Source organism: Schistocerca cancellata, chromosome 2, assembly GCF_023864275.1.
Source record: "Schistocerca cancellata isolate TAMUIC-IGC-003103 chromosome 2, iqSchCanc2.1, whole genome shotgun sequence".
Lineage (NCBI taxonomy): Eukaryota > Metazoa > Arthropoda > Insecta > Orthoptera > Acrididae > Schistocerca > Schistocerca cancellata.
In genome coordinates this window covers 234,757,679-235,046,036 of record NC_064627.1, presented here as the reverse complement: position 1 = coordinate 235,046,036, position 288,358 = coordinate 234,757,679, and the positions used below count along the sequence as shown (strand labels likewise).

The following is a 288,358-nucleotide window of genomic DNA, read 5'->3' as shown; positions in this document are numbered from 1 at the left end:
GTTTACCCGCTAGTGCGCGGTTGCGTCGTTGCATTGCCTTATAGTACTGGTACCAACCCGACATGGCATTCTCGTATCTACAAGCTACAATCGAACTAACGTTCAACGCATCATACACGAGACCGAAGGCCCAAGTAATCGAACAGTTTCTTCGAGACATCATGCACATAGAACCGCAAGTACTCATAGGCATTCATTTGTCTATTGTATCTAGCACAGTGTACCTCAAACTGATTGACGAAGCAACCTGCAACAGACTACTCCAACGATCTGCAAACAGTTTTCGCTTCTGCCACGCAGACAGTAATGTGAGCGTGGTAGCAAAAAATTAAAATGATTCAAATGGCTCTGAGCACTATGCGACTTAACTTCTGAGGTCATCAGTCGCCTAGAACTTAGAACTAATTAAACCTAACTAACCTAAGGACATCACACACATCCATGCCGGAGGCAGGATTCGAACCTGCGACCGTAGCGGTCGCTCTGTTCCAGACTGCAGCGCCTAGAACCGCACGGTCACTTCGGCCGGCACCGTGGTAGCAGTTGACCATGCTGGTCTGGGGCTGCGTACTGTGCGCATCTTTGAACTACCGTTCGAAGTTAACGTCAACCTTGTCGTTGATGCGCTGCGGCCATGTGACACAGTTCTGAGCCACACAGAGGAGGAACGGAATACATTCGAAACGTAGCCTGTCATTAATGGAGTACGGCAAGTGTGCATAGAACCTAAGAAGCATGTTCCATCATATGTTTTAGTTGGTGGCTGCCACGCAATTGTTATATATGATGGCCAACTGAGGACCTGCTCAGGCTGCGGCCAGGAGGGCCATGTTAGAACTGAGTGTCTGCAGCGTGGCCTCATTCAGGTGTCCTGCAATGAACTTCCCCAACGATCAACGATGACCTCTCTCCTACTAACGTATATGGGGATGGTACAACATGATGTGACCTGCTATCACCTCAAGCTGCTGCGAGCTCCGTTAGAGAGTTAGCGCCGCCGCCGCCGACGACGACGACATCACAGCAGCCAAACGGTCCAGAGGTTCCTGCAGCCTCTGCCCACCACGACGTCACGGGCACCCAGCCGTCATCAGGACGAAGGGATTCCCAATGACCGAGACCGTGTCTAGCCCCACCCTCCAATGGATGTCTCGGACCCGCACGCCAAAATCACCCAAGCAAGCAACACAAGAAGAGGCGATTGTCAGCCACCACTGACCTCCCAATCCTATGTTGGTGATAGGGCAGACGACATGGAGGCTGATGATGCACAGTACACATCTATACCTCCTACAGAGCCCATCGCTGGGATTGAGCCCAGAGGGCTCTGCCAGTCAGGGGATCATACGGCACAGTAATTTACATCATGCTGCTGGTTGGCTGTGTGGTGTGAGCTCACCGTGGACTTGCACACTGCCTCCACCACTTAATATGTCTCAATCACACCATTTGGGAACAGTCAATGTCAATAGTGTCCACTCCACTGTCAAGACCCGCATGTTGCACAACATGAACAGAGTGGCAGACTTGGACATTGCCCTTTTCCAGGAGGTCCGTCCCATGCTGCATTTAGACCTACATGACTACACCACCTACAGCCTACCCTCTGGTGATGGCGTAGGAGGAATGGCCATCCTTCTCTGAGATGACATGGAAGTGACAGACGTAACATACTTGCTGAACAGGCGGGGCATCGTTCTCACACTTGGCGCAGTCCATCTCATTAATGTGTATGCTCCCTCCTTTACTTCGCACCGTGATGACAGGCATGTCTTCTATTCGGAGGAGGTAGCCCCACTTTTACAAAGAAATCTGGACCATTACATAGTGGGCGGCGACTTTAATAGTGCTTTGCGGCCCAAGGACCAGATACGGCATTACATCCCATACCCGGTTCTACAAGCACTGGTACGTGACCTTGCGCTTCATGACACATGGCTGTTACATCATGGGAACCATCACGGATATACGCACTTTACAGGCCACTCTGTCAGTCGTCTGGATCGGATATACGTCTTGCATGGCCTCCGCACAGCAACCCGTGATGCAGGACTCTGACCAAGGCCTTCACGGATCATCTCGCTTATATCTGCACTATCACCTTACCCCGACAACTCACAAGACGCAGCAGAGGCCCGTGGACGCTGAATGTTACCCTCCTTCGCGAGGAAGTGTGTTGGCAAGCAGTTACTGACACGTGGTGTTGTTGTTTCAGGCGCCTGCCCATGTATGGTTCCACGTTTCTGTGGTGGCTGGGATGTGTCAAACCTGCAGTCCCCAAGACCCTGATGGTCTATGGGTGTGACAGATCAAACTGGCAAACGATGACATCGGAATTTTACTATACAGCGTTACGTGAGCTGGCAACGCAACCGCCACCTCCCGAACGTTAGATGTCTGTACAACACATCAAAGCTCACCTACTTTGCTTCAGGGCAGAGCAGCTAGAAGGTGACCGCATCTGTGCGCAAGTGCAAGACTGTATCCGCAACTAAACGGCATCAGTCTATCACATTGTGCATGAGAGGCGCCACTGCGAACGTCAGCTCATTACGGCAGTAAACATGGAGGAGAGCGGCCTCGCAGTGACGCAAATGGACATGGCGCACACGTTTGCCTGACACTATGGTACCTTGTACATGGAAGATCCGCGAAATGTACGTGATTATGACGAGCTGTTGCACGATTTTCCCGCCCCTAGGGACGTGGTACCGGATGATACCCTGCTGTTGCCCATTACATCCGACGAGCTGTTATCGGCCTTGGCGTGTGGAGCACTAAACAAATCGCCTGGGCCAGACGGTTGGCCCCTGGAATTCTACCACAGTTTTTATGATCTTATGGGTGACAAGTGGCTTCAAATGTTTCAAGACCTGATCTGCCCTGATTTCACTGTCCCCACAGATTCACAGATGGCATCTTGATCCCAGTATCGAAACCAAATGGTGGTTGTAGGTGGCAGGACTTTCACCCACTCACATTCCTCAACAACAACTACAAGATCTTCGCTTGTATCCTCCGCATGCTTTGCACACCGCTATCGGGAAAGCCAACGACACCGATCAGACAAGTTTAGGTGGTGTCAGCAACATTCTACAGCGTTAGGAGCATACCACGACGTAATTGCTTTTATGGCAGCCTGCAAAATATGAGGCGCCCTTGTCGCTATCGATTTTGATCACTCATTCGACCCGTCGACCATAGCTTCCTACGCGCAGTTTTGGAACACATGGGCCTCTCTCCAGAGTCTGCACAGGTTGTCCTTTGACTGGTCCATGGAGCACGCTCTCGCATGGTGGTCAACAGTTACCAGTCTGGCCACATTGTTGTTGGATGGTCAATGCGACAAGTGTGCCACTTGTTGGTTATATTATTTGCGGCAGTGCTTGAACCATCTTTACATGGTCTACAGCAGTGATTAACAGGCATTTCCCTGAGGGATGTGACCTTTTGTTGTGGTGCATTCGCCGATGATGTGATGTTCCTGGCCAGATCAGAGGATGAGATGCCTATGGCACTTCAGTGGCTATGCCAGTATGGGGCAGTCGCTGGGAACATCATCAACGTGAAGAAGAGAAAATACATGGATGTCGGAGGGGGCTTTCCCACGCAGTGGCGGTACACTTCGACATGTTGCCCGTACTCAAATGTTGAGGAGTGCAGTTCTGTAGCAATTTTCGCCACACAGCAGCAGCTACATACCGCCGGCTCCTACACCAGAAACATGCTGTGATATGAGACACCAAATTGTGTTGCATTGATATGTTCATCAGAACACGTTATGTCAACACCTATCTTGTCTCCAAACTGAACTATTTTGTGCATGTCCTTTCCTTGCCGGTTAAAAAGGCCATCAGATTTCAAGCAGCATATGGGCATTTCATGAGTGCTGGCCCTGTTTTTAAAGTCGAATATGCCATCCTGACACTGCTGTAGCGGATGGGCGGTATTGGTTTAATTCATGTCTATAACCGTGCAAGATCGCTTTATCTCAACACTATGCTTCGTACGTGGACCTCTGCCCACGCCACTCTAATGGGCACCCTGATAGCTGAAGTGGCACCACTCTCTCTGCATCCCCCAGTTTCTGTAGGACACATTTCACTGGCACTCGCCCCCACCAGAGAGTTCTTCATTGACCTCAGCTACTGACGGTCAGACCTTCTGACGACATAGATGCTCAGCATGAAAGACTATTATCGCCTCTATCAACAGCAGCAACCTAGCAATACAGTCGAACACAGACGTCCTGAAGTTGCCTAGAACATGGTGTGGCAAGTGGTACACATGCCTTTTCTACCTAAGACGTTGCGTTAATTGTGGTACGTGGTTGTGAATGGGAAGTCCGTTACTCGTCAGAGGCTGCATTCCATTCATCTGACGGACGACCCCTTGTGTCTGACATGCTCAGTCATTGACTCGGATGCACACAGCCTGACTTGTGGCACGACCAGTGAGTGCTGGTTACTGATGCAGCGCATGCTGGCATTATTCTTGCAGCAATTGCTGGAGTCTATCTCCCCTGATGATATATTGCGCCCCGACAGTGTATACTTTCCATTGTCCAGGATGAATGCCATTAACTGGCTAAAAGGCATGGCCCTTTGCTACATATTTTGCGATTCTCCCAAAGGCACACTCGACTTTTGGTCCCTACTGATGATGACACATGCAGCTTACAGCCGCCTCCCAAAGTACAGAATGTGTTTCGAAAACTATTTAGGTTCATTATTTGTGTATCCTCCTGCTCACTGGGGCGTTCCAGGTATGAGACACAGAAAATTAAGAAGAATCCTCCAGCATATTGATCCTCTACGGATCACAGAAGACGAGAAAACGACTCAGATACTCGGCTATGGCAGTTGTAGGATCATTTTTTAATTAAACAAAAATTAATCCATAAATACAATTTAAAAAATAAAAATAAAAAAGGAATTTAAAAATTGTACAAATTGAACAAATAAAAAAATAAAACAACATAGACAATCCCACTACATCCTCTCCCTGATCCTTCGATCCTAGAAAACGTTGCTTGGGCATGGCGGTGGAATGGCCAGGCCTCGGGTGTCGACCCCTGCCCTACCCATCGGCAAGTCGCCCAATGTTCCCTTGACTGAAATAAGGTCACCCAATGTGCCACTGATTGAAATGAAGACACGTAATTGGTGGCCGAAATTCCCCGGATGGGGCCTTCCAGCCAGCGATGCCATACGTTTCATTTTTTTTTATTCAATGTGAACAAATTTTCTTTTTCTGAAACGCTTTTCTTGCTATTGACAGTCTGTATTTTATATCCTCTCTACTTCTGCCTTTTCGATTACTGCTTCCCTTTCAAGTCACTGAAGTCCTAGAACTGCAGCTTGGTTTCTGTACAAGTTGTAGGTAATCTTGTGTCCCTGTGTTTTATCACTGACACCTCCAGAGCTTCAAAGAGTGTCTTTCAGTTAATATTGTCAAAAGCTTTCTGTAAATATGCAAATGCTATAAACACAGGCTTGCCTTTCTTCAGTCTGTCTACATAGCTAAGTGGTAGGATCAGAATTGCCTTTTGTGTTCAGACATTTCACAGGACTCTAACATCGTGCTCATGTTAGTATGTATAATCCTTCCCCCTCTCCTCTCTACATGTTCCTTCCACCTTCTAGTCTTCTCTTATTTTCTTAATTCTGGCTTCCCAACTGAGCTCTTGACGGCTGCTTCTCCTTTGATCAAAGTTTTCTTTCTTCTTTCTTGTTCAATGTCGGCTATTGCGATTTTGGACTCTCTGTCATTGTCATTTTTAGATATCTCTATTCCTCATGGCTTGCTTTATTTGCTGCATTTTATATTTTCTCCTGTCAATTAAATTAAACATATCATGTTTTATCCAAGGATTTCTACTGTACCTTTTTCCCATTTACATCATCTGCTGCTTTCGCCACTTCTTCTGTCAAAGGCATACATTCGTATTCTAATGGATCCCTTCCTGTTTCAGTCAGTCGTTGCCTTATGTTAACTGTAATATTATGGAAAAACTCTGCGTCTTAACTTATTCAGGTTCCATGTTCTTAATCTGCTACCGTTTACTGTCACGTTAGTTCTGAACTGCAGTTCATAACCAATAAATTATCTTCGATATGCGTCTGCAACGGGAAATGGCTTACACTTTAAAATTTGGTTTCGAAAACTCTGTTCCAAATATGTATTATTCCTTCATGATTCTTAAGCAAAGTGTTGGTGATGATTACATTATGGTCTGTGCGAAATTCTACCAGGTGGCTTCCCATATCGTCCCTTCCCCCAAGCCTATGTTTCCTTACTATTTTCTCTTCCTGTACCTGCAACTGTATTCCAGTCTCCTGTCATATTTTAAATGTTTGTCTCGCTGAACTATCTGAGTAGCCTCTTTTATCACACACATTGCTTCAATCTGTTCATCATCAGTGGTGTAGGTAGGCATGTAAACTTGTATGACCATGGTATGAGTGTTAGCGTTATGTCTATCTTGAATGATAATGTTAATGGCAGTTTAGAGATGGAGCTCAGTGCGGTGATACTACTTCATTGGTAATTTCAATAGCTAACACTCGCACAGTGGTTAAAATACATAATCTTAACATAGAAAATATTGAGGACACTGTCAGACATTTTTAATTATAAATAAATGACTATCAGATAACAGGTATGTACTATCATTATAGTAAACTGCATTTAGAAAACACGAATAATGAAATATGTGAATGTGTACACCATAAAGAAAATAAAAAATTGGTATGTCTTCACCCAACTTTGTCTTTCTTTCATGTAGGTTCATGGTACAGTTAATCAAACACACCGGGTCTTTCGGTGGGGCCCACCCCATGCCTCAGTGGCGGTCTGTCATTGGCTACTGCTAGCGTCTGCCGCTTCGAGATGGGAACACCAGTTCTGCGAGCTGCCGCGTCAAGAGGAACGGCCGGTTGCCACTACAGCGCTGAAGCAAGGCATGCAGCAACGGCAGCGGCATGCGTTTTCCGTTTTGATGCGGCTGCTCGCGGAATTGGCATTCCCATCTGGAAGTGGCAGACGCTAGCAGTAGCCAATGATGGACAGCCACTGAGGTATGGGGTGGGACCCACTGAAATGCCCAGTGCATTTGATTAACTATATCTTACACCTAAATGAAGGAAAGACGAAGTTGGGTGAAGACATACAAATTTTTTATTTTCTGTACAATGTACTCTTACACATATTTCACTATTCATTTTTTCCTCATTTCACCATAAACAGATTTTATGCCTACCGTTCATGATTGTTCACTATCTCCTAACACATTGAAACAATATACGATAAAAGAGATTAACAGATAGTTAAGCAAGAGAAAAATTTAAAATGTGACACGGTAGCAGGTACAGGAAAACAGTAAGAACACAAAGGCTTGGGGGAAGGGATGAAAGTGGAAGCCACCCGATACAATTTATCACAGAGCATAATGTAATCATCGCCAGCACCTTGATTAAGAATCATGAAAGAATAATACATATTTGGAACAGAGTTTTCGAAACCAGATTTTAAATTGTAATACATTTCCAGGAGCAGACACAAACTGACAATAATTTATTGGTTATGAGCTGCAGTTTACAACTAAGGAGACAGCAAACTGTAGCAAATTATGAAGATGGAACTTGAATAAGTCAAAACCCACTGTTTTTCGATAATCTAGAAGTTACCGTAATGCAATGACTGACTGAAACAGAGGAAGGAGTCCGTTAGAATACGAATGGATATCTTTGAGAGAAGAAGTGGTGGATGCAGCAGAGTATGTGAATGGAAAAAAGGTACAGTAGGAATCGTTGGATAAAACGTGATATACTAAATTTAATTGACAAGAGGGAAAAATATAAAAAATACAGCAAATAAAGTAGGTCATGGGAAATAGAAATGTCTAAACCTGACGTTGACAGAGAGTTCAAAATCGCAACACAAAGAAAACTTTGTTCACAGGAGAAGCAACTGTCAAGAACTCATGTGGCAAGCCAGAACTAAGCAAATAAGAGAAGGCTAGAAAGTGGAAGGAGTATGTGGAGAGGAGAGGGGGAGGGGTTATACAAACTTACATGAGCACAATGTTAGTTTTCTGTGAAATGTCTGAACAAGCAAGGCAATACTGATCCCACCACTTAACTAAGTAGGCAGACTGAATAACTGCAAAACTGTGTTTATAGCATTTGCATGTTTAGAGAAAGGTTTTGACAATCTTACTTGAAAAACATTATTTGAAGCTCTGAAGATGTCATCGATAAGGGACACAAGATTATCTACAACTTGTACAGAAACCAAACTGCAATTCTAAGACTTCAATGCCTTGAAAGGGAAGCAGTATTTGACAAGGCAGAAGTAGAGAGGATATAAAATGAAGACCGTCAAAGCAAGAAAAACGTTCTGAAACAGAAAATTTGTTCACATCGAATATATATTCTAATGGTTGGATACTATTTTACAAAGGTATTTGTGTGGAGTGTAGCCTTGTATGTAAGTGAAACGTGGACGATGAACATTTCTGTCATGAAGACAATGGATGCTTTGAAAACGTGGTGATAAATAAGAATGCTGAAGATTAGATATGATGATTATGGAACTAAAGAAGAGGTGCAGAATTAAATAGAGGAGGAAGAGGAAATTATGGCACAACTTGACTACAAGAGGGGTTAGTTGACTGGACATATGAGATGTTAAAGAATCGTCAGTTTGGTAATGGAGGCTAAATGGTGAGACCAAGGCTTACCAATGGTAAGCAGATTAGAATGGATGTAGGATGCAGTAGTTCTGCAGAGATGAAGAGGCCTGCAGAGGATAGACTACTGTGGAACACTGCATCAACACACAGACGAATTGTATTTCTTGTTAATGCAGCCCAACAGCAAATAACATCACTTTTCATTAGGTAGGTCAGTTGCATATTTATTGCCAGAATATTTGTTTAATGTAGCCTCTAGCATATATATTTGTGATGTATTTGTGTATACATCTCTATTAGTCTCTGCAAACAGCCTTACGTTAGGGAAAAATTAGAACTTCAATGCAGTTTTCTTATGGCGGCTGTCAGCAAATGACGAAGTTTAATTACTGTTATGGGCACTCTGCTACTTATAGCATTTTCCATAAGGCATGTATTCCTTCAAGAAACAACAACCAATGACTGGTTATGTGTTATCGATGACTTTAAAATGCACTGGCAGTTCTCAAACTGTGTAGAAGTCATCACTGGCAAATGTATCATAATGCACTTTTACATATGCTGGCATAGGCATTTTGTGCAGTGGAGGCTTTTCCGCTGACTTCACATATCATGTGACAGTTCTCAGGCATATTACAGGATACACGAACGTTGTATGAAACTATTATTAATTACTGTTTTTGTTAGGGAAAGCAGGTTAAACAAAAAATAAATACTGTATTTTGGCAACAAAATATGGAATTGGCAATTGGATTATAATACGGAAAGTGGTAACTGTGAAAGCAGTTAGTATGATTGGTCTATAAAGAGTATTGTAAATAGTAATGTGTTCCATGCCACTGTAATTCTATGCTATTAAATGCCATTTAAAAATTTATCTATCCATTCTGTAAAACTGTAGCTACTTTTATATCTTGGTAGATAAATAGATTTTGGATATTTGTGCGACGAAATACATTGCTTTTTACAAGTTATCATTTGCAAAAAAACATGTTTCAATTTCTTGAAACGTTTACGAAATTTGCGGTTGATATAATCACATGGTTTACGACAAGCAGGACGAAGTATTGGTCACCAAACAGCCCGTCCACCTACATATCATTCAATATCTCGAGAACAGTGATACCTATCGTTCTGCTCTCAGCTTTAAAAACAGTTTCGATATGTTGACTAAATTTCATATGGATTAATGTATTACCTAAAATGAACTGTACGCAGAGTCCACACAATGCGCTTTTGCCTCTGTGCACTCATTAAAATTTCGTGTAATGGTTTACGTAAATGCGATACACCAAGTAACCACGACGAATAACGAAAAGAAATTCAGTCCTTTATCAAGAGAAGTATCAGGCTGTAACATGCACAAGAATCAAATTTTTCTAGCGAATAGTTTCCTTGTAATCGGATGATAAGTATTTCATAGTTTCCGCCGCGTCCACTCCAGCGGTTCCGGGGTTCCGTACCTGACGTTCTGTGATTGGCGGCGTGAACCTGGAGTGCGGCATGCGACAGCGGTTCGACATGGGCAAACCGAGGCGCAGATCCCACGGCTGTGCCGCGCCGTTTACGACGTTTCCATGGCAACTACGCCGCTGACGCGCGGGTTTGACGTGCGGCAGCCTTAGTGGGAACCGACCTTATAAAACGCTTGCCGCCTCCGTTACCGCGCGTCATGCTGCCGCGCTATAGTGGGAATCGGTCTTACAGTGGAAATAGACCTTTAGCCGCGTGCAGCCAGTAACGACATCTCTGCACCAATGCCTCGTCGTCACTTTGGGACGCCGTTTCTCTCACCCGCCTTGGACTGGCATTAACTCCCGACCTCGATCAGTGTGATACTTCGAACTCTAGTCTCGTGATTCCAGTGCGCTGCCGTGATGAATGAAACAAATGTGGTGTAATGCACCGATTACATTCTGTGGATTTAGAGTGCCTGTGGCAACATTATCAGCACCCTCACTTAAACAGAAGGCCATTTACTGCTGAGAGGAGGAACATAAACTTATTAAAAAAAATTAAAGGTTTATCAGGTATTTAATGAGAAGGAAAATAGGCCAGGTAGAATATTGCATAAATAATATTATGAGGTAAAATCACTGAGACAATACAAATGAAAGTAAATGTCACTGTGAAGTATTTTAGTGCGACAGGAAGCTACAAAACTAATATCTACCCAACCTGTGCCCTGCACATTATTCCTGAGGGCTGTATTACCTCTGTAAAATATTTAAAAAATCGCTGTAGATATCGGGACTCGCGACAAGTGCAGCGATAAACAATGCCCAATTTGTAATTCTTCAGGCTTTCCCGGCGAGATCTTGATATGTGGAATAATCGTGTCTACTGCCGGAGGTTTGTGTTGCTCTGGCACAATATTTCGGCCACGTAACTCGTTGCCTTCTTCAGGTGCTACCTGAGACTGCCATGTTGGAGGATCTTGTCCAGTATTTATGCCCAGAGGGCGCTGTGTGCTCTCTTTGCCGTCCGCGCCCGCCTGGCGCTGCTTGTGATGTGTTGTCTCTTCCCCGGTGCTCCCTCGGACGTCCGCGCCCGACTTGGGCGCCATCTGTGGCAGCTCTCTGAGGCCAGTCCGTTCGTGGTCAGCGCCCGCCGGGTGCTGCTCCTGAGGTTTTGGCCCCTCCCTGGTGCTCCCACGGACGTCCGCGTCCGGCTCGTCCACCATCTGTGGTCGTGGCAGCTGTCTGGGGCCGGACCCGCGTTTGGCGTTCGGTTCGTGGTCCGCGCCCGCTTGGTGCTGCTCCTGAGAGAGCACCCAGCGCCCTCTGGGCAGAAATACTGGACAAGATCCTCCAACACGGCAGTCTCAGGCAGCATCCGAAGAAGGCAACGAGTTGCGTGCCCGAAATATGGTGCCAGAGCGACACAAACATCCGGCAGTAGACCCGATTATTCCACATGTCAATGCCCAATTTGTTTGTGTTGACTCACCAACTTGCACCTCCGCACACGCTCAGGTACAAACAGGAACACATCGTTTTGGCTGTGACTGCTGTGTGCTGACATCACTACAGCACATTCTTTGCCTAGCCAAAGTGAAACTCTGTTCCCAAATTCGATGTAGCCTGTGGAACCAGTATCATGTCATTAGTCGTCAGAATATTAACCAGTGGTTAATGACTCTCTTCTCGCCCTAATAGAAAGAGAACTTACTCGCAGAGTAAGATGAGGTAACATCAGAATTTAGTAACACACACAAAGAAAGAGCTTTTCTGCACTCGATAGTAGTATGCAAGTAAAAAGTTTTCTGTGAGGCATGCAATTGAGGAGCGCCAGAACAAAAACCGATAAATTCGCATTTGCTGTTAATACATAAAGCGACAAATAGTGATCTCTAAATGACTCCACAAGCTATAAAAAGAATAAACACAACATAAAACACTTGATGTCGTGTTGTGCTGAAAATTATTTTGTGGCAGCATGTATTACTCCCGTATCTCCCCCCTACAGCTCAAACACGCGAATACAGGAAAAGTGGATGTATCGGGTTTTGTTCCGGCGCTCCTCAATTAATGTCCTTCTCTCGTATCACAGAATTTATTTTAGTATGAAGGGACAAAACAAACATTTTAGGGGCATCAAGCATAATATGATACCATACTCTAATTGCAGTCCTGATTGGAAACATTAGGAAACCCAAGAGTTTCTTTTCTTTCATGCATAACTGTTGTTGCTGTTGTGGTCTTCAGTCCTGAGACTGGTTTGATGCAGCTCTCCATGCTACCCTATCCTGTGCAACCTTCTTCATCTCCCAGTACTTACTGCAACCCACATCCTTCTGAATCTGCTTAGTGTATTCATCTCTTGGTCTCCCTCTACGATTTTTACCCTCCAAGCTGCCCTCCAATGCTAAATTTGTGATCCCTTGATGCCTCAGAACATGTCCTACTAACCGATCCCTTCTTTTTGTCAAGTTGTGCCACATACTCCTCTTCTCCCCAATTCTATTCAATACTTCATCATTAGTTATGTGATCTACCCATCTAATCTTCAGCATTCTTCTGTAGCACTACATTTCGAAAGCTTCTATTCTCTTCTTGTCCAAACTATTTATCGTCCAAGTTTCACCTCCATACATGGCCACACTCCATACAAATACTTTCAGAAACGACTTCCTGACACTTATATCTATACTCGATGTTAACAAATTTCTCTTCTTCAGAAACGTTTTCCTTGCCATTGCCAGTCTACATTTTATATCCTCTCTGCTTCGACCATCATCAGTTATTTTTCTCCCCAAATAGCAAAACTCCTTTACTACTTTAAGTGTCTCATTTCCTAATCTAATTCCCTCTGCATCATCCGACTTAATTCGACTACATTCCATTATCCCTGTTTTGCTTTTGTTGATGTTCATCTTTTATCCTCCTTTCAAGACACTGTCTATTCCATTCAACTACTCTTCCAAGCCCTTTGCTGTCTCTGATAGAATTACAATGTCATCGGCGAACCTCAAAAGTTTTATTTCTTCTCCATGGATCTTGATGCCTACTCCGAAATTTTCTTTTGTTTCCTTTACTACTTGCTCAATATGCATAACTACTGCTCACAAATTCTTATTTATGTATTTGCGGACGTCGAGTTTTTCTTCTGAATGAACCTTATGTTAGTGTACTCATATTGGTATGGGGGCATGTAAGGATCGAGAGTACCGCATCGACAGCAAACCAACACCGACAATGATAGTTCAGGTATACATGCCGACGTCGCAGGCTGAAGATGAAGAGATAGAGAAAGTGTATGAGGATATTGAAAGGGTAATACAGTAAGTAAAGGGATATGAAAATATGCCGACCAGAGTGGCTGAGCGGTTGTAGGCGCTACAATCTGGAACTGCGCGACCGCTCCAGTCGCAGGTTCGAATCCTTCCTCGGGCATGGATGTGTGTGGTGTCCTTAGGTTAGTTAGGTTTAAGTAGTTCTCCGTTCTAGGGAACTGATGACCTTAGAAGTTAAGTCCTATAGTGCTCAGAGCCATTTGAACCATTTTTTGAAAATCTGATACTCATGGAAGACTTGAATGCAGTTGTAGGGGAAGGAGTAGAAGAAAAGGTCACAGGAGAATATGGGCTTGGGACAAGGAATGGAAGAGGAGAACGACTAATTGAGTTCTGTAACAAGTTTCAGCTAGTAATAGTGAATACTCTGTTCAAGAATTACGGGAGGAGGAGGTATACTTAGAAAAGGCCGGGTGATACGGGAAGATTTCAGTTAGATGACATCATTGTCAGACAGAGATTCTGAAATCAGATACTCGATTGTAAGGCGTACCCAGGAGCAGACATTGACTCAGATCACAATATAGTAGTGATGAACAGTAGGCCGAAGTTTACGACATCAGACAGGATCAATACCCAAAGAAGTGGGATACGGAAGTACTAAGGAATGACGAGATACGGTTGAAGTTCTCTAAGTCTATAGATACAGCAATAAGGAATAGCCCAGTAACAGTACAGTTGAAGAGAAATGGACATCTCTGAGAAGGACCATCACAGAAGTTTGGAAGGAAAACATAGATACAAAGAAGGTAACTGCGAAGAATCCATGGGGAAGGAATACTTCAATTGATCGATGAAAGGAGGAAGTACAAAAATGTTCCGGTAAACTCAGGAATAGATAAATATAAGTCGCTGAAGAATGAAATAAATAGGAAGTGCAGCGAAGCTAAGACGAAACGGCTGCAGGAAAAAATGAGAGGACATCGAGACAGAAATGATTGTAGGAAGGACAGATTCGGCGTACAGGAAAGTGAAAAGAACCTTAGGTGACATTAAAAGAAAGGGTGACAACATTAAGAGTGCAACGGGAATTCCATTGCTAATTGCAGAGGAGAGAGCGGATAGGTGGAAAGAATACACTGAAAGCCTCTATGAGGGGGAAGATTCGTCTAGTGTGATAGAAGAAGAAATAGGAGTCGATTTAGAAGAGGTAGGAGATCCAGTATAAAAATCAGAATTTAAAAGAGCTTTGGAGGACTTAAAGACCAAATAAGGCAGGTGGTATAGATAACATTCCATCAGAATTTCTAAAATCATTGGGGGAAGTGGCAACAAAACGACTATCCAAGTTGGTATTTAGAATGTTTGAGTCTGGTGACATGCCATCTGACTTTCGGAAAATCGTCGTCCACACAATTCTGAAGACGGCAAGAGCTGACAAGTGCGAGAATTACCGCACAATCAGCTTAATAGCTCATGCATCCAAGTTGCTTACAAGAATAATATACAGAAAAATTGAGGATGCGCTAGATGACGATCAGTTTGGCTTTAGGAAAAGTAAAGGCACAGGCACGAGATAGGCAATTCTGACGTTGCGTTTAATAATGGAAGCAAGACTAAGGAAAAATCAAGACACGTTCATAGGATTTGTTGACCTGGAAAAACCGTTCGACGATGTAAAATGGTGCAAGATGTTCGAAATTCTGAGAAAAGTAGGGGTAAGCTATAGTAAGGGACGTGTCGTATACAATACGTGCAACAGCCAAGAAGGACTAATAAGAGTGGACGACCAGGAACGAAGTGCTCGTATTAAAAAGGGTGTAGGACAAGGATGTAGTCTTTCACTCCTACTGTTCAATTTGTACATCGAGGAAGCAATAATGGAAATAAAAGAAAGGTTCAGGAGTGGAATTAAAATTCAAGGTGAAAGGATATCAATGATACGATTCGCTGATGACATTGCTATCCTGAGAGAAAGTGAAGAAGAATTATACGATCTGCTGAACGGAATAAACAGTCTAATGAGTACAGAGTGTGGACTGAGAATAAATGGAAGAAAGACGAAGGTAATGAGATAGTAGTTGAAATGAGACCAGCGAGAAACTTAACATCAGGATTGATGGTCACAAATTAGATGAAGTTAAGGAATTCTGCTACCTAGGCAGTAAAATATAACCAGTGACGGACGGAACAAGGAGGACATCAAAAGCAGACTAGCTCTGGCAAAAAAGCAATGGCAAGAAGACATCTAGTATCAAACATCAACCTTAATTTGAGGAAGAAATTTCTGAGAATGTACGTCTAGAGTACAGCATTGTATGGTAGTGAAACATGGATGTGGGAATACCGGAAGAGAGGAGAATCAAAGCATTTGAGATGTGGTGCTACAGACGAATGCTGAAAATTAAGGGGACTGATAAGGTAAAGAACGAGTAGGTTCTGCGCAGAATCGCAGAGGAAAGGAATGTGTGGGAAACACTGAAAAGGAGAAGGGACAGGATGGTAGGACTTCTGTTAAGACATGAGGGAATGACTTCCATGGTACTAGATGGAACTGTACAGGGCAAAAACTGTAGGGGAAGACGGAGTTTGGAATACATCCAGCAAATAATTGAGGACGTAGATTGCAAGTGCTACTCTGAGATGAATAAGTTAAATTACAGTTCTTAGGCGCTGAGAACGAATACCAAATGCGATAGACACAGCCCTGGGGAGGGTTTTGTAGTGCACAACATCCTTACTGTGCCAGCAGCTGCAAAATATTATGTTCACAATGCCCTTTGCTCGAGGAGATGTCTTTTCTTATGGCTCACCCATCAATTCCCTCTTACGAAGTTAACATAAAGGCGTCATAACTAGACACCAGTAATAGTACTGCTTGGGAATTCTCAAAGAGCGAAATGATGACGTTCAAGTTAAATGCAGTAATTTAATCCCTTTGATTTTTGTCGTTTTCAGTTAGAGCCCCTTGTACTCCTGCATCCGACTTCTGAACTTTTTCTATTGAATGCAAATGGTGTACTGTGGCTAAATGTTTGTGGGTTATCACGTATGTCAGTTATAGAGACTTTCTGAATGCAGAAAATGAGTCATGACAGAAACAACGACGTTTCTTGAAATAGTAAAATCCTTTGCTAACGTGTTTTGCCCAAAAGCACTCGCTTCACACAAAGTGCAAGTCATCTGAGCTGCTTTGCTGCCTTCGCACCTCTGTTAAGGCCAGGGAGTCGTTGTGCTGACGGAAAAATAATAGTAAATGAAAATACTTAATACATAGGATAATAGTAATAATAATAATAATGAAGAATGAGAGAAAGAGAGAGGAAGGGGCTCATAATTCTTGTATTACAGTGCGTGAGTCTATTTTTTATTATGTCTGGATGTGACTAACCCATTATCGCCGGAATTAATTTTTTCGTGATTTTTTTTTAAATTGCGTTATTATGTCTGTAAAAGGCATAAATTGCACAACAGAGTTGTTTCAACGAAAGTCATTACCGCCGTTAGCGAGATATTTGATGTTGCCATATGGCAACGTAGGCGCTTTCACTACCTAAATTTATACGGATTACAACTTCAACTAAAATAAGTAGGTTATGGAAATTTCTTATTACATGTACAAGTTTTGTGCAAATTTATTATTCAGTCTTCATCATACAATTGATACTTTATAACACAGTACAATTAATAATCAAAAATCAAACTATGAATTCAGCATTATTTTACATGAAATGGAATAAAACAGTCAACACACAATCCCACATTAGAGTTTGAACACATTGTTCTCACAATAGATTTACAGTCCTTGTGTGCACACCTTTTCTTCTTCTTTCCTTCTGTGTGCTGGACGAGGTGGTCAGTCTCATCAAACCTAATTGAATCTGACATGCGGCTGTCGGAACATGCCCTTGATGCAGATGGTCTCCCGGCTCCTTTTTGTAAAGCTTGGTGTCTTTGCAAGAACACTGTCGCTTCTCTCTTGAAATCAAGCTGAGAAATAGTTTTGTTTCTTGCTTTGAAATACAAAATCCAACTGTTTTGTATGGCGACATCTAACATCCACGTAAAGAGACACCAGTACCATTTCTTGCTTCTTACTGCAGTGCGATAGCATGCTAGATTCTGATCCATCTGGTCAGTATCTCCCATGCATGTATTATATTTGGCTACCAGTTTTGGTTTGGGAATCATTATATTTCGCTTTTTTAGTTGCGAGAATCTCTTGACTTGGCCAACTTCTTGCGCACCACATGAAGATGAGATCATTGTGACAACTGAGTTGTCCAGCCACCGCTGTTTCAGGTACAATTGGATCCTGTGCAGTATGCATTGATGGTGCCGGCAGATTACAGTGCTCATAATCAACAATGATCCTTTCGTTATTTGGCATCCTTATTTCATCATCAGCTCGTAGTTGACGAGAGGACTGGTTGTCTAATAATCTGTAAAAATAAGGAATCAAATAGCAAATCATAATAAAGTCGGCATCAGTTTACAAACAATTACAAACCAATGATAGGCATACTTACCCGCCAACATGTTCATGTCCCGAATCTTCATCTGTGTCTACATTCGGATCTCGGGGCTCAACAAACACATCACCTCCAATATTGTCATTATAAAGAATCTCCAGCACCTCAGCAAGCGAGAAACCTCTTTTTCCTTTTAATGAGTACAAGCGCCTAGCGTTGGCATATGGCCTAAATGAACGTAATTTATTTCACAGCAAGCAGTAACCTCCAAGGAATATATATTTGAGTATTTAAAGCACAACCATACTAAAAAACCAAATTATATATCGTAAGTTACTGTGTAAAACATACTTACTCGAACTTATACTCCATTTTTCTTCGTCATTCAGCAAACAACAACTTCCAACACCGCTTACGTAGCAGAATTTAAATGTATTATTAAAACTGTTGCATTGTAGTGATCTTTACAGTCTTGCGAAACAGAATTCAGTGTTGCCAACACTCTCGCTTCGTTGATGTCGTGAAATCAACGATTTTAAAAAAGTGTTACAAACGTTGCCATATGGCAATGCACGGCGCTAATGGGCTTTTCTCTACTGATACTTCATGATGATCTAAATTTCATTAAGGAATACGGAACATGAGTGACAGGTCCATCTGATGGTTAGCAAGCCTGGGTGGGTGGTGAAGGCAGGCGACTGCAACGCCATGGAAACTGGAACCGGGTCATACATTATGCTCGTGAAGATAGTTACAATAAAGTAGCTATGTTGCATGATAAATTGTAGCGGTAGAGGTAAAGGTGACTGTGGTACCCACAAAAAAAAACAGCCAAGTCTTGTAGAAAAATAGTAACAAAAGGAAAATAACATCAAGTCTTAGAAGTCTTAGGGAGAAGCAAGGAAAAGCCACAGAACAACCAATGGGTCAGCCAGGTACAGAATGTCAGGTGGCCATGTACAGCGATAACGCTATAAGCTGTGAATGAAGGGCATTGCAAAGTATCGTTGACAGGCGTAACTCCAAGTATACTCAGTAAACACACCGATGATAACAGTGAGGCCAGAATTTCCTGGCTGGACAGAAAGTGTGGGATGAGAAGGACGGAGAGAGAGAGGGTCTTTCATAGGGACACCTCACCTGTACGTCATGAAAAGCCAATGGCAGGCTCAGCATGAAGTGTGTGACAGTAGAGGGCGAGACGCCTCTCTCCCTCCACCCAGCCTCTGGAAAACTACTGAAGAGCAGTGCACAATTAGAGCCACTGAGGTGGCGAGAGGCCTTCGGCGTCACGTTACATCAGGGACAGGTGCGGTAAAAGTGGAAAGCTAAACAAAACTCGGAGGCGGGACGCTACGAGGAAGAACGTCAGGGCAGTAGGAGAAGTCAGTGAAATCAGGGGTGTCAGAGAGACAAACAGGAGAGTAGCCAGGCAGGGCTAGGCAGACGTAGCTGCAGTAGTATCAGAGCATTTAATGAAACAATAGGCATATAGCTGGGGAACACTGTGTGTCGTACAGTGGGAGTGGGCTCAATTAATACTGACTGTCTCATTTCAAAACAGATGGAACGGTGCTGGCCAGTCACTGTCTCTGTACTAAGACTTGGCCTCTTCGAGCGTACAACTTCTTCAAGCAAGTACAGCAAGAGCTGAACTTTTCTGAATAAATTTAGAAGATGCAAAACTTTTCTAGTCACTTTCCAATCCTTACCGTTTGTAATAAAGGATTTAAAATTATAGTCAGGTCAAGACTCCTCTCAAATAGGGCAGCTGGCTAATTGCCTTTTCATATACTTTGGTGCCCAATCTCACGAATGAGATGTGACAGAAGGAAATAATTTTTGCTGCCAGGTGTGGGGTAATAAAAAGGTTTTTACAAAGGTATATGGTAGCTAATCTACACTACTGGCCATTAACATTTCTGCACCACGAAGATGACGCGCTACAGACGCGAAATTTAACCGACAGGAAGAAGATGCTGTGATATGCAAATGATTAGTTTTTCAGGGCATTCACACAATGTTGGCGCCGGTGGTGACACCTACAACGTGCTATCATGAGGAAAGTTTCAAACCGATTTCTTATACACAAACAGCAGTTGGCCGGCGATGCCTGGTGAAACGTTGTTGTGTTGCCTCGTGTAAGGAGGAGAAATGCGTACCATCACGTTTCCGACTTTGATAAAAGTCGGATTGTAGCCTATGGCGATTGCGGTTTATCGTATCGCGACATTGCTGCTCGCGTTGGTCGAGGTCCAATGACTGTTATCAGAATATGGAATCGGTGGGTTCAGGAGGGTAACAAGGAACACCGTGCTGGATCCCAACAGCCTCGTATCACTAGCAGTCGAGATGACAGGCATCTTATCCTCATGGCTGTAGCGGATCGTGCAGCGACGTCTCGATCCCTGAGTCAACAGATGGGGACATTTGCAAGACAACCACCATCTGCACGAACAGTTCGACGACGTTTGCAGCAGCATGGACTATCATCTCGGAGACCATGGCTACGGTTACCCTTGACGCTGTATCACAGACAGGAGCGCCTGCGATGGTGTACTCAGCGACGAACCTGGGTGCACGAATGGCAAAACGTAATTTTTTCGGATGAATCCAGGTTCTGTTTACAGCATCATGATGGTCGCATCCGTGTTTGACACCATCGCGGTGAACGCACATTGGGAGCGTGTATTTGTCATCGCCATACTGGCGTATCACCCGGCGTGATGGATGGGGTGCCATTGGTTATACGTCTCGGTCACCTCTTGTTCGCATTGCGGCACTTTGAACAGTGGACGTTGCATTTCAGATGTGTTACGATCCGTGGCTCTACCCTTCATATGATCCCTGCGAAATCGTACATTTCAGCAGAATAATGCACGACCGATTGTTGCAGTTCCTGTACAGGTCTTTCTGGAGACAGAAAATGTTCGACTTCTGTCCTGGCCAGCACATTCTCCAGATCTCTCACCAATTGAAAACGTCTGGTCAATGTTGGGCCGAGCAACTGGCTCATCACAATATGTCAGTCATTACTCGTGATGAACTGTGATATCGTGTTGAAGCTGCGTGGGCAGCTGTACCTGTACACGCCATCCAAGCTCTGTTTGACTCAATGTCCAGGCATATCAAGGCCGTTATTCGGCCGGAGGTGGTTGTTCTGGGTACTGATTTCTCAGGATCTATGCACCCAAATTGTGTGAAAATGTAATCACATGTCAGTTCCAGTATGATATATTTGCCCAATGAATACCCGTTGATCATCTGCATTTCTTCTTGGTGTAGCAATTTTAATGGCCAGTAGTGTAATACTGACTGTGTCATTTCAAAACAAATGGAAAGGTGCTGACCAGTCACTGTCTCTGTACTAAGACTTGGCCTCTTCGTGCGTACAACTTCTTCAAGCAAGGGCAGCAAGAGCTGAAATTTTCTGAATAAATTTAGAAGTGGCAAAACTTTTCTAGTCACTTTCCAACCCTTACCTTTTGTAATAAAGGATTTAAAATTATAGTCAGGTCAAGACTCCTCTCAAATAGGGCAGCCTTCTCATATACCTTGGTGCCCAATCTCATGTATGAGATGTGACAGAAAGAAATAATTTTTGCTACTAGGTTGGGGTAGGAAAATAGTTTTTACAAAGGCATTTGTTAGCTAATCTACTAACTCAGGTTGCTACAGCGACTGTGCAAAAAGGCAGGAAGTTGTTGTGACGAGGTCGACACAGTGCAGAGTACTTGCCTCAGAACAGCACAATAAGGCAGTACTTACCTAAAGCAACTTGTAACAGCTCTAACTCTAATTCTAAGTTGTTAACTGTAAGGCATTAAATTAGCTCGCCAACCGAATTAAGTTAAGCAATGCGTTGTAATGTACATTCAGCCTAGTAGAAATTCTGTGCCGCAACAGCAGAGTTCGAAATGGAGTCGCATCTGGTAGTGGGCACTGGTAGCAGAGGTGGTATCAAGGGCAAGTGATGGGGTCGGTAAAGCCAAGGAATGACAAGGGAGAAGCATTGCAGATCACAGCCACAAGGGTGCGCCTGAGTAGTTGAAGATCAAGAAGTTGAATCAAGGGTGAGCGACGGGGTCAACAGAGCCAAGCAGGGAAAGGGCCGACACACTGCAGACTGCAGGCACAAAGGCGTTCCTGGCAGCCAGAGGCCCACGATTTCGAGACTATGGGGCATGTTCTCAGTAGCAGCAGGAACTGAGAAAGTGACGAGGTCGACACAGTGCAGAGTACTTGCCTCAGAACACCACAATAAGGCAGTACATACCTAAAGCAACTTGTAACAGTTGTAACTGTAATTCTAAGTTGTTAACTGTAAGGCATTAAATTGGCTAGCCAACCGAATTAAGTTAAGCAATGCGTTGTAGTCTACATTCACGAGAAGCATGGTGTATTGAGGGAAATCGTTTGATGGTAACATGAGGGATGTAAGGAAATTTACTAAAAATATAGGGTCCGTTTTTTAATTACTGTAGCCAGTTTAAATTTGTTAACCTGTTTAAATTTATTAAAGCAAACATTATGGATGAAGCCAGATCTAAACTGCAAGTACGCAAGGGAACAGGCATGTGGAAAGAAGTAAAGTGCGTTTGGGCAGAGAACAGTAGACTGTTATGTTTGCAGAATATTTCAAGCGAGGCAACCTCATGGGGAACCAATCTCGTTATGAACAGATAAGATTCACGAAATGCAGAGACAGTTTTGGGAACTGTAAACGTGTCTGCAAGTAGAGAGAACCAGAAAGGTGCCATAGAGCTGGTAGATTCTTCGGAAAAGCGTACTTTATGCAAGGGTTAAATAACTGTAGAATTCAAACGATAGTTAAAAGTCATGGTGACAAAACCGGGTTAGCTGCAGTGACGGAATTAGCAGTGCAGCAAGAATGTACACTGTCATCAATGAGAAACTGGGAAGTAGCCCCAGAAAAAGGATTCAGTGTGCAAACGAATCGGTAAGATCATCTAAGGACAGTAAAGACTTGAGTTGTTTTACATATGGCTTGTGAGGCATATAAACTGAAGCGCCAAAGAAACTGTTATAGGCATGTGTATTCAAGTACAGAGGTATGTAAACAGGCAGAATATGGCGCTGTGGTCGGCAACACCTATATGAGACAACAAGTGCTGGTGCAGTTGCTAGATCTGTTACTGCTGCTACAATGGCAGGTCATCAAGATTTAAGTGAGTCTGAACGTGGTGTTATAGTTGGCTCACGAGCGATGGGACACAGCATCACCGAAGTAGCAATCAAATAATGATCTTCCCATACGACCGTTTCACGAGTGTACCATGAATATTATGAATCAACATCAAATCTCCATAATCGCTGCAGCTGGAAAAAGACCATTCAAGAACGGCACCAATGACAACTGAAGAGAATCGTTCAACGTGACAGAAGTGCAACCCTTCCACAGATTGCTGCAGATTTCAATGCTAGGCCATCAACAAGTGTCAGCGTGCGAATCATTCAACGAAACATCAACGATACGGTCTTTCAGAGACGAAGGCCCACTCGTGTACCCTTGACGACTGCACGATATAAAGCTTTACGCCTCGCCTGGGCCTGTCAACACTGGCATTGGTCCGTTGATGACTGGAAACGGTTGCGTGTTAGGGCGAGTGTCGTTTCAAATTGTATCGAGCGGATGGACGCGTGCGGTTATGGAGACAACTTCATGAATCCATGGACCCTGCATGTCAGCAGGGGACTGTTCAAGCTGGTGAAGGCTCGGGAATGGTGTGGGGCGTGTGCAGTTGGACTGGTATGGGACCCCTGATACGTGTAGATATGACTCTGTCAGGTGGCACATACGTAAGCATCCTGTCTGACTACCTGCATCCATTCATGTCCTTTGTGCATTCCGACGGACGTGGGCAATTCTAGCAGGACAATGCGACACCTCATACGCCCAGAATTGCTCCAAGAACACATCTGAGATGCCTTGCAACGTGCTGTTCAGAAGAGACCTCTATCCCCTCGTACCATTACGGATTTATGGCAGCCCTGCAGGATTCATGGAGTCAGTTCTCTCCAGCATTACTTCAAACATTTGTCTAGTCCGTGCCACGTCGTGTTGCGGCACTTTGCGTGCTCGTATGGGCGCTACACGATTTTAGGGACGTGTACCAGTTTCTTTAGCTCCTGTCGGTAGCAAGTAAATGTAGGATAAATAGGGTGGTAGGAAGGATACGTGCTATGATGGCAAAATCGTTCACAAATTTTTGCAATGGCTGCGGCAAACCAGGCAGTACAGGTGCAGAATGTGTGGTTTGGGCAACGAAAGTGACGAAAATAAATCTCAGCACGTAAAAACGGAACTGTAGAGAGGTCAATGATCGCATTCACTGTATGAATGGAGACAGTCAAAGTGTAATCTACTGCGTAACTGTGGTGTACTGTGCTCCAGAGTAATAGGCACGACTCGTTTCAAATGTAAACGAAACGGACAGTACAATAAGGATTGTTATGAAGGACCTTGGCTTCATGGAGGAAGGGTAAAGTGCCAGCGGGAAGCAACACAGGGAAAGTAGTTCAGGGAAACAGAAAGTGACAATATTGCATTAAGAAAGACCATAGTGTGGGTAATAGACTGTGCTACAGAAAATGATATGCTATAAAATTTGTCTTACAAAATAATTTACTATGCGAAGACATTTCAATGTAATTATGATTATTACACTACAAATAAGGAGTAATGTCAATGACTAATTGACAAATGTTAGTGAAAATTCAGGGACTGTGTATATGAAACCTAAAGATGGCTCTGAGCACTATGCGACTTAACTTCTGAGGTCATCAGTCGCCTAGAACTTAGAACTAATTAAACCTAACTAACATAAGGACATCACACACATCCATGCCCGAGGCAGGATTCAAACCTGCGACCGGAGCGGTCGCTCGGTTCCAGACTGTAGCGCCTAGAACCGCACGGCCACTCCGGCCGGCGAAACGTAAAGAGTTGAATTCATTTTTCTTAAAGAAACAAATGACTTTTGAAGGAAGTGTAGGTTTCGTCCTCTAATAACTTACTTGTGTTTGAACCTTGGATGCACTAAGAGGTAATATTGCCCAAATCATATATTATTACATGTATTATTATGACAGTGAACTGTGTGTTCTGTACGGACAAGTTACTCTGTAACTACAACACATGGTATGTTGGCATTTAATACGTTCCAAATTTTCTTTTTGTAAATTAAGATATTTTTATCACTAACTGTATCTCTTTTATTAATTACATTTTTAACATTGTCTAACAGATCTGAAGATGGGCAGCTAGCCCGAAACCGGTAATTGAAAATAAAGAATAGCGATCGAAGACTGAAACGCCATATTTTATTTAATGAACGATCGCGGAATTCCCAGTGAGACAACCATGTCTAGTTTTGAGAAACTAATATTACCTTACAATAGTACTCTGGTCTTCACAACAAAATTACGAGGTAAGGACGCCCTATTTTTATCTCTTGCTGTCAGATGTCGTTAATCTTGACATTCCGCAGTGGACATATCATATCCTATTATAACTTTTTCAATTTGCAATTTCAAGAATTCAGTTATAATAATTGTTGGGTCCTCAGGGATCGTGGTAATATGACGGCGACTATCGCATTCCGCTTAGCTAAACTGTTGGCATGATGTCTGGTATTACTCGCGTTCCTCTCCTCAGAAGTCCAGGAAGAATTTCAGTGTTGCTAACTGCATTATTTGTATGTTCACAATCCAAGTGAAGCGAATAATATAATTTTCTAAAATTATTAACTGTTTTATGACGAACATTGACAAAATAGGAAACGTGGATCACGTAGACAACATACAAGGTCGGGGAAATCTTGAAGACGGCAATATTGCGGAACCGAGCGCCGAAAATATGGATACAGCCACTATTGGGACAGAAGTGAAAGTACATCCGCTCCTAATCAAAACAATTCAGCAAACGGCTGCAATAGCAGATCTGTTTGTAATGTTATATCTGAAATTAGAAGATACTATGAAGGAAAATTTTGATCGCATTGGGCGAGATCTTGACACGAAATTTAATGCGGGCGACGAAACTTTGCCACGAAGTTTACACGTACAGGGGAAAGAGAACTTCAATGAAGTTGCAAAGGAAGAATCAGAACAAATTAAACCAACGCTCGACCAGGTCGTGAAACAGCAATACAATCAGATCAGCTCGAATTTCGCGGGAATATATTCCGAAATTACAGCGTTAAAAGATACATATAGGTATACCGGATGTGATGCAACAATTATTGAATGTGTGGGCGCGCAGAAATACGGCGCAAACCCCAATGGAAACAGCGGTACAACTGCTCACAACTCAGTTTCAGAATTAAGTTGTGGAGAAAGAGGGTAAGACGAGAGAGAGTTTTGATGAACTGCGCAAGGACTTTCGTGAATGACCTTCTGTCCTCGTTGAGGACGCAAGAGACGCAGATCAGTGTATCACTCTGACTTAATTACCTGCTACTGCACATAGTGTGAGTCAGGAAGCGGTGCACAACTGCAGCGCCTCTAACGATTTAGTAAAATGCGAAATAACACCAATTAACACTCTGCTGTCCGGTGACACCACAGTCGTGTCGTGAGTATAGTATCGCGCAGTGGCCGACGACAGCGGTTTAGCATTCAGTTGGTGTTTTGTTTACGTAACAATAAGTTACACACGTCAACAAGTTTTTTTTGTTTTTATGAATACTTGTATCCTTTTATCATGTCAGACGAAAGAGATGATACGATTATTTACTATGTAAGCATTTCCTACATGGCTAAGATCATAAACTGTTCGCGTGCCACCACAGTTAAAATATACCGCACATGGCAAAATGGCATTATCCAGAACTGGCGCCGAGGTCCGTAAATAACAGGGGTGAATGACTGCTGTGGAGACGCGTATGGGCGAATGGGCGTGCAGCTATTGAGCAGCTGGTCGCCACGATGAACCAACGGTGTTTCCTCAACGATCGCTCTGCGAACGTTGCTGTATAAGAGCCTCCACGCAAGTGCCTGATCACGCACAAACGCTGACAGCTATTCATCATCGAAGAAGGCTGGAACTTCTCGGACTTGAACCCAATCGAAAAATCTTGGACTTGAGCCCAATCGAAAATCTGTGAAACAAGCAGGATCGGGCTGTTCGCGCCATGGATTCTCAGCCAAGAAACGTAGCGCAGATGGCAACAGCGCTGGAGTTGCCATGCCTCCCCATCCGTCTTGGTGCCTTCCAGAACCTTATAGACACTCTTCCTGCATGGCTCACAGCGTCTATGTTGCAAAAAGTTGTTATTCATGCTTTTGACGTGTGGGCACGATAATGCGACTCGACAGTTCATTGACACTCATATCCTTACACTAAATTATACAAGAAAAATATTCATTAACTGCAGAAGCTTCAACTATTTGTTAGCCTATATACAACAGAAATCATGTAGCATTGCATGTATAGCCATTATCCACACTTGTTATGCTTTTGTGCCGTAAAATCATTCTGTTTATCAAAAGTGTATATTTATGTTGGTAACTTATATATCCATTCGTGTCGTATACCCATTCTGGCATATTAGACTACAGTACACTACAAAGTTGCATCCCTGTCCTTGTAAATATCTGTAATTACAATTATATCACACCATACAAGATACAAAGCTCATTAAATGATTGTGAGGTTACAACCCTTTTATCTTTTCCGAGCCGCGGTATGCTATTAGGTAACAATCCGGCGTGAGGCATTCTTATCAGTCTTAATCGACCACTATACATCAATTTCCACGTCTTATTCTTTTTTGTCTTTATGGGAAGTTTAGGATGGGTTCTGAGGAGTACCTTCTCCCTCTGTACCTTTCTTTTCCGAGCACTCTCAGTCAGTTAAATCATGGTCTGTCCAGATTTTTTCCTTCCGTGATTCATCCTCAAACTGTTATTCCGGCAGTGGGTTTCACCATTCATTGCTCTAGCATTTGTCAAAGAATATTTCAGCTGGTGTTCGTTTTGTAGATATGTGAGATAGTTTGTCGACTATTTCTTCAAATGTTGCTATGTATCCTATCCACTTTGTTTGTTTGTTTGGTGTGTATGTACGTATAAACCTACTGAATGCCGTAAATATTCCCCCTGTTGGGCTACTTTCCAGATGAAATTTAGAGATCAAAATTTGTTTTATTGCATTTTTCTGTAGGAAGGCTTTCCATTTTTTGTGTGTAGAGCTGGCTGGATTGTCAGATAAAAGTGCTACCGGCCTGCCAAAGTGTGGGATGTAGTCGTTTGCAATTGTTTTGACAATGGGAGCAGCTATCGCTTGTTTTATTTTGAACCATCTGGTGTTATTGTCGTGAAGGCTCCCCATATTACATGTCTCAACGATATCACCAGTGTTTACCGTCTTCAGTTAGGTACACTTCAGAATTTGACTCTTGTTCCACTGTCTCTGAAAATTCTGCAAACCTTCAGGTAGTTTAGACAAAGCACCAGCTATAATGTTATCCTTGCTGTTTAGGTGTAATTTTTGGTTGGTTGGTTGATTTGGGGGAGGGGATCAAACAGGGAGGTCATCGGTCCCATCGAATTAGGGAAGGAAGTCAGCCGTGCCCTTTCAAAGGAAGCACCTCGGTATTTACCTGAAGTGATTTGGGGAAATCACGGAAAACCTAAATCGTGAAGGCCGGACGCGGATTTGATCCGTCGTCCTTACGAATGAGACTCCAGTGCGCTAACCACTGCGCCCCCTCGATCGGTATTGTAATTTTGAGAAATTGTGCTCCTGCAATGACAACAACCATCTAGTTAACCGTGGGTGTAATAATTCACAACTGAGCAGGAAGCTTAAATTCTTGCAATCGTAGTATACTTTTATTTGTTTTCCATATCTATAATAATGAAGTTTTTTTTAAGCCTAGACCACAGCTGGAGCCTCTAACTCTGTGGCTGCGTATGAACTTTCTCATTCTGTTAACGACCTGCTGGTAATTCCCGTTATGCATAGTTCATATACTCCACTTTCTTTTACAATCTGAAGTAAATGTGATCCAAGACCTGAACAAGAGGCGTCATTAGCAAAGAAAAAGTTTTTGCTCATGTTCAGGTGGTTTAGTATTTTTGAATGGACTAAGGCATCCTTAATTTTGTCGACTGCTACCTCACAAACCTCTATCAGCGGAGTATTCCTTCTTAATAATTTTACTGAATCACCATTGTTCAGTAGTTGCTGTGACACAAATCTTCTAAAGAATGAGGCGAGATCTAGAAAAGCTCTCAGTTCGGTATTGTTGGTGGTCAGAAGTTCTTAATGGATTTGACCTTTTCTTGATACGATATGTCCCAGAAATTTGAACTGGTCTCTTCCAAACTCAGATTTCTCTAAATTAACTATTACTCCAGAGAGCAAACATTTATGTAGTTGCTTGTCTATTAGCTCCATCCGCTCCTCCAGTGTAAATACAGCTATTAATAAATCGTCTATATAGAGTGTCACTTTGTCCAGCATGTTATCCAGTGCTGTAATAAAAACTCCAGAACCTAGGTTTAGGCCAAAAGGGAGTACCCTAAACTGATAACCTCCGCCTCCAAAAAGAAAAGCTTCATATTTTCTAGAATTCCATGATAAGATGATCTGTCAGTATGGGGCCCTAATATCGACGCCAGTTAAGTACTGGACCCGCTTCTTAAGCATCTCAGATCTCATTCATAGAGGTATAATAATAATAATAATACACAAAATTAAGTGATTTTCCAGCCACCAATATAGGAAAATAGAGGACCACTAAAGGGTGAAAGCGATGTTTCTGTTACCCCCCAGCCTAACATTTTTATTACTTCTTTCTTTCCAGCTACGAGTTCTGTCCACAGGATGAGGTAAGTAGACGAGCAGTAGATCGTTGAGGGGCTACCTCCATGTTGTATTGGTAGCTCTTAATGATATCTAGTTTATCAGGAAAGATATTCATATATTTCATTAATAGGTATTTCATTAATGAAGTAAGTAGACGAACAGTAGATCTTTGAGGGACTACCACCATGTTGTATTGATAGCTCTTAATGATATCTGGTTTATCAGGAAAGATATTTGTATATTTCATTAATAGGTTGGACAATTTGGCTTGCTGTATAGAATCGAGGCACTGCAACTTATCACTTTACTTTGAATTTATTTCAAGTTAGATTCTATATTCTTATTAATAGAGTATGATTTTGATTCATTATAACAGTGAGACTGTATGGCATTTATGTATGTAATCTTTCTGTACAATTTTTATCCTGTTACCCTGGCAGTACCTGCCATACCAAACTCTACTTTTGAACTGGTCCACAGCGACTTCCTCATCATCAACTGTCAAAACCCATTTACCACTCGAAAGGTCAATAACATTGTTTCTGTCACGAATAAATCCTAAGCCAAACATACAGCTCACAGTTAAGCCTTGAACGATTAGGAATGTATACTTTGTTACCCATGTTCAATTCAACGTGCACCCGCCATTAGCGTTTTCGTGCCAATAGCTCCCAAAATGTTACCGTTCTGCCCCCACGAAGTAGGTGTAAATTGGTCTCACAGATCTTATCAAAAAAATTGCTCGCCACAATGTTTACCGTAATACCCGTGTCTGCTACTGTAATAATAGTGGGAACTCCTACCACCATTGTATTAACAGCCTCCTAGACAATATTCTCGTTTGCTCCTTACATACATCAATGTTGTTGCATAATTCGCTCCAGATGTTCACACCATCGTCATACCTCAGCGTATCTATGCTGCAGTTACATCTACTGCCTCACTCGAACCCACGACGTGCATCAGAGGGCTAAGTACAGTCGTGTTTAGTTTGTCAACTCTCTCTGGGTTGGTGGAGCATGATCTTCCGTCACCTCCACTACCGTTACAGCTGATTTTGCTGTGGCGACCAGTTTTGATTTGCTGGTTGTGAGCAGTTCTGATTATTATTGGGATTAGGTCTCTGCCTATCCTCTATTTTTGTGTTATTTACATGGTATGGTCCTTTGTTGTTTGGCATTTAACGTCACCATTACTGGATCTGTTTTACCAGTTGTGGTTACTGCTCCTCTGTTGGTGTTGTCATATCCTGGGCTGAGCCAATGGTCGCTTCGCCACTTTCTGCTAAAATGTAAAGTACCTTTTTGATGTTGTGGTCTGTTTACTGGTAGAGTTTCGGTGTGTGGCTGCACGCCATTGCCACACTCCAGCTGTGATTGTTGTGCCTGCCACTGGCCACTGCCTGCTACCCAGCGCCATTGCCAAAGCTGCGTTTTAATTCTTTATATATCAAGTCCAACGAATCAGGAACGGACATAAATTGCTATATTCGCCCCTGCGAGTGGATTAGTTTTTCCTTTCTGTGTGCCAGCAACTTCGATTTTAATAGTTTCATAACGTTCTTGTGTGACATGGTATCGCCGCACTATCTCGTTTTCTTTAGATACCGTTCGAAGTACTTTCTTAAACTGCCCTGTAATATGTTATAGGGCTCAAGACTGTACATTTCTTTCCGAAGTCGCATGCGGTATGGATACTGACCAGTATTTATTTGGGAAAGCTCTTTCAAATTCCGTATAAGTTCGTCATTTTTCGGCTGATTCATAGCCAAAAGGGCAGCATCTCCTTGTAAGTAAGCTACAACAAATTTAATCTTTTGTTTATCGTTCAACGTTTGGGATAGCACGCCCTTAAACTGTCTTACCGACACGACTAGACGTTGTGACTTTTTCTCTTGGAAAAATACCTAACACTGCCTACGTTTTGCGAGACGCTCTTCTAACAGTATAGCGGACAATGTCGGTCCTGCTCCTACCTGACTGAATCAACTCTATCAATAGAGGCTGACCGGTTCCGTCTTCTCTCTGTGCTGTCGTTCGCAGGTCGTAATATAGTGGCTAGCGCTGCTGCCCCTGGATTACCGGGTCCCGGGTTCGATTCCGGCCAGGTTCGGGATTTTCTCTCCCTGGGGACTGGATGTTTGTGTTGTCCTCATCATTTCATCATCATCATCATCATCATTTGTGACAGTGGCAAGATTGGACCGTGTAAAAATTGGGACTCTGTACTGGCGCTGATGACCGTGCAGTTGAGCGCCCCACAAACCAAACATCCTCATCATCTCTGTACTGTCGGCCATATAAAAGTGCATTTCTGAATGTGTCATTCCCATGTGTGCTTAATGGTGACGTTGTGTGCAAGGCACCTTCCTCCACTGCTATCCCCTGCTGTAGGTCGTTGACCTGATCATCCACTTGTTCCTGCCACTGCGACATATCAAGCCTTAACTCCATACTAACACTTTGCCGTCCACACGTCTCGTATAAATTTATTCGCGTGGCACCGGCAGCACTAATTCGGATTACTGGCTTAGCGCCGGCCGTTCTTGACATTGTTGGGAGATTATAAATTGTTTCGTTTTATTAATTTCATCGTTAGTTCTCATAAGTTCTCGACGCTGTTCCCTTACTTTCATGAAATTTCGAAGATATACATACGTAAATAAATACAAAATTTGTTTATTTCATATATTTTTTATTTACATTGTGCCGGCCGGTGTGGCCGTGCGGTTCTAGGCACTTCAGTCTGGAACCACGCGACCGCTAAGGTCGCAGGTTCGAATCCTGCCTCGGGCATGGATGTGTGTGATGTCCTTAGGTTAGTTAGGTTTAAGTACTTCTAAGTTCTAGGGGCTGATGACCACAGATGTTAAGTCCTATAATGCTCAGAGCCATTTGAACCATTTTATTTGCATTGTCTTTGGTACTTATTATTTCTCTTTCATATGATATGCAGCAAAACAGTCTCCAGGATGTAATGTAACTCCACAAGATTTGCACATTAAGTTTGTTGTTCTTTTTTTTTTTTTTAAACATACATGGCAGTTTCTTCGTTTTTGTTTATTCGTGTCGGAAATATGTAGGCCTTTAAGTTGGTGTTGCTTTATGTGACCGGAAAGTCTGTCAACCGGATCATGATGAGACGTACATGATGTAGTGACAACCTCCATGTTTTGCTTGGCGCACTGCGAGAACAGATAGCTACTCAATTTTATCCGTTTCACGACAGGCATAATACGGAACGAGTCCTTAAGTTTTGTCGAATAGTTGAGTTTGGTCCAGTAGCGGATTCAGTGGGGGGCGGGGGGGCTAAGAGGCTCAACCCCCCCCCCCCCCCCCCCCCCCAAAAAAAAGAAAAGCATCTGTGTCCACCCATGACAAATCTCAAATTAAACTTGAAACTACCTACAGTACAATTTTCATCACTTGTTACGTAATCCATTTAAAGTAGGTGTAGTATGTTTTCAAACTTTACATTTCTCTAAGAAGGTGCTTATGTGACTAGTTTTTAAATCGCGCGCCACACGTTCGGAACGCAGCTACATACACACACAACACTGCCATCGCCACCCGCCCGCCCGATACGAGTGTATGGTTTGCGAATGCGAGCGCCGCGCTGCACTACACATAGGGTCTTGTGGTATGGTTTGTAGAATCAGACACAATAGAATGCGCTGTTCAAGTGGTTGTTAATTGTAATCAAAGGGTACTTTTGTTTGTTCTTGTCATATTAAAAAAAAATGACATCGAAAAGTAGACAATAAGATCTTCGTTCACTTTTTTTACTGAAAAGGAAGAAAGAAGGGGTAGAATCGAAATAAAACGAAACAGAATTACCTGGAAACAATGTCGATGACTTATCATTGTCGACTCAACATTCAGCAGGTACATATTTCTGATTATTTTGTATGTACTTAATGAAATTCATACAGACACGATTAGTCGAGTTTGTGACTTTTTAGTAGGTTGACTTCGTTGATCTTTCGGTCGGTGTCGTGTGGTGGCTGTGGACTGGACTCTAGATCAGTACTGCGAAGTTAGTGATTTTTCCCACTAAATTTGGTGGTTTTGAGTACTTGTCTAGTGTGTAGATTTTGCATCTACTGGCTGGTGTAAATTATGGTGGACTTTCGAAAGATTGGTTTCGTTTATGGTAAAATAATTTTTTAAAATTACTTGATCTATTCTACATACAGCAAACAGCCCTATTCAATTTCCTAATGTCTAGTAGCTCTTAAATTTATATCACGTAAACATTTATGGTTCAAATGGATCTGAGCACTATGGGTCTAAACATCTATGGTCATCAGTCCCCTAGAACTTAGAACTACCTAAACCTAACTAACCTACGGACATCACACAACACCCAGTCATGTAAACATTTATAATACACGGTATTTTGTCTTCGTTTCCTTGTTGTTTTGTGGCCGTATTGTTATGCGCGCGTTTTGTTATGCACTCTAGTATTAATAAATCTTAAATTGCGTGCACAGTGCGTATCTGTAGTGGCGATGGTAATGTAGCGTTTCTTAAATTAGTTGCTGTTGTTTTAGTGCTAAATATATGTAAAGTAGACTGGTTAGAAAGAATTCAAGGCGATGACACAAGAGCATACTGTAAATTTTGCCGTAATATTTTGTTGCGTGTTCTGCGCAATAAGCCACAGTGACGTAAAAAACACAGGGCAAAAGCAGCACCATTGTCAAGAAACAAACATACCTTTCAAAACAGTGAAAGAATATTCAGAAGTGAATCAAGCTGAGTGTCCGATCATGTCATGTCATCACTGAACTGATTTGTGCAAGAGTAAATTCACAGAAAGTAATATTACCAGTGGAAAATTCACCGAGGTATATCTGGCAGTTGGGTCAAGCATGCCTACAACCTGTCGAAGTCATTGAAGAATTTGCAAAGCGTTATCCGAGGAGACTCGCTATTCCTTAAATGAGCAAAATAAAATTATGTGTGCTTTCCAGAATATTAATGTTTACCTTCAGAAAGCCCACGCTCAATTGTGTCAAGCCCCTCCCAAAACAAAATCCTGGATCCGCCACTGGTTTGGTCTCCTTGTAGTGTCGATAGTATTCGGAAAGTTTCATGCCGACTGTCTTCTCTCTTCCATTGCTGCTAATATTAGCTATCTAACAGTAGCGGCTGTTTGGGAACTGGCAAAGAAATTTCAAAATAACGAGTGATGATGAAGCCACTGCTGGCCCATCGAGGTAAACCCTCACACCACCGAGAAGTGTAAGGAATTCTAGGTGAAGTGTAATTCGCAGTGGGGCGAGAAAAATAATTATTCGGATGGCAGAATGCCGCGGTCTGGAGAAACAGAATGGTCAGATAATTGTCGCATTGCTGCAATCATAACAATATGCAGTGATGGGAGTGATTAATTCATTTAATAATGAAATTAACAGTATTTATGAATGAAATAATTTATCCGTGGTGAAGTTTGATGTGGCCAACACAGTAACTTGTTTGATATGTTGTAAAAAGCTTGCAGTCAAAGACTGCAATCATGAACTGCAAGTTTCTTACAACATAATGCTTCATGGTCATTCATAATTAATAATTGTCTCAAATGCCATTTTCGTCAACTCCTTGAACTAGAACTGCATTACAACAGCGTTACCTTGATTTCACAATTTTTGATAGAAATAATGCGCTTTTAGTGAACCCTTTTTAGTTTTGTGCGTAAAATATAACTATTTCAGTCGCTGGTCGGTACCAGGTGCACAGGCATTGTGGATGACCATCACTGTTAGTGAAATATTCCTAATATCCCCCCCCCCCCCCCCTCTCACCAACCTTCGCCCTGTAGGCGCCGTCCAAACTACACTCCTGGAAATGGAAAAAAGAACACATTGACACCGGTGTGTCAGACCCACCATACTTGCTCCGGACACTGCGAGAGGGCTGTACAAGCAATGATCACACGCACGGCACAGCGGACACACCAGGAACCGCGGTGTTGGCCGTCGAATGGCGCTAGCTGCGCAGCATTTGTGCACCGCCGCCGTCAGTGTCAGCCAGTTTGCCGTGGCATACGGAGCTCCATCGCAGTCTTTAACACTGGTAGCATGCCGCGACAGCGTGGACATGAATCGTATGTGCAGTTGACGGACTTTGAGCGAGGGCGTATAGTGGGCATGCGGGAGGCAGGGTGGACGTACCGCCGAATTGCTCAACACGTGGGGCGTGAGGTCTCCACAGTACATCGATGTTGTCGCCAGTGGTCGGCGGAAGGTGCACGTGCCCGTCGACCTGGGACCGGACCGCAGCGACGCACGGATGCACGCCAAGACCGTAGGATCCTACGCAGTGCCGTAGGGGACCGCACCGCCACTTCCCAGCAAATTAGGGACACTGTTGCTCCTGGGGTATCGGCGAGGACCATTCGCAACCGTCTCCATCAAGCTGGGCTACGGTCCCGCACACCGTTAGGCCGTCTTCCGCTCACGCCCCAACATCGTGCAGCCCGCCTCCAGTGGTGTCGCGACAGGCGTGAATGGAGGGACGAATGGAGACGTGTCGTCTTCAGCGATGAGAGTCGCTTCTGCCTTGGTGCCAATGATGGTCGTATGCGTGTTTGGCGCCGTGCAGGTGAGCGCCACAATCGGGGCTGCATACGACCGAGGCACACAGGGCCAACACCCGGCATCATGGTGTGGGGAGCGATCTCCTACACTGGCCGTACACCACTGGTGATCGTCGAGGGGACACTGAATAGTGCACGGTACATCCAAACCGTCATCGAACCCATCGTTCTACCTTTCCTAGACCGGCAAGGGAACTTGCTGTTCCAACAGGACAATGCACGCCCGCATGTATCCCGTGCCACCCAACGTGCTCTAGAAGGTGTAAGTCAACTACCCTGGCCAGCAAGATCTCCGGATCTGTCCCCCATTGAGCATGTTTGGGACTGGATGAAGCGTCGTCTCACGCGGTCTGCACGTCCAGCACGAACGCTGGTCCAACTGAGGCGCCAGGTGGAAATGGCATGGCAAGCCGTTCCACAGGACTACATCCAGCATCTCTACGATCGTCTCCATGGGAGAATAGCAGCCTGCATTGCTGCGAAAGGTGGATATACACTGTACTAGTGCCGACATTGTGCATGCTCTGTTGCCTGTGTCTATGTGCCTGTGGTTCTGTCAGTGTGATCACGTGATGTATCTGACCCCAGGAATGTGTCAATAAAGTTTCCCCTTCCTGGGACAATGAATTCACGGTGTTCTTATTTCAATTTCCAGGAGTGTATTTTCGCACGCGTCGTTCCGTGCCTTCTTTCTGTAACCAGACGGTACGACACTTTTGTCGCTCTTAAGGTTTGTAAATAAACATTGAGCTAATCCACAGGGTTGTCAAGCGTTAATGGATTTCAGGTCATACCCAAACGTTCAGATTCAGAAGAAAACGGTGAAAAAAATATTTGACGACTGAAGTATATTACCATCGGAAACTCGTACGGATATTATCTGATCGTGTCGGGCTTTTGCTTCGCCGTTGATTTGCCTATAGACGTTTTTCTTTTATGATGGTAGCCTTGTGCGCTATGCATGTGATCACAACTTGTCCATAGAATTCGGAAGGTTTCGTGTCGTTCCCAATGTTTGCAAACCTATTCCAGCTAACTCCGAGTGGCGCTGCAACTGCACGTAGGATGTGAATAACATATTATTATTATTGGCCATTATGACCTATTTAGGTACCGCGACAGTGTATCGAAACATTGTAAGTAACATCCGCAACCAGTGAGTTTTTAATAATATCTTATTGAAAATGCATACGTTTCCGTTGTCAATAAAATGTTATTGAAAAGAGAAACTGGGAGAGGAAATGGTCTATAAGAGCTGATTATTGTTTGAGCTCGAGCTGTCCGTGTTTAAAAGGATTTCATTTCATATTCTTTGCTACAGATGAGTAGCACGTGTGAACATGATCGTCATTGTTTGTTAAGTCTTGCTAATTCTGAGCGTCATTTCCATTGCAACAGTCCGGCAGATCCATGACAGAAGCTTCCAGCAAGGGTAACGGAACTTGAAAATTATCGTTGACAGTACTGTTAGCCCATGGAGGCATAAGAATCCAGACCCAGAGGGAAAACGCGTTTCCATTGTTGTGCGCTTAAACGTTATCGCAGAGCTTTCAGGTGATATGTCAGTGAGGTGTTAGCATACCTGGGTCTCGTGTTTTGTGTACAGCGCACTGCTTGTTTTCAAAGCGCTAGAAGTGAATCTTATATGCAAAATACAATGGGATAAAATGGTTAGATTTCTGAAAAACAAGCATGCCGTCGAAGAATCCGACTCGGAAGTGAAAAAACGCTAAGTGCAAGTAAAAAAACAAAACAGCTGCCTACTCGTAAGACAATGAAAGCTACTTAAGCTATGGTTTCACTAGGACTGGGAGTGAAGGTTATCCTTTCCCACTATGCTTAGTATGTGGGTATAAAATGGCAAATGAATCCCTGCTTCCTAGTAAACTGAGCAGACCTTTTAAAACAATGCATTCACATTTGCAAAGTAAACCTGTAAGCTATTTCAAGAGATTGTCTCAACAGCAAACAAGGGCAGCAAATTCTTTTAAAACTGTAATGTCTGTTTCTGATAAAACTCTCATCGCTTCCTACCAAGTCTCTGAACTAATAGCAAAGAGTATGAAAGCTCATACTATAGGTGAGCCACTTATTTTGCTTGCTTGCAAAAACATCGTATGACGATGCTAGGAAGTGAAGCAGCTTTTAAAATAAGCAAGATTCCTTTGTCGAATGATACATACAGTTCACAGGCGCATTATAGAAATGTCTACTGATATTGAGAAAAATGTATGCAGTGATAAAACTCAGGCATTCAAACTTTGCATTGCAAGATGATGAATTAACAGATCTTACCAACCAATCGCAGCTCTTAGCATTTGTCCGTTTCATTAATCAAGATCAAATAATAAATCAGTTCCTTTTTTGCAAAGAATTAAATGTGTCTACTTAAAGGTGATGACGTTTCCAACATTTTAAGTGTTTATCTTAATAAGTGGTTTATCTTAATAAGTGGCAGTTAACATGGAAGTTCAAAAAAATGGCTCTGAGCACTATGGGACTCAACATCTTAGGTCATAAGTCCCCTAGAACTTAGAACTACTTAAATCTAACTAACCTAAGGACATCACACACACCCATGTCCGAGGCAGGATTCGAACCTGCGACCGTAGCAGTCCGGCGGTAACATGGAAGTCGTGTGTAGGTTTTTGTGCAGACGGCGCCCCTTCAGTGGTAGGCTGTGTTAAGGACATTATTCCTTTTGTAAAAAAAAAAAGTTATTGAAAAAGTTATTGTTATTCATTACTTTCTTCATAGGGAGGCCTTAATGGCAAAAACATTGGGAGAAAAATTGTTCAGATGGTGAATTTTATTAAAACAAGACCTGTCAAAACCCGTTTACTCGAGAAACTTTGTATCGATATGGAGTCAGAACACAGAAAAAAAAGCAATCCCTCTTTAGGCCACAAGTGGCCCACCGAGACCATCCGACCGCCGTGTCATCCTCAACTGAGGATGTGGATAGGAGGGGCGTGTGGTCAGCACACCGCTCTCCCGGTCGTTATGATGGTTTTCTTTGACCGGAGCCGCTACTATTCGGTCGAGTAGCTCCTCAATTGGCATCGCGAGGCTGAGTGCACCCCGAAAAATGGCAACAACGCATGGCGGCCGGATGGTCACCCATCCAAGTGCCGGCCACGCCCGACAGTGCTTAACTTCAGTGATCTGACGGGAACCGGTGTATCCACTGTGGCAAGGCCGTTGACAGTCAGAACACAGACGGTTGCTTTTACACACCGAAGTCAGGTGGTTGTCCAGTGGAAAGTACCTGCCCGTGTGCATGAGCAATAACAAGAACTCCTCGTGCTTTTGAAGAAATGAAACATTTACATTTTTGCAACCTTCTTTGGAGTGAAATTTGAATTGCCAGATTGCAGTATTTGCTGATATATTGTAGCAATTCAATATTTTGCACACTAGCATGCAGGGGAAAGAAGAAAATATCCTCACATCCACCGACAAAATTAAAGCGTTTCACTGAAAACTACAAATATGGAAAAGAAAACTTGTTCAAGTTTACTTGGAAATGTTTCCGTTGGTAAGGAGCACGTGCATAAATGAAATACTCCCAATAACAATAGATCATTTAATAAGTTTCCAAGAGAAACTCAGTTCATATTTTCCGTCCCTCAACACTGAACAGTACTTGGATTCGAAACTCATTTACTGAAACTTCAGGTGATTTCGGCTTACCATTAATAGAAGAAGAAGAACTGGCAGCTATATCTCTTGAAGCCTCTTGGATTCCTATAAATGGAAAATATGTGTTGATATTTAAAAAAGGCTTTGAACATTTTACTTCAATTTTCGACTTCATATTTATGTGAATTAGGATTTTCTGCCCTCTCCACAACTAAATGTAAAAAGAGAGGAACTCTTCAATGTATTGACGAGGAAATGAGAGTTTGTCTTTCAAATGTATGTCCAAACATGGATGGAATCGAAAGGACACATAAGTCTCATGTTTCTCGTAACACTAGAAAGAGTAGATGTAAGGTACGTTTCATCTGTATTGCATTATTACTTTTCTCTGTAATTTGAATTAATCGTTCGTTTTATTGCACTATTTCACTTCAATACTTTTCACTTCATAGTTTCTCTTGCCTTTCGTCTTGGCAGGGCAGAAGGCAACGCGGTGCTCGGCCGTCGCATTTGGCTGACAATCGTGCCTCATGAACCTCTCACATTTTTTTATACAAAAATTATTTGTTCATATTGTGATAATGTTTGTGTTTTAATTCATATAAGTTGTATTTTCTGTAGCCTGGTCGTAGAATTCAAAATAAAATGACTTAATTGTTATTTTATCACAGTATTTATTTCCTGTATTGAATATTGTAAAATATTCCTCAGAAATGTGTATATAGTGCGCCCACAATTACTTGGGGCGTTTTAAATGCGCCCGAAGCTCAAAAAGTTTGAGAACCACTGCCCTAGTGCATCCCAGACGTGCAGAGATTCAAATAGGGAGAGAAAGAGCAGGCCACGCCATTTGCGCAGTATCGTCCGTTTCCAGGAAAACACCAACAACTCGTGCTGTATGAGGTCAAGCATTGCCGTCCGTCAATACGAAGATTTTCTGTGAGGTTTGGAAGGTAGGAGACGAAATACTGGCAGAACTGAAGCTGAGAGGACTTGTCCCGTGTCGTGCTTGGGTATGAACTAAATTCTAAAGAAATATTTCGAAACATCAAGAAAACCTAAGCAAAACGTTCGACAAGCGTTTCATAGGACGTGGAGGATGCATAAATTGGCCAGCCCGTTCTCCTGATCTTACACCTCTGGACTTCTTTCTGTGGGGTACGTTAAAGGAGAATGTGTACCGTGGTGTGCCTTCAACCCCAGAGGATATGAAACAACGTATTGTGGCAGCCTGCGGCGACATTACACAAGATGTACTGCGGCGTGTACGACATTCATTACGCCAGAGATTGCAATTGTGTGCAGCAAATGAAGGCCACCACATTGAACATCTATTGGCCTGACATGTCGGGACACACTCTATTCCACTCCGTAATTGAAAACGGAAACCACGTGTGTACGTGTACCTCACCCCTCATGGTAGTATACATATGCGTCAGTGAAAAAGACCAATAAAAAGGTGTTAGCATGCGGACGTAATGGGCTGTTCCAGTCTCTTCTGTACCTAAGGTCCATCACCGTTCCCTTTGGATCCCTACGTAATTCGGTGCTCTCCGATACACACGATCGAACAGCGGAGGAGTGGTACGCAAGCGTCAACTTTAGGTTACAATATCTCCGGATGTAATTAACATTTTGCAATGCAACAAACGGCACTGATTACGTATTTGTTTATATGTTGAGATGTGCTAACAAAACTAACGGGGATCCATTTAAAAAAACGTAGGTTTGTGTTAAAAACATACTTCCGTGCATTTTTTATGGTTTGTATTAACCAATTACACTAGCCCCTCTCCTCACGTTCGGTCTGTGGAATCGAATCGTTAGTATTTGATGTGGTTTACGAAATATATCCAGCGGTAACGTTAGGTGACTCACCCTGTATATATCTGGACCACACTTCCTGAGCAAGTCGTTAAACGCTCATTCTTTTGTACAAAAGAGTCACATTTTGTCAGTTTGTAAGTATGTCAAAACGGGACAGTAAAATGTATATTATAAAAAAAAATTTATTATGTGAAGAAATTTCAATTACTAATGTTTGTTATACTACGAATACCGTATAATGTCTGATTAATTAACGAATGTTAATAAAAATTCAGAGACAGGGTATATGAATCTTAAGAAGAGCCCACTGTAAGAAAACGAAGTTCATTTTTGTAGAAGAAACAAATGACTTTTGAAGGAAGCGTAGACTTCCTCCTCTAAAATGATACTTCTGTTTCATCCTTCGATATACTGAGAGGTAATATTGCTGAAATTCATTATTACTAATTTTCATAAAATAACAATACTTTCTTTCGTAAATGTCGAAGGCAGCTAATTGTTTTGACATCATCATATTGGTTCAAAGGTGTGTTAATTTCTAAGGGACTAAACTGGTGAGGTAATCAGTCCCTAGACTTACACACTACATTAAACTAACTTTAACCTATGCTAGGAATAACACACACACACACACACACACACATACACACACACACACACACACACACACACACACACACACATGCCCGAGGGAGGACTCGAACCTCCGACGGGAGATGCGGCGCAATCCGTGACATGGCGCCTTCAAACCGCGCGGTCACTCCGCGCGGCGTCGTCATATTGAATTTGCATAATGAATTTATCTATTTCGGGTAACTGTATCGGGAATTTGTACTCTTATTGTTTGAAGACAAAGCGACTGTCGCTCATCGCATCGTGTCGTTTAAGTGTTTTATTCTTACAAGTCGAACCTGCAGATTTGTTCTTACGAAGTCAGATCGACTGTTCGATACCACTTTTCATGTGGAAACAAGAATAGTAAAAATTTCTGGCAGTTCAAAACTGGATGCAGTCCTGAGACTCGAACTCAGGCGGATTTTCACCTTTCGTGGGAAAATGCTCTCTACCAACTGAGCTGACGAAGTACAACTCAGCACCCCCCCACCCCCCACCCCCCCTACCTCACAGATTTACTTCCATTCTGGAAACATCCCCTAGACTCTGGCTAAGCCATGTCTCCGCAGCATCCTTTCTTCCAGCAGTACTTCTCTTGCAAGTTTCGCAGGAGAGGTTCAGTGAAGTATGGAAGATAGGAGACGAGGTACTGGCGGACGTAAAGTTGTGAGTCGTGCTTGGGTATCTCAGTCGATAGATCACTTGCCCGCGAAAGGCAAAGGTCCTGAGTCCGAGTCTTGGTCCGGCAAACAATTTTAATCTACCAGGAAGTTTCGTATCAGCCAACAATCCGACGCAGAGTGAACATTCGTTCTGAGCACCTTAGTACTGTATTTTGTGGCTAACGAGCCTTTAAACAGTTACGACGCTCAGTAACCACCCTGGTATGATACATCGAAAGAATATAGGACGCGATGATAAAAAAGTCCAGAACAATAGAGATTCAATATTCTAAAACAGTTAATTACACTAATAGAAGATAGAATCGCTGCGTCAAAAATGGTTCAAATGGCTCTGAGCACTATGGGACTTAACATCGGACGTCATCAGTCCCCTAGAACTTAGAACTACTTAAACCTAACTAACCTAAGGACATCAATCACATCCATGTTCGAGGCAGCATTCGATCCTGCGACCGTAGCAGTCGCGCGGTTCCGGACTGAAGCGCCTAGAACCGCTTGGCCACCCCGGCCGGCTCGCAACGTCAAGAGTCAGTTGTGCGACATACGTGAAAGTAATGAGCTGAGCGTTAGTTTCCTTTGAGATTGGACGTCGTGAGCTGATGTTCGTCAGGAATGCATTTAAGGCGACAAAGGCGCCTATATCAACACCTCTCTGAGTTTGGACGAGGTCGTGTAATAGAGCTATGAGAAATTGGATTTTCCTTCTGCGATACTGCAGAACGACTTGGCAAGAATTTTGCCGCTGTACATGACTGCTGGCTGCCCACCACAACTGACCCCAAACCACCGCCATTTGCGACTTCAGTGGTGTCAAGCAAGAGCTCATTGGAGGGCAGGGTGGAAGTATGTTGTGTTTTCTGATGAAAGCTGGTTCCACCTCGATGCATATGATGGCCGTGTGTTGGTTAGAAGGAGGACAGTTGAGATCCTGTAGCCAATCTGCCTGCGAGTCAGACACACTGGACCTACACCAGAAGTTATGTGCTGGAATGCGATTGCGTATGACAGCTCGTGCGTATCCCAAGCACCCTGACAGCAAATCTGTACGTCAATCTGGTGATTCGATCTGTTTTGTTGCTATTCATGAACAGCATTCCAGGGGGCGTTTTCCAAGAGGATAACGCTCGCCCACATACCGCTGTTGCAACCCAACATGCTGTACAGAGCGTCGACATGTCTTCTTGCCCAGCTCGATCTCCAGATCCGTCTCCAGTCGAGCTTAAATTTAACATCATCGGACGAAGACTCCAAGGTGATCCACAACCAGCATTAACAACTGTCTCATACTGACCAACCAATGCAACAGGTATGAAACTCCATCCCAGAAACTAACATCCGGCACCTGTACAACACAATGCATGCACGTTTCCATGTTTGTATTCCAAATTCGCGGTTACACCGCTTATTAATGCGCCAGCATTTCACATTTGAAATGGCTTATTAACCTGAGATCTTACAATGTTAATCAGCTGAATATGTGACCTGAACAAATGCATTTCCGAAATTTCGTTACCCTACATTAATTATGTTTTGGGTTCTGTGATTGTTTTTCAGTCTCTGTATCTACTGGTGTCTGTTAAGTTATTAACCACATCACGCCATCGCATTTGTAATGCTCTTTCCCGAAGCAAACTCATATTCAGGCTTAGAATATTTTCATTAAATCAATATTTCTGTCACTTTTATCTGCCAGTAAGGAAAGATATGTTGCAGGTTAGTAGAGTTAAGGGAGGAATTAAAGCTGTTAGTAGATATTGGGGAACAATTGTGCTTGTTAAAGAGAAAGAGAATTCCTGTAAATTGTATATTTAGACAGATAAAGCAAGATGCCTTCAACTGAAGACTGGTGGAGATACACCTAAGTTTGGAAGGTGCCGGAGACGTAGAACACGAGTGTCAACTGTATGGGTCAGGAGTGGACATCCCATACAGTGGACTGATCGGCAGACATTTTCTATCACAACATAGGGCTAAGTTAGACTAAGTGCCAAACGCATTAAGATTACAAGGGCAAGACATATCCCTAAGAGTGGAGGACGAACCGAAAGAATACGTGTTCGTGGCCGATCACCCGTCCGATGGGGAAATCGAACCAAGTGAGATACGATAAAGCAGTTGAACGTGGACGCCAAAGTACCGCAAGTTAATGAATGTGAAATGGTTACCCCAAAACGGAAATTGTACCCAGCTTGTACATACCAGAGTCTGCAGTAAGATTGGCAAAAGGCTGGTGCATAGTAAGTGCAATAAATTTATCAGAGGACAAATTGCAATTAAAAACGGTCAGCTAAATGACGAAATAATCGGCACGACTAGCAAATGTGTGTGAAATAAAATGCAGTAAGGAAGCCACATAGAAGACGGTAAATCATGCTAGCGCTTAGTGAAAACAGTTTGGAGTGGATCTCTTAAATGCATATTATGTTGGTTTTTCTCCTTCTGGTCCAACAGCGAAATCCTAGCAAGAACATCCGTAATCAACCTTTTGACGTCAGTATTCCATGTCAGCGAAAAAAACTCGAACAGGGATTATCGTTGTGTTTGTCACTGTTTAGTTACTAAGCGTGGCTGCTGCTGAAAAAGCCTTTCTGGGATGCATTTACCCAGACTGAACTGCTTTATTGCTCCTCCAGTCTGTGGTCTCTGTTGTTCATGTCTTCTAACATGGCTGTCATTTTGGTGCTCTTCTTTTTATTTGTTGATGGTAGTTCTTGCTTGCTGGCGCAGTAGGTGTGTAGAAAATGGGTCAGTGAGTATGGGTGCACTGGAACTGCAGGTGCCAACTTCAGTCATTAACTGCCAACTGACTCAGTTGCAGCGTATATATAGATCGTGATAACCCCTTTACCATCAACTAAGGCCTGAGGATGGCTCACTCAAGTGCCGAAACTGGTAGTTACACAATAAATGAGATCATAAGGACAGCTTTAGGCGTTTCATTTTCTTACAATAGTGACCGGCCGTGGTTCCCAAGACCTCCATTCGAAAGGATGGACATACCAACAAGAGTACTTCAGGTATACATGCGAACGTCACAAGGAGAGGATGAAGAGATAGAGAAGGTATGATATTGAACGAGTAATTCAGTATATTAAGGAAGGGGAAAATCTAATAGTCTTGGAGGACTGAAATGCGGTTGTAGGGGAAGGAGTAGAAGAAAGGGTTGCGAGAGAATATGGTCTTGGAGAGAGGAGAAAGACTAATTCAGTTCTACAATAAACTAAAGCTACTAATAGTGAATACTCTGTTCAAGAATCACAAGAGGAAGAGGTATACTTGGAAAATACCAGGAGACGCCGGAAGATGTCAGTTGGATTACATCATGGTCAGGCAGTTATTCAGAAATAAGATACTGGATTTTAAGGCACGTCCAAGAGCAGATACAGGTTAGATCACAAATTACTGATGACGAAGGGTAAACTGAAGTTTAAGAGATTCGTCCGGAAGAATCATTGTGTAAGGAAAAGTGATACTGAAGTATTAAGGAACGCTGAGATGCGCTTGAAGATTGCTGAAAATGTAGATACTGCGATGAATACAACAATAAGCAGTTCACTTGAAGAGGGATGGACATATCTAAAAGAGAAGTCACAGAACTTGGACGTAAGGACGTATGTACAAAGAAGGTAACTGCGAAGGAACCTCGGACAGCAGAAGAAATACTCCACCTGATCGACGAAAGAAACAAGTACACAAATGTTCAAGGAATGAAGGGAATCCAAAAATATAAACCACTTAGTAATGAAATAAATAGGAAGTGCAGGAAAACCAAGGAGAAATAGATGCAGGAAGAATGTGAAGAAATCAAAGAAGAAATGGTCGCGGAAGGATTGATTTATCGTATAGAAAAGTCAAAATAACCTTGAGTTAAATTAAAAGCAACGGCCTCAATATTAATTAATAAGGGAATTCCGCTGTTAAACGCAGAGGTGAGAGTAGACAGGTGGAAAGAGTACACTGAAGACCACTACGAGGGGAAGGAACCGTCCGATGACGAGATAGAAGAAGAAAGGCGAGTCATTGTGGAAGATATGTGTGATGGGATATTAGAGTTTAACATAGCTATGGACGATTTGTTAGTAAATAAGACAGAAGGAATGGACAGCATTACTTGGGAATTTCTAAAGCCAGTGGGTAAAACCAATGGGAGAAGTGGCAACCAAACGGCTATATGAACTGGTATGTAAAAAACATATGAGTGGTGTAAAACCATCAGACTCTCGGGAAAATGTTATACAAACAATCCCGAAGACAGCAAAGGCAGATGAGTGCGAGAAATAACTCACAATGCGTCCCAATTACCGACAGGAATAATACACAGAAGAATGAAAAAGAAAATGTGGGATCTGTTAGATGACGATGTTTGGCTGTAATAAATGTAAAGGAAATAGAGAGGAACGTCTAGCGTTGCATTGATAGTATAAGGAATATTTAAATAAAGATAATACGGGTTGGTGGGATTTGTCGACCCATAAAAGACATTCGACAATGTAAAATGGTCCAAGATGTTCTACATTCTGAGAAAAATAGAAGTAAGCTATAGGGAAAGATAGGTAATATACAGTCCATGCAAGAACCAAAGTCCGGACCCGTGCTGCTGCTGCGGTCACAGGTTCGAATCTTGCCTCGGGCATGGATGTGTGTGATGTCCTTAGGTTAGTAAGGTTTAAGTAGTTCTAAGTCTAGGGGACTGATGACCTCAGATGTTAAGTCCCATAGTGTTTACATTCATTTGAACCATTTTTGAAGAACCAAGAGGGACAAAAGGAATTGACGACCAAGAACAAAGTAGCCGGATGAAAAAAGGTGTAAGACAGGGATGAAGTCTTTTGCCCTGCTGCGCAATCTATGCAGCGAAGAAGCAATGACGGAAATGAAATCGAGGTTGAAGAGTGGGATTAAAATTCACAGTGAAAGAATTCAGTGATGAGATACGCTGACTAGATTGCTATCCTGAGTGAAAGTGAAGAAGAGTTGCAGCGTGCACTGAATGGAAAGAACAGATGAATGAGCACAGAATATGGAGTGGGAGTAAACCGAAGGAAGAGTAAAGAACGACGAGTAGCAGAAGTGAGATTGGGGATAATCTTAACATCCAAACTGGGAAAGATGCACCACGTGAAGTGATGGTATTCTGTTGTCTTGACAGCAAAATATCGTGCCATACTCGAAGCAAGGAGGACATAAAATGATACTAGGACAGGCAAAGAGGGCATTTTTGTCCAAGAAATTCTGCCAGTGTCGATAATGGCCTTAATTTGAGAGGGCAGTTTTTGAAAATGTACTTTTGTAGTATTGTATTCTGGCGAAATGAAGTGATCGTATGGCATTGACGGCCTCGAGTCCCCACCTGTGAAAGTTCGGCTGCCGAGCTGCAAGTCTTTCCAGCTGAAGCCGATGATGATAAAGACAACACAACACCTGTCCCCGAGTGTAGAAAATTTCCGCCCCACCCAAGAATCGAACCCAGGCTCACTGCATGACAGTGAGAAGCGCTGACCACTCATCTACGGAGATATAATGGACTAATGGAAAACTGGAGAAGAGGAGGACTGGAGAGTTTGAAATATGATACTGTAGAAGGATACTCACAATTAGATGGACTGATAAGGTAAGTATTGAGGAGACTCTCCATAGAATGGGCAGAGAAAAGAACATACGTAAAACACTGACAAGAAATAGAGGTAGGACAGTATTAAGTGTGTTAAGACACCAGGGAATCATTTCCATAGTACTAGATGGAGGTAACGAGAGTAAAAACTGTAATTAGAGACGGGAGACGGTTATTAGAATGCAACCAACAAATAATTGAAGAAGTACCGGTATGCTGCAAGTGCTTCTCTCAAGTGCTAGGCCACGTCATATTTCCTTCTAAAATAATCGACGTTTCGACACCTCTTCTGGGAGCTTCTTGTGGACACCGGAACATCCTGAAGAAGATCCCAGCAAAGGGACCGAAACGTTGATTATTTTATGACATACACTATACGATCAAAAGTATCCAGACACCCCAAAAAACATACCTTTTTCAATCAGGTGCATTGTGCTGCCACCTGCTGCCAAGTACTCCATATCAGCGACCACAGTAGTCGTCAGACATCGCGAGAGAGCAGAATGGGGTGCTCTGCATAACTCACAGACTTCGAACGTGGTCAGGTGACTGGATGTCACTTGTGTCACACGTCTGTACGCGAGATTTGCACACACTCCTAAACATCCCTAGGTCCACTGTTTCCTATGTGATAGTCAAGTTGAAACGTGAAGGGACAAAAGCACAAAAGCGTACAGGCCGACATAGTCTGTTGACTGACAGAGACCGCCGATAATGAAGAGGGCCGTAATGTGTAATAGGCAGACATGTGTCCAGACCATCACACAGGAAATCCAAACTGCATTAGGATCCACTGCAAGTACTATGACAGTTAGGCGGGAGGTGAGAAAACTTGCATTTCACGGTCGAGCGGCAGGCCGTGGTGACCGGGCGGTTCTAGGCGCTTCAGTCCGTAACAGCGCGACTGCTACGGTCACAGGTTCGAATCCTGACTCGGGCATGGATGTGTGTGATGTCCTTAGGTTAGTTAGGTTTAAATAGTTCTAAGTTATAGGGGACTGATGACCTCAGATGTTAAGTCCCATAGTGCTCAGAGCCATACGAACCACTTTGCACCATGGTCGTGCGGCTGCTCATAAGCCACACATCACGCCGGTAAATGCCAAACGACGCCTCGCTTGGTGTAAGGATTGTAAACATTGGACGATTGAACAGTGGAAAAGCGTTGTGTGGAGGGACGAGTTACGGTACACAAGGTGGCGATCCAATGGCAGGGTGTGCGTATATCGAATGACCGGTGAACGTCATCCGCCAACGTGTGTACCGCCAACAATAAAATTCGGAGGCTGTGGTGTGTTGGTGTGGTTGTGTTTTTCATGGAGGGGTCTTGCACCCCTTGTTGTTTTGTGTGGCACTATCACAGCACAGGCGTACATTGATGTTTTAAGCACTTTCTTGCTTCCCACTGTTGAAGAGCGATTCAGGGATGGCGATTGCATCTTTCGACACTATCGAACACCGGTTCATAATGCACGGCCTGTGGCGGAGTGGTTACACGACAATAACATCCCTGTACCGGACTGGCCAACACAGAGTCCTTACCTGAATCCTATAGAACACATTTGGGATGTTTTGGAACGCCGACTTCGTGCCAGGCCTCACCGACCGGCATCGACACCTCTCCTCTGTGCCGCACTCCGTGGAGGATGGGTTACCATTACCCAAGAAACCTTCCAGCACCTGATTGAAGGTATGCCTGCGGGAGTGGAAGCTGTCATTATGGCGAAGGACGGAGCAACACCATATTGAATTCCAGCATTACCGATGGAGGGTGCCACGAACTTGTAAGTCATTTTCAGGCAGGTTTCCGGATACTTTTGATCACATAGTGTATAACGCGGCCTAAAGAACCACAAGATCTTAACTTTAGTGATAACGGCCACGAAAGCCTGCAGACTTACATAAGAGAGGAGTTCATGGCCAGATAGATCATATCAGTGAGAATACGTATGACGGAAAAATGCTTTCCTGGCGTGAGTCTTTCGGGCTGTACTTGGATCTCTTCTACCATCACGTGAGCGACGTGGTCGACCGCTTCGTGCATCGCCTGGTAAAGCAGGTGTCATCTATGTGCAATTTCAGTGTGGTTAGTGTCAGCTAGATGCTCCATCGGGGCGGTATTGTCACAGAATATATCCACCTTTGCGTCTGCCTCGCAGATGACGGTGGCCTGCAGCACAAGAATACGGAGTCTCGAGGTCGAAGCGCCATGTCTCCTTCCATACTCTAGTAACAATAAGCGTAGCTAAAAGCGATGCTACAGTGTAAAATCTATTTGGGAAATGATGTTAATATTTTTCGCAGTTACGCTACTGTCATCACTAGTGTCTATCACAGCCCCAAGGTAAGAGTCCAGTGCAGATCCGGTTGTTCACCTGGCTCTCCCCTCCCCCTTCCACAGGCGGCTGCGTAACGCCGCCCCACCACTCTCCGACAGCGGCAAAGCGAGCTTTGTACTACGAAGGACATTCGAGCGGCGGAACTGCAGGCAAGCAGAAGACACAGGAGCACAGAAGGAAGCCACCCGACACAAGCAGGTTAGTGCTTAACTCCATTTTCACGTAACTTTAAGGATGATAATGGATTTTAAAAGTTTCCATTCGTGTTAACCCCGAACAAGTGCCAGAGCAATTCAATGCACAGTTCGTGCACTTCACTCACACATTTAGCTAGCGTCTTTATCCCACAGTGCTCATAGGATATAAGACGTTACAGTCACTGACGTCCAATCAGGTTCAATATTTTCCTTGTTGTGCCTCCACCTAATATATTCAAAAAAATGTTCAGGAACACCAGGCGGAAACATATCTGTTGCCCTAGGTAACGTATTGTGAGCGTATTGAGCGGTCGAAGACTGTTAGCTGAAATGAAGTCTCCATATTTCGTACCCAATGTGTTTTTGCTTCGGACTGGTTGGTACCATCCACATTTACGTAGTTTTCGTTTTGACGTGCCCTCTGATATTAGTCACATGGGCTGCGCTCGTATATGAAATCACATGACGAAGGTGGGACAACTGTCAAGGATCATTATGCATATATACACCTTCGACTTACAAAATAGACGACATATAAAAGTTAGAAACCACAATATGCTGAAGAACTTGTTACTTTTGTGTAAACAACATATGAAGGCTCTGCTACGTTATGGCTTGGCTTCGAATTGCCATACAGGAGCAAACAGTGTAACATTTAAAATAAGCCTGTTGAGCACTAACTTAACTATAGCGGAACAAGAGTAAATACCAAGATACAGAATTATCCGAATACTTGCTACACTTAATGTATAAAATTAAGTTCCTAGTTGCAGCTTTAGTGATACAAATACCACGTATGAACGTGCTACAAAGACTCTAGATCAAATACTACAGTATGTCTTCTTATTCCTCCTGAAACGTTTCTCCTGATGCAGGTCGTTCAACGTGCTATATGTAACAAAGGAAATATTCGTTTGTACTCTTTGTATACTGAAAAGCAAAAGGAACGCACTGGATACACTTTTTTCGGTCTATATTAAAACTTTGTTCTGAAATTTTATAAAAATGTTACAGCTTTGTTTACTTGTATAAAGTTTCAGACTCTTGCGATAGCGACGGTCAGCTGTTGGTTGCCTCATACAACACTTCTTGTCCCTACACAAGGATGGTTTGATTTCATGTGTGTGAAGCATACTGAGTTCAGCTGGGAAGCTATGTAAAGTTACTGAGTTAATATACGGAAGATTTAACATCACGTAGACGATATCATAAATGGAACACAAACTCAGACTAGACGAGAATGGAGCAGATAACGGCCTTTCACCGTAACTATTGCTGGAGGTAGTGTATTCTCTGTGGAGGTACTCGAGGACGACAAGTAATATACCAATGTGATCATTATTAACGTTCATTTTATTAGATTTTCGTCTGTTAGTCACACTGAAGCACTCGTTTCCGTTGCTGTCATTACCTCGTCTCTCATGCTATGCGTCATTAGGAAACACAACATGATTATAGCTCTGACGTGTCCTTCAACTGAGAAAAAGCTGTTTCCTGTTACGATCCCCTTGTGACTTTCACTGCATAAGTGATATTACGACCGTTTGCTTCTCCGTGCACAGAAACCGATTGTGGTTGACTAACTGTTAGATATAACCTGTAAATAAGGTGCCAAGCCAGTGTGTATAGTAATAACGAGATCATTATGATCCTTGTTTGCAGATAATTGCTAACAACTACGGAAAAGTGCGACCATGTCTGGTACAGTCAGCAACAAAGATAATGTAATTCGTGCCTCCAGAGTCAACACGTGAAAATGTTTGCTAATGTGTCCTACACTCTGCCCCATATCCGAAGTATCTAAGCATGTCTGTGCGCAGGTAAGCCAGTTTGAATCCCCGTGGTGACCGAGCGAGGTGGCGCGGTGGTTATCTCACTGGACTCGCATTCGGGAGGACGACGATTCAATCCCGTGTCCGGCCATCTTGATTTAAGTTTTCCGTGATTTCCCTGAATCGCTCCAGGCAAATGCCGGCATGGTTCCTTTGAAAGGGCACGGCCGACTTCTTTCCCCAACCTTCCCTAATCCGGTGAGACCGATGACCTCGCTGTCTGGTCTCCTCCCCCAAACAACCCCATCTTCCCCGTGGTGGATGAAATTTTCACTGTCATAATTTGGCGGGCAAGAGGAGGGGAGGTGGCGGCGTAAAGTTCCTGATAACCGATCTTCGCTCCAATGTGCTGGTTTAAATACCAAACCTCTCACCAGTGTCTCTTTAAGTGAGGATTTGTGACACTGCTGGTGATACGTCGGTCGAGTGGGAGAGACCTCCCTTGGTTCTATTCAGGAGAAGTATGCTATGTGCTGGCACCGTCTTTCACCTTCACCCTTCTCTCGTCGTCATCATAATCATCATCGTCATCATCATACAACAGAAACATGACACTATACTATCAAGCGCCTGTTCTACTGACCTACGCTGTACAGTCACACATAAGGTAAACTCTCAAATAACCGCAAGCAAAGGGACCAGTCGGTGTGCATGGAGGAAGAACATCCTTTCAGACAGTCATCTGGACCCACCCTGAGGGATATAACACCCAACAATACCATACAACCTACACCATATGACCGCACGACGTATGTGTTATGTGTGTTGCCAAGAACGCCTTCAGTCAGAACCATTCGTGTTTTTTGTATTAAATGCCTTTAGTTCCCAGTGGCTCTACTGTCAGTTACATAACCTGTGATCGAAAAGTTTCCATTTGACGGCGTCGCAGCAGCGTAAATGCAATGTAATGCAACTCATGCGAGTATACAAGCACCTATATTTTAATATATCATTATTAGTTAGTTAATTAATAATATTCTATATTTATTTATTATTATAAATAAATATTCTTTTTGTGGGCTCTTATTTTAATTATTGGTTTTTTATTGGTTTTAGCTGGTTTAGCTTAGGCCCGTATATCCTTTTATCTCTGTTCTCCTGAAAACATGGAAAATATAATTAGTTTTAAATACTACAGGAGAGCAAGAGGTGTATTCCGTAGCGGAGATTTCGCGAATATTCCTCGTCGTTATCTGCTCCAAATGGTTCAAATGGCTCTGAGCACTTTGGGACTTAATATCTGAGGTCATAAGTCCCCTAAAACTTAGAACTACTTAAACCTAACTAACCTAAGGACATCACACACATCCATGCCGAGGCAGGATTTGAACCTGCGACCGTAGCAGTCGCGCGGTTCCGGACTGTGGCGCCTAGAACCGCTCGGCCACAGCGGCCGGCGTTATCTGCTCCACCTGAAATCTCTAAAACCTTTACTTCCTACGCAGATCGTACGGCACAACTGTGTGCTATGTTGTTTGGTGAGTCTGGATGATAGGTCCAACAATTTAGCAAGTTAAAGTTTATTAATTCGCAGATAATTTCTCGACGAATTATGACCGTGAAAAATGCAGGCTCGCGCTATCGTTCCAAACTTCACCTCGGAGCGATCTACGTCAGGTAAATCTGTACCGTGATAATTAACTAATTTCGGTATGGAAATATACGCACTTTAAATACTTGATGTTAGTTATTGGATTTTATTTTGTGCAAAAAACTATTTGAACATTTACTATACACCGTAATGGCGTCTCACAACAATATAATCTCTCTCCTCCTCTCACGCTTCCGATCTCTTCATTTCATTCACGAAGAGTCCCTAAGGCAAAATCTTTGGTTCGGTAAGACACAGAGATGCGTTCGTAGCACGGAACGTCTGATTCCGCAGTCCGTACATGCCGTGCACCACAATATCAATTCGTCGCATCCAAATGAGAGTTCTGCATACATTAATACACTATGTTATGTAGGTAGGGAATGGGATAGCGTGGCGTTCGTATCTTTCCGACGTGCCGTGCGTGCGGCAAACGCCGATAGGTGAAATAAGGCGACGTTATTATCGTGTTGTTGATGTTGTGGTCCTCAGTCCTGAGACTGGTTTGATGCAGCTCTCCATACTACTCTATCCTGTGCAAGCTTCTTCATCTCCCAGTACCTACTGCAACCTACATCCTTCTGAATCTGCTTAGTGTATTCATCTCTTGGACTCCCCCTATGATTTTTACCCTCCACGCTGCCCACCAATACTAAATTGGTGATCCCTTGATGCCTCAGAACATGTCCTACCAACCGATCCCTTCTTCTGGTCAAGTTGTGCCACAAACTTCTCTTCTCCCCAATTCTATTCAATACTTCCTCATTAGTTATGTGATCTACCCATCTAATTTTCAGCATTCTTCTGTAGCACCACATTTCAAAAGCTTCTATTCTCTTCTTGTCCAAACTATTTACCGTCCATGTTTCACTTCCATACATGGCTACACTCCATACAAATACTTTCAGAAATGACTTCCTGACACTTAAATCTATACTCGATGTTAACAAATTTCTCTTCTTCAGAAACGCTTTCCTTGCCATTGCCAGTCTACATTTTATATCCTCTCTACTTCGACCATCATCTGTTATTTTGCTCCCCAAATAGCAAAACTCCTTTACTACTTAAGTGTCTCATTTCCTAATCTAATACCCTCAGCATCACCCGACTTAATTCGACTACATTCCATTATCCTCGTTTTGCTTTTGTTGATGTTCATCTTATATCCTCCCTTCAAGACACCATCCATTCCGTTCAACTGCTCTTCCAAGTCCTTTGCTGTCTCTGACAGAATTACAATGTCATCGGCGAACCTCAAAGTTTTTATTTCTTCTCCATGGATTTTAATACCTACTCCGAATTTTTCTTTTGTTTCCTTTACTGCTTGGTCAATATACAGATTGAATAACATCGGGGAGAGGCTACAACCCTGTCTTACTCCCTTCCCAACCACTGCTTCCCTTTCATGTCCCTCGACTCTTATAACTGCCATCTGGTTTCTGTACAAATTGTAAATAGCCTTTCGCTCCCTGTATTTTACCCCTGCCACCTTTAGAATTTGAAAGAGAGTATTCCAGTCAACATTGTCAAAAGCTTTCTCTAAGTCTACAAATGCTAGAAACGTAGATTTGCCTTTCCTTAATCTTTCTTCTAAGATAAGTCGTAAGGTCAGTATTGCCTCACGTGTTCCAGTATTTCTACGGAATCCAAACTGATCTTCCCCGAGGTCGGCTTCTACAAGTCTGTAAAGAATTCGTGTTAGTACTTTGCAGCTGTGGTTTATTAAACTGATTGTTCGGTAATTTTCACATATGTCAACACCTGCTTTCTTTGGGATTGGAATTATTATATTCTTCTTGAAGTCTGAGGGTATTTCGCCTGTTTCATACATCTTGCTCACCAGATGGTAGAGTTTTATCAGGACTGGCTCTCCCAAGGCCGTCAGTAGTTCCAATGGAATGTTGTCTACTCCGGGGGCCTTGTTTCGACTCAGGTCTTTCAGTGCTCTGTCAAACTCTTCACGCAGTATAGTATCTCCCATTTCATCTTCATCTACATCCTCTTCCATTTCCATAATATTGTCCTCAAGTGCATCGCCCTTGTATAGACCCTCTATATACTCCTTCCACCTTCCTGCTTTCCCTTCTTTGCTTAGAACTGGGTTTCCGTCTGAGCTCCTGATGTTCATACAAGTGGTTCTCTTATCTCCAAAGGTCTCAGTTTTCCTGTAGGCAGTATCTATCTTATCCCTAGTGAGATAAGCCTCTACATCCTTACCTTTGTCCTCTAGCCATCCCTGCTTAGCCATTTTGCACTTCCTGTCAATCTCATTTTTGAGACGTTTGTATTCCTTTTTGCCTGCTTCATTTACTGCATTTTTATATTTTCTCCTTTCATCAATTAAATTCAATATTTCTTCTGTTACCCAAGGATTTCTACTAGCCCTCGTCTTTTTACCTACTTGATCCGCTGCTGCCTTCACTACTTCATCCCTCAAAGCTACCCATTCTTCTTCTACTGTATTTCTTTCCCCCATTCCTGTCAATTGTTCCCTTCTGCTCTGCCTGAATTTCTGTACTACCTCTGGTTCTTTCAGTTTATCCAAGTCCCATCTCCTTAAATTCCCACCTTTTAGCAGTTTCTTCAGTTTTAATCTACAGTTCATAACCAATAGAATGTGGTCAGAGTCCACATCTGCCCCTGGAAATGTCTTACAATTTAAAACCTGGTTCCTAAATCTCTGTCTTACCATTATATAATCTCTCTGATACCTTTTAGTATCTCCAGGGTTCTTCCATGTATACAACCTTCTATCATGATTCTTAAACCAAGTGTTAGCTATGATTAAGTTGTGCTCTGTGCAAAATTCTATCAGGCGGCTTCCTCTTTCATTTCTTGGCCCCAGTCCATATTCACCTACTACGTTTCCTTCTCTCCCTTTTCCTACACTCGAACTCCAGTCACCCATGACTATTAAATTTTCGTCGCAGACGTTATTATCAAATACGTCGAAAGCGGACGTACTAGCTGTTGCTCGTTCCTGGCTGCCGAAGGACATATGCCGGTAGACATCCCTCTGTATTGGGTATCAAGTTCCATGCTGGTCGCACTTCGACCCAAGTTGCAAATGTAACGCAGAAGTTACGCCAACTGAAGAGGAAGACACTCGAGGACCCGCTCTGTAGTCCTTATCACTCCTCATGCGACTATCGCGCCTTCGGTTTCGTAGAAAGGTCCTTAAAGTATAGACGATTCCTGTCGCACTAGGATGCGCAGCAGGCAGGCATACCGATTTTGGACTGTACGTTCCTCGAATGGAAACTTTTTGGACGCCTCTTATTTTTTTGAATCTTAGATTATAACTGAGTAATTGCTTTTTAACCCATTATTCTATTACCTGAACAGGGACAGAAACTTTCACCTACAACCTACTTAGAAAATCTTTATCTCTATTAAAGAAATAAAACATTTTTCAGGGTTCAGAACCAAGTAATCCGGTTCTCGTCAGATCACCGAAGTTAAGCACCATCAGGCTGGGTTAGTACTAGGATGGGTGAGCATCCAGTCTGCCGAGCGCTGTTGCCAACCGGGATGCGCTCAGCCCTTCTGAGGCAAACTCAGGAATTACTTGATTGAGAAGTAACAGCTCCGGTCTCGTAAACTTAGATACGGTCGGGAGAGCTGTGTGCTGGCCACATGCCTTCCATATTCGTGTCCGGTGACGCCTTTGGGCTGAGAATGACTCAGCCCTTCTGAGGCAAACTCAGGAATTACTTGATTGAGAAGTAACAGCTCCGGTCTCGTAAACTTAGATACGGTCGGGAGAGCTGTGTGCTGGCCACATGCCTTCCATATTCGTGTCCAGTGACGCCTTTGGGCTGAGAATGACTCAGCCCTTCTGAGGCAAACTCAGGAATTACTTGATTGAGAAGTAACAGCTCCGGTCTCGTAAACTTAGATACGGTCGGGAGAGCTGTGTGCTGGCCACATGCCTTCCATATTCGTGTCCAGTGACGCCTTTGGGCTGAGAATGACTCAGCCCTTCTGAGGCAAACTCAGGAATTACTTGATTGAGAAGTAACAGCTCCGGTCTCGTAAACTTAGATACGGTCGGGAGAGCTGTGTGCTGGCCACATGCCTTCCATATTCGTGTCCAGTGACGCCTTTGGGCTGAGAATGACTCAGCCCTTCTGAGGCAAACTCAGGAATTACTTGATTGAGAAGTAACAGCTCCGGTCTCGTAAACTTAGATACGGTCGGGAGAGCTGTGTGCTGGCCACATGCCTTCCATATTCGTGTCCAGTGACGCCTTTGGGCTGAGAATGACTCAGCCCTTCTGAGGCAAACTCAGGAATTACTTGATTGAGAAGTAACAGCTCCGGTCTCGTAAACTTAGATACGGTCGGGAGAGCTGTGTGCTGGCCACATGCCTTCCATATTCGTGTCCAGTGACGCCTTTGGGCTGAGAATGACTCAGCCCTTCTGAGGCAAACTCAGGAATTACTTGATTGAGAAGTAACAGCTCCGGTCTCGTAAACTTAGATACGGTCGGGAGAGCTGTGTGCTGGCCACATGCCTTCCATATTCGTGTCCGGTGACGCCTTTGGGCTGAGAATGACTCAGCCCTTCTGAGGCAAACTCAGGAATTACTTGATTGAGAAGTAACAGCTCCGGTCTCGTAAACTTAGATACGGTCGGGAGAGCTGTGTGCTGGCCACATGCCTTCCATATTCGTGTCCAGTGACGCCTTTGGGCTGAGAATGACTCAGCCCTTCTGAGGCAAACTCAGGAATTACTTGATTGAGAAGTAACAGCTCCGGTCTCGTAAACTTAGATACGGTCGGGAGAGCTGTGTGCTGGCCACATGCCTTCCATATTCGTGTCCAGTGACGCCTTTGGGCTGAGAATGACTCAGCCCTTCTGAGGCAAACTCAGGAATTACTTGATTGAGAAGTAACAGCTCCGGTCTCGTAAACTTAGATACGGTCGGGAGAGCTGTGTGCTGGCCACATGCCTTCCATATTCGTGTCCAGTGACGCCTTTGGGCTGAGAATGACTCAGCCCTTCTGAGGCAAACTCAGGAATTACTTGATTGAGAAGTAACAGCTCCGGTCTCGTAAACTTAGATACGGTCGGGAGAGCTGTGTGCTGGCCACATGCCTTCCATATTCGTGTCCGGTGACGCCTTTGGGCTGAGAATGACTCAGCCCTTCTGAGGCAAACTCAGGAATTACTTGATTGAGAAGTAACAGCTCCGGTCTCGTAAACTTAGATACGGTCGGGAGAGCTGTGTGCTGGCCACATGCCTTCCATATTCGTGTCCAGTGACGCCTTTGGGCTGAGAATGACTCAGCCCTTCTGAGGCAAACTCAGGAATTACTTGATTGAGAAGTAACAGCTCCGGTCTCGTAAACTTAGATACGGTCGGGAGAGCTGTGTGCTGGCCACATGCCTTCCATATTCGTGTCCAGTGACGCCTTTGGGCTGGGAATGACTCAGCCCTTCTGAGGCAAACTCAGGAATTACTTGATTGAGAAGTAACAGCTCCGGTCTCGTAAACTTAGATACGGTCGGGAGAGCTGTGTGCTGGCCACATGCCTTCCATATTCGTGTCCAGTGACGCCTTTGGGCTGAGAATGACTCAGCCCTTCTGAGGCAAACTCAGGAATTACTTGATTGAGAAGTAACAGCTCCGGTCTCGTAAACTTAGATACGGTCGGGAGAGCTGTGTGCTGGCCACATGCCTTCCATATTCGTGTCCAGTGATGCCTTTGGGCTGAGAATGACTCAGCCCTTCTGAGGCAAACTCAGGAATTACTTGATTGAGAAGTAACAGCTCCGGTCTCGTAAACTTAGATACGGTCGGGAGAGCTGTGTGCTGGCCACATGCCTTCCATATTCGTGTCCAGTGACGCCTTTGGGCTGAGAATGACTCAGCCCTTCTGAGGCAAACTCAGGAATTACTTGATTGAGAAGTAACAGCTCCGGTCTCGTAAACTTAGATACGGTCGGGAGAGCTGTGTGCTGGCCACATGCCTTCCATATTCGTGTCCGGTGACGCCTTTGGGCTGAGAATGACTCAGCCCTTCTGAGGCAAACTCAGGAATTACTTGATTGAGAAGTAACAGCTCCGGTCTCGTAAACTTAGATACGGTCGGGAGAGCTGTGTGCTGGCCACATGCCTTCCATATTCGTGTCCAGTGACGCCTTTGGGCTGAGAATGACTCAGCCCTTCTGAGGCAAACTCAGGAATTACTTGATTGAGAAGTAACAGCTCCGGTCTCGCAAACTTAGATACGGTCGGGAGAGCTGTGTGCTGGCCACATGCCTTCCATATTCGCGTCCAGTGACGCCTTTGGGCTGAGAATGACTCGGCGGCCGATCGGTACCGTTGGACCTGAATAGCCTGTTCGGGCGGAGTTTCATTTAATTTTAGAACCAAATAATAAGTTTTGAAGGACAACAGTTTCACCTCTGACAGTTAGTTTCACTTCAAAATGAACATAATTGTTATGTCGACAAATAGGCTACTATGTGAGAACTCTTACTGCAGGCAGGCTCAAATACATATGAGGTGTTTCATGGCGATAGGATTTCTTGCTATTTCCACCCGTGTTTTATGAAATTGTGAAACTGTACGCAGAACGTAGTTGTGACTAGTTCGTAGTTTCTCGCGTACTGCTTGCTGTCTTGCCACGTGGATCAAATGACATGTGACTGACAATGCATCGCTCGATATTATATCGATATATGCAGCGTACTGGGAAATCTCGGTCCTGCTCGAAGAGGAGTACTATTTCACCAGCCCTACAAAAAAAAAAATGGTTCAAATGGCGCTGAGCACTATGGGACTTAACTTCTGAGGTCATTAGTCCCCTAGAACTTAGAACTACTTAAACTTAACTAACCTAAGGACATCACACACATCCCTGCCCGAGGTAGGATTCGAACCTGTGACCGTAACGGTCGCGCGGTTCCAGACTGTAGCGCCTAGAACCGCTCGGCCACCCTTGCCGGCACCAGCCGTACATTTTCAATAACAAGCTATTTGTGAAATATGTGGAAGCTGTTGTAAGCGTCGTAAGATCTGGGATTTTAAATCAACTACTTTCCTTCCGTGCTGTTCAGTTGACTCGGCTACAGTTTATAAGCGCTCTTTTAATTAAGAACAATATTATCAGGCTTATTTTCATACTGGGGAGAGGTGATCGATAATATCAGTAATAGTTAATAGCATTAGAAAGGTTTTAATTAAAATTATCGCTACATAATCTCTCATCAGAATAACGCCTGCAGCAAAGAAACGCTTCCGGGAAATCAAAGAGCGTTTAACGCGGCTACTTTTGTTTCTAAATTCTACTATATAAACCATGCTCGGGTATTGTTAGCTCTCTTGTCTCGCTTTCTGCGCTCTGAATATGTCTATGTATATGCGGCGTGCGATATAGAGGAAATTTCTGTGTGATATGCTACGGAAGGGATCAGGGCACTTTTGTTAAACTGCAAGAAAATTGACTTGTTAATTTATACGGCACAGACTTTTGCCGTAGGATCATGGACTAAGAACATCTGAGGAATTTGTGCGCGAGAAGAGATGGGGCTCAGTATCAAATTCTATCACATGTCAAATAACCGGTAATAGGATCTGTGGACTACGTGAAGGGACGTTAAACTGAATACACTACTGGCCATTAAAATTGCTACACCAAGAAGAAATGCAGATGCTAAATGGGTATTCATTGGTCAAATATATTACACTAGAACTGAGATGTGATTACATTTTCACGCAATCTGGGTGCGTAGATCCTGAGAAATCAATACCCAGAACAACCACCTCTGGCCGTAATAACGGCCTTGATACGCCTGGCATTGAGTCAACCAGAGCTTGGATGGCGTGTACAGGTACAGCTGCCCTTGGAGCTTCAACACGATACCACAGTTCATCAAGATTAGTGACTGGCGTATTGTGACGAGCCAGTTGCTCGGCCACCATTGACCAGGCGTTTTCAATTGGTGAGAGATCTGGAAAATGTGCTCGCCAGGGCAGCAGTCGAACATTTTCTGTATCCAGAAAGGCCCGTACAGGACCTGCAACATGCGGTCGTGCATTATCCTGCTGAAATGGACGGTTTCGCAGGGATCGAATGAAGGGTAGAGCCACGGGTCGTAACACATCTGAAATGTAACGTTCACTGTTCAAAGGGCCGTCAATGCGAACAAGAGGTGACCGAGACGTGTAACCAATGGCACCCCATACCACCACGCCGGGTGATACGCCAGTATGGCGATGATGAATACACGGTTCCAATGTTAGTTCACCGCGATGTCGCCAAACACGGATACGACCATCATGATGCTGTAAACAGAACCTGGATTTATCCGAAAAAATGACTTTTTGCCATTCGTGCACCCAGGTTCGTCGTTGAGTACACCATCGCAGGCGCTCCTGTCTGTGATGCAGCGTCAAGGGCAACCGCAGCAATGGTCTCCGAGCTGATAGTCCATACTGCTGGAAACGTCGTCGAACTGTTCGTGCAGATGGTTGTTGTCTTGCAAACGCCCCATCTCTTGACTCAGGGATCGAGACTTGGTTGCACGATCCGTTCCAGCCATGCGGATAAGATGCCTGTCATCTCGACTGCTAGTGATACGAGGCCGTTGGGATCCAGCATGGCGTTCTGTATTACCCTCCTGAACCCACCGATTCCATTCTGCTAACAGTCATTGGATCTCGACCAACGCGAGCAGCAATGTCGCGATACGATAATCCGCAATCGTGATAGGCTACAATCCGACCTTTATCAAAGTCGGAAACGTGATGGTACGCATTTCTCCTCCTTACACGAGGCATCACAGCAACGTTTCACCAGGCAGCGCCGGTCAACTATTGTTTGTGTATGAGAAATCGGTTGGAAACTTTCCTCATGTCAGCACGTTGTAGGTGTCGCCACCGGCACCAGCCTTGTGTGAATGCTCTGAATAGCTAATCATTTGCATATCACAGCATCGTCTTCCTGTCGGCTAAATTTCGCGTCTGTAGCACGTCACCTTCGTGGTGTAGCAATTTTAATGGCCAGTAGTGTATGTCGCATAGTAGTCTACACGAGCGTGGAGCACTTACGCGGTCGCCCTTGCGGTGTTGCTACGAGAAATAAACCAGTTATTAATTTTTCTCATCTGCCTGCTTATTTGTAATACAACATAATGTGAGATGAACGCTGGGACAAAACATGTGAAGAACATCTCAAAATTTGAGTGATACAGTTGTCTGACGTATACCTGAAGTCTTTTCCTGCACTTGTCTAAAACCTGTGTCTCTTCAACAACACAAAAATGTCTTCATTTTCGCTTCGTTTGAAAGGTTACTCCTCTTTTTTCATGCTTTTAGGGAATGAATTCGACAACGAAATAATGATTTCATTGTTAAACCTGTATAAACTTCTACAGCTTCTCTCTTCACTATTTCTTCGAGCTACGTGCATCCTTTTTGCCTTCTGAGCAACAGAAATTCTGCCATTTTTAGTCAATAAGTCCGTGAAACTTAATCTCACCGAAACTTACTCAGCTCGAAGTGTGCTGCAGAGCTCATTTCAGAAACCGCTTTTGAGAAATTTCTCTAGTATTATTCTTACGAAATCGGAGATATCATCTTCGCGTTGAGCAACAACTTCCGAACTTGTACTCAAGCTGAGAACATTCTCAGGCGATGTATATCCTCCGACTTGCTTTATTCGTGTGAACCTGAGCATGTTCTCCGAAATTACGAGAATAAAGTACATTGTCCGTTTTATTCAAACGACCCAATGAACTTGCTGTGTTTTGAACTCAGATCTAACCGGCCGTTCACTTCGGAAACTTAGCAGTCCCCGACAACTCACAACTGCTATTTGTTCCACCTCACTGCGATCACTGAACTTTCCTGCTTACGTCGAGTGTGATAGAAAAACGTCATCCGTCCACACAGTTTTATGTTTGCTGTGGTTACACTAAATCACTATTTCGGATGGTGGGGTGGTAACTTTACGTAGGATATCACCTACTTCTCTCCACCCTTGTTAAACTATCTAATGTACTCCATCTGTTATGCTGTTGTCATTACTTCGTCTTTAATGATCTTGTCGTCAACGAAACGTTAAAAATCTACGGCCTTAATTCGTTCAAATATCTAGAATTTTTATTTGTCAATCACGGTACAACAATGTATTCACCTCCCGCATTATCTTCGCCAATACGATTCCTTAGGCTACAACTGTTCTTCTTCTTCATTTAAACTTCAGGGAGTAGGCCCCTCGCCTGTTCCAATCACAGCGTAGTCGTCTTGTCTATGGTATTCCCATACCTCATATACGTGTGGTTTGTAGTTAACTGCTCGTTACGTTAGTCTTCCTTCTGGCATCATATAGGTACATTCTATCTATTTTACTCTCTGTTTCATGAATTTGTTTATTGAATAAGTGCCCAGATGTCGACACGTCTTATCTGATCTCTCAGATTGCAGCCGTTAGTGCATCTCATATTATTATTTCGTCTTGCTTTCGAATTGTCCGCGACTCTGAGCCGTATGACAAAATGCCTGTAGCCATTACTTTACAAAGTTTTATTTTTATTTCTGTCCGCATTTTGTTGCTTTACGTTCTTTGTATTGTACCACATATCATCTGAGATGTGTTAAATTTATTCTATATGTCATTTTCAAAGAGGTAGGCTAAATTAAAACTTAAAATGAGAACTTTTTCTAAAAACGACTATTTCGCAGTACGTTGGAGCGTATAGGGTCTTTTCCTGTAAAAAACGTAATCGTAGAGTGTGTCAAATATTAAAAGTGTAAACAGTGCATATCTGGTCGGGAGTCTACTATTGCTGGTTGAGGAAAACTAGAAAATGTAATGGACGCAGACTTGAAGGAATGCCCAGCGGCATTTAGCATTAAATTGTGAAACTTATCCATCATTCATCTTGAACATTTCTTAGTTGCACTCCTCTCAACACCCGCCCCCCACCAGCAAGTACCCTCTTCCAACTCTTTGATGTATATTTAAAGAAAGTCCTAAAAACTTACTTGTTTCGTTAACATCGCCACTAGGTTTACCTTCTCGTGACAACCTTCAACTGACGAAGATACTTAATTTGATACTGATATCACATTACACATTTGGTCGCCTCCATAGGTGGTAGAACCGAAACTGACAATGGAGTACGCTGCGCCAAGCAATTACGCGACCCCTACCAACAAAATTCAGACAATAGCACATAGGCTTCTCCACAGACAGCAATTAGCCGTGGAACTGGACAATAAAGAAACGCACTCAAGAATCGTGCAGTACCACATACGATTGTAACACACATTTTGAAGCCGACCTAGTGACATTTCCCGAATGACAAGCATAACACCTGAAACTGTGTATGTTTCTTGCGCACCATTACCCGCCAAGACATCCAGGATTTTGTTACACACCTCTCAATATAATATAGTCAGATGATGAATCATTTCCAGCACAGATGTCAGTAAAGCTTTCAGAACTATTCACAGATATTAAGTAACAAATAAGTGCGACGTTTTACAGATGTAGTGACTAGTCTCATGACCTCAACGAAGAGAGGACGATCAGTATAAAATTTATCTGTTCATTATTGTTTAAGTAACGTGTACTCCATTATTTCTTTAAAGGGAAGTAATTCAGTTGTATTACATTTAAAAATTTTATTCTGAAGTATGATAAAATAGAAAGCAAAGAGGTCTGTAACTGACCAGACATTGCACGCACCAACGTTCGGGGATTAAATCGTAAATCTCTCCTCAGTTGCTGGAGCGACGGCAAGTTGGTGATCAATTGGTCAGATCTCGCCTCACCCACAACTTTATTCAACAGGAGTAGGCTAAGTCCCACCACCTGGATCCAACCTCTCCCTTCCTACTTTGGTCATGACTTCGCCTCAAAATTCACTCACCAGCAACCCTCTCTCATCAGGTACTTGACACGACTCCCCCATTATGTGAATGAGAGATAGCGCCATATACGAAGAAAGAAAACCTGTCTAATTAGGCAGCTAAACTTAGACCACGTGACCTCCCAGCCAACAATGCCAAACAACAACTTTATTTAGGACAGAATTTCACTTGTTTCCAATAACAGTTAATGAGTATTTCCTCGTAGCATTTAGTCTGAAACCGAGGAAGGTGGCGCAGTGGTTAGCACACTGAACTCGCATTCGGGAGGACGGCAGTTGAAACCTGCGTCCGGCCATCCAGATTTACACTTTTCCGTGATTCCCCTAAATCGCTCCAGGCAAATCCTTAAGCTTGCACTCCGTCTCTAATGACCTCGATGTCGACGGGACGTTAAATCCAGTCTTCCTTCCTTCCTTCCACTCAGTTTGAATAAGTAAACACTGCAGGAATGTGTGTGGCAGTTAATTGTCTTTGTAATGCTTAACTTAATTACAATTTTAAAGTGAATTTGGTGCTCTCGTGGAGGACTAACAACACCTATCACAGCTTTCGTCATACAACTGAACATTTCTTAGTTTGAAGTAAGCTAATTCGTCGCATACTGACAATACAACGCACGGAATAAAAGTCCTTAATTTTTTTCGTTATACGCACACTGTGATACACGATTTATAATGTTAATTACAACTGAAATAAATTAGGCCTCTCCGGTATATTAGCTTACTGTTCTTTGTTAATACTGATGACCAGTACGAGAAGCATCCATGAATGACACTAACTTTATTGGAGATTTGGATCGCTATTAAACAGCAGTAACAAGTCATTCAAACAATTTCACATTTATGGCTCACAGCCTACGCTACACTTACATCTTAGCGTCAATTGTGTCTCGTACTGATATTGTCTGCGCATGTACATCTTTCCTTTCATGCAGTATAATAGCTCATAAACTGTGACGTCCACAAAGAGACAGACCTTCCGTCAATACCCCATAATTTCCTATTCAAGCAAGACTTACTTAATATCCGTATGTTGCACTTCTGAGCTTGTCTTAACTAACAGAGGTGTGCAATAATAGATAAATATCACTACGAGCTAATACCTAATTCTTCAGTCACAATTGTTTCTTTCATAAACCTGTGATTTTCAGCTTGAACTAGAGATGGCACCGAAATACAAGTTAACTTACTTCCCTATAATGGGTCTGGCTGAGCCAATACGTTTCCTGCTCTCATACGGAAAGATTGAATTCGAAGATGAACGATGTGATAAAGACAAATGGCAATCTTTGAAAGAATGTAAGTAAAAACTTTTATCTTTCAACATCTTGGCTTGAGACTACTCTTCTCTTATCTGGTGCAGAATGAGGAAACTAATTGGTCTTTAATAATGCTGAAATTGAGTTCACTGCAAACAGAGGAGCAAGATAGTATTGCATACCTAGGAGAGTATTTTGCTAAATTCAATAGTGACAAACTCTGTGTAATAGTGGTGGTGGTGGTGGTGGTGGTGGTGGTGGTGGTGGTAGTAGTAGTAGTAGTAGTAGTAGTAGTAATAGTGATAGTAGTAGTAATAGTAATAGTAGTAGCGCACAAAATGATGCTTAAATAATTTACTACATAAATTAATTTCCTTATCGTTTCGATTGCAGTCAGTGAAAATAGAAATAAGTCGAAATATCACACAAAAGTGATACTGAAAAACAAAGAAACAAGTGTGTTGCATACTAGACAACTCTGCTAAATTGGGGTAAACTACAGAAAACGGCACGTAAGAGGATAAGGAGTAAAAAAAAGTCAAATGTACATGTGGCTGGAAGTGCATTTCAAGGAGGTACACCCACTTGCTGGTGGAGAGAAAAGATCTTCGTCAGTGCCCCAGTATCAGCACCCAACAGGCAGGGAAGGGGCTAAGCCACGAGATCGCGTGGAACATCCTCCACGATATTTGCCGCTATCTGTATCTTCTAAAACGAGTGCAGGCCTTATTACCTAAGGATGGTTTTCTCGCTGGTTCGCTACACCAGTCACCACGGTATTGCGATTTCTGTCATACACCATAGCCGACGATGAGGCTACCTTTACGAGAGACGATATAGTTAACGTTTACATTTACCTGTGAGCTGAGGAGAATTCCCATGGTGTGGTAGTAGCGAATCGTCAGCAGCGGTTCAGCTTCGGTGTGTGGGCGGGGATTACTGGCGCCCACAATGCCTCACAGTCGAGGCACATCTGCACATTTTACGTCCCCAGCTGAAAGTCATTCTTTGCTGATACGAAGAGAAATGTGGCTACTAAATGATGGTCTTCCAGCTCACTGACCTCTTGGGTGTAGTGTAATACACTAGTGCACACAGTACCTTTCCGCTTCCCTCGTGTGTTCTTAAGTGTGCTTTCAATCATTGAAACCTACTCTATCAAAGACTTTTCATCTTCACCTTCAAGTTAGTGTACCTCTGTTGGAGCACAGTTTTACTCCTTATGATATCAGGGATAGTCTCATGCAGTTTGCTCCCTTTTAGGAAAACCACCCTGTACATAGCTTGTAAGTTCTTATTCAGAGAATTTTCACTTCAAATGAGATGATATGACATGACGGTGAGATTATTACAACGAACTGTGCTATTTTGATACGGTTATCTGCCCTGAAGTGATGAATAAAATTTGTACAAAAGTTGGTTTCGAACCCAGGTCTCCTTGTCACTAAGCAGATGTGCTAAACACTACATCATCCTGGCTCAATGGTTTTGCAAAATGTTTCTGAGCACTATGGGACTTAAAATCTGAGGTCATCAGTCCCCTAGAACTCAGAATTACTTAAACCTAACTAACCTAAGGACATCACACACATCCATGCCCGATTCAGGATTCGAACCTGCGACCGTAGCGGTCGTGCAGTTCCAGACTGAAGCGCCTAGAACCGCTCGGCCACACTGGCTTGCACAATGGTTTTGCACAACTGCATGGATTCCTCTAATACGGCTCCCTCCTCAACCAAAATTTACAGTCACAGATTAGCCCTCTCGGTATTACACTTAAACTCTGCAGTTCTGCTCGATTTTGGGGGTTATACTAAGTGGGCAGAGGTGTGAATGGGAACTCGGTTTGAGGAGGGAGATGCGCTGAAGTAGTCCGTGCAGTTGTGCAAAGCCATTGTGCCAGGGCATCATAGTGGTTAGCGTACCAGCGTAGTGAGCGGGAGACCCGGGTTCGGATCCCGACCTTAGAACAAATTTTCATTCGTAGCTTCAGTCTGCCTGTATACATCATAGGAGTTTGAAGAAGGACTCTGGAATAATATAGTTACATTTATTGTCTGCACGTTTTCTTTTGTAAGACACACCAGATTACCTTATTACAACGAAGCTATACAATGCAAAATTTGCAAGGTTTTCATCTTGCCAGAGACCTTGACATTTTTTATTTTATTGACATGAGCAGATAAACCAACGAACCTTAACTTTATGATCACGTACTTAATAGCGTGTTTGTCTAACTCTGAAACGCAATACTGTAGCGGTTCTGCGTGATATGGATTCGACCAGTCCATGGTACATTTCTGGAGGAATTTAGTAGCAGGTCACGCAATTATCATAAATTAAGGGCGGGTGGTCAATGGTAGCGGCGCTGATGCTCTATAATGTCCCAGATGTGTTCCATTGGGTACAGGTCAGGCAAATCTGTTGGTCAAGATGTAAATGCTCGTCAAACCAGTGTAGCAATAATTCTGGCCCAGTGACATTGCTGGAAGATGCCATCAGGAGAGATCAAGCGTGAAGAGATGCTTGTGGTTCACAATAACGTTCACTTAGTCGACAGCTCTCATGTTACCTTCCGATACTACCACAGTTCCCTTGGAAGCCAAAGCGAATGCCCACCAGAGCATAACACTGGCCCCACAGGCCTGCGTGTGTGTAGGGTGCCCTTTTCGGGCAGCCGTTCTCCTGGTTGACGCCGTATTTGGACACAGTCATCTACCTGATCTAAGAAGTAGTATGATTCATCCCTACAGACGAACTTTTCCATTGATCCATTGTCCAATCTCAATGATTCTGTTCCCACTGCAGTGGTAACTGACAGTGTCATAATGTCAACGTAGTAATGCATAGGAGTCGCCCGTTTTGGAGCACCATGTTCAACAACAGGCACTGAAGGGTGTCCTCGAAAACACTTGTACCTGGTTCAGCATTGTCCTCAGTCTTCAAATCCACCACAAATCGCCGCGTCTCCTGGTTTACACAATGGGCAAGCTTCCACCTCCATACTCTGTAGTGAGGCCACTTTGTCCAACACCAAGTCGCCTACTCGTGGACTCACCATCATTCAATTAGTTTCCATAGATGCTCTACACAGTAGCACCTGAACAGCCAACCATTTCGCCATTTCTGAGAAGACGTTTACAGGCGCAAGGCCATAGCGATCCGCCCTTTGTCAAAGTCACCTATGCCTGTGGATTTCCCCATTGTCACTAGAATAATTCCTCATTCGTCTCTCCTGCGTATATATTTACTGTACTGCGTCAAGAGTTCGTAACGTCACAAGGAGACATTCAATTTCGCGATGGGTATGGGTCATAATGTTTTAGCTCGTCATGGTAAATTTTAGATGCTGTGACAAATAATTCACTTGACCAGACAGTATTTTTCTGAAGCACAATGATTTTGACTACTGCTGTTGTGGCTCATATGAACAATGTCAGGTTTGAGTTCCACTGCTCACACTTAAGTTAGGCGATTTTCTCCACTAAGAATACTAAAGTAAAACTTTAGCACATTACCTTTTGTTGATACTCGCACCATATTCAGAAATTACCTTGTTATACAAAAAGAAGGATTGACTCCTGGATGTGTCAGGATTACAAAAGAAAGCTGCGCCATACTACTAGAAATGTTGCTAATATTTTTTTTTCTTTGTCAAGCAATGCCTTTCGGGCAAGTTCCAGTTCTTGAAATTGATGGGAAGAAGGTATGCCAGTCTACTGCTATTTGCCGTTACTTAGGCAAGCAAGTGGGCCTGTCTGGGGCTAACGACTGGGAAAATCTCCAGATTGATATGGCTGTTGATACAGTATCAGACATACGAATGAGTAAGTTTAATGTTTACATTAACTGAAAGATTTTGCGTTTCTTTATTTACATTTCACTACATGATATGGAAAATCGCCATTGACGACCGATATTAAGCACAGGTAAACATAAATAAAAAATGTAACATCAGAGTTCTGTTTTTGGAGTATCTTATTTGAAATTGTCTGAAGACATACATTTGTCAAATATAAAGTATACGTCACAGCTAAGCTGTAATGTTAAAGAAGTGTCTGAGTAATAAATGGGTTGATGTTCACCTAAAATATCCTTATTTGTACTGAGATATAATTTTTTAAACTAGTTTAATAATTTTTAAGTTAAAAATTGCAATGTATCTGTGCATGTATTATTTTAATATTTACTTCTGCTTGTAGAAATAGTAAGTCCTGCATATGAGACAGATGAAGCCTTAAAGGAAAAGAAGAAAGCAGCAGTCATAAATGAAAGCTTACCGTTTTTGTTGCCAAGACTTGACAAGTTGGTGAAGGAAAATGGAGGTTTTCTTGCAAATGGCAAGGTAAGCTGATACAAATTGAAATTTATAAGCTATGGATACTGAAATAAGTTGAGATATCCTTTTAAATAATGCAGTTGCCTAGTAATCGGCGCTGTTAAAATATGTGATGACGAAAATTATTGTATTTGGTAGTTTATCCATACACAGTGGACTCGATTATTCGCAAAAGAAATGCCAACATTTTTGTAGCATGTTTTAACTTATTTTAATACTTTTACTTTTTAAGGTAGATAGCAATACTGACACTATGTTGACAATGTATGTGATTGTTCATAAACGCATCACACTAGGGACCTAAAATTCTATAGTGTTTATTATATGTTTTCAGAATTGTCGGAAATTTATTTTGAAAGAGTGATTATAGATGTTGTAGACCGACTTAGTACACATCAATTTTGTTCACATTATTAAGAACTGAGGAATTTTCTGTTTGTATGCTAATGTGAAGGACTTGGTTTCAGCTCTCGTGGGCAGACCTCTATTTTGTAGCACTCCTCGACCTCCTCAAGTTCATGATTGGGTTTGACATAACAAAAGATTATTCAAACCTTTCTGCACTTAAAAATACCGTACTTGAAATACCAGCTATTAAAGAGTGGATTGCCAAGAGACCGAAAACGGAGAGATGAATGCAGTGTCTCACGTTTATGTTAAATATGTGTTTGCTTACAAATTTGAATTGTTCTGCACTGAAGCATTCATTATGTATTGTAAAACTGTGATACCCCATTGTAAGTGCAAGAAGATATAATAAATTTTCTTCTAAAAACGATATGTCAATACCTTTTTATTTATGTGACTCAGTCGAAAACATAGCACTGGAGAGTTTTCAAACGTATGGGTTAAGTTTGGGAAATGTGCGGACTGTTTCTGCTTCACCCACAAACTACATTCTTGTTCGACACACAAAACCCTGAAGTTCTGTAGTTACACTTCATTTATACTAGTATCTATTTCTCTACAAATCTTTTGGGTTGTAGACTTCATCATATTGGTGCATTTTAGAACGTGACACAGTCTACAAGACAGAGTTTTATGGAAATTCTGTCGTGGGAGGTCTACCAACTTGCTCATATCATGGAGAGATAGTGGTGGATTGTACATAAAGTATGGAATACAATAAATGTGTATTAGTCTGAAATGTATGTGCGAGTGGGTGTAGGTCAAACATTCCTTCTATGAAATGTGAACTTGTATAGTCCATCTCATTAGAAGGTAAGTGAAATTTTAATTTTCATATTTAGAACGAAAGTACTGTAAACAAATATTCTTTAGGGTATGGAACTTGTGAATCATAATTTTGTAGTGTAACGGATATTTCAATAGAAAGAAATCTGTAATAACTCTTTCAAAGTGATATTGTATTAAAACGTACCACTAATTCAGTCCTAGGTAACACGAATTTTTAAACATGATATAACTTTGATTTTTTGCGTTAGTCGTTCTACAAAGTTTGTGTAGCTGGCGGAATTCAGATGCTTTTGCTTTCAAATAGAAAAAGCCTTTCGTTGGGGAGTTCAGGTCTTCAAGATTCATTCAGCGTCATATAACACTACCTGAAATAGGTGTTGTTACTGGAGTATCTACATACAGCTGTGACCAAGACTTGGGTATGAGTGGAATTTATTTTTGACTTATAAAGCTTCATTGTACACAGTTTCTGAAGTAGTATGACTGGGGACACGAACAAAAAGCCACAAAGAGTTGGCCATGCAAAAAGCTGACTCTAAGATCCACGCCCGCAACACATACTATCTGGCATTGTGCTTAGTTTGTGGTCTGAGCATAACATAAGCTCACCAGGAAATGTACATGTTTAAAATAAAATGGTAAATTACGATGAATAAGTCGGGTTCATGGAATAAAAACTAGCTCGTCTGTTCTACTTTACTTCAAAATTTCCCCTTGTATGGTGGTACGTTGGAAAGATGTAACTTTAATTCTCTATGAGGAAAGAGTTCTAATGCATGAAACTCTCGATCAGAGTTACGTTACATCTAGCTTTTGGAAGGAGATTCCAAAGAGCAAGTTGAAGCCTGATGTTCACATTTCTCATTGGATTCTTGAGCTGACAGAGTCCGCAGTATTTTAATCACTGTAGTGTATTCAGAGTGACTCAATCACTTTCTAAACGTTTTTATTCACAAGAAAAAAGAAATGAAAATATCATGAGTGGGCACACAAATCATAAAGCAAAGGATATAAATAAAATCTAACGAAAGAAGCAAAGCAATTTCGTTGAGGTTTTAATATGCCAAGTGAAATCAGTAACTCCATACATCCTAGCCAAATACATTCACTCTTAGTTCCTGTTTGTAAAGTAATATCCTGTCGCTTAATTTTGTCAGTGATGTAAACTTGACTGAGTTAAGTAAAACTAACAAAACCATCTATTGGTCCTTCGGTCTCCTACAAAACTAACAGCACCATCTGTTGGTTCTTTGGTGTACTACAAAACTAATACTGCCATCTATTGGTACTTTGGTGTACTACCTCATGATGATTAAACATCTGAACTACTAAGTCGAGCAGATAATTTTAGATAAAATTTTAAATTATGATATCTTTTTTCTCCATGATCCAGTTTTAATGGCATAAAGTTTGTATGTTGCCCCAAGTTATGCTCGTAATATCTGTGAAACCTTCATGAAAATCTCGTCTAGTAGTCTTAGATTTTAGTGAATTCAACCAGACGAACAAGACTGTTTACAGTTTTATTATTAGTATACATAGGGTGGAGAAAAATTGTCACGAAACTTTAACCCTGGATAGCTGATGCCAGTAGGAACCAAAATTACTAATGTTGTGTAGGTCGACAACGCACCATTTTTAAACTATGGAAACTCGGCACCACGCACTCCGATTGGCCGTGGGATCGCCCTGTTGCCGTTCATTGGTTGACCTGCAAAGCTATTGTTGTCGGTTCACACATACAAATGTCCCTCACCCCGTCAATGCCCAAATGTGCAGTGCAAAGGTGCAGTCCTTCAAATTGGATACCACCTTGGCAGCTTAAAAATCTATTCTTCTGCTTACTTATTCAAAAGGCCTCATGAGGCTGAGAGGACCATATTCCAGAAGACCTGCCATATGCAGCAGATCTTCGGACATCTGCTAGTAGATAGCAGTACTAACCATCAGATGAGAGTTTATCCAACAACTAGAGATAATTGAAGAATTGTGAACTATACGAATCTTAAAAAAAAATACTGTTATGATTATTTAACGGTAAACTTTATATAAACAACAGAAAATTGTAATTTCAAGCTTAAAAAATCTAATGATGCAACGTACTTAGCACTCTTCCTTGGTATGTTGGGTACCTATAGGGAAAACATCTACGAGACAAGACGTTTCTGAGAACCCTATATCTTCTCTCGTCAATATATTCGTCATTCTTTGTAACATTTGCTCATAAACGTAACAATCTACTTTATTGCAGATTGTATATTCTGTTTCTACAGCTGGTTTAGCTGAGTCCAGCAATACAGAATAATTCTTGGCCATTGACAGTGCTTTGAGTAGTAGTGACTGTTGTTGCTTGGCACAGGCACTGACCATGGCAGTTGATTCAGTGTGAGGTGGGCAGTTGAGTTCAGATGATATGCATGCTGCTACTGCTCCAATGTGCTTGCTAGTTTGGTTTTGGTTGTAATTATTCGTGCCATGTTCTGATTGCTGTTAAGGTTTCAGTGTGACTGTTCTTAAGCAAATTCACCATAACCTGATTCTTCAGATGATCAGTAAACAAAATAAATGCGTCATTAACTTCTTGGAGAGATCATGTTATATGTGGTGACCATGCCAGGACATAGTTTTGTTCGAGTCCTCCCTTGGGCATGGGTGTGTGTGTTTGTCCTTAGGATAATTTAGGTTAAGTAGTGTGTAAGCTTAGGGACTGATGACCTTAGCAGTTAAGTCCCATAAGATTTCACACACATTTTTGAATATAGGTTTGTGCAACAATCTTCAGATCCAGAGCCTAATTGCCACTGTCAAGGTATGGTGAGTGATTTGAATTTTCAGCAGTGCCTCCATTATTCGATCAACATTACACAGGGAAAAGGAACTGTTAGTTTGATTATAAATCACATGTACAGTGTACTTAATAGAATAAAACTGACAAGTCAAACTGAGTGTCATAGTGTAATAAATGGACAGGGCAGTGTTAATCTGGACAGTGTTTCTGTGGATCTCATTAATGAATCAAGATTAATTAACAGAATTCAGATTGTAGTTGCAGCATAAAATGAAAAATTAGATTTGGACATAAGGACTGAATTGCATGAGACAGGAAAAGACAATAATCATGTTGAAAATGTAGGCAAGGGTCATAACATATTGCAATTATTGTAAGCACTGAAAGCCAATCATCAAAAAATAATTGCAAATAATGGAAAATTGGTCGCAAATTTGAACAAAAAGCTTAATAAAATTGACAAAACCCTTGATGATCATAAGAAAAATTTGAACAAAAAAATCGATGAACACAGTCAAAAGTTGAATAATACGTTGGATCAAAAGGTGATACATGTTTGTAACGAGATGCAGGGCCAGTTCAATAAATTTATGAGGCATTTGCTGAGAAGCGCAATGTGCAACAATCTGAATTCATACACAAGGCCAATACACATTGTCAGCAGATAGAAGCAGATGTAGTTAAAAATACAGATCCTAGTAAATTCACAGTAGGAAATTGTAAAGTAGCTCAACTGGACAGTGCAATTTTGAATAACAAGGTAGTTGATGCTAAAGATGCATACAAACAAAAAAATACGTTATTAACGTAGTATTGGGTCTGCAACAACAATGTTCTGATTTAGAATAAAAAGTACTGGAACTGGAAGAAGCTACGAAGACTGTGAAAATTTACTACATGCTGCATGATAAGAATGCAATCAAATAAGAAACAGACACTCTAAAGCATGAAAATCGTAGTGCAGGTTGTTGTACAAACATTATAGTCTATAACATGCTCAGGCAAGGACAGTTTAAGGAGTCTGAGCCAAGCAGACAATTACATCCAGTTGATTTCATGAGTCTGAAAAGACAAATATTTGTGTAGAACACTTAAGTGCAGGGGCAGGAACATGGGGAAACAGTGTGTCTGATCAGTACACTACATTTGCAAAAAAATGGTTCAAATGGCTCTGAGTACTATGGGACTCAACTGCTGTGGTCATAAGTCCCCTAGAACTTAGAACTACTCAAACCTAACTAACCTAAGGACATCACACACATCCATTCCCGAGGCAGGATTCGAACCTGCGACCGTAGCGGTCGTGCGGTTCCAGACTGTAGCGCCTTTAACTGCTCGGCCACTCCGGCCGGCACTACATTTGCAGATTTCGAAAGTGTGTTTCTGTACAATTATTGGTCGTGAAAGACTCAATGAAATTTCAAAGAAAAATTATTTTTAGTACACAATTCACAATTAGTATCATCACAAAGGGTCAATGCGTTAAGGTTCTTCATAAGTACTGTGGACAGAATAGTTATCTGGACACCCTTCATTAGCGATGATGATCAGGGTGGAATTTTGATAAAGCACTGTCTGTGAAAAGTAAGAAAATAGTAAGCTTCGCAGTCATTTGATGATTTGACGAGCTGTTACGAGTTGCTGGTCATTTAGAAGAGACGGATAATGAAGCAACACAGGATGAATCCGAGCACGGCACAATACGTCTCGTACGAACGTAATGATGATCGTTTTCGAAATGATATGAGAGATAAAATGGTTCTGAGGACCAGCACGGGCTACAAGACAGAAGATAGATACTGATCACGTACCCACGAGAACGAGGGAACTCTAACTAAAGTTAGTTTCGGACAAGAGAGCATCTTAGAGCATTGTCTGCGAACATAAATAACTTTTTACACACGCACTCAGGTATTATATGTATACACAGCGTTATTTTTTCCTCCATGTACAAACTCTAGGGACTGATCGATGAGAGGATATGAAACAAAAATGTCTAACGAACTTACGTCCATTCTAGAGAACATTTATTCAATACAGACACTGCGGCCTAATATGCGCTGTACCATACAGCTACAGTTACAGTATGTGTTGACAATGGTTTAAATGTGCCTCATAGCATGTGTGTACATGCCATAGCATGTTTCGTCTCATACGTTCACATCGGCAGGCTGCATCCGAACAGTGTCAAAGGCAGCATGAATACGTTGCTCGAATGTCTCTACATCTGGATGGGTTCTGCATACACGATGGTTTTGAGATGGCCCCATAACCGGGAATCGCACAGGTTGAGATCTAGTGAACGAGCACACCATGCAACTGGACCACTCGTCCGATCCACCAACAAGGAAAGACACGGTCAAGATGCGTCCGAACGTTAACGGCGAAGTGGGCTGGAGCAGCATCATGTAGCAGCCACATAATCCCTCGAATCATCAATGGCACTCCTTCCAGCAGGGGGAGGCAAAGTCACCCACAAGAAAAGCCGACAGTTCCGGCCTGTTAGGCGACGTTGAAGGAAGACTGGTCCCAAAATACAGTCACAAATTATCCCCGCCCACACATTCCGGCTGCACTGATGCTGAAAATTCGCTATCTCCATAGCTTGGGGGTTCTGTATACTATCCTACAGATGACTCTTATGAAAGCTGAAGATACCACACAGTGTAAAGACGGCCTCATCTGTGGATAGGACGGAGGCACAAATCCCGTAATCGTTGTTGCCTGGTGAAGAAACCAGTGACAAAACTGCTCCCGATGTGAAAAGTTTGTCGCTAGTGAGTCCTGCACACGCTGTAAGTGATAAAGGTAGTAACAACAGTAATGGAGAATGTTCCCCATGGACGTCTGGCTTGCCGTGTACTGGGGGGCCAACTACCTGATACTGACACAGTGGACACCTTCCACACTGTAATCACATTTTCCCCCAAGTCTGGTGTCTGAACATTTCAGGTACGTTCTTCATAATTTCCTGCTTCCTGTCTCAGGCAAACGGCGAAACACTGTTGCAAACATTGAAAGCTGTATTTGTTGTTGGTGGGGATAGGCCTCCTGATATAATCTTGCTGCCCACCACATATTCCATTTGCCTTTCTGTAAGTAAACACCATGTCGGCAAGCTTCTGTCAGTAAACACCATGTCGGAAAGCTTTCGATCCTAATATGGAACCATTGTGCAAAACGCTGTATCACATCCGTTACGAGTTGAATCAGTAACAGAAGTGGACTGGACACAACATTATCAATTACTATGGCAGAAGAGGGTTCTACGGCATGACATATGAGGAACAGTACCACCCTCTAGGAGGAAACATACTGCATACTGTAATTGTGACTGCATGGTACAGTGTGTATTAGTCTGCAGTCTCTGTAACAATGATTGAATGAATGGTATCTAGCATGAAAACCATACATTTCCAGACATAACTTCATTAGACCTTTTTTGTTCCAATCCTCTCACTGATCAATCCCTAGAGTTTTGATAGTGTGGAAGAAAAGTCACCATACACTTCCACCCATCTTCCTGCAAATCATTCATCATGAAGCCATAGTTTTTAATCTTCAAAGAGTGGTGATGATATGCTTGTGAGCTGGCAAATGAGAGTGCTTACTCATTCCTTCACCATTAGCATTAGTACACTCAGACTAATGCTTCATACTGATGCAGTAGTAGCCATCAATGAAGATCGAACTGAAGTAGACAGGAGCTGTTCTGTATGGGTTAATTATAGGGAGTGTTAGCACTCCTGGTCCAACATGTTGGGAGAATAATTGTGGTGAGGCAACTGCCAGCTTGTGCATAGCCTTGTGATCGGAAGTCAGCTCAGGGATAAATATGTAATAAGCAAATAATATTATGCCGAAGCCTATCCCAACGTGTTGTTAGAATAACGATGATAACACGAGCACATGTGTGTTTATAGAAAACTATATAATATTTCACCACCACCACCACTTAGCAGGAAATAACAAACTATTCTTCTTCTTCTCCTTGTCCTGGGTTCCAGTATCATTGCAATACATGTCAGATACTACGAGGCCCTGGTGACGAGTGTGTTTCGTACACTCAGCTTTGGTGATGACTGTGCATTTACAGTAGCATACAGGGAACCATATAGCAAAACATTAAAATTACGCACAACCCTTTTTTGTTTCGTATATTTATAAACTCTTACATATAACAGGGTATATGAATACACTTTAGTAAGATCGTGGTTCTGTGCCTACACTTGGCACAGCTGGTTCATACACTACTACTGACATCAATGTGCGACACGAATCGTGAGCGAGGGTTTCTTCTGATGGGAGAAGAGTTTCACGCGCCATCTCCAGCAGACTCCTCCACATTATCTCGTAGCGCCAATAGATACGTGGCCACCAGCTTTCTCGACAGTCTAGAGCGTGCTGGATTGCATAACTGGCATACATTACATTTTTAGAAGTGTTCTCCTATATTTGAGTGCACTCTCTTGTTAAACAGTTGAACTGTTCACGGGAGGTCCCCTTCTGTGACCATATGATAACCCACTATCACAGAGAGAGAGAGAGCGTTTCTATGAAATAAAGGGGAAATCTGCGCTGAAGCACTACATCGACGAACCCACTAATCCAGGGGTAATTTTTCTTCGATGTCACTATATCCAGGATTTTCGAATACTACCACCGGATGGAGCTCATGATGTGACGTCATTTCCAAGCTGAAAAGTTTACAGTTGCTCTTGTTTAAACTGAAGCTGACATTAAACAGCATCATTTGTACATCAGGCGGCTACTGTAAGAAAAAAGAAGAAAATTACTTAAACTTATATTTTTGCGACTAATTATTATTCATTATAATGAGTGCTAATACTTACGTTGCAAGTGTCTTGCAGCAGGAAATGTTGCTATATGTCTCGACGTGATTACTCTTTGAGAGCTCTCACATGACTAGGTGAATAATTTATTGATAGCTGTTCATACACACACATCAAAAAAAATTTTGCATCACCTCGGTTCCCAGAGTTCCGGAACCTGTACAGAAAGTTGGAATAGAGATCAACTTAAACAAAATTTCCACCCTTTTTATTGCTCATGAAAACCACACATTGCATGTTGTACCACCATACAGCGAGACCTTCAGAGGTGATGGTCCAGACTGCTGTACACACCGGTACCTCCAATACCTAGTACGACGTCCTCTTGCATTGATGCATGCCTGTATTCAACGTGGCATACTATCCGTAAGTTCAGCAAGGCACTGTTAGTCGACATTGTCCCATTCCTCAACGGCGATTCGGCGTAGATCCTTCAGAGTGGTTGGTGGGTCACGTCTTCCTTAAACAGCCCTTTTCAATCTATACCAGGCATGTTTGACAGGGTTCAAGTCTGGAGAACATGCTGGCCACTATAGTCGAGCGATGTCGTTATCATGAAGGAAGTCATTCACAAGATGTGCGCGATGGGGGCGCAAATTGTTGTCCATAAAGACGAATGCCTCGCCAATATTTTGCCGATATGGTTGCACTATCGGTCGGAGGAAGGCATTCACGTATCGTACAGCCGTTACGGCGCCCTCCATGACCACCAGCGCTGTACGTCGGCCCCACATAATGCCACCCCAAAACAGAAGGGAACCTCCACCTTGCTGCACTCGCTGGACAGTGTGTCTAAGGCGTTCAGCCTTACTGGTTTGCCTCCAAACACGTCTCTGACGATTGTGTGGTTGAAGGCATTTGCGACACTCATCGATGAAATGAACGTGATGCCAATCCTTAGCGGTCCATTCGGCATGTTGTCGGGCCCATCTGTACCGCGCTGCATGGTGTCGTGGTTGCAAAGCTAGACCTCGCCATGGACGTCGGGAGTCAAGTTGCGCATCATGCAACCTATTGCGCACAGTTTGAGCCTTAACACGACGTCCTGTGGCTGCACGAAAAGCATTATTCAACATGGTGGCGTAGATGTCAGTGTTCCTCCGAGCCAAAATCCGTACGTGGTGGCCATGCACTGCAGTAGTAGCCCTTGCGCGGCCTGAGCGAGGCACGTCATCGACAGTTCCTGTCTCTCTGTATCTCCTCCATGTCCGAACAACATCGCTTTGGTTCACTCCGAGACGCCTGGATACTTCCCTTGTTGAGAGCCCATCCTGGCACAAAGTAACAACGCTGACGCGATCGAACCACGGTATTGATCGTCTAGGCATGGTTGAGCTACAGACAACGCCAGCCGTGTATCTCCTTCCTGGTGTATTGACTGAAACTTTTCGGCTGTCGGACCCCCTCTGTCTAATAGGCGTTGCTCATGCATGGTTGTTTACATCTTTGGACGGGTTTAGTGACATCCCTGAACAGTCAAAGAGACTGTGTCTGTGGTACAGTATCTACAGTCAACGTGTCTGTCTTCAGGAGTTCTGGGAACCAGGGTGACGCAAAACGTATTTTAATGTGTGTATATAATGTTTTTCAGCAGCAGCGAGTGGATGCAAGTTTTGCATATTTTTATTGGTTTTCAGTATAAGAAAATAAATACGAACCCTGAGCTGCACTCGTGCAAAAATGAGCAAGATGTATAATCCCTGACGCTAAATTCTGTAAATGCAGAGCGACCGCTCTCTTTGTAAACTTGTGTGAGGTTCAAAAAATGGCTCTGACCACTATGGGACTTAAATTCTGAGATCATCAGTCCCCTAGAACTTAGAACTACTTAAACCTAACCAACCTAAGGATATCACAAAGATCCATGCCCGAGGCAGGATTCGAACCTTCGACCGTAGCGGTCGTACGGTTCCAGACTGTAGCGACTAGAACCGCTCGGCCACTCCAGCCGGCCTTGTGTGAGGGAAAGTGAATGTATATTGCACGTTATGACTACTGATGCATGTGTTCGTACATCGAATACTGTCATCAACTCTCTCTTATGGAAGTTTAGTGACTGCACAGCTCTGATGTATTCAGGAAGCCTGTTTATTACAGATGTCGATATTCTGGAAATAATCGAAACCGAATATTATACAGCACTTCGCCTAGAGGACTACGGTTTCAATGAAAAGCAACCCGTTATTTCTTATTACATATACGAGTGGCTAAAATAAAAAAAAAGGATGAAGTGCTGTTATACATGTGTAGGAAAGATGGCACAGTTTTATGCTGTTGACTATCACACTGGTGAGCCAAAATATGATGACCACCTGGTTAATAGTTTGTTTGACCGTCTTTGCAACGAAATACAGCACTGATTCTGCGTGTCAGGAATCTGACAGTTTGTTGCTAGGTTTGTGGAGGTATGTGGCATTAGATGTCTACGTCTAGGTCACATAACATGTAATTTTCGTAAATAACGGGCCGTTGATTTGCTTACGCGGTGATGACGCCCGATAGTAACCCAGATGGGTTCCATAGTAGTTACATTAGGCGAATTTTGTCGCCGACACATCAGTGTGAATTCACTATAATGCTCCTCAAACCACTGTAGCACGGTTCTTGCTCCGAGACATAGACAATTTTACTGCTCAAAGTTGACATCGCCATCGGGGAAGACATAAAGCATGACAGGATGCAGATGGTTCGCAGCTGTCAGTGTGTCTTTGATTATAACCAAGGTCTAACGCATGCGCAGGACAATGTCGCCCATCGTATAATACTGCTCGTACCAGCCTGTGTCCTCGGCGTGCAGAACATTTCGAGTCGCGATTCACATCGATGACGCCGTTTGTCGAGACGACCAACGATCTAGTGTCGTAATAAAGTCATTCACCTGTAGAGCCGACACGCTTCCGTTGATCAACAGTCGAATGCCAATGGTCCCGTGCCCACTGAAATCGTAACTGATAATGTCGTTGGGTCACAATGTGAACATGTAGGCGTGGTCTGCTGCGGAGCTCCTTGTTTAACAATGCATCATAACGATATGCTCTAAAATGCATTAATATTGTGCTCTTTCGGCAAAGATGCCACAGATCACCATCTATCATACTTTACAGAGCAGACAAACCTCTGAACCCCATGTTCTGTGAAGAGTCGTAGACGTCCAACCATTAGCACCTAGCGGTAGTTTCACCGACTACCTCTTTCCATAGATGCACACGACAGTAACATGTGAGCAATCGACCAGCTTCGTCGTTTTCGATTTACTCGTTTACAGGTTCTACGTAATAATAATCTGCCCGTTGTCAAAGTTGCTTTTCTCAGTGGATTTCCCCATTTGCAGCCCATTTCTTTACTAGGGTGGCTCTCCCTTCGTGTCTGCTCCGCTTACTCACTTTTGTTACCATGTCATGTGCCCGCAACGCCACCAGGCGGCAGCCAACGTCGCAGTGGGCAAAGGTCATAATATTTTGGCTTATCAGTGTGTTTGTTTCCTACGCAACTTATACATCTGTTATTTGATATTTTACACAGATCTAACTGGCTGTTTACAAATGATGGGTTTCTTTCTAAGCATAAGCTCTGCAATATGCATTATGATGTGAATGCATGATGTTAGATTGATGGTCCTCCCGCTATTGAACTGCACTGTGATGGTTGTAAAAAGGAAGAATAGCTAAATAAATGATTTTTTCAGACACTATCATTTCTTTATAAAATAATAGTGATATGTGCAACCATCAAAGCATGTTATGTTGTTTTCCTGTTAAGGAATCAAGCACCTTACTCACTAAGTCAAGGTGGCTATGTCTTTTGCTTTACTTTATACTGAAATCTGAATAATGAGGTGGGGATATGGTGCAAAATTAAGAACAACTTTTTGGAAATTTTTCTTATGTTTACATATATACATCATAACAATCATTCAGTCCAGCAATATTTAGCAAATAATTGCTTTCTACATGTCTTAATTTTAGCGTGTATAGTATTCAAGCCTACAGGTGCAACAACACATATATTTGTAGGTATATCGAATGAATTCAGTTTCTACAGACTTGATACTTATAGGATCTACACTTCTAACTTTGGCACTGGATGAATACAGGCATTTATACACTGTCCTTATTGTTTCATATTTATACAATTCTTGTGGATAAAAACACCAGCAGCTCAGTCTGACTGTTGATAACACACAGCAAAAGTCAGTCAAATTCACAACAATCAAATTTTTTATGTAAAACAGCATGTTCCCTAAAGTTAATTAAACAATGCTTTTTGTACTTTGAATGGTGGCATATATACATTTGTACATGAGTGAAATAACATCTTTTCAACAATAATTTTTTTTACTTTTACAACAACTTTTTCTGGATTAAAGATAACTATATACATTTTTAAAATTAATACTAATACTAATAAAAAAAAGTATCTATATGCACTGTGTTTCCCATTGACTGATTTCTGTCTGATTTTTTTAACAGTTCAAATTGCTTTATATGTACAGATTTTTCCATAATATAATACAATATTTAGAACTCACACACACACACGTACATATACCCCATATATATATATATATATATATATATATATATATATATATATATATATATATATATATGTGTGTGTGTGTGTGTGTGTGTGTGTGTGTGTGTGTGTGTGTGTGTGTGTATGTATGTATATATACAGGGTGAGTCAGCTAACGTTACCGCTGGATATATTTCGTAAACCACATCAAATACTGGCGAACCGATTCCACAGACCGAACGTGAGGAGAGGGGCTAGTGTAATTGTTTAATACAAACCATACAAAAATGCACGGAAGTATGTTTTTTAACACAAACCTACGTTTTTTTTAAAATGGAACCACGTTAGTTTTGTTAGTACATCTGAACATATGAACAAATACGTAATCAGTGCCGTTTGTTGCATTGTAAAATGTTAATTACATCCGGAGATATTGTAACCTAAAGTTGACGCTTGAAACCTCCGACGTTCAGTTGCGTATTGTAACAAACACGGGCCACGGTCGGCGAGCAGCATCTGCAGGGACATGTTTACGATGACGACCGTGTTTACGAGTGTGGCTGTAGTGCACTGTTGTGGTTTGGTCTAGCTGTCGCAGTGTCCGCATGTAGCGCTTCCTGCTATTGTTATTCTGCATTCGTCTCCGCACGCAGACCAACTGTAGTACACCGTGTTACCAGACGTCTGTGATAGTGTAGTGTTGTAGGAACTGTGACCATGGTGTATTCGAACTCTGAAAAGGCGGAGATGATACTCATCTATGGCGAGTGTCGACGAAATGCAGCTGAAGCCTGCAGGGTGTATGCAGAACGGTACCCGGACAGAGAGCATCCAACGTGTCGCACACTGCAAAACATCTACCGCTAACTGTATGCAGCAGGGGTGGTCGTAGCACGCAAACGGGTCCGTAACAGGCCCGTCACAGGGAAGCGGGTGCAGTTGGTGTGTTAGCTGCTGTTGCCATGAACCCACACATGAGTACACGGGACATTGCGAGAGCCGGTGGACTGAGTCAAAGTAGTGTCATGCGCATACTGCATCGTCACCGCTTTCACCCGTTTCATGTGTCGCTACATCAGCAATTACATAGTGATGACTTTAATCATCGAGTGCAATTCTGTCAATGGGCATTAACAGAGAATGCGTTGCAGTTCTACCTGTTTATCGATGAAGCGGGTTTCACAAACAACGGGGCAGTGAATCTACGGAACATGCATTACTGGTCCGTGGACAATCCTCGCTGGCTCAGACAGGTAGAGCGACAGCGACCGTGGACTGTAAATGTATGGCGCGCAATCATTGGCGACCACCTCATTGGTCCTCACTTCATTGCAGGGGCCCAAACAGCTGCAACATACATCGCGTTTCTACAGAATGATCTGCCATCGTTGCTCGAAAATGTCCCACTGGAAACGCGTCGACGTATGTGGTATCAGCATGATGGTGCACCTGCACATTCCGCAATTGACACTAGGCTGACCCTTGACAGGATGTTCGACGGGCGTTTCATAGGACGTGGAGGAGGCATAAATTGGCCAGCCCGTTCTCCTGATCTTACACCTCTGGACTTCTTTCTGTGAGGTACGTTAAAGGAGAATGTGTACCGTGATGTGCCTACAATCCCAGAGTATATGAAACAACATATTGTGGCAGCCTGCGGCGACATTACACCAGATGTACTGCGGCGTGTACGACATTCATTACGCCAGAGATTGCAATTGTGTGCAGCAAATGATGGCCACCACATTGAACATCTATTGGCCTGACATGTCGGGACACACTCTATTCCACTCCGTAATTGAAAACGGAAACCACGAGTGTACGTGTACCTCACCCCTCTTGGTAATGTACATGTGCGTCAGTGAAAAAGACCAATAAAAAGGTGTTAGCATGTAGACGTAATGTGCTGTTCCAGTCTCTTCTGTACCGAAGGTCCATCACCGTTCCCTTTGGATCCCTACGTAATTCGGTGCTCTCCGATACACACGGTCGAACAGCGGAGGAGTGGTACTCAAGCGTCAACTTCAGGTTACAATACCTCCGGATGTAATTAACATTTTACAATGCAACAAACGGCACTGATTCCGTATTTGTTTATATGTTCAGATGTGCTAACAAAACTAACGGGGTTTAAAAAACGTAGGTTTGTGTTAAAAAACATACTTCGGTGCATTTTTTTATGGTTTGTATTAACCAATTACACTATCCCCTCTCCTCACGTTCGGTCTGTGGAATCGAATCGTCAGTATTTGATGTGGTTTACGAAATATATCCAGCGGTAATGTTAGGTGAGTCACCCTGTATTTACTGTTGTGTTGTCTTCCCTTCTTATGACCAGCAGCTCTTATAAGGCTCTGCTCATATCATCCTACTCCACAAGGTATGTATGCACTGCAGTGTGACTACGAACGCCTTCACTGATACACCACCCCACGTTTCCAACAGAAACAAGTAGGGAATGAAACCAAAAACGCTTAACGTTCGACGGGGAAACACGTCAATCTACTCAGTCCCATATGCGAAGCACCTGACTGATTAGTACTAAGCAGACACAGAATTAATTCTTATGGTAAATATATTAATTCTGCAGATAACTGCTTATGCGAATTACCGTCTGCTACGCAACTGAAATTACAGTCATTACACAAGTTCCACAAGTTACAGTTGCTTAAGTAATAAGTTTGTCGCAGTATTGCTTCCACTGTTATCAAAGTGCTACCCATTAGCTATTTGAATCAATAGTCGTTTCACTTCGAAACTCATACACTTCAGATGTTTTAGCCGCGTCATAAGACAATGGCTAAAGAAGGATGCCACTGAACTCCCATTACAGAAACAGTCCTGTATAAAATGCTGTGTGAAAAGTGTTTGGCAACCCAGTGACAAACGATGGACTTACAGGACTGGAGCTGAATTACCGTCGTTCACTACATATTCGGCCGGGCGGGGTGGCCGAGCGGTGCTAGACGCTACAGTCTGGAACCGCGAGACCGCTACTGTCGCAGGTTCGAATCCTGCCTTGGGCATGGATGTGTGCGATGTCCTTAGTTTAGTTAGGTTTAAGTAGTTCTAAGTTCTAGGGGACTGATGACCTCAGAAGTTAAGTCCCATAGTGGTCAGAGCCATTTTTGAACTACATGTTCGTTTGGAATTCTGCTGCTTGAATAATTCGTGCATAATAAGCAATAGAGCATTGGAAAATTAACGTTTTCGCCTAGCTTACAAGGTGGTCATTTTACGACTAAATTACAATGTGTCTCGCAATTTACTGAATGGAAAACATCATTTTTTCTGAATTCATTGTTGCTATGCTGGCTAGGTTTAAGGACTGCGACTGTGTGGAATAATTACGTCCAAATCAGTGTCAGATGAAGCCGTGCAGTAGTGTAACGTCATAAACCACTCATCCAGTGTGTCATGGATGCAGAAGAAGTTTGGGATGCTATAAATGTAGGTGAACTACTGACTTACAAAAAGTGTCTTACACGATGTCGCACCACAACAACTGAAGAAACATTATCCGCAATCCGCACACGTCATGGTTTCAATCGCGACAGATACGAGCCGCAGCTCCACGCCAACAGAAGGCCCCGCTGTCAGTCGATTTCTGGCCACTCACTGGCACTGTTTCTCCACGAATACTCCCAACAGCCACTCCAGCGGCGAACAGTGAACAAAACAGTGTGCCCGACCGAGACTCGAACTCGGGACCTTTGCCTTTCGCGGGCAAGTGCTCTACCATCTGAGCTACCGAAGCACGACTCACGGCCGGTACTCACAGCTTTACTTCTGCCAGTATCTCGTCTCCTACCTTCCATACTTTACAGAAGCTCTCCTGCGAACCTTGCAGAACTAGCACTCCTGAAAGGAAGGATATAGCGGAGACATGGCTTAGCCACAGCCTGGGGGATGTTTCCAGAATGAGATTTTCACTCTGCAGCGGAGTGTGCGCTGATATGAAACTGTGAGTACCGGCCGTGAGTCGTGCTTCGGTAGCTCAGATGGTAGAGCACTTGCCCGCGAAAGGCAAAGGTCGCGAGTTCGAGTTTCGCTCGGGCACACAGTTTTAATCTGCCAGGAAGTTTCATATCAGCGCACACTCCGCTGCAGAGTGAAAATCTCATTCTGGAAACATCCCCCAGGCTGTGGCTAAGCCATGTCTCCGCTATATCCTTCCTTTCAGGAGTGCTAGTTCTGCAAGGTTCGCAGGAGAGCTTCTGTAAAGTTTGGAAGGTAGGAGACGAGATACTGGCAGAAGTAAAGCTGTGAGTACCGACCGTGAGTCGTGCTTCGGTAGCTCAGATGGTAGAGCGCTTGCCCGCGAAAGGCAAAGGTCCCGAATTCGAGTCTCGGTCGGGCACACAGTTTTAATCTGCCAGGAAGTTTCATATCAGCGCACACTCCGCTGCAGAATGAGAATCTCATTCAGTGAACAAAACAGTTCTATGCTAAGATAATTTATCATTAAGTAACACTCTTCAGTATGCGTAACCGCCTGGTCATGGGCAATACATAATTGAAATCGGTTGCAAAATGTTAAATTAAACTGCTGCTGGAATGAGGACTGCTTTGGATTACGGTTACAGTCTCGCTGAGGATCAGTTTTTTAGCCGTTTCGTGACAGAGCTACAGGCAGTCAGGTCCAAAATCAGTATGTAAATTATAGATATGAAATGCCAAATTTGCATACTGCTTCGAATTGACATAAGACAGCAAGTAAACACAGACCGTTTCGAAGTCCAGAATGAGTAATATCTTATTCATTCGTGTTGTTATGGGCACCTGTGGTCTAGGGGTAGCGTCTTTCATTCATAATCAAAGCATCTTCGGTTCCGGGTTGGAATCCCGCTGCTGCTTAAATTTTGATTAACAATCAGCATTGGCGGCCGAAGACTACCGGCATAAGAAGTCACCCCTCACACCACCAGTGGCCTTGTCAAAGAGGGCGGAGGAGTGGACAGAGGTTCAGGGCACTCTCTTGCCCGAGGAGTCGGAAACTGCCTCTAAAGGCGGAATAATCAGCAATTATCAACAGCATGAGGACGCAGAAGGCAATGGAAACCACTGCATTAAAGACACACAGCGTGTATCCACAGGACATGTGATGATCTCTCCATTGGCAAAAGATTCCGGAATAGTCCACCATTCGGATCTCCGGGAGAGGACTGCCAATGGGGAGGTTACCATGAGAAAAAGACTGATTAATCAACGGAAGGATAGCATTCTACGAGTGGGGGCGTGGAATGTCAGAAGCTTGAACGTGGTAGCGAAAATACAAAATTTGAAAAGGGAAATGCAAAGGCTCAATCTAGATATAGTAGGGGTCAGTGAAGTGATGTGGAAAGAAGACAAGGGTTTCTGGTCAGATGAGTATTGGGTAATCTCAACAGCAGCAGAAAATGGTATAACTGGAGTAGGATAAGTTATGAATAGGAACGTAGGGCAGAGAGTATGTTACTGTGAACAGTTCAGTGATATGGTTATTCTTATCAGAATCGACAGCAAGCGAATACCGACAACGGTAGTTCAGGTACACATGACGACGTCGCAAGATGAAGATGAAGAGATTGAGAAAGTGCATGAGGATATTGAAAGGGTAATACAGTAAGTAAAGGGATATGAAAATCTAATACTCATGGAAGACTGGAATGCAGTTGTAGGGGAAGGAGTAGAAAAAAAGATCACAGGAGAATATGGGCTTAGGACAGGGAATGAGAGAGGAGAAAGACTGAGTTCTGTAGCAAGTATCAGCAAGTAATAGCGAATACTCTGTTCAAGAATCACGAGAGGAGGGGGTATACCTGGAAAAGGCCGGGTGATACGGGAAGTTTTCAGCTAGATTACATCATGGTCAGACAGAGATTCCGAAATGAGATACTGGATTGTAAGGCGTACCCAGGAGCAGACATTTACTCAGATCACAATATAGTAGTGATGAAGAGTAGGCTGAAGTTTACGACATTAGTCAGGATCAACACGTAAAGAAGTTGGATACGGAAGTACTAAGGAATGACGAGATACGGTTGAAGTTCTCTAAGTCTATAGATACAGCAATGAGGAATAGCCCAGTAGACAGTACAGTTGAAGAGAAATGGACATCTCTGAGAAGGACCATCATAGAAGTTTGGAAGGAAAACATAGGTACAAAGAAGGTAACTGCGAAGAAACCATGGGAGAGAAATACTTCAATTGATCGATGAAAGGAGGAAATACAAAAATGTTCCGGGAAACTCGGGAATAGAGAAATATAAGTCTCTGAGGAATGAAATAAATAAGAAGTGCAGGGAAGCAAAGACGAAATGGCTGCAGGAAAAATGAGAAGACATCGAAACAGAAATGATTGAAGGAAGGACAGACTCGGCGTTCATGAAAGTCAAAAGAACCTTAGGTGACATTAAAAGCAAGGGTGATAACATTAAGAGTGCAACGGTAATTCCGCTGTTAAATGCAGAGGTTAGTTGGAAAGAATACATTGAAAGCCTCTATGAGGGGGAAGATTTGTCTAATGTGATAGAAGAAGAAACAGGAGTCGATTTAGAAGAGATAGGAGATCCAACATTAAAATCAGAATTTAAAAGAGCTTTGGAGGACTTAAGATCAAATAAGGCAGGTGGTATAGATAACATTCCAACAGAATTTCTAAAATCATTGGGGGAAGTCGCAACAAAACGACTATTCACGTTGGTGTGCAGAATGTTTGAGTCTGGTGACATACCATCTGACTTACGGAAAAGCATCATCCACACAATTCTGAAGACGGCAAGAGATGACAAATGCGAAAATTGTCGCACAATCAGCTTAACAGCTCATGCATCCAAGTTGCTTACAAGAATAGTATACAGGAAAATTGAGGATGCGCTAGATGACGATCAGTTTGGCCTTAGGAAAAGTAAAGGCACGAGAGAGGCAATTCTGACGTTGTGTTTAATAACGGAAGCAAGGCTAAGGAAAAATCAAGACACTTCCATAGGATATGTCGACCTGGGAAAACCGTTCGACAACGTAAAATTGTGCAAGATGTTCGAAATTCTGAGAAACGTAGGGGTAAGCTATAGGGAGGGACGGGTCATATACAATATGTACAACAGCCAAGAGGGACTAATACGAGTGGACGACCAGGAACGAAGTGCTCGTATTAAAAAGGGTGTAGGACAAGGATGCAGTCATTCACCCCTACTGTTCAATCTGTACATCGAGGAAGCAGTGATGGAAATAAAAGAAAGGTTCAGGAGTGGAATTAAAATTCAAGGTGAAAGGATATCAATGGTACGATTTCCTGATGGCATTGCTATCCTGATTGAAAGTGAAGAAGAATTATACGATCTGCTGAACGGAATAAACAGTCTAATGAGTAAAGAGTGTGGACTAAGAATAAATCGAAGAAAGACGAAGGTAATGAGATAGTAGTAGAAATGAGAACAGCGAGAAACTTGACATCAGGATTGATGGTCACAAATTAGATGAAGTTAAGGAATTCTGCAAGCTAGGCAGTAAAATGTAACGAGTGATGGACGGAGCAAGGAGTACATCAAAAGCAGACTAGCTCTGGCAAAAAAGCAGTGGCAAGAAGACATCTAGTATCAAACATGGACCTTAATTTGAGGAAGAAAGTTCTGAGAATGTACGTCTAGAGTACAGCATTCTATGTTAGTGAAACATGGATGTGGGAAAACCGGAAGAGAGGAGAATCAAAGCATTTGAGATGTGGTTTGCAGATGAATGCTGAAAATTAGGTGGACTGATAAGGTAAGGAACGAGGACGTTCTGCGCAGAATCACAGAGGAAAGGAATGTGTGGAAAACTCTGAAAAGGAGAAGGGACTGGGTGGTTGGACTTCTGTTAAGACATGAGGGAATGACTTCAATGTTACTATATGGAGGTGTGCAGGGCAAAAACTGTAGAGGAAGACGGAGATTGGAATACATCCAGCAAATAATTGAGGACGTAGATTGCAAGTGCTACTCTGAGATAAAGAGGTTAACACAGGAGAGGAATTCTTGGCGGGCCGCATCAAACCACGCTCATGTTACAGTACTTTCTGTTTTATTAAAACAGACTTTCTTCGTAAGGTTACTATGGTAATAAGTTAAATTACAGTTCTTAGGCGTTGGGAACAAATACCAGCTGCGATAGACACGGCCCTGGGGAGGGTTTTTTAGTGCACAACATCCTTATTGTGCCAGCAGCTGCAAAATATTATGTTCACAATGCCCTTTGCTCGAGAAGATGTCTTTTCTTATCGCTCAGCCATTAATTTCCTCTTACGAAGTTAACATAAAGGCGTCATAACTAGATACCAGTAACAATACTGCTTGGGAATTCTCAAAGAGCGAAATGATGACGTTCAAGTTAAATACAGTAATTTAATCCCTTTGATTTTTGTCGCTTTCAGTTAGAGCCTGTTGTACTCCTGCACCCGACTTCTGAACGTTGTCCATTGAATTCAAATGGCGCACTGTGGCTAAATGTTTGTAGGTCATCGCATATGTCAGTTATAGAGACTTCCTGAATGCAGGAAATGAGTCATGACAGAAACAACGACGTTTCTTGAAATAGTAAAATTCTTTGCTGACGTGTTTTGCCCAAAAGCACTCGCTCCACACAAAGTACAAGTCTTCTGAGCTGGTTTGCTTCCTTCGCACCTCTGTTAAACCCAGGGAGTCGTTGTGCTGACGGAAAAATAATAGTAAATGAAAATACATACATACATCGGATAATAGTAATAATAATAATGAGCAATGAGAGAGAGAGAGAGAGAGGAAAGGGCTAATAATTCTTGTATTACAGAGGGTGAGTCTTTTTTTTATTATGTCTGGATGTGACTAATCTCTACTGATACTTCATGATGATCGAAATTTCATTAAGGCATACGGAACATGAGTGACAGGTCCACCTGATGGTTAGCAAGCCTGGGTGGATGGTGAAGGCAGGCGACTCCAACGCCATGGAAACTGGAACCACTATTTTTAGAGTTAGGGTTGGGTCTTACATTATGCTCATTAAGATAATTACGGTAAAGCAGCTATGTTTCATAATAAACTGTAGCGGTAGAGGTAAAGGTGACTGTCGTACCCACAGAAAACAGCCAAGTCTTGTAGAAAAATAGTAACAAAAGCAAAATAACATCAAGTCTTAGAAGTCTTAGGGAGCAGCAAGGAAAAGTCACAGAGCAACCAATGGGTCAGCCAGATATCAGCATGTCAGGTGGCCATGCAGTGCGATAACGCTATAAGCTATGAATACAGAGTGACCAAAGGACATTATCCTTGATAGACATAACTACAAGTATACTCAGTCCTGCTGTCCTGGCTGGACAGAAAGTGTGGGATGAGAAGGACGGAGAGAGAGAGGGTCTTTCATAGGGACACCTCACCTGTACGTCATGAAAAGCCAATGGCAGGCTCAGCATGAAGTGTGTGACAGTAGAGGGAGAGACGCCACTCTCCCTCCACCCAGCCTCTGGAAAACTACTGAAGAGCAGTGCACAATTAGAGCCACTGAGGTGGCGAGAGGCCTTCGGCGTCACGTTACATCAGGGACAGGTGCGGTAAAAGTGGAAAGCTAAACAAAACTCGGAGGCGGGACGCTACGAGGAAGAAAGTCAGGGCAGTAGGAGAAGTCAGTGAAATCAGGGGTGTCAGAGAGACAAACAGGAGAGTAGCCAGGCAGGGCTAGGCAGACGTAGCTGCAGTAGTATCAGAGCATTTAATGAAACAATAGGCATATAGCTGGGGAACACTGTGTGTCGTACAGTGGGAGTGGGCTCAATTAATACTGACTGTCTCATTTCAAAACAGATGGAACGGTGCTGGCCAGTCACTGTCTCTGTACTAAGACTGAGCCTCTTCGTGCGTAAAACTCCTTCAAGCATGTACAGCAAGAGCTGAACTTTTCTGAATAAATTTAGAAGATGCAAAGCTTTTCTAGTCACTTTCCAATCCTTACCGTTTGTAATAAAGGATTTAAAATTATAGTCAGGTCAAGACTCCTCTCAAATAGGGCAGCCTGTTAATTGCCTTCTCATATACCTTGGTGCCCAATCTCACGCTTGAGATGTGACAAAAGGAAATAATTTTTGCTGCCAGGTTTGGGGTAAGAAAAAGGTTTTTACAAAGGTATTTGGTAGCTAATCTACACTACTGGCCATTAACATTGCTACACCACGAAGATAACGTGCTACAGACGTGAAATTAACCGACAGGAAGAAGATGCTGTGATATGCAAATGATTAGCTTGAAAGGTCGCTACACTGAGCCACAGCGCCAAAAATCGCGCCAGAGAGAGTATTGTTCCGCCGCCTCCACTGGCAGTGCTCATTGAGAGGTAGTGGCAAGCAGTTCTTGCCGAGCAGTCGTGGTGGACACTGCTGGTATCTGAAGTGGGAATGAGATGAGGTAGTAGGGAGTGTTGTTCCATGTTATGCAGCTATGTGATGGGAGAGAGAGCAGATGTTATTCTAATGGAGATATTGAAATGATCTGAGTGCTTTTCGTCAATATAAATTAAGGTAACTAACTACTGTTCTTTATTTTCTTATTATTTGTGTGTCCTGAATAATGCTTCATTACAGGTTCAGTCAACAAAGCATCTGGCGTGTGTCCTTGTATTAGAGTGTAATTCTGATTTCTTGCGCAATTGTAGTATTTCTAATTTTCCTTTATCACGTCAGTATAATTGGTATTAAAAAATTCTTGTCTTGTTGAAGAAGAACCGTGCCAGATGTGCGTTGAGTCATACTACCACATACAGAACAGCTACACTTGTGCTTGTTGGTTTCGTAGGTTTTATAGTTGCTGGGGACTTAATTAGTTAATTACATTTTCTTACATTCTTTGTTGTCATTCTATGCAGTCAGATAGCGTAACAATTACTAGTCAGGGCCAGCCGTTTACGAGACTTGCGTAATCGGACATACAGCAACTAAAATTATTGGCATTTTAATTTTTTTATTTAATTAAGCCCCCATGCACGTGGCGACCGCTGCTTCGGATCGTCCCTTGGAATCTTCTGATTGTAAAAATAGTAGACAGTAGTATTGTTGTAGTAATTTGTAGCTTAATAGTTGTAGTCTGTATTGCATGTGTAGATTTGGTGATTGTCATTCTTCTATTGTTCGTTAATCGTGTTTGAAGGAAACATTTCGTGTGAATGGTATTGTTGGAGATAAAGTGTCATTGTGTGCAATTTTCATATAGTGACGAGTTTTGTATATTTTGTAAATGATTACGCGATCGATGAAAAAGGCAAAAATGATGAATAGTGAGAATAACGAAATTGTTGACATGGCGAACTCGCCAACACAGGAGAACAGTATGATTAGTAATGAAGTGGAAAACAACGTAATAAGTCGAGAAAATAGTCCGGAACCATTTCAAAATTTTTCTCAATCAGAAAATTCACAACAGAATTCGAGATTAACGACAGAAGATTCTGGAACAGTATCGAACACAGATGGCCTTATGGCTATGCAGAAGGAAGTTGGTTTTGTGGGAAATGTGAGGGGTGAAAAGAATTTTGAAACAGTTACTTTGGAGCAGTTGATGAGTGCTATACTAAATATGGGAACAATGCAAACTCAGTTTAGATCTGAATTAAAAACAGAGATGGGAACTTTGGCAACACGATTAGAAACAGATATGGAAACAATGGCAACACGGTTAGACTCTCTGGGATCACAAATGGGAACAATGGAAACACGGTTTGGATCTGAATTAAAAACAGAGATGGGAACTTTGGAAACACGGTTAGATTCACGAATAGGGACATGTTTCAAAAATATGAAAGATGAATTAAAGAAAGAAATCAGAGAAGAAGTACAACCGATTTTGAATTCTCACAATAATAGATTAACTGCAGTAGAAATCAGACAAAAGGAACAGGATAGAGAACAGGAAGAAAGAGATCGCGTGATAGTACAGAAATTTTCAGAGTTAAATTTACAACGTGCAAAAGATAAGGAAGAAATATTTGAGAGAATCGAGGAATCCGTACCAAATGACAGACTAAATAACCTAACACAACAGTATGGACAGTTAACTACTAAATGCGTCAATACCGAAACGCGAGTCGCGACACTTACGGAAGACGTAAATAAACAGAAAGAACAAATAGGTGATTTATCGGAAAGAGTTGAGGAGATTTCAGATAAACTGACAAGTCTTAGTTTAAATGGGGACAAAGATTCAGATGACACAGCACCATTGCCATTTGCAGAAACCGAAGAGTATCAGAACATAAATAAACATGTTGAAAATCAGGGAAAATTTAATGAACGCGTTAAAAGGGAAGTTGAGGCATTACGAAAGCAAGTGAAACAAATTGAAGGCGAAACCGTAGGAAAAGACAGCAGAAGGAATTTAGAATCACAGATAGCAGAGGGGTTTGAAGAAAGTAATTTGTTTCATTTACGGGATGCAACAAGAGAGCGCCAGGCGCGCGAACTTCACAATAATGGACATTGGGAGTGGGACAGACGCGGTAGGTCTTTGTCGCCACGAGGCGAAAACTTTGACTATAAACACTTTTTGACTGTTCGGAAATTTAAGATCTTCCGTAATTCTAAGAATGACATACATCCATGTTCATGGTTAGATCAATTTATGTACGCACTTCCACCAAATTGGCCACTAAGTCACAAACTGGAATTTATGTGTGGATATTTAGAAAACGAACCGGCGACGCGGATGCGCGCACTCATTAGAGATTGTAATAATCTGAATGATTTTTATCATGCATTTTTATCGGCATATTGGTCCGAAAACACACAAGACAGAGTCAAACATAGTCTGATTATGCAGCGTAATTTCAAACAGTCTGAATTCCGCACGCCAGCGGAATATTTTGAAGACATGATTCGAAAGAATCAGTTCCTTTCCAACCCTTATAGCCCGACTGAATTAATTCGCATTTGTTTAACCAAGCTGCCACAATCCATAAGACAAATTGCTTTAGCCGGAAGATGTAAAGACGACATTGAGACTTTTAAGACTTTGCTACAAGAACTCGAGTACGACAATGACGACGGGAATACCTGTAATTTTTTCAGTAACAGTAATTATGATAGATTTTCAGAGAAAAGGGATAGTGATCGGAACGGACGTTATAGCGGTAATTTTGAGAATGATAGACGAAACAGACAGGACAATAGATACCAGCCTTATGACAATAACAGACGTTCTAACAGAAATTACACAGACAATTATAATAACGGTAATTCGTACCGGAATGATCAATCATACGGAAACAGTAATCGGTATTATCAAGACAGAAATTATTCAAACAGTAATAGAAATTCTTACTACAGAAATAATCCGGGTAGTAGATACAACAATAATTTCAGAAGTGACAGTCGAAATTACACAAGAAGTAGCTATGCAGACAGACAGGAAAACAGAAATTTTAATAACAGACACAACCAAGAATTTGTATCTAACAGACAGGAGGGACCTAATTGGCATCCTCCACGTGACAGAACTTCAGAGAGACAAGTGCAAATCGTAGAAATGGATCCGCGAAATGACGCGAATAATCAAAGACGTGACGCAAACAATCGACAATGACTAGCAGCTTCGGCTTCTGGCAGCAATATAGACGGTTCAGAAAGTAATGACACTACGGCTTTACACTACGTACGCCTGGAAGACATGAGAGACATTTTGTTAGACGAAAAGGAAAATAATGTAGACGCATTTTTACATCCTGTTATTGAAGTATGTGTGGGTAAGAATAAGTTCACTGCAGTTTTAGATTCTGGGAGCCCATTGAACGTCATTAGTGAATCAGTTTTTCGTATATGTGAAAGGACTATTGCCTGTCCTGTGTTACCTATTTCTAAAACTACAATTCGAGGAGCGATTTCTGGAAAAGGTGTAGAAGTTAAACAACAGACCAACCTAAATTTCAATTGTCAAGGATACGAATTTTCTGCTAATTTTATTATTGTTCCATTACTCAGTACACAAATTATATTAGGTATGGAGTTTCTTAACGCACATAAGGCAATTTTGAACTTTAAAGAAGGAAGTGTGAATTTGACTGTTGCCGGAATGCCGAAATGTTTGAAATTTTTCGAGTGTTTAACAAGATCTGAGTCAGATACAAAATGTTTAAGGTTTCTTACTTCTGATGTTTTCGTTGAGCATTATGACGACAATGTGTTTATTCATGACAATGACAATAGATACAGAGATGCGATGGATGATATAATTAATAGTGAAGAACTAATTAATGAAAAAGTTAAGAAAGCTGAAGTGCCAGATGACGTTGCAAGAGAAGAACTGCACCAAATTTTGACTTACATGCTACAGTGTTTAGTCATCACACGGGAACTATACAAGGCTTACAATATTTATTTAAAGTAAAAGAACACACACCATTTCGCGGGAAAACGTACGCTATTCCTTTGGCTTACAGAGACAAGGTTAAGAATGAACTTCAGTACACGTTAGATCAGGGCATTATTGAGCCTGCAGTCAGTCCCTATACCAGCCCATTACACGTTGTTCTTAAAAAAGATGGGTCGATTCGTTTGGTTCTGGATTCCAGACAGATAAATAATATCATCATTCCTGAAACTGATCGTCCACAAAATTTAGATGAACTTCTTCAACATTTTCATGGAATTAAAGTTTTATCCACGATTGATATGCGCGCAAGTTTTTGGCAAATAGAACTCCACCCTGATTGTAGAAAATATACTGCCTTTTTAGCCTTTGGTAACTGTTACCAGTTTCGGAAATTACCGTTTGGACTTACTGTATCTTCAGCAGCATTCATTCGTAGTTTAAATGAAATTTTACCTGTTTATCTTCGTGACAATATTACTTCTTATGTTGACGACATTCTTATTGCTAAACGTTCTTGGAGTGAGCACAACAAAATTTTGGATTCATTATTACGTATTTTTGCAAGAGTTGGCATTACAGTGAACTTAGAAAAATTTGAATTTGGTCGTTCTCAGGTGAAATTTCTCGGTCACATTATTTCTACAGAAGGTATTCTTCCTGATCCAGAGAAATTAGACGCTATTCGTAACTATGCTGTTCCTACCACAAAACGTGATGTTCGTAGTTTCCTTGGTGTCTGTAATTTTCTTAGACGCTTTGTTAGATTGGACGATTTGGCCACACCTCGTTTATGTGAACTATCTGGAAAGAAATCTAATTGGTGTTGGGATGAAGAAGCTCAATCAGAATTTGAACAACTTCGTGATGCTTTAGTTGGTGCTCCACTTCTTTCACACCCGGATTTATCTAAAGATTTTTGTTTGGCGACGGACTCATCATACAAAGGCCTAGGTGCACATTTATTTCAAGAGATAGAAGAAAACGGCGTTGTAGTACAAAAGACTATTGCATTTGGAAGTCGTGTTCTCTCTAAATCAGAAAAGAATTATTCGATTACGGAACTTGAAGCTTTGGCTGTTGTTTGGGCTTTTACAAAATTTCGCACATTTTTGTTTGGCAGACATACTAAGGTTTACACCGATCATCGAGCTCTGGAATTTCTTATGTCAACAAAATTAACTCACGGCAGATTGTCACGATGGGCGTTGTACCTACAGGAATTTGATTTTAGTATTGTTTACATACAGGGTTCTTCAAATATTGTTGCTGATGCTTTATCACGTGCACCTACGGGTTTGAAACAAAGTGCTGAAGAGGACTGCAAGGAAAACAATTATTGTTTGATGTATATTCAAGGTGTTGCGTTTGAGAACTTTATTTCGTCTTCGCTCCAGGACATCGCTAAGGAGCAAAATAAGGATCCAATCTGGAAGGACATTAAGGAGAAGTGGAGGAGAAAGGAAAGCGTAGCGATTAGACAGCATTATTTAGTTCGCAATGACATTCTTTTCAAACGAAAATCGGACGACAACTCTGTTTGGTTAGTTTGTATTCCTGATGAGTGGGTTAATAAGCTGATTTGGTATACGCATTTCAGTTATGCGCACTTTGGTCCCAGAAAATGCTTTCATAAATTACGAGAAAATTGCTACTTCAATAATATGGAAAAACGTATTCGATTTGTTCTTGCCAAATGCAAATTATGTCAAAAGGCTAAACCGCCGACAGTTTCTCACAGAGCACCGTTGTTTCCTATCATTCCAGCAAAATTAAAGGACATGGCTGCAGTTGATTTGTTCGGTCCAGTGGTTCGATCTACTAATGGTTTTGCGTACATTTTCGTAGCAGTGGAGTTGACATCAAAATATGTGTGTTTTACACCTTTACGCAAAGCAACAGCTCGTTCAGTATCTAACGCTTTCATTAAACATTTTCTTAAGGAAGTGGGTCATGTTGATAAGGTTATATCAGATAATGGATCACAGTTTCGTTCTAAAATTTGGCTTCGTACTCTACAGCGTCGTAAAATTAAACCAATTTTCATTTCACTTTTTCACCCTCAATCTAATGCTTCAGAGAGATGGATGAAGGAAATCAATAAATTGTGTCGTCTTTATTGTCATCAGAATCACAGAACTTGGGATCAGTATCTTCATATTTTTCAAAACATTCTGAATGAACTTCCTAACGACTCAACTTCTTTACCACCTATACTGATATTAAAAAACAAAGCACCGACAAATCGCATTTCTGAAATCGTTCCTTTTCCGCCTACACGGAAACTGCAGCATTCTGAAGTTGTCAACCTGGCTCTACAAAATATTGCATCTGCGGCTGCTAGAAGAGAGAAATCAGCTAAGCGTCCTGGTCGTTTAAAAATCTTGTCAGTTGGTCAGAAGGTGTTAATTAAGTCTCATCGATTGTCTCACAAAGGAAAAGGCTTGTGTCGCAAATTTTTTCTGCTTTATAACGGTCCATATAGAGTTCGCAAAATTATACATGATAACACTGTTGAAGTAGAAACTCTTAAATCTCGACGCTCTAAGGGAATACATCATATATCAAACGTCAAAATTTTTGTAGAATGACATACTTGTGAGAAACGAACAGCTACATGTAAACATGCGGAGAGTACAAGGATACCGCGCTGTGTTTTGGCGGCGGCGTATACTCAAAGCAACAGTCAAGTCTGCGCGCCGCACAGGGCAGTCGTTGACCGCAATCACTTCCTACGTCACGCGCCTACAGCTGATCGAGCGCTCAGTGCGAATGCACTGACAGCCGTAAATAAATACACAGTCTAATTTCTCCGAATAAAATCAGTATAAAGCTATAGTGACTTGATAAATTCTGTTATTAACATTCAGTATTTTTCAGGATACGGTTCTATAAGGTATTTAAGAACTTCAGGTAAATTCTGTGCGTGTCCGACGTTGAGACGACTTGCTATCGAGAAAATTTCAGGAAAAATGTCATTTCGAAGAAGAAAGTAATAAACTAAAAAAGGTAACTATTAATTGAGTTTATTTTTCAGGTAACATATTTCCACTTAGGTACGTACCTTAGACGTAATTTGCTGCGCGATTACGTGATTCATACTTTGTGCTAATTACATGTTCTATGAATTTGCTTGTGAAGCGACGTGCTTGCGTACGTTAACTGATTTTGACAATGATTATCCATGAATTGAGTTGTTACTTGTGTATATTATGCATCGCTTGGCTGCACTGCTTTTTCACTGATGTCATATTTTTTAATTATGTGCCTGCTGTGCCTATTTATTTAAATTATAATTGTCACCTGATTAATTGTGCTGATGTGGTTAGGTATGTAAGTTATACTTTGTGATTTATCTGCTTGCGCCTTCATGTTTACTTATTAAGATACGATGCTAATGACCTGTTTAGTACGTAAGATATATGTTTACTGCTATGCGTATGGATTGCACATTTACACATTTCTGCTTGTTGTCATAACTATACTTCAATTTGGTATATAGCAATGCTGATGTACAGTGTACAAACATAGAGTTTAGGTTACACTATGGTACTAGTTACAGATTGTTCGCTTGGCAGAGCCTCGTTGTAAGATTTGTGCTGCATCCACTTGTTGACATTCTGTTCTCTACTGGTATATTTACTCGCTGTTGCTTGCCTTGCTTACGCTCAGTGCCTTATATTTTTAAGATAAGAAAATGAACTGCTATAATTCGACGAGCGACTTTAGTACAAGAAACGTCATAGAAGTCACATGAGCTGGAGGTTTTATGGAATCTGTATAAATTTGTGCTAATAGAAAGGAAGCTAACGACATGACATACCAAAACTAGGTTTAGACCATTGACAGTTATTACACTGCATTTTTTTGTGAGCAACTAAAATAGGAAGTGACACTTGACACAAGAAATACTCCACATGTTTGCTTCTCTTTCTCATAATTCTTGAAGTGGTGTACACACTGTGAAATATTAGGATCATTCACACTCCGTAATCGGACTTACTTACTGAGAGTTATTCGAACTAAGTCTGTTAGAGGTCATGTATGCATTCTTTGTTTATAATTCATAATGAGTAGAAGATTTTGGTCAGATGGATTACACAGAGGTTGTGTGTTGACAGTGTGTCTTCGGATTGTATGGGATGAGGAGGTTTGCATTAGGATTTTATCTGTACTTATTCGAGGAGACTGACTTGAGGAAAGAGTTGTTATGGAAGTGAAATGATATTGGTGCTAAGGTTTATATGTATCGACGTATTGAAGAGGTATTATTGAGGTATTATTGAGATTATATGAAGTTGATTGGAGTTTTTGTGGATAAGAGGTAAAGTAAGTGAGGTGCATATTTTTTTTTGTTATTGGTCTATATGGAACAAGGAGGATGAAGATAGCAGACTAGAACACTAAAATGGAAGGAAGATTGTCTACACACAATTTGTTAAATCACTAAGCAGTATGTATTTTTTTTGGAGAGAGGAAGTTGCATATCTTGACACACTGACAGTTGTTCAGCAACCGTACATTTTGATCTGGCTTGGCAAACATTGGTCTTGACATGATGACTATGACGTTGACTTAACTATTATTGACTGTTATACATTGCTGCCACTATTACTTGATACACATGATGAACATGAAATTTGACAGAAGTGGATTCAGACAGTTAACACTATACAATTACACAGTAGTACTTAATGTGGATGAAAGATGAGTGAGTGTGTTTTGTGTGTTTTCCTTTCCTAATCCTACCCACCTATCTCCTAAATATTATTTTATTTGTTTGTAGTGGCTTGCACTGACACCCATAAATATTATAGGTTTACTGATGTTTATGTACTTGTAATAGTAATATGACAATTATCTGATATCATTTGTGTGTTTGTTATGATTTGTATGTTTAGTGTAAGAGCATTGTAAAAGCATTTGTATGTGCATTCAAACTATTGTTCATGCTTGAACTGTCTAAATAGTGACTGATTATGGACTGTTACTTGTACTTTTTCTACATGATTGGTGCCACTAGGACATGTTTAATTTGTGATGAGGAACAGTGTGATCAGTGATAGTTGTTTAATGTCATTTGTCGGTGTCTGCACCTACTCAACAATGCTGGGTGCCACTGATGGACTGCTTCTACTGAAATGGTGTCACTTGTTGCTGTAGCACCTGTTCAACATTGCTGGATGCCACTGATGGACTGCTTCTACTGAAATGATGTCACCCGTTGGAGTCTGCACCTCTTCCACAATGCTGGGTGCCACTGATGGACTGCTTCTACTGAAATGATGTCACCCGTTGGAGTCTGCACCTGTTCCACAATGCTGGGTGCCACTGATGGACTGATTCTACTGAGATGATGTCACCTGTTGCAGTTTGCACCTGTTCCACAATGCTGGGTGCCACTGATGAACTGCTTCTACTGAGATGATGTCACTTGTTGCTGTCAGCACCTATTCAACAGTGCTGGGTGCTACTGCTGGAACTGTGAACTACTTGTTGTGAATATTTGTATTAACTGATTTTTTGTGTATTACTGTTTGTGAAAAGTTATAAGACTCTTACCTGCTCATATTCGTCATTGCTGACGTTATCGATTGAATTGTTTAACCACATGATATTTCTGTAAACTATTATGTAAAGTCACATGTATGAAAGAATTTGTATTGCTTAGTGTATTTTATATATTAGGCTATTGAAAGGTCAGTGCAAAGCCAAAATTTTATCTAGTTATATGAGATTTTCGTATTAATATTATCTTTTATTTTTGTCTGTATTTTTTTTGACGAATTTGGTGGTATTTTCACCACCAATGCTGGCAAAAATACCATCAAATTCTAGCCCGTGGAGGAAGGGCATATGAAAGGTGGCTACACTGAGCCACAGCGCCAAAAATCGCGCCAGAGAGAGTATTGTTCCGCCGCCTCCACTGGCAGTGCTCATTGAGAGGTAGTGGCAAGCAGTTCTTGCCGAGCAGTCGTGGTGGACACTGCTGGTATCTGAAGTGGGAATGAGATGAGGTAGTAGTGAGTGTTGTTCCATGTTATGCAGCTATGTTATGGGAGAGATAGCAGATGTTATTCTAATGGAGATATTGAAATGATCTGAGTGCTTTTCGTCAATATAAATTAAGGTAACTAACTACTGTTCTTTATTTTCTTATTATTTGTGTGTCCTGAATAATGCTTCATTACAGGTTCAGTCAACAAAGCATCTGGCGTGTGTCCTTGTATTAGAGTGTAATTCTGATTTCTTGCGCAATTGTAGTATTTCTAATTTTCCTTTATCACGTCAGTATAATTGGTATTAAAAAATTCTTGTCTTGTTGAAGAAGAACCGTGCCAGATGTGCGTTGAGTCATACTACCACATACAGAACAGCTACACTTGTGCTTGTTGGTTTCGTAGGTTTTATAGTTGCTGGGGACTTAATTAGTTAATTACATTTTCTTACATTCTTTGTTGTCATTCTATGCAGTCAGATAGCGTAACAATTACTAGTCAGGGCCAGCCGTTTACGAGACTTGCGTAATCGGACATACAGCAACTAAAATTATTGGCATTTTAATTTTTTTATTTAATTAAGCCCCCATGCAAGCTTTTCAGAGCATTCACATAAGGTTGGCGCCGGTGGCGACATCTACAACGTGCTGACATGAGGAAAGTTTTCAACCGATTTCTCATACACAAACAGCAGTTGACAGGAGTTGCCTGGTGAAACGTTGTTGTGATGGCTCGTGTACGGAGGAGAAATGCGTACCATCACGTTTCCGACTTTGATAAAGGACGAATTGTAGCCTATCGCGATTGCGGTTTATCGTATCGCGACATTGTTGCTCGGGTTGGTCATGATCCAATGACTGTTAGCAGAATATGGAATCGGTGGGTTCACGGAGTAATTCGGAACGCCGTGCTGGATCCCAACGGCCTCGTATCACTAGCAGTCGAGATGACAGGCATCTTATCCGCATGGCTGTAACGGATCGTGCAGCCACGTCTCGATCCCTGACTCAACAGATGGGGACGTTTGCAAGACAACCACCATCTGCACGAACAGTTTGACGATGTTTGCAGCAGTATGGACTATCAGCTCGTAGACCATGGTTGCGGTTGCCCTTGACGCTGCATCACAGACAGGAGCGCCTGCGGTGGTGTACTCAACGACGAACCTGGGTGCACGAATGGCAAAACGTCATTTTTTCGGATGAATCCAGGTTCTGTTTACAGCATCATGATGGTCGCATCCGTGTTTGGCGACATCGTGGTGAACGCACATTGGAAGCGTGTATTCGTCATCGCCATACTGGCGTATCACCCGGCGTGATGGTATGGGGTGCGACTGGTTACACGTCTCAGTGACTTCTTGTTCGCATTGACGGCACTTTGAACAGTGGACGTTACATTTCAGATATGTTACGACCCGTGGCTCTACCCTTCATTCGATCCCTGCGAAACCCTACATTTCAGCAGGATAATGCACGACCTGATGTTGCAGGTCCTTTACGGGCCTTTCTGGTTACCGAAAATGTTCGACTGCTGCCCTGGCCAGCACATTCTCCAGATCTCAAACCAATTGAAAACGCCTGGTCAATGGTGGCCGAGCAACTGGCTCGTCACAATACGCCAGTCTCTACTCGTGATGAACTGTGGTGTCGTGTTGAAGCTGCGTGGGCAGCTGTTCCTGTACACGCCATCCGAGCTCTGTTTGATTCAATGCCCAGGCGTATCAAGGCCGTTATTACGGCCAGAGATGGTTGTTCTGGGTACTGATTTCTCAGGATCTTTGCACCTAAATTGCGTGAAAATGTAATCACATGTCAGCTCTAGTATAATATATTTGTCCAATGAATATCCGTTGATCATCTGCATTTCTTCTTGGTGTAGCAATTTTGATGGCCAGTAGTTTAATACGGAGTGTGTCATTTCAAAACAGATGGAAAGGTGCTGGCCAGTCACTGTCTCTGTACTAAGACTTGGCCTCTTCGTGCGTACAACTCCTCCAAGCAAGTACAGCAAGAGCTGAACTTTTCTGAACAAATTTAGAAGTTGCAAAACTTTTCTAGTCACTTTCCAATCCTTACCTTTTGTAATAAAGGATTTAAAATTATAGTCAGGTCAAGTTTCCTCTCAAATAGAGCAGCTGGCTAATTGCTTTCTCATAAACCTTGTTGTCCAATTTCACGCTTGAGATGTGACCAAAGGAAATAATTTTTTCTGCCAGGTGTGGGGTAATAAAAAGGTTTTTACAAAGGCATTTGGAAGGTAGCCTATTGACTGAGATTGCTGCAGCGACTGTGGAAAAATGCAGGAAGTTTTGGTGAACCATAACTTTCAGCCTAGTAGAAATTCAATGCAAGGACAACAGAATTGAAAATGGAGTCGCATCTGGTAGTGGGCAGTGGTAGCGGAGGTGGTATCAAGGACAAGTGATGGGTTCGGCGCAGCCAAGGAATATCAAGGGAGATGCATTGCAGATCACAGCCTGAGTATCAGAAGGTCTTGAAGTTGAATCAAGGGCGAGTGACGCAGTCAACACAACCAAGCAGGGAACGGCCGACACACCGCAGATTGCAGGCACAAGGGCGTTCCTGGCAGCCAGAGGCCCACGATTTCCAGACTCTGGGGCATGTTCTCAGCAGCAGCAGGAACTGAGAAAGTGACGAGGTCGGCACAGTGCAAAGCACCACAATAAGGCAGTACGTACCTGATACAACTTGTAAACAGTTGTAACCGTAATTCTAAGTTTTTAACTGTAAGGTATTTAAAATGGCTCCCCAACCGAAGTAGGTTCAGCAATAAATTATAATGTATGTTCAAGGGACGCATGGTGTATTGAGGGAAATCATCTGATGGTAACATGAGGGACGTAAGGGAATTTGCTAAAACTGTAGGTTATCTGTTTGAATTACTGTAACCCGTTTAAATTTGTTACCCTGTTTACATTTGTTAAAACAAACAATATGGATGAAGCCAGATCGAAACTGCAAGTATACCAATGAACAGGTATGTGGAAAGAAGTAAAGCGTGTTTGGGAAGAGGGCGGTAGACTACTATGCTTGCAGAATATTTCAGCTGAGACAAGGCCATGGGGAACCAATCTCATTATGAACAGATAAGATAGGCAAAATGCAGAGAGACTTTTGGGAAACTGTAAACGTGGTTACGAGTAGAGAGACCCAGGAAGGTGCCATAGAGATGGTAGACTCTTTAGAAAGAGTGTGTTTTATGCAAAGATGAAATAATAGTAGAATTCAAATGGTAGTTAAAAGTCATGGCGATGGAACTGGGTTAGAAGCAGGGCGATGGCGTTAGCAGTGCATGAAGAATGTACACTGTCGTCAATGAGGGAATGGGGAACAGCTCCAGATAAACGTGCAAATGAATCGATAAGATCATCTAAGAAAAGTTAAGACTTGAGGTGTTTGACCTGTGGCTTGAGAGGGCATACAGCAAGTAAACGTAGAGAAACAGGGTGGATATGTGCTATGATGGCAAAACGGTTCACAAATTTTTGGAATGTCTGCGACTAACCAGGTCGTACAGGTGCAGAATGTATGGCATGGGCGACAAAAGTGACGAAAATAGATCCCAACACGTAAAAACGGAATTATAGAGAGGTCAATGATCGCATTCACTGTATGAATAAAGACAGCCACAGCGTAATCTACTGGGTACCTGTGGTGTACTGTGTTCCAGAGTAATAGGCACGACCCGTTTCAAATGTAAACGAAGCGGGAACTACACTAAGGATTGTCATGAAGGACCTTGGCACACATCGAGAAAGGCTAGAGTGCCAATGTCAAGCAATACAGAGAAAGTAGTTCAGGGAAAGAAAAAAGCGACATTATCGTATTATGAAAGACTGTAGTGTGGGTAATAGACTGTGCTATAGAAAATGATGTAATATAAAATGTACTTACAAAAAATTTTACTGTGCGAAGAAATTTCAGTGTAGTAATGATTATTATACTACAAGTAATGAGTAATGTCAATGACTAATTGACAAATGTTAGTGAACATTCAGTATATGAAACTAAAGAGAGGCCTCTGTAAGGAAACTACATTCATTTTTCTAAAAGGAAAAAATGACTTTTGAAGGAAGTGTAGGTATCGTCCTCTAATAACTTACCCTGTTTGAGCCTTCGATGTACTAAGAGACAATATTGCCAAAATCCAGTATTATACGTTTTTATGAAATAATAATGCTTTCATGCATAAATATTGGTGTTTGCCAAACCTTTTGACATCGTCATACTGAATTTGTTTAATTAATTTATCTGTTTCAGAGAGATGTGAAGGGAAATTGCACCCACACCATTTGAAAATAATGTCACCGATTGCTCTTCGTGTCATGTCGTTTAAGTGTTTTATTCTTCATAAATCGAACCTACAGATCTGTTCTTATAAAGTCCAATCGAATATCTGTTACCACTTTTTACTTTTAAGTCACAATTCCATTTTATGAACAGTGAGCTTTAAACAGCAATGATGCTCACTAATCACCAGGGCTTAAAACATCAAAAGAATAAACATGTGGTGGTAAAAAGCTCCAAAACAACAGTGAGTCTGAAAGACTTAAATAGATGTTTTTGGGTTTTAAGTTACTAACCACATTCACAACAGTGATTCTAAAAGGTCAAATTGATATTTTAGTGTGGTGAGCTACTAACCACATCGTACCATCGCGTTTCTAATGTGTCTTTTTCGAGAAAAACTCATATTTACACACAGCTTGCTTTTATTAAATTAAATATTTCTTTCACTTTTATCTGCCAGTAAGAAAAGATACATTACAACTAATGACACACAACTGGACATTAATGTGGAAATATTAAAACTCATGTACGTATGCGCACTACAAATAATCTCTTTGTCGCATGTAGTACGCTAATACGATGTCTAGTAAGGAAAAGAATATATAAACAATCAAAGAGAAAGCAGAAATAAAATAAGGTATAAGCATTTGCATTTATTTGGAGGAGGCAAATATTATCTTGCAAAAGTACTCTGGTCTTCACAATAAAATTACGAGGTAAGAACGTCCAACTTTTATCTCTTGCCGTCAGATGTATTTAATCTTGATATTCCGCAGTGGACATATCACATCCTATTACAAATTTGTCAGTTTACAATTTCACGAATTTCAGTTAAAGTGATTGTTGTGTCCTCAGGGATCGTGGTAATTTGATGGCCGCTGTTGCATTCCCCTTACATAAAACGTTCGCATGATATGGTCTTGTATTGTAACGTCGCGTTTCTCTTCTCAGAAGTTCAGGAAGAATTTTCCGTGTTGCTAAGTGCGTTGTTTGTATATATACAAATCCAATTGAAGTGAGTAACGTAATTTTCGAAAATTATTAACTGTTTTATGATCAACATTGGCGAAGTAGGGAATGTGGATCACACAGACAAAATACAAGGTCGGGGAAATCTTGAAGACGGCAATATTGCGGAACCGAACACCGAAAATATAGATTCAGCCGCCACTGGAACAGAAGTGCAAGTACATCCGCTCCTAATCAAAACAATTCAGCGAACATCTGCAATAGTAGATGCGTTTGTAATGTTATATCAGAAATTAGAAGATATTATGAAGGAAAATTTTGATCGCATTGGGCAAGATCTTGACACAAAGTTAAATGCTCGTGAGGAAAATTTGCCGCGAAACTTATACGTACAGAGGAAAGAAAACTTCAACGAATTCGCAAAGGAAGACTCAGAACAAATTAAACCAACTCTCGACCAGGTCGTGAAACAGCAGTCCAATCAAATCAACGGGTATTTCGCAGGAATATGTTCCGAAACTACAGCATTAAAAGATGCATATAGGTGTATCGGACGTGATACAACAATTATTGAATGATGTGGGCGCGCTAAAATACGGCAAAAACCCCAATGGATACATCGATACAACAGCTCACAACTTAATTTCAGAACTTGGTTGTGGAACAAGAGGGTAAGATGAGAGAGAGTTTTGATGAACAACCCAAGGAATTTGCGAATGACTTTCCGTCCTCGTTGAGGACGCAAGAGACGCGGATCAGTTAATCCCTCAGCACTGAATTACCTCCTACTGCACAAAGTGTGAGTCAGGAAGCGGTTCACAACTGCAGCGCCTCTAGTGATTTAGTAAAAATCGGAGTAACACAAATTAACAAGGAGTTAAAGCTTGATACACCGCAGTGGCACGAACAAGTGGATGCTCAGGTCAACGACATACAGCAGGAGATATAAAATAGCAGTGGTGAAAGGTGCCATGAACGCAACGTCTCCAATAAGCACACATGGGAATGACACATTCAGAAATGCACATTTATATGGGCGACAGTATAGAGAGGAGACGGAACCGGTCAGTCCCTATTCAGAGACTTCATTAAGTCAGGCAGGAGCAAGACCAACATTGTTGGCTATACTGTTGGAAGAGCGGCTTCTTGCAGCTTACATACAAGGAGATGCTGCCCTTTGGGCTATGAAAACCGCCGAAAAATAACGAACTTAGAATTACAAAGAGCTTTCTCAAATAAATTCTGGTCAGTATCCATACCGCATGTGACTTCGGAAAGAAATGTAGATTCCTGAGCCCTATAACATATTAAAGCGCAATTTCAGAAATTACTTAGAACGGTGTCTAAAGAAAACGAGATACTGGGACGAATCCATGTCTTACTATGACGTTATCAAACTATTAAAATCTAAATTGCTGCCACACATAAAGGAAAAACTAATCCACGCGCAGGGGGTGAATTTAGGGCAATTTATGTTCGTTCCTGATTCGCTGGACTTGATATGTGAAAAGTGCAGCTTTGGCAATGGCGCTAGGCAGCAGGCAGTGGCCAGTGGCAGGCACAACAATCACAGCAAGAGTGTGGCAATGGCGTGCAGCCACACATCGAAACTCTACCAGTAAACAGACCACAACACCAAAACGGTACTTCACATTTTAGCAGAAAGTGGAAAGCGGCCGTTGGTTGAACCCACAATATGACAACACCAACTGGGGAGCAGTAACCACAACTTGTAAAACAGATACAGTAAAGGTGGCATTACATGCCAAACAGCATAGGACCACACCATGTAAACAACATATACATAGAGGATAGGCAGAGGCCTAATCCCAATAGTAATCAGAACTGCTCACAACCAGCAAATCAAAACTCGCCGCCACCGCAAAATCAGCTGTAACAGTAGTGGAGGTGACGGAAGATCATGCTCCACCAACCATGAGAGGTTTGACAAACTAAACATGACTGTACTTAGCCCTCTGATGCATGTCATGGGTTGGAGTGAGGCAGTAGATGTAACTGCAGCATAGATACGCTGAGGTATAACGATAGTATGAACATCCAGAGCAAATAATGCAACAACATTGATGTGTGCAAAGAGCAAACGAGGATATTGTCCAAGACGCTGTTAGCACAATGGTGGTAGGAGTTCCCACTGTTATTACTGTAGCAGACACAGGTATTACGGTAAACAATATAGCTAGCAATTTTTTTGATAAGATCTGTTTTTCAAATGGCTCTGAGCACTATGGGACTTAACATTTGAGGTCATCAGTCCCCTAGAACTTAGAACTACTTAAACCTAACTAACCTAAGGACATCACACACATCCATGCCCGAGTCAGGATTCGAACCTGCGACCGTAGCGGTCGTGCGGTTCCAGACTGAAGCGCCTAGAACCGCTCGGCCACTCCGGCCGGCAATAAGATCTGTGAGGAAAATTTATACCTACTACGTGGGTGCAGAACTGCAATATTTTGGAAGCTACTGGCACGAAAACGCTAATGGCAGGTGCACGTTGAATTGAACATAGGTAATGGAGCAACGTGGTGCACATTCCTAATCGTTCAAGGCTTAATTGTGAGCTGTATGTTTGGCTTAGAATTTATTCGTGATAGAAACAGTGTTACTGACCTTTCAAGTGGTAAATGGGTTTTGACCACTGATGAGGAAGTCGCTGTGGACCTGGTCAAAAGTAGAGATTTGTATGGCAGATACTGCTAGGGTAACAGGGTAAAAATTGTACAGGGAGATTGCATACATAAATGAAATATAGTGACACAGTTATAATGAATCGAAATCATACTCTAATAACAAGAATGTGGAATCTAAAGTGAACTGCATTCAAAGTAAAGTGACAAGTTGCAATGCCTCGATGGTACACAGCAAGCCAAATTGGTCAACCTATTAATGAAATATACGAATATCTTTCCTGATAAACCAGATATCTTTAAGAGCTAAAAATACAACATGGAGGTAGTCCCTCAAAGATCTACTGCTCGTCTACTTACTTCATTAATGAAATACCTATTAATGAAATATATGAATATCTTTCCTCATAAACCAGGGTAGACCCTCAAAGATCTACTGCTCGTCTACTTACCTTATCCTGTGGACAAAACTCGGAGCTGTAAGGAAAGAAATAGAAAAATGTTAGGCTGGGGGGTAACTGAAACATCGCTTTCACCCTTTAGTCGTCCTCTATTTTCCTCTACTGGTGGTTGGAAAATAACTTAATTTTGCGTATTATTATTATTATTATTATTATTATTGTTATTGTTATTGTTATTATTATACCTCTATGAATGAGATCTGAAATGCTTAAGGAGCAGGTCCAGTACTTAACTGGTGTCGATATTAGGGCCCTGTACTGGCAGATCATCTTATCATGGAATTCTAGAAAATATAAAGCTTTTCTTTTTGGAGTCAGAGGTTATAAATTTAGGATACTCCCTTTCGGCCTAAACCTAAGCTTTGGATTTTTATTACAGCACTGGATACCATGCTGGACAAAGTGATACTCTATATAGATGATTCATTAATAGCTGTATTTACATCAGAGGAGCTGTTGGAGCTGATAGATAAGCAACTACATAAATGTTTGCTCTCTGGAGTAACAGTTAATCTAGAGATATCTGAGTATGAAAGAGACCAGTTCAAAATTCTGGGATATATCATGTCAAGAAAAGACGTCTGAATAAGGCCAAATCCATTAAGAAGTATCAGCCACCAACAATACCGAACTGAGAACTTCTCTTGGTCTCGCCTCATTCTTTAGAAGATTTGTGTCACAATAACTACAGAACAATGGTGATTTAGTAAAATTATTAGGAAGGAATCCTCCACGGATAGATGACCGTGAGGTAGCAGTCGACAAAATTAAGGATGCCTTAGTCCATTCAAAAATACGAAACCACCTGGAAATGAGCAAAAACTTTTGCATTGCTAATGACGGCTCTTGTTCAGGTCTTAGATCATATTTATTCCAGATCTGAAAGACGTATACATTGCCGGCGAGGCATGACAGAATTTCTGACCTGAGAGTAGTTTATCGTTAGCTGTTGCTAGTCTGCGCTTGACCGCGCGAGTCGACAGTAGCAGTAGTCAGTCGACAGTAGTAGTCAGTCCGTGCTAGTCCGTGCTAGTCGGCGGGAGTCGGCATGTGTCGACTGTGTGCTCTGCTCGCGACTCTGGTCAGGACTCTGGAGGATGAGTGTTGTTGTAGAGGGTAAAGAAGCAGCCTTGCGCATATTTAATAATGTATGTTAATTGTAATTTAATTTGTTCAAAGAAATGCCCCAATAATAATTTTTATAATATAAAGCAACTCTTTTAAAGAAAAGCATTCATTTCAATTTAAAGAATATTTCAAATGCATGATCATTCCTTCCAATAATAAAAAAAAATATACGCCAGCATTGCACGAAGCTGTGTCGAAAAATTTCAACTTAAGCGCAGATATAATCGCGGTTTTTATTGAGGTAAGAATTTTTGCTTTTTTATTCAGAATACAGGGCCGAAGGGCAGCGCTGCTGTCCTCATAAAATTTATCAGGTTACTAAACTTTTTTATTATTTTTGGTGTTTAGGAATTTTTCTATTCCGAACTTGACATTAAATGAGAAAAGATATTTGTGGGAATATTAAGTGTGAATGCATTCTTTGCACAGAGACTATAAATGTGAGCCAATTTTGTTCAGAGGTTACATTAAAATCAGTTTTGTTCAGAGGTTACAATATTTAAAAATTCATTTAAATGTAACTTATTATACACTACTGGAAATTGAAATAAGAACACCGTGAATTCATTGTCCCAGGAAGGGGAAACTTTATTGACACATTCCTGGGGTCAGATACATCACATGATCACACTGACAGAACCACAGGCACATAGACACAGGCAACAGAGCATGCACAATGTCGGCACTAGTACGGTGTATATCCACCTTTCGCAGCAATGCAGGCTGCTATTCTCCCATGGAGACGATCGTAGAGATGCTGGATGTAGTCCTGTGGAACGGCTTGCCATGCCATTTCCACCTGGCGCCTCAGTTGGACCAGCGTTCGTGCTGGACGTGCAGACCGCGTGAGACGACGCTTCATCCAGTCCCAAACATGCTCAATGGGGGACAGATCCGGAGATCTTGCTGGCCAGGGTAGTTGACTTACACCTTCTAGAGCACGTTGGGTGGCACGGGATACATGCGGACGTGCATTGTCCTGTTGGAACAGCAAGTTCCCTTGCCGGTCTAGGAATGGTAGAACGATGGGTTCGATGACGGTTTGGATGTACCGTGCACTAATCAGTGTCCCCTCGACGATCACCAGTGGTGTACGGCCAGTGTAGGAGATCGCTCCCCACACCATGATGCCGGGTGTTGGCCCAGTGTGCCTCGGTCGTATGCAGTCCTGATTGTGGCGCTCACCTGCACGGCGCCAAACACGCATACCACCATCATTGGCACCAAGGCAGAAGCGACTCTCATTGCTGAAGACGACACGTCTCCATTCGTCCCTCCATTCACGCCTGTCGCGACACCACTGGAGGCGGGCTGCACGATGTTGGGGCGTGAGCGGAAGACGGCCTAACGGTGTGCGGGACCGTAGCCCAGCTTCATGGAGACGGTTGCGAATGGTCCTCGCCGATACCCCAGGAGCAACAGTGTCCCTAATTTGCTGGGAAGTGGCGGTGCGGTCCCCTACGGCACTGCGTAGGATCCTACGGTCTTGGCGTGCATCCGTGCGTCGCTGCGGTCCGGTCCCAGGTCGACGGGCACGTGCACCTTCCGCCGACCACTGGCGACAACATCGATGTACTGTGGAGACCTCACGCCCCACGTGTTGAGCAATTCGGCGGTACGTCCACCCGGCCTCCCGCATGCCCACTATACGCCCTCGCTCAAAGTCCGTCAACTGCACATACGGTTCACGTCCACGCTGTCGCGGCATGCTACCAGTGTTAAAGACTGCGATGGAGCTCCGTATGCCACGGCAAACTGGCTGACACTGACGGCGGCGGTGCACAAATGCTGCGCAGCTAGCGCCATTCGACGGCCAACACCACGGTTCCTGGTGTGTCCGCTGTGCCGTGCGTGTGATCATTGCTTGTACAGCCCTCTCGCAGTGTCCGGAGCAAGTATGGTGGGTCTGACACACCGGTGTCAATGTGTTCTTTTTTCCATTTCCAGGAGTGTATTTTGTGGGAAGATTACTCTTGGCTCATTTTTCATTTCTCATTTAAAATATTTCTGCGGGGAGGTTACACTGGCGACATCCGGCCAGGATCGTATTTTTAGGTGAATCTTCTGATAAGTAGTCATATATCTGCTCTTATTTACTTAAACGTAGTTTGCATCTGGCGCAACGCATTTACTAATTTGTCACTCTTTCTTTCACAGATCATCGGCAATTTGTTGCTCTTTGTTGTAATAGTGTTTGTTGTATTTTGCATTGTGCTTGTTTCATTTGTGAATAATTTTGATTTGTGAATAATGCCGCGAAAAACTGTTAACAGTACATCGCGATGTGCAATGAATGAAATAGCCGACTCTAATAATTTGACCGATAATACTTGCAACACTCAGTGTAATGATGATAGCCGGCCGGAGTGGCCGTGCGGTTCTAGGCGCTATAGTCTCGAACCGAGTGACCGCTACGGTCGCAGGTTCGAATCCTGCCTCGGGCATGGATGTGTATGATGTCCTTAGGTGAGTTAGGTTTAATTAGTTCTAAGTTCTAGGCGACTGATGACCTCAGAAGTTGAGTCGCATAGTGCTCAGAGCCATTTGAACCATTTTGTAATGATAGTAATCCCCTAATTGTAGACAATCAGTGCGTACCGACCACTAATATTGATTTTGATCCTAGTGATGAGCAAATAAATTCAATTGTGTCCTCTGTTAATTTAACGATAATGGATGACGCGGCACGTTCTGTTACAATGAACGCTGCGCAGCTTGACACACCCGATTTGCAAAATTTACATAATGAACAGACAAATTTTCCTAACGAAAATGAATAGTGTAATCAGACTACGACAGATTTATTTAATTCCGGTGTAGTGGCCAACAGTGCACATCCGATTGGCAAACCTTTTCGAGAATCACAGAATGACCAAATGGTTACACAAAACGTGACAATTGCAGATATGCCATCAAACAACACAGAGAATAGAGTAGGTTATATTGTCTTGGAACAAATTATGGCATTATTGCTACAAAATAATGAAAATGTCAAACAACTTAAGAAAGAACAAGACAACAATTACAAACAAAATAGTGAAAGTTTCAAACAAATTAATGAAAATAATGAAAATCTCAAACAACAACTTAATGAAAAATTAGACATCAATTCCAGACAGCTTAGCGAACAGATTGCAGCCGTTGCCGTGCAATGTCGTGATACTAAAGAAAAATTACGTGTGGAAATTGAGGCTTGTGCTAGGAAAAGTAGTGAAGAAATTAGATCTGTTGCTCAAGAATTAAGGGATATGCAAACAGCTGCAACAGAATCACTTAGAGACGAAATTAGTGCAGTCGATAAACAATGCTCTGAAAAAACAACATAGTTACGCGACGAGTCTAAATTAATGACAGCAGAACTTTCGCGCACACTGGATGCAAAAGTAGACGCGAAATTCGACCAACAGAACAGTCAAATTGACGAACGTTTTAATCATCACCTGCAAAACAGTGAAACGCGTTTCCGTAAATTTATACAGGAACAGAATAAAGTAAAGCGACAAGTTATGGAAACAATTACCGTACAGAGACAGGAAGATAAACGCAAATTGTTTACGAAAGCAAAAACATACGTAGACAACAATATTGCTACTGTATCAGACGAAATTAATACAATCAAACAGTTGAACACAGAATTGCGTGATGAAATTTCCGATCTTAAAACAAAAACAGATACACACACAGTAGACTTTCAGACAGTGACCGACAGACTCGAACAATTAGAACTAACACAGGATTCCGATGTCATCAAAGCTGACGTTAAAAAATTGAACGAAACCACACGTAAAATACAAAAACAAATTAATGCTTCTGACACTAAAAACGATGATCAGGTAAAAATACTGACTGAAAAATATGATGAATTGGCCAGTCCTATTGACGTTATTGAAAGTAATAATGACAGCAAATCAGACGATACTTCACCGATTTCGTTTAATCAAACACCTGAATTCCAAAATTTACAGCAGACGATCAGTGAGATAGATTCGTCTAATAATACATTACGTAGAAAATTGTCAACTTTACAGCAAGAGGTAACACAGATGAAAAATGTTTCAGCGTTTAATACATCACAGCAGACGTCACTTTGCGAGCATTTCTCAGACTCACACAGCCAGTATAATTTAGGTAATTTACAGAGAGTACGTGAGTTAGATTCCGAACAGTCACAGACAAATAGATTCTCATACAATCGTGAACCTGTTCAGTCGTACAGAGACGCAATTTTTTGAGCACATGGTCCAACAAGACCAGTACTTAAGTGAACCATACAGTGAATCTGCACTTATACAATTATGTATTTCTAAATTACCACGATCATTAAGAGTGTCACTTTTAACGGGTCAGCAGAAAGAAAATATTTCGGCATTCAGAGATCTGTTACAGCTTTTGGAAGTGCAGCAATCGAATTATTCCTTTATAAACAAAAATTTTTCATATGATAACCAAGGTCATCAAACATACAGCAATTACGATCAGCCACGCAATTTCAATAGCAAAGCTAATAGACGCTTCAGGAACGACAACCACCTGAATTTTAATAACAGGCAAAATTTTAATTATCAGTATCGTCAAAATTATCAGCAACAGGAACCACATTTTGGTAACAATAGAGGTTTTTCTCCGCAACAGCAACAAAACCAACCGGTTAGCATACCTAACCAACAATGTAATGCACAAGGTCGACCAAGCTTTAATGTTTCCCGCGTACGCGTATAGCGTCGGCCCCAACAAATAGTAACGCACAGCAACAAGGGAATCAGTATGTACAGAAAGCACACTATTTCAGTTCCTATCGCAATGCACCGAATAGAAATGATTATCACGACAGACGTAAAAACAATGAGCACAATTTTCAGCGTGCATTTAATAACAGTCGATCTCATCAGTAACAAGAACATAAGCAACAACATATTATCAGCAATGAACCAGACAGTAGGTATCATCCATAACGTAATACGTCTGGAAGAAATAACAGAACAGTTCAAATAGTCGAAATGCCACAGAATCCTCCTGAAAATAATAACACGTCAGATAGAATTTGACTAGATACAGTACAGGTTGCATCTTCCAGCAACGTAGGCAATACTTCAGATACACAGAATCTTGTTCACGAAAATGTTATTACTTTTGACGACATCCGAGACACTCTTTTGCAGGAAAGACCAGTTGTTCAAAAACCCATTTCACACCCTGTCATCGAAGTTAAAATTGGATCATCGAAATTTTCAGCAGTAATCGATTCTGGATCACCTATGTCAGTTATAAATGAAGAAACTTTCAACGAGTGTAACAAAGACAATACCTATCCTACGTTACCATTAGGGAAAACGAAAGTAAAAGGAGCAGCATCGAGTAAAGGAGTAGATGTTAAATTACAGACACATTTATCATTTTGTATTGCAGGTCATACACTTCACTCAAATTTTTGGATTGTTCCCTTATTGACAACAGACGTTATTTTAGGTACGAATTTTCTGGTACAACACGACGCAATTATTGACTTTCAAAATTCCTGTTTAATGTTAAAGGATGAAAATGTACAACTGGCTTTAGAATTTCAGCACTCTTTATCCGCGGAAGAACAAACAATTAATCGTACAGAGTTCATTTCCGTATCACGTAGCATAGACTGTAATTCCACATTGTTCACAGATACGTACGTATACAACTATAATACTCCAGACGAAGCTGACTATAACGTTATACAGACGATTTCTGATAAAGTTAAACAGAGCAGTGCAAATACAGACGACGAACGCACGCAACTACACAAAATTCTTTTACAGCAAGCTCCAGTTTTTGACAACGTTCCTGGTACTATGTCCGGTTTTATGTATGGTTTTCAGGTTAAACAGCTCGACACATTTAAAGCCAGGCATTATCGCATTCCGTATATTCATAGAGAACAAGTTAAGAGAGAATTGCAAGCGATGCTTGACCAAGGAATTATTGAACCGGCAGTTAGTCCGTACATAAACCCGCTCCATATTGTTAAGAAAAAAGATGGTTCACTTCGCCTCGTACTTGATTCGCGTCACATCAATGACATTATTATCAATGAAACAGATCGCCCACAGACACTAGAAGAACTTCTACAGAAATTTCATGGTACTGCTATTTATTCCACATTAGATTTGAAATCGGGATTTTGGCAAATTCAACTCCATCCGGGCTGCAGAAAGTACACGGCTTTTCTCTGTTTTGGTGACTGTTATCAATTTTGTAAATTACCGTTCGGTTTAACAATTTCTTCAGCAGCTTTTATTCGCGGTTTGAATACAATACTTCCGACAGAACTTAAAGACAGAATCACAACGTACGTGGACGGCATTCTTATTGCAGAAGCTAACTGGTCTGAACACAATCTGATTCTTGAACGACTGTTGCAAACTTTTCGTGCACAAGGACTCACAATTAATCTCAGTAAATCGCACTTTGGTAAAACTTCTATAAAATTTCTTGGACATGTAATTTCAGCAGAGGGCATTACGCCTGACCCGGAAAAACTTCAAGCTTTACGTGACATTACTGTTCCTACGACGAAGGAACAACTACGCAGTTTTTTGGGTTTAATTATCTTTTTTCGTAAATTTATTCATTACTCTGCTTTAGACACCCCTAGATTATGTCAATTGACAGGTAAAAACACTATTTGGTCCTGGGATAGGCAAGCACATTCTGAATTTGTGAACTTGAAAGAAGCCTTGTTAAATGCACCACTTTTATCGCACCCAGATCTTACCAGAAATTTTTCCATTGCCACAGACAGTTCTAACACCGCTTTAGGCGTACATATTTTTCAGGAAATTGAAGAAGATGGTTGTACAGTAATTAAAAACATCGCTTTTGCAAGTCGCATTCTGTCACCTGCTGAACGTAATTATTCTGTTACAGAACTTGAAACATTATGTGTTGTATGGGCTTGTACCAGATTTAGGCATTTTCTTTATGGAAGACACACTACCGTTTACACAGATCATAGAGCGATACAATTTTTACTTTCGGCTAAATTTACACACGACAGATTAAGTAGATGGAAACTTTATTTGCAGGAATTTAATTTCACAATTGTTCACATTCCCGGCACACAAAATATTGTAACAGACGCACTATCTCGTTCTCTCAGCAACAATCAGCAAGACGTCGCAACCAACTTCTGCAAAGCAAATTTCAGCGTCATGTACATTCAACAAGTTGCATTTGAAAATTTTATTTCGTCGTCATTACAGACATAGCACAGGAGCAGAGTAAAGACAACGTATGGAAAGAGATTAAACACCGTTGGCAAGATAGGAATAATGTTACTATTAGAAACCATTACACTGTACGCAATGACATTCTATTTCGCCGCTCTCATCCTGACAGCAACAATTGGTTATTATGCATTCCTGATGACCTTGTTAACAAATTAATCTGGTATACTCATTTAAGTTACGCAAATTATGGAGCCAGAAAATGTTTTCTTATACTGAGACAGAACTGTTATTTTGCCAACATGGAGAAACGTATTCGACGAGTTTTAGCGTCATGCAAAATCTGCCAGAAAGCTAAGTCAGACACGACTTCACATGTTCCTCCATTACATCCCATTGTACCTGTTAAATTGAGACATATGGCCGCTGTAGACATTTTTGGTCCGATTCCCAGAAGTAATAGAGGTTTTTGCGACATCTTTGTCGCTTTTGAACTCACTTCAAAATTTGTTACCTTCACTCCGTTACGCAAAGCTACCGCTAAAACTGTTTCGAAAGCATTTGTAAAACATTTTCTATTTCATGTAGGGCATGTGTTGAAAGTGCTTTCTGTCAATGGATCACAGTTTCGATCTGCTATATGGACACGTATGTTACGAGCTAGAAACATTTCTCCGATCTATATATCCAGGTACCATGCTTCTTCGAACCCTTGTGAACGATTAATGAAAGAAATTGGTAAACTGTGTAGAATATACTGCCATAAAAAACATATCAATTGGGACACACACATACTCTCATTCCAGGATGTAATTAATTCCATACCAAGTGAATCTACTATGCTATCTCCGTCTGTTATACTGAAAAATGTTGAACCACCTAACAAAATTGAAGAATTAGTAACCTTTCCTACATCGCGTCGACTACGACACCATGAAATAATTGATATTGCGCTGAACAAAATCAAACGTGCCGCAGAGCGCCGGAGAAGACAGCAAAAACAGGTTTGTACACGTCGTGACTTTCACATTGGACAGAAGATATTAGTACGTACACACTATTTATCCAACAAAATAAAAGGTAGGTGCAGTAAATTTGAACTTCTATACGCAGGTCCATATCGGATTCGCAGCATTCCTCACCCCATTGTAGTACACGTCTAAACTTTGAGAACCAGAAAAACCAACGGGAACCACCACGTGTCCAACATCAAACCTTTTATTGAATGAACATGCTTTATGATTTATCATACTGTAATGCCATTTCCTAATTTTTTTATGATCACTTATGCAATTATATTCACATGAACACTTACTGATGATTATCGTATTTTTTCTTGGCAAGTGCCCGGCAAGGTACGGTTAGCAGGTCGCTCTTCTTGTCGTTACACATCAGACTGTGCATATTTTTCCAGATGAATTTACACATTTTATGACCACTTATGCAATTATATTTATGTGACTACTTACTGATGATTGTCGTATTTTTTCTTGGCAAGTGCCCGGCAAGGTAAGGTTAGCAGGTCGCTCTTCTTGTCGTTACACATCAGACCGTGCATATTTTTCCAGATAAACTTACGTATCTTATGAATAATTATGCAATTTTATCTAGTGACATATTAATTTTATTAAATTCTCTCTCCATTAAAGTCTTCAATTCTCGCCTCTATTAACTACATAACATAGAAGCTGAACACAAAGAAGGTCACATTTCTTGTCATCATTTTTTATGTATGTATGATTGTTTTCCTGTTTTGTTTGTATGCACTATGAAATATTTAAGATATAACAAACACCAGTTGACTTTAACATTTTTGCCCTATGATATCTCAACATCGTGACTATTTTACATTTTTTTTTTTTTGCTGCTACATTGTGATACACTGTGTACATTTTTGCTTCTGAACACTGTTGATGTTTTTGACATATTACGTTTTCTGTCATGCTATGCTGTATGCTCAATTATGTTACTATAAACCAGTTTTTATTTAGTGGGTATGTGATTTAAATGCAAGACATTAATCTTTGTTCATCATTTTCAGAAAGCAATAACGTGTAAAAACAAATATATATATATATATATATATATATATATATATAAATGGATCAGAATTAACAAGCATTAACAAGAATATACTATACACATCGTAGAATAGCAGTCTTAACTAATTTTTTCTTTCAGAATACGAGGCGATTGGTGCAGGCTGTCAGACAGAACTAAACATCTTAGTTTTAGTGATGAAATATGCTAGAAATAAGGAATAGTTGTATAATGAATAATAAAGTGACTTTTTTGCAGATGATAATGAATGGTGATGAATAATGATGAAGAATATGCTACTATGGATAATGAAGTTTTTTTTTACAGGTGATGATAATAATGGAGTTATGATAATATGGATAATGAAGTTTTTTCTTTACAGATGAGGATAATGTTGAAGTTTATGTATTTATGCTATGTAGTTATTTATGTATTTGTTGCAGTTCGTTTTGACAGTATGTCTTATATTGCGTAGTATGATGACTGAAGGTTTTGGAAAGGACAACTAGAGAACACATATATTTTTATACACATTTCACTACCTGTTAATTCGATGTTCACTACTTTTCAGCATATTATGCGTTTCTTCTTTCAGTTAAATAATCTATTTTTGTATATTTTGCAGGAGAAGTTATTCATGAAATTAATGTGCTATAAGCAGTTGTTCATTAAACCTATGTCATTTATGAATGTGATCACATATACTCTACTTGTTTCATAACCTTGCTACAGCTGACTCATGACGAATGACGTTACACATCTTCGTTTGCAGCAGTAACTCAAAAGCAAATATTGTTATTAATTATCGATCCCAACACAATGCATTGCTAGCACAAAAAAAAATGCTTTGTAACTGGCCAATGAATGCCACTGATTATGCCATTTTTTATATTTTGCAGGAGAAATTATTCATGAAATTAATGTGCTATAAGCAGTTGTTCATTAAACCTATGTCATTTATGAATGTGATCACATATACTCTACTTGTTTCTTAACCTTGCTACAGCTGACTCATGACGAATGACGTTACACATCTTCGTTTGCAGCAGTAACTCAAAAGCAAATATTGTTATTAATTATCGATCCCAACACAATGCATTGCTAGCACAAAAAAAATGCTTTGTAACTGGCCAATGAATGCCACTGATTATGCCATTTATTAGCTCCTGTTTTGAATGATGACTTCTGATGGTTTGTAGCTGGGCAATGAGTGCCAATGTTCTCTGTAAACAAACGATTTATGAACATTATTCTGTAATACTACATACATGGTACAGAAATGCTCAGTAACTGGGTGATGACTGCCACCAATTACTCAAATCAGTTGTTAGACTAGTGTAATTCTCAATGAAGACTACTATGTGACTTAATGTCCTTCACCTTCTGACCTAATTACCAGAAATTACTGCAATATCCGTTTGTCCTGTCTATCCTCATGATCATGGAGCACTATATTTGGTTTTTGCACTAATTCTACGTTGGTGTACTCTACAAGAACGTGGTGTTGATGCGACATGCTGTCCACCACCTTGAGCGATGGAGATGTTATAATAGTCCCACTGTTTGGTGTACCTAATGTACTACCAAAATGATAACATGAATATTACTACGATAGTTCAGTGTCTTGGCTCCACTGATTAATTCTTCAAGGAAAAGAACTTCAGATTGTCTCACTTGGTGTTGTGCTTCTATAAAAAACATATGGTCTTTCAGTACAGCTGCGTGCAACCTAAATTGCTACAACCATGACGCAATCCTTCCCATTCCTTTCCTAATTCTTGTAAAATGATAAAGACTTATACAGTGCGTGTGCACTTTATTTCACTCCATGATGTGTTATGTAAGAATGATAAAGACATATACAGTGCGTGTGCACTTCATTTCATTTGTTAATAAGATTAGTTGTCCTAAAAATGCTAAAATTCTTGTAAAATGATAAAGACTTATACAGTGTGTGTGCACTTTATTTCACTCCATGATGTGTTGTGTAAGAATGATAAAGACATATACAGTGTGTGTGCACTTCATTTCATTTGTTAATAAGATTAGTTGTCCTAAAACTACTAAAGAGTACTACAGTGCGTGTGCACTTTATTTCATTCCATGATATGTTATGTAAAAATGCTAAAGACTTCTACAGTGCGTGTGCACTTTATTTCACTCCTTGATATGTTTATTTGTTGTAAAAATGCTAAAGAGTTTTACAGTGCGTGTGCTCTTTATGGCATTTGTACTCATTACGTATATATTATGTAATTCCCAGATATGTTCTGTACTACAGCACGTGTGCACTTTCGTCATTTTGTTAACATGATTTGTATTCATTACGTATACATTTTGTGATTTGGTGATATGTTCTGAACTACAGTGCGTGTGCACTTTTGTCATTTGTCAATATGATTTGTACTCATTATGTTCATTTGAAATGCTAAAGAGTTTTACAGTGCGTGTGCATTTTTGCCATTTGTTAATATGTTTTGTATTCATTGTGTATACATTTTGTCATTGCCTGATATGTTCTGTACTCAGTGCATGTGCACTATATTTTACTTCATGTTCTGCACCTACATATCTGTATATATTCAGTGATTGTAAAGTTAGATAATTAAGAAAAATTTGTTGCTCATGGCAAGTCCAATTGACTCACCATCGCTGCCAAATTATTGCCGCCCCCCAGTGGAGGGTTATGAAAGACGTATACATTGCCGGCGATGGGCGAGGCATGACAGAAACTCTAACCAGAGAGTAGTTTATCGCTAGCTGTTGCTAGTCTGCGCTTGACCGCGCGAGTCGACAGTAGTAGTAGTCAGTCGACGGTACTAGTCAGTCCGTGCTAGTCCGTGCTAGTCGGCGGAGTTGGCATGGGTCGGCTGTGTGCTCTGCTCGCAACTCTGGTCAGGACTCTGGAGGATGAGTATTGTTGTAGAGGGTAAAGAAGCAGCCTTGCGCATATTTAATAATGTATGTTAATTGTAATTTAATTTGTTCAAAAAAAAAGGCCCCAATAAAAATTTTTATAATATAAAGCAACTCTTTTAAAGAAAAGCATTCATTTCAATTTAAAGAATATTTCAAATGCATGATCATTCCTTCCAATAATAAAAAAAATATACGCCAGCATTGCACGAAGCTGTGTCGAAAAATTTCAACTTAAGAGCAGATATAATTGCGGTTTTTATTGAGGTAAGAATTTTTGCTTTTTTATTCAGAATACAGGGCCGAAGGGCAGCGCTGCTGTCCTCATAAAATTTATCAGGTTACTAAACTTTTTTATTATTTTTGGTGTTTAGGAATTTTTTTATTCCGAACTTGACATTAAATGAGAAAAGATATTTGTGGGAATCCATTCTTTGCACAGAGACAATAAATGGGAGCCAATTTTGTTCAGAGGTTACATTAAAATCAATTTTGTTCAGAGGTTACAATATTTAAAAATTCATTTAATTGTAAGTTATTATATTTTGTGGGAAGGTTACTCTTGGCTCATTTTTCATTTAAAATATTTCTGCGGGGAGGTTACAGATTCTAAAAGAAAGTGGAACATATGAAGTATGCGTAACAGAAATTACCAGCAGGTCGTTAACAGAATGAGAAAGTTCATACGCAGCCACAGAGTTAGAGGCTCTAGCTGTGGTCTAGGCTTTAAAAAAAACTTTATTATTACAGATATGGAAAACAAATAAAAGTATACAGTGACTGCAAGAATTTAAGCTCTCTACTCAGTTGTAAATTGTTACACTCACGTTTAGCTAGATGGTTGTTGTCATTGCAGGACCACAATTTCTCAAAATTACAGCACCCATCGAGAGGGCACAGTGGTTAGCGCACTGGAGTCGCATTCGTAAGGACGACGGTCCAAACCCGCTTCCGGCCATCCTGATTTAGGTTTTCCGTGATTTCCCTAAATCACTTCAGGCAAATGCCAGGGTGGTTCCTTTGAAAGGGCATGACAGAAACTCTAACCAGAGAGTAGTTTATCGCTAGTTTGAAAGGGTACGGCTGGCTTCCTTCCCTACTCCGATGGGACCGATGATCTCGCTGTTTGATCCCCTCCCCCAAATCAACCAACCAACCAACCAAAATTACACCTAAACAGCAAGGATAACATTATAGCTGGTGCTTTGTCTAGACTATCTGAAGCTTTGTAGAATTTTCAGAGATAGTGGAACAAGAGTCAAATCCTAAAGTGTACCTAACTGAAGACGCTAAACACAGATGATATCGTTGAGACATGTGTCGTAATATGGGGAGTATTCACGAAAATGACACCAGGTGGTTCAAAAAAAAAAAACGAGCACAACACAAACCACATCAGAACCACACGCTAGAGGAGATGTCAAATACTCAGTAGCCGTGCATGATTTGTTTTCAAACTACGTCAGAAAGTACGCAATAAGTCATCGATAGCTGCTCACATTGTCAAAACAGTTGCAAACGACCACATCCCATGCTTTGGCATGCCGAGAGCACTTTTATCTGACAATGTATCCAACATTACACACAAAAAATTGAAAACTTTCCTACTGAAAAATGAAATAAAACAAATTTTGATATCTAAATTTCATCTTGAAAGTAGCCAAACAGGGAGAATATTTAGGGCATTCTATAGGAGCAAAGGCCTTGGAAGAGCAGTTGAACGGAATGGACAGTGTCTTGAAAGGAGGATATAAGATGACCATCAACAAAAGCAAAACGAGGATAATGGAATGTAGTCGAATTAAGTCAGGTGATACTGAGGGAATCAGATTAGGAAATGAGACACTTAAAAGTAGTAAAAGAATTTTGCTATTTGGGGAGCAAAATAACTGATGATGGTCGAAGTAGAGAGGATATCAAATGTAGACTGGCAATGGCAAAGAAAGCGTTTCTGAAGAAGAGGAATTTGTTAACGTCGAGTATAGATTTAAGTGTCAGGAAGTCGTTTCTGAAAGTATTTGAGTATTTGTATGGAGTGTAGCCATGTATGGAAGTGAAACATGGACGATAAATAGTTTGGACAAGAAGAGAATAGAAGCTTTTGAAATGTGGTTCTACAGAATAATGCTGAAGATTAGATGGGTAGATCACATAACTAATGAGGTGGTATTGAATAGAATTGGGGAGCAGAGGAGTTTGTGGCACAACTTGACTAGAAGAAGGAATCGGTTGGTAGGACATGTTCTGAGGCATCAAGGGATCACCAATTTAGTATTGGAGATTGGAGGGCAGCGTGGAGGGTAAAAAGCGTAGAGGGAGACCAAGAGATGAATACACTAAGCAGGTTCAGAAGGATGTAGGCTGCAGTACGTACTGGGAGATGAAGCAGCTTGCACAGGATAGAGTAGCATAGAGAGCTGCATCAAACCAGTCTCAGGACTGAAGACCACAACAACAAACATAGGTTTATACGTACATACACACCAAACAAACAAACAAAGTGGCTAGGATACGTAGCTTCATTTGAAGAAATAATCGACAAACTATCTCACATATATAAAAAACGAACACCAGTTGAAATATTCTTCGACAAAGGCAAGAGCAATGAATGGTTAAACCCACTGCCAGAATAACAGTTTAGGGTGAATCATGGGAGGAAAGAATCTGGGCAGACCATGATTTCACTGACTGAGAGTGCTCGGAAAGTAAGAAAACACAGAGGGAAATGTGCTCTTCAGAACCTATCGTAAACTTCCCATAAAGACGAAAAAGAAATAGAGGTGGCAATAGATGTATAGTAGTCCATTAAGAGAGATAAGTATTCCTCACACCGGATGTTACCTAACAGCATACTGAGACTCGGAAAAGATAAAAGGGTTGTATCATCACAAGCATTTAAAGAGCTTTGTATCTTGTACAGTGTGATATAATTGTAATTATAGATATTTACAAGAACAGAGATGAAACTTTGTAGTATATTTTAGTCTAATACGTAATAATGGGTATATAACATGAATGGGTATATAAGTTATCAACGTAAATGCACACATTTTGTTAAACATAATGATTTTACGGTACAAAAACATAACAAATGTGGATAATGGCTATATACGCAATGCTACATGATTTGTGTTGTATACTGGCTCACAAGTAGTTGCAGTTTCTGCATTGCATGAATGTATTTCCCGTATAATTTAGTGTAAGGATATGACAGAACGAACGGCGCAGTCTCATTATCGCAGCCACACGTCAAAAGCATGAATAGCTACTTCTTGCAACATAGACTGCCATGAGCCATGCAGGAAGAGAGTCTATAAGGTTCTGGAAGGCACCAAGACGGATGGGGGGCCACGGCAACTCCAGCGCTGTTGGCAACTGCGCTACGTTTCTTGGCTGAGAAGCCACGGCGCGAACAGCCCGGTCCCGCTTGTTTCACGGATTTTCGGTTGGGTTCAAGTCCAAGAAGTTCCAGCCTTCGTCGATAGTGAATAGCTGTCAGCGTTTCTGCGTGGTCAGGAGCCTGCATGGAGGCTCTTACACAGCAACGTTCGCAGAGCGATCGTTGAGGAAACACCGTTGATTCATCATAGCGGCCAGTTGTTCAATAGCTTACGCTTCTTCACAGCTGTTATTCGCCCCTGTTATTTATGGTCCGTGGCGCACCACAGTTGCCTTGGCGCCAGTTCTGGATAATGCCATTTTGCCATGCGTGGTATATTTTAACTATGGCGGCACACGAACAGTTTACGATCTTAGTCACGTAGGAAATGCTTCCATCCTTGGCAGAGAAGCCAATGACCGTGCCCTTCTGGCTGTCAGACAAATCGTTCCGTTTCCGCCTTACGACAACGACTGCACAGTTTCCGCTACCCCTGACGTGTTTTATACACTGGTGTTCAAAGTTTTAAAGCAACAAACGGAAATTTTACAAGGCTGCGTTTATTTTGCGACAAAACAGTATAAACAGGTGATAGCAAAGTGGAAACAGTGCAAACAATACAGAAGGTAAACAACTGCAACATGCATAACAGTAGACGAAAATGTTCTTCGCTTTTTCCAACTGAACAGATTTGCTCATATAGACTGACCACTGGCTGATGTGGTCACTAAGGGGTGTGACCGCCTGTAGTAGTAATAAAGGCCTGACAATGACTGAGCGTGCTGTGAATACCGTCATCGACGTCATGTTGAGGCAATAACGCCCATTTTTCTTGCGGAGCTGCTCTCGAGTCTTGGAGAGAGTGGCTGGTCGAGGTTGACGTGATACAACCCGTCTCCCTAGTGCAGTGATTCTGAAAGCGTGCGCCAGGGCGCACTGGTGCCCCCTAGAACATTTACGTGTACGCCCTGTTTTAGGAAAACGTGTGGCCAAATATAAAAGAACAGGTAGCTACTCAATTTTATCCGTTTCACGACAGGCATAATACGAAACTAGTCCTTAAGTTTTGTCGAGTAGTTGAGTTTGGTGGTCCAGTGGCGGATTCAGGGGGGATCTAAGTGGCTCAACGCACCCCCCCCCCCCCCCCTAAAAGAAAGCATCAGAGTCCACCGATGACAAATCTCAAATTAAACTTGATATTATCATACTGTCTTAGTACTATACTTTTTGGACAACATGGTTGTGGAGATGAAGCAGCGATTAGTATGATTAATCAATTATTCAAAAACAGTCTTGATCGCATTTATTATTATTGTACCGACAACCAGTTTCAACCCGACATAGGAGTCATCTTGTGGTGTCACCGCCAGACACCACACTTGCTAGGTGATAGCTTTTAAATCGGCCGCGGTCCGCTAGTATACGACGGACCCGCGTGTCGCCACTGTCACTAATTGCAGACCGAGCGCCACCACACGGCAGGTCTAGAGAGACGTACTAGCACTCGCCCTAGTTGTACAGCCGACGTTGCTAGCCATGGTTCACTGAGAATTACACTCTCATTTGCCGAGACGATAGTTAGCATAGCCTTCAGCTACATTTGCTACGACCTAGCAAGGCGCCATTACCAGTATAGATATTGAGATTCTATTAATGTATCATCAAGAGCGATGTTCTACAAATGTAGATTAAAGTTAAGTATTCCAGAAGCTACGTTCTTTATAGCATTCATTACGTAACCTGTTTCAGACTTCACGCCAGCCTGCGTGAGTTTAAGCGCGTGCCTTTCGGCTTCCTCTCATTGTGTCTCGGCTGTCTTGTCTAGACACAACACATCTTCTGGGCGTTTACACCATTGGTCGACTGCTGGTGGTGTCACTCCTGTCTACAAAACGGCAGCAGTCATAGTTTCCTGCCGTTATGTACGGTCGCAGGTTCGAATCCTGCCTCGGGCATGGATGTGTGTGTTGTCCTTAGGTTAGTTAGGTTTAACTAGTTCTAAGTTCTAGGGGACTAATGACCTCAGAAGTTGAGTCCCATAGTGCTCAGAGCCATTTGAACCATTTGAGCCTGCCGTTACGTAGACAGGAGTGACACCACCAGCGGTCGACCAATGGTGTAAACGCCCAGAAGATGACCCCTACGTCGGCGACACAATAATAATAAATGCGATCAAGGCTGTTTTTGAATAATTGATTAGTACTGTACTACCTACAGTACGATTTTCATCACTTGTTACGTAATCCATTTAAAGTAGGTGTAGTATGTTTTCAAATTTTACGTTTCTCTAAGAAGATGCTTATGTGACTAGTTTTTAAATCGCGCGCCACACGTTCGGAACGCAGCTACATACACACACAACACTGCCATCGCCACCCGCCCGTCCGATACGAGTGTAAGGTTTGCGAATGCGCGCACCGCGCTGCACTACACATAGGGTCTTGTGGTATGGTTTGTCGAATCAGACACAATAGAATGCGCTATTCAAGTGGTTTTTAATTGTAATCGAGGGGTGCTTTTGTTTGTATTTGTCAGATTTTCAAAAAAAGACATCGAAACTTAGACAAGGACATTTTTTTTTTTTTTTTTTTTTTTTTTTTTTTACTGAAACGGTAGAAAGAAGAGGAAGAATCGAGAGAGAACGAACAAGTATTAACTGGAAACAATGTCGGTGACTTATCATTGTCGACTCAACGTTCAGCAGGTACATCTTTCTTACTATTTTATATGTACTTAATGAAATTCATTCAAATACAATCAGTCGAGTTTTTGCCTTTTTATTGTGTTGAGTTCGTTGATCATTTGGTCGGTGTGGTGTGGGTGGCTGTGGACTGGACTCTGGATCAGTATTGCGAAGTTAGTCATTTTTCCCACTAAATTTGGTGGTTTGAGTATCTGTCTACTGTGTAGATTTTCCATCTACTGGCTAGTGTGAATTATAGTGGACTTAAAAAAGATTGGGTTGGTTTATAGTAAAATAATTTTTTTAAATCACTTGATCCATTCTGCACACAGCAAACAGCCCTATTTAATTTGCTAAAGTCTAGTAGCTCTTAAATTTATATCACCTAAACATTTATAATACACGGTATTTTGTCTTCGTTTCCGTGTTGTTTTGTGGCCGTATTGTTATGCACCCGTTTTGTTATGCGCTCTAGTATTAATAAATCTGCAGTTGCGTGCACAATGCATATCTGTAGTGCCGATGGTAATATGGTGTTTCTTAAATGAGTTGCTGTTGTTTTGGTGCTAAACATATGTAAAGTAAAGGGACAGTATACCCAGACATTTCGTACAGGGTCGCTACGCGATAGTAAATTTGCAGGCTGGGTAGAAAGAATTCAAGGCGATGACACAAGAGCATATTGTAAATTTTGCCGTAATATTTAGTTAGCGTGTTCTGCACAATAAGCCACAGTGACGTAAAAAAACCACAGGGCAGTGGCAGCACCATTGTCAACAAACAAAAATACCTCCAAAAACCGTGAAAGAGTACTCAGAATTAATTTAGCTGATGGTTCCCTTGCATTATTTGTTTCCACCCATTGTCCGATCATGTCATGTCACCATTTAACTGATTTGTGCAAGAGTAAATTCACAGACAGTAATATAACTAGAAAACTTAAAATACGTAGAACAAAATGTAGTACAGCTATAAAACGTGTAATAAGGCGATATTTTGTGGAAAATTCACCGAGGTATATCTGGCTGTTGGGTCAAGCCTTCCTACAACCTGTCGAAGTTGTTGAAGAATTTGCAAAGCGTCATCCAAGGAGACTCGCTAGCGTTAAATGAGCAAAATAAAATTATGTGTGCTTTTCAAAATATTAGTGTTTACCTTCACAAAGCCTACGCTCAGTTGGGTCCAGCCCCTCCCAAAACAAAATCCTGGATCCGCCACTGGCTTGGTCTCCTTGTAGTGTCTATAGTATTCGGAATGTTTCATGCCGACTGTCTTCTTTCTTCCGTTGCTGCTAATATTAGCTGTCTATCAGTAGCGGTTGTTTGGGAACTGGGCAAAGAAATTTCAAAATAACGAGTGCTGATAAAGCCATTGCTGGCCCATCGAGGTCATCCCTCACACAACCGAGAAGTGTAAGGAATTCTAGGGAAAGGGTAATTCGCAGTGGGGCGAGAAAAATATTTATTCGGATGGCAGAATGCTGCTGTCTGATAATTGTCGCATTGCTACAATCATAACAATACGCAGTGGTGGGAGTGATTAATTCATTTAATAATGAACGTAACTGTATTTATGAATGAAATAATTTATCCATGGTGAAGGTTGATGTGGCCAACACAGTAACTTGTTAGATATGTTTAAAAAACTTGCAGTCAAAGACTGCAACCATGGACTGCAAGTTTCTTACAACATAATGCTTCATGGTCATTCATAATTAATAATTGTCTCAAATGCCATTTCCTTCAACTCCTTGAACTAGAACTGTATTACAACAGCCTTACCTTAATTTCACAATTTTGATAGAAATAATCCTCTTTTAGCAAACCCCTTTTAGTTTTGTGCGTAAAATGTAACTATTTTAGTCGCTGGTCGGTACAAGGCGCACAGGCATTGTAGGTGACTATCATTGTTAGTGAAATATTCCTAACCATCCCCCTCTCTCCATCCTTCGTCCTTTAGGCGCCGTGCCAACTATTTTCGCACGCCTCGTTCCGTGCCTTCTTTCCGTAACCAAACGGTACGACACTTGCGTCGTTCTTTAAGTTTGTAAATAAATATTGAGTTAATCGTGTTATTAAGCGTTAATGGATTTCTGGTCATATCCAAACGTTCAGATCCAGAAGAAAACGGTGACAAAATATTTGACGATTGACGGATTTTTTTCGACGGAAACTCTTACGGATATTATCTGATCTGGTCATGCTTTTGTTTCGCAGTTGATTTGCCTATGGACGTTTTCCTTTTATGATGGTAGCCACGTTGTAATTGCGCCTAGTGTGCTATGCATGTGATCACAACTTGTCCATAGAATTCCGAAGGTTTCGTGTCGTTCTCAGTGATTACGAACCTATTCCACGTAACTCCGACTGGCGCTGCAACAGCACGTAGGAAGTGAATTACATATTACTATAATTGGCCATTATGACCTATTTAGGTACCGCGACAGTGTATCAAAACATTATAAATAACATCCGCAACCAGACAGTTTTTAATAATATTTTACTGAAAATGCGTACCTTTCTGTTGTCAATATAATATTGAGAAAAGAAACTGGGAAAGGAAATTATCTACGAGAGCTGCTTATTGTTTGACCTCGAGCTGTCCGTGTTTAAAAGAATTTCATTTCATGTTCTTTGCTGCAGATGAGTCGCACATGTGAACATGATCGTCATTGTTCCTGAAGCCTTGCTAATTCTGAGCGTCATATCAATTGCAGCGATCCAGCAGATCCATGACAGAAGCTTCCAGTAAGGTTAACGGAACTTGAAAATTATCGTTGACAGTACTGTTAGCCCATGGAGCCATAAGAATCCAGGCCCAGAAGGAAAACGCGTTTCCATTGTTGTGCGCTTTACGTTATCGCAGAGCTTTCAGGTGATACGCCAGTGAGATGTTAGCATACTTGGGTCTCGTGTTTTGTGTACACTAGGGAATGCTAGAAACGTAGGTTTGCCTTTCCTTAATCTTTCTTCTAAGATAAGTCGTAAGGTCAGTATTGCCTCACGTGTTCCAGTATTTCTACGGAATCCAAACTGATCTTCCCCGAAGTCGGCTTCTACTAGTTTTTCCATTCGTCTGTAAAGAATTCGTGTTAGTATTTTGCAGCTGTGGCTTATTAAACTGATTGTTCGGTAATTTTCACATCTGTCAACACCTGCTTTCTTTGGGATTGGAATTATTATATTCTTCTTGAAGTCTGAGGGTATTTCGCCTGTCTCATACATCTTGCTCACCAGATGGTAGAGTTTTGTCAGGACTGGCTCTCCCAAGGCCGTCAGTAGTTCCAATTGAATGTTGTCTACTCCGGGGGCCTTGTTTCGACTCAGGTTTTTCAGCGCTCTGTCAAACTCTTCACGCAGTATCGTATCTCCTATTTCATCTTCATCTACATCCTCTTCCATTTCCATAATATTGTCCTCAAGTACATCGCCCTTGTATAGACGCTCTATATACTCCTTCCACCTTTCTGCTTTCCCTTCTTTGCTTAGAACTGGGTTTCCATCTGAACTCTTGATGTTCATACAAGTGGTTCTCTTATCTCCAAAGGTCTTTTTAATTTTCCTGTAGGCAGTATATCTTACCCCTAGTGAGATAAGCCTCTACATCCTTACATTTGTCCTCTAGCCATCCCTGCTTAGCCATTTTGCACTTCCTATCGATCTCATTTTTGAGACGTTTGTATTCCTTTTCGCCTGCTTCATTTACTGCATTTTTATATTTTCTCCGTTTGTCAATTAAATTCAATATTTATTCTGTTACCCAAGGATTTCTACTAGCCGTCGTCTTTTTACCTACTTGATCCTCTGCTGCCTTCACTACTTCATCCCTCAAAGCTACCCATTCTTCTTCTACTGTATTTCTTTCCCCCGTTCCTGTCAATTGTTCGCTTATGCTCTCCCTGAAATTCTGTACAACCTCTGGTTGTTTCAGTTTATCCAGGTCCCATCTCCTTAAATTCCCACCTTTTTGCAGTTTCTTCAGTTTCAATCTGCAGTTCATAACCAATAGATTGTGGTCAGAATCCACATCTGCCCCAGGAAATGTCTTACAATTTAAAACCTGGTTCCTAAATCTCTGTCTTACCATTATATAATCTATCTGATACCTTTTGGTATCTCCAGGGTTCTTCCATGTATACAGCCTTCTATCATGATTCTTAAACAAAGTGTTAGCTATGATTAAGTTGTGTTCTGTGCAAAATTCTACCAGGCGGCTTCCTCTTTCATTTCTTAGCCCCAATCCGAATTCCAGTCACCCATGACTATTAAATTTTCGTCTCCTTTCACTATCTGAATAATTTCTTTTATTTCATCATACATTCTTCAATTTCTTCGTCATTTGCGGAGCTAGTTGGCATATAAACTTGTACTACTGTAGTAGGTGTGGGCTTCGTATCTATCTTGGCCACAATAATGCGTTCCCTATGCTGTTTGTAGTAGCTTACCCGCATTCCTGTTTTCCTATTCAGTATTAAACCTACTCCTGCATTACCCCTATTTGACTTTGTGTTTATAACCCTGTAGTCACCTGACCAGAAGTCTTGTTCCTCCTGCCACCGAACTTCACTAATTCCCTCTATATCTAACTTTAACCTATCCATTTCCCTTTTTAAATTTTCTAACCTACCTACCCGATTAAAGGATCTGACATTCCACGCTCCGATCCGTAGAACGCCAGTTTTCTTTCTCCTGATAACTACATCCTCTTGAGTAGTCCCCGCCCGGAAATCCGAATGGGGGACTATTTTACCTCCGGAATATTTTACCCAAGAGGACGCCATCATCATTTAATCATACAGTAAAGCTGCATGCCCTCGGGAAAAATTACGGCTGTAGTTTCCCCTTGCTTTCAGCCGTTCGCAGTACCAGCACAGCAAGGCTGTTTTGGTTATTGTTACAAGGCCAGATCAGTCAATCATCCAGACTGTTGCCCCTGCAACTACTGAAAAGGCTGCTGCCCCTCTTCAGCAACCACATGTTTGTCTGGCCTCTCAACAGATACCCCTCCGTTGTGGTTGTACCTACGGTACGGCTATCTGTATCGCTGAGGTACGCATGCCTCCCCACCAACGGCAAGGTCCATGGTTCATGGGGGGATTCCTATAAAAGAAAAATATGTGTTGATATTTAAAAAGGCTTTGGACATTTTACTTCAATTTTCGACGTCATATTTATGTGAAATAGGATTTTTTGCCCTCTCCACAATTAAATGTAAAAAGAGAGGAACTCTTCAATGTATTGACGAGTAAATGCGAGTTTGTCTTTCAAATGTATCTCCAAACATTGAAGAACTCGCGAGGACACATAAGGTTCAAATGGCTCTGAGCACTATGGGACGCAACTGCTGAGGTCATTAGTCCCATAGAACTTAGAACTAGTTAAACCTAACTAACCTAAGGACATTACAAACATCCATGCCCGAGGCAGGATTCGAACCTGCGGCCGTAGCGGTCTTGCGGTTCCAGACTGCAGCGCCTTTAACCGCACGGCCACTTCGGCCGGCGACACATAAGGCTCACGTTTTTTTTTTTTTTGTAACACTAGAAAGAGTAGATGTAAGGTACGTTTCATTTGTATTGCATTATTACTTTTCTCTGTAATTTGAATTAATCGTTCATTTTATTGCACTATTTCACTTCAATACTTTTCACTTCATAGTTTCTCTTGCCTTTCGTCTTGGCAGGGCAGAAGGCAACGCGGTGCTCGGCCGTCGCATTTCGCTGACAATCGTGCCTCATGAGTCTTTCACATTTTTTATAGAAAAATTATTTGTTCATATTGTGATAATGTTTGTTTTTTATTCATATAAGTTGTATTTTCTGTAGTCTGGACGTAGAATTCAAAATAAAATTACTTAACTGCTATTTTATCACAGTATTTATTTCCTGTGTTGAGTATTGTAAAATATTCCTCAGAAATGTGTATATAGTGCGCCCACAATTACTTGGGGCCTTTTAAATGCGCCCGAAGCTCAAAACGTTTGAGAACCACTGCCCTAGTGCATCCCAGACGAGCTCTTTGAGATTCAAATAGGGAGAGCGAGAAGGCCACGCCATGTGCACAGTATCATCCGTTTCCAAGAAATCATCGACCACTCGTGCTGTTTGAGGTCAAGCATTGCCGTCCGTCAATACGAAGAGCTTCTTTGAAGTTCGGGAGGTAGGAGACGAAGTATTGGCAGAACTGAAGCTGGGAGGACTTGTCGCATGTCATGCTTGGGTATGAACTAAATTCTAAAGAAATATTTCGAAACATCAAGAAAACCTAACCAAAAGTTAATTTTTGTTATCTTGTAAGTAAAAAAAAAACCTAACATTTTTTTTTACCAGTTGAGCACCCCTGTCATGATTTTTTCATATCATATAAATGTAATTGCTATTGAAAATCTTGCAATCAAAAAGTATCGAAAATGGGGGAGTATGGAGGTTTCTAAGATTCACTTTTCCTCAACCCCTCTCCCAAATGGGTGAACGAACCAATATATATATATATATATATATATATATATATATATATATATATATATATATGGACCATACTTCCTGAGCAAGTCGTTAAACGCTCAAGCTTTTGTACAAAAGAGTCATATTTTGTCAGTTTGTAAGTATGTCAAAACGGGACAGTAAAATGTATATTATGAAAAGATTTTTATTATGTGAAGGAATTTCAATTACTAATGATTGTTATAAAAATGGTTCAAATGGCTCTGAGCACTATGAGACTCAACATCTTAGGTCATAAGTCCCCTAGAACTTAGAACTACTTAAACCTAACTAACCTAAGGACACCACACACACCCATGCCCGAGGCAGGATTCGAACCTGCGACCGTAGCAGTCCCGCGGTTCCGGACTGCAGCGCCAGAACCGCTAGACCACCGCGGCCGGCTGATTCTTATACTATGAATACCGTATAATGTTTGATTAATTAACGAATGTTAATGAAAATACAGAGACAGGGTATATGAATCGTAAGAAGCGGCCGCTGTAAGGAAAGTAAATTCATTTTTGTAGAAGTAACAAATGACTTTTGAAGAAAGCGTGGACTTCCTCATCTAAAATGACACTTCTGTTTCATTCTTCGATGTACTGAGAGGTAACATTGCTGAAATTCCCTATTACGCATTTTTATAAAATAATAATACTTTCCTAGGTTAATGTCGTAGGCAGCTAATTGTTTTGACATTATCATATTGGTTCAAAGGTGTGTGAATTCCTAAGAGACCAAACTGCTGAAGTCATCGGTCCCTAGACTTACACACTACTTTAAACTAACTTAAACTAACCTATGGTAGGAATAGCACACACACACACACACACACACACACACACACACACACACACACACACCCATGCCCGAGGGAGGACTCGAACCTCCGACGGGAGATGTGGCGCAATCCGTGACATGACGCCTCAAACCGCGCGGCCACTCCGCGCGGCATCATCATATTGAATTTGTATAATGAATTTATCTATTTCAGGTACATGTATCGGGAAATTGTACGCTTAAGGTTTGAAGACAAAGCGACTGTCACTCATCGCATCGTGTCGCTTAAGTGTTTTATCCTTCATAAGTCGAACCTGCAGATCTGTTCTTATGAAGTCCGATCGACTGTTCGATACCACTTTTCTTGTGGAAACCAGCACAGTAAAAATTTCTGGCAGATCAAAACTGGATGCAGTCCTGAGACTCGAACTCTGGCGGTTCTTCACCTTTCGTGGGAAAATGCTCTACCAACTGAGCTGACGAAGTACGACTTAGCACCCCTCCCCCCCTCACCCCTACCACACAGATTTACTTCCATTCTGGAAACATCCCCCCAGACTCTGGCTAAGCCATGTCTCCGCAACATCCTTTCTTTCTACAGTACTTCTCTTGCAAGTTTCGCAGGAGAGCTTCAGTGAAGTTTGGAAGGTAGGAGGCGAGGTACTGGCGGACGTAAAGTTGTGAGGATGGGTGGTGAGTCGTGCTTGGGTAGCTCAGTCGATAGATCACTTGCCCGCGAAAGGCAAAGGTCCTGAGTCGGAGTCTTGGTCTGGCAAACAATTTTAATCTACCAGGAAGTTTCATATCAGTCAACACTCGGCCGCAGAGTGAAAATTCGTTCTGATCACCGTAGTACTGTACTTTGTGGCTAACGAGCCTTCAAACAGTAATGACGCTCAGTAACCACCCTGGAATGATACATCGAAAGAATATAGCACGCGATGATGAAAAAGTCCAGAACAATAGAGATTCAATATTCTAAAACAGTTAATTACACTAATAGAAGAAAGAATCGCAGCGTCAAAAATGGTTCAAATGGCTCTGAGCACTATGGGACTTAACATCGGAGGTCATCAGTCCCGTAGAACTTAGAACTACTTAAACGTAACCTAAGGACATCACACACATCCATGCTCGAGGCAGGATTCGAACCTGCGACCGTAGCAGTCGCGCGGTTCCGGACTGAAGCGCCTAGAACGGCTTGGCCATCTCGGCCGGCTCGCAACGTCAAGAAAGAGTTGTGCGACATACGTGAAAGTTGGTAGACGTGTTTTTTACATCTGAAAGATTATGTCTATTCAGATTTTGCACCAGTACCATAAGAGGGGCATTAGTAGCGCCACTATGAGGATACCAATGAGGACTGCTTTAAATACCCGCTGTAATGAGCTGAGCGTTAGCAGGAATGAATTTAAGGCGACAAAGGCGCCTATATCAACACCTCTCTGAGTTTGGACGAGGTCGTGTAATAGAGCTATGAGAAATTGGATTTTCCTTCTGCGATACTGCAGAACGACTTGGCAAGAATTTTGTCGCTGTACATGACTGCTGGCTGCCCACCACAACTGACCCCAAACCACCGCCATTTGCGACTTCAGTGGTGTCAAGCAAGAGCTCATTGGAGGGCAGGGTGGAGGTATGTTGTGTTTTCTGATGAAAGCTGGTTCCACTTCGATGCATATGATGGCCGTGTGTTGGTTAGAAGGAGGACAGTTGAGATCCTGTAGCCAATCTGCCTGCGAGTCAGACACACTGGACCTACACCAGAAGTTATGTGCTGGAATGCGATTGCGTATCACAACAGGAACATTCTCGTGGCTATCCCAAGCACACTGACAGCAAATCTGTATGTCAATTTGGTGATTCGATCTGTTGTGTTGTTATCCCTGAACAGCAATTCAGGGGGCGTTTTCCAAGAGGATAACGCTCGCCCACATACCGCTGTTGCAACCCAACATGCTGTACAGAGTGCCGACATGTCTTCTTGCCCAGCTCGATCTCCAGATCTGTCACTGGAATATCATCGGACGAAGACTCCAGCGTGATCCACAACCAGCATTAACAACTGTCTCATACTGACCAAATAATGCAACAGGTACGGAACTCCATCCCAGAAACTGACATCCGGCACCTTTACAACACAATTAATGCACGTTTGTATGTTTACATTCCAATTTCGTGGTTACACCGGTTATTAATGTGCCAGCATCTCACATTTGCAATGGATTATCTCGCTCTTACATTAACCTGTGATCTTGCAATGTTAATCAGTTGAGTATATTACCTAGACAAATGCATTCCCGAAATTTCATTACCCTACATTAATTATTTTTTGGGTTCTGTGATTGATTTTCTGTCAATGTATATACTGGTGTCTGTTAAATTCTTAAACACATCACGCCATCGCATTTTAATGATCTTTCCCGAAGCAAACTCATATTCAGGCATAGCATACTTTCATTAAATCAATATTTCTCTCACTTTTATCTGCCAATAAGGAAAGATATGTTGCGACTACTAGAGTTAAGGGATATCTGACCAAGTGAGATAAGATAAAGCGGTTGAACACGGACGGTAAAGTATCGCGAGATAATGAATGTGTGTGTTCAGTAAGATTGCAAAAAGGCTGGTGCACAGTAAGTGAAATAAATTTGTCAGAGGGCAAATGACAATTAAAAACGGTCAGCTTGATGACGGAATAATCGGCACGACTAGCAAATGCGCGTGAAATAAAAGGCAGTAAGGAAGCCATATAGAAGACAGTAAATCATGCTAGTGAAAACAGTTTAGAGTGGATCTCTTAAATGCATATTATGATGTTTATTATCCTTCTGGTCCAACAGTGAAATCCTAGGAAGAACTTCCCTAATCAACCGTTTGATGTCAGCATTCCCTAATCAACCGTTTGATGTCAGCATTCCATGTCAGCGAAGAAAACTCGAACAGGGATTATCGTAGCCTTTGTCACTGTTTAGTTACTAAGCGTGGCTGCTGCTGAAAAAGCCTTTCTGGGATGCATTTACCCAGACTGAACTGCTTTATTGCTCCTCCAGTCTGTGGTCTTTGTTATTCATGTCTTCTAACATGGCTGTCATGTTGGTGCTCTTCTTTTTATTTGTTGATGGTAGTTCTTACTTGCTGGCGCAATAGGTTGAAACGTCCCCTTAGAACAATTTATACAAGACTGTGCTTAAACTGACACACAATATTTTTAGCGCAACGCAATCTGACTTTCAATAATCCCTACAAAACAATGGCCCTGACTAACTTTAACCTATACCTTTCACAAATCACTTACCTCACAAAAATCTTCGTTACTGGAACTACTGCAATACAGCGAGCGCCACTACTGCCAGCTAAATAAAAGATTCAAACTACGGAAGGCACTAACTACTGATAGGGATAGTTAGCAATTGAAAGATGTTAATAGACAACAAACAATGTATTTACCTTAACAGTCATAATATATATAGCAGTTCATGACAAATTACAAAACTCCGCCATCTCTCTCCACACATCCACCACTGCTGGCGGCTCACCTCCCACTGCGCAACGCTACGCGCTGTTCACATCCAGCTGCCCAACAATACAATGGCAGACAACAATGCAAACTAGCCACAGACTGCACACAGCACAGCCAGTGATTTTCATACAGAGCGCTACGTGGCATTACCAATATAAAAATCTAAACAGCCTTCTTACATAGCCCCCATGCTCCCCACAAAAATTTTTACAAATTGTTTTGGCCAGTGGCCAATAATGATTTGATAAAATTTTTCATAAATACAATAACACAGATATCAAATGCACACACTTATTGATACAATGTTGGTCAAAAGCTAAAATTTTCTCACAGTCCATAAAGACAGTCCAGATTGTTCATCACAGTAAAATTTCAGTGTTTTTTTTTTTCTAAGTCTGAGCAGTAAAAGACAATGCACACGGAAGTAGTGGATTTCCATGCAGTCGTGAAGAAGTAGTGTTGTCCTTCCAACGGAAAGACTGTGCTGACTCTTGACATGCAGACAGGTAATGGGCCACAACAGAGCAAACCCACAGCAGAGTCAGTCGAAGTTGATGAATATTGGTAGGTAGGTCATCACAGAGCAGACCCACTGTAGTCCTGGTAGAGATTACGGTATTGGTGGGCCACCAGAGGTGTAGACCCACTGCAGTCCTTGTAGAAATAATGGTATTGGTGAGTCATCAAAGGTGTAGTCCTTGTAGAAATAATGGTATTGGTGGGTCATTAAAGATGCAGACCCACTGTAGTCCTTGTAGAGATGGCCAGCAGCCATCTGTTGTGACTGTGCAGGTGCACAATCACCATTGAAGAGTCTCCCTATCAGTAGTTAGTGCCTTCTGTAGTTTGAATCTTTTATTTAGCTGGCAGTAGTGGCGCTCACTGTATTGCAGTAGTTCGAGTAACGAAGATTTTTGTGAGGTAAGTGATTTCTGAAAGGTATAGGTTAATGTTAGTCAGGGCCATTCTTTTGCAGGGATCTTTGATAGACAGATTGCGTTGCGCTAAAAATATTGTGTGTCAGTTTAAGCACAGTCGTGTATAGCAGCGTCGTGATATAATCGTGTAGCTGTCACATAAACTAACCACTGTCATCTGGTATCTCACAGAAAGTACTTTAAATCCAGAACGTATTTTCAAGTAAACCAAAATATTGCATTAGAATCTTATTAGCAGTACCAGATATTATGTTATTTTTCTCGGAGCCAGCTGGCGCACGTGTATGCCTGCGGTGCGAGTCATTGTCTGTCTCTTTGTTGCCGCGCGTCGTTACTGGGATTAGGAGGCCTAACTTCCACAAATTCGCCTTGCCGAGAAGGCCCAGCTCTGTTTAAAGCTCGCCAGTTCTGATGGAATTCAGGTCTGTCGTTTTGTCGGTAGTTTACACAGTTTCTTTCGTGTCGGTCACGTGGTGGAGAATTTCTCCCTGAATCGTAACTGCGTGCTGAACTGTTGCGTCTGAAATTATTCTGTCTCTCGTGATAATAATTGTTCTGGTTGCCAAATTGTCTGTTTCTATGAGTGTCTCTGTCATATTCATTACTACGGAAATGCGATCTCTCTCTGTAACTATTACTCTTCCAGTGGTTGTCATACGGGTGGTGTATCTTTTGGTCACGATTTACGTTATAAGAATAGCCTTGTCGTGTATTATTTCTGTCATTGCGGAATTGTGACAGATGTGACCTGTAATTGTTGTACTCCTGTTTTCGCGTTCTGCGACTGTCTGTGTCAATTTCTAATTCTTGTAAGAGTCCCTGAAAAGCTTCAATGTCGTCTTTGCAACGTCCTGCCAAAATAATATGTCGTAAATGTTCAGGTAATTTGATTAAGCAAATGCGGATGAGTTCTGAGGGGCTGTATGGGTTTGACAGGTACTGATTCTTGTGTAACATGTCTTCAAAATATTCACAAGACTGGAAAATTCAGATTGTTCGAAATGTTTCATCATTATGATGCTATGTTTTACTCGGTCTTGTGTAGCTTGAGACCAATATGCTGAGAGGAAGGCATGGTAAAATTCTCCTTCACTGTGACAATCGTGAATGACCGATCGCATTCTTACAGCTGGTTCATTCTCCAAGTAGCCACACATAAATTCTAACCTGTGCTCCAATGACCAGTTGGGAGGGAAACAATGAGAGAATTGATGGAGCCACGCTTGTGGATGAATGTCGTTGGCAGAATTCTTAAATGTTTTGAATTTACGTGTAGTAATGAACAGCTTATAGACAAAGTCATCGTGTCGGCGAGTAGCATATCGGTCATTGTTACGTCGTGTCGGCGGTTCCATCTCAAAATTCGGTCCACCTTGCCAATTCCTTTCATAATTACCGAAATGCCCTGTGTTATTATTTTGTGGCTTTTCCGTATTTCTAAGTTCCTCTTCCCATGTTGGAGCGCGAGTGTCCTCTGAAATATGTAATTCTTGTATTACCTGCGTCAACTGATCTTGTACTTCCCGGATTTCTCTTTTGTACTGTGTATTGATTTGATTTTGATTTTGTTTGAATTTTCTTATTTGTTCATACTCTTCTGTGTCAGTAAAGGCTACAGGTCTTGTGTCATTCAGATCATCATCTACCTTTGTAGATAAGTTAGTGACCTGATCCGAAAGTTCGGCTACTTTCTCCGATAGTGAACACATTTCCTCAGTGTGTTTTTCTGAACCAAGTTTCAGAGTGTCCATTTGTGTTGAAATCAAATCTACTGTGTCCTTTAAGTTTTCCTGAGTTTTTGCAAGTTGCGTAACCGAATCGGTAGATGCAACTGAGTCAATTTTAGCCCACAAGGTCTCATGATTTTCATGAACAATGGTTTGCAGTTCTTTTATGGCTGCTTCGTGATTCTGTACTGCATTTTCATGCCGCGAAAAAACATGTTGAAAATGCTCACAAATTTGTGTTTTTACGTCATTACAGATTTTTTGACATTTCGATTCGATGTTATGTAACTCAGTAGTTAAATCTTCACGTGTTTGTTCAAGTGTGGTGTCTACCTTTTTAAGATTTTGTTCCACTGTGTCTAACTGTTGCTGTGTTTGTCTCTGGTATTGTTCCATTGTGTCTAACTTTTGAAGCTTTTGCTGTGTTTGTCTCTGATGTTATTCCATTGTGTCTAACTTTAGAAGATTCTGTCCCATTTGTCTCTGATTTTGTTCCATTTGTTGCATTAATTGCAATAATAATGTATTAGCGTCTGGAATCTGTTTCTCTATGCTTTTTGGCAGTGCATTCTCACCGGCAACATTCACATTTTGACAAGCAGAAAATGTGTCTTGACTCATTTGAGAAAACGGTGAGGACCCAAAACCGAAGTCTACAGTATTTGCAGTATTGTGTTCTGTCATTTCGGATTCCTGAGGCGAGCTGTTGCCGACCGATCGATCGATAATGCTTCCCTGTTCACTACCTATTTCACTGTCTACACCATTATTTGCCACCCGCTCCATTTCCCTATGCACAGTTACCAAATTACTACTTCGAATGTCTGTTAATTCACTACCCAGTGGTGCTGATAAGCTACACTCGTTGTCACTATTATTTCTCAGTTTACTTTGGAGCCGAGTGTTACGTTTTTCACACGCCATTATTGTCACAATATTTCACACGATAACACAGAAAAGCACAATTTGAATAGCAAAAATAAGAGAACACATTATCATAGCACTGAAAATAATATGTAGTTAATTGCAAGCGCAGCTGCGAAATACTTGGTGCAAATCTACATGCATGCCACAACTGTTTTATAGTACAACAATGAAAGACTGAAACTACAAAGGAGATTCTCTCTATAATTACGCGCTAGCAATAAACAAAAGCTACACTAATTGCACAAACTACAAGAAAAAATCAGAAGATTCCAGTGAGGTATCCTAGGCTAAGGGTCGACATATGAAACGTCCCCTTAGAACAATTTATACAAGACTGTGCTTAAACTGACACACAATATTTTTAGCGCAACGCAATCTGACTTTCAATAATCCCTACAAAACAATGGCCCTGACTAACTTTAACCTATACCTTTCACAAATCACTTACCTCACAAAAATCTTCGTTACTGGAACTACTGCAATACAGCGAGCGCCACTACTGCCAGCTAAATAAAAGATTCAAACTACGGAAGGCACTAACTACTGATAGGGATAGTTAGCAATTGAAAGATGTTAATAGACAACAAACAATGTATTTACCTTAACAGTCATAATATATATAGCAGTTCATGACAAATTACAAAACTCCGCCATCTCTCTCCACACATCCACCACTGCTGGCGGCTCACCTCCCACTGCGCAACGCTACGCGCTGTTCACATCCAGCTGCCCAACAATACAATGGCAGACAACAATGCAAACTAGCCACAGACTGCACACAGCACAGCCAGTGATTTTCATACAGAGCGCTACGTGGCATTACCAATATAAAAATCTAAACAGCCTTCTTACAAGGTGTGTAGAAAATGGGGTCAGTGTGTATGGGTGCACTGGTACTGCAGGTGCCTACTTCAATCATTAACTGCCAACTGACTCAGATGCAGCGTATATATAGATCGTGATAACCCCTTTAGCATCAACTAAGGCCTGAGGATGGCTCAATGAAGCGCCGAAACTGGTAGCTACACAATAAATGAGATCATAAGGACGGCTGTAAGCGTTTCATTTTCCTACAGTAGTGACCGGCCATGGTTCCCAAGACCTCCAGTCAAAAGGGTGGCATACCAACAACAGTAGTTCAGGTATACATGCGAACGTCACAAGGAGAGGATGTAGAGATAGAGAAGCTATGATACTGAACAAGTAATTCAGTACGGTATGTAAATGGAGAGGAAAATCTAATAGTCTCGGAAGACTGGAATGCCATTTTAGGGGAAGGAGTAGAAGAAGGGTTGCGAGATAATATAGTCTTGGGACTACGAATGAGAGAGGACAAAGACTAATTCAGTTTTACAATAAACTAAAGCTACTAATAGCGAATACTCTGTTCAAGAATCACAAGAGGAGGAGGTATACTTGGAAAATACCGGGAGGCGCGGGAAGATTTCAGTTGGATTACATCATGGTCTGGCAGTTATTCAGAAATAAGATACTGGATTTTAAGGCGCGTCCAGGAGCAGATACAGGTTAGATCACAAATTACTGATGACGAAGAGTAAACTGAAGTTTAAGAGATTCGCCCAGAAGAATCATTGTGTAAGGGAAAGTGATACTGAACTATGAAGGAACCCTGAGATGCGCTTGAAGATTGCTGAAAATGTAGATACTGCGATGAATACAATAATAAGCAGTTCAGTTGAAGAGGGATGGACATATCTAAAAGAGAAATCACAGAAACTGGACGTAAGAACATATGTACAAAGAAGGTAACTGCGAAGAACCCTTGGACAACAGAAGAAATACTCCAATTGATCGACGAAAGAAGCAAGTACTCAAATGTTCAAGGAAATACAGGAATCCAAAAATATAAATCACTTAGGATTGAAATAAATAGGAAGCGCAGAGAAACCAAGAAGAAATAGATGCAGGAAGAATGTGAAGAAATCAAAGAAGAAATGGTCGCGGAAGGCTTGATTTATCGTATAGAAAAGTCAAAATAACCTTCTGTGAAATTAAAAGCAACGGCCTCAATATTAAGTGAGTAAAGGGAATTCCAGTGTTAAACGCAGAGAGAGAGACAGATGGAAAGAGTACACTGAAGACCACTACGAGGGGGAGGAACTGTCCGATGACGAGATAGAAAAAGAAAGGCGAGTCATTATGGAAGATTTGTGTGATGGGTTATTAGAGTCAGAGTTTAACATACTTATGGAAGATTTATTAATAAATAAGACAGAAGGAATGGACAGCACTGCTTGGGAATTTCTAAAACCATTGGGTAAAACCAACGGGACAAGTGGCAACAAAACGGCTATATGAACTAGTGTGTGAAAAACATAAGTGTGGTGTAAAACCATCAGACTTTCTGAAAAATATTATACAAACAATCCCGAAGACAGCAAAGGCAGATGAGTGCGAGAAATTACTCACAATGCGTCCGAATTACCGATAAGAATAGTACACAGAAGAATGAAAAAGAAATTGTGGGATCTGTTAGATGACGATGTTTGGCTGTAATAAATGTAAAGGAAACAGAGAGGAAGTTCTGACGTTGCAATTGATAGTAGAAGGAATATTCAAGAAAAATTAATACAGGTTCATGGGATTTGTCGACCTATAAAAAACATTCGACAATGTAAAATGGTGCAAGATTTTCTAAATTCTGAGAAAAATAGAAGTAAGCTATAGCGAAAGACAAGTAATATACAGTCCGTGCAAGAACCAAGCTCCGGACACGTGCTGCTGCTACTGTCACAGGTTCGATTCCCGCCTCGGGCATGGATGTGTGTGATGTTCTTAGGTTAGTAAGATTTAAGTAGTTCTAAGTTTAGGGGACTGATAACCTCAGATGTTAAGTCCCATAGTGTTTACAGTCATCTGAACCATTCTTAAAGAACCAAGAGGGACAAAAGGAATTGACGACCAAGGACAAAGATGCCGGATTAAAAAAGGTGTAAGACAGGGATGAAGTCTTTTGCCCTGCTGCGCAATCTATGCAGCGAAGAAGCAATGACGGAAATGAAATCGAGGTTCAAGAGTGGGATTAAAATTCACAGTGAAAGGATTCAGTGATAAGATTCGCTGACTACATTGCTATCCTGAGTGAAACTGAAGAAGAATTACAGCGTGCACTGAATGGAAGGAACTGATGAATGAACACAGAATATGGAGTGGGAGTAAACCGAAGAAAGAGTAAAGAACGACGAGTAGCAGAAGTGAGAATGGGGCAAATCTTAACATCCAAACTTGGAACAATGCACCACGTGAAGTGATGGTATTCTGTTGTCATGACAGCAAAATAACATGTCATACTCTAAGCAAGGAGGACATAAAAAGATACTAGGACAGGCAAAGAAGGCATTTTTGTCCAAGAAATTCTGCCAGTGTCGATTACGGCCTTAATTTGAGAAGGCAGTTTTTGAAAATGTACGTTTGGAGTGTAGCATTGTATGGTAGTGAAATGAAATGATCGTATGGCATTGATGGCCTCGAGTCCCCTCTATGAAAGTTCGGCTGCCGAGCTGCAAGCCTTTCCAGCTGAAGCCGATTATAATAAAGACTACACAACATCAGTCCCAGAGTGTAGAAAATTTCCAACCCGCCCGAGAATAGAACCCAGGTTCACTGGACAATGAGAAGCGCTGACCACTCATCTACAGGGATATAATGGACTAAGGGAAAACTGGAGAAGAGGAGGTCTGGAGTATTTGAAATGTGATATTGTAGAAGGATACTGACAATTAGATGGACTGATAACGTAAGTAATGAGGAGACTCTCCATAGAATGGGCAGAGAAAAGAACATACGTAAAACACTGATAAGAAATAGAGGTAGGACAGTATTAAGTGTGTTAAGACATCAGGGAATGACTTCCATAGTACTAGACGGAGGTAACGAGAGTAAAAACTGTAAGTAGAGACGAGAGATGGATACTAGAATGCAACCAACAAATAATTGAAGAAGTACCGGTAGGCTGCAAGTGCTACTCTCAAATGAAGAGATTGGCACAAGAGAGAAATTAAAGTTAAAATCGTCGGGGTTTTTAGGCTGCGTCATAGTTCCTTCTAAAATAATCAACGTTTCGACACCTCTTCTGGGAGTTTCTGAAGAGGATCCCAGCAGAGGGACCGAAACGTCGATTATTTTAGAACGAAATACACTATGTGATGAAAAGTATCTGGACACCCCAAAAACATACGTTATTAAATCAGGCGCATTGTTCTGCCACCTGCTGCCAAGTACTCCATATCAGGGACCTCAGTAGTCATCAGACATCGTGAGAGCAGAATGGGTTGCTCCGCGTAACTCACGGACTTCGAACGTGGTCAGGTGACCGGGTGTCATTTGTGTCACACGTCTGTACGCGAGATTTCCACACTCCTAAACATCCCTACGTCCACTGTTTCCGATGTGACAGTCAAGTTGAAACGTGAAGGGGCAAAAGCACAAAAGCGTACAGGCCGACATAGTCTGTTGACTGACAGATGCCGCCGATTATGAAGAGAGCCGTAATTTGTAATAGGCAGACATCTATCCGGACCATCACACAGGAATTCCAAACGGCATCAGGATCCACTGCAAGTACTATGAGAGTTCGGATAGAGGTGAGAAAACTTGTATTTCATAGTCGAGCAGCTGCTCATAAGCCACACATCACGCCGGTAAAGGCCAAACGACGCCTCGCTTGTTGTAATAAAGAGCTTAAACAATGCACGATTGAGCAGTGGAAAAGCGTTGTGTGGAGCGAAGAATTACGGTACACAAGGCGGCGATCCGATGGCAGGGTGTGCGTAAGGCGAATGCCCGGTGAACGTCATCTGACAGCGTGTGTACTGTCAACAGTAAAATTCGGAGGCTGTGGTGTTATGGTGTGGTTGTGTTTTGCATGGAGGGTGCTTGCACCCCTTGTTTTGTGTGGCGCTATCACAGCACAGGCCTACATTGATGTTTTAAGCACTTTCTTGCTTCCCACTGTTGAAGAGCGATTCAGGGATGGCGATTGCATCTTTCGACACGATCGAGCACCGGTTCATAATGCACGGCCTGTGGCGGAGTGGTTACACGACAATAACATCCCTGTACCGGACTGACCTGCATAGAGTCCTGACCTGAATCCTATACAACACATCTGGGATGTTTTGGATCGCTGACTTCGTGCCAGGCCTCACCGACGGACATCGACACCTCTCCTCTGTGCCGCACTCCATTCCCCCAAGAAACCTTCCAGTACCTGATTGAACGTATAGCTGCGGGATTGGAAGCTATCATTATGGCTGAGGGTAGGCCAACACCATATTAAATTCCAGTATTACCGGTGGAGAGCGCCATGAACTTGTAAGTCATTTTCAGGCAGGTTTCCGTATACTTTTGATCACATAGTGTATGTCGCGGCCTGAAAAATCCAGAAGTTTTAACTTTAGTGATAACGGCCACGAAAGGCTGCAGAATTACATAAGAGAGGAGTTCATGGCCAGACAGATCAAATCAGTCAGAATATTTATGACGGAAAAATGTTTTCCTGGCGTGAGTCGTTGAGGATGTACCGGGTGATCAAAAAGTCAGCATAAATTTGAAAACTGAATAAACCACGAAATAATGTAGAGGTAAAAATTGACACACATGCTTGGAATGACGTGGGGTTTTATTAGAACAAAAAAAAGACAAAGTTCACAAAATGTCCGACAGATGGCACTGGACAGCAGAACGTCAGTGACTGCGCATCGAACGGGTAAAGGTCCGTTGACAAATGCAGCTGTGGCGAGAATGATTTGGAAGTTCGAAGCCACGGGTTGTTTAGACGATAGACCCCGTAGTGGCCGACCGAGCACAAGGCGTAATGCTGTTGAGACAGTTCAGGAAGAAATGGAGACTGTAGCGTGTTCGTCTGTGCACGGGGAAGTCAGCGCTCGTGCAGTCGCGCGTCACACCGGCATTCCATACAGTATTGTTTGTTTGGAACTTAGGCGTACCCTCCGATGCTATCCGTAAGAAATCCATCGGCATCATGAACCTGGCGATTTAGTGAAGCGGAGGGCGTTTGCGGTGTGGGCGTTTCAAAAGATGGCAGAAGATGACGTTGGTTTAGTAACGTGTTGTGGACCGACGAAGCTCATCTCACCCTGCGAGGGTCTGTCAACGCCCACAACTGCAGAATTTGGGCTACCGAAAATCCTAGAACTGTCGTGGAAACCCCACTGCACGACGAGAAAGTCACGGTATGGGTTGGATTTACCACATCTACCGTTATCGAGCCTTTTTTCTACGAGGAAATGCATGATTATGGTTCTGTAACTGCTACCGTGACGGGTGAGAAGTACGCCGATATGTTACAGAATCGCATCATCCCCAGCCTGTCTGATAAACACCTGCTGGAACGTACGGTGTTTATGCAGGATGGCGCTGCATGCCATAATCCTAGACGCGTGAAAGATCTCTTGCGCGCGTCGTTTGGTGATGATCGTGTGCTCAGCCGCCACTTTCGTCATGCTTGGCCTCCCAGGTCCCCAGACCTCAGTCCATGCGATTATTGGCTTTGGGGTTACCTGAAGTCACAAGCGTATCATGATCGACCAACATTTCTAGGGATGCGGAAAGACAACATCCGACTCCAATGCCTCACCATAACTCCGGGCATGCTTTACAGTGCTGTTCGCAACATTATTCCTCGACTACAGCTATTGTTGATGAATGATGGTGGACATATTGAGCATTTCCTGTAAAGAACCTCATCTTTGCTTTGTCTTCTTTGTTATGCTAATTATTGCTATTCTGATCAGATGAAGCGCCATCTTTCGGTCATTTTCTGAACTTATGTATTTTTTTGATTCTAATAAAACCCCATGTCATTTCAAGCATGGGTGTCAATTTGTACCTCTCTATCTACATTACTCCGCGATTTATTCAGTTTTCAATTTTATACTGACTTTTTGATCACGCGGTACTTGGATCTCTTCTACCATCGCGTGAGCGACGTGGTCGATCGCTTCGTGCATCGCCTGGTAAGTTAGTTGTCATCTTTGTGTAATTTCAGTGTGATTAGTATCAGCTAGATGCTCCATCAGGGCGATATTGTCACATAATATACCCACCTTTGCGTCTGCCTCGCGGATGACGGTGGCCTGCAGCACAAGAATACGGAGTCTCAAGGTCGAAGCGCCATGTCTCCTTCCATACTCTAGTAACAATAAGCGTAGCTAAAAGCGATGCTACAGTGTAAAATCTATTTGGGAAATGTTGTTAATATTTTTCGCAGTTGCGCTACTGTCATCACTAGTGTCTATCACAGCCCCAAGGTAAGAGTCCAGTGCAGATCAGGCTGTTCACCTGCGTCTCCCCTCCCCCTTCCACAGGCGGCTGCGTAACGCCGCCCCACCACTCTCCGATAGCGGCAAAGCGAGCTTTGTACTACGAAAGACATTCGAGCGGCAGAACTGCAGGCAAGCAGAAGACACAGGAGCACAGAAGGAAGCCACCCGACACAAGCAAGTTAGTGCTTAACTACACTTTCCTGTAACTTTAATCATGATAACGGATTTTAAAAGTTTCCATTTGTGTTAACCCCGTACACGTGCCAGAGCGTTTCAATGCACAGTTTGTGCACTTCACTCACTCATTTAGTAAGCGTCTTTATCCCACAGTGCTCACAGGACATAAAAAGTTACAGTCACTGACGTCCAATCAGGATCAATGTTTTGCTTGTTGTGCCTCCACCTAACATATTCAAAAAATGCTCAGGAGCACCAGGCGGAAACATATCTGTTGCCCTAGGAAACGTATTGTGAGCGTATTGACCGGTCGAAGACTGTTAGCTGAAATGAAGTCTGCGTAGTTTTGTTTCGGACTGGTTGGTGCCATCCACGTTTACGTAGTTTTCGTTTCGACATACCCTCTGATATTAATCACATGTACTGCGCTCGTATATGAAATTACATGCCGAAGGTGGGAACAATTGTCAAGGATCATTATGCAAATACAAACCTCTGACTTACAAAATAGACGACATATAAAAGTTTGATACCACAATATGCTGAAGAACTTGTTACTTTTGTGTAAACAACATGTGAAGGCTGTACAACGTTATTGCTTGGCTTCGAATTGCCATACAGGAGCAAACAGTGCAACATTTAAAATGAGCCTGTTGAGCACTAACTTAACTGTAGTGGAAGAAGAGTAAATACCAAAATACAGAATTATCCGAATACTTCCTACACTTAATGTATAAAATTACGTTCCTAGTTGCAGCTTTAGTGATACAAGTACCACGTATGAACGTGCTACAAAGACTCTAGATCAAATGCTACATTATGAGGTGCATTCAAGTTCTAAGGCCTCCGATTTTTTTTCTAATTAACTACTCACCCGAAATCGATGAAACTGGCGTTACTTCTCGACGTAATCGCCCTGCAGATGTACATATTTTTCACAACGCTGACGCCATGATTCCATGGCAGCGGCGAAGGCTTCTTTAGGAGTCTGTTTTGACCACTGGAAAATCGTTGAGGCAATAGCAGCACGGCTGGTGAATGTGCGGCCACGAAGAGTGTCTTTCATTGTTGGAAAAAGCCAAAAGTCACTAGGAGCCAGGTCAGGTGAGTAGGGAGCATGAGGAATCGCTTCAAAGTTGTTATCACGAAGAAACTGTTGCGTACCGTTAGCTCGATGTACGGGTGCGTTGTCTTAGCGAAACAGCACACGGGCAGCCCTTCCCGGACGTTTTTGTTGCAATGCAAGAAGGAATTTGTTCTTAAAAACATTTTCGTACGATGCACCTGTTACCGTAGTGCCCTTTGGAACGCAATGGGTAAGCATTACGCCCTCGCTGTCCCAGAACATGGACACCATTTTTTTAGCATTGGCGGTTACCCGAAATTTTTTTGGTGGCGGTGAATCTGTGTGCTTCCATTGAGCGGACTGGCGCTTTGTTTCTGGATTGAAAAATGGCATCCACGTCTCATCCATTGTCACAACCGACGAAAAGAAAGTCCCATTCATGCTGTCATTGCGCGTCAACATTGCTTGGCAACATGCCACACAGGCAGCCGTGTGGTCGTCCGTCAGCATTCGTGGCACCCACCTGGATGACACTTTTCGCATTTTCAGGTCGTCATGCAGGATTGTGTGCACAGAACCCAGAGAAATGCCAACTCTGGAGGCAATCTGTTCAACAGTCATTCGGCGATCCCCCAAAACAATTATCTCCAAATTCTCGATCATGTCGTCAGACCGGCTTGTGTGAGCCCGAGGTTGTTTCAGTTTGTTGTCACACGATGTTCTGCCTTCATTAAACTGTCGCACCCACGAACGCACTTTCGACACATCCATAACTCCATCACCACATGTCTCCTTCAACTGTCGATAAATTTCAATTGGTATCAACCACGCAAATTCAGAAAACGAATGATTGCACGCTGTTCAAGTAAGATAAACGTCGCCATTTTAAGTATTTAAAACAGTTCTCATTCTCGCCGCTGGCGGTAAAATTCCATCTGCCGTACGGTGCTGCAATCTCTGGGACGTATTGACAATGAACGCAGCCTCATTTCAAAACAATGCGCATGTTTCTATCTCTTTCCAGGCCGGAGAAAAAAAAAATCGGAGGCCATAGAACTTGAATGCACCTCGTGTGACTTCTTATTCCTCCTAAAACGTTTCTCCTTATGCAGGTCGTTCAGCGTGCTATATGTAACTAAGGAAATATTCGTACTCTTTGTATACTGAAAAGCAAAAGGATCGCACTGGATACACTTTTTTCGCTCCATATTAAAACTTTGCTCTAAAGTATTATAAAAATGTTACAGCTTTCTTTACTTGTATAAAGTTTCAAACTCTTGCGATAGCGACGGACAGCTGTTGGCTGTCTCATACAAACTTCTTGTCCCTACACAAGAATGGTTTGATTTCATGTGTGTGAAGCGTACTGAGTTCATCTGGGAAGTTACGTAAAGCTATTGAGTAAATGTAAGGAAGATTTAAGATCCCGTAGACGATATCAGAGATGGAACACAAACTCAGACTAGACGAGAATGGAGCAGGAAACGGCCTTTCACCGTAACTATTGCTGGAGGTAGTGTATTCTCTGTGGAGGTACTCGAGGACGACAAGTAATATACCAATACGATCATTATTAACGTTCATTTTATTACATTTTCGTCTGTTAGTCATACTGAAGCTCTCGTTTCCGTTGCTGTCATTACCTCGTCTCTCATGCTATGCGTCATCTCGAAGCACAGTGTGATTATAGCTCTGACGTATTCTACAACTGAGAAAAAGCTGTTTCCTGTTACGATCCCCTTGTGACTTCCACTGCATAAGTGATATTACGACAGTTTGCTTGTTTGTGCACGGAAACGGATTGTGCTTGACTAACCGTTAGATATAACCTGTAACTAAGCTGCTATGCCAGTGTGTATTTTAATACCGAGATCATTATGATCCATGTTTACAGATAATTGCTAACAATTACAGGAAAGTGCGACATTGTCTGGAACAGTCAGCAACAAAGATAGTGTAATTAGGAATTCGTACCTCCAGAGCCAACACGTGAAAATGTTTGATAATGTGTCCTACACCCTGTCCCATAGTCGAAGTAGCTGAGCATGCCTGTGCGGAGGTAAGCCAGTTTGAATCCCCGTCGTGACCGAGCGAGATGGCGCAGTGGTTAGCACACTGGACTTGGATTCGGGAGGACGATGGTTCAATCCTGCGTCCGGCCGTCCTGTTTCAGGTTTTCCCTGAATCGCTAGAGGCAAATTCTGGCATGGTTCCTTTGAAAGGGAACGGCCGACTTCTTTCCCCAACCTTCCCTAATCCGATGAGACCGATGACCTCGCTGTCTGGTCTCCTCCCCCAAACAACCCCAACCTCCCCGTGGTAGATGAAATTTTCACTGTCAGAATCTGGCGGGCAAGAGGAGGGGAGGTGGCGGCGTAAAGTTCCTGATAACTGGTCTTGGCTCCAATCTTCTGGTTTAAATACCAAACCTCTCCACAGTGTCTCATTAAGTGAGGGTTTGTGACGCTGCTGGTGATACGTCAGTCGGGTGGGAAAGTTAACCACAGATACCTCCCTTGGTTCTATTCTGGAGGAGTATGCTATGTGCTGGCACCGTCTTTCACCTTCACCCTTCTCTCGTCGTCATCATAATCATCATCATCATCATCGTCATCATCATACAGCACAAACAGGACACTATACTATCACGCGTCTGTTCTACTGACCTACGCTGTACAATCACACATAAGATAAACTCTCAAATAACCGCAAGCAAAGGGACCAGTTGGTGTGCACGGAGGAAGAACATCCTTACCGACAGGCATCTGTACCCAACCTGAGGGATATCCCATCCAACAATACCATACAACCTGCACCATATGACTGCACGACATATGTGGTGTGTGCATTACCAAGAACGCCTTCAGTCAGAGCCATTCGTTTTTTTGTATTAAATGCCTTTAGCTCCATGTGGCTCTATTATCAGTTGCATAACCTCTGATCGAAAAGTTTCCATTTGACGGCGTCGCAGCAGCGTAAATGCAATATAAAGCGACTCATGCGAGTATATAAGTACCTATGCTTTAATATATCATTATTAGTTAGTTAATTAATAATATTCTGTATTTATTTATTATTATAAATAAATATTATTTTTTTGGGCTCTTTTTTTAATTATTGGTTTTTTTATTGGTCTTAGCTGGTTTAGCTTAGGCCCTTATATCATTTTATCTTTATTCTCCTGAAAACATGGAAAATATAAATAATTCGTTTTAAATACCACAGTAGAGCAAAAGGTGTATTCTGTAGCGGAGTTTTCGCTAATACTTCTCGTCGTTATCTGCTCCAAATGGTTCAAATGACTCTGAGCACTATGGGACTTAATATCTGAGGTCATCAGTCCCCTAAAACGTAGAACTAGTTAAACCTAACTAACCTAAGGACATCACACACATCCATGCCGAGGCAGGATTTGAACCTGCGACCGTAGCAGTCGCGCGGTTCCGGACTGTAGCGCCTAGAAGTGCTCGCCCAACTCGGCCGGGCGGCGTCAGGGGTAACCGCAGCCACGGTCTCCGAGCTGATAGTCCATGCTGCTGCAAACGTCGTCGAATTGTTCGTTCTGATGGTTGTTGTCTTGCAACCGTTCCCATCTGTTAACTCAGGGACCGAGACGTGGCTATACGATCCGTAACAACCATGCGGATAAGATGCCTATCATCTCGACTGCTAGTGATACGAGGCCGTTGGGATCCATCACGGCGTTCCGTATTACCCTCCTGAACCCACCGATTCCATATTCTGCTAACAGTCATTGGATCTCGACCAACGCGAGCAGCAATGTGCCGATACGATAAACCGCAATCGCGATAGGCTATAATCCGACCTTTATCAAAGTAGGATACAATTCGCATTTCTCCTCCTTACACGGGGCATCACAACAACGTCTCATCAGGCAACGCCGGTCGACTGCTGTTTGTGTATGAGAAATCGGTTGGAAACTTTCCTCACGTCAGCACGTTGTAGGTGTCGCCACCGGCGCCAACCTTGTGTGAATGCTCTGAAAAGCTAATCATTTGCATATCACAGCATCGTCTTCCTGTCGGTTAAATTTCGTTTCTGTAGCACGTCATCTTCGTGGTGTAGCAATTTTAGTGGCCAGTAGTGTATAACAACGGGACTGGACATTCGTTGTTGTTGTTGTGGTCTTCAGTCCTGAGACTGGTTTGATGCAGCTCTCCATGCTACTCTATCCTGTGCAAGCTTCTTCATCTCCCAGTACCTACTGCAATCTACATCCTTCTGAATCTGCTTAGCGTATTCGCCTCTTGGTCTTCCCCTACGATTTTTACCCTCCACGCTGCCCTCTAATACTAAATTGGTGATCCCTTGATGCCTCAGAACATGTCCTACCAACCGCTCCCTTCTTCTGGTCAAGTTGTGCCACAAACTTCTCTTCTCCCCAATCCTCTTCAGTACCTCCTCATTAGTTATGTGATCTACCCATCTAATCTTCAGCATTCTTCTGTAGCACCACATTTCGAAAGCTTCTATTCTCTTCTTGTCCAAACTATTTATCGTCCACGTTTCACTTCCATACATGGCTACACTCCATACAAATACTTTCAGAAATGACTTCCTGACACTTAAATCTATGCTCGATGTTAACAAATTTATCTTCTTCAGAAACGCTTTCCTTGCCATTGCCAGTCTGCATTTTATATCCTCTCTACTTCGACCATCATCGGTTATTTTGCTCCCCAGATAGCAAAACTCCTTTACTACTTTAAGTGTCTCATTTCCTAATCTAATACCCTCAACATCAATCCGACTTAATTCGACTACATTTCATTATCCTCGTTTTGCTTTTGTTGATGTTCATCTTATATCCTCCCTTCAAGACACCATCCATTCCGTTCAACTGCTCTTCCAAGTCCTTTGCTGTCTCTGACAGAATTACAATGTCATCGGCGAACCTCAAAGTTTTTATTTCTTCTCCATGGATTTTAATACCTACTCCGAATTTTTCTTTTGTTTCCTTTACTGCTTGCTCAATATACAGATTGAATAACATCGGGGAGAGGCTACAACCCTGTCTTACTCCCTTCCCAACCACTGCTTCCCTCTCATGTCCCTCGTCTCTTATAACTGCCATCTGGTTTCTGTACAAATTGTAAAGAGCCTTTCGCTCCCTGTATTTTACCCCTGCCACCTTTAGAATTTGAAAGAGAGTATTCCAGTCAACATTGTCAAAAGCTTTCTCTAAGTCTACAAGTGCTAAAAACGTAGGTTTGCCTTTCCTTAATCTTTCTTCTAAGATAAGTCGTAAGGTCAGTATTGCCTCACGTGTTCCAGTATTTCTACGGAACTGATCTTCCCCGAGGTCGGCTTCTACTAGTTTTTCCATTCATCTGTAAAGAATTCGTGTTAGTATTTTGCAGCTGTGGTTTATTAAACTGATTGTTCGGTAATTTTCACATCTGTCAACACCTGCTTTCTTTGGGATTGGAATTATTATATTCTTCTTGAAGTCTGAGGGTATTTCGCCTGTTTCATACATCTTGCTCATCAGATGGTAGAGTTTTGTGTGGACTGGCTCTCCCAAGGCCGTCAGTAGTTCCAATTGAATGTTGTCTACTCCGGGGGCCTTGTTTCGACTCAGGTCTTTCAGTGCTCTGTCAAACTCTTCACGCAGTATCGTATCTCCTATTTCATCTTCATTTACATCCTCTTCCATTTCCATAATATTGTCCTCAAGTACATCGCCCTTGTATAGGCCCTCTATATACGCCTTCCACCTTTCTGCTTTCCCTTCTTTGCTTAGAACTGGGTTTCCATCTGAGCTCTTGATGTTCATACATTGGTTCTCTTATCTCCAAAGGTCTCTTTAATTTTCCTGTAGGCAGTATCTATCTTACCTCTAATGAGATAAGCCTCTACATCCTTACATTTGTCCTCTAGCCATCCCTGCTTAGCCATTTTGCACTTCCTGTCGATCTCATTTTTGAGACGTTTGTATTCCTTTTTGCCTGCTTCACTTACTGCATTTTTATATTTTCTCCTTTCATCAATTAAATCCAATATTTCTTCTGTTACCCAAGGATTTCTACTAGCCCTCGTCTTTTTACCTACTTGATCCTCTGCTGCCTTCTCTACTTCATCCCTCAAAGCTACCCATTCTTCTTCTACTGTATTTCTTTCCCCCATTCCTGTAAATTGTTCCCTTATGCTCTCCCTGAAACTCTGTACAACCTCTGGTTCTTTCAGTTTATCCAGGTCCCATCTCCTTAAATTCCCACCTTTTTGCAGTTTCTTCAGTTTTAATCTACAGGTCATAACCAATAGATTGTGGTCAGAGTCCACATCTGCCCCTGGAAATGTCTTACAATTTAAAACCTGGTTCCTAAATCTCTGTCTTACCATTATATAATCTATCTGATACCTTTTAGTATCTCCAGGGTTCTTCCATGTATACAACCTTCTATCATGCTTCTTAAACCAAGTGTTAGCTATGATTAAGTTGTGCTCTGTGCAAAATTCTACCAGGCGGCTTCCTCTTTCATTTCTTAGCCCCAATCCATATTCACCAACTACGTTTCCTTCTCTCCCTTTTCCTACACTCGAATTCCAGTCACCCATGACTATTAAATTTTCGTCTCCCTTCACTATCTGAATAATTTCTTTTATTTCATCATACATTTCTTCTACTTCTTCGTCATCTGCAGAGCTAGTTGGCATATAAACTTGTACTACTGTAGTAGGTGTGGGCTTCGTATCTATCTTGGCCACAATAATGCGTTCACTATGCTGTTTGTAGTAGCTTACCCGCATTCCTATTTTCCTATTCATTATTAAACCTACTCCTACATTACCCCTATTTGACTGTGTTTATAATCCTGTAGTCACCTGACCAGAAGTCTTGTTCCTCCTGCCACCGAACTTCACTAATTCCCTCTATATCTAACTTTAACCTATCAGTTTCCCTTTTTAAATTTTCTAACCTACCTGCCCGATTAATGGATCTGACATTCCACGCTCCGATCCGTAGAACGCCAGTTTTCTTTCTCCTGATAACGACATCCTCTTGAGTAGTCCCCGCCCGGAGATCCGAATGGGGGGCTATTTTACCTCCGGAATATTTTACCCAAGACGACGCCATCATCATTTAATCATACAGTAAAGCTGCATGCCCTCGGGAAAAATTACGGCCGTAGTTTCCCCTTGCTTTCAGCCGTTCGCAGTACCAGCACACCAAGGCCGTTTTGGTTATTGTTACAAGGCCAGATCAGTCAATCATCCAGACTGCTGCCCTTGCAACTACTGAAAAGGCTGCTGCCCCTCTTCGGGAACCACACGCTTGTCTGGCCTCTCGACAGATACCCCTCCGTTGTGGTTGTACCTACGGTACGGCTATCTGTATCGCTGAGGCACGCAAGCCTCCCCACCAGCAGCAAGGTCCATGGTTCATGGGGAGGGAGGGGGGAAAGGGGGGGACTGGACATTTAGCTTGTGAAAATAAAAGTGTGCGAAGTTTGAACGATTTTATCGAAGTATAGTAATGGACATAGTCTTTGTTGTAATATCTTTGAGTGACGAACTACAAAAATCACTGTCATGTTAGTTGCCGTAATTGCTGAGAGTAATTGTAGGATCAACCCTCCTTTTCCCTCTATACAAGACGCAATCATTCATGATCATTTAATTATTCTTGAACGTTATTAATAAAAAAGCAAAAGTGATTTCTATAATTACTTGTTATTAGTAACTAATAAATAACACCCAAAGACGTTATTAACTATCGTGTCTTCGGTAACGCAGCAACAAATGAAGGGTGATCGACTGAGCAAAAAATTATCATTAATTATTAAGAAAATCCGAGATTTAGCCACCGTTACAGTAAAGATGTTTGTGGCTGCTACATCTGAGGTACGGATATAACGAACAGTAAGGTATATACAGTGGATAACAACATAAACATCGTACGTCAGAGAAGTCGAGGACGGAGGGCGGCTACAAGTACCTAAGCAAATGCGCTTGAGATTTTTCCTGTACACAAATCGCTGCCTCACGAAACTAAATCATAATTTAAAATCTCACAGTTGGTCAGTTGATCTGTTTAGATCCGAATGATAGGTTTAAACGCTGTTCTGATCACATCAGGAATTACTTAATAAATCAGTCTCTACCGGAAAACCGTCAACGATAGGCTCTCTTAAGCTCTGAGGCTTTTGCGTTTTATATAATGAAGGAAATAACTTTCTCAGAGACGATGAAGTGTTCTAATTACAAAGATGCGTCTTCATAGAAATTTTCTGCAGTTTTGTTTAGTATCTGAAAACATCCTTCATTTTGATATGCAGAGTGCTCTCTGAAAAGATTTCTATAAAATGCGTCTTGGTAGTCACTGCCGCTTTTGACCAGATGCAAATCATTCGAGCATAGGTCTCAAACTCTGAAGGAATAAGATTAGATCATATCTTGTACACTCCTGGAAATGGAAAAAAGAACACATTGACACCGGTGTGTCAGCCCCACCATACTTGCTCCGGACACTGCGAGAGGACTGTACAAGCAATGATCACACGCACGGCACAGCGGACACACCAGGAACCGCGGTGTTGGCCGTCGAATGGCGCTAGCTGCGCAGCATTTGTGCACCGCCGCCGTCAGTGTCAGCCAGTTTGCCGTGGCATACGGAGCTCCATCGCAGTCTTTAACACTGGTAGCATGCCGCGACAGCGTGGACGTGAACCGTATGTGCAGTTGACGGACTTTGAGCGAGGGCGTATAGTGGGCATGCGGGAGGCCGGGTGGACGTACCGCCGAATTGCTCAACACGTAGGGCGTGAGGTCTCCACAGTACATCGATGTTGTCGCCAGTGGTCGGCGGAAGGTGCACGTGCCCGTCGACCTGGGACCGGACCGCAGCGACGCACGGATGCACGCCAAGACCGTAGAATCCAACGCAGTGCCGTAGGGGACCGCACCGCCACTTCCCAGCAAATTAGGGACACTGTTGCTCCTGGGGTATCGGCGAGGACCATTCGCAACCGTCTCCATGAAGCTGGGCTACGGTCCCGCACACCGTTAGGCCGTCTTCCGCTCACGCCCCAACATCGTGCAGCCCGCCTCCAGTGGTGTCGCGACAGGCGTGAATGGAGGGACGAATGGAGACGTGTCGTCTTCAGCGATGAGAGTCGCTTCTGCCTTGGTGCCAATGATGGTCGTATGCGTGTTTGGCGCCGTGCAGGTGAGCGCCACAATCAGGACTGCATACGACCGAGGCACACAGGGCCAACACCCGGCATCATGGTGTGGGGAGCGATCTCCTACACTGGCCGTACACCACTGGTGATCGTCGAGGGGACACTGAATAGTGCACGGTACATCCAAACCGTCATCGAACCCATCGTTCTACCATTCCTAGACCGGCAAGGGAACTTGCTGTTCCAACAGGACAATGCACGTCCCGCATGTATCCCGTGCCACCCAACGTGCTCTAGAAGGTGTAAGTCAACTACCCTGGCCAGCAAGATCTCCGGATCTGTCCCCCATTGAGCATGTTTGGGACTGGATGAAGCGTCGTCTCACGCGGTCTGCACGTCCAGCACGAACGCTGGTCCAACTGAGGCGCCAGGTGGAAATGGCATGGCAAGCCGTTCCACAGGACTACATCCAGCATCTCTACGATCGTCTCCATGGGAGAATAGCTGCCTGCATTGCTGCGAAAGGTGGATATACACTGTACTAGTGCCGACATTGTGCATGCTCTGTTGCCTGTGTCTATGTGCCTGTGGTTCTGTCAGTGTGATCATGTGATGTATCTGACCCCAGGAATGTGTCAATAAAGTTTCCCCTTCCTGGGACAATGAATTCACGGTGTTCTTATTTCAATTTCCAGGAGTGTATTTGATAGTAACTCGGACTCCCTGGTAAGCAGCATTATCAATATCGCATCTGAGGTAACGCGATCATCCAGCAGCTACGGTCCGTCCCGGCTCCATAGATGGCGCAAGACAGTTCGCTGGGTGCCCCGTGTTTCGCAGTTCTGCCTTTAAACGTGCGCACGCGGTCACGTCTTGCACTTGCCCGTTTTCCTTTGAAGCCTTCGGACAGCGCCGTTTGACGCAGTGCTCGACTGTTGCTTGTTTAGGACTTCTCTCTTACGGTATCCATTCTTGACCGATCTTGCACGCTTACAATGTGCCGTACGAGTAACAAAGACAACTTTCTCCACGGAACGTTCTCTGAGAATGTTCTCAATTTCGTATGACTAAAAATTTCGAAGCATACTTTCTGACAAGGGAGTTCTTTCTCACTGCCTCCTTTCTTCCTTGAAGAGGTTCTCGGTAAGCATTGTCGTGCCGCATCCGGCAGAGAACATACGCGTAATCTTACATTTCATTCAACTCGCTCAAACACGAAAGTATTCAGTGAACAGATATGAAACTGGCATCAGTGTGTTCTAGAGGAGTTACACTGCATTTCGATTTTAGTTTTACGTGCGACAACAAATTGTTTCGAAAAGTAAGGGGCAGCTCACGAAATGCGTTTTCTGACGACTTTATCGAAATTCCGACACGCGAGAAACTTTTTACTTTCGTAGTTATTTGAACACATTACGCATACGAAATCATAAGGTACGTTAAATTTTCATCTTCTCCAATCTGGGACTGCCAGAGTTTTATAACACGAGATAGTGTGTGTGTGTGTGTGTGTGTGTGTGTGTGTGTGTGTGTGTGTGTGTGTGTGTGGTGCATACGGGCGCTCAACGGTGAGGTTGTCAGCTCGCAGGAAACGAATGTGGAAAAAATCAGTGAAGTGTGATCCTACACTCTAAGACAACGGCAAAGTATTAAAGATGCTATACAACAGAATAAAATACAAGTGAAACAAGAAAGAAGTTAAAAGGAAGCCAGAGGAAAATGTCACTGACTGGCCAATAACACGAGACAATGTTAGTTAAATATGTCGCATAGTAGTCTACACGAGCGACGAACACTTACGCGGTCGGCGTTGCGGTGTTGCTACGAGAAACAGGTAGCTAGGTTCGTAATAAACCAGTTATTAATTTTTCTGATCTACCTGCTTATTTGTAACACAACAAAATATAAGATTTACGCTGGGACTAAACATGGTGAAGAACATCTCAAAGTTTGAGTGATATAGATGTCTGACGTATACCTAAAGTCTTTTCCTACACTAGTCTGAAAACCTGTGTCTCTGCAACAGCACAAAAATGTCTTCATTTTCGCTTCGTTTCAAAGCTCACTCCTCTTTTTTCATGCTTTTAGGGAAGGAATTCGTCACCGAAATAATGATTTCATTGTTAAACATGTATAAACTTCAACAGCTTCTCTCTTCAATATTTCTTCGAGTTACGTACATCTTTCATGCCTTCTGAGCAACAGAAATTCTGCAATTTTTAGTAAAAAACTCGGTAAAACTTGAACTCACCGAAACTTACTCAGCTCGAAGTATGCTGCAGAGCTCACTTCAGATACCGCTTTTGAGAAATTTCTCTAGTATTATTCTTACGAAATCGGAGGTATCTTCGACGCGTTGAGCAACATCTTCCGTAGTTGTACTCAAGCTGAGAACATTCTCAAGTGAAGTATATCCTCCGACTTGCTTTATTCGTGTGAACCGGAGTATGTTCTCCGAAACTCACCTAAGTATGTTCTCCGAAACTCTAACAATAAAGCACATTCTCCGTTTCATTCAAACGACCCAATGAACTTGCTGTGTTTTGAACTCAGCTCTAGCCAGCCGTTCTCTTCGGAAACTTAGCAGTCCCCGACAATTCGCAACTGCTATTTGTTCCACTGGTCAACGCCTCACTCTGATACTGAACTTTCCTGCTTACGTCAAGTGTGATAGAAAAACGTCATCCCACCACACAGTTTTATGTTTGCTGTGGTTTCACTAAATCACTATTTCGGGTGGTGGGGTGGTAACTTTACGTAGGATATCACCTATTTCTCTCCACCCTTGTCAAACTATGTAATTTACTCCATCTGGTTTGCCGTTGACATTACTTCGTCTGTAATGATCTTGTCGTCAACGAAACGTTAAAAATCGACGGCCTTAATTCGTTCAAATATCTAGAATTTTTGTTTGCCAATCACGGTACAATAATGTATTCACCTCCCGCATTACCTTCGCCATTACGATTCCTTAGGCTACAATTCTTCTTCTTCTTCGTTTAAACTTCAGGGAGGAGGCCCCTCGCCTGTTCCAATCGCAGTGTAGTCGTCTTGTCTATGGTATTCCCATATCTTATATACGTGTGGTTTGTAGTTCACTGCTCGTTACGTTAGTGTTCCTTCTGGCATCATATAGGTGCATTCTATCTATTTTACTCTTTGTTTTATTAATTCGTTTACTGAATAAGTTCCCAGCTTAGTTCTGATGGCTACAGGTCTTATCTGATCTCTGAGATTGGAGCCCTTAGTGCATTTTATATTATTATTTCGTCTTGCTTTCGAATTGTCCGCGACTGTGCGTCGTATGACGAAACGGGTGTAGCCATTGTTTTACAATGTTTTATTTTTATTTCTTTCTGCATTTTTTTGCTTTATGTTCTTTGTATTGTACCACATATCGTCTGAGTTCTGTTTAATTTATTCTGTATGTCATTTTCAAAGTGGTAGCCTAAATTACAACTTAAAATGAGAACTTTTTCTAAAAATGACTCTTTTGCAGTACGTTGGAGCGTATAAGGTCTTTTCCTTTAAAAGACTTTCAAATGTGTGTGAATACCTAAGGGACCAAACGGCTGAGGTCATCGATTCCTGGACTTACACACTACTTACATTAAGTTTTGCTAAGAACAACACGCACGCCCATGCCCGAGGGAGGGCTCGAACCTCCGGTGGCAGTGGCCGCGCAGTCCGTGACATGGCGCCTCTAACCGCGCGACCACTCCGCGCGGATTGAAAGACGTAATCGTAGTGTGTGTGTCAGATATTAAAATTGTAAACAGTGCATGTGTGCTCTGGAGTCTGCTATTGCTGGTTGAGGAAAACTAGAAAATGTAATGGATGCTGACTTGAAGGAATGTCCAGCGGCATTTAGCATTAAATTGCAAAACTTATTCATCATTCAGCTTGAAAGCAGCAGCAGTTGCATTCCTCCCAATCACCACCCTCACCAGCAAGTATTCAGAGTACCCTCTTCCAACTCTTAGACGTATATTTAAAGAAAGTCCTAAAAACTTACTTGCGTAATGTTTCGTTACGATCTCGTGACAACCTTCGACTGACCGAGATACTAAGTTTGATACTGATATCCCATTACATATTGGGTCACCTCCATAGCCGATATCATGTGGTAGAACCGAAACTGGCAATGAAGACCCGTGGGCCAAACAATTACGCGACCCCTGCCAGCAAAATTCAGACACTATCATAGATTGGACAGTAAAGAAACGCACCCAATAATCGTGCAGCACCACATATGATAGTAACACTCATTTTGAAGTCGACTTAGTGACATTTCCTGAAGGACAAGCATGACACCTGAAATTAAGTATGTTTCTTGCCCGCCATTACCGACCAAGACGTCGAGGATTTGTTATACACCTCTCAATATAACATTGTCAGATCAAGAATCGATTCCAGTCAGATGTCAGTAACTCTTTCAGAACTACTCACGTATTTTAAGTAACAAAGAAGTGCGACGGTTTACAGATGAAGTAGTTACTAGCCTCATGAAGCGGAACAGAACGAAGAGGGAACGATCAGTATAAATTTTAACTTTTCACTATTATTTAATTAATGTGTACTCTATAATTCCTTTAAAGGAAAGTAATTCAGTTCTATTACATTAAAAAAAATTATTTTTTATTCTGAAGTATGATGAAATAGAAAGTAAAAAGGTCGGTAACAGTCCAGACATCGCACGCATCAACGTTCGGGGATTAAATCGTAAATTTCTCCTCCATTGTTGGAGTGACGGCAAGTTGGTGATTAACTGGTCAGACCCCGCGGCACCCACAACGTTATTCGACAGGAGTAGGCTACGTCCCACCACCTGGATCCACCCTCTCCCTTCCTAGTTTGGTCACGACTTCACTTCAAAATTCACTCAACAGCAAAATGCTCTCATCAGGTACTTGACACGACTCCCCCATTATGTGAATTAGAGATAGCGCCATATACGAAGAAAGAAAACTTTCCTAATTAAGCAGCTAAATTTAGACCACGTGACCTCCCAGCCAACAATGCCAAACAACAACTTTATTTAGGACAGAATTTCACTTGTTTCCAATAACAGTTAATGAGTATTTCCTCGTAGTATTTAGTCTGAAACGGAGGGGGCACAGTGGTTAGCACACTGAACTCGCATTCGGGAGGACGGCAGTTGAAACCTGCGTCCGGCCATCCAGATTTACACTTTTCGGTAATTTCCCTAAATCGCTCCAGGCAAATGCCTGGATGGTTCCTTAACCTTGCGCTCTGTCTCTAATGACCTCGGGATGTTAAACCCAATCTTCCTTTCATCCTTCCATTCAGTTTGAATAAGTAAACACTGCAAGAATGTGTATGGCAGATATTTTTCTTTGTAATGCTTAGCTTAATTACAACTTTAAAGTGAATTTGTTGCTCACAGCTTTCGTCATACAACTGAACATTTCTTAGCATGAAGTAAGCTAGTTCGTCGCATACTGACAGTCCAACGCACGGAATAAACGTCCTTCATTTTTTTTTATGTATACACTGCGATACACGATTTATAATGTTAATTACAACTGAAATAAATGAGTCCTCCCCGGTACATTAGCTTACTGTTAGTACGAGAAGCATCCATGAATGACACTGACTTTATACGATTGCCTGAAATCCGACCCATTGTAGATTTGGATCGCTATTAAACAGCAGTAACAAGTCATTCAAACAATTTCACATTTCTGGCTGACAGCCTACGCTACACTTACATCTTAGTGTCAGTTTTGTCTCGTACTGATATTGTCTGCGCATGTGCATCTTTCCTTTCATGCAGTATAATAGCTCATAAACTGTGACGTCCACAAAGAGACAGACCTTCACTCAATACCCCATAATTTCCTATTCAAGCAAGACTTACTTAATATCCGTATGTTGCACATCTGAGCTTGTCTTAACTAACAGACGTGTGGAATAATAAATGTCACTACGAACTAATACCTAATCAGACAGGCACAATTGTTCATATCATAAACCTCTGATTTTCAGCTTGAACTGGAGATGGCACCGAAATACAAGTTAACTTACTTCGCTGTAACGGGTCTGGGTGAGCCAATACGTTTCCTGCTCTCATACGGAAAGATTGAATTCGAAGATGAACGATTTGATAGAGACAAATGGCAATCTTTGAAAGAATGTAAGTAAAATCTTTTATCTTTCAATGTCTTGGCTTAAGACTATTCTTCTCTTCTCTTACCTGGCGCAGAATGAGAAAACTAATTGGTCTTTAAAAATACTAAAATTGAGTGCACTGCAAACAGAGGAGCAAGATAGTGCTGCATACCTAGGAGTGTATTTTGCTAAATTCAGTAATTACAAACTCTGTGTAATAGTGGTGGTGGTGGTGGTGGTGGTGGTAGTAGTAGTAGTAGTAATAGTAGTAGCACACAAAGTGATGCTTAAATAATTTACTACAAAAATTAATTTCCTTATCGTTTCGATTGCAGTCAGTGAAAATAGAAATAAGTCGAAATATTACAGAAAAGTGATACTGAAAAACAAAGAAACAAGTGTGTTGCATACTGGACGACTGTGCTAAAGTGGGGCAAACTACAGGAAACAGCACGTAAGAGGATAAGGAGTAAAAAGGTCAAATGTACATATGGCTGGAAGTGCATTTCAAGGAGGTACATCCAATTGCTGGTGGAGACAAAAGATCTTCGCCAGTGCCCCATTATCAGCACCCAACAGGCAGCCTACCATCAGGGAAGGAGCTAAGCAACGAGATCGCGTGGAACATCCTCCACGATATTTGCCGCTATCTGTATCTTCTAAAACGAGTGCAGGCCTTATTACCTAAGGATGGTTTTCTCGCTGGTTCGCTACACCAGTCACCACGGTGTAGCGATTTCTGTCATACACCCTAGCCGACGATGAGGCTACCTTTACGAGAGACGGTATCGTTAACGTTTACATTTACCCGTGAGCTGAGGAGAATTCCCATGGTGTGGTAGTAGCGAATCGTCAGCAGCGGTTCAGCTTCGGTGTGTGGGCGGGGATTACTGGCGCCCACCACGTGTGACCAAGTCATTCTTCCACAACGCCTCACAGTCGAGGCACATCTGCACATCTTACGTCCCCAGCTGAAAGTCATTCTTTGCTGATACGAAGAGAAATGTGGCTATAAATGATGGTGTTCCAGCTCACTGACCTCTTGGGTGTAGTGTAATACACAAGTGCACACAGTACTTTCCCGCTTCCCTCGTGTGTTCTTATGTGTGCTTTCAATCATTGAAACCTACTCTGTCAAAGACTTTTCATATTCAAATTCAAGTTGGTGTACCTCTCTTGGAGCACAGTTTTGCTTCTTATGATATCAGGGATAGTTTCATGCAGTTTGTCCCCTCTTAGGAAAACCACCCTGTACATAGCTTGTAAGTTCTTATTTAGAGAATTTTCACTTCAAATGACATGACATGACAGTGAGATTATAACAACGAACTGTCCTATTTTCATACGGTTATCTGCCCTGAAGTGATGAATGAAAATTTGTACAAAAGTTAGGTTCGAACCCAGGTCTCCTTCTCACTAAGCGGATGTGCTAAACACTACATCATCCTGGCACAATGGTTTTGCAAAATGGCTCTGAGTACTATGGGACTTAAAATCTGAGGTCATCAGTCCCCTAGAACTTAGAACTACTTAAACCTAACTAACCTAAGTGATGAATGAAAATTTGTACAAAAGTTAGGTTCGAACCCAGGTCTCCTTCTCACTAAGCGGATGTGCTAAACACTACATCATCCTGGCACAATGGTTTTGCAAAATGGCTCTGAGTACTATGGGACTTAAAATCTGAGGTCATCAGTCCCCTAGAACTTAGAACTACTTAAACCTAACTAACCTAAGGACATCACACACATCCATGCCCGATTCAGAATTCGAACCTGCGACCGTAGCGGTCGCGCAGTTCCAGACTGAAGCGCCTAGAACCGCTCGGCCACACTGGCCGGCGCAATGGTTTTGCACAACTGCATGGATTCCTCTAATACGGCTCCCTCCTCAACCAAACTTTACAGTCACAGATTAGCCCTCTTGGTATTACACTTAAACTCTGCAGTTCTGCTCGAGTTTGGGGGTTATACTAAGTGGGCAGAGGTGTGAATGGGAACTCGGTTTGAGGAGGGAAATGCGCTGAAGTAGTCCGTGCAGTTGTGCAAAGCCATTGTGCCAGGGCAGCATAGTGGTTAGCATACCAGCGTAGTGAGCGGGAGACCCGGGTTCGGATCCCGACCTTAGAACAAATTTTCATTCGTAGCTTCAGTCTGCCTGTATACATCATAGGAGTTTGAAGAAGTACTCTGGAATAATATAGTTACATTTATTGTCTGCACGTTTTCTTTTGTAAGACACACCAGATTACCTTATTACAACGAAGCTATAGAATGCAAAAGTTGCAAGGTTTTCTTCTTGCCAGAGACCTTGACATTTTTTATTTTATTGACATGAGCACATAAACCAACGAGCCTTAACTTTACGACCACGTACTTAGTAGCGTGTTTGTCTAACTCTGAAACGCAATACTGTAGTGGTTCTGCGTGATATGGATTCGACCAGTCCATGGTACGTTTCTGGAGGAATATAATAGCAGATGTCTACGCACAGGTCACGCAATTATCATAAATTAAGGGCTGGTGGTTAATAGTAGCGGAGCTGATGCTCTATAATGTCCCAGATGTGTTCCAATGGGTACAGGTCAGGCAAATCTGTTGTCAAGACTTAAATGCTCGTCAAACCACTGTAGCATAATTCTGGCCTAGTGACATTGCTGGAAGATACCATCAGGAGAGATCAGGCGTGAAGAGATGCTTGTGGTTCACAATAACGTTCACATAGTCGACAGCTCTCATGGTACCTTCCGTTACCACCACAGTTCCCATGGAGGCCCAAGTGAATGCCCACCTAAGCATAACACTGCCCCCATTGGCCTGCGTCCATGGTGTGGTCCCTGTTTCGAGCAGCCGTTCTCCTGAGTGACGCTGTATCTGGACACAGTCATCTACCTGGTCTAACAAGAAATATGATTCATCCCTACGGGCGAACTTTTCCATTGATCCATAGTCCAATCTCAATGATTCTATTCCCACTGAAGTGGTAACTGATAGTGTCATATGGTCAATGCAGTAATGCATAGGGGTCTCCCGTTGTGGGGCACCATGTTCAACAACAGGCACTAAACGGTGTCCTCGAAAACACTTGTACCTGGTTCGGCATGATCATCAGTCGTCAACTCCGCCACAAATCGCCACCTATCTCGGTTTACACAATGGGCAAACCTCCGTCTCCATACTCTGTGGTAAGGCCACTTTGTCCAACACCAAGTCACCTACTCGTGGACTCACCATCATTCAGTTAGTTTCCATAGATGCTTAAGACAGTAGCACATGAACAGCCAACCATTTCGCCATTTCTGAGAAGACGTTCACAAGCGCCAGGCCATAACAATCTGCCCTTTGTCACCCATGCCTGTGGATTTCCCCATTGTCGCTAGAATAATTCCTCATTCGTCTCTCCTGCGTATATATTTACTGTACTGCATCAGGTGTTCGTAACGTCACAAGGCGACATTCAATTTCGCGATGGGTATGGGTCATAATGTTTTAGCTCGTCATTGTAAGTTTTGGATGCTGAGACAAATGATTCACTTGAGCAGACAGTATTTTTCTGAAGCACAATGATTTTCACTACTGCTGTTGTGGTGTCTCGTATAAACAATGTCAGGTTTGAGTCCCACTGTTCACACGTATGTTTGGTGATTTTCTCCACTAAGAATACTAAAGTAAAATCTTAGCACATTAGCTTTAGTTGATACACCATATTCAGAAATTATTTTGTTATACAAAAAGGTTTAATTCCTGGATTTGTCAGGATTACAAAAGAAAGCTGCGCCTTATTTCTGCTAGAAATGTTGCTAATTTTTTTTTTCTTTGTCAAGCAATGCCTTTTGGGCAAGTTCCAGTTCTTGAAATTGATGGGAAGAAGGTATGCCAGTCTATTGCTATTTGCCGTTACTTAGGCAAGCAAGTGGGCCTGTCTGGGGCTAACGACTGGGAAAATCTCCAGATTGATATGGCTGTTGATACAGTATCAGACATACGAATGAGTAAGTTTAATGTTTACATTCACTGAAAGATTTTGCGTTTCTTTATTTACATTTCACTACATGATCGCCACTGACAACCGATATTAAGCACAGCTAAATATAAATAAAAAATGTAACATCATAGTTCTGTTTTTGGAGTACCTTATTTGAAATTGTCTGAAGACATACATTTGTCAAATTAAATTATACGACACTGCTAAGCTGTAACTTTAAAGAAGTGTTTGAGTAATAAATGGGTTGATGTTCACCTAAAATATCCTTATTTGTACTGAGATATAATTTTTTAAACTAGTTTAATAATTTTTAAGTTAAAAATTGCAATGTATCTGTGCATGTATTATTTTAATATTTACTTCTGCTTGTAGAAATAGTAAGTCCTGCATATGAGACAGATGAAGCCTTAAAGGAAAAGAAGAAAGCAGCAGTCATAAATGAAAGTTTACCATTTTTGTTACCAAGACTTGATAAGTTGGTGAAGGAAAATGGAGGTTATCTAGCAAATGGCAAGGTAAGCTGAAACAAATTGAAATTTATAAGCTATGGATACTGAAATAAGTTGATATATCCTTTTAAATAATGCAGTTGCCTAGTAATCGGCGCTGTTAAAATATGTGATGACGAAAATTATTTTATTTGGTAGTTTATCCACACACAGTGGAATCAGTTATTCGCAAAAGAAATGGCAACATTTTTGTAGCATGTTTTAACGTATTTTAATACTTTTACTTTTTAAGGTAGATAGCAATACTGACACTATGTTGACAATGTATGTGATTATTCATAAACGCATAACACTAGGGACCTAAAATTCTATAGTGTTTATTATATGTTATCAGAATTGTCGAAAATTTATTTTGAAAGAGTGATTATAGATGTTTTAGACTGACTTGGTACACATCAATTTTGTACACATTATTAAGAACTGAGGAATTTTCTGTTTGTATGCTAATGTGAAGGACTTGGTTTCAGCTCTCGTGGGCAGACCTCTATTTTGTATCACTGCTCGACGTCCTCAACTTCATAACTGGGTTTGACATAACAAAAGATTATTCAAACCTTTCTGCACTCAAAAATACCGTACTTGAAATACCAGCTATTAAAGAGTGGATTGCCAAGAGACCGAAAAATGCGCTATGAATGCAGTGTCTCACGTTTATGTTAAATATGTGTTTGCTTACAAAATTTAATTGTTCTGCATTGAAGCAATGATTATGTACTGTAAAACTGTGATACCGATTTGTAAGTGCAAGAAGATACAATAAATCTTCTTGTAAAAAACGATATGCCAATACGTTTTTATTTATGTGACTTAATCGAAAACATAGCACTTGAGAGTTTTCAAATGTATGGGTTAAGTTTGGGAAACGTGTAGACTGTTCCTGGTTCATCCATAAACTACATTCTTGCTCGACACACAAAACCCTGATCTTCTGTAGTTACACTTCATTTATACTGGTATGTATTTCACAACAAATCATTTGGGTTGTAGACTTCATCATATTAGTGCATTTTAGAACACGACACAGTCTACAAGTCAGAGTTTTATGGAAATTCTGTCATGGGAGGTCTACCAACTTGCTTATATCATGGAGAGATAGGGTTGGATTGTACATAAAGTATGGAATACAATAAATGTGTATTAGTCTGAAATGTATGTGCGAGTGAATGTATGTCAAAAATTCCTTCCATGGGATATGAACTAGTATAGTCCATCTCATTAGAAGGTAAGAGTAATTTTAATTTTCATATTTAGATCTAAAGCACTGTAAACAAATATTCTCTAGGATATGGAACTTATGAATCATAATTTTCAAGTGTAATAGGTATTTCAATAGAAAGAAATCTGTAATAACTCTTTCAAAGTGATATTGTATTAAAACGTACAACTCATTCAGTCCTAGGTAACACGAATTTTTAAACATGATATAATTTTGATTTGTTATGTTAGTCGTTCTACAAAGTTTGTGTAGCTGGCGGAATACAAATGCTTTTGCTTTCAAACAGAAAAAGCCTTTTGTTGGGGAGTTCAGGTCTTCAAGATTCATTCAGTATCATAAAAACTACCTGAAATAGCTGGTGTTACCACAGTATCTACTTATAGCTGTGCCCAAGACTTTTGTATGAGTGGAATTTATTTTTGACTTATAAAGCTTCATTGTGCACAGTGTCTGAAGTATTATGACTGGGGACATGAACAAAAAGCTTATTTGCTTCAATAATACAGGAGAGAGCCACAAAGAATTGGCTATTATTTAGCCTTATGTTTAGTTTGTGGTCGGAGCTTAACATAACCTCACCAGGAAATGTGCATGTTTAAAATAAAATGGTAAATTACGATGAATAAGTCGGTTTCAGGGAATAAAAACTAGCTCGTCTATGCCACTTTCCGTCAAAATTTCTCCTAGTATGGTGGTACGATGGAAAGATGTAACTTTAACTTGCAGCGTACACAACATTGTGCTCCTTGTAAATGTTGCCTCATCACTATAAGCCAGACGCTTTTTCAGCTTCACTCCAGGTCCACAGTTGTTGTATCCAGGGATAAGCAAATCGATTGGCAACTTATCAAGAATACCATTGCCATCTCTGTTGATGCCCTGCGTAGTATTCATGTCACTCTACTGTTTGAGGTATGGGTTTCCTGTTGTATACCGTATCGCGAGCGTTCACCCAATCGTTGTGCTTTGATGGAAATCTGAGCTACTTAAATTAAGCCCTGTTCCCTCATTATCTTATGAATTGCACTATCACGAACATGTCTGGTTCAGAGCTCTTTTTGTAATTCTTATGCTGCTTCAGAAGCTCTATAATGAACTATGTTGTTGTTGTTGTTGTGGTCTTCAATCCTGAGACTGGTTTGATGCAGCTCTCCATGCTACTCTATCCTGTGCTAGCTTCTTCATCTCCCAGTACCTACTGCAACCTACATCCATCTGAATCTGCTTAATGTATTCATCTCTTGGTCTCCCCCTACGATTTTTACCCTCCACGCTGCCCTCCAATACTAAATTGGTGATCCCTTGATGCCTCAGAACATGTCCTACTAACCGATCCCTTCTTCTGGTCAAGTAGTGCCACATACTTCTCTTCTCCCCAATTCTATTCAATACTTCCTCATTAGTTATGTGATCTACCCATCTAATCTTCAGCATTCTTCTGTAGCACCACATTTCGAAAGCTTCTATTCTCTTCTTGTCCAAACTATTTACCGTCCATGTTTCACTTCCATACATGGCTACACTCCATACAAATACTTTCAGAAATGACTTCCTGGCACTTAAATCTATACTCGATGTTAACAAATTTATCTTCTTCAGAAACGCTTTCCTTGCCATTGCCAGTCTACATTTTATATCCTCTCTACTTCGACCATCATCAGTTATTTTGCTCCCCAAATAGCAAAACTCCTTTACTACTTTAAGTGTCTCATTTCCTAATCTAATACCCTCAACATCACCAGACTTAATTCGACTACATTCCATTATCCTCGTTTTGCTTTTGTTGATGTTCATCTTATATCCTCCCTTCAAGACACCATCCATTCCGTTCAACTGCTCTTTCAAGTCCTTTGCTGTCTCTGACAGAATTACAATGTCATCGGCGAACCTCAAAGTTATTATTTCTTCTCCATGGATTTTAATACCTACTCCGAATTTTTCTTTTGTTTCCTTTACTGCTTGCTCAATATACAGATTGAATAACATCGGGGAGAGGCTACAACCCTGTCTTACTCCCTTCCCAACCACTGCTCCCCTTTCATGCCCCTCGACTCTTATAACTGCCATCTGCCTTCTGTACAAATTGTAAATAGCCTTTCGCTCCCTGTATTTTACCCCTGCCACCTTTAGAATTTGAAAGAGAGTATTCCAGTCAACATTGTCAAAAGCTTTCTCTAAGTCTACAAATGCTAGAAACGTAGGTTTGCCTTTCCTTAATCTTTCTTCTAAGATAAGTCGTAAGGTCAGTATTGCCTCACGTGTTCCAGTATTTCTACGGAATCCAAACTGATCTTCCCCGAGGTCGGCTTCTACTAGCTTTTCCATTCGTCTGTAAAGAATTAGTGTTAGTATTTTGCAGCTGTGGCTTATTAAACTGATTGTTCGGTAATTTTCACATCTGTCAACACCTGCTTTCTTTGGGATTGGAATTATTATATTCTTCTTGAAGTCTGAGGTTATTTCACCTGTTTCATACATCTTGCTCACCAGATGGTAGAGTTTTGTCAGGACTGGCTCTCCCAAGGCCGTCAGTAGTTCCAATGGAATGTTGTCTACTCCGGGGGCCTTGTTTCGTCTCAGGTCTTTCAGTGCTTTGTCAAACTCTTCACGCAGTATCGTATCTCCCATTTCATCTTCATCTACATCCTCTTCCATTTTCATAATATTGTCCTCAAGTACATCGCCCTTGTATAGACCCTCTATATACTCCTTCCACCTTTCTGCTTTCCCTTCTTTGCTTAGAACTGGGTTTCCATCTGAGCTCTTGATGTTCATACAAGTGGTTCTCTTATCTCCAAAGGTCTCTTTAATTTTCCTGTAGGCAGTATCTATCTTACCCCTAGTGAGATAAGCCTCTACATCCTTACATTTGTCCTTTAGCCATCCCTGCTTAGCCATTTTGCACTTCTTGTCGATCTCATTTTTGAGACGTTTGTATTCCTTTTTGCCTGCTTCACTTACTGCATTTTTATATTTTCTCCTTTCATCAATTAAATTCAATATTTCTTGTGTTACCCAAGGATTTCTACTAGCCCTCGTCTTTTTACCTACTTGATCCTCTGCTGCCTTCACTACTTCATCCCTCAAAGCTACCCATTCTTCTTCTACTGTATTTCTTTCCCCCATTCCTGTCAATTGTTCCCTTATGCTCTCCCTGAAACTCTGTACAACCTCTGGTTCTTTCAGTTTATCCAGGTCCCATCTCCTTAAATTCCCACCTTTTTGCAGTTTCTTCAGTTTTAATCTACAGGTCATAACCAATAGATTGTTGTCAGAGTTCACATCTGCCCCTGGAAATGTCTTACAATTTAAAACCTGGTTCCTAAATCTCTGTCTTACCATTATATAATCTACACTCCTGGAAATTGAAATAAGAACACCGTGAATTCACTGTCCCAGGAAGGGGAAACTTTATTGACACATTCCTGGGGTTAGATACATCACATGATCACACTGACAGAACCACAGGCACATAGACACAGGCAACAGAGCATGCACAATGTCGGCACTAGTACAGTGTATATCCACCTTTCGCAGCAATGCAGGCTGCTATTCTCCCATGGAGACGATCGTAGAGATGCTGGATGTAGTCCTGTGGAACGGCTTGCCATGCCATTTCCACCTGGCGCCTCAGTTGGACCAGCGTTCGTGCTGGACGTGCAGACCGCGTGAGACGACGCTTCATCCAGTCCCAAACATGCTCAATGGGGGACAGATCCGGAGATCTTGCTGGCCAGGGTAGTTGACTTACACCTTCTAGAGCACGTTGGGTGGCACGGGATACATGCGGACGTGCATTGTCCTGTTGGAACAGCAAGTTCCCTTGCCGGTCTAGGAATGGTAGAACGATGGGTTCGATGACGGTTTGGATGTACCGTGCACTATTCAGTGTCCCCTCGACGATCACCAGTGGTGTACGGCCAGTGTAGGAAATCGCTCCCCACACCATGATGCCGGGTGTTGGCCCTGTGTGCCTCGGTCGTATGCAGTCCTGATTGTGGCGCTCACCTGCACGGCGCCAAACACGCATACGACCATCATTGGCAACAAGGCAGAAGCGACTCTCATCGCTGAAGACGACACGTCTCCATTCGTCCCTCCATTCACGCCTGTCGCGACACCACTGGAGGCGGGCTGCACGATGTTGGGGCGTGAGCGGAAGACGGCCTAACGGTGTGCGGGACCGTAGCCCAGCTTCATGGAGACGGTTGCGAATGGTCCTCGCCGATACCCCAGGAGCAACAGTGTCCCTAATTTGCTGGGAAGTGGCGGTGCGGTCCCCTACGGCACTGCGTAGGATCCTACGGTCTTGGTGTGCATCCGTGCGTCGCTGCGGTCCGGTCCCAGGTCGACGGGCACGTGCACCTTCCGCCGACCACTGGCGACAACATCGATGTACTGTGGAGACCTCACGCCCCACGTGTTGAGCAATTCGGCGGTACGTCCACCCGGCCTCCCGCATGCCCACTATACGCCCTCGCTCAAAGTCCGTCAACTGCACATACGGTTCACGTCCACGCTGTCGCGGCATGCTACCAGTGTTAAAGACTGCGATGGAGCTCCGTATGCCACGGCAAACTGGCTGACACTGACGGCGGCGGTGCACAAATGCTGCGCAGCTAGCGCCATTCGACGGCCAACACCGCGGTTCCTGGTGTGTCCGCTGTGCCGCGCGTGTGATCATTGCTTGTACAGCCCTCTCGCAGTGTCCGGAGCAAGTATGGTGGGTCTGACACAACGGTGTCAATGTGTTCTTTTTTCCATTTCCAGGAGTGTATCTGATACCTTTTAGTATCTAAGAGACTAGCATCTAAGAGACTAATGAACTAAGAGACTATCAATTTGTTAAGATTATCGAGTCTATTACAAAATAGACAATTTTATGCTGTCCCTGATGGAAAAAAGATCAGATGGAGAAACCAGAAAAATCGTCTGGCCCAAGGAAGCATACACCAATGACTAACCGATGCCTAAACATACAAAACATTTTCTGTATGCGAATGACCTGGCAATTACAGCACGGAGGAGGACCTTTGAGTATGTAGAACAGAAGCTGGAGAAGGCTCTTAGAAAAATGACAGAGTATTATAAAAACAATTTTCTTAAGCCAAACCCGTCAAAAACACAAGTCAGCGCCTTCCACCTTCGATCGTGGCAAGCTAACCGTCAACTTGACGTCTCTTGGAATAATACCACAATGGAGCATACCGACAAACCAACTTACCTGGGCGTTGTGCTCGATAGATCTCTGACATCCAGGTACCATTGCGGAAAGACGCTACAAAAGGTAACTGCCAGAAATAATGTTCTGCGGAATTTAGCTAACACGAAATGGGGTGCTAAACCTTTCATATTAAGAACTACCGCACAAGTCTTATGCTACTCTACAGCCGAATATGCCTGCCCAGTATGGTCCAGATCAATCCATGCAAACAAGGTCGACTTAAGTCTTAGTGAAACATGTCGGTTAACAACGGGATGCATGAATCCTACTTCCCTGCGAAAACTACATAGAGCTGCCGGGTTTGCGAATCCCAACTCTCGGAGATCGTCACATGAATTCACAGAGAGGCTCAGACGAACTATTAACGATCGGCATCCGCTTTTTAGCAGTAAGTGTAAATCCAGGCGATTGAAATCCAGTGAACGATTCTTAGCCACGGTAATAGAAGAACCACCAGCTGATTACCCACCTGCACAGGAAGTGCTCAGCGGATTCAGCACAAACTGAAGACATGGAGGACACTGAACCGAATAAGAACAGGGGTGACCACAGTGAAGACAAATATGATTAGGAAGGGTCTTGCAGCCACAGATGATAAGCGTGACTGTGGCGCTGGCAGGATATGGAGCATCTGTTCGCCTGCCCAAACTGACCTTATAGGTGCAACCCCGACAATTTATGGCTAAGAAAGGCGATGATGATGATAATGTTGGCTGAAACCAAACGTAAACAGTAATGAAATCCTAAACTCAAATTGGAATGTATACCGCAGAGACAGGCTGGACAGTGAAGGGGGAGGCGTGTTTATAGCGATAAGAAGTGCAATAGTATCGAAGGAAATTGACGGAGATCCGAAATAATTTGGGTGAAGGTCACGGTTAAAGCAGGCTCAGACATGGTAATTGGATGTCTCTATAGGCCCCCTGGCTCAGCAGCTGTTGTGGCTGAGCACCTGAAGGATAATTAGGAAAATATTTCTAGTGGATTTCCCCACCATGTTATAGTTCTGGGTGGAGATTTTAATTTGCCGGATATAGACTGGGAGACTCAAACGTTCATAACGGGTGCAGGGGCAAAGAATCCCGTGAAATTTTTTAAGTGCTTTATCTGAAAACTACCTTGAGCAGAGAACCGACTCGTGGCGATAACATATTAGACCTTCTTGTGACAGACCCGAACTATTTGAAACAGTTAACGTAGAACAGGGAATCAGCGATCATAAAGCGGTTACTGTATCGATGATTTCAGCTGTAAATAGAAATATTATAAAAGGTAGGAAGATTTTTCTGTTTAGAAGAAGTGACAAAAAGCAGATTACAGAGTACCTGACGGCTCAACACAAAAGTTTTGTCTCAAGTACAGATAGTGTTGAGGGTCAGTGGACAAGGATCAAAACCGTCGTACAATTTGCGTTAAATGAGTATGTGCCAAGCAAGATCGTAAGAGATGGAAAAGAGCCACCGTGGTACAACAACCGAGTTAGAAAACTGCTACGGAAGCAAAGGGAACTTCACAGCAAACATAAACACAGCCAAAGCCTTGCAGGCAAACAAAAATTACGCGAAGCGAAATGTAGTGTTAGGAGGGCTATGCGAGAGGCGTTCAATGAATCCGAAAGTAAAGTTCTATGTACTGACTTGGCAGAAAATCCTAAGAAATTTTGGTCTTATGTCAAAGCGGTAGGTGGATCAAAACAAAATGTCCAGACACTCTGTGACCAAAATGGTACTGAAACAGAGGATGACAGACTAAAGGCCGAAATACTAAATGTCTTTTTCCAAAGCTGTTTCACAGAGGAAGACTGCACTGTAGTTCCTTCTCTAGATTGTCGCACAAATGACAAAATGGTAGATATCGAAATAGACGACAGAGGGATAGAGAAACAATTAAAATCGCTCAAAAGAGGAAAGGCTGCTGGACCTGATGGGATACCAGTTCGATTTTACACAGAGTACGCGAAGGAACTTGCCCCCCTTCTTGCAGCGGTGTACCGTAGGTCACTAGAAGAGCGTAGCGTTCCAAAGGATTGGAAAGGACATAGGTCATCCCCGTTTTCAAGAAGGGACGTCGAACAGATGTGCAGAACTATAGACCTATATCTCTAACGTCGATCAGTTGTAGAATTTTGGAACACGTATTATGTTCGAGTATAATGACTTTTCTGGAGACTAGAAATCTACTTTGTAGGAATCAGCATGGGTTTCGAAAAAGACGGTCGTGTGAAACCCAGCTCGCGCTATTCGTCCACGAGATTCAGAGGGCCATAGGCACGGGTTCACAGGTAGATGTCGTGTTTCTTGACTTCCGCAAGGCGTTCGATACAGTTCCCCACAGTCGTTTAATGAACAAAGTAAGATCATATGGACTATCAGACAAATTGTGTGATTGGATTGAAGATTCCTAGATAACAGAACGTAGCATGTCATACTCAATGGAGAGAAGTCTTCCGAAGTAAGAGTGATTTCAGGTGTGCCGCAGGGGAGTGTCGTAGGACCGTTGCTATTCACAATATACATAAATGACGTTGTGGATGACATCGGAAGTTCACTGAGGCTTTTTTCAGATGATGCTGTGGTGTATCGAGAGGTTGTAACAATGGAAAATTGTACTGAAATGCAGGAGGATCTGCAGCGAATTGACGCGTGGCGCAGGGAATGGCAATTGAATCTCAACGTAGACAAGTGTAATGTGCTGCGAATACATAGAAAGATAGATCCCTTATCATTTAGCTACAAAATAGCAGGTCAGCAACTGGAAGCAGTTAATTCCATAAATTATCTGTGAGTACGCATTAGGAGTGATTTAAAATGGAATGGTCATATAAAGTTGATCGTCGGTAAAGCAGATTCCAGACTGAGATTCATTGGAAGACTCCTAAGGAAATGCAATCCGAAAACAAAGGAAGTAGGTTACAGTACGCTTGTTCGCCCACTGCTTGAATACTGCTCAGCAGTGTGGGATCCATACCAGATAGGGTTGGTGGAGGAGATAGAGAAGATCCAACGGAGAGCAGCACGCTTCGTTACAGGATCATTTAGTAATCGCGAAAGCGTTACGGAGATGATAGATAAACTCCAGTAGAAGACTCTGCAGGAGAGACGCTCAGTAGCTCGGTACGGGCTTTTGTTAAAGTTTCGAGAACATACCTTCACCGAATAGTCAAGCAGTATATTGCTCCCTCCTACGTATATCACGCGAAGAGACCAGAGGATAAAACCAGAGAGATTAGAGCCCACACAGAAGCATACCGACAATCCTTCTTTCCACGAACAATACGAGACTGGAATAGAAGGGAGAACCGATAGAGGTACTCAGGGTACCCTCCGCCACACACCGTCAGGTGGCTTGCGGAGCATGGATGTAGATGTAGATGTAGATGTTTGGTTTATGGGGCGCTCAACTGCGCGGTTATCAGCGCCCGTCCAAATTCCCAACCGTTGCTCAGCCCAATCTCGCCACTTTCATGAATGATGATGAAATGATGAGGACAACACAAACACCCAGTCATCTCGAGGCAGGTGAAAGTCCCTGATCCCACCGGGCTAAGAAAGAAGCCTTGGACATGGCCCTCTACTGGGCTGAAAGATTGTGACCTGGTTTCCGTACACGAACAAGAAAGAAAGGAGCTAACGTGTAAAAACTGTCCCTTAAGATTGAAGTTCTCGGGTTTGTGTGTTGCACTTTGGGAATATCTCCATTGACCAGGTCAGTTAGGTAAGACTTCCAAAACGCAGTTTTATATGTCGATATATGCTCTCAATCACCGACAGTGAATTTATGTTTGCACGAATCCACCATTTTAATACAAATGTGTGCGGTAATTAGAAGTCATTTCTATTGCGCTGTGAACAGTCTGATTACACTGCTCAATTATTTGCAGGAGAATGCCTAGCCTTGCATATGACCCTCAAAGATTAAATCTCATCCACATATGATTTTTTATCATTTGGATTGATTGACTGTTCCATCAGTTCTTGGTACAGTGTTTTATATATTATGAGAGAAAGACAGACACCACTGGTGTAATATTCTACAATATTTAGCATCTTTATATAGTAGAATATTACACAATTGTTCTGTGTGTTTCATTTATAATTTTATTATCTTGCTCAAACATTCCACAATATTTGATTTCATGTTGTATTCTGTATCGTTTCAATCCTGACTTCAAATGCCTATTGCAACATTCGCCTCCACGTTCGGTTGTCATGACAATAGTTTGTACCCATCTGAAGTGATTGTCCAAACCCCTGCGTAACTTCCTTCCTAGTCTTTGCTTTCACAGGCAGAGGCCATACAAATTTGGAAAATGTGTTTATGACCATTAAAATATATTTCAAGCCTTTATTTGCATTGAATATTGTTTCATATCTACGAGATCCGCCTGCCATAAATCATCCAAACCTTCTATTGTCACGAATCTATGTGGAAATGTTTTGTTCAGAGGTTTGTTGAGTTCATGAACTACTCCATAATTACTCAATAATGTGTCTCTTTAAAAGCTCTGAAATGACTGCTGTGACTTACTTCATGTGAGCTGCATTCCCTTCGGCTGCTGAAGATTTAAGCAGTCATAGTCGCTAAAATTTCGTTCGGACTGTCGTAGGTGGAGTGTTCAATCTTTTATGCCGAATACCATTAACTTCATTCGCGCTTTGAGCAGCAGTTAACACGGGTCCTAACAATGTTCTTGTACATACTACTGTTTGAGACATTTATCCATCCATTTGGGGTGTTAGCTTGCCGATGTGCATCAATCATACATAATCTTTCAGCATACGTTTTTATCTCTTTCGGAAAATACCTGCTTAGGTTCAACATTTTTAAGAGTAGTAGGTTAATTAAACCTGGTGTTCTTTCAGATTACTTATTATCACTCTCCACTTCATACTCAGTTAAATGTATAGGGCGCTCACCTAACATATATTATTTATCCTTGCTGATGCCAACGTCCCGCCTAACTCATCATCACTGTGATGGTTAACGAAATTGGTAATAGCGATGCTTCATCTTCTTCTATACCTCTTCTGTTTCCATCCATAGCGCGTGAGAGCCTTCTGAGGCTTTCAGTTACTGGTTTAAACATTTCCTAGAAAGAATTACCTCGTTGTACCTGTCCTAACGTGAGCAATCATAATTTATGGTGAACAGCCTTCCTTGCCTCTGTAACTTTACGTTTTGTCGGCATGCTGTTGTATACTAAACTGGTTTTGAGACAGTGGACAAGTAATATATATTCTGAGACTACTTCTGGTTGGCCGGCCTGTGTGGCTGAGCGGTGCTAGGCGCTTCAGTCTGGAACCGCGCGACCGCTACAGTCGCAGGTTCTAATCCGGCCTCGGGCATGGATGTGTTTGATGTCCTTAGGTTAGTTAGGTTTAAGTAGTTATAAGTTCTAGGGGACTGATGGCCTCAGATGTTAAGTCCCATAGTGCTCAGAGCCATTTGAACCATTTGAACTTGTGGTTACTGGAAGCAACATTCATATCTGTACCCCTGATAAAACTAGGCATTTGTTAGTGCTGCATTCTTCCAATTTTCCCATCGACATATAGTTCACGTTGCTGGATTCCGTCATTCAGTCTCTCGCCTTTACTGCGCTAATTCTGTGTTGATTGCTTCGATTTTTTTATCACTGTATGGATGTATGTTTGAACTATGCTTCACAGCCTCAAAATAAGAGAATGACATATGTGCAAATTTGTTCACAGTTTACGGTATATGGTAGGGCTATATATTGGTACACTACCTTTTAAGCATAAATCCCTGTAAGTTTCATCTAACCTACTATCATTTAAATTCTTCATTTTATCTATGACCAGAAATCCCATGCTGCACTCGATTCCAGTAATCCCCGCATATATTAAAACTTCATTGAACGTCATGTTAGTTCCTACATGCACTTAGTAAACATATTTTAAATTCACGTTACCTGTTTGAAGGCGATAATAGAATTCGTGCTATACCTTACCCACTTCTTTGGAATTCTGCTGGAATATGTCTGGCTCAAACAGAAGACATTGGATTTCACATTGCTGCAACAAGAAAAAAAGAAAAGAAATTACGTGTTTGATCCTGGCTTTCCATTACAGCCTCGTTAAATAAGAGTACGGTCTTTGGCTTTACTTTCACAAGTGGTAGACCATCACTACTTTTGCTGAGTGTCCGGTAGGTTATTACATCAATGTCGTGAAAAATCTCCTACAATACTAGTATTTGGGCTGAAATAGTTTTTCTCGAAAATTTATATATCTGGTAGAAGCAGATCGCCTCAGGATGTATTAACAGTGACAGAAAAAGTTTAGTCTTCTCGTAATCTGATAGTTCAGCAATCAAACCACGTATATTAGCAGGAAATAATAAACTATTCTTCTTCTTCTTCTTGTCCTGGTTTCCAGTATCATTGCAATACAAGTCAGATACTACAAGGCCCTGTGACGAGGGTGTTTCGTACACTCAGCTTTGGAGATGACTGTGCATTTACACTAGCATACAGGGAACCATACAGCAAAAAATGAAAAATACGCACAACACTTTTTTGTTTCGTATATTTGCAAACTCTTACATATAGCATTGTATATGAATACACTTTAGTAAGATCGTGGTTCTGTGCCTACACTTGGCACAGCTGGTTCACACACTACTACTGACATCAATGTGCGACACGAATCGTGAGCGAGGGTTTCTTCTGATGGGAGAAGAGTTTCACGTGCCACCTCCAGCAGACTCTTCCACATTCTCTCGTAGCGTAGGTAGATACATGGCCGCCAGTTTTGTCGACAGTCTAGAGTGTGCTGGGCTGCACGACTGACACAAATTACATTTTTAAAAGTGTGGTCCTATATTTGAGTGCACTCTGTCTTGTTAAACATTTGAACTGTTCACGGGAGGTCCCCTGCTGTGACCATATGATAACCCACTATCACAGGGAGAGTGGGCATTTCTATGAAATAAAGGGAAATCTGCGCTGAAGCATTCCATCGACGAACCCACTAATCCAGGGATAATTTTTCTTCGATGTCAGTATATCGAGGATTTTCGAATACTACCACCGGATGGAGCTCATGATGTGACGTCATTTCCAAGCTGAAACGTTTACAGTTGATCTTGTTTAAACTGAAACTGACATTAAACATTGTACATCAGGCGGCTACTGCTGCAATGAGTTCACCACACTGTGAGAAAAAAGAAGAAAATTACGTAAGCTTACATTTTTGCGACTAATTATTATTCATTATAATGAGCGCTAATACTTACTTTGCAAGTGTCTTGCAGCAGGGAGGCTATATGTCTACATGATTATTCTTTGAGAGCTCTCACATGACTAGGTGATTAATTTATTGATGGCTGTTCATATACACACATCAAAAAAAGTTTTGCATCACCTCGGTTCCGAGAGTTCCGGAACCTGTACAGAAAGTTGGAATAGAGATCAACTTAAACAAAATTTCCACCCTTTTTATTGCTCATGAAAACCACACATTGCATGTTGTACCACCATACAGCGAGACCTTCAGAGTTATTGGTCCAGATTTCTGTACACACCGGTACCTCTAAGACAGAGTAGCACGTCCTCTTGCACTGGAATTCGTGCCACGTCCAGATTGTCCCACTCCTCAACGGCGATTCGGCATAGATCCCTCAGAGTGGTTGGTGGGTCACGTCGTCCTTAAACACCCTTTTTCCATATATGCCAGGCATATTCGATAGGGTTCATGTCTCGAGAACATGCTGGCCACTCTAGTCGAGCGATGTCGTTATCCTGAAGGAAGTCATTCACAAGACGTGCACGATGGGGGCGCGAATTGTCGTCCATGAAGACGAATGCCTCGCCAATATGCTGCCGATATTATTGCACTATCGGTCGGGGGATGGCATTCACGTATCGTACAGCAATTAGGGCGCCTTCCCTGACCACCAGTGGCGTACGTCGCCACCACATAATGCAACCCCAAAACAGCAAGGAACCTACATCTTGCTCCACTCGCTGGACAGTTTGTCTAAGGCGCTCGGTCTGATAGGGTTGCCTCCAAACACGTCTCCGACGACTGCCTGGTTAAAGGCATATGCTACACTCATCGGTGAAGAGAACATGATGCCAATCCTGAGCGGTCCATTCGGTATGTTGTTGGGCCCATCTGTACCGCGCTGCATGGTGTCATGGTTGCAAAGATCGACCTCGCCATGGACGTCGTGAGTTGACTCATAGGCTCCAAGCACTATGGGACTTAACATCTGAGGTCATCAGTCCCCTAGACATAGAACTACTTAAACCTAACGAACGTAAGAACATCACCTGCATCCATGCCCAAGGCAGGATTCTAACCTGCAACCGTAGCAGCAGCGTGGTTCCGGACTGAAGCGCCTAGAACCGCTCGGTCACAGAGGGCGGATAGTCGGGAGTGAAGCTGCGCATAAGGCATCTTATTGCGCTCGGGTTGAGTCGTTACACGACGTCCTGTGGCTGCATGAAAAGCATTGTTCAACATGGTGGCGTTGCTGTCAGGGTTCCTCCGAACCATAATCCGTAGGTAGCGGTCATCCACTGCAGTAGTAGCCTCTGGGCAGCCTGAGCGATGCATGTCATCGTCAGTTCCTGTCTCTCTGTATCTCCCCCATGTCCGAACAACATCGCTTTGGTTCACTCCGAGGCGCCTGGACACTTCCCTTGTTGAGAATCCATCCTGGCACAAAGTAACAATGCAGACCCGATCTAACTTCGATACTGACCGTCTAGGCGTGATTGAACAACAGACAAGACGAGCCGTGTACCTCTTTTCTGGTGGAATGACTGAAACTGATCGTCTGTCGGACCCCCTCCGTCTAATAGGCGCTGCTCATGCATGGTGGTTTACATCTTTGGGTGGGTTTAGTGACATCCCTGAACAGTGAAACGGACTGTGTCTGTGGTACAATATCCACAGTCAACGTCTATCTTCAGGACGTGCAAAACTTTTTTGATGTGTGTATATAATGTTTTTCAGCAGCAGTGGATGCAAGTTTTGTATATTGTATATTTGGTTTCAGTATAAAAGAATGAATACGTACTCTGAGCTGCACTCGTGCAAAAATGAGCAAGATGTATGATCCTTGACGCTAAATTCTATAAATGCAGAGCGACCGTTCTCTTTGTAAACATGTGTGAGGGAAAGTGATTGTATATAGCACGTTATGAGTACTGGTGCATGTGCTCGTACTTTGAATACGATCATTAACTCTCCCTTAGGGAAGTTCAAATGGCTCTGAGCACTATGGGACTTAACATCTGTAGTCATCAGTCCCCTGGAACTTAGAACTACTTAAACCTAACTAACCTAAGGACAGCACACACATCCACGTCCGAGGCAGGATTCGAACCTGCGACCGTAGCGGTCACTCGGTTCCAGACTGTAGCGCCTAGAACCGCACGGCCATACCGGCCGGCTTAAGGAAGTTTAGTGACTGTACTACTCTGGTGCATTCAGGAAGGCTGTTATTACAGATGTCGTCGATATTCTGGAAATAATGGTAGCCGAATATTATACAGCACTTCGCCTAGAGGACTACAGTTTCAATGAAAAGCAACCTGTTACTTCTTATTACATATACGAATGGCTGAAATAGAAAAAAACTTATAAAGTGCTGTTATATATGTGTAGGAAAGATGACATAGTTTTATGCTGTTGACTATTACACTGGTGAGCCATAACATTATGACCACCTGGTTAATAGTTTGTTTGTCCGTCTTAGGAAATAAATACACCACTGATTCTGCGTATCAGGGATCCGACGCTTTGTTGCTAGGTTTGTAGAGGTATGTGGCGTTAGATGTGTACGCACAGGTCGTATAATTCGCGTAAATAACGGGCCGCTGATTTGAGTATGCGATGACGCCCGATAGTAACCCAGATGGGTTCCATAGTAGTGACATTAGGCGAATTTTGTCGCCGACACATCAATGTGAATTCATTATAATGCTCCTCAAACCACTGTAGCACGGTTATTGCTCCGAGACATAGAAAATGCTACTGCTCAAAGTTGACATCGCCATCGGGGAAGACATATAGCATGACAGGATGCAGGTGGTTCGCAGCTGTCAGTGTGTCTTTGATTATTACCACAGATCTTATGCATGCGCAGAACAATGTCTCCCATCGTATAATATCGCTCTCATCAGCCTGTGTCCTCGGCCCGCAAAACGTTTCGAGTCGCAATTCACCTCGATGACACCGTTTGTGGAGACGACCAACGATCTAGTCTAGCAATAAAGTCATTCACCTGGAGAGCCGACACTCTTCCGTTGATCAACAGTAGAATGCCAATGGTCTTGTGCCCACCGAAATCGTAACAGATAATGTCGTCGGGTCAAAATGTGAACATGTAGGCGTGGTCTGCTGCGGAACTCCATGTTTAACAATTTATCGTAACGATATGCTCCAAAATGCATTAGTATTGTGTTCTTTTGGCAGAGATGCCACAGATCACCATCCATCCTACTTTACAGAGCAGACAGACCTCTGAACACCATGATCTGTGAAGAGTCGTAGACGTCCAACCATAGAGCACGTAACGGTAGTTTTACTGAGCTACCGCTTTCCGTAGATGCTCACGACAGTAGAATGTGAACAATCGACCACATTCGCCATTTTCGAGATACTTGTTCACAGGCTCTGCGTAACAATAATATGCCCTTTGTCAAAGTCACTTATCTCATTGGATTACCGCATTTGCAGCCTATTTCTGAGCTAGGCTGGCTCTCCCTCCGTGTCTGCTCGGCTTACTTACTTTTGTTACCATGTCATGTGCCTGCAACGCCACCAGGCGGCAGCCAACGTCGCAGTGGGCAAAGGTCATAATATTTTGGCTTATCAGTGTGTTTGTTTCCTACGCAACTTATACATCTGTTATTTGATATTTTACACAGATCTAACTGGCTGTTTACAAATGATGGGTTTCTTTCTAAGCATGAGCTCTGCAATAAGCATTGTGATGTGAATGCATGATATTAGATTGATGGTCCTCCCGCTATTGAACTACACTGTGATGGTTGTAAAAAGGGAGCATAGCTAAATAAATGATTTTTTTCAGACACTATCCTTTCTTTATAAAAATAATAATATGTGCAACCATCAAAGCATGTTACGTTGTTTTGCTGTTAAGGAATCAAGCACCTTACTCACTAAGTCATAGTGGCTATGTCTTTTGCTTTACTCTGTACTGAAGTCTGAATAATGAGGAGGTGCAAAAATAAGATCAACTTTTTGGAAATATTTTCTTATGTTTACATATATACATCATAACAATATTTAGCAAATAATTGCTTTCTACATGTCTTAAATTTAGCGTGTATAGTATTCAAACCTATAGGTACAACAACACATATATTTGTAGGTATATCGTCTGAATTCAGCTTCTACAGACTTGGTACTTATAGGATCTACACTTCTACCCTTTGGCACTGGATGAATACAGGCATTTATACACTGTTCTTATTGCTTCATATTTATACCATTCTTGTGGATACAAACACCAACAGCTCAGTCTGACTGTTGATAACACACAGCAAAAATCAATCAAAATTCACAACAATCGAATTGTTTATGTAAAACTGCATGTACCCTAATGTTAACTAAACAATGCTTTTTTGTACTTTGAATGGTGACATACATACATTTGTACAAGAGTGAAATAACATCTTCTTTGCAACAATAATTTTTTTACTTTTACAATAACTTTTTCTAGTTTAAAGATAACTATATACATTTTTAAAATTAATACTAATACTAATAAAAAAGTATCTATATGCACTGTGTTTCCCATTGACTCATTACTGTCTGATTTTTTTAACAGTTCAAATTGCTTTATATGTACAGTATCTTCCATAATATAATACAATATTCAGAACACACACACACACACACACACATATATATATATATATATATATACCCAAAGTGCGCAGTCGTCTTGGACATGTGCATAGTACACACAACATAGATACACACATAGTGTGCAGTCAGTCACACATACACGTACACATACCTATGGCAAATGGTTCATCCGCTTAATCTATGTAAACATGCACTATTTAGAAATAAATGCACAACCATACAGTTAATCACCTTAGTGAATAGTGTGAGAATGCGAGGGTCCCTATCACATCTTCACAGATTACCCATGTACTGTCATGGCACAAAGAGCTGATTTTCAGCTGCAGTGTGGAAAGTAGTTCATGGCCTTGCAATCGAAAGTCTGTTTATTGTACCATAAGCAGAGTACCACCAGTGCCCTTCAAGCACTTCTTGTAACCTTCGATAATGAAAGCCTTTGGGGCCACATGATGTATATCCTTAGCCCAGATTTAGGTGGCATCTGCATCTATGTGGTATGCACACATTTTAAATCTGTGCCCCATATACTCCACAGTCTGGGACCCTTTCAACTCATCTTTCATCAGGCTGATAACATTCTTTTTCTGAGTTGTTATGCTGTAAGGACTGTAGGCCACATATCCAGATGTGCCAAATGCGCCTGGATTGTATCTAATTACTTCATTTGGATCACAGCTTTTCACTCATAGATGAACCTATCTGTATCCATATAAAGTAATATATATCTGCGAAATTAAGCTTTGCAAAGTCATGGTGAAATCGATACATGTGGAGTCTGGGAAGCCCTAGAATACACATACGAAGATGACAGAGTTTGTAAACTGCACCAAAAGCTTACACATCTCTACAGCGACTAGTCCTTCATTGAAAATTGTGGCTCGCTTAGAATATGGCCTGGTGATATTATCTTGCGCCATAATACCCCTCCCAAAGGTAAACTATATGGATTTCGATGCAGTATCTAACTTCTCCATGGTTTTGCTGAAAAATAGCTATTCATAATTTTTAAAAATGCTTTTCGAACTCACACATCGCTAGAGCCCACTTTTCGGTATTTACATCACTGTACTCTTTCAACCAGATGACTGCTACAAGGAGATAGTGTGGGTGACCCTAATAAGTCTCATCCCCAAACTGAAACATTGCTGGAGGTTTCTGTTGTGGAGAATGTATCTCGGCTTATCTGCTTATTGTGCAGTGTGATGCCCGCTGCGAGCCCACATTCGAAAAAGAGCACATGTTAACATCAGTCAACAGCTCGACGCTGACTCATGTTCTTTCTTTTTTTAGCATTCTGTCCCACGAAACCCATGGTATCGTGCAATAGAAGGAAGGATCCATAGTGCATGTGTACATGCATACATACTGGAATTTCGCAAAAATGTTTGTGAGCAGATGTACATCAGCGTCCACGTACAATCTAATATATTCCCTTAAATCAGAGATGTTGAGCTCCTGCCAAACATTCACTGCATGCCCATACTTCATGCCCATACTCTCTCCTTTGAATCCAGGTATTTATAAGGAAAGACATCCTTCTTTGGGACAAGCTGAAACATTATATCATTAGAGTATGCAGCTCTGGCGACATGCTTATCCTCCTGATGCATTGTCTCAGCAAGTTTCTGAAAAGATACATACATGGAACGTAATAAATCCAGAAAGTGGGGCGTTATTCTGGGCGTGATTCGTTTGGAAAGCAAAAGGTGGTTTTCTACACTGTCGAGCGTGGCTATGACCTTATTACCTCTAAAGCCAAAATCACCCAAACGATCAACAGTAAAGTGATTATCAAACCCTCTCAGATTATGGAGGAAGACGGGTGTCCATCATGGCAGTTGGTATCTCAAGTTGCCTACGTTATGAACTGCCCAGCAGAACTTGCACATTAGATGACTGTTGTCTCTATGTGGAGTTTTCGCTTCTCTGTCCAGGCCCAACACACACATATGACAGTCAACTGCTTGCTCATATAAGACATCATCCTCTGACGACTTGGTCATGGGAATATGGTTCGATAAATCTCTTCGACATTCGTTGCAAGTTTTTCGAGCTCAAAGAGAACCATCTCGAAAGTAATCAGTCAGATACTTTTCTCTTAGTAAAGGAGTTGGATTAGAAAAATGCCTTTTAATACATCGTTCCAACTGTTGAGGGGAAAACAGGTGGGACTTGCTTTTAATCCAGATCTAGTGTTGCTTCTCGCTCTTTTAGGCTAGTAACAAAGCTATCTGCTTGGGGCGCTGATCAGCTCTTTTGGATAAGCAGAGGTGTCCAATAACTTTAAGCAATACATCTTTATCATCTTCTAGCTCACTTTTATCTACTCTCAGACCATAAACGTGAATTGATTAATCAAGGTTCTGTCTCTCTAACACTGGTATGTCCTGAAGTTTTATGAGGAATGTGATGCTTTTGAAGCGCCCATATGCCCCAGTGTTTTGGGTAACTTCTGTTGCAAGCCAAAAGTAACCATAAAAGTAATATTCATCCCTCTTGGTAGCACTCTAGACATTAATACATGGATTTTTAGTAGGAATACCTGTTGGAACAGGGATGAAACTGGGACCCCCCCCCCCCCATTAACTGGGCAAAAACCATGCAAGGACACATTGGGGTGTAGTAAGCAGCTAAGTGCATTACCACCTCATCTTTACTGCATTCTGGAAAAATGGCCAAGTATGACACTCTTGGTAAAAATTCTGACCCACTCTGCAGTTGAATCACCCCTTGATATCATACCATTTTTCCCAAATTTTTGAATATGCTCATTTATTCTGCATCATTGCCTTCCTTCGAGGGTGGAAAAGCCCGCAGTATACAACAGCCTTGAACCTAATGATGTCATAGTGCATGTTGTTGAGGATTCCGATCAGCTCCCTTTCCAAAATGGCTTGGTCTAAGTGATATTCTAAGATCCTGCCCCCTAAAGCGCCAGCAACCACAGAGTAGTCCAATGCGTCTGCATGATTTACCTGGTGAGATGAGGCTGGTGGGCTGCTGCCGATAGACCAACGTCTGTGTAAACTAGGATGTGATGAACTGGGCTGATGAGAACACCTTTGCAGTTACGTGGTCAAGCGGCCCATTCACTGTATTAGCATCACTGTCGATGGACATGCTTGCGATGAATGCATCACTGTTGACTGTCCCAACGGGGGCAATGAATCTATCATTATCAGGTCTGGCTGTATTGTTGTTATTGGCTCAAACCCGCCTCTGGACGGTTTGAATACTACTGTAAAGGAAGGAGATATATTGCTAAGTATCCTGTGTAACACAAATTAGATATATGTATATATCAACAACTTCTGATACTTCCTTTGAAGTTCATCTATGATGGTAAAGCCAATAAGGCATTTCATCCACTCAACATTATTATCATTCAGAATAATAATGCATTCCAAGTGCATATACAAAACAAGAACATGCATCATAAGCACTGTAGGAAAACGTAAAATTATCTGTAGAAAAAAAAGTGATATTATTTATGTATCTCCTCCTCAATGGCATGTCATTCCCCTCATGCTTTCGTTAGAAATGACGTCATTGTGTGACTGATTGTAGATCTACATGATACTCATCCACACTCAGTCATGCAGTTTCATTGAAAAAACAGGTCTATGATGGTGGAAAGCATTTCATCAGATATTTAGTTTTAAAAAAATCATTCAAACACATTTATGTACACACACATATACAGATATAAATATGTGTACTTACTTTCACACTTGTGACCAGTTTTCAGTCCTGGTGCAGTCAGTCCAAATCACCCAGTCCACTTCAGCGAATCATTCATCAGGAAAGCCATTGCTTCATCATCAAGTAACAGTGATAGTATGATGCTTTCTGCAACGTAAAAAAATCGTCGGTTTGTGAGTACATATACAATCAACAATCATATAAATTGGTTCAGATATATACCTGCAGCCACATCATTATCGCCTGTAAAACAAATGTGCTTACTCGCTCCATCACCACTAGAACTGTCAGACTGGCACTTTATAACTCATGCTGTAGCTGTCAATGATGATCAGACTGAAGTAGACAGAATAATTGATGACATGCCCCTGTTGTATGGGAGAAAACATCATTTCTGAAGAACAAATTAAATCCAGGAAACATGAAGATTCAGCTATAAATGAATCATTATTGCGTGACTACTTCTACACAATAACGATTGAAAGAATTTTGACAAACGATAAAAACTGCAAAGCAGTTACTGAAATTTCAGATAATGAAGTTAAATATTTTTTGTTTTGATTGTAGTGGTTATAGAAATTGGCCGCTAGCACATGGCTTTTTATAGAGGTGGAGCACCTCCACTCCCACACCACCATGATGGCCATCTCCAAAGGCCTACTGCCAACTCTTCATAAGGCTTAGTTTTCTCTAAAGTGAGGTGTTGCAGGATAAGGGTACTCCAATGTTTGTGTATGTCTGGTTAAGGTTAATCATTAATACGCGCTTATCTGGAAATAGATTGGGTCGAAAGTCGAACGAAGGGTAGTGGTTTGAGGGGCAGGGGGAAAAAGTGCCAAGGCAAGAGCCAAGGGAAAATAAACTTCTGCAATAGTTATGTAGGGTAGTAAGAGCAATAGCGGATGTCTTGCTGCCTGCAACAGGTCATACAAGGGTGGACTTTGTTAGTAGTGGGTATCATGCATGTCAATACCTCTGACGTTAAGCGGTGGTGTTACTCGTCGGCTGCCGCTGGGTGTTGATCTCTCAGTCACCGTCAGCATACCTGTAACTGTGAGGTTCATCATTGTTTTGTGTCCAATAGGTTACATATCAGATGCACAGTGTAGTGTGATGTTGGCGATTTCTTTGTGCGTCAGAAGGCGAGCTCATCGGTTTCCCTGCTGTAGCCTGTTGGTCGGCTTTAAGCGGCTGGTATATCCAGTCAATGGTGCTGATATGCAGGGGCTTGCCGACGTTTGTCGCTTGTTGGTGTATGTTAGCTTGCCATAAGTGGTTATGCCCTAGCTATTAGTGTCTTTGGCCACTCATGGTGCATGCAGACAGTATTTTGTAGTTGTTAATCAACTTGAAACGTATTTATGTAATAATTAAGGATACACAATCATGTGTGAATGGGTACAATAACACTGACTCGTTAGCAGCTTAAAATAAATCTAATAGTGAAATCAGTAAAGCAAATTGTGACTAAGAATGTGCACTTCACGGCAAATCGGTTGGCACTCAGTTTGTGTAATAAATAGCTTCAAGCAGTCTACCATAATGCCTACTGCTAATGTTTCGACTATTGTAGTTGTTCTTAAATAAATATTTTCTGCTATGCAAAATGTCTAATTAGCATGTAACTTTTATTAAATAACTAATGATTAACTTTTGCATAATGTATTTTGGAAATGAGACCAGAAATTATTGGTCACACAAAGAAATTAAAATTCTGATCCACAGTAGTCTTTAAAAAGTCACTGAAATTAATTTTTCATAATCACTGACAATTAATACTCGTTTCAGTGACGATTTTCCCAAGCAATAAAGTCCATTGTCTTTAACTATCAGTCTTATTATTTTTTAAGTTTTGATAACTTTCACTTCTTTAAATAAATTATCAATATTAAATTAGTTCAGCAGTTTTAGTTTGAAAGATGGCAGAATATATGGTCAGATTCGCACCTTACATGAGACCTTTACAAATCGCAAAGAGAAGGTGAAGATGACACCTGAAGTAAATCGGCAGTTATGAGAACATTTGCCTATCAATATGTAATGCAAAAAGGGATGACAGTCAATCAACAGTAATTAACACACCATTCCTATCCAATGCATCTCTTTGAGCGGAAGGTAGAACAGAGAACGCGAGTTGAGTCACTTTTAGTTTTGAAAAGCCAGCTCCACAATGGCGTAGCGAAGCCGATCTGCGGGAGTTATGCCGACAACCACTTAAAGGGGTGGCAGGAAGGAGGACAGCGACCCTGGGCCAGGTGATTCAAGCTGGAGGGTCGCCTGTAGCCGGGCATCGGCACAAGGGCAGAGAAGAAGCTTTAGAAAACTGCGTTTCAGAATTCAGGTGAGATACAAACAAAAGAGTGATGCATTTTCGTCCAGCGAGTGCAACAGATGGAAAGGTGAATGTACTTTAGGCGTCTAGAATGGGCACAAAACTTCTGATTGGCGGAAACGCACTAGGAAGAAGAAAAATACTGAAGTTTTGACGCAGTTTGATATAAGGGACATTGCGATTGGTAGAGAGAATTTCTACAAAATAAGAGGAACGCTCCTATTGGTCGAAAAAAGTCGTGACGTGAAAAAGGAACCCAAGTGGTTGGAGGCAGTTCTGCCAGGAGTAGGACAAGAGAGAAATTTTCGTGGACTCTTCTCTGAACTGGCTCCAAGTGCAGAACGGAGCGCTTAACACTCCATACGACGCAGAGAAGAAATTTTTGTGGACACTGCATTCACAGCAGCTGCACTCCAGCTAAAAAAATTACCTGTAGCAACGTTTAGCTCCAACTATGGAGAAATGAACAAGCCAGATAAGCTAATTGTTCTTGTGAGAACTGAGAGGGCACTATAATATGCAAGCTGCTCCAACCATGCACGTGTATATCGTCACATAATAAGACTAGGCCTGAGTACGTAACGAGAAACGTAGGGAAGTTTCTGCTGGAAAGTTCAGCAAACGCCAGATTAGTTTTGTAGGCATTTCAGTGGGAGAGAGCGGCTTCGCAGACAGCAGCAAGTCGCAGCTTCAGGTAAATACCGCGTGCAGAGGCGTAAACTTTGTAGGTTTACCAGCTGTCGTCACTGTAAACTCGAGCGGTCTTGAGTAATCTTGCGCTCAGATTTGTCACTTGATTAACCATCCACCGTAGACTTGATTGTCATCCTAAATAGTACCGAACTTTGAACCGGAATCGGACGATTTTCATAGTACTGACCAACATCATAACGTATATGTAGGAGCAGTTTTGTACAGAAACGTCCAATTGAACTTTCATATTATTGTGCTTAGGATTAATGCAAAGAAACTTCCAATTAAACTTTCGTAATATTGTGCTTAGGATTAATGTTCTTTCAGAGAGTTAATATTTAACATTGTTGTGTATAAAATTGTTTATCTTTTTTATTTTGGCATTGCGCTGTTTTTATGTTGGAGAGTTGAAAACTGTGTGAAAGCTGTAATTTTGCGAGAAATAGTGTGACATTAAACTTGTAATTTCATGTCACACAGTTTTAAATATTAAAATTGGTCTCATCTTACTTCAGTGAGTGGTTGCTGGTGCTACGTAAGTTAACGATCGCCGACAATGCATGACAACGGGCTCTTCTTAGCATCGCCTTGCAATAAACAATTTTGGGCCTACAGTGTTATTCTTTCATATTAATTCCTTTTGATACGTTTTGCACTGTGCCCAATTAACACTGCAGTAACATCAGGCCATAACATACAACTCTTCCATTTTGGTATGTTATAATGTGCCGCACTACTAACCACTACGCCTGAGCGCTTCTGTCAGACTCTACCGAACAAGAGCTGGCGCCAGACAACTGCACTGAGCGCGACTGTGCTTAACGACAATGTTCCTTACTTCAAATATAGTGGTGTGGTGTGGTGTGTTGGGGCTTATGGGCGTTCAACATCGAGGTCATCAGCGCCCTGATACACATTAAAGGGAACAAATGTGGACAGACCTAAGAAAATTAAAGCACACACTCAAAGAAAGCAGGAAAAGAAGGAAAATGCTACATAAGAAAGTAAAACCTAAGGAAAGGGGAAACATAGCAACAAGAATGTCACAGGAAATTGTTATTGGCTGGCCACTTACATAAAATATGGGCGAGCTTGTCACACGGTGAGCAAATTAAAATCCTCTCCCTAAAATCTTTGTAAAAACATTTGACAGGGCACGGAACTTTAAAACTTTAGCCACATTCGTCCGAGTGTTGTCTAAAAGAGATGGCAGGTCCGCCGGCAAGTCAGCCGCGACCCGCTGGTCAGAAAATAAAACGCAATCCAATAAAACGTGGCGCACAGTGACCTGGACGCCGCGAGCACCACACATTGGAGGGTCCTCTCGCCGGAGCAGTAAGCCATGCGTCATAGGGCTGTGGCCTATTCGAAGCCGAGTGAGGAGAACCTCGTCCCGTCGATGGGGCTGAAAGGAAGTACACCACACACGCGTTGTGGGCTTGACTATACGGAGCTTATTGTCAGTCACTTCCAGCCACTTATCCTCCCACCGACGCATGACCCGTGAGCTCAACAGCGAGGTGAGTGCGTGCAAGGGGATAGCACACTGAGATACTTGTGGGGCGAGACACGCCTCCTTGGCTGCGAGATCTGCCCTTTCATGCCCAGCAATGCCGACATGCCCCGGAACCCAGCAGAAAGCTACAACCTTCTCCAGTCGCTGTAGTCGGAGGAGGGCATCCTAGATGGTCTGGACAATTTTGTCTGCCGGATACAAATGTTGCAATGAGTGAAGGGCACTGAGTGAATCGGAACAGACAAGAAATTTAGGAGAGGAAGAATGTCTCATGTGCTCCAGTGCCCGCAAGATCGCAGACAATTCTGCATCAAAGACAGTAAAAGTCTGAGGCAGTCGGACCTTGAGGACACGATCCGGAAAAACAACTGAGCAACCAACAGAATCCCCTTGTTTCGACCCATCCGTGAAAACAGCTACATAGTCGTGGTGCTCAGATAAAATGGCAGAAAATGCTGCATTAAAAACGGTGGCAGGAGTGCAATCTCTCTTTTACTGCAATGAATCTAAAATCATTTCGGGCCTCTTCAGTAACCAGGGTGGCAGGCGGTTAAAACCTTGGATTTGGGGTTGTACAGGCTCCACACCGAGGGACTCTAGTACACGTTGCACACGCATCCCAAACGGCAACGTAGCCCGGGGACGGCGGGAAAAAAGGCGGTCCAGAGGTGGGTGGGCAACAAGACGGTGGGCAGGCGAGCTGGGAGCTGCAAGAAACTTACAAGCCTGGCGCACCAGCAGGAGCTGCCGCCGGATGGTAAGTGGCGGTTCGCCAGACTCAGCACAGAGGCTGGGTACGGGACTGGTCCGATAAGCACCCATGGCCAGTCGAATCCCAGCATGGTGAACAGCGTCAAGGATCCGCAAATAAGATGGCCTCGCTGACCCATATACTGTGCAGCCATAGTCCAGCCGTGAACACACAAAACCTCCATAAAACTGAAGGAGACGCGCCCTGTCCGCGCCCCAAGACCTGTGACTGAGGCACTTGAGGATGTTCAGTGCCTTCAGCGTTCTGGCTTTCAAGTCACGTAGGTGTGGCAGCCATGACAATCTGGAGTCAAAAATTAGGCCCAGAAACCGCACTGTGTCTCTAAAATGTAGGACAGTATCCCCCATATGCAAGGCAGGCAAAGTAAAAACACGACGAGAACGATTAAAATGAACACAAACACACTTATCGGCAGAAAACCGAAAACCCGTCTTTGCAGCCCACTCCTCTAACCGCCGCACTGTTAGCTGCAACTGACGGCTCACGGTTGCAACACTGGAGGAGGAACAGAAAACAGCAAAGTCGTCCACAAATAAGGAGCACTCTACTGGACTCCTCACTGTAGACGTTATACTGTTGATGGCTACGGCAAAGAGGGTAACGCTTAAAACACTGCCCTGGGGGACACCGTTCTCTTGCTCAAAGCGATCAGACAGTGTGTTACCAACTCGGGTCCGAAAAAACCGCTGAGACAGGAAAGACCGAATGAAAATGGGGAGGCGGCCACGAAAGCCCCATTGATGCAGTTGTGCAAGAATATAGTGTCTCCAAGTAGTATCATATGCCTTACTGTATCAAAGAAGATACCGATACAGTGATGCTGACGGAGAAAAGCCTGCTGAATAGCCGCCTCTAGGAGGGTCAGGTTGTCGACCGTGGACCGAAATTTCCGGAATCCACACTGAAAGCGGCTAAGGAGCTGTCTGGTCTCTAACAGCCAGACCAGACCCCAGTTAACCATCCGTTCCAGGGTCTTTCCGATACAGCTTGTCAAGGCGATACTACGATAACTACCGGGACATGTGCGGTCCTTTCCTGGTTTGAGGAGAGGGATGAGGATTGCCTCCCTCCACGAGGTGGGGAACACTCCTGTCTGCCATATGAGATTAAAACATTCGAGGAGGATTTCCTTTGACGCCGCTGGCAGATGTCGAAGCATGGAGTACCGGATGCGGTCGTAACCTGGTGCAGTGCCAGAAGTCTCAGTAAGTGCCGATTCAAGTTCCCACATGGAGAAAGGGGAATTGTAGGCCTTAGAACTGTTCGACCGGAAGTCCAAGGTCGCTCTTTCGACAGTCGCACGGTAGCGACGAAACGCTGGATCCTGATTTGCAGTGGCAGTACTTTGTGCAAAATGCTCTGCCAGCGTCTGAGCAATGGCTCTGGGTATCGTTTGGAGGCATCCCTGGTTCAGGACAGCAGCTATTGGTAAACGGCTATGTTTACCGGAAATTTGCTGATGGAGTCCAGGAACTCCTGCCATGACCTTTTCTTGCTCTCTTTAATGACACGGCGTGCCCTGGCTCTCGCGATTCGAAAGGGGGTAAGATTGACCGCTGTTGGGCGGCATTTACATCAGCGAAGAGCAGCACCCCTGTCCCGGATGACTGAACGGCACTCTTCTGTCCACCAAGGCACAAGGCGCCGCTTAAGAGTGCCAGAAGACTGTGGTATGGACAGGTCAGCAGCATGATGGACCACAAGCGTGATTTGATCCACCCATTCCTGTACGTTATTGTGGCGGTCAAAGACAGCCAACCGAGTGAACAGTGGCCAGTTAGCTCTGCCAATCATCCACGATGGTGGCCGCTGCTCCAGCAATACACCATCCAGGAGATGAATGCGGATAGGGAAGTGATCGCTGGAATGAAGGTCGTCAATGACCTCCCAGTAAACAGAGACGGTGAGGATTGGAGAGCAGAAAGATAGGTCAATGGCTGAGAATGACCCTGTAGCAGTAGAGAAATGAGTCGGAGTACCTGTGTTGAGGATGCACAACACTTGAGATGTTAGGAGGCTCTCCAAAATTCGACCTCGAGCGCAAAGAGAAGTGGAGCCCCACAGGACATGATGGGCATTGAAGTCTCCCAGGAGGAGAAATGGGCGGGGGAGCTGGTCGATAAGATCTACGAGAGCGTCTAAGGTCATTGCATCCAGAGGGGGTAAATAAAGGGAGCAAACGGTAAGCCTCCGATGTGAATGAATTTCAACTGCAACTGCTTGCAGGTCAGTATCCAGGGGGAGAGCAGAGGAGTGGTGGTCATTATTGACAAACACAGCGACTCCGCCTTTGGCCCTTTCTCCAGTCAGGTCATCTTTGCGATATGACGTATAGCCCCTTAGTACAGGAGCATCAGATGGTTTTAAATGCGTTTCCTGTAAACACAAGCACAGGGGTCGTTGCCGTGCTAGGAGGTTCAGTTCCTCCACATGTGCCCGGAATCCATTCATGTTCCACTGTATAATTGGAGCCATCTATCAGGGTGGGAGTACCTTCATCCTCACTTTCTGTCGGGGAGGAGAGCCCACAACAGGTGGAGGCTCAGTTTTGGGGCGAGATGATTGTCCCAGTCTGACATCAACCTCCATCGCCTCTGAAGAGGAGTCGAGAGAGACGTCAGAGAGAATGACATCCATATCAGGAGACTGTATAACTGCAGTCTCCTTTAGTGGGCGAGTCTTCACCTTTGTCTTTGGCTTCGATGTTCTGGCCTGAGGTGGCATTGGAGCCAAAACCTCAGAAGCAGTAGGGGGTGTAGCAGCGCTGGGCAGTGCACGAGACTGGACCCAGGAAGGGGCAGGAAGTTCCATGATGTCAGCTACCATGGCCTGGTCAGAAGGCCGGGGGGGAGCAGCTGGCTTCACAGGAACGGCAGCAGCACACATACATTGACAAGCGCAGGTGCTAGTGCTAACAGTAGCAACCTCCGTTTGTGTAGCGGCATCGGTTTTCAAGACTGGTTGTTTGAGAACGGAAGAAAAGGAAGCAGCGAACGTGGGCAGCTGCATGGAATTGTAGATTTTCTTCGCCTCACCATACGGGATGCGTTTTGTAGTTTTTAGTTCCTGGATCTTCCGTTCCTCAAGGAAAACTCTGCATTCCCTACTTCACACAGGGTGATCCCCAGAGCAGTTCACACACTTGGGAGGAGAGGAGCAACCAACTCCCTCATGGACGGCTTTACCACAATTCCCGCAAGTGGCTTCCCATTTACAGCCGAGAGTAGTGTGTCCAAAGTGTTGGCATTTAAAACACCGCATGGGGTTGGGGTAATAAGGCCGTACACTGAGACGTAGGAAACCTGCCTTCACATGCTCTGGCAATTTGGTGCTGTTAAATGTAAGGATAAATGAGTCAGTCTTTATGAGAGCACCATCCACCCGTTTCATAATGTGTTGCACGTCGACAATTCCTTCCCGGGACCATTCAGCCTTCAGTTCGTCTTGGGGGAATGTCAACGAGATCTCTGCAAGTCACAACACCCTTGCTATAGTTCAAGGTGTTGTGAAATTCAGTCTCTATCGCAAACTCCCCAAGAAATTGTGCCTTCTGAAGGTTCTGGACTTGCTGGAAGCTAGATGTTTCAACCAACAAGGTGCCATTTCGCAAGCGCTTTACAGATTTTAATGTGCCAGCAATACCTTCTAAGCCCTTCTGTATATGAAATGGCGAAACTTTTTCAAAACTCCCATCTTTTCTTTTAATTATGAAAAACACATTCTGCGAAGCAGCATGTGTTCTGTTACTACTACCTGAATCAGGAGGACTGGCTACACGAGCCCTCTTGTTGGATTGGGTGTTAGAACCCACCAGCGGTCCACCCTTTTCGCTGGCAGGAGAAGAATAAAAGTTCGAGGGTTCCATCTCGGTCCCACGAGCAGCTAGGGAACTAGAAGTCCACCTAGACAGAGCCCCGTGTGCCTAGGTAAGCCTTATACAACTGAGGTGCGGCAGGTGCCCCAGAGGTTGCCCGCTTGCGACTGTTCCACCCCAACAGCCATGCATCTTATAGGCGCGCAGCACACCGTAAGATTGAGGGGTTTTTATAGAGGTTTACCTTCCTCGCAATCCAGGCGGTCAAGCCAAGATTACCATTCCCTGCAGCACACAACATTCCACCGCCGCGCCATGCGGTGGTCGCTGAAGCATGTCCGGGGGTTACGGTGACAGGAGACTGGCGGCGCTGACCAGTCCCCAGCTCAGGACCCCGGGGTCGCCAAGCCCGTACTCAGCAAATGAATGCTGAGCTCCTGGGGGCTCAAATATAGTCTTTGACTGTTCATAATAGCAAATCGCCCTGATTAGTCGGTGTTTACTGCATGTTATTATATAATTCTCTTTTAGATATTGCATTTAAATTACAGAATCATATTCATTCATCGGATAATATTTACAAAATAGTGACAGATATAGTACACAAAAAATTACTCCATTACTCAAAATTACAACGTTAATACTGCGAAAATTTCTTATGTTAGACACTGTGTTGTTGTGTTACACAGTCTGCTAGCGCAATGTCATTGGCATACTCGTCATTTTCTGGTTCACATATGGCATCCAGTTCGATCAGTAGGCAGGTCGCATAGTAATGTCCAGATATTTTCTTCATACAAGGCTGTATGACATGTCAAAATATCACATTTCTTCACATTCCTTGCACTAAATTGTTATTTTGTGATTATCTAACTGGATGTGTGCACCATTATCTTTGGCAGATTACTAACTGTGTGAAAATACTAACCATTATTTCATCTAAATAAGTAAACTGTATCCAAAACGTATTGTCCCTAACATAAAGCCTAGGGAAGATGTTTGTACATGTGAATATCTGTTCATTTACTATAAAGTGCTGCAGTTACACTTATCATGTGTACTTTGGTGTAATCGCAAACATTCCATTTGAACTTTTCATATCCTCGTGAGTTGTAACCCTATTGCAGCTAGAGTGAGAGTATTCGTGATGGAATTAAGTTCTATACACACATACACAACGACATAGGGAAGAGAGCCGCTCACATGCATCCATGGAGAAATGCTTGCATTATCTATCTGCAGACTGTTTGCCGCCAAGAGTGAAACGTGGTGGGGATTTAGTGATGATTAGGTGCAGGAAGGAAATTAGAAAATTCTCGTCCCTAATACAGTGCCAGTCTGTTGAAACAGTACAGCCTCATTTCAGTTTGTTCTTGGTGGACAGTATTGTTTTCTTTAAACATTGTTCCAAAGAAGTTATTTTATAATGTAAAAAGCTTGTGCTACACTGCTCATTCATTTCTGAAACCAATTACTGTACATGCTATGAAATGACATCAGGATCATGGTGATGATGTTTATTGGCATTTACTAAAACATTTTGTGTGTGTGTGTGTGTGTGTGTGTGTGTGTGTGTGTGTCTGTGTGTGTGTGTGTGTGTGTGTGTGTGTGTGTGTGTGTTTGTGTGTCATTTATTGTTTATAAATGTTCTTTCCTATGTCCAGTAATCCGAAAACATCTTCACTCATTATATGTTTGTATTTCTTATCACAGACAAGAATAATACAGACTGTTCCATTACTTTCCTTAGTCGTGCTGAGTAGGCTACCCATCTCCCACATCACATCGTATTACAGACCCAACCTCACAGCCAGGCACATACTTTGCCTAGTCTAGGTATGTTGCAGAATTTTATACTGTTTTCTTGAAGTTTGTGAGAAGTCTAATTGTTTATTCTCTTGTAAAATGGGATAGAGTTGTCTTAACTCAAGTGGTAGAATTCCCATATTGGGCCTTTCTGATCTTCCCGGATTTCTATTGGGTCATTCTTCTTATCTAAAACGACCTAGCTTTAAGGCATTATAAAAGTTCATTATTTTGTTATTATTATTATTACAGGATTTCACAAAACAAAGATTAATTAATAACAATATCTTGTTGTATTCCTGTTATCTTCTACCAAGCCTCTTTATCCAGCACATCTTCCTTGTCGATGCTGCGATGTTCCATTACTCCATTTATGTGGTCTGTCCAAGAACGTCGTGGTCTTCCGCGCTTATGTCTGGCGGGTAGTTTCCATTCATAAACCTTCTTTGGCCACCAATTACGTGTCATTCTCATCATATGTCCATACCATTTTAATGATTTTCTTTCACTTCTATATATCACTGTATCATTTGCCTTCATTCTAGCATTTACTTCATGATTAGTTTTCCTTTAGATTCTTGATATCCTGGCACTCCTGCGTAAATAATCCATTTCCACATCTATTAGTATTCTTTTGAGATCTGCATTTAAGATCCATAGGTTATTCAACCATTATCTTACCTACTCTTTTCTTATTGCTGTTGGAAATATTCTCATCCCACCAAAAAGAATTCATACACCCTATGACTTTTCTGCTTTGCTGTATTCTATATTTTACTTCTGTATGGCCCAATCCATTTTTATCAATATGTGTCCCGAGATTTTTAAATTTCTCTTCCTGTCCCATAACTGCTTTGTCATTGATGTGTACTTCAAATTTAGCATCACTATTCACCACCAGATACTCTGTTTTTGTTAGACTCATTAGTAGCCCCGTCTGTGTATTCCTGATATAATCGTTGTATCATGAACTCAAGGTCATAATCATCTTGTGCTATAATAGCTTGATCGTCAGCAAAACTTAATGAAAATATCTGTACATCGTTGACAGTGAGTCCCATTCCTCTGCAGCTGTTCTTCCAATTTCGGAGAACCACTTCTACATCTAAATTGAACAAGATGGCCGACATACTGCAATCTTGTCGCAAACCTTTAGTGACATTAATAGGTCCTGATAACTTTGAACCTCGTTTAATCTGTACCACACTATCTGTGTACATTTCAATAATAATTTGTAAAAAGTGATCATCCATACCTATATCTTTCACAGTTGCCCACAGCTTAGATCTAGGGACTGTATTGTAAGCTTTTGCTAAATCTACTGCTATAAATTTCTTCATTAGTTGTTGTAAAATAAATAGTTTATCCGTACATGATCTGGTCTGCCTAAATATCCGCTCTGGTCTTCCCCAGTACATTTTCCTACCTCAGAGATGATATATTGCTGAGGGGCTAGGTGACTATTGCCTCCGTGGACTAAGAACGATTACTTTCTGGCAAAAAAGGTAAGAAATCACAGAGGCTTTCTTCTAGCTCTTACTGTATTGGCACTTCCCAGCATTAGCTGGGACACTGATACTTGAAATGTTATCAGATTTATGAGATTTTACAGAACAGCTGCTGTAACAAATTATCTTTATGCTAGTGAGCAACGAATCCTAACGGAATGACAGGAGCAATATCCGAGAAGCAAAAATTAGATTTCTTTGCGTCTTTTTTGTGTGCTCTCTATTGTCCTTAAAGTCATCGAACTTTTATGTACGTAATGTCAACTGTAGGAGATACTACAGTTAAGAGAAGGCAATCGGGAGGTCCACGTTGGTTTCTCTTAGGAGCTGGGGAAATCTGGCTACTAAAATACGACGACAAGGTTAGAGCGCTTCCTTATTTGGATGCAGATTGTGTATTGTGTTTGGATAAAATCCTAGCGCAGCAGTGCATATACTTCTGAAGATGAAGTGAACACATTCCGAAATCGTTGGATCATTAAATACATTTCATTTGTGGCAGAGGTATTGTATTGACAATACTCTTGTATTCGGAGCAATAAACTGCTGCAACGGTACCTGCACCCCCAGCATGAAAAAAGCCTTATTGGAAAGGATTTCAGCTGTCCATAACACACATAAAGGGGAGAAGATTCTTATGCAGTTACTTGTAGCTTCTCTGGCTGCTGATTTATTCAATTAACGCTGATTATACTGTAAGGGAGCCTTTGGAAAAAGAAGCATATTAATACGACGGCGGGATCATTACAGAGAGTAAATCTAACCTTGAACTAGTCGGAAACTTAATGCAAAACCGACCGTTTGCGTTCCAAAGAAACAATCCCTGGATTATCCTTAAACAGTAATGGTTAAAAACAGACTTGGTTGCAATTTTAATTTTTTATTTTTCAACTACGCGTTTCGCCTTATTTAGGTATCTTCAGGATATCTTAATTTGGTATTTCTTAGAAGGAACCTTCAGTCAGTGTATCCAAAGGGCACACTGACTAACGGACCCTTCTATGAAATACCAGATTAAGATAACCTGAAGATGCGTAAATAAGGCGAAACGCGTAGTTGAAAAATAAAAAATTAAAATTGCAACTAAGACTGTTTTTAACCATTTTCGCCTTATTTAGGCATCTTCAGGATATCTTAATTTGGTATTTCTTAGAAGGAACCTTTAGTCAGTGTATCCAAAGGGCACACTGACTAACGGACCCTTCTAAGAAATACCAAATTAAGATAACCTGAAGATGCCTAAATAAGGCGAAATGCGTAGTTGAAAAATAAAAAATTAAAATTGCAACCAAGACTGTTTTTAACCATTACTGTTAAGCACTGGTTTGCTGTATGCCACATATGGATTGGAAGAATATCCTTAAAGAATTTACAGATACGATAGGAAGCCTGAAGCAGAATTTTTGCTGGATGAGAATTTGAACCCTGCTTCCCTGAACTATTCCAAAGTGTCAACAATTGCGTCGTAGCTTCAGCACCTGAGCTGTGTGTAAGTACTGTAGGTAAATATATAAATACTTTTTCATATCAGTGCCACATTAGTATTACGTCGTTCCAAAGTCGACTGCCGGATTTTCCGGGTTTCGCTGTCACGTGTGTGGCAGGTGATAGTAGGCAGGTCTCATTCGTCAGTCCTACTTTTCGAGTGTTTGTTAATCGATATCGCCGGATAAGAAATGTTTTCTGTTTGCAGTATAGTGAAATCGTCTACCGCCTTAGTGGAACACCTATCTAATCAGTGCTGGTGAACAAACTGAATGAAATGATGTATTTGCCTCAGAGCAGATCGCCCAGTGGATTCAGGATAACACGCTCGATTAAACTTAGCGTTCATTGTCAGTCTTATAATGAGCTGTATGGGGATAGCAAAAGGATGATAATTGCAGTTCTCGTAGCTCTTACATATGCACCATTTTTTGTGCCTTTATGGACAGTGCACAAACAACTACACACCTCATGGACGTAATCAAAGTTTCAAAAAGCAGGTGCAAGAGTTCATCATGTACTTCCATAAAGAGTAGACAAATGTCACGTGAACGCACTGCAGTTTAGCATGAATTGGACATACTGAGCCATGGTGACTTCTGCGAGGATGCGCTCGCTATCCTACTGGCGCCACTGCTGCGTGCCTTCCATTGTTTCTGGCTCTCATCGTATCATCTTTGGTTGGCGATGTGTTCCCTCTGGGGCTTTGTGGTGTGGAGTAGAGATGGCCAAAACTGTTCTTTTCAAAGATTGGATCAGAACTGTTCGCTCCCTGAAATGAATTAGCTCTTTTTCATGACTCACCACTCATTTACAATAGAAAATAAATGGAAGGCACATTGCCCTTTAAACTTGGATTATTCCAGTACTATACCTGTATTTTGATCTTATTTGATCCTATTTTTAAGTAACACAGATAATGAGTAAGAATTTTGTATTGTTTATTGAAATTTCCACGATATGACAAAGTTTTTGGTTATTGATTTATTTTGCACTATTGTGGTTTTTTGGGTGATCGGAAAATGTTGTAACTTGAGATTTTCATTAACAATATATTTGTCTATAATGTATTAAAATTTCATTAACCTCATACAAATACATCGCAAGCCATATATTTTTAAAGTGAACGTTTCCTTCCGAAGACGCCTAAAATCGCAAAATCCGTACCAGAATAAGAAAAGAAAATATAAATTTGACTGTAAAACGAAAGTGCTGCATATAGCCTTACGCAGAATAAAACAAGGAAAATATTGGTGTATCACATTTTGCGATACGTTTATCGGTTCGCTCGTAATTAAAGCATAAATTCGAGTGTCCATAATAAAAATCCTATAGTAAGAGGAGTCATCAGGAACCTAATCTAATCAGTTTAAACAAATAAAAATAAAATAAAAACAATTGATGTATACATAACATAATACTGTAATATACATAGCGGTATTACTACGAAGAACAATATCCAGTAGGGACGAACTCCGATGCAGAGGCGCTGAGTCGAGCAGGTCGAGCCGCGAGCTGTATTACTGCGTGAGCTGAGACCGCAGAGACCAGAGTGACACCTGAGTCGCTTTGCTCAATGCTCTGGCTAGAGTCGAGACGGTGGGGTGAGCGTTGAGCGGGCGAGTTCCGAGGGTGGGGGGAGCGGTGAACTCACCCGCTCCGAGACAAATCGTCCGTTCCCTTGCGAGCAGGTTGTTGCAAGTAGTTCCTATGTTATCCGCTAGGTGGCTCTCTGTCCTGTTGCTCGCATCAACTGCCCAGAGGGCAGGACGTGCGACTGAAACGATCGCCGACAGAGTGCGATGCGAAGTTAAGCTGCGCAAGACACTGCACGCGGCAGACGACGCACAGAGACGGCACGGCATATGTGAAACACAAAATCCAATGGGGCACTGCACAATGCAGGCAGCCAAGGTAGAAGCAGGGCAGAGGCCGGCGCTGGCTGTGTTGTGTGGCGTGCACTGTGCTCTGACCAGCAGAGGCGCTGCTGATATGCTCCGTCTCTCTCTCTCTCTCTCTCTCTCTCTCTCTCTGCCGTGGGAAACGTTTGGAGCTACCGTTCTTTTTTTCTGAATCACTGATTGTTCACTCCTTTGAAAGATTCAACTCTATGAATTAGTTCAAGAGCGGATCCCCCGTCTCTAGTGTGGAGTGGTGTGTGGCACACGGAGCTGGACGGATGTGCCTGGGTACTCGACGTCTTGGTGAGTGAAGCAGGTTGAAACCATTGACCGTTGGGCCATGGGGGCCGCGTTTTCCTGCAGCGTTGACCGTTGCTACCAGCTAGTTTAGTGGGAAAGGAGCGACTCTCGTCGCATTCAACCTGGTTACGAAGTGCGTCAGTTAATTGTGGTGTGCTAAATACGCAGAGATGTATTCAACAACTTGTTAGCAGCTACGAGCAGGAGGAAAGTATTATTCTGTGCTTACCTGGAGTCCTAAAGCTATTGGCCTCCTTAAGACTTAATCGAAATTGTGTATGAAGACCGTTCAATAAATATTGTACTTAAAGGCTGTCGATTCTGCCCCGGTGTGAGCTGGGCGGGAATCCGGTTTCTTTATGCATTTCAATTAGCCCTATTGGAACTGTTTCTGTCAATCTGGAAGTTTCTGTAAACACCAAACTACTATTTTGCATTGTTAATCTGGTACTTGAAATCACTGTTTGTTGTCATTGAGCATTTGATACTAATGATTGTAATTTCTATTTGTTGTAGACCTTATGGCCCTCCGTGGGGCGAATTATTGGTTTTGGCCTGTAACTAAAGTTGTGTACGCTCAGCCTAAAGGTACGCAAGTGTGGGTTGTGTGTGTGTGTGTGTGTGTGTGTGTGTGTGTTTGCACACACACTTACTCCCTGCTGAGGAGCCCTTCGGGTTATTCTTGTAAATTTTAACTGCCCTTCTGTCATTTGGTGCGTATCCAAATTACAGTATCTGTCAGCCCCTAAGAGACCCCAGAAAAGGTATGCCTTGACTTCTTTAATCTTGTTTGTATTATTACGTAATTATTCTTTTAGATCACAATCTCTTAAATTACATTGTTTCTTATTATTGCTAGGAAGGTTATCTTGCAATTTTTGTGAGCGGGCTGTTCCTATACCAAAGTTTTAATAGCTGGTTTCTTTGAAAACGATCTTTAATTACCCGTTTAAGTATTGCTGTGTAATATTATGTTTAATGCAAATGTCCTTATGCATTGTGATCATCATCGTCATCATCATCATCATTTAAGACTGATTATGCCTTTCAGCGTTCAGTCTGGAGCATAGTCCCCCTTATAAAATTCCTCCATGATCCCCTATTCAGTGCTAACATTGATGCCTCTTCTGATGTTAAGCCTATTACTTCAAAATCCTTCTTAACCGAATCCAGGTACCTTCTCCTTGGTCTACCCCGACTCCTCCTACCCTCTACTGCTGAACCCATGAGTTTCTTGGATAACCTTGCTTCTCCAATGCGTGTATCATGACCCCACCATCTAAGCCTGTTCGCCATGACTGCTACATCTATAGAGTTCATTCCCAGTTTTCCTGTGATTTCATCTTTCGACCAACTTCGTTGTATGGGAGCGAAAGCTGGGTGAATTCAGGTTACCTTATCAATAAAGTTTAGGTTACGGATATGAAAGTAGCTAGGATGATTGCAGGTACTAGTAGATGGGAACAATGGCAGGAGCGTGTCCACAATGAACTGTGATATTAAATTAAAAACCTTATTTTTATGAATTTGGCAGAAATCTTGGTAACTGTTTCTTTCGACCGCTACTTGGCGTTGTCGCCACCTATCGGCAAACGGCGGAAGTAAAGAAGTACACCTTGTATTAGTTGGCTTGTGATAGGATTGTTATTAAATAAAAATATGTTTGGGACTCATAAATGACACATCAAAATGGGCCTCCCTACCACGCATTCTCCTTAAATTAATCCCATTCATTGTTCTGGGTCTCAATTACGGTATACATCACATAATGTGGTTGAAATAATAGGAAGAGGGGCACCTACCCTGCCAGTGGTGTCTGAAGGCAGGCAAAGTGGACTGTCCACCGCTGCGCATGACCTGCCTGCCAGTTCTGGTACGCTACCTTCTGTAGGCAGGACAAGAACTGTTAATTCGTACTGATCACTCTTAAGACGGGAAAACCTTGGGCACCTCCTGGAATCCATGATATGTAATGACTTCCTCAAAACAACGAAAAGTGTTAATGTAATAACTTAAGGAATGACAAATGTATTTGTACAAAACTCAAAGGAATGACACATGATGTCAAAGGATATCACAATGCATAAAGACGTTTGCATTATACATAAAGTTACAAATGGTTCTCATAGAACATGTCAACTGTACAGTACAATGGTGGCCTGATTACTAACAGTTAATTAATTAAATAAACCTGTGACGGCACACTGTCCACATGACTAGCATCACAACTGTGGGCTAGTCACACAAACTTGAATATAATTTCAGCAGACGTTAAATAAACCATTAAAATGCACGCACCTCCACTGGAAGAGTAAGCTACAGGTCTACTCCAAGGTAAGAAATTAAACACAAGTACATATAATGTTGGTATTCAATGTCCATTAGTCATCTTAGCACTAGGAGGTACAATTGTTTAAATTTTCCTTACTAGGGAGTGTAAGGCAAATGACGACACTTTGTCATAAGACAACGTTATTCTGCTAACATTGGCTAACACATAAATCATGCCAAGCAGTTAAATGAAGTACCAGGCCCCTAAAACACCATTAAAATGATAATAACAATTAAACCCTTATTTTTTAAAAGAAATCGAGAAACTCATTGCTCAGTTTGTCCAAAGGATCGAAAGGCACTTGGACAATGTATAAAACTTGTTAATACTACAGGTAATATTGAAACAAACGTAAATAGTAATTTTATTCATTTTTATTTTACACATCTAGTAGGACTAAATTGAGTAGCAAATCTCAAAGGTCTTGCAACATGTCAGTACATGAAATTATAACATAAAAGTAATACCACATAAAATAAAATGTTCATCAACCCAAAAAAGAGAAGTCATAAGTCTAACTAAACGCAATCAACAATATAACACAGGAATCGGCTTAATTTTTCAAGGAACTCCTCGACAGAACAGGAGTGACTCATGAGGAAACTCTTCAGTTTTGATTTGCCTGTGGAGGGGGTGTTGGGGACGCTGTTTGCAGCTGAAGCCGCGGCTCGAGCTGGTAACTGTGTTGGGTTACGAGCTCGTGACTGGCTGCGACATCAAATAGCTGACACTCCGTATAGCCTACGACGGCCCTTTCAGTCCATTACGGGCCCCAGCCTAATGTGCGTGTCCTGTCAGAGGTGCTCTGTATGTAGGCAGACCTGTATACAGGCTAAGTATGCCACTCGGGACACAGGACTGACTTCGATGCCTGCACCCATGCAAGATTCTTGCTGGACTGCTCCCGCTGATGGGGCAGGACAGGTACATGCTGAGGAAGCTGTCGATTGCATCCTTGGTCAATGTCATCATCAAGGCCTTTAGCCTTCAGCACACAGGACGAGTTAGCTAACGCTGACGTGGCACTCTACGAGTGTGTTCACTTCTTGTTGTTTCACACTGAGGAGCTATTTCGTCACATGAAACACAAAATAAGTTCTGAGATATTTCAGCGACATAACATGTAATGTGCCAATGGCTTTACCACAGTGGTAACACTGGTTCCCATCAGATCACCGCGGCCGGCTTGAAGAGAAGTAATGGAATGAGCTCTAACATGGAAAGTAAGCGTTTCCGGGCACATGTCCACATAACATATTTTCTTTCTTTGTGTGTGAGGAATGTTTCCTGAAAGTTTGGCCGTACCTTTTTGTAACACCCTGTATACCAAGACAGTATATGTGCCGCTCAGCTAATACCTTCATGCACATCATCCTTACACATTTTGGTACGTGACAGCGTAGTGCTGGGCTGATGCTTTACATATTTAATTGTTATTGTCCTTATTTATAGAAATCCGTATGATGATTGTACTGATTCATACGTATCTGTATGATGATGCGAATGATTGCGAAGATCGAACCATTGACACTCATCTAATTTCTCATTTTCTGCCTATCTATTTAGGTGCATGTATAATGATTTGCACAACTCTGCAGAGTAGTGGATGAGCCGCGTGTGTAGAAAGCCACTGAGGGTGGCGAGCGTGTCCCTTGTGCGATGGACTTCCAAGGATGACCGTCCGGAGCAGTGGGCAGTGGCCTGTTCGCCATTCAGCAAGTAGAATTTGGTAGCCACGCTGCGTTGTCCACTGCTGCGCCGAGCGGGAGGGCGTGCGATCTAACGTCTTTAGAGCTGGAGCCCCCGCCCTGTGCGACTTGTGCAGCAGTTATTAACAGTTCTTTTCTCCTATCATGTGGAGATTTGCTGTCATCCTGATCCCATTCCAGGTGGACACCAAATTCTGTCTCTTGAAATGTGAGCAGACAGCTCATTTGGTGATTTTAAAAAAAGTCTGAGATGTGAGTTTCTAACTTCGGCTCTCAAAATTTCTTACGTAAGAAGACACCTCATCGGGGGAGTAAAAAATTTACCTGCCAGGTACGGTAATGGATTGTCACCTCTTAAAATTTCAGTGCTTAATACTGACGATGTCTTTCCATTGGTGGAGGAACATTTGTGCAGACCTTTTGCAGGATAAACTAGAACTGAGAAAAAATGTGATAATTTTGGAAGGCACTTGATCACAGAATGGAGTTGAAGACACTTGTTTGGAGGATGCATAAGAGAACAGCGGAGGTGCATTTCGAGAATCAGCTCATCATTTCTAAGCGAGCAGTACAGTACTTATAATTCCGAGTCGTTAGTTCTGATGAGAATACCTTACAGTGTGGGCTATCACGGGAGGAGATTGATTAGGTGTTTTTGATCGTTTCTTTTAAGCTTGAATAGATAACCAATTTGATATTTTGGAATTTCAAATCTAACACCTTTCAGCTGTCTAAATTTCCAAATTGTTGTTTTATTTGGCTACCAATTTCGAAGGTATGTTACGCCACCTTTAGGTCCCCTGACCGAAATGTAGGAGGATTCCCATCTTTGGTCTAGTCAAAATAGGGTCCAGCATTCAGTGTCTGGTATCCGTAGATTTTTGAGACAGCGATCACTTTGAACATCACCTGTCGATTGTTAGACAAACATTCAAACACAGTCTTTGACGGATCTTCGGAAATCATAATGTTACGTTACGTGAAGCTGCATCAAACTACATATAGATTCTTGCTGAGCAGAATAAGGATAATCTCGAAGATTTACAAAGCTTACTGCAAGAGATAAGGAATGCGAGCTGCGGTCAAGAGGATGGTTGTGCTCATGAGGTTAATCTGTTTTCTCCTTTTAATCTGAGGCCACAGGCAAATGGAAAGTATGATTGTCAGCAACCTGAACCGCAGAAGGATCGACGTAGCAGTAGCAGCAGGGGGCGCCGAAAAGATCTTCCAAACCGAAATGGACCGGTAATTTTCGGAGGTAGACAAGTGGTTGGAATGTTCTCAACGAATGGCAGCATTAAACTGCCTTTGCTGTTGCAGTACTCAGTGTGCTGTATGTGGTGATTAAAATTCTGTTTTAGCTCATTTTATCTTTGTATGCCTCGAATGGTAACATGGTTTTTTCTTTCCTCTTCAGAGTGTGTTTGTAACTGATGATATGAAGTAATAAAACGGTGTGTTGATCTATGTGGATGTATTAGTGTTCAGTTGTCATGCCTGTGAGGTTAAGCTGTTAATAGCACAAGGAATGTGTCTATTTATGGATCAGTGTGAATCCATGTGTGTAAATTGTTGTTTAATGGAGGAGTGTATCTATGGGACTCAATTGACAATATGAGCTGCTGAACTTTATATAACCTCATGAGCACGACCATCGTCTTGACCGCAGCTCGCATACCTTACCTCTTGCAATAAGCTTTGGAAATCTTCAAGATTATCCTTATTCTGCTCAGCAAGAATCTATTTGTAGTTTGATAAAGCTTCACGTAACATAAACTTATGATTTCCGATATATATATATATATATATATATATATATATATATATATATATATGTGTGTGTGTGTGTGTGTGTGTGTGTGTGTGTGTGTGTGTTTGTGTGTGTGTGTGTGTGTGTGCTAATTACTATTGTGTGTGTAATTTGACAGGAGGATTGTCTGGTATATTTTCTTTTATCTTATGTCAGTGGAAAAATTTTTGGTGAGTGTTGTGTGATTTCTCTGTTTGTCATTGCCATGATCATGTACTTTTTATCTTTCTTCTCTCCTCCCAGGTAGCTGTTCCTGCTATTGTCTTGTTAGTTATAATTTGTGTGTGGTTAGTTAGGCCAAGTGTTCATAAAACAAGTTCTGGCTTGTGTTAGCTGTAGGTTTGTCAAATGATCTACCTTTCTTGCTTGCATGTTAATGACTTTCTATAATGACAGGAATTTTTCATGTCATGATGGGTAATGTTTGCCTTTGGCATCGAGTTTTCTTTTCTTACTGGAATGAGTTTTTTGTGTGATCAGTTTGTGTTAGTAATGATCTACGTGACAAATAAGATGAACATATACGTATTAGGTGCTTTATTAGATCGTCGAATGGTATAGTTTTCCTGCATTTCCTGCCCTGTTCATCCTTACGGTGCTTTCTATTAATTTTGTGTCAGCTGTTTAGATCAGCTGGTGTGGGACGATGTTTTATTGAAGAGTGCATTTTTCTCTTATACTGGCAGGACTGGTAAGCAAGTCATAGGTCGAGGGAACTGAAGGAGAATCGGCGACGTTCGTGGTGTTTACTTGTGGTACTTTGGTGCCGAATGGAGATTTTATTTACAGATTTCAGGAGAGTGGCGAAGGACCGCTGGCATTTTGTTGTTTTGTCAAAGCAGTCAAGGGAGACATTGGATTTGTGTCCATCAAGTCACTGCGATTATTGTGAACGTTTTTCTAAATATTGTACAGGTTGCCAGACTTTTCCTCTTGGTGCTCTTAGATGAAGGACAGAGTTGTTGTTTCGTCGTCATTGTTTAAGGAGTGGAGAGAGTTTATATTGTGACAACGTCCACGTTGCATGCACGTTTCGAACCCACATTTTGTTAATGCCCACGCCTGATGCGTCTTTAGATCCAGATTATGTAAGAATTCTCATTTTTTGTGCTTTTGTTTAGCAGCTCGGAATGAGCGGGGATCTCTGAGAGTTGCAGGCAACGTTCTTGCCATGCAGGGATATGAAAGGGTCGTCGGGAACAGCATAATTTGGAAACCAATAGAAGAATAGGCGCCGAACGGCCAGCAGCTAGAACGAAACAGTGACTTGTACTGAACAAATCCACATATATTTGTAAGTAGCCTTATTTCGGCAGCCTTCAAGCCAATGAGCCAATGATTTACGATGTCGCTGAAGGACCAATCTTACGAGCGGAAGGATATTGAGTAGTACGTGGCTGGAGCACAAACAGGGTATGGAAGGAAATGCTGAAACGAAAGAAAGAAATTCTGAAAGAATTACAAGAAATCACAGTGGTCGCAGTCTTGCCACTTGAGCATTTAAGTAAGGAGGTTCATGTGAGGAAGGATTTTCATTTTATGTCTTTGTTGTTGTCCACTATATGTATGTCGAGGCTAGTGAGTACGTTGTACAAGAGCTCGGATGGAAAACCAATCCTAAGCAAAGAAGGGAAAGCCGAAAGACGGAAAGAGTACAGAGAAGATCTATACAAGGAGACGCACTTGAGTGCAGTATTATAGAAATGAAGGAGGACGTACATGAAGGTGAGATGGGAGATATGATACTGCGAGAAGAATTCGCCAGAGCACTGAGAGACCCAAGTCGAAACAAGGCGCCAGGAGCAGACGGCATTCCCTGATAGCCTTCGGAGAGCCAGCCATGACAAAAATTCTCCACCTCGTGAGCAAGCTGTATGAAGTACAACGTTGTGTTTTGGCAGATTATTTCTTTTGCCGATGCATTCATTGACTGACATTGTTCCAAACTGAGCTACAATGACACTGCCGTCAGATACAAAGGGGTACTCTGAGGGGAAGAAAGGAGTGTGAATGGGAGGAGGGAGGACGAACGGCAAAAACAAGAGATAACTCAATGAACGTATGTGTGGAGATGTTTCAGGAAGGAGAATCAAGAAAGCAGATTGAGAGCAGGGAATTGGAAGGAAACAATGCATGCAGTTGGCGTACGTCTGCATGTAAATTCTCATCTACAAGCATGCCTCGCAATCCACCTTACGGTATGTGGCGGAGGGTACTTTGTGTAGCACTATCAGTTCCCCTTTTCCTGTTCCAGTCGCGTATGGTTCACAGGAAGAATGTTTGCTGGTAAGCCTCTGTGTGGGCTCGAATCTCTCTAATTTTACCCTCATGATCTTTTCTCGAGATATACGTAGCAGGAAGTAATGTATTGGTTGGCTCTTCTAGGAATTTATGCCCTCGGAACTTCAACAGTAGACCATACCATGACAACAAAACGCCCTCTTTGCAGAGTCTACCACAGGAGTGCTTTAGTAAATGAAACTGTCAAGAAACCTGCTGCTCTTCTTTGGATCCTCTCTACGTATTCTATCAATTCTATATGATATACGTACCAGATGGACCATCAGTATTGAAGTATCACTCCAACGAGTGTTTTGCAAGCGACTTCCTGTGTTGATGGATTACATTTCCTGAGGATTCTTTCAGTGAATCTCAGTCTGGCACTTGCCTTATATGCGCTTAATTTTATGTGGTCGTTATGGTTCAGATAGCCCATATGCATAATTAGAGATGTTTTGGTTCAAAAATGGTTCAAATGGTCTGAGCACTATTGGACTTAACATGTTAGGTCATCAGTCCCCTAGAACTTAGAACTACTTAAACCTAACTAACCTAAGGACATCACACACATCCATGCCCGAGGCAGGATTCGAAACTGCGACCGTAGCAATTCCGCGGTTCCGGACTGCAGCGCCTAGAACCGCTCAGCCACCGAGGCCGGCAGAGATGTTTTAAGGAAGTATCTGCTTCCAGTGATTGTTCTGCATTTGTACAACAAAGAGCGCCGGCCGCGGTGGTCTCGCGGTTCTAGGCGCGCAGTCCGGAACCGCGCGACTGCTACGGTCGCAGGTTCGAATCCTGCCTCGGGTGTGGATGTGTGTGATGTCCTTAGGTTAGTTAGGTTTAAGTAGTTCTAAGTTCTAGGGGACTGATGACCACAGCTGTTAAGTCCCATAGTGCTCAGGGCCATTTGAACCATACAACAAAGAGCCTCTGTATATGTATTCCCAGTACGTTAGATTTGTTTATGTTGAGGTTCACTTGCCACGCCCTGTCTAATGTTAGGATGATGAAAGATTGATGTTTTTGGTTTTCTTTGGTAGTTCTGAATGTTATATTGCTTAGTTTAGTAGGTATGAAAGTATGTTGCCTTAGGGCATGAATCACAGAGGAATAATTTGCTGATACAGTGAATAACAAACTAAAATGTTTCCTTTATTGAATGAATAACCTGCTTGTAATTCAAACATTTTTTGTAATCACTGACGAATAAATGGACTAAGTTACTATGCAAAGCCCAACAAGCTATCGGTCATATCATTGTTATTACAACTCATCTACTCATTATTAATGGAACTGTATATACACAAAAGTGACAAATGAATTAGGGATACTATGTTACTTTTTCTTTTCTTTTAAAATATGAAAATAAGTATATTGATTCATAATGAATAAGCTAATCTTTAGTGAAGCTTGTTTCATATTCGTTAATTAACATCTTTTTTACCACTTGATGGATATTTACTAACCACGTAGTCTTGATGAACTTATAGGTTGCTACTGATATTTTACTCAGTTTTATTCATTAAACAGTACAGGTGCCAGGATACAAAGCGACATGCACACTGATAGGCAGGAGGTGAAAGTCGACTGTTAGAAACAGCTGGGACAGCCCAGCACAGCAGGGTGTGTCGCCACAGAGGAGGCGAGGGCAGCCACTAGCTGTCAACAAAGAGGAAGAGATGGGCCACACTAAGGAAGCGTCAACAGGCACTCTCACTTTTCCAATGTCACATCGTGTGGGTGAGACATGTTGACACAGGTATAGCCGACCCCACAGGTAGTATGGGGTAGCTACATTGTTCAAATGGCTCTGAGCACTACGCGACTTAACTTCTGAGGTCATCAGTCGCCTAGAACTTAGAACTAATTAAACCTAACTAACCTAAGGACATCACACACATCCGTGCCCGAGGCAGGATTCGAACCTGCGACCGTAGCGGTCGCTCGGTTCCAGACTGCAGCGCCTAGAACCGCATGGCCACTTCGGCCGGCTAGCTACATTGTCAGGAAGGTTAGTGGCCGAGGGGTGACACTGGATGGCAGGCCAATGAGGCCCAGGAAGAAGCGACTGACAAAATTAACGCTTTATTTCCAAACTGTACGTTGGTTTTATGGTGTAGTGGGAAGGTGATCACACCATTGCCCCCCAGAAGTCGGCTGAGAGTTGGTCAGCCAGCAGCAAGTGTCCATCCAGCTTGCTGCAGCAAGTGCTGTTTTCCTGCTTTGATGATGTCTGCACTCGGCGTTGGACCTGTGGCTATGTTGCGTGAGCCACAGCACTGACATCAGTACGTACTGGAAGCTTGTAAAGGTAGACCGACTCTGGTGAATGACCTCACCCAGGCGGCCAATGTGAGTGGCAAGTGGTGCACCCACTACGTCATCAGGAGGTGGCTGCTACACCCGGGCTGTGACCCGCTGCGCCTACCGTTGTGACCGAGTGGTTCTAGGCGCTTCAGTCGCTACAGTCGCAGATTCGAATCCTGTCTCAGGCATGGATGTGTGTGATGTCCATAGTTTAGTTACTTTTAAGTAGTTCTAAGTTCTAGGGGACTGATGACCTCAAGTCCCATAGTGCTCAGAGCCATTATTTTGTGACCTGCTGCCTCCAGGCAGGAGTCCAGCTGCTGCTGGAGTAACCGGCAGGCCTGCTGCTTTATGGTGTCAAGTCCAGTGGGCGGACTTAGTGCTAGAAGCAAAGAACCAGTGGAGACTTGAATCCGCAGCTGATGGCTCCAAGACGTCTTCTCGACTGGCATGCTGTCAACACAGTCTTCCCACTCTCATGTATAAATGAAATTTTGAACGGATTGGTCAAGGCAAAATATTTTTCAAAGCTTGATTTGGTTAAAGGATACTATCAGGTGTTATTACGAGGCTTCCAGTCGACAGAGACAACAAAGTTTGAATACTTTGTGGGAGTGAACAGTGATCAATGTGTTACAAATATTTACTATCAAAAACAGTCTTGATCACAACTTATTTATTACGGTGGCCGGTTTCGACCACTACTGTGGTCAGCTTCAGGCGAATGAGTAAGAACCTCCTTCTGGTAGCGATTTTCCACCAGAAGGAGGTTCTTACTCATTGGTCCGAAGATGACCACAGGAGTGGTCGAAACCGGTCACCGTAATAAATAATTTGTGATCAAGACTGTTTCTGATAGTAAAAACAAAGTTTGAAGCTACAGATTGATAAATGCAAGCCGGCCGTGGTGGCCGAGCGGTTCTAGGCGCTACAGTCTGGAACCGCGCGACCGCTACGGTCGCTGGTACGAATCCTGCCTCCGGCATGGATGTGTGTGATGTCCTTAGGTTAGTTAGGTTTAAAGTAGTTCTAAGTCCTCGGGGACTGATGACCTCAGAAGTCCCATAGTGCTCAGAGCCATTTGATAAATGCAGATATTTAAGGGAAGAGTTCAAATATCTGGTATATGTCTTAACTGGAGAAGGGTTAAAATCAGACCTAAACAAGCTAAAAGCAGTGGTGGAATATCCCCATCCCAGAACAACAAAAGCGTTAAAGAATTTTCTCAGGTGAATGGTGTGTTGTAGGTACTTCCTTAGCGACTTTAGTATAGTGGAAAAACCACTACACGATTTGCTGTAATAAGGTGTTACGTACGAATGTGGCACCAAGTGCTTAAAGAGAAGCTACTCAATCTCCCTGTACTACAATACCCAGATTTTTTTAGGGGTGCTTATAATCACAACTGACGCTAGACAGGAGATGGTCTGCGCAGTTCGTAGCCAAGAGAAGGTAGCTGAGGACTACACACGCATCCAGAACTCTGAACAATGCTGGGAAAAATTAAAACACAACTGAGGCAGAGCTACAGGTCATAGTTTGGGAGGTCAAACATTTCAGATCATATGTGTTTGAAAGTAACTTTACTATTTGTACAGACCGTAACCATCACAGTGGGTCAGAAATGTTAATGATCCATCCTCATATCCAATTAAGTTCAGATTGAAATTAGAAGGGTATGACTATGAATTGTATGCAAAAGGGCCATTGTCGAGGATAAGGGACATACAGAGAGCTGATACCGAAACTGGGGCAAACGAAAGTAAAGGAAAGCCAGTAGCCAAGGAAGACGAACAGCAGGAGACTACTGCTGAAGAAAAGGCAAAAAATTTTGCGTGAATTCCATGAAGCACACACAGTTAGTCGAATTAGGAAATACCGAACGTGTTTCATTATGAAGAAAGATATTGAGGACTATATCAGAGAATGTGTTAGCAGAAAAAAACAACGTAAAATAAGAACAAAATGCCGTTGCTTATAACACCAACACAAAAAGGGAGTGTTAGAAAGATCTGATATTGACACTGGCGGTCCCCTGATGGTAATAAATAGAAATAATAAATATTTACTAATATTCCAGGATGCTGTAACAAATTTCATTGCAGCCGAACTGACAGAACAGCAAGACGCAGATAAACCGAACTGACAGAAGAGCAAGACGCAGATACAGTGGCTCATGTCCTAACGGAAGGAATAATTCTGAAATTTGGGGTAACCTCAGAAAAACTCACTGGCAATAGTAGCATTTTTTTGAGTGTACAGATTTTTTTAGGACTGGTAGGGTACAGACCTCCAGTTACAACCCCCAATCGAATGGAGCACTGGAAAAATCACACTTACCCATAACAGAATGCCTGAAACACTATATCAATAGGGCTCAATGAAATTGAGACTAATGGCTTCAGTTCACGATATTTGTGTACAATACCATTACCATACCCCGTAGCGCTACGAATTATATAACGCATGAGTTATTTTTCGGTAGAGCCTATAACATGCCAGGTATACTTCAAAGAGATTCTGCAGGTGTTATCTACAATTACGATGATGATGTAGACGAATTACAGAGGAAGTGAGACAGATGCACCAGTGTGCAAGAGATAATAAGCAGTATAAAAAGAAGAATAAAGAATATTATGATAGACCAGAATACAAAAGATTTTAAATCAGAAAACAAGTGATCAAGCTCTATTGAACGATTAAAGCGTCAGAAGGGGCAGAAGCCATAAGCTAGACACGCATTATCGTGGACAGTACATTGTATTAAGAACAAAAGGTCCAAATGTTGTCATTCGTTTAAAGAGAAATAAATTATGCTGATAGGTTAAAGGAGTTCTATTAACAAACAACTTTTTCTTAAATTTCGGATGAGGACACTGACGGGAGTATTGGACCTGGCGAGCTGTATTGCAGTAGTGTACACCCTCGCACAATTTCGAGATTTTAACATAGAGAAGTTTCCTTCATCGCTGGGCTTATATTATGATAGTAGTAGCAAGAAACAAATCTACAGTGTGACGTGAAAAATTCTATTATGATAATCTGGAAGAACTTAGGGGAAAACTGATGAGACAGAAAGACTTGCACATTTATCTGTAGGATATTGTAAAAAGAAGTTAACAAGTAAGCGATTGAGAGAGTACATCTGTAGAATAAACGTTAAGGTGGCACGAGAAAACGATTAGGAATTCATAAGGTGTAACTGGATAAGTAACAAGACGTGAGTCACGTAGGAAAGGAAGTGTCTTAAATTTCATGGGTGAAATTAATAAAATATTGTTTGGGACATCTGATGAACAGGATGCCTCCTATTTCAAATCAAGATCGATTAGACTGAAAATGAAACACTGCTTAGGATGACGAAAGAGCAAGCAACAGCAGTAAAAACAACGTTGGCAAGTTTCAAACATAAAGTAGCTAGCCTTACGCAAAACGAAGAAATGACTGTTAAAAACATGGAAAAGCTCCATACGTATATCAATGAATATGCTAACAACACTGATCAGAGGATAGAGAACTTACCTTTGATCACTATTGATAATGAATAGTTAATATAGATGGTACCGATATAAAATGAGTTAGAAAGGGAATATGAGATGTTAATTTCGGCGATGCTAAATGCAAAGAGAGGAATACCCTAGCATCAGAAAATTAATCCAGTGCATATAGTTAAATACTTGCATTTAATTTAGAATGATACTAAAGACGTGAAGTTCTCAGTTACTCTCACAGAAAAGAGCGAATACCATTTCTTACGCATAAGTAATGTTGATGCGTTTATGGCAGGCTATATAATAAGTTAAGCACTGAATGTCCCGTTAGTGGAAAATGAACTGGTTAATTGGTACAGAGTGTGTCCCCCCCCCCCCCCCCCCCCCCCCACTTCCGCAGCCGATGGAAGTCTAAGTTTATCCATGTACACACAACCAGAGGAAGGTTATTTGTTGCTTGATTAATCCAAGCGGCACTACGCAAAACTGAGTAATGAACAACTGTTTTGTCAAGAAATAGATCACGTGCGCAAAATTTTGTAAGCGGAAGTTTGTTTGAACGTCCACGTACGATCACGAAGTCTGTGAAGCTAGGATGTTACAACCTGTAATGAAAATTCCATAGGATTATATCAAGAAATTTGCGAAATTACACGATAGCACTTGGACTCCAATGAGTCAGGACCAATAGCTATTCGTTGCTCCGAAATAGGAAGGCTTGGAAATTTTGTGTAATGACAAAAATAACAAGCCAACGGAGGTACTAGTCAAAGGTACAGGGAAACTAATCTTTCATGGAAAATGTACAGGGTATGAAGCACAGAGATTCATATAGTCTGAACAAACAATAAGAATTAGCGTGACCAGTGAAGATATAGAACCAGCTTTAGACGTGGAAAATGACTGCTGTATAATAAACCAGGATAAGAGGAATATATAAAGTTAGATATGCCGCTGGAATATGTAACACAACATTTAGATGCCCTTGAAGTAGCAGATCATAAAATAGCTTTCCAAGAGCAGCACAGTTTCTCAGAAATACCTTGGATCGTTATTCGTTATGGTCTTACCTCGGAATTGCTATGCTTACCAGTATGTTTATATGTTGTCCGTGCAGATACTACAAGTGTTTTAGAGATTGTATGTGGAAAAGCACGATCAGTGATTGTTGTGGTGGATTATGTGTGAAAACGACCAGAGTAAACCCGTGTGAAGGTCCCTTCTGCCAAGTAGAGAAAATAGTGAAGAGCATGATGAAAGCTTCATTAAAGCAAGGATCAAAGATAATGCGAGATACTGGAAAACACAATACCGTAGCATTGTGAATCACACAAGGAAAATGTAAACAAGAATCTCTAAGGATCTGTGTTCTTTTTCAGGTTTATTGTAATCATGTTGCACTGTGTTTTATCACGATGTAATTATGTACATGTAATGTAAAGAAAAAAATAAGGAAATAAATATTGCTGTATATATGAACATGTAACGTGAAAAAAAGAGAGAGAAAAAAAATTTTCTGGGTATACGTATCTGTGATGCGAAAAACAAAATCTTTTAAAGAATGATTTATACTGATGCTTGAATGTGTATGTATCTATGTATTTGTAAAGTGCAGTGAAAAGTGAAACAATGTTTTATGCTGAATATGTCCGAAAGAACAGACACCATTTGTATGATTCAGTAGCTGTACATATTGAATGAAAGAGATTTTTCAGATCTCAGCTGCATACAGGCATTGCATTTATTTAACGGATTATAAGACGCTACGGACTATAAGACGCACCTTAATTATAAAAAAGTTTTTTTTTACAAAAAGTATCATTTTTACCATTTTTATTATTAGATTGCAAAGGCTGACTATAAAAAATTCTTGGTTTATAAAATCGAACTGATCTTTAAAGTCCCTGAAAAGCGTCGTCTGAACTTCCTTCTTCTTCTTCCTCTTCGTCGTCATATAATCAGATGGTCTTCGTTGTCATGGAGATTGTTACTTCCGCCGCACTTCTTGAAAGATTTAACGATAATATCTTCTCTCGCTCTAGCCAACGACTGTTTCATTCACTGACACACTTTTTTGATTGTAGGTCGTTTTAAAGTTCATTTCGGCGTGAATTCGTGTTGGTTTTTATCCATTTGTTCCATTCCTGTCTCATATTCATTTTCAGTGGTTTATTTACCGAGACATCAAGAAGTTGCAGTTGTGAAGTACCGGTAAGTCCTCCAGAACTAACAGCAAGCTCTGTATTTCCCATTCTCAATTTCTCTTTCACAGAATTTTCCAAATGACTACTAAACTGATCTAGGACAAGAAGAGAACTCTTCTTCAATAAAACACGTTTCCTTCTCTCCCACACTTAGTTAATCCATAATTTCATACCTGCCTCGTCCATCCAACCCTTGTCATGTAAGTGAACAACAAGACCTGGTGGTATTTCAGAAGGTTTTGGCACTGTTTTGCGCTTGAAAATAGTCCTTCGATTGAGTTTAGTACCGTCAGCACAGTACGAAAAGACAGCATTGTAGTGCACTTTTTTATGTCCACTTGTTTTTATAGTAACAGTTTTAGCACTTTTCATGGCAACAGTTCTGTTACTCGGCACGTCAAATGTCAGAGGAGTTTCATCCATATTCGCTCTTTGGTGTAGTTTGACACTGTATTTCTTTCAATATTGAATAATAAAGCGATGGAACGATTTTCTGAGATATTGTGGGTTTGTTTCGCATGCTAAGTCCATGACGCTTCATAAAGCTATAGCACCAACCAACTACACTCTTGAAGCCTGTTGAGTTCCACTGCAGCGCTAGCTTATTATCGTGTATTTGAATCATTTTTGTATTAACTACAATGGCATTTTGACGGTATCCTCGAATCCATTTGAATACATCATCTTCTGTTTTTGTCCAGTTTGCACTCAGTCCTCTATTTGTATATTTAGTCTTTCTTCTTTTTTTTTTTTTAGTTCTTCTTCACTTGCCCGCCAATCGCGAATGGGTTTTTCTGTTGGCGGAGGGCCGAAATGCCCCTAAGTTGCTTTATTTCCATGTTCTTCTGCATATGCTATTACTTTCAATGTATAGCCCGCAACATATGAATACCTTTTATTTTTTCCATTACGAAACTACCTACTAACAGAAATATTGTGCTGTTACTGATAACACAAATCACTTTCAGTTCAATTTCACTGTGCACCGTAGACTGCAATGACGCATCATAGACAGTGCTCTGGGTTTGTAATGGCGAGGTGGGAAGGAAACTTAGCAAGCTTATGAATCCCCGCAACTCACGTTCGTCGCATCGGTGCATTGCTGCTGCCATTTGAATCCAGTGTTGCCAGATAGAGAGAGGTTTCACCAGCATCGAATATATAACCATTTTTAAGACTGTCGAGAATTTTAAACCAAACACTGCACATTTTTATATTAATTTCGAATATAGGACGCACCTGAATTTTGCAGTCAATATATCGAAGAAGAAAGCGCGTCTTATAGTCCGCAAAATACGGTAAATGCAACGGCGAGATGAGAAAATTCGTGCCAGACCAGGAATCAAACCCGCATATTCCGCTTCTCCAGAACGGTTGCCTGGAACGCCTTCTTTTTATCTCCCTCTCTTGGGGAGAGTGCAAGGGATGTGCCCTCGGTGTCTCAGATGGGCGCCGGCACGGTAGCTCAGCGTGTTCGGTCAGAGTGCTGGTTGGCGTCTGTATTAAAAAAAAAAAAAAACTGAGTGAAAGGATCAACATAGAATTTGAACGGATGTCATGTGACGTCCGCAACGACCAAACACAACGATCAACAACGAACAAAATGCAAAAAGGGTTGGCTGCCCTCTGTAATAAAAGAAACTGAGTTACTGGATCAACGACGAACTGAAACGGGTGTCTTGCGACGTCCGCCCCGAGCAGATGCAACGAACTAAAATGAACAAAATGAGATTAAAAAAAATGGATAGAGCGTCTGCCATGTAAGCAGGAGATCCCAGGTTCGAGTCCCGGTCGGGGCACACATTTTCAACATGTCCCCAATGAAGTACATCAACGCCTGTTTGTAGCTAGGGCGTCCATTTAATTATCATTTTATTTCTAGCAAAGCTGCATGGTCATCAACGGTGACTGTTCTTTCGGGAACAGATACTACACCATCGTAAAAAAAAAATTAAAAAAAATTTATTGTTCGTTGAATTTGTTCGGGGCGGATGTCCGATGACACCCGTTCAGGTTCTTCGTTGATCTATTCACTCAGTTCTATTTATTTTTTTATTACAGAGAGCAGCTAACCCTCTGACCGAACACGCTGAGCTATCGTGCCGGCTAAACGCCTCGGCCAACCAGGCAAGCTCCAGTCCAGCCCCGTTTTCCACGTGCTGCACACTACAGATGTAGTGTTGTGTGTCGTCCACCCATTATCCCCTACTTCCTCACAGCTATTCAGCTGAGTCCCTCAATGGTTGGGAAGAGTACATCAGCACAGAAGATGTACACTAAACCGAAACTACTGCCTACCGTTAGATGCCGCCTCATGGCGTTGCGGGCACCTGATACAGTAACAAAAGTTTGTAAGCGGCAACAAAAGTTTGTAAGCGGCAGTCACGGGCGGGCTGCAAAGAGAGATATCCATTGATATGAGCGACTTTGACAAAGGGCGGGTTAATATTACGCAGATCCTGTGAACAGGCATCTCGAAAATGGCGAAGCTGGTCGAATGTTCACGTGCTGCTGTCGAGATGATCAGTGGAAAGAGGTAGGACAGTGAAAACTACCACTAGGCGCTAAACAGATCGACGACCACGAATCTCCACAGAACGTGAGGTTCGGAGCTTTGTCTGCTCACTATGTAGGACAGATGGTGCTCTGTGACATCTCTGCCGGAAGAGAACAGTGCTGGTGCAGATACAAGTGTTTCGGAGCACACCGTTCATCGTACATTGCCGAACATGGAGCTCCACAGCAGACCACGCCTACGTGTTTGCATGTTGGCCCAACGACATCTCAATTACAACTGCAGAGGGCGCGGGACAATCGGGCTTCGACCAAAGGAAAGATGTAGGCTCTTCGAGAATCACATTTTTGCTGCACTAGGTCGATAGTTGTCTCCACAGTCGCCGTCATCGAGGTGAACGGCGGCTCGAAACGTGCAGCGCGCTAAGGACGCAGGCTGGTGGGAGCAGTATTATGCTATGGGAGAGATTCTCCTGCGCTTGTTGAGACCTGAGGTAGCAATCCTCCCAAGACACCCTGACAGGTGCAAACCACCTGCATCCCTTCATGCTTGACGTCTTCCCTGCCTGTGACGTCATTTTTCAGAAGTATAACTGTCCATGTGTCAAAGCCAGAAGCGTGCTTCAGTTGTTTGAGGAGCGTTATAGTGAACTCACGTTGACGTTTCGGCGAGTAAATTAGCACAATGTAAATTCTAGGGGGCCCATTTGGGTTGCTGTCCACTGCCATCACCGCGTAGGTAAATCATCGGCCCATTACTTCGCGAATTACAAGATCTATACGTAGACACCTAATGCCACATACTCCCACAGACCTACCAACAAACTGTTGGATCCCTGACAGGCAGAATCAATGATGTATGTGGTTCCAAAGACGGACTAACAAGCTATTAAGCAGGTGGTCATAATGTAATTCTTCAGGCTTTCCCTGCGATCTAATGACGTCTTGGGTTGTCGGGTGTTCTGCCGGATATCAGCGTCGTACTTGCACGATATTTTGGTAATGTAGCTCGTTACCTTCATCAGAGACTGCTGCTGCTGCTGCTACTGCTGCTTTGCACTTGAATTCCTCTTCTTGAGGATGTTAAGGGGGAGTTTGTTGTCGTTAGACATTTACTCCACTTAGACGGGTTGAAGTTTACTGGGACGTTTGGGAATAACTGGGACGGTTGTGCGTATTTGGGTACATATGATTGCCGGTCAGAGACAGGCGGTAGGTCGCGTGAATTGACAGGTATGCATCGGCTAGGGGCCTTTACTTGACTGGCCCTGTCGACGCCTGGGACTGTCAGTCAGCGACTGACAGAGCGGATATTTGATGATGATGGTGATGGGTGTCAGGCGCAGTGAGGAGGAGGAGAGTCTTCTAAGTCCTCCTGGCGTCAGGGTACCTCTTCTTGTCCTTCTTCTTTTTCTTGTTGTAGTATGTGTCTGCTTGTGACACTTTAGGATGTGTCACATCCTCCCAGTTGGCAGCTTCGGCGTCTTCGGCGGTCCTCGCCCCTTGTTGTTGGCTTTCGTTCTCTTCTTCTTGTTCTTGTTTTTCTATTGAGACGAAGAGAGCTTCCCACTGAACAGGCGTGAGAGGAGGGCGGGCGTTGTAGGACCTGAGAGTATCCAAGTGAATGGACACTACCTTCTGCAACTGCGTCTTGGAGAGGGGGCAAGGAGCCTCCTCCATGATGACTTGGGTTGCCATGTTCTTCGCCGCGACGATTGTCTGTGCGGCTGCGTCTTGTGTTTCCACCCTCGTGGCTTCCTGTGTTACTACAGGTTCCACGGGGGCGGCAGTCTGCGTGTCGGCATCCTTCTTCTGTGCTGTGTGGGGCTGGCTGGCCAATGCATCACGGAGACTGTGCACCAGCAGCCGAGCCTCGGCTAGTTCGGCTCGGAGTGTTGCCCTCTCTTCCGCCATTGCGGCTTTGAGGGCAGCAATTTCTTCATCGGCGGCGGCGCGGACCCTGGCGCACGCCTCGCTGACTGCGTCCGGTGGTACAGCCACGTCATCGCCCACCACGGATCCGCCAGAGGCGGGGGGTGGCGAGGACGCAACGGCCTCGGCTGTATCCAAGTTCTTGGTGGTCTTGTGTCTCCGTCTAGCTTTGTCGCCGCGACTCCAGTTCTTGATGTAGCTGCACCCGCGGTAATTCGCCGCATGAGGGCCGCCACAATTGGCGCAGCAGCGTGTGGCGTCTTTCTTGGCGCAGTGGCGCGAATCGTGTGCTTGCGCACAACGAAGGCACGCCACTGCATTACGGCAGTACTTGGCAACATGGCCAAGTTTTTGGCAGCGATAGCACTGCTCCTTCCGCTCCGCCGTCTTCTTGCGTTCCCCGTCTTCTGATGCGCCGAGCACGAGGCTCAGCAATTGCAGCAGGGCAGCAGCTTTGCCTCCCTTTCCGCGTCGTCCATACATGCTGGGGAGCTAGCGCTAACATGCAGCGGTCAGCTCACCTCCGCAGCCTGAGCGGGAATGAGCGGGAATGGCCGGCGGGAATGAGACTACTCTTCGAGGTTCTTTTATTTTCCACGAGTGGACCTGGTCCCGTATTTATGCCTGTGGCCTTCCGCCTTCACCAGGCGCTCCCTCTGCGGTCGGCGCCCGCTCGCTGCGATCTTCCGGAGCATTGCCGTTCCCTTTGCCGTCCGCTACACTCCTGGGTGTTCTCTTTGCGGTCCGCGTCCGCCAGACACACTCCTGGGTGTTCCATCTTCGGTCTGATGCGTTCGGAATCCCGTCTGTTGTACCAGGCATTCTCCGTGTGGTCCTCTCCTACCCACTGGAGCGTTGCCGTTCCATTTTCGGTCCACTGCGGTTCTAGATGTTCCCGCTCCGGTCCGCATCTGTCAGACCCGACGCTGGGCGTTCCATCTTCGGTCTGGTGCGCCTGGAACTCTGTGTGGGGATCGTTCTCCATGTCCACGCCTTCAGTTCTTCTACTTGTGGAGTGCTGCAGCTGTCCTCGTTGCTTCTTCAACAATTTCAGAGCAGGATCCCAGGCTCTACTTAGCTGGTACCACGTGTCAAAGTTCATGAGATTATCGGACACTTTTATCTCTACTGAATCCTTTATAACACTGTCCCAAAATCTGGGCGTCTGTGCTAGAAACTTGGTTTCTTCACACTTCATGGCATGATCTAGCTCTAGACGGTGTTCAGCAATGGCTGATTTTGTTGCCTGTCTTAATTGGGTGTGCCTTTGATGTTCCTTGCACCTGCTACCTACTGTTCTGGTCGTCTGACCAATGTAGGTCATACCACATTGGCAAGGTATATTATAAATTCCTGGTTTCCATAAACCCAGGTCGTCTTTAACATTTCCCACCAGTCCCCCGATCTTGCCGGATGGACAGAAAACGCACTTAAATTGTGTTTACGGATGATCCTACTAATTCTGGCAGAAATAGAACCAGCATAGAGCAAATACGCCACCTTCTTTGCTTCATCTTGCTCTGCTTCTGGAACTTGTGGTTTAGTGGCTGGTTGGAGTGCCATCTTAATTTGTTTTGGTGTACATCCATTTTTGTGGAACACTGTTTTGAGTTGCTCTATTTCTGTCGGTAGACTTCACACTTCATGGCATGATCTAGCTCTAGACGGTGTTTAGCAATGGCTGATTTTGTTGCCTGTCTTAATTGGGTGTGCCTTTGATGTTCCTTGCACCTGCTACCTACTGTTCTGGTCGTCTGACCAATGTAGGTCATACCACATTGGCAAGGTATATTATAAATTCCTGGTTTCCATAAACCCAGGTCGTCTTTAACATCTTGCCGGATGGACAGAAAACGCACTTAAATTGTGTTTACGGATGATCCTACTAATTCTGGCAGAAATAGAACCAGCATAGAGCAAATACGCCACCTTCTTTGCTTCATCTTGCTCTGCTTCTGGAACTTGTGGTTTAGTGGCTGGTTGGAGTGCCATCTTAATTTGTTTTGGTGTACATCCATTTTTGTGGAACACTGTTTTGAGTTGCTCTATTTCTGTCGGTAGACTTCACACTTCATGGCATGATCTAGCTCTAGACGGTGTTCAGCAATGGCTGATTTTGTTGCCTGTCTTAATTGGGTGTGCCTTTGATGTTCCTTGCACCTGCTACCTACTGTTCTGGTCGTCTGACCAATGTAGGTCATACCACATTGGCAAGGTATATTATAAATTCCTGGTTTCCATAAACCCAGGTCGTCTTTAACATCTTGCCGGATGGACAGAAAACGCACTTAAATTGTGTTTACGGATGATCCTACTAATTCTGGCAGAAATAGAACCAGCATAGAGCAAATACGCCACCTTCTTTGCTTCATCTTGCTCTGCTTCTGGAACTTGTGGTTTAGTGGCTGGTTGGAGTGCCATCTTAATTTGTTTTGGTGTACATCCATTTTTGTGGAACACTGTTTTGAGTTGCTCTATTTCTGTCGGTAGACTTTTTTGGTCTGAAAGGGCACGTGCTCTGTGGACCAATGTCTTAAGAGCACCATTCTTCTGTGCAGGGTGGTGAGGTGGTGACAGCTGTTGGCCTGCAGATATAAATCAGTGTGTGTGGGTTTTCGATACACACTGTGGCCAATTGATCCATCTGATTTCCTTTTTACTAGTACATCCAGAAACGGCAGCTGGCCATTCTTCTCCTGTTCTATGGTGAACTTGATATTCGGGTGGCACGAGCTAAGATGTTCCAGAAACACATTGAGACTGTCCTTCCCATGAGGCCAGATCACGAAGGTGTCATCCACATACCTGAAGAAGCATATGAATTTATATCTGGCTGTCTCTAATGTCCTCTCCTCAAATCTCTCCATGAACATGTTGGCAACCACAGGAAACAGTGGGCTACCCATAGCTACACCTTCAGTTTGCTCGTAATATTGGTTCCCATACAGGAAATACGTGGATGTCAGTGTGTGCCTGAACAGGTCCAGCAGAGCACCGTCAAATTTTTCTGCAGTCAGTTCTAGCGAGTCTCTCAGTGGGACCCTAGTGAACAGTGATACCACATCAAAACTAACCATGATGTCAGAATCTGTGATGTGTAGTTGCTTGAGGCGTTGCAGGAAGTCTTTTGAGTTTCGGATGTGGTGAACACATTTCCCCACATACGGAGACGGCAGATTTTTCAGATACGTGGGTGCCCAATATTACTGACAATTGAGAGTAGAGGGCACGCCCTCCTTGTGTATTTTAGGCAGACCGTACAGTCTGGGTGGCACTGGTGCTTTTGCCCAAAGTTGTCTGATGATCTGCTCAGGAGAGCCTCGGTCTTCTTGTCCATCTTGTCAGTGGGGTCACACTCCAAAGTTCTACATGCTGGGTCCTCCAGAAATTGACGTACTTTCTCATCATAATCCACCCGCTGTAAAATGATTGTAGAGTTCCCTTTGTCTGCTGGCAGTACTACAATACCGTTGTCTTCCCAGAGCTTCTTCAGAGCAAGCCTCTCCTCGGATGTGATGTTCGATTTTAGAGGCCTGGCGTCGGTGAGTGCCCTGCAAGTCTCTCGGCGGACTTCCTCCGCCACATTGGGTGGGAGTGTGGCTGCAACTTTCTCTGCTGCACTGACGAAACCTGAAATGGGCACATTTCTGGGGTCGCTGCGAAGTTGAGACCCTTGATGAGTACCTTTACGGCTATATCATCAAGCTGTGTGCCTCTTAGATTCGTCACAGTACGAGTCTCCTCCATCTGCTGCACTTTCTTACTCATGCGGTCTAACTTTGCAGACTGGCGAGATGAGGCATTCCTTCTGGCACACTCCGCCAAAGACCAGGAGTTTACTGTTTACAAAGTAGTTAACATTGTATTTTGCTTACATAAACACTTGTACGAAAAAATTACTCCCTCTCCCCCAAAAATTTGAAATATCGTACCAGATGCCAAACCGCCTAGCAACGCCACTGCTTTTATCTACGTCAGACATTAAGTCAACAACACGCTATCTTCAGCGGAGTGTGTCTGATAAAGAAAAGCAGGGCGTGCCGTATGCGTCATTCTTAAATCTTGGAATGGTGGCACTTGTTGAGGCGTTATCGCGACACTCCCAGGAACATCTTCAAAAGGCTGCAGTTTACCCTTACGATGTGTACCTGTCGCATTCTTGTCTTTCACAGAGGAATCGCTCAAGCATTTGCTTTTATCCATTTAGGGAACCCACGGAAAAGATGAATCTGAATGTCCGGAGAGGAATTTTGATCCTAGTCTTCCCGAATGCAAATCCAGTATCTTAGTGCACCAACTAGCTCAGTAATCAGAGAAGTTTTCGAAGCTGAACACGTGCGACGTTGTAATGAATGGACGTGAGACGTAAGCAATGGCGAAACATCAGAAATATAATTTGGTAACATTTGAAAAAAATGGTACTTTGTCAGGACACTAATGATCATATTTACGAAAGCTAGACGTAGAAGTGGTATTAGGCTGAGCAGGTGAACAAATACGTACAATGAATATCGCTTTCGTGAAAAAATAATTCGAGCTTGGTAGGAAGTATAAGTCATCCAATAATAGTTTATTTCCAACTGTGAAAGCATCTTAGTATAAAAATTATGGGGAAAATATAAAACAGACAGGAGTGAGACTGTGCGCACACCTAGCAGCTTGGTGGTTAGTGTCGCTGCTTCCAGATCGCACGGTCCGAGTTTCGATTCCTGGGTGGGTAGGAAATTTTCTCTACTAGGGGACTGGGCGTTTGTGTTGTCCTAATCATTTCATGTTATGTTCATCACAAAGACGCTCAAGTCGGAGAAGTGGCATCAAATAGGCCGGTAGTTGATCAAATATTCATCATATTTTTTTGACAAATATCTTTGACGTGGCACAATAAGGGGTATTAAACTGTCACTGAATATTTCGTCATATTTGCCCCAAATGTAGTAACAGAAGAACCGCATAACGTCAATTGAGAAATTGCTGTTGGCAAAGCAGTTCGTTTAATAGTTCCTGTCACTAAACGAGGCAGTGATTATTCCAACACGAGGGAGGACTCGAACCTCCGCCGGGACCAGCCGCACAGTCCATGACTGCAGCGCCCGTGACCGCTCGGCTAATCCCGCGCGGCTTTCCAAGTACTTTCTGACGCTTTATGCTGATCGTCTCGCGAATTTCTTAACGAATTTCACACTTATTTTAATACACCCAAAACCAGGCCGATTTTTTTAAACTCTTGAACATTAGCTGCTCTTTATTCTTATAAAAGACCTCTTGGCCTTGTCCTTGCTTCTGTGCTTTGCAAATACCGATTACGTTTCTCTTTCCCAGCTGCAACATTTATTCCTCTAGCGCCTGTGACGCTTTCTTCTTTATGTGTACAAGTCCTGCGGCAAGCATTTAGCACAAAACTTAATTCGTTTTCACTTTCAGGTATCACTGCTACGCCATTAGTGAACCGTAATTTCCAGTCCTTGATCAACAACAATAGTTCTTTAATTCCCTTTCAGTTAGCAAATAAACATCGGCGGTGACAGTAGACTTGCGTTACATCTTTCCTGTTTTTGACTCCTTACACAGCTCTGTCAATGCAAACTATCTAAGTTGGTTTTAAAGAAAGGAAGAGGATTTCCAGCTCCCTCCCTAAATAGGAAAAATATTTCGTTTCACTCCAGATTATTTAAAGGCCTTTCCATATTTATAGTGCGACAATAAGCTCCGAAATACGACCTCCTCCGCATTTTGGATGTGTTTCTCCACTCCATATCCACAGCACACAATGGTTTCACAGTGTGTTTATATATGCCAGCCCCATGGAGTAAACAGAAGACATCACTTTCTTTGATCATATCTAAGACGAAGCTCTAGATCTGAGCAAATAAATTTTAGAGAAGGCGATGTTGGACAAAAATGCCCTATTACACTTGAAACGTCCCCTTAGAGAAATTATGAATGACTGTGCTTGTAAACTTCCACATTATTTGATACAAAGACAGCTAAGTAAAACTGAACGTACTCAGACAGTTCTCTCTTTACTTATTCTGATCATCACTAAACTGACACACAATATTTTTTAGCGCAACGCAATCTGACTTTCAATAATCCCTACAAAAGAATGGCCCTGACTAACAATAACCTATACTTTTCATGAATCACTTACCTCACAAAAATCTTCGTTACACGAACTACTGCAATACAGCGAGCACCAATACTGCCAGCTAAGTAGAAGATTCTAACTACTGTAAGCACTAACTATGGATAGGCATAGTTAGCAAATGAAAGATTTTGATAGAGAACAAACAATGTATTTACCTTAATAGCTTTCAAAAGTCATCATATATATATATATCTCAATTTACGACGTCCATCTTTACAAACTTCCTTTTTCTGGTGGACCCACGTCCAGATCGTCCGCTTGTAGCAACCTCTCAAAACTCTGGCATCTCTCTCCTCACATCCACCACTGCTGGCGGCTCACCTCCAACTGCCCAACGCTACGCATTGTTCACATCCAACTGCCCAACACCAGTAGCGAATATTCCAACAGTGCCAACCAGCCACAGACTGCACACAGTGCAGTCAGTGATTTTCATACAGAGCGCTACGTGGCGTTACCAACATAAAAACCTAAACAGCCTACTTACACACTACGTTCAACGTCCTTGACAAAGCACCTTTGTCAAATAAATTTGACAGTATAATATTGGCCATAGAAAGACTTGACCAGGCTGCCGAACTACCCCCTCCCGGAGTCACCCGACGAGTAATGCCATACTGTTACATCATTACGTCCAGAGCGTGACACATATGCTGAGAAAAAGCTTTACTAGAACAGAAAAACTTGTTAATGTGTCAGAGAAATAGTTTGACTGTTACTAAAAGCTACCATAACTCAACTTCCCGCTGAAGCAACGCAATGAGAAAGAACGAGGCGGAAATATGGCACTGAAACTGGAGGAGGACTGAACCAACAAGATCAGCAGGGCCGGGAAAGACACGAATTCTCTGTATCGCAAATGTCCGATGTGGAGAGTTTTGCTAAAATTAAAAAACAGTAATTGAAAGCCGGTTATAGATTGTTATGTAAGGTATTTACTGACCTATCTCGCCACGAACAAGTATTTCGAGTGTTTACTGGACTTAAGCCTACTTCAGATAGTGCGAGAGGCTTTCCGCTGTAGCATGTCACTATGTGACTCTTGGGGATCCTGTCCAATCTTATCTTAAATCTTTAAATTACTTACAAGCAATTAACTACCGAGAGTTCTTTTGAGAATATCGACCACTGAACACTGTCGTAGTCGGTCGCAGTTCCACCTGGAAAAGAAGGAGCTAATATAGCCCACACCTGAACGTTATCCAAGTGTATGGAACCCATATCATGCCTGATTTCGACTGTATGTGACGGTCTTAAATCACTTTCGGGTTGCTAGCGATAACAGATTCGTAAGATGCATAGTGTAAATAGATAAAAGGATAGAAAGAAACAGACTCATCAGGCAGAAAGTTAAATATGTAGATTGTTAAAATTTATCTAAGGATAGAGAGATACACTAGATTAAATTAAGCACCAAGTTCTGCATCTTAGAAAATAAAGTTATGCAAAACAAGACAAAAAGGTCTATCATTTGATAAGAGTACTTATGGAAATAGCACAAGACGAATCAGAAACATTGATCGTGAGAATAATGACACTGTAGAATTCTGATCAAATGAGATGTAAAAAGCGGCTTGACGCATGAAAAAAACAAAGGCATCGAAACAACACGGTGTCTAAATAAAATGGTTAAATTTCGAGGGATGCTATACAAAAGGAAGTTGCACATTTGTTTATAGAATATCCGCGGAGGACTTTACTTCTCCAAACAGGGAACAATTCTGTTGGCATCCTCTTTCATGAGAGAAAGAGAAGACATAAAAAAGCTACAGGCCAATTAGCGTCATACAAACAATGTACTAGCTATTCTCTAAATTTATCATCAGTTGCATAGAAAAAAAACCATTAAATTTTAACCAAGCAAAGAAAAAGACTGGCATCAGAAGTGTATACGGTACGACAAACCACCTGCAACTCGTAAACGAAGTTACAGAATCTAGCAATGAAAATGCATGACCAAATTGTTTGGAAATCATATATGTAAAAAAAATTCAAGTTAATGTTTTACTTACAGCTCTTGCGAAACAAGACAGTGGTTCAAATGATCTTAGTATACTCAATAATATAGGCGTCAGGGCTACAGCATCCGTGAAATTCACCAGGATAGTGAGAAATTCAGAACTGAAAGAGGAGGTTCCTTACCACAGACGTATAAGAAAATTTCAACAAGGTTTGGTGACGTGGTTGTATTTTTCCATTAGTGCAGACAAACATAAAAAACGAATGGGTGAATTTAATAGAATAAGCAGGTATGATAATCAGTTACAATAAGAGTACAAGTATGAATAAATGACGTATCTAAAATGAAGCAGTAGAAATTAATAAGGAAGTTATATAAGCAGCTGATGAGTTTTTAAATATCGCAATCACACACGTGTATCTGAGCTCCGTTTCTCGTTGTCATGAGCGATACTACCTCAAATTTTCCCTCCTTACTAACATCCCGCGACGCAGATGTAGAGTTCGTGTAACAACTTCAACAGTTGTTGCTTACTGAGTATCTAATACCCTGTACACCTTCCTAACTTCTAAAGGACCTACTTTAGGCAGTGATCGTACGTACAGGGTGTTTAATTCAAACTTTGACACGTAAATCTCGATTCATTAGTCGTAACAAAGTCACTAGGGTCACGTAGAAGTGTGTGTGGCATGTTTATGCATCCTTATTAACCACTAATACAAAGATATCAACTATATGTCATCAAACGGAATGTTGCTTCTTTGAGTTTCCACAATAGCAGTTGACAAGGACAGAAATTCAGTTATATAAGTATTTACCAAAGTTGCCAAGAAATTCGACAGTTATAAATATGTCTCAAATTGTGATTCTTCTGTTGTTTTTGTGGCGTGTTAATGGTCAAATGTTTATGCCATCTCACTGGTCATATTACCACTTAAGTGAGAGAGACTTAACAAGTTATTTACTGTACCACAGAAGAATGAAGTGCAACGGAATTAGGAATGCTAAAACTTGTTTACAGATTTTTCTTCACCAAACATTTATATTATGAAATCCTTATTTAACTGTACATATATTAGGTGCAATGGATATTACAAACTAGAAATTAACTGGCATGGGTAGTACATCTATGGGGCTTCTGACCCACAGTATATGTGCTTTTGGCATCACACGCCCCAGTTGTCTACACACAGGAGACAGATTGGGTGACGAGAGGAGAAGTGTGTGTGTGTGTGTGTGTGTGTGTGTGTGTGTGTGTGTGTATGTGAGGGGGGGGGGGAAGTTGTGTATATACTCACAGACAGAAATGCATAAAAAACACACACATTATGCTGTTCTAATTACATTTTTATCCCCCGATTAAGCTACATCTCTATCCTAGGAAATAAGCCAGTCAGAGAGCGCCCAAGTCAAAAGACACACATCTTGCGCTGACAATTACAGCACAATATTTTACCAGCCATTAAAACGAAATTTCCTAGATTACCTTGATTTCGTGTAGGTTCACTAATTTATACTAACTCACACACACCAAACACATTTACCCTCTACCCTCCCTCACCTTCTAATCTCTCTCTCTCTCTCTCCTTCCCCTCTCTTTCTCCCTTCCCCTACCCCCATCGCCCTTCCCAACCCCCCTTTACACACACACACACACACACACACACACACACACACACATACACATACATACATACATACAAATACTAATCCATTATTAAAAAGAAAACTGAAAAAAAATGTTTCACAGGTTTGAAACGCTTACAGCTTACAGGAAAACAGACCATCAGACATAAACACTGCAATACTGTGCTGTTTTCCATGTTTGCAACATTATGCAAATATTACGTTTCCTTTTATTTTCCTTGCCTTCATCTCCTTAAAAGGAGTGAAGTGTGTTTATGTTTTCAACAGTTGGTATGATTTCAAAAAAGAAGTAAAATGGTGAAAGGGAAATAAAAATTAAGAATAGAAAGTATGTAAAGACAAAATAAAATCTGAATGTCTCGTGTCGTTTTGTAGCATCTTTCTCTATCGCGGCTTCATACTTTGAATGAAACAGATATATCTTCTGTCAACAAGAAACACGGAACTCTATGTTCCCAAATCGCCAGGCGGATTCGATCAGCGGCGAGAGCACATGCCCGTCCCGGAAGCAGCGCTTTAACACGCGCTGCTATCCGGACGAATAGACATATAAAGAAATCTGAAGCTGGAAAACGTTTTAGTACAGTGAAGACAGTATGAGAGTTCTTGACAGGTATTTTGTAAATCCTGTATCACTCTTGTTGTTGTTGTTGTTGTGGTCTTCAGTCCTGAGACTGGGTTGATGCAGCTCTCCATGCTACTCTATCCTGTGCAAGCTTCTTCATCTCCCAGTATCTACTGCAACCTACATCCTTCTGAATCTGCTTAGTGTATTCATCTCTTGGCCTCCCTCTACGATTTTTACCCTCCACACTGCCCTCCAATGCTAAATTTGTGATCCCTTCATGCCTCAAAATATGTCCTACCAACCGATCCCTTCTTCTAGTCAAGTTGTGCCACAAACTTCTCTTCTCCCCAATCCTATTCAATACCTCCTCATTAGTTATGTGATCTACCCATCTAATCTTCAGCATTTTTCTGTAGCACCACATTTCGAAAGCTTCTATTCTCTTCTTGTCCAAACTAGTTATCGTCCATGTTTCACTTCCATACATGGCTACACTCCATACAAATACTTTCAGAAACGACTTCCTGACACTTAAATCTATACTCGATGTTAACAAATTCCTTTTCTTGAGAAACGCTTTCCTTGCCATTGCCAGTCTACATTTTATATCCTCTCTACTTCGACCATCATCGGTTATTTTACTCCCTAAATAGCAAAACTCCTTTACTACTTTAAGTGTCTCATTTCCTAATCTAATTCCCTCAGCATCACCCGACTTAATTTGACTACATTCCATTATCCTCGTTTTGCTTTTGTTGATGTTCATCTTATATCCTCCTTTCAAGACACTGTCCATTCCGTTCAACTGCTCTTCCAAGTCCTTTGCTGTCTCTGACAGAATTACAATGTCATCGGCGAACCTCAAAGTTTTTACTTCTTCTCCATGAATTTTAATACCTACTCCGAATTTTTCTTTTGTTTCCTTTACTGCTTGCTCAACATACAGATTGAATAACATCGGGGAGAGGCTACAACCCTGTCTTACTCCTTTCCCAACCACTGCTTCCCTTTCATGTCCCTCGACTCTTATAACTGCCATCTGGTTTCTGTACAAACTGTAAATAGCCTTTCGCTCCCTGTATTTTACCCCTGCCACCTTCAGAATTTGAAAGAGAGTATTCCAGTTAACATTGTCAAAAGCTTTCTCTAAGTCTACAAATGCTAGAAACGTAGGTTTGCCTTTTCTTAATCTTTCTTCTAAGATAAGTCGTAAGGTCAGTATTGCCTCACGTGTTCCAACATTTCTACGGAATCCAAACTGATCTTCCCCGAGGTCGGCTTCTACCAGTTTTTCCATTCGTCTGTAAAGAATTCGCGTTAGTATTTTGCAGCTGTGACTTATTAAACTGATAGTTCGGTAATTTTCACATCTGTCAACACCTGCTTTCTTTGGGATTGGAATTATTATATTCTTCTTGAAGTCTGAGGGTATTTCGCCTGTCTGATACATCGTGCTCACCAGATGGTAGAGTTTTTTCATGACTGGCTCTCCCGAGGCCATCAGTAGTTCAAATGGAATGTTGTCTACTCCCGGGGCCTTGTTTCGACTCAGGTCTTTCAGTGCTCTGTCAAACTCTTCACGCAGTATCTTATCTCCCATTTCGTCTTCATCTACATCCTCTTCCATTTCCATAATATTGTCCTCAAGTACATCGCCCTTGTATAAACCCTCTATATACTCCTTCCACCTTTCTGCCTTCCCTTCTTTGCTTAGAACTGGGTTGCCATCTGAGCTCTTGATATTCATACATTGGTTCTCTTATCTCCAAAGGTTTCTTTAATTTTCCTGTAGGCAGTATCTACACTCCTGGAAATTGAAATAAGAACACCGTGAATTCATTGTCCCAGGAAGGGGAAACTTTATTGACACATTCCTGGGGTCAGATACATCACATGATCACACTGACAGAACCACAAGCACATAGACACAGGCAACAGAGCATGCACAATGTCGGCACTAGTACAGTGTATATCCACCTTTCGCAGCAATGCAGGCTGCTATTCTCCCATGGAGACGATCGTAGAGATGCTGGATGTAGTCCTGTGGAACGGCTTGCCATGCCATTTCCACCTGGAGCCTCAGTTGGACCAGCGTTCGTGCTGGACGTGCAGACCGCGTGAGACGACGCTTCATCCAGTCCCAAACATGCTCAATGGGGGACAGATCCGGAGATCTTGCTGGTCAGGGTAGTTGACTTACACCTTCTAGAGCACGTTGGGTGGCACGGGATACATGCGGACGTGCATTCTCCTGTTGGAACAGCAAGTTCCCTTGCCGGTCTAGGAATGGTAGAACGATGGGTTCGATGACGGTTTGGATGTACCGTGCACTATTCAGTGTCCCCTCGACGATCACCAGTGGTATACGGCCAGTGTAGGAGATCGCTCCCCACACCATGATGCCGGGTGTTGGCCCTGTGTGCCTCGGTCGTATGCAGTCCTGATTGTGGCGCTCACCTGCACGGCGCCAAACACGCATACGACCATCATTGGCACCAAGGCAGAAGCGACTCTCATCGCTGAAGACGACACGTCTCCATTCGTCCCTCCATTCACGCCTGTCGCGACACCACTGGAGGCGGGCTGCACGATGTTGGGGCGTGAGCGGAAGACGGCCTAACGGTGTGCGGGACCGTAGCCCAGCTTCATGGAGACGGTTGCGAATGGTCCTCGCCGATACCCCAGGAGCAACAGTGTCCCTAATTTGCTGGGAAGTGGCGGTGCGGTCCCCTACGGCACTGCGTAGGATCCTACGGTCTTGGCGTGCATCCCTGCGTCGCTGCGGTCCGGTCCCAGGTCGACGGGCACGTGCACCTTCCGCCGACCACTGGCGACAACATCGATGTACTGTGGAGACCTCACGCCCCACGTGTTGAGCAATTCGGCGGTACGTCCACCTGGCCTCCCGCATGCCCACTATACGCCCTCACTCAAAGTCCGTCAACTGCACATACGGTTCACGTCCACGCTGTCGCGGCATGCTACCAGTGTTAAAGACTGCGATGGAGCTCCGTATGCCACGGCAAACTGGCTGACACTGACGGCGGCGGTGCACAAATGCTGCGCAGCCAGCGCCATTCGACGGCCAACACCGCGGTTCCTAGTGTGTCCGCTGTGCCGTGCGTGTGATCATTGCTTGTACAGCCCTCTCGCAGTGTCCGGAGCAAGTATGGTGGGTCTGACACACCGGTGTCAATGTGTTCTTTTTTCCATTTCCAGGAGTGTATCTTACCCCTAGTGAGACAAGCCTCTACATCCTTACATTTGTCCTCTAGCCATCCCTGCTTAGCCATTTTGCACTTCCTGTCTATCTCATTTTTGAGACGTTTGTATTCCTTTTTGCCTGCTTCATTTACTGCATTTTTATATTTTCTCCTTTCATCAATTAAATTCAATATTTCTTCTGTTACCCAAGGATTTCTACTAGCCCTCGTCGTTTTACCTACTTGATCCTCTGCTGCCTTCACTACTTCATCCCTCAGAGCTACCCATTCTTCTTCTACTGTATTTCTTTCCCCCATTCCTGTCAATTGTTCCCTTATGCTCTCCCTGAAACTCTCTACAACCTCTGGTTCTTTCAGTTTATCCAGGTCCCATCTCCTTAAATTCCCACCTTTTTGCAGTTTCTTCAGTTTCAATCTGCAGTTCATAACCAATAGATTGTGGTCAGAATCCACATCTGCCCCAGGAAATGTCTTACAATTTAAAACCTGGTTCCTAAATCTCTGTCTTACCATTATATAATCTATCTGATACCTTTTAGTATCTCCAGGATTCTTCCAGGTATACAACCTTCTTTTATGATTCTTGAACCAAGTGTTGGCTATGATCAAGTTATGCTCTGTGCAAAATTCTACAAGGCGGCTTCCTCTTTCATTCCTTCCCCCCAATCCATATTCACCAACTATGTTTCCTTCTCTCCCTTTTCCTACTGACGAATTCCAGTCACCCATGACTATTAAATTTTCGTCTCCCTTCACTACCTGAATAATTTCTTTTATCTCGTCATACATTTCATCTATTTCTTCATCATCTGCAGAGGTAGTTGGCATATAAACTTGTACTACTGTAGTAGGCATGGGCTTTGTGTCTATCTTGGTCACAATAATGTGTTCACTATGCTGTTTGTAGTAGCTAACCCGCACTCCTATTTTTTTATTCATTATTAAACCTACTCCTGCATTACCCCTATTTGATTTTGTATTTATAACCCTGTAATCACCTGACCAAAAGTCTTGTTCCTCCTGCCACCGAACTTCACTAATTCCCAATATATCTAACTTTAACCTATCCATTTCCCTTTTTAAATTTTCTAACCTACCTGCCCGATTAAGGGATCTGACATTCCACGCTCCGATCCGTAGAACGCCAGTTTTCTTTCTCCTGATAACGACGTCCTCCTGAGTAGTCCCCGCCCGGAGATCCGAATGGGGGACTATTTTACCTCCGGAATATTTTACCCAAGAGGACGCCATCATCATTTAATCATACAGTAAATCTGCATGCCCTCGGGAAAAATTACGGCCGTAGTTTCCCCTTGCTTTCAGCCGTTCGCAGTACCAGCACAGCAAGGCCGTTTTGGTTAATGTTACAAGGCCAGATCAGTCAATCATCCAGACTGTTGCCCCTGCAACTACTGAAAAGGCTGCTGCCCCTCTTCAGGAACCACATGTTTGTCTGGTCTCTCAACAGATACCCCTCCGTTGTGGTTGCGCCTACGGTACGGCCATCTGTATCGCTGAGGCACGCAAGCCTCCCCACCAACGGCAAGGTCCATGGTTCATGGGGGGGTATCACTCTTGTGAGTTTTAACTGACTCACAGTGGAAAGGCACATCGAACTCCTTAAGGGGAGGTTTACTATCTTTGCCCCGAAAAAAAACATGTTATTTGAGAATTGTTTTCTCGGTATGTGTTACAGATATCAATGTCAAATTTGGTCAAAATGTTTACTGATATTTCCTCTACAAACTGAAATTTTTTCGACCGGAAATGTCGAAGAGCAAACGCTGTATGTCACAGGTCATCAGGCTCGTCTGAAATCAAAATTGAGTTGACATTAGCGAAGTATATACGATTCTTTAGGAGTTGTACCTCGCTTAAGTTATTTGGACCATAGGAAACAAAATGGCGGCCATTTGAAGAAAAAGGGTTCTTTTTTCATCGATTTTTCGACTTTGCCGGCCAAGTAAAAATATTTATAGTTGATGGATCGGAATAAAAGTGGTACAACTCCTAGACAATTTAGTTAGCTTCGTCGGAAACATGGAATCATGCCAATCGGTTCAGTAGATTTGAAGTTACCATACCGCGCGATAAAAAAAAAAGTCATTTCGAGAAAAACGCGTTTGAAGTTTTGACTACATATAAATGCAATATAATGCAACGTAAGTTCAATCTGCTGTTCCGGGTCCATAAACTAGTCCTTCCTCTTCCTCATAGAGGGCGTTCTGCTCGAACTGGGCCATTTGCGCTGCTCCAGATCTGCTCGTACGGCCGGTGACAATCGGTTTTTGGCCGCTTGAATCCGGTGGTCGTCCGAATTCTTGGCGAACTGCGTCGAATAGAGTCCCAGCGTGACGTCCATCGTTGTCATGGTTTTCAGAATTGCTGAATACCCTTCGTTGAAGCTGTTCACTGCCAGGGAAGTCGCAATCTCCACAGTCTTCGCACCAGAATGCAAAAATGCTTGGGGGCTAACTTCCAAACACACGCGTTCAAACTTTCATTTGAATTTTTTGTGTTTTCTCCCAGGCACCGGTACAATAACTCGTCCTCCGAAAGAAAAAAATTGGTGCGTGAAAAAGGCCGACTTCAGACAGGTGCAATTTTTTGTTCATACGCGAATAACAATGGTTCAAATGGCTCTGAGCACTATGCGACTTAACTTCTGAGGTCATCAGTCGCCTAGAACTTAGAACTAATTAAACCTAACTAACCGAAGGACATCATACACATCCATGCCCGAGGCAGGATTCGAACCTGCGACCGTAGCGGTCGCTCGGCTCCAGACTGTAGCGCCTAGGACCGCACACCCACTCCGGCCGGCACGCGAATAACAAACATTTCCGTTCCGTATTGGGAAAAACCGTTTCAGGGGTGGATTCTAAACACTTTCATGGATCCAGAAATGCAATGTAAAAGAATCGATTTTTCGATCCAAAAGATAGTAAACCTCCCCTTAAGTGCAACAGCAAAGGGGCTGGAACATTCAGTGAGAAACTAATATTTGTCTAGTCTTACAACTGAGTGAGGTAAGTTCATAGTTTCTTTCGTGTTTCCTGATATTTTTCTCATATTTTACGAATCATGTTTGTATAACGATGTTACATTGTTTAAGCTGAGTGCTAGTCGTGGGTGCTGCACAAACTGCTGCTTCCTCGCACAATGAGCAGCTGCGGTTGTTTACTCTGCAACTGTGAGGCTTTGCCTCCTCCCACCGAACCAGCCGCCCCATTTGCCAGCTGCACAGTGTGGCAACATCCCGCCCGCTGACTCGCCGCTCTTGACCAAGAGTGCTCTTTGGAGTCGACAATTGAGCGTAGCGCGCCATAAGGTCACCGGAAGAGCTGAAAGAGTTTTTTTGTTGTGTCGGGGGCGCTATAGTGCATAGTCATTCAAATACATAGCTCTAGCGTAATACAGAAAAGTACTCCGGTTTAGATCACTATGCATCTCAAGGGAGATGCTATCCGTTTTAATGTATAGTCACTGCATAACACATCAAAAACAGCGCACTAAAGCTAAGTAATTCACATACACGTCTCTTCTGTCACAGAGATTCAACCAGGATAGCGATACTACGCATACATGCAAAAATATACTCATGCGAAAACCGGAATCAAAATATATCGAGTCAACAATGTGTGATGGTATCATTGAGCGACTAAAATGAAATCGTGGAAGATCGCCTTCCTCAGATATTTGCTGTGGATTGCTTACTAACATCACTCACTTTGTTTGTTTTACATACTGTCATACTGTTTTGTGTTTAATTACTTTATTTTGTCATTAGTAGGTTGGAGAATTTCACAAGACAGCGTGCTGTCGTATTTACGTCACATTTTCGCCACGGGGATCAACTGCCTCTGTGTGTCTATGCACTTTTCAATGTACAAAGTGGTTGACATACAAATCTGAAACTAATACGAACGCGAGCTTGGTTGTGTCCGTGAATAAGGAGATACAGACGTCACGAAAGCTGTGAGATGGTTTTCGTATGCAATTTCAAATCTCCAAACACAAGCAACAAATTATTATAAGGTATTAACTGTAGTGACACAACCATTACGTCCAAAACACCGAACTATTTGAAATTTTTTATACTAACTCTACAAAAGTTGGTTACTAGTTGCTGCTTCATTGATGATAACACTATGAACGAACGAAATTGCCTGCATTCTCTCTCTCCTCTTAGCTCTTCTCAATTCTTTACCATACCAAACGATTTTCAGTTTCCCATCCTTCTCTACATCATTTCAAAAGCCCAAAGCCTTTCCCTGTCTTCCTTTCTCATTATCCAAATTTCTGAATCATAAACTGATAAGATAATATTTTATCAAATATTAAATAAAGGTGTAAATTGTCTTATTTTCGTATCAGAATAGCTTTTTATGTGTTTATTTCTTTTGCACGCCTCCATTCAGCCTGCTTAGCTGAGTGGTAACATGTTTGCTTACCATGCAGCAGGTCCAGGCTTGATTCCCGGCCGGGTTGAATATTTTTCTCCACTCGTGGACCACGTGTTGTGTTGTCCTCAGCATCAACACCGTCACACAAATTTAAATCCTATACTAGAATGTCTCTTCTAACAAGGGAACCTTCCCATCGCACCCCCATCAGATTTAGTTATACGTTGGCATAGTGGATAGACCTTGAAAAACTGAACAGAGATCAATCGAGGAAACAGGAAGAAGTTGTGTGGAACTATGAAAAAATAAGCAAAATATACAAACTGAGTAGTCCATGCGCAGTATAAGCAACATCAAGGATACTAGGAGGTGAGGAGAGCCGTGGTCCTGTGGTTAGCGTGAGCAGCTGCGGAACGAGTGGTCCTTGGTTCAAGCCTTCCCTCAAGGGAGAAGTTTAATTTTTTATTGTCAGACAATTATTATTTGTCCGTCCGATGCGAGGTAACTGACATCCACAAGAAAACCTAAATCGGGCAAGGTAGAAGAATCTTTTTACCCATTCGCCAAGTGTACATGTTAGGTGGGTCGACAACATATTCCTGCCACGTGACGCACATGCCGTTACCAGTGTCGTATAGAATATATCAGACGTGTTTTCTTGTGGAAGAATCGGTTGACCTATTACCTTGCGATCAAATGTTTTCGGTTCCCATTGGAGATGCACGTCCTTTCGTCTACTAATCGCACGGTTTTGCGGTGCGGTCGCAAAACACAGACACTAAACTTATTACAGTGAACAGAGACGTCAATGAATGAACGGACAGATAATAACTCTGCGAAAATAAAATTTTCACTTGAACCGAGGACCACTCGTTCCGCAGCTGCTCACGCTAACCACAGGACCACGGCGCTCCTCAGCTCCTAGTTTTTTTTTTTAACAAGAGGTGGAGCCCCTCCACGCCCACACCGGCATGATGGCCAACACAAAAGGTCTACTGCCATCTCTGCATAAGGGTTAGTATTCACTAAAGTGAGGTGTCGCAGGATGTGGGTACTGCGATGTTTGCGTACGTCTGGTTAGGATTAACCATTAATACGCGCTCATCTGGAGATAGATTGGTCGAAATCTGACGAAAGGTAGCGTTTTGAAGGGCAGAAGAAAAAAAGTGCCAAGGCAAGAGCCGAGGGAAAAAAACCTCTGCGAAAGTTAGGTCGGGCGGCAAGAGCAGTAGCGATTGTCTTGCTGCCTGCGATAGGTTGTGCAAGGATAGGCTGTGTTAGTAGTGGGTATCATGCATGTCGATACCTTGACGTTGTGCGTTTGTGCTGCTCGGCGGCTGGCGCTGGGTGCTGGTACAGAGTCCTCGTTCAGCGTCAGCAACCTGCAACAGTTAGGTTTGTTATCGATCTTGTGTCCGATAGGTCATATACCGGAGGCACAGTGTGGGGGAATGTTGGCAGATTGTTTGTGCGTCTGTGGGCGAGTTCGTCGGTGTCCCTGCTGTGGCCTGTTGGTCGGCTCTAATAGCAGCTGGTAGTTGCCAGTCAGTGTTGCTGGTATGCAGGGGCTTGCCGACGTTTGTCGCTGTTTGCGTATGTTAGTTTACCATAGGTGGCTATGCCCTAGCTAGCAGTGTCTTTGGTCGCTTGTGCTTCCACCTGTGGTTGTGATTCAGCTCCTAGTATCCTTGATGTTGCTTATATTGCGCATGGACTACTCAGTTTGATTATTTTGCTTATTTTTTTCATAGTTCCACACAACTTCTTCCTGTTTTCTCGCTTGATCTGTGTTCAGTTTCCAAGGCCTATCCACTGTGCCAACTTATAACTAAATTTGAGGGGGGTGCGATGGGGAGGTTCCCTTGTAAGAGTCATCAGACACATTTCCTCTGGTGTTTTGCAACATATCTGCAATTAAGTTTTTGCAGTGCGCAGCTGAAGTCAGCCTCCTCCACCCCACCCCCCCCCCCCTCTTCCTCACCATCACCACAGCGCGGGGTAGCTGTGCCGTCTAAGGCGCGTTGTAACGTTTCGCGCGGCTGCCCCTTTCGAAGTTTCGAGTTCTCCTAGGGCATGGGTGTGTGTGTTGTCCTTAGGGTAAGTTAGTTTAAGTTAGATTAGGTAGTGTGTAAGCTTAGGGACCGATGACCTCGGCAGTTTGGTCCCACAGGACTTACCACAAATTCAGTCCCCGCCCCCTCCCAAACCAAGAAAAAAAAGGGCCATTATGTCTTACACGGAACGCCCAGCGTAGACTGAAAGCAAACAAACTTATTTTTTAATCGGATTTTTTGTGGCTATTCGACACGACGATCCAAATTAGCCTAGTACAATATTCGTTTTATCGTTTATCAGGGACAGTAAAACAGGAAGAATAAGGCGTGGTGCATAGTGATGAAAACCCATGTCATGAAACGGGAAACTGATGTTGTTTGCAACAGACATAACACAGGGCCGTGTACAGTGCTTTTCATGAAACACTAATTTCATCGGTTTCGTGAAACAGGGTTTGCTGAAACTTGTAAGAATGGTTTTCTACGCTTCAGTCTCACGTTTCAAGTTGTCAGTTCTATATTGTTCGTATTGATTCGCCCGTGAAGTGTTCTCGGGTTAAAAATCGCAACAGTTTCATTCCAACTGAGGTTGGCATAAGATGTCGAAAAACATCTGTGCTTATATGATTTCCATCTCAAGGAGTACAGAGACGAAGTTCAAAGGGCATGGGAAGCATTTGTTTAAGTATTACACACGTTCATGATAGAAACCAGGATCATAAGGGGTATCAAGCGAGATTTGTGACTGGATTGCGGATTTCTTGGTGCGGAGGATACAGCATATTTTCTTGAAAGGAGAGTCATAAACAAATGTAGAAGTAACTTCAGCTGTGTCCCTAGGAAGTGTGTTGAGACGTTTGCTGTTCACGTTGTATATTTATGGCTTCACAGACAATATAAATAGTAGCCTCCGATTTTCGCAGATCAGTTATTTATATTGAAATACTGTCTAAAGAAAGATGCACAAAATTCAGTCAGATCTTGATGAGGTTTCAAAGTGGTGTAAGTATTGGCAACTTGCCTTAAATGTTCGAAATCAAAAATTTTGCACTTTGCCAAATGAAAAAACCTAGGATCCTACTGAGAGACATCCGTTTATTTGAGTACATCTTTCACCATAGCCTAGCCTATCAACTAGACGTGCCATTTTAACATACACTACTGGCCATTAAAATTGCTACACCAAGTAGAAATGCAGATGATAAACGGATATTCATTGGATAAATATATTATACTAGAACTGACATGTGATTACATTTTCACGCAATTTGGGTGCATAGATCCTGAGAAATCAGTACCCAGAACAACCACCTCTGGCCGTAATAACGGCCTTGATACGCCTGGGCATTCAGTCAAACAGAGCTTGGATGGCGTGTACAAGTACAGCTGCCGATGCAGCTTCTACACGATACCACAGTTCATCAAGAGTAGTGACTGGCGTATTGTGACGAGCCAGTTGCTCGGCACCCACTGACCAGATGTTTTAAATTGGTGAGATATCTGAGGAATATGCTGGTCAGGGCAGCAGCATGGACATTTTCTGTATCCAGAAAGGCCCGTAAAGGACCTGCAACATGCGGTCGTGCATTATCCTGCTGAAATGGACGGTTTCGCAGGGATCGAATGAAGGGTAGAGCCACGGGTCGTAACACTTCTGAAATGTAACGTCCACTGTTCAAAGTGCCGTCAATGTCAACAAGAGGTGACCGAGACGTGTAACCAATGGCACCCCATACCATCACGCCGGGTGATACGCCAGTATGTGCGTTCACCGCGATGTCACCAAACACGGATGCGACCATCATTATGCTGTAAACAGAACCTGGATTCATCCGAAAAAATGACTTTTTGCCATTTGTGCACCCAGGTTCGTCGTTGAGTACACCATCGCAGGCGCTCCTGTCTGTGATGCAGCATCAAGGGTTACCGCAGCCATGGTCTCCGAGCTGACAGTCCATGCTGCTGCAAACGTCGTCGAACTGTTCGTGCAGATGGTTGTTGTCTTGCAAACGTCCCCATCTGTTGACTCAGGGATCGAGACGTGGCAGCACGATTCGTTACAGCCATGCGGGTAAGAAGCCTGTCATCTCGACTGCTAGAGATATGAGACCGTTGGGATCCAGCACGGCGTTCCGTATTACCCTCCTGAACCCACCGATTCCATATTCTGGTAACAGTCATTGGATCTAGACCAACGCGAGCAGCAATGTCGCGATACGATAAACCGCAATCGCTATAGGCTACAATCCGACCTTTATCAAAGTCGGAAACGTGATGATACGCATTTCTCCTCCTTACACGAGGCAACACAACGGCGTTTCACCAGGCAACGCCGGTCAACTGCTGTTTGTGTACGAGAAATCGATTGGAAACTTTTCTCATGTCAGCACGTTGTAGGTGTCGCCACCAGCGCCAACCTTGTGTGAATGCTCTGAAAAGGTAATCATTTGCATATCACAGCATCTTCTTCCTGACGGTTAAATTTCGCGTCTGTAGCACGTCAGCTTCGTGGTGTAGCAATTTTAATGGCCATTAGTGTATTAATGTGCTATCTTTATCATTTTCTCCTTGATCCCATGCCTGTAGGAAATGATCTGTGTGATATGTGTTTTATTTAATCCTGAGTTTTCCTTTATGATCGGAAGCCTCTGTTTCACGAACATTCCCTGTCTTGCATGAAATCCATTCTCTTAGATTGGCTGTGGACTAAGGAGAATTTTCTGCTATCTCCAAACTTAGAAACCTAGGGATGAACCGTTAGAATGTACAGGACAATAGCAGGGGGAGGAATCAAAGAACAAGGAGAGAGATGGTGACAGCAGCCCTCTCTGTCTCGGCGTATATGACTTGGGGCACGCCAAATTCGTGGGTGTATGTTTCCAGTGGTTGCTGGAAGTCCGCGTTAGAAGTTTCGAGGTCTTTTAAGAGAGTCTGACCGTTAAAAAAGGGAGGACAAGGAATCCATAGGATACGCCCCGGACGCGAGATGATTGGGTCGTCGTGTTGCACACGGAAACTAGAGCCGCGATTGGCCGAAAGTTGCACCAGAAAGTGGATTATCTCATGCGTGTAGTGTGAGCGAAAGGGTAGCTGAATACTGCACGTGGTACAGGCTGGAGACATTGGAGATGCTGTACACCGATGAGGACACGTTACGCAGGTGTACCGCGAGGCAATATTGGTGAAACGCAACGCAACTGCTTGCTGGTGTACCGTTGGTAGTGTCGCGATGGGTACTTGTTAGTTGTCACAATTCTTTGTATCAAATTCTTTCCTAACTGCTGAAGCCTTTGACACATGTGTCGTAAGCTAAATTCCTTAGACCACCCTGTTTCAGGTTGCGCAATTTGCTCGTTCTCTCGTTTCATTGACTGTAACTGGCATCAGTTTTTCTCTCGCCCGGCTCTTGTCTTGTGCAAATTGGTCAACGAAGTTTTAAGTTTATTAGCATCACGAGTTTCTGTGAATGGGTAATAACAATTTTCTCTCTTGTTCTTTCCTCTCGGCAATGCCTATCTCTGTTGAAGCATGCTGGTGCTGTATCACACACAAGCTTATAAAGTCCTTCGGCCTGTTCCCATAGAGGCAACCCCCCCCCCCCCCCCCATGCCGATAACATTGTCAAGGTCTGGATTTCGTAAGAGACAGTAGCATGTAGAAACTTGATTAGTGAGCAGGGTAGTGCAATGGTTAGCACACTGGACTCGCATTCGGGAGGACAGCGGTTGAAACCTGCCTCCGGCCCTCCTAATTTAGGTTTCCCGTGATTTTCCTAAATCGCTTAAGGCAAATGCTGGGATGGTTCCTTCGAAAGGGCACGCCCGTTTCCCTCCTCCAACCTCCCATAATTCGAGCTTGTGCTCCGTCTCTAATGAACGGGTTGTTAAACACTATTCCCGTGCTTCTCAGCTTTGTTGCTATGCAGTTACACTACTGGCCATTAAAATTGCTACACCAAGAAGAAATGCAGATAATAAACGGTTATTCATTGGACAAATATATTATACTAGAACTGACATGTGATTACATTTTCAAGCAATTTGGGTGCATAGATCCTGATAAATCAGTACCCAGAACAACCACCTCTGGCCGTAATAACGGCCTTAATACACCTGGGCATTGAGTCAAACAGAGCTTGGACGGCGTGTACAGGTACAGCTGCCCATGCAGCTTCAACACGATACCCCAGTTCATCAGGAGTAGTGACTGGTGTATTGTGACGAGCCAGTTGCTCGGCGACCATTGACCAGACGTTTCCTAATGGTGAGATATCTGGAGAATGTGCTGGTCAGAGCAGCAGTCGAACATTTTCTGTATCCAGAAAGGCCCGTACAGGACCTGTAACATGCGGTCGTGCATTATCCGGCTGTAATGTAGGGTTTCGCAGGGATCGAATGAAGGGTAGAGCCACAGGTCGTAACACTTCTGAAATGTAACGTCCACTGTTCAAAGTGCCGTCTGTGCGAACAAGAGGTGACCGAGACGTGTAACCAATGGCACCCCATACCATCACGCCGGGTGATACGCCAGTATGGCGATGACGAATACAAAAATGGTTCAAGTGGCTCTGAGCACTATGAGACTCAACTTCTGAGGTCATTAGTCCCCTAGAACTTAGACCTAGTTAAACCTAACTAACCTAAGAACATCACGCACATCTATGCCGAGGCAGAATTCGAACCTGCGACCGTAGCGGTCTCGCGGTTCCAGACTGCAGCGCCTAGAACCGCACGGCACTTCGGCCGGCTGACGAATAACGCTTCCAATGTGCGTTCACCGCGATGTCGCCAAACACGGATGTGACCATCATTATGCTGTAAACAGAACCTGGATTCATCCGAAAAAATGACGTTTTGCCATTCGTTCACCCAGGTTCGTCGTTGAGTACACCATCGCAGGCGCTCCTGCCTGTGATGCAGCGTCAAGGATAACCGCAGCCACGGGCTCCGAGCTGATAGTCCATGCTGCTGCAAACGTCGTCGAACTGTTCGTGCAGATGGTTGTGGTCTTCAAACTTCCCCATCTGTTGACTCAGGGATCGAGACGTGGCTGCACGATCCGTTACAGCCACGCGGATAAGACGCCTGTCATCTTGACTGCTAGTGAGACGAGGCCGTTGGGATCCAGCACGGCGTTCCGTTATTACCCCCCTGAACCCACCGATTCCATATTCTGCTAACAGTCATTGGATCTCGACCAACGCGAGCAGCAACGTCGCGATACGATAAACCTCAATCGCTATAGGCTACAATCCGACCTTTATCAAAGTCGGAAACGTGTTGGTACGCATTTCTCTTCCTTACACGAGGCATCACAACAACGTTTCACCAGGCAACGCCGGTCAACTGCTGTTTGTGTATGAGAAATCGGTTGTAAACTTTCCTCATGTCAGCACGTTGTAGGTGTCGCCACCGGCGCCAACCTTGTGTGAATGCTCTGAAAAGCTAATCATTTGCATATCACAGCATCTTCTTCCTGTCGGTTAAATTTCGCGTCTGTAGCACATCATCTTCGTGGTGTAGCAATTTTAATGGCCAGTAGTGTAACTTCATTCATGTATAAGCAACTGCAATAAATCCCAAAGTTTAAATTAAACCTTCCACTTCAACCTTTCTGGATCATTTTCAGTTGCACCACGCAATAGATTAAGAATTATATGAGATATTGCTCGAGTTGGTTTCGTCTAGATAATACCATACCGTGGTGCTTGGTTCCATTGCGCCAGGATAAAAAATAGTTTTACATACTTTCAGGACATAAATTACTCCTACTTTAATTCACCACGGTGTGGCCACTGCAATTATGTAACACGACTCCATCATCAGTGGACGCTACAGAAAAAGCAATAGCGATTGATAGTTCCTATATTCAAGTCCCATTTTTGCCTATTCTTAACCAAAATCACAGATTAAGATCACTAGTCTACCGTCACATCACTCCATACTATGACACAGAGAAACATAGTCTGCGCCATATACAATGACTACAGTATCAACGAGTCACATTTGGAATCGGTCAACTCATACAAATACCGGAGAGTAACAGTATGTAGGGATATGATAAGGAACGATCTCAGAGACTCAGTCGTAAGTAAAATCAGGTAACAGAGTATGGTTCATTACTAGTAAAGTGCAGTCACTCCACAGAAGAAACTGCATAAAAACAATTGTGCGACCCGTCCTGGAGTATTGCTCATTTGTGTCGGACGCGTACCATATAGGATTAACAGGTGACATTGAACGCGTACAAAGAAGGACAGCTCGAATGGTCACAGGTTTGTTTGACTCAGGGGAGAGTGTCGCAGAGATGCTGAAAGAACTGAACCGACAAACGCTTGAGATAGACTCAAACCATCTTGCATGCCTGCTCACTAAGTTTCTAGAACAAGCTTGAAATGACGAATGTAGGAATATATCTCTAGCGCCTGTCGCGAAGACAATAATGGACTAATTACAACGTGCCGGGAGGAGTTACAGCTGTCGTTCTTCCCGCGTTCCACGCGTGAATGGAATGGAAAAATCCCTAATGACTAGTACACTTGGAAGTACCCTCTGCCATGCACTCTACAGTGGTTTCTAGAGCTATGCATGCAAGTACGTGACGTCTCTTTAAGTTCAGATAGTTGGGCTGATATTACTTGGGCTATGTTTATAATCCAGCAGTGAGGCTGCATAGAATAGAAACTATGTAGGATGTGTTGGTTGCAAAGAGTGATTACATAGACTTGTGCAACACCTTTTTTGGTATGTGACTTTATTTTTCAGGTCTGCATTCGTTTATAGAAATGTAAGAATTATATCTCGCAACTTTTCAATGTCCTTTGGCTTAGCGTGGAATTTACGTCATTGTGCATGTAAAATCACAAATATTCTTTATGTGATAACTAGCTGAAGGTCCAGCATTTGTTTTAAGATTAAACATGCATTTACTGTACTTTGTGCGTCAATAAGAGCTTCTATCCTTCTTACACCCTCCATCAACAGTAAATAAGAAGATCTTCATTTCATAAATTAAAAAAACGGATGTGAATGCCGGGAGACCTCTCTCCAAGCAAAGCTTGCAATAAAATGCATAAAACAAAACAATTTAATACTACAGAATCGTATGCTATTAACTCATGATGACGACATGACTCACCTGATTATTTATTTTCTCTAAATGTACAGTTTGTCCTTTACGCTGATTGTTATGAATGTTAATACTGTAGCCACAATTATGTGTAATAGCTATTTACTTCTGCCTCGTTCTACCGCTGACCAGAAACTATTTTGCAATCCTTGTTCATATGTCAGCTACTGTTAGTGATATATGAACACGAAAATCTATCAACATATTTCTGCTCATGGCAGCATCCTTATTCACACACACACACACACACACACACACACACACACATATATATATATATATATATATATATATATATATATATATATATCCACCTTTCGCAGCAATGCAGGCTGCTATTCTCCCATGGAGACGATCGTAGAGATGCTGGATGTAGTCCTGTGGAACGGCTTGCCATGCCATTTCCACCTGGCGCCTCAGCTGGACCAGCGTTCGTGCTGGACGTGCAGACCGCGTGAGACGACGCTTCATCCAGTCCCAAACATGCTCAATGGGGGACAGATCCGGAGATCTTGCTGGCCAGGGTAGTTGACTTACACCTTCTAGAGCACGTTGGGTGGCACGGGATACATGCGGACGTGCATTGTCCTGTTGGAACAGCAAGTACCCTTGCCGGTCTAGGAATGGTAGAACGATGGATTCGATGACGGTTTGGATGTACCGTGCACTATTCAGTGTCCCCTCGACGATCACCAGTGGTGTACGGCCAGTGTAGGAGATCGCTCCCCACACCATGATGCCGGGTGTTGGCCCTGTGTGCCTCGGTCGTATGCAGTCCTGATTGTGGCGCTCACCTGCACGGCGCCAAACACGCATACGACCATCATTGGCACCAAGGCAGAAGCGACTCTCATCGCTGAAGACGACACGTCTCCATTCGTCCCTCCATTCACGCCTGTCGCGACACCACTGGAGGCGGGCTGCACGATGTTGGGGCGTGAGCGGAAGACGGCCTAACGGTGTGCGGGACCGTAGCCCAGCTTCATGGAGACGGTTGCGAATGGTCCTCGCCGATACCCCAGGAGCAACAGTGTCCCTAATTTGCTGGCAAGTGGCGGTGCGGTCCCCTACGGCACTGCGTAGGATCCTACGGTCTTGGCGTGCATCCGTGCGTCGCTGCGGTCCGGTCCCAGGTCGACGGGCACGTGCACCTTCCGCCGACCACTGGCGACAACATCGATGTACTGTGGAGACCTCACGCCCCACGTGTTGCGCAATTCGGCGGTACGTCCACCCGGCCTCCCGCATGCCCACTATACGCCCTCGCTCAAAGTCCGTCAACTGCACATACGGTTCACGTCCACGCTGTCGCGGCATGCTACCAGTGTTAAAGACTGCGATGGAGCTCCGTATGCCACGGCAAACTGGCTGACACTGACGGCGGCGGTGCACAAATGCTGCGCAGCTAGCGCCATTCGACGGCCAACACCGCGGTTCCTGGTGTGTCCGCTGTGCCGTGCGTGTGATCATTGCTTGTACAGCTCTCTCGCAGTGTCCGGAGCAAGTAGGGTGGGTCTGACACACCGGTGTCAATGTGTTCTTTTTTCCATTTCCAGGAGTATATATATATACACACACACACACACACACATATATATATATATATATATATATATATATATATATATATATATGACGCTCTCAGAACCGATTTTCGCAAGCCTGTTTTCCATTATCGTTTCTGGTTGGTCATCTAAAGACATCAAAATCGCTTTTGAAAATGCATTTCCAACTGCCAGCTATCCCCTTCCACCACCGACATTCACTTCGATATAGACGCTAAACAGTTTTTTGAAGAATGTTTCAGTTGTCAGGTTCCTGGTCTTGGCGGAACTAGAGTCAAGAAATGAGGGAAGTAACGCCTCTTTTGTTAAACGTGCGGAATAGATGGAAGGAAAGTGAGTGTAGTAACAGAACCGTCTGTAGTGTAGCCCGAGTTCCAGCTAAGGTTGGAATGCTGTAATTTTGTTGCTCACTAGCAGCAGTAAGCTTTCGGCCAACGAGGCCATCATCGGAAACGGACACATCAGGCACACATACACGTTGCCTATTTCCGATGAAGGCCTTGTTGGCCGAAAGCAAACATTCTGACAGTCTTTTTGTTGTGCCTATCTGTGACTCAGCATCTCGGCTACGTAATGAGTAGCAACAATCCTTTTCTTAATACTGTCAAAACCTGTAGAAATGGATGTACTTCGTTCGCTTCCATTTCATTTCATTACAGTCATAGATATGCACAATCTTGAATAATATTCACTACACATCTTCACACCTTTGTAAGCAGAAAGAAACTGTGCACCCGAGCAACTTATATAAAATGGCGTCATGGAAATTGACTACCGTTGTTGTTTTAAAAGGCACGGGAAAAATCTTGTAGTTGTTGGCGGAAAAACGGACTGCTTCTGACGAATGATATAAACATGATGAAAGTTCTTGTATTAGGAGGTACAGTATTGGGGGAAGCAGAGCCCTTAAAAGGGTTACATACTGAAGGAGAATTTTGCTGATGTAAGTCACTGATATGCCTAGCCTTCGACTGTCTAGTAGTCAAAAAGGTTTGCATGCATCTTTGCTGACTGACGGTCTTCACCAACTGATAAATTTTGGTCATTCGGCAGCTGCAATGGACTGCTTGTAGGTGGTACTTGGTGGATACAAAATGCGTGACGTGTTTGTAGCTCAGTGCATCTACAGCTCTGACCATATGGACGACCCTGGGGCAACTGACAATGCCAGCTGCTCGCACCGTGACGGAGAACTCGCCCTATTTACCAGAGCTGACGACATAACCCCTCAGTCAAAGTTCGAGGGAGAACTGCAGTGCATTCATTCTCATCAAATCTTTAAAAAGGGTTGATAAGAACCAGCTGATACCACATAACTGGCACTACTAAAATAACATACTACTGTTTTACTCAATATAACAAATTATGCTAGTAAAAAAAGTTACTTGGTAAACTCATAAAAGTGTTTTATTTAACAAATTATATCAAATTTGAAGTTGTCTATGTGGGGTACTTGTATCATTCTCTGTGAAATTTCCTTCAGATTTGCTTGAAAAATCTCTCTCACTTTTGCGTAAAGCATTCTAGAAAAATAAGAAAAGCAGTGCATCTTCACACAACCCAGAACCATTTTATGGCTCTAGCACACAGTTCAGAAATTTATCAGCTGTATTTGTTCTTGTAGTGTTATTGCCCCCCATAAACCATGGACATTGTCGTCAGTGGGGTGGCTAGCATGCCTCAGTGATACAGATATCTGTACCACAGATAGAACCACAAAGGTGGGGTATTTGTTGAGAGGCCGGATAGATGTGTGGTTCGTGAATAGGGGCAGCTGCCTTTTCAGTAGTTGCAGGGACAAAAGTCTGGATTATTGACTCATCTGGCCTGGTAATAACAACCAAAATGGCCTTGATGTCCTCGTACCATGAATGGCAGAAACCAAGGGGAAACTACAGCCATAATTTTTCCTTAGGACATGCAGCTCTCCTGTATGGTTAAATGATGATGGCGTCCTCTTGGGTAACATATTCTGGAGGTAAAATAGTCCCCAATTTGGACCTGGAGGCAGGGACTACTCAGAAGGACGTCTTCATAAGGATCAACAAAACGCATTCTACCGATTGGAACATGCAATGTCAGATCCCTTAACTGGACAGGCAAGTTACAAATTTTTGAAAAGAGAAATGGATAGGTTGAAGTTAGATATAGTGGGAATTAGTGAATCAGTGGCACGTGGAACATAACGTCTGGTGAGGTAAATACAGGATCACAAATACGAAGTAAAATGGGGGTACTGCAGGAGTGGGTTTAATAATGAATAAGAAAATAGGAATGCAGATAAGCTGTTATGAGCAGCATAGTAAATGCATTGTTGTAGCCAAGACAAACACAAAGCCTACACCTAGCACAGCAGCACAAGATTACATGTCAACTAGCTACGCAGATGATGAAGAAATTGAAGAAATGTATGATGAGATAAAAGAAATTATTCACTTAGTTAAAGGAAACGAAAATTTAATTGTAATGGGGACTGGAATTCGTGAGTAGGTAAATCACGAGAAGGAAAAATAGTAGGTGAATGTGGACTGGTGAAAAGGAATAAAAGAGGAAGCTTCCTGGTAGAGCTTTGCACTTTAATCATCGCTAACACTTGGTTTACAAATCATAAAAGAAGTCTGTATACATGGAAGAGACCTGGGGCCACTGGAAGATTTCTGATTGATTTTATAATGGTTAGACAGAGATTTAGGAACCAGATTTTAAATTGTAAGACATTCCCAGGAGTCTCTGGCCACAATTTATTTGTTATGACCTGTAGATTAACACTGAAGAAATTGGAAAAAATAGGAAATTAAAGAGGTGGGACATTGAAAGAACCAGAGGCTGTTGGCAGATTCAGAGGGAGCCTCAGGCAATAGTTGATTACAACAGGGGAAAGGAATACAGTGGAAGACAAATGGATCGCTTGAAGAGATGAAATAGTGAAGGCAGCAGAGAATCAAAAACGTAAAAGACAAGGCCTGGTAGGATTCCTTAGATAACACAAGAGTTATTGAATTTAATTGATGAAAGGAGAAAATTTTAAAATGCAGCAAATGAAACAGACGAAAGGGAATACAAACGTTTAAAAATGGGATTGACAGGAAGTGCAAAATTGCTAATCAGGAATGGCTAGAGGACAAATGTAAGGATTCAGAAGCATATTTCACTAGGAGAAAGATAAATACTTCCTACAGGAAAATTAAAGAGGACTCTGGGGAAAAGAGAAGCCGCTGTATGAATGTCAAGAGCTGATCGTAAACCAGCCCTAAGGAACAAAGGGAAAGCCAGAAGATAGAAGGAGTCTATAGAGAATCTGTACAAGGGAGATGAACTGAAAGCAATATTATAGAGAGGGGAATCGACGTAGATGAAGATGAGATGGGAGATGGTACTGCGAGAAGCTCTGAAAGATCTAATTCGAAACAAGGACCTAGGAGTAGACGACATTCTGTCAGAATTACTGGTAGCCTTGGGAGACCCAGCCATGACAAAATTCTTCCATCTGGTGTGCAAGATGTATGAGACAGGTGAAATACCCTCACACTTCAAGAAGAATGTGGTAATTCCAATTCCAAAGAAATCGGTTGCTGACAGGTGTGGAAATTACCGAACTATCAGTTTAATAAGTCATGGTTGCAAGATACTAACATGAATTATTTACAGAAGAATGGAAAAACTGGTAGAAACAGACCACTGGGAATATCACTTTGGATTCTGAAGAAATGCAGAACATGCAAGGCAATACTGACCCTATGACTTATCTTACAAGATAAGTCAAGGAAAGGCAAACCTACATTTATAGCATTTGTAGACTTAGAGAAATCTTTTGACAATGTCGACTGGAACACTCTCCTTGAAATTCTAAAGGTAGCAGGGGTAAAATACAGGGAGCGAAAGATTTTTTACAACTTGTACAGGAACCAGATAGCAGTAATAAGAGTCGAGGAGCATAAAGGGAAATAGTAGTTGAGGAGGGAGTGAGACAGCATTGTAGCCTATCCCCAATGTTATTCCATACGTATATTGAACAAGCAGTAAAGAAAACAAAAGACAAATTTCGTTTAGGGATTAAAGTTCAAGGAGAAGAAGTAAAATCTTTGAGGTTTTACTGATGACATTGTAAATCTGTGAGAGATATAAGATGAACATCAACAGCAGCAAAACGAGGATAATGGAATGAAGTATAATTAAATCAGGTGATGCTGAGGGAATTAGATTATGAAATGAAACATTTAAAGTAGTAGATGAGTTTTGCTATTTGGGCAGCAAAATAAGTGATGATGGACGAAGTAGAGAGGATATAAAATGTTGACTGGCAATGGCAAGAAAAGCACTTCTGATGAAGAGAAATCTGTTTAACATCAAATACAGACTTTAATGTTATGATAATTTTCTGAAGATATTTGTCTGGAGTGTAATCACATGTGGAAGTGAAACAAGGGCGATACACAATTTAGATAAAAAGAGAATAGAAACTTTCGAAATGTGGTGCTACAGAAGAATGCTGAAGATTTGGTGGGTCAATCAAGTAACTAATGAGGAAGAACTGAATAGAACTGTGGAGACAAGAAATTTGTGGCACAGCTTGACCAAAACAAGGGATTGGTTGATAGGACACATTCTGAGAAATCAAGGGATCACCAATTTAGTATTTGAGGGACGTTCAGGGGTAAAAAACGTAGAGGGAGACCAAGAGATGAATACAGTAAGTAGATTCAGAAAGTTGTGGGTTGCAACAGTTATTCAAGGATGAAGAGGCTCACACATGATAGAGGAGTATGGAGAACTGCATGAAACTAGTGTTCTGACTGAAATCCACAGCAATATTATTGATTAATCTGTTTTTTTTTTTCATTTGCGACAATTATCAGGTGGTAACGTGATATCAGCAGTAAAAAAGATAACTTAAAATATTAACCCATACAATGTTTCACTCCATATCAGCCATATTTATATAGAATATGAAGCTGTGTCATACATTAAAGAACTAATCATACAATTTACAATAAATTTGTCTACCATTGGTACGTATTAATATTTCAAACACAATGAAGGATCCTGAAACTGTCATAAAGTCTCAGGAAAATGTTCTAGTAGCAGAAATATTAATACCACAATAGTTTTGTTGGTTCATGGAAAAATTTGACTGACATATTAGAACTACACTCCTGGAAATTGAAATAAGAACACCGTGAATTCATTGTCCCAGGAAGGGGAAACTTTATTGACACATTCCTGGGGTCAGATACATCACATGATCACACTGACAGAACCACAGGCACATAGACACAGGCAACAGAGCATGCACAATGTCGGCACTAGTACAGTGTATATCCACCTTTCGCAGCAATGCAGGCTGCTATTCTCCCATGGAGACGATCGTAGAGATGCTGGATGTAGTCCTGTGGAAAGGCTTGCCATGCCATTTCCACCTGGCGCCTCAGTTGGACCAGCGTTCGTGCTGGACGTGCAGACCGCGTGAGACGACGCTTCATCCAGTCCCAAACATGCTCAATGGGGGACAGATCCGGAGATCTTGCTGGCCAGGGTAGTTGACTTACACCTTCTAGAGCACGTTGGGTGGCACGGGATACATGCGGACGTGCATTGTCCTGTTGGAACAGCAAGTTCCCTTGCCGGTCTAGGAATGGTAGAACGATGGGTTCGATGACGGTTTGGATGTACCGTGCACTATTCAGTGTCCCCTCGACGATCACCAGTGGTGTACGGCCAGTGTAGGAGATCGCTCCCCACACCATGATGCCGGATGTTGGCCCTGTGTGCCTCGGTCGTATGCAGTCCTGATTGTGGCGCTCACCTGCACGGCGCCAAACACGCATACGACCATCATTGGCACCAAGGCAGAAGCGACTCTCATCGCTGAAGACGACACGTCTCCATTCGTCCCTCCATTCACGCCTGTCGCGACACCACTGGAGGCGGGCTGCACGATGTTGGGGCGTGAGCGGAAGACGGCCTAACGGTGTGCGGGACCGTAGCCCAGCTTCATGGAGACGGTTGCGAATGGTCCTCGCCGATACCCCAGGAGCAACAGTGTCCCTAATTTGCTGGGAAGTGGCGGTGCGGTCCCCTACGGCACTGCGTAGGATCCTACGGTCTTGGCGTGCATCCGTGCGTCGCTGCGGTCCGGTCCCAGGTCGACGGGCACGTGCACCTTCCGCCGACCACTGGCGACAACATCGATGTACTGTGGAGACCTCACGCCCCACGTGTTGAGCAATTCGGCGGTACGTCCACCCGGCCTCCCGCATGCCCACTATACGCCCTCGCTCAAAGTCCGTCAACTGCACATACAGTTCACGTCCACGCTGTCGCGGCATGCTACCAGTGTTAAAGACTGCGATGGAGCTCCGTATGCCACGGCAAACTGGCTGACACTGACGGCGGCGGTGCACAAATGCTGCGCAGCTAGCGCCATTCGACGGCCAACACCGCGGTTCCTGGTGTGTCCGCTGTGCCGTGCGTGTGATCATTGCTTGTACAGCCCTCTCGCAGTGTCCGGAGCAAGTAGGGTGGGTCTGACACACCGGTGTCAATGTGTTCTTTTTTCCATTTCCAGGAGTGTATGTGTGAATTTTTGAGATAATGTGATAAGCAATGCACAGTCACATTAGATACAATTTATCACCCTCATTCGGTTATCCTGCTTGCTGTAAAACATTGGCATTCCTACGAACCAAGTGGCTGAATCATTTGTGGTGTTGGAAAAATTAAGCAGGAAGTAAGTTGCGAAATATTCCCATTAAATTTTATTACAGGCCTCTACTGTGTCAATACGAAGGCGAATGAAGCATGATGTGAAGTACACTTATTTGAAAGTATTATTTACTAAAATGAATGTGACATATCGAGATAACTTTTTTTTTGCCTCTTGAGGCGGTATGCGAATCATCTGTATTGAAAGAAAGTAAGAAGGAAAGAAGAAAGTTACACAACTCATTAGCGAGAAATTATTTCTCGTTATAGTTACAGGCATCAATTACGACACTGGAAATGAGAAAGGTAAGTGTGTAAGTAGCCACGTTAGGCTTATAATCTAACAGGTGATTAATAACGAATAAACAATACTTGTGCACTTTGGACATGTTATCGAGAGCCCGCTTGTTCTCACAACGCTGAGTGAATAAGCAGCGTAAATGTCAGAAACTTACTTACTGTCTTTCGAAGTTAAGCAAGCATAATACCGATAAATGATTCGTAGTTATGTGATATGTATACTGGCGCCTAAAGAGTTAACACTTGTTTTCTGACACATAGACCAACAACGCCATGAATGATGGTGTTATTGTGCACTATATTTAGAAATACGGTGTAGTGTGAGTCAATTTCAACTTTACAAACGGATGTTTCCATAATAATTGGATCGTGCTACGGACGCAGAGTAACCTCTCTGGGAGAGTAGCGTCTCTGACAGAAACTTCGAGAGGAAGGCCAATAGCTTGCTTAAATTCAAGGCTGTTAGCTCTGTGCTTGCAGTGCTTGACAGTCTGTCGTCGAGTGGGTTTGAGTGGAGTAATTGGTTTGTAGTGTTGAAGTAAGTGTGTTTGATTATCTGTTAAGTTGTTGTAGGTGATTATTCGTATCCTGATTGCAGTTGGTTACTATATTGCGTGTTTAGGTACACGTTTAGTTTGTTTTTTGTGAAAGACACCGGTACGTTCTCCTGTTCTTTGTTAACTTTCAATGAGAAGTGCAGAAGATCCGTCGCTCATTAAAATAAGAGGCTTGTTAGCTGTTCGGTCAGGTTCACAGTGTCGGTGGTGGTTAGCGAGTTATTTGAAACCAGGTACTTGGGGTCTGACAAGCGGTTGAAAGTGTATCACCACAGTTGATATCGTTGTGTGGCTCGAGGCGCGTCGCGGGAAACAGCTATTGTAGTAAATTTCGATATACTTTTGCCTAATTATTAAATTAGTTTTGGAAAGATGCAAGTCTTCTAATTTGCGGTTTACTAAAAACAAATGTAAAACACATGTTTAGTAGCAATGAATTGTGAAAAGCTTTGCCGAACACGCAATTCAAGATAATAAGCGCGGATGAGAAATTTCTATCGCTACTTTGAAATTGTCTTTTGGTAACAAGATCATCCGGAGAAAGGAAGTTCGTTAATAAAAAAAAGCTATTTCTTATAGCTGCTAAGAAACACTCTTCGTAGTGTTAATGCCTGTTGATGCAAAACTTATTTGCAAATAGCTTCTACCAAATGCTCTACAAATAAACCGTCAGACACTTTTAGCTGCGTTAAAACAGATAAGTAATTCATATATTGTGATGTGTGGAGTGTTAACTGCTAAATAACAAGTCTTAGTACCATTATCTGATTAAATTTTGTTGCAGATGGCGCCAAAATATAAGTTAACTTATTTCCCTGTCAAGGCTTTGGGAGAACCTATCCGCTTTCTGTTATCATATGGTGATATTGAGTTTGAAGATGATCGTTTCGAAAGAGAGAAGTGGCCCTCAATCAAACCATGTAAGTAGTAGCGCATTTATTTGTTGGGTCGTACAAAAAAGGTTGCCAATTGTGGACTTCATCATTCTTAAAGCGTAAAGTGTAAAAAAATTTAATGGGAATATTTCGCAACTTACTTCCTGCTTAATTTTTTTCAACACCACAAATGATTCAGCCACTTGGTTTGTTGGAATGCCAATGTTTTACAGCAAGCAGGATAACTGAATGAGGGTGAGAAATTGTATCTAATGTGACTGTGCATTGCTTATCACATTAGCAATGTACCGAAGGGCTCTTGTGATTAGATTAGATTAGATTTATTGGAAATGGAAATCAAGATATGATAACCGTTGTTACTTCATGAGATCTGAGAACCGTGCTGTTCTAATGTTTATGTATAATTTGCGTTTAAATTTTTGTGATAACATTCGTGTCTTTGGTTGCGAAATCCATTTTTATATTACTGTATTGAATCAAAGTAGACACATTCGAATCGGATGTGTTCATAAGCTACAGGGATGTAGTTCTCGGTGTTCATCTTCAGAATATTGGGACATGGCAGACATTTAAAGGTACAACGAATTAAAGGAGAAATTTTGCTTCTCAGTGTTCCTCCAAACTCCAGCAATTCTTATTGGGGTGGTGATTGTCACAATGCTGGGATTAACGGGGAGTAAAATAATGTGTGCAAGTAACACTATATTGTTTCTATTTTTATCTAGCAACACCATTTGGACAAGTTCCTGTCCTTGAATTTGATGGAAAGAAGGCACATCAGTCAATTGCTATTTGCCGTTATTTGGGAAAGCAGTTGAAATTAGCTGGCGATAATGATTGGGAAGCTCTTCAGATAGATATGGCTGCTGACTGCTTAACAGATTTAAGAATGAGTATGTATCTTCCAATTTGTTCTTGTTCCTATATTATTTTTAGTTTCAACTTAAACTTTAAGACTAAGGTGTAAGATACATGTATGTTCCTAAGGTTGTTGCATCCAACTTTGCTGCTGTGATAATTTATTATCCTCTGTTAAGAGAAAATTACCTTGTGTAAGGTAAAATTTCTACATGCAAAATATTACAAATAGCAAGACAATGATATGAGATATAGCACATGGATGAGGGGTGTGTGTGTGTGTGTGTGTGTGTGTGTGTGTGTGGGGGGGGGGGGGGGGGGGGTTACATGACATTGCACTTTCCTGGCTGTTTGCTAAATACAGGTGACCTGCTGTAAGAGTTAATGTAATGTCATCAATAAAAGTTGCGTTGGGAACTGTAGCCCAAACAAAAGTTAAAGGGAAGGTTATTAAACATCCAAAAATCATATGTATGGTGGATCTGGGAAAGAGTTAATAAGTTGTCCCTCTCCTGTGTTGTTAATAGTAGATATTAAATGTATGTAATTTGCACCAGATTAGTCGGGGGGGGGGGGGGGGAGGGGTTGGTAAATGGTCGGTGATATGACAGAAATGATCAAATGCATGAAAGTCCAAGAAATGTTGCTGCTAAAAGATTGCAGGCTATATTGCAGATCGGTTCTAATGACTTTCTTATTCTTTCCATGTTTGTTATTCATTGGTGTTGCAACTTGCATTGGCGTATCTTCAAATCTCAAGTACAAATAACTCTGAAACTAAGTTTTTGTTCATTTCTGAATTTTAGCTTGCGTGCTGTTTCTGAAATAACTGCTCCATAACTTGGAGAGAATAATAGCTACTGAGACAGTTTTTATTTTAATACAGAACTGTGTTGACTATACTGTGCTTCTGTGTGGAGATATAGTGGATCTATATAGTTTTCAGAGCTTCTGCTTTGAGTAAACACATACACTTCTCAAGCAGCTAGACATCAGATTACCACAACCAGTACAAACACAAATTTGCTTTGTTCACTGTCACTGTTTATTTTGTGTAGTGTTAATTGTTAAATTACCAATCTGTTGTATTGATGATACTTTTTAACAAAAGGTTTAAGCTGAACAATTAAACATAGTTAAAGTATTTATCAGCTTTGATGTGACTTCTGTGTTAACAAAAACAAAAGGTTAAGGCATCAGTTTCAGAAAAATTTTGAATTTCAGAGCTGGGAAGCTTTTTCTACGAATCTGATGAAGCTGTAAAAGAGAAAAAGAAAGCACCAATCATCAACGAATTTCTGCCATTCTTTTTGCCAAGACTTGATAACCTGGTTAAGGAGAATGGAGGCTATCTTGCAAATGGAAAGGTAAGCAGGACTGGTATTGTTAAACAGTTCATTGTAAGTGAATAGTTAACCTATATATATTTGGAAAGGGGGGGGGGGTGACGAAATAGTTCATTTCAAAGGTTTAAAATGCAATAGTGCAGGGTGAAATGCATCATAGCTGCGTAACTTTTCTTTCCTCCTGAATTATTAAGATCAATATGTAATGTGGAGGAAAAATCACTGCTTTACGACACGCACTGTTGTAAGCCACGGAGAGTTCTTTGATAGTATAGTACAGTGTGGTCCAAAAACACATGGTAATATCTCATTGAAGTTCAGTACATGCAGGAGATGAAATACGATGAGCCAGGAAATAAATGTCATAAGATATTGGAGGTGGACATCAGTTACCATGTACTTTAATACTCCCTATGAAATTGCCCTAGCAGTCCTACAGTCCTGTGAGAAGATACTATGATGTGACAGCAGTCTCTATGGACCATGGCTGGGCTAGAATTACTGTTCTTTATGGTGGGTCCTACAGACTGCTCCGGCCAACATTGTACAACTTCTTTAGCACTTCACCACTTTGGTAAAGTGGGTTCCTGTAGGAACAAGTCGTGCACTGTTAGAAATGTATTGACTGCTTATTCTCCTGTATGTACTGTTTGGCATTGGTGTATTCGGTCATTAAGCATCCATGCATTTAAAGTAAGACTTGGCAAAGGGCAGTGGTGTTCAGTTCATTGGTTGTACCAATCACGTTCTCCTCCAAAAGGGAAAAATATTTTGTTGATACCAACCTACATAGGAATGATCACCTCGATAAAAGGAGGGAAATCGGGGCTTGTTTGGAAAGATACAGGTGTTCGTTTTTCCACGTGCTGTAAGAGATAGGAATAGTAGAGAATTGAGAAGGTGGTTCGATGAACTGTCTGCCAGGCACGTAAATGTGATTTGCAGAGTATCCACGTAGACATACATGTAAGATACCCAGACCACTGGTGCTCTCGCAGAGAGTAATTTCCAGAAGTGGACCACTGCTTATAGGAGCAGGGTAGTTCACACATTTACCTGGAACAAGAGGGCAGCCATGGCGCACCACACCTAGCTGAGGAAGTAGTTGTTGCTCCTGCACAACGGAATCGGCAGTCGGCACTGGGTCATCAGGTGGGTGTCAATCAAAACACTGGTGTGTATCTGAACAGGTGTATATCACCTACAGTGGAGTGAGGCACTGGCCCCAGAGGATTTTCTTAGATTTAATTTTTGTCAGTGGTTTAGCTAACAATGCAGCATGAAGCATCATTTTCCAGTAGTAATGGTCTCTGACAGAGACAACATTGATGCTTGATGTATCCAGAATTTCCAGTCAGCATGAGTGAGCATACATTTTTCAACATGCTGTTGAAATAGCCCGTCAACAAAGGTTTGCCATAAATGTCTGGGCAGGGATTGAGGATCATCACTACTTTTTGAATTTGTGGCTGTAAAGGCAGTTCTCGTGCAGAAGGTAGACGCCTGTGCATTTCACTAAACTGTGTTGGTAGATGTACTTATACACAATGGTGCCTATGCCTGTTCTAGTGTTCTTGTCTGCCAACACCTGATTTAATTTTTAACTAATTACTGCATAGGGGTGGACCAATTGCTTGGCCTGCACCTGCCTCAAATGCTTTAGACATTTTCCTGTGGGGCCACTTAAATATGTCAATGTATACCACATTTGTGGAGTAAGAAGCACCTCTTCTTGCAAGAATGCAGGTGAGCAGTCAAATATGAGAATTTTTGAATCTGTTTAGGCCTCATTGTGACACCTTGCAAAAGCCAGAGAGGCAAAGGGGGCAAGCATTTCAAATGCACCTTCTCAGGAAGTGAACTGCATGCATCACACTAGTTTCTCATTTGCTAGGTGACTGATTTCCATGTCTGATATCTCAATTATATTTTTCTCGATCCATTTTCATATGACTCTCTATCTCCTGCATGTGCGGAACCTAGCCGTGAGAGATGGTTGTACAGTTTGGACACTACTATCTGTGGTGGTTAAACTCCAGATGTAATGTCACATTATTACAAATACAGAAAAGATTACTCCCTATAGCCAATGTAACTGAACTATCCTCTCTAGAAATTGTGATACATGGAGGTTTTTCCAGGCTCTTCAGTGTAAATATTTTTTCATTGTGACAAGTGTCTCCTGACAAACTACATAAAGCTGTATTATCAGGCCACCAAAAGCATTTAAAGTATTCTGTGTATCTTGAATCTTTTCAAGGAGAGCTAAAGGAAATGTGTGAAAGGTGTCTATACCTTGAGGTTTTGAAACGGTGAAAACTTGGCGTACATGATGTGTTAAAATAATTAATTGGTAATAAGGTCAAGAGTAAGATATCTGAAAGTGCGCTGAATATCACTTAGTATACAAGGATAAACTGTTTAAACTTACAGGCAGTTGGTGTGACTTTTTAAATTAGTTGTTGCTCGTGGTCACCCTGCCCTCCCCCCCCAAATTTATGTGCTGCTTTCGATGTTGCATCATAGTTACCCAGGAAATGGGGGTTCATTAGAGGATTCGAGATGAGCCTCTGTCTTCAGGGGAAAAAAAGTCAAAATACAATATGAACATTCACTGTCAGTTATAAATATTGGTATACTGTTGTCCTAAGCTTTATAAAGTTTCTTTTACAGGAGAAAGACAAATTGGCAATTTTGTGCTATTTTCTAAAAGTTGTCCAATTCTACTTTTAAATTTGGTTCTAGACTGCCCTGCTTGGTGTTAAATTTGTTCTCATTGATCACTCCCATCAATCATCTAAAATGCTTACCGTTACTGAATTTGTGCTGTGTCTAGTATGTTAAGTTAAATATTTTTTGTGCTGCTTTTGCCTTTCTCTAAAGATTAGTCTCATAATGGTAATTTCAGTGTTAATATCGGCTATTGCAATTAAATTGGTAACTGGAAGTTTTTGGTTTCAGCTCTCATGGGCAGATTTCTATTTTGCTGGAATATTAGACTACGTTAATCATATGGCTGGCTTTGACATCACTAAAGATTATGCTAACCTTGCTGCACTCAAGAACAAGGTCCTTGAACTACCAGCTGTTAAGGCCTGGATTGCCAAGAGGCCAGACTCAGAAGTGTGAAATATAAAATTGGAGATGATCTATCATATTTGTGTGTCTGTCATAATATATATATTTTTCATGTCAATCTGTGTATGTGTATGTTGAATATAATACTGCACTGATTAAATTTTTATTTTCTTGTGGAAGAAATCCAGCAATAAATGTTTCAAAGAAGTTTCCTTTTTTTATTCATAACTGTATTTAACCTCACAAGGGTAAGGCACTTCAGGTGTAGCCTTAATTGGAGTGTGCTTTGGCTCGCACTTAGGCGTGTAAGCCATAAAATAAAGATGTCAATAGAGGAAGGTGTTCCAAATTAGTCGGGTACCCTTTTAAAGCCATGTCACATAATACAGCAAGGTTAACATGAGCAAAGTAGGCTCCTTTTTGAATTTAGGTGATGCTGTGTTAGACTACATTGCTTAGATTCTGTACAACATACAAATTGTGTAAAGTAAGTGATGACTAAACCCAAATATCTTAAGCCACTGGGAATATCTAGTTGACTATCCAATAACAAGCCAGTGTCAAACAGGTGAATTAAATTGTTTTTTGCTTATTATAAGGCAGAAGGGGAATTAGATGGTCTGATTTTAAGACTTCCAAGTGTGCTGTTTACAGTAAGTTATTTACTTCCACTTGGTCAATATGCAAAATGTAATTGGCTTGTGACCAAGCAGCGGGAAAAAACTGCTGTATATCTATTAACCTAATGATGTATTGTGTTAAGCAAACTCTAAACTCATCCGCCTATATTGTCTTTCGTTCTCGGGAACAAAAGAGCAAAGTAAGACAATGGAAAATACTCTCAGTACTATATTGGAACTGGCACATTAATTACCTAAGTTTTCTAGAAATTCTTTGAGCCTATTTGGTTCTGCATTGAGGCAAAATTACTCAAAGAATTTGAGGGTGAGAGAACTGTAGTTGAGACCTTTTTGAGCCACATTATCAGTGTCCCATGACAATGTCCAGGCAGCCACCCTATGATTAAGTTAAAATAGAAGTTCCCAAAAAACTTCTATCTTCCGTAAGGGATAAAATGAAAAGCACACACATGACAATTGACCCATGGAATATTTCCATTGATAAGTAACTACCACATACATTAAGACAATTATGACAATGAGACAGTCTTAACATGTGTGGTGATTAGTTTTGAATGGAACCATTCTGTGGCCCTTTTGTGTTAGATGGGTATGTGGGTTTTGTCTACTGCCCATCAAACCTTTCGTACTACATTTCAATGCTGCCATGTTCTACAGAATTGTTTCAAAATTGGCCTATATAGTGAGTGAGAAATTGACCTGACCTCATTTAAGATGGTCCTTCTTCCTTTGAACTTAACACACATCACTTCATTCATTCTGCACGAAGTGCCATTTTTAGCAGCCGTTGTTTCATGTCTTTCAGAAGTATACAACCAGTGCATAAGAGGACTAACAGATGGTTGGGATTCAAAGTGAAGACAGAAGTATACGGGAAATTATATTTTAATATATGAACATCACAAGTCATTTATAACAAAACTTACGCTACCATTGCCAGGCACTCGGGCCAGAGCCTGCCCTTGGTATTATGGCACAAGTTTTGGTTCATAGAAAACTGAAGGAAGTCGTAGGGCATGTTCTCAAATTCTATTTTTTGTTGAAGCCCCAGTTATGTGGCAGTCAATAAGAGAAATTTGGCTAAGTGTAGATTAGCACTAGTCATGGCTACCGAATGTGGGAGAAATTTTATTTGCCTAACAGAGGTCATTTCCCAACAGACTGTCATTAAAATATGAACATAGTGTATATGACTTTCATTTTATAATGCTTCATTGTCTAACTGTAAAGATGCTTTTGCTGTGCTGAAAATAGGTGGATCATGGTGCCTTTCTATTTTTAAATCACTTTGATAAAGTAGAACATTTGATTACTAGTAGCTGCAGCTATTCTTTTGTGCGCCACATAACCTCAAAATAATGTTTTGCATTTTATGAAGAAATTGAATGGGTAGAATTAATTGAAATTTTTATACTTAAACACCAGATGTTACAGTATATTTGGTCTGCTTGTGTCTGTGTATGTGCGGATGGATGTGTGTGTGTGTGTGTGTGTGTGTGTGTGTGTGTGTGTGTGTGTGTGTGTGTGTGTGTGTGTGTGTGTGTGCACGCGCGCGCGCATACCTGTCCTTTTTTTTTCCCCCTAAGGTAAGTCATTCCGCTACCAGGATTGGAATGACTCCTTACCCTCTCCCTTAAAACCCACATCCTTTCGTCTTTCCCTCTTTTTCCTGATGAAGCAACCGTTTGTTGCGAAAGCTTGAATTTTGTGTGTATGTTTGTGTTTGTGTGTCTATCAACCTGCCAGCACTTTCGTTTGGTAAGTCACATCATCTTTGTTTTTAGAAGTATTTAAACTTACTTTGATTTGCACATGTGCAGTCTGGTAAGAACGAAAAAGGTGTTAAACATGTTGGCAGACCTATGTATTGAATGCTTTTATAATCTGATTTAAACTAGTTGTCACTAGACAGGTAGCAGGCTGGATGACTTCCGCCTCCAATAAACCAATGGGAGCCTACTGGACTCCACTGTGTTGGCACTTAAGCTGTGGTGTGCTACCTAAAGCGTTGTGAGGGTGGTTCATGATCCCTGAATACTTGAAAATTGGGACTCTTACGTGGCCTTGGAAAACTGTCACGTAGTAATTAATAAACTTATTTTCTTATTAAAATGAGAACAAATAATTTTTTTTATAAATTTTTGTTGCTCTCGATCTTATAATGCAACTTTGAAAGTTCACAAAATCTGGATGACCTTGATATTGATGATAGGGCATGTGGCAGGGGTGTACCATGTAAATTGTGGTATCGATAGCTACGATGTCATTAACATAGGTGCGCCCTGCAAAGTTGACACTGACGAAAGTGCCCTCTAAGAGCGCCACTCTGGATTTTACCCATTTGATGCCAAGCAGACGACCAAGCCAACATTGTTTTTATTTCATAGTGGGCGAGCCATTACTTGTAACTTGATGTACAGCTTCACACCTACATGCTCATCCCGGCCAAAGTTAAGTACATAGTGAAACTGCTTTCAATTGCAGTGCCAAGTATTCTACCTCACCTGCTCCTCCTAGCTTCCTACATTCAGGAGCAGACCCACACACCGCCTATCCAGGCGGGATACTGAATAAATAGTTGGACTTCCCTGTATCTCATTAACACAAGTGTGCTGTTATTCTGTATACATGCAAATATTATAAAAGCATTTTTATAATGTACATTAATGAAATAAGTTAAAAGAGCTAACAAAATAACAGTTGTGTTAGATGCCATGTTGGTATGACTGAATGAAAGTTCAGTTGTCGGTATACGATGTGATTTCTTATGTTGGTATACGATGTGATTTCTTATAGTTCAGATGTACGATGAAACGTTAAACATTTTTGTGATAATCATGCGAAATGTAAGGCACATCTGTATATCGAGCTTTTTTAACAATTCTCGATTCTGTGGGTCGAGAAGAAATGTTAAGCTGTACAATGTGTACGTGATGCAATACTCCAATAAACATTTCCTCTATGGGGCCAGCGGCTATTACTAACCACACACATTCAGAGAAACACAATAAAATAGAAGACGACAGGAAAATATACCTTGCCTATGAATATGTTTTTGTAGGGTGACAGTCACAAAGTGAAGGAGAGGGTGGAAGCCACCTGCAGGAATTCAGAAAAAGGTAGGTTCCTAAAACAGTGTACTGTTGAACATATAACATTATAATTCTATTATGTCACTAAATGAAAATACTTTTCTTAACAAACAAATATGCTGCAGCTAGCTGGGGCTCATGTAAAGGAGCTAAATAAGGCCATAGGTGCTTGAAATTATGAGCGGTAAGGTATTATTCAAACGAGTAACAGTAGAACAGGCAAATTCAATATTGCCAACATAAGCAAGAAAAGAAACACAACACTTTTTAAAGTAAAGCACAAAAATCACCTTAAAGCATGTGACCTTTGTTTATGACAATAAAAACAGCTTTTCTTACAAAAAAAATCTAAACACACTGGTTTCATAAATTCAACTGTGGAATCTTTATGAAGTGTCCACAAGTTGCTCTTTGCTATCTATATAAATATTAAATTGCAAAACTTTATGAAAGAAAAGTATATGCGATAAGTGTAATGTAGAGTTTTTGTTTTTAGTAAGCACTAAGATTGCATGTAGCCCTTTTTCTGCAAGTTCTAAAATATTCTGTTGTGGAAACTGAAATGCCATTCATGTTACCAATCTCACTCTGGACTGATCTTCAGATGCAAGGACTCCTTTCATGGCATTAAGGTGGTTACTGCAGTGGTCTCCATTAAGAATAGTGGGTTGTGTTTCTGTGGAAAACGGGGTAGTAATCTCTGCTATGTATGGAACACTGCTCAGTAGCCAGTGGCTTTCTAGAGAAACGACTGTCAGCAGTAAATAATGTAAGTGACAAAATTCGTATAAGAACAGTAAATTTTTGCATGTATGTTGTGATAAGGCACGATCAATTGATTAGCTAGTGACTCGTCCTCTGGTTTAGAGAACAGTATGCTGCTGTGACAACTGTGAAGCTACAAGTGTTATGTCTAACCTCCTATGATAGTGAAAGTAGTTTTATATAACTGGCTTAATCCCTTCACTGTTAAGCTATGGTTTCTTACTGACCTGGTAGGAGGATTGTCCAGGGAAGGCGAATGGTATACTTTGAGAGAATTTCGGGAAAGTGTGATCCATATATAAAGGAAATAGCATGTAGGACACTACCTTCATCTATTGTTTTTTCCTAAAGTCTTTGGGACCTGTACTACGTTAGAGTAAACAAAGATATTGAAGCTCTTCAGAGGGAGGCTGCTAGATAGGTTACTGGTAGGTACGGACAGCAAGACTGTTACAGAGATAATGCTTCAGGAACCCAAATGGGTATCCGTGGGAAGATGACATTATTTTCAAGAAATGCTATTGAGAAAATTCAGAGAACCAGTATTTGAAACCAACTGCAGAATGACTCTACTGCTGCCAATATACATTTCACGTAAGAACCATGAAGATAAGATGCGAGAAATTAGGGCATATAGATGGTCATCTTTCCACCAGCCTATTTCGAGTGGAACATGAAAGGAAATGACTTAGTAGTGTTACAGGGTACCCTCTGCCACATGCGGTACAGTGGCTTGCAGGGTATGTAAGTAGATGAAGACTTTACTCCTGTAGATCTATTTAGCATAATTCACATTCCACAGTATTTTATTTTCCATTTCAGAATTAATTATTAAGATTCTTTGTTTCAACTGTCTAATTTTAACCATTATCAAAAGGGTGTTAATGATAATTCCCTCAAATGCCCTGATGCCAACAAAAATAGAATAATTCACCTGCCTGGTAGTGCATCTGGCCAATGGTATTATGTCATGTAAGGGACCCTGTATCATTCTCAGCCATTTTGTATCCGCTGCTGGGTAAAGGCCTCTAGACTTCTCCATGTATTATGAACTACAGCTGTGTATATCCATTTCACTCTTTGTTTTGTAATGTCTTGTACTCGCCTTCCATTGCGTCATCTCGTGTCTCTTTGGAATTCAGCAAAGTACTTCCTTCATTCCAATACGAACCTTTCACCTGGCTACATGTTTTTTCCAACTTCACTTACTTGCTATTGCAAAGTTACTTCCCACATACAGAAATTTGTTACCAGTCATTCGTAGTAATTTTCTTCAAACTTTTTCTCCATTGCTTTTCGTGTACTGGACACGCATTTAGGAAGACCGCAGTTGCTGAAATCCCTGTACAGAGCTCCAGATTTGTATTTTCTGTTGTTTCCCAAATCTATTGAAGGAAATGCCAGGTTAGTTCCTAAGATGCAGTTGTTCCCCATCCTTTGCCCCATCCGAGCTTGTGCTCCATCTTTAATGAAATCATTATTGAACAGAACGTTAAGTATTAAATTTCTTTTCTATATTGCTTGCTGAACAACACTCAGATTTTGACTGGATTTCATGTTATACATATTATAGAAACCAGATAGTAGAAACTGATTGTAAACTTTTGTTTTCATACCTGTCAGAAATTTGGTTTTGTTAATGCAGCAGACTTTACAAAAGCACTGAAAGCTATTTTACTTTTGTTGCTTCTACTGTTAATCCAGTGATATATATATATATATATATATGAATATAATAGAGGGAAACATTCCATGTGGGAAAAATATATTTAAAAAGAAAGATGATGAGACTTACCAAACAAAAGCGCTGGCAGGTCGATAGACACACAAACATACACACAAAATTCTAGCTTTCGCAACCAACGGTTGCCTCGTCAGGAAAGAGGGAAGGAGAAGGAAAGACAAAAGGATATGGGTTTTAAGGGAGAAGGTAAGGAGTCATTCCAATCCCGGGAGCAGAAAGACTTACCTTAGGGGGAAAAAAGGACAGGTATACACTCGCACACACACACATATCCATCCACATATACACAGACACAAGCAGACATTTGTAAAGGCAAATTTCTTTTTTGATAGGTTGGTTACACATTATTTTAGTGTGTCCAGTTTTTGGGCCTTCTTTTGAACATAGATTCTACTAGTTGTTGGGATTTGTAGGTACCAGAGCCAAACACTATAAACCAGGCAGATGCTTCACATATGTTCCCTTACCTTTTTCCAACTTCAGGAATCTAAAAACACTCTAGGACTGCTGAGAGTAGTTTGATGATCTGGTATTCCTTTCTTTAATCCCTCTTGAATATTTTTTCATTATATTGTTGTTTATTCAAAGCTTCTGCATTGATGTTTATATTCTTTATTACACTAGTACACATTGTTTCAGTGCCTTGTTTCTCAGTTGCTATTTGTTGTACAGATTTAGTTGAAATCATATCACAATGAATTCTAAGTTGAGTGGTAACTCTGACATTTTATTCCTTCTACAATTTCATTCATGACTTGCAAATGGTCCCCTCCACTAGGGTCACTTCTGAACCCTACTTATCTATTATCTGATTAATATCAATTTGTTCTGTGTAGTTAGTGGCAATTTTAGTTAATATTACTTTTACATCAGTTTCACTCACTTCTATTGCTACTATACTTGCAGGTGTCTTTCTTGCTTCATACACGTCTGGCCATCTGAACATTCCTTCATGAACTAGTTGTTCCGATTCATCTCTTGAACTATACAAGCATTAAAAGGAATCTTCAAATGCTTGTATAATTTTTTTCTGGTTACCTATCTTCTTAACTAATGAAATTTGTGCCTATCCCACTTAAATTTTTCTTAATCTCCAATCATTTTCCTTAACAAATTTCCATTGTACATTCCCCCTTCTGAAAGCCATTTCTGAATAGTTTCATTGTATTTTGTTCCTATTATTATTTGCATGAAACTCCTGCATTCTCTTTAATGGTTACCTAGTTTTATTTGAGATTTATACTTTCACATCTGCAAAATTGTTCATTCGGCAGTGTAACTCCTGTCCTTATATAATGGCCCTTTTCTCATTCTCAGTGAAATAACCATATTTTAAGATGATGAACCAAATGCTGAATTTGATTCTGTACACCATTGTGTTCTTACATAAATTTTCATTTACTACACTTCTGGTTTTGCCCCTTTTGCTCTGGATTTTAATAATGAATAATTTATTGAGTAGTGTCTAATAAGAGTGTAATCAATTTCAGTTGTTTCATTTGGTCTGTGAAAGTTCATTTTCTATGTGTTCTTCAGGAAAATTGTTCATGATAAAAGGAATCTTAACAAATTTTTCTTATGCATTACTTTCATGTTTTATCATATCCAAATTTTTTCACTGAAAAGTGATTCATTAGTTTTTGTCCAACTTGTACATTAAAATTCCCCCTTACCATGTTGCAAAACTTGTCATTTATCAATTTCTGTAAATCTTCCTAGGCATCCTCCACCTCTTAATCAAATTGTGTTATGGACATAAATGATTTTGATTGAGTGTTTTTTTTTATCAGAATGAAAAATGCTCCTATAATAGCACTAAAAAATATATGAATATGTCCTTGGTAGAGTCGGGGATGTTAAAGAAGGAAACTTGCTTTTGACTAATTTGGCACCTTCAGACATTTAAATCAAAACATCTTCACATTTGTGCTTTGGTATTTGTTAGTATTAGCAGCCAGGTCATATAATATATGCATCATGGCATTATGTTCTTCAGCCATATTGTTTTCTAAGCCTGGTACATCTTACGGATTTGCAACACAGGATCAGCCTATAAATCACAAGCTGCAGGTGTGCCAATATTTTGTAGCTAAGAACTCATAGTGCTGGGGAAGTAGGGTTAACACAGGTATGTCAAGATGTTTAACTGAAATGTATTTGAAACTGCCAGGTTAGTTAAAAAAACTAGTTCCCTTTTAAATCCCCAGCTCTGCCTGGGAACTATTTGCCTTTCTGTGTGCTATAACATTTTTCATTCTGATTCCCAGCTCTTACTGTGCCATAATTTTGACATTGAAACTGTTCAGTATAACATAAAGTTTCCTTAGAGCACACGAGCTTCACTAACACAAGATCACATGCCCAAAGGAGGTTTCTTTTTTTATTTCTTTCACACATTCATTTTATTATTTTTCATATTCTTTACTTTTTGATTTTATTTTTTCTTCATTACTATATTAGTTTTATAGGTACACACATTCCATTTGTACCCATATGAGACTGTCTATGCAAACAATGGAAAATAAGCAGAAATACTTAACATAGTGCATGAAATAACAGTGAACATAAATATGCGAGTGAACAAAATATTAAATAGTGTGTGAAGTTGATGATAATAATGTAGGTAAGTAGTTCATATTACATGGATAAACTTAAGGTATGACATAGATGAACTTACTTAAAAGCTTACTATATTTGAAGCTGAATGATTTGCCCAGCTAATACTTTAACTGTTATAAAGTGTATATCTGGTCATCATCTCAAACTCTTGTCATGGTTTATTTAAAGTAAGAAAAAATAAAAATTGAGAAACACTCGCCAGAAAAATTCGTGAATAATTTTGGGCATAAATTGTTCCAACCACCAATCCCATTTAAGTATGAGTATGATTGCCTTAAATAAGCAGAACTGCAAAACAACATATGCGTGACAAAATACTAACAACTTTCAATCCTGTACGACAATTGACAAACTTAAGCTTGTTCTGTCTGAAAATAAATTTTCTACAAGATAGCATTGTAGTTACTGAAGAAAGTGCAGTAAAACATTTTCTGTTGGTTAGATATAAGGTGTCCTTTTCTCTGACAATTATTTTTTTTTCTTAGCAATTTTTGGATTTGTTTAATTTTCTGTGTGGTCATTGATAATTTGATCAAATCTTTTGTACAGGGCCGGGCACGATTGTGATTTAGTACATGTACTGTTTCACACATTCGAAGATTTTTCAGTGATTTTAACGTATTAACAACAAACTGATAATCAACTGCAGTTACAAGTTTTTTTAATTATATCCAATTACAACACTTAAAATGCAACACATTTTTACGTATCACAGTTTCATGGGCAAATGGATGATTTTTTATTTTTAGTAAAACCCGAATGATGCAAATGCTTCTTATAATTACCATAAGAAAATTGGCATGTGTGATTGTTTAAATCCGGAATTTATGTGCAACTTCAGACCACTATATCATAGCAATGTATACAGATAAAGCTTTCACAAAACAAGGCAACCATTAATTACATGTATTTGTCTACATTCTTACAAAATTTGAACCGATTCATGCTGGTTTAAAGTATAGGAGTGATGTGCTCCAAGAACCTCACAGAAAAATGTTTATTATTATTATTATTATTATTATTATTTATGTAAACGAAGTAAGATTTTTCAGACGTATAAAACTTATCTTAGTGAAAGAGCCACTACACCAGTAGACAAAATTTGAACCATCAGTCTCACTCCGGACTAATTACTTAACTTATAGGTGACTGTGCTTGCATGTAAAATCTGACTAACCATTAGTTTTGCAAAAGGAATAAATCAATTCAAACAATTTGCCGGGGTGCCAGCTTTGGTTTGTCATTCAAGCCCTACTTAATTACTGCATCATAGCTACAGTAAGACAGATCTTTGAATCGCTATATAAATAGCTGCTGGCCTAAGCTAAACCAAAAATACTCTACCCCATTACTAGCTCAAATAGGATCCAAACACCAACACCTGCCCACCACCACCACCACCCGCCTCAACTGAGATTCTGTGCATAGCCTTTCCATACACACTTGTTACAACACTTCTGCACTGTAATGATTATAAATAATAATATTATTCCATATTATCTTCCATTAGTATGTGTATTGCTTCATTCTCTTGTTTTAAGAGCTTCGGTTTTAATTCTATCTAGTTTTAATGTCTCTCTCTCTCTCTCTCTCTCTCTCTCTCTCTCTCTCTCTCTCTCCCTCCCACACTGTATTGTATGTTAACTCCTCTTCCATCATAAAGAGCTTCTTTGCTAAATTTTTTTCCTCAGTGCTAGTGTTTGAAGTTCTGTACCTCCAGTATTTACAACATGAATCCAGCTCCACCAAAAAGGTTATATTCCTATGGCTCACTATTCTGCACTTGGTGAATACTGAGGTTGGGCTTCATATTGATAGACTGATATGAGACTATGTATCTTTATTATAAGCACCATCTTCCATGGTACAAGGAAGCACTGAATTTGAAGTATTTGCAGACTAAACTGTGGCAGGGACACAAATCTGTGATTTGCATGGTGCACCAATACGAGACTTCAGTCATCATGTAACACCTACTTTTGGCAGAAATCTCTGAAATAATAAATTTTGACCGCTTGTTTCCTATGTGCATAATGGACACACATTGATGCCA

The 288,358-nt window shown here is 42.2% G+C and overlaps 3 protein-coding genes and 1 pseudogene across 5 annotated transcripts; 3 read left to right on the top strand and 1 right to left on the bottom strand.

The window, feature by feature from the left end:
- Positions 1 to 39,427: 39,427 nt before the first annotated feature.
- On the bottom strand, positions 39,428 to 39,544 carry LOC126163662 (5S ribosomal RNA; annotated as a pseudogene).
- Positions 39,545 to 51,159: 11,615 nt separating this feature from the next.
- Positions 51,160 to 72,940, top strand: LOC126161566 (glutathione S-transferase-like). Its single transcript, XM_049917507.1, has 5 exons — positions 51,160 to 51,253; positions 67,716 to 67,863; positions 71,483 to 71,650; positions 72,026 to 72,168; positions 72,630 to 72,940. Exons 2-5 carry the CDS (start codon positions 67,728 to 67,730, stop codon positions 72,795 to 72,797), a joined length of 615 nt encoding a protein of 204 aa, XP_049773464.1. The 5' UTR covers positions 51,160 to 51,253; positions 67,716 to 67,727; the 3' UTR covers positions 72,798 to 72,940.
- LOC126161567 (glutathione S-transferase-like) lies at positions 51,202 to 177,068 on the top strand. 3 transcript variants are annotated; one of them, XM_049917510.1, is made up of 5 exons: positions 51,202 to 51,249; positions 171,674 to 171,821; positions 175,620 to 175,787; positions 176,153 to 176,295; positions 176,757 to 177,068. In XM_049917510.1, exons 2-5 carry the CDS (start codon positions 171,686 to 171,688, stop codon positions 176,922 to 176,924), a joined length of 615 nt encoding a protein of 204 aa, XP_049773467.1. In that variant the 5' UTR covers positions 51,202 to 51,249; positions 171,674 to 171,685; the 3' UTR covers positions 176,925 to 177,068. The 3 variants fall into 3 exon arrangements, with proteins under 3 accessions (XP_049773467.1, XP_049773466.1, XP_049773465.1); XM_049917509.1 differs by lacking the exon at positions 51,202 to 51,249 and adding an exon at positions 155,360 to 155,449; XM_049917508.1 differs by lacking the exon at positions 51,202 to 51,249 and adding an exon at positions 155,382 to 155,453.
- A 94,032-nt stretch (positions 177,069 to 271,100) lies between these two features.
- Positions 271,101 to 277,651, top strand: LOC126161565 (glutathione S-transferase-like). Its single transcript, XM_049917506.1, has 5 exons — positions 271,101 to 271,247; positions 272,051 to 272,186; positions 272,888 to 273,055; positions 274,245 to 274,387; positions 277,328 to 277,651. The coding sequence occupies exons 2-5, from the start codon at positions 272,051 to 272,053 to the stop codon at positions 277,493 to 277,495; spliced, it is 615 nt and encodes a 204-aa protein (XP_049773463.1). The 5' UTR covers positions 271,101 to 271,247; the 3' UTR covers positions 277,496 to 277,651.
- The last annotated feature ends 10,707 nt before the right edge of the window (positions 277,652 to 288,358 follow it).

Coding starts and splice junctions, on each gene's coding strand:
- LOC126161565 (XM_049917506.1), top strand. CDS start 272,051: ATGGCGCCAAAATATAAGTTAACTTATTTCCCTGTCAAGGCTTTGGGA. Junction 273,056..274,244: donor CTTAACAGATTTAAGAATGA/GTATGTATCTTC, acceptor TTTGAATTTCAG/AGCTGGGAAGCTTTTTCTAC. Junction 274,388..277,327: donor GCTATCTTGCAAATGGAAAG/GTAAGCAGGACT, acceptor TTTTGGTTTCAG/CTCTCATGGGCAGATTTCTA.
- LOC126161567 (XM_049917510.1), top strand. CDS start 171,686: ATGGCACCGAAATACAAGTTAACTTACTTCGCTGTAACGGGTCTGGGT. Junction 171,822..175,619: donor ATGGCAATCTTTGAAAGAAT/GTAAGTAAAATC, acceptor TTCTTTGTCAAG/CAATGCCTTTTGGGCAAGTT. Junction 176,296..176,756: donor GTTATCTAGCAAATGGCAAG/GTAAGCTGAAAC, acceptor ACTTGGTTTCAG/CTCTCGTGGGCAGACCTCTA.
- LOC126161566 (XM_049917507.1), top strand. CDS start 67,728: ATGGCACCGAAATACAAGTTAACTTACTTCCCTATAATGGGTCTGGCT. Junction 67,864..71,482: donor ATGGCAATCTTTGAAAGAAT/GTAAGTAAAAAC, acceptor TTCTTTGTCAAG/CAATGCCTTTCGGGCAAGTT. Junction 72,169..72,629: donor GTTTTCTTGCAAATGGCAAG/GTAAGCTGATAC, acceptor ACTTGGTTTCAG/CTCTCGTGGGCAGACCTCTA.